The sequence below is a fragment of the Vulpes lagopus genome, chromosome 6 (assembly GCF_018345385.1).
Source record: "Vulpes lagopus strain Blue_001 chromosome 6, ASM1834538v1, whole genome shotgun sequence".
NCBI lineage: Eukaryota > Metazoa > Chordata > Mammalia > Carnivora > Canidae > Vulpes > Vulpes lagopus.
The window spans coordinates 123,867,958-124,156,315 of NC_054829.1; positions in this window are offsets into that span (position 1 = coordinate 123,867,958).

The window sequence follows — 288,358 nt, forward strand, 5'->3', positions numbered from 1 at the left end:
GCCTATGGAGTTTTATCGTAATTGTTTCTCTTGACTATGTCCATTATTTGATTCCACACATTGGAAAGGAGCCTGGTAATCCATCAAATAAAAAATTCCTACTCTCTCCCCCTACCTCTGAAGTCCTCCCTCTACCTCATAGGTGAGAACTGAGTCAGAGGGACACCTGGATGGCTCAGCAGTTAAGCCTCTGCCTTCTGCCCAGAGCGTGATCCCGGGGTCCTGGGATCGAGTCTCGCATCAGGCTCCCTGCATGGAGCCTGCTTCTCCCTCTGCCCGTGTCTCTGCCTCTCTCTGTGTGTGTCTCTCACGAATAAGTAAATAAATTCTTTTTTTTTTTTAAAGAACTGAGTCAGAAAGAGCAAAATTATGAATGAAAGCAGAAAAAAAGAGCTCCAAGGACAAGATGAGTATATTTTAACAGGCAAGAGGTGATATTGTGTGAAAGCTATACAGATTCATAAATGATAAATACTAAGGATCATAAATAATGTCATGTATCCCTAGTGCATACCTGCTATACTCTGTCCTGTGCACGCAAACTCTTGCCAGTCTGTGCAACAGACCTGTGAGTTGTCTATTATTATGTCTATATAAAGATTAAGAAATTGAGTCTGTTGAAATGACAGATCCAGATTTATTCTTAATCCTCGCTGACTCTCCAAACCACGATCTTTTTGCGGTGGCACAAGTAACCTTTATGTGCTAATAAGTTTTGAATTTCACCCTGAAGTCAGAGGGAGATTTTAAGTATTGTAATGATGTGATCAGATTTGTAGGTTTATATGGATGAAATATCGTCAAGTGGAAGAAATATAAAGACCTGAGGGAAGGAGAAAATAATTACAGAAAGATTTATAATTCCTAAAAAGAAAAAAGAAAATCTTCTTTGATGCTGGGCCTGGATGGAATTTGACCTATTAAAGTGTATCTCTTAAGACCTCTTCACTGTCAATGAACCACATTTACAGCTATCAATGACAATAATTGTAAATTACTGTATTAGGGATGCCTGGGTGGCTGAGTGGTTGAGATCTCATTTGTGGTCCCAGGGTACCTGGATCTAGTCCTGCATCAGGCTTCCTGTAGGGAGCTTGCTTCTCCCTCTGCCTGTGTCTCTGCTGCTGTGTGCGTGCATGTGTCTCATGACACATTTGATCTTTGATGATCCTTTAATCTATAGGTTAAACATGATGGTAGATTTTTATCTCATTTTTCCACGTTTTTATCTCATTTTCCATGTTTATCTCCATTTTCCATGTTTCTTTTCCATGAAAAAGAAATTAGTCTGCAAAATATACTTGTTTTCATGTACTGGAAAAATTTTTCATGCGGTGTTTTTTTTTTTTTTTTCAAGTTTCTTTATTCTGATGACATTTTACTCTTCTGCTCCTTCCCAGTCTGTTAATATCACTTTCTTTTTAGAAATTTAGCCAAGGCTAAATTCCTTTAAGAAGCCAAACCATGTTCTATTTCTCACTTCAGACATCTCCACTGTTGGACAACACTATCTCAATTTTGTCCCTGTAACATAATATAAACAACATGCTGAATTGTCCAAGGAAAAGGATCTTGTATCAGAGGGGCCTCAGTTTAAGTTCTAGCTCATATTTACTGAATTTGTGAAAATATAAATAAAAATCTAGAACCTATTTCCTATATCCGTTATATTGAATGATTATATGGGTTGTGTTCAAGTGTACATAATCTAAGTGAAGATGCTTTGCTAATTATAACAGACTACAAAAATGTTAAAGTTTACTAGAGTGTTGATTTGGCATTTGTGTACTAAGTTACTTCATATTGAAATTTATTCATCTTTTAAATTTATGGGCCCTTTTATTGATGTCAAGGACAAAACTAAGTCTGCTACAACATAGACAAAGTTTGTTTATTCACAAAGTTGCCATAAGGGAACCCATCTGTCATCAGTTACATTTCAATAGGGGTTCAAACAAGGAGTTAGAAAGGAAACTAAATTTTATAGAGTAAAAGCAGAAAAAGCTGACAGTCTCTGACTGATAAGTTATCTCGTAAGGTAAAGATTTTAGATGCAGGGAGACATTTAGTTGGTCTTCTACATTTGGCAGCCTTGGTTGCCAAAACCTAACAGTTTTGAGGTCATTTCAAAAAAGGAAGGATTATTCAATATTAGAGGTTGAGACTTTTCCATGGCCAGCTATTTCCTGGAACAAGTGGCAGTTGATGGAATGCTTTTTTTGCTGTCAAAATGTTATAATCATGAAGGTTTTTTATGCAGAATGAGGTGGCTACCATGGCAGGAAGTTTTTCACTGACAACACCAACATTTGTTAAAAAAAAATCAAACAAACAAAAATACCCACCTCTGTTAAGATTTATAATTTTAGCTGACAACTGCTAACCATATAGGTTCATCATTCATCACTCCCTAATCTTAACATTTTCTGTTTTGGCATATAAAGCATTAAAATATTCTTACTGCCTCTCTGCAGTGTTCTCTCTGTGTCAAAGTTTTGTTTTTTATCTTGCTCCTGATGTATAGACATTTCAAAATTTCAGGTCTAGATTATCTATCCTCAACAGATTCCCCTTCTCATCAATTCTTTCAACATTACAACTGAGAGAAAAACTGAGATTACTTAATATGATTGCAATTAGATAAGTTCTAGTTATACTCACTCAAAAACTCTACAGTTACTTATACAGTAAATTGTTTGCCACCTCATAGCCCAACATCCTGGAGTGGCTCTCCTAATCAAAGTTCCTCTCTCTAACTCTTATTTTTGGACCTCTGTCTCATGGATCTGGGTGCCTAATTAAAACATATTGCATAGGCAAAATGAGTGAAGGAGAGTTGAGATACAGGCTTCCAGTTGTGGAATGATTAAGTCACAGAGATAAAATGTCCAGCAGAGGGAATATATTCAAAGGTGTTGTATAGTGTTGCCTGGTGACTGATGGTAGCTACACTCGTGGGCATAGCATAACATATAGAATTGCTTATCACTATGTTGTACACCTGAAGCTAATGTAACATTGTGTGGCAACTATACTTCAATTAAAAAAAAATAGTACAATCTACAATAGGCCATAATATCTCCTCTCTACTTAGCTGTAGACTTTATGTGTGTGAGACAATCGTTAATGCCATTAAAACAGCAATAATAGAGTATTTACATGGGGCAATAGAATAAACTCTGAATGTTTTAAAATACAGTATAAAGGGCATGCTTCTAGTAGTATATGGTAAATAAGGAACTTCCACCTTCCCAACTTGAGGATGAGTATAGATGAAGCAGTCAACAAATGTTGCTTTCACAGTCACCACTGAATTGAAGTTAGTGAAAACTCCCTGTCAGATTTGATAATTTATTAGTTCTCAGATTTATTGTTGTCATTATTGATGTTTACATATAGTATATATATAAATATATAACTACATTATAGTTGTGTATGCAGCACATTGTAAATAGCGGTAGATGTCCTTTGTTTCATTCAATCATGCATTCATTCATGAAGCCAGTCAATCACTGACTCTCCTAGAGGCAACTCTATGCTCTTCCATCACATCCATGTCAGATACCCATCTAGAGTGCCTCTACCTTCAAGGGAACATTTATGACTCCCTAAGCTTGTGATTGAATGCGGCATCTTTCCATAATCTATTTCCCTCTCTAGGGAGAGAAATTCACAGTCAAATGCTCTCCTAATCAATCCTCCTTGAAATCTTTGTTTAATTCTGGATGTTGGTGAACCTTCTAAATAACCTTTAGTGACGTATCTTGACATTTTCTAATGTGAATCTCTTTTTTGTTAGTCTTTTGGAATGTGCCTTGCTTTCTTCAAGCATTGCCTATAAGTGACATAAGGAAGCATCCCATAATAATGTGGGGGAGGGAATCGAGAGAAAAAATATTTAAATAATGTAACTGAAATTCTCAGAGACATTAGATTCTTTAACATGGAAGCATAAGTTTGGGAAAAAGAATGATTCTAAATCAATAGTGATCTCCTAGAAATTAAAATATCAATCAGTAAAAAATAGTAGGAAATTTGAAAGATAAAATTTAGAAAATGTTTCTAAAGTTGAAACCAACAAAAAGGATAATGAACAAAATTGGTTAAGAAAGTTAAGGATAGGGCAGCCCCAGTGGCCCAGCAGTTTGGCGCCACCTTCAGCCCAGGGCGTGACCCTGGAGACATGAGATCGAGTCCCGAATTGGGCTCCCTGCATGGAGCCTGCTTCTCCTTCTGCCTGTGTCTCTGCCTCTCTCTCTGTGTATCTCTTATGAATAAATAAATAAAATCTTTAAGAAAAAAGAAAGTTAAGGATATATAAAGATTGGATAAGAAGTTTCAGTATTCGAGCAATATGAATTCTTTCCAAAATATGAATTAAAAACAGAGAAGGGATAACTATAAAAAGAATCTTAAAAAAGTAATTCCAGAACTTTTCATATCACTCAGATAAAAGAGACTTATCCAGTGCCCAGAAAAATAAGTTAATAAAGCCTCACATAAAAGCCATTTAGAAAGTGAACTCAGAACACTGAGAATAAGAATAATATAAATAGCAATAATAAAAACTACAAGGGTGTATATATATATATATATATATATACACACATGTATGTACATATATATATATATATACATGTATACAAATGCATATATGTGTGTGTTTATGTATGTATAGGTAATCAGAAGCCAAAGCTATTATTTGGTTTAACAGCGAGTACTATTAATACAGATAGTATAGATATTAACAAATTTTTATTAAAATTTCTTATATAGAAACGTTGTGAGGGTAAAGATAGTACTTAAGAAGCATTAAATTCTTAGGTAACATAGCAGGCAATTGTTTGGAAAGTTGGTAGGTCAACTTGAAATATAAAAATCATAAACCATGTAAATAATTGGATTAAAAGCCAAAAAAGAAAAATATATAAATATATTTTAAAGATTTTATTTATTTATTCATGAATGACAGAGAGAAGCAGAGACATAGGCAAAGGGAGAAGCAGGCTCCCTGTGGGGATCCTGATGTGGGATTTGATTCCAGGACCCTTGGGATCACAACCTGAGGCAAAGGCAGATGCTCAACCACTGAGCCACCTGGGTGCCCCAAAAGAAAAAAATAATAAATTAACATCTTTTAAATTCTCATATTTCTCCAATCACAATCAAAAGAAAACTTATTTGGGTGACTTCATGAAAGGTATATAGCTTTTCATTTCCACTTCTTTTTAATTAAGAGGGAGCTTTGGAACAGCTTGATTTTTCTTCTCATCATAAAGATAATCTTGGAATCTGTATGTTTTATTTTATTGATTCTCATGAGGCAGGCTAAACAAATTAGAATGTCAAACATGGTTCTTAGGGGCTAGGTCTGTATTATCAAAAGTCTTTCATGTTCTGATTATAGATTCATAATAATTTATTACAATTTTTTCATAAAATGAAAATTTGCTTTTAATCGACTGCTAAGTTTTCTTCATATTACTGACATGGTTTTAACTAGAGAGCTTCTTGGATACCGTCCACTCATAGTATTAACTGTCTATACCAAGTGAGTTGAAAATTATATTGAAAGCTGATACAAATTCTGCTGCCAGTAACCATTTTAAATAGAAAAAACAATTCAAGATGTTTATAATACTGATTCAGCATAAAAATAATGCTTCTAGATTTTTTTTATCTTCAACTTTTCATATACTGAAAAGAATCAGAGATATGAGAGAGAGAAATTTTAAACAGCTATTTTAAGATAGATTATAAGATTATATTTTCTGTATTTTGAGAAAATGTGGGAATGGCAGCAGAGGACAGCGACAACATGAATGACTGCATGAGATGGGCAGTGTGTGAACAGTGGAATATAATTAGTTTGAATTTTAGAGTGAGCAAATATTCATGTGGGAATCATAAAGTCTTATAAAATTTTAAAAATCATAACTGACAGGTAAAATATTTATAATGCAGTATTATAATGCATAAAATTAAATACACAGAATATGACTGACTGCTGGATAGAGATGTTGATTTTTATTTACAAATACAGTGGAACTTTAGATTATGTAATTTCTGTTTATTCAAAACTAATAAATTAATTCATTAAAAATAAATAATTCAGAAGGGACGCCTGGGTGGCTCCGTGGTTTAACACCTGCCTTCGGCCCAGGGCGTGATCCTAGAGTCCCGGGATCGAGTCCCGTGTTGGGCTTCCATGCATGGAGCCCGCTTCTCCCTCTGCCTGTGTCTCTGCCTCTCTCTCTCTCTCTCTCTCTCTCTCTCTGGGTCTCTCATGAATGAATAAATAAAATATTTAAAAAAAATAAAAATAAAAAATAAGTAAGTCAGAAACAGGTGAGGAATCATACATTTAGAAATTAAGCTTAAGTGTATTATATTGTTTCTCTAAGCTTTTAGTAGTTTTCTAAAATATATCAACTAGAAAATGAGTTATATAAGTTTCATATAAAGCTTTATGAAATGAAGCAATCATGGTCTGAGACAAGTTTGAGAGAGATCATGACCCACCTTAGACATTTGTATGTATAAAATGTCTAAGAAGTTAATAAATGTATAAGATCACACTCCCAGAAATTCTGACTCTATTGGTTTGAATAGACTCTGGGAATATGTATTTCTTTTTTATTGCAGACTTTATTTTTTTTTTAAGATCAGGTCCAGGTTCACAGCAAAACTGAGAAGATACAGAGCTTTCCCCAATACCTTCTGCCCCTGCATATCCATAGGCCCCCCTTTATGTACTTCTTTCCACCACAATGCTAGTTTTATTACAACTGATGAACCTAAAAAATGTCATTATTACCCCAAATCCATAGTTCATATTATGGTTCACTCTTGAGGCTGTACATTCTGTGAGTTTTGACAAACATTTAATGGCATCTATGTATTATTATATCATATAGAGTAGTTTCACTCCCCTAAAAATACTCCATATGCTGCGTTTCCCAGCCTGTCTTCTAACTCCTGACAACCATTTATCCTTTTACTATCTCCATAGTTTGCCTTTTCCAAAACGTCACATAGTTTGAATCATACAGCATGTAACTTTTCAGATTGGCTTCTTTCACTTAATAATATGCATCTACATTTCCGCCATGTCCTTTCGTGACTTGATAGGTAATTTTCTTTTAAAATTAATAGCATTCCATTGTCCAGATGTACGGCAGTTTATTTATCGATTCATCTACTGAAGGATATCTTTATTGCTGCCAAGCTTTGGCAAATATAAATAAAGCTGATCTTAACATCTATGTTAGATCCAACTTAGGAGTGGACATCAATTTTCAACTTCTTTGGGAAAACACCAAGGAGTACAATTGCTAAATCGTAGGATAATAATGTCTAGTTTTGTAAAAAAAACTTCCAAACTGTCTTCCACAGTGGCTATACCATTCTGTATTTCCACCAGCAATGAATGGGAATGACTGTTGCTCCACATCATTCTCCACATTTGATGTTGTCACAATTTCAGATTTTGACCATTTTATTTATATTTATTTATTTTTAAGGATTTTATTTATTTATTCATGAGAGATACAGAGAGAGAGGCAGAGACATAGGAAGAGGGAGAAGCAGGCTGCATGCAGGGAGCCTGATGAGGGACTTGATGATAGGACCCTGGGATCATGACCTGAACCAAAGGCAGATGCTGAACCTTTGAGATACTCTGGCATCCCTAGATTTTGACAATTTGAATACGTAGCTCATTGTTTGTTGTTTTAGTTTGCAGTTCTCTAGTGACATATAATGTGGAGCATTTTTTCATATGCTTGATTGCTGTTTGTATACCTTTGTGTGTGTGTGTAGGTGAAGTGTCTCTTCAAGTCTTTTGCCACTATTTGATCAAGTGCTTCAGTTTTCTTACTGATGAGTTTTAAAAGTTCCTTGCATATTTTGGATTACTGTCATTTATCAGATATACCTTTTGTAAATATTTTTCTTGCATTCTGTAGCTTGTCTTTTCATTCTCTTGACATTTTCCTTCACAGTGTAGATTTTGATTTTAATGAGGCCTAGTTCAATTCTTTATTTCATGGATTATACTTTCATATTTGTATCTGAAAGTCATTGCTATAATCAAGGTCATATAGAATTTTTCATATATTATCTTTTATTAGTTCATCTTTGGTTGCTCAGGTTGCTATAACAAAATAGCATGGATTGGGTGGCTTAAACAACAGAAATTTATTTCTCATAATGGAGGCTGGGAATTCCACGATCAAGATGCTGGCCAATTCAGTTCCTGGTGAGAACTCCCTTCTGACTTACAGATGGCTATTATTGTCTTGCTATTCCCTTACATGATAGCAAGAGAGAAAGGGAGCTTTGGTCTGTCTTCCTATAAGGATACTAATCCCAGATCCGAGGCCCCATCTTCATGATCACATGCAAGCTTAATTATCTTCCAAAGGCCCTATTCAAAATACCATCACATTGTCAATAAGGACTTCACTCTGGCACAAGAGAGGGTGGCACATTCAGTCTATCCTAGAATTTTATATTTCTGTGTTTCACGTTTAAATCTCTGATCTATTCTTCCAATCCATGAGCATGGAAGATTTTTCCATCTCTTTGTGTCTTCCTCAATTTCTTTCAGAAGTGTTCTATAGTTTTTAGGGTATAGATCCTTTACCTCTTTGGTTAGGTTTATTCCTAGGTATCTTATGCTTTTGGGTACAATTGTAAATGGGATTGACTCCTTAATTTCTCTTTCTTCAGTCTCATTGTTAGTGTATAGAAATGCCACTGACCTCTGGGCATGGATAAAGAAGATGTGGTTTATGTATACAATGGAATATTACTCAGCCATTAGAAATGACAAATATCCACCATTTGCTTCTACATGAATAGAACTGGAGGGTATTATGCTGAGTGAAATAAATCAATCGGAGAAGGACAAACATTATATGGTCTCATTCATTTGGGGAATATAAAAAATAGTGAAAGGAAATAAAGGGGAAAGGAGAAAAAATGAGTGGGAATATCAGAAAGGGAGACAGAACATGAAAGACTCCTAACTCTGGGAAACGAACTAGGGGTGGTGGAAGGGGAGGTGGGCGGGGGGTGGGGGTAACTGGGTGACAAGCACTAAGGGGGGCACTTGACGGGATGAGCACTGGGTGTAATTCTATATGTTGGCAAATTGAACACCAATAAAAAATAAATTTATGAAAATAAAGTAAATCTCTGATCTATTTTGAATTAATTTTTTAAAAAGTGTAAGATTTGCATCTAGATTTTTTTTTCCTATGTGAATCTCCAGTTGTTACTGCACCATTTGTTGTAAAAACGATCTTTGTGCCATTGTAGTGTCTGCTTTTTTGTCAAAAGTCCTTGACTGTGTTTATAAAGGTTTATTTCTGGGCCCTCTATTCTGTTCCTCTGCTCTGTTTTTTTTTTTTTTTTTCCTGGAGTTTTTTGTTGTTGTTTTTGCCAAACCATATTCTTTTTATAACTGCAACTTTATAGTGAATCTTATTGTAGGCTAGTGTCAATCTTCCAACTGTATTTTATTTTTTCATATTATATTGGCTCTTCTGGGTCTTTTGGCCCTCTATGCAAACTTTAGAAGTAGGTCATCAATACCCACAAAATAATTTGCTGGGATTTTGTTTATGATTAGATTGAATCCATATATAAATTAGAAAAATGGAAACTATGACAATATTGAGTCTTCCTATCCATAAACATGGAATATCTCTCATTCACTAAGTCTTTTTAGATTTCATTCATCAGGGATCCCTGGGTGGCGCAGCGGTTTGGCGCCTGCCTTTGGCCCAGGGCGCGATCCTGGAGATCCGGGATCGAATCCCACGTCGGGCTCCCGGTACATGGAGCCTGCTTCTCCCTCTGCCTGTGTCTCTGCCTCTCTCTCTCACTGTGTTCCTATCATAAATAAATAAAAATTAAAAAAAAAAAAAAAAGATTTCATTCATCAGAATTTTGTAGTTTTCCTCACATAGATCTTAGACATATTTTGTTAGATTCATATGTAAGTATTTCATTTTTGGAATGCTAATCTCAATGAAGTTATGTGTTTAATTTCAAATTCTAGTAATTTATTGATGATATATAGGAAAGTAGTTAACTTTTGTATATTAACTTTATATCCCACAACCTTTGTACATTTGCTTATTAGTATCAGAAGCTTTTGTTCTGTTCTGTTTTTGAATATCTTTCAGATTTTTTACATATATGATCTTGTCATCTGCGAACAAAGTCTCTTTTATGTCTTTCTTGTCAATCAACATATCTTTTACTTCCTTGTTTTATATTGCTAATATTAGTTATGATTTCCAACTTGATGTTGAGAAAGGACAATCTTAACTTGTTTCTGATCTTGGGGAAAAACTTCATTTCTCATCACCACGTATAATGTTAGCTATAGGGTTTTTTTTTTGGAGATATTCTTTGTTAAGTTGAAAAAAGTTTCTCTCTATTTCTAGTTTGCTGAGAGTTTTCATCATTAATAGGTGTTGGAATTTGTCAAAATATGTTATTTTTAAAAAATATTTTATCTTTTTATTTGAGAGAGAGAGCAGAGTGAGAGGGAGAGAGAGCATGCATGAGCAGAGAGGAGGGGCAGAAGGAGAGGGAGAGGCAGATTCCCTGCTGAGCACAGAGCACAATGGGGGTCGGGAGCTCGATCCTAAAGGGGCTCCATCCCAGGGCTATGAGATCATGACCTGAGCCCAAGGCAGATGCTTAACTGACTGAGCCACCCGGGTGCCCCAAAATACTTGTTAACAACAAGTATTCCTACATTGTTCTGAGACAAACAATGGAACAAATTTTAATATTTAATAGTTAAGACGTTGAATAAAAACTAATACATTTCACACTTATGTAGTTATATAGATTTATCAATGAAATGACAATTTAAAAATTAGTGCATAGTAATATATACATAAATAGGATATTTGCATATATCTTGGAGTTTAAATGTCTTATGAACACCATGACTTCAATAATTTTAATATAAACTTAAATATGAAATATTATGGAAACTATGATGGAAGAATGAAAATAATTTTGTGAATCATTAACTTACTTTGAAATCTCCCTTTTGCTCCTGTGAATGGTGCTGCTAACAACATTCAAGTGCAAATATTTTATTGAGTATCTGTTTTCAGTTATGCTGAGTATATACTTAGGAGTGAATTACTGGATTATATAGTAATTTTATGTTTAACTTACTTAGGAACTTCCAAACAGTTTTGCACAGCACCTATACCATTTTAAATTCCTACTAGACATGTGTGAGGGTCTCAATTTATCTGCATTCTCATCAACACTTATCGTTTTCTTTTTTTTTTTTTAAATTTTTTTTCATTTATTTATGATAGTCACAGAGAGAGAGAGACAGAGACAGAGACACAGGCAGAGGGAGAAGCAGGCTCCCTGCACCGGGAGCCCGGCGTGGGATTCGATCCAGGGTCTTCCGGATCACGCCCTGGGCCAAAGGCAGGCGCCAAACTGCTGCACCACCCAGGGATCCCCGTTTTCTTTTTTTTTTTTTAATAACCATCCTCGTGGGAGTAAAGTTGTATCTCATGTTGTCATTATGTAACTTTTACACTGTTAATATTTCTATTATGTATATACTAATTTTATTTTTAGTTTTTACAGATTTTATTTATTTAAGATAGAGTGCACATGTACACACAAGTGGAGGGAGGGCAGAGAGGAAAAGAGAAGGAAGGGCAGATTCTGTGCTGTGCAGAGATCCACACAGGCTTGATTTCATAGACCCTGAGAACTTGACCCAAGACAAAAATCAGGAGTCAGACCTTAACCAAGTGTATACTGTTTTTATATATAAGTTTCCAATCTTATTTTAATAATTGTTGGAGTCAGTGCTCACAAAAGACATCAGCTTCCCCATTCCTAATGGATTATCTCCACCCCACCATTTCTTAAACTGGATTTAATGATTGTAGTAGGCCTTTTATTTGTACATTCATTATCTAGCATTGCTTTCTTCATTAATAGAACTTAAGATTTTTAACTGGCTATATTTTTTATGGTCCTTTGTAGATTTTATAGCCATGTAATTAAAATAGAAAGAAACAAATATTTTATGTGAAATTTCTAGAAATTCTCCTTTAAATTTAGGGGACCATCTACTTCTGGCTATGATGGAATAATTTACAAAAGACAGAATCTCTCCCCAAAACAAAAATACCAAAATTATATATACAAAACACCTATTTTATCATATCACAGAGATGTTGAAACAATAAGAGCTTATGAGAAAACTATCTAATAGAGGACCACTTTGCTCATATTTTGGAGCTGGACCATCAGGATACTTGCCAATCTCCGCATAGATGTATTTCTTTCACAAGTTCAAAGATCAGCTCCTCCACAGTTTCTGTGGGCTTTCTTCCCATTGGAAACTTAAAAGAGGAAATTAATGGGATGAACTACCTTCACTATAGTCAGTCTTAGAGCCACAACTTGGTATCCAGTCCATCTCATTTATTATATGCTCTAAATTCCTTTAAATTTCGTCTAACATATCAGTAAGTTTGGTAGCTTAGCTGGTGGTGTGACTGAAGCCTAAGAGCTCTCAAAATCCTTCTTAGATTAGGGTTGCTGTACCTATCCATTCACAATTATAATATGGGAAGCAAGTACCCGGATTGACCCAAGTAGATCCCTTGTTTTCAATACATGCTTCTCCCTACACTTGTGACCTAAAAGCAGTCCTAGTCACTGGCTCCTGATCATCAGGGTAAATTATTCTGGTCACATTTATACTTATATGTGCCTACTATCTCCAAGATATCAGAATTTCAGTTTCCTGGTGGTAGATATAGCTTATAGCTCAATGGGACCATTGACATAGACATTGACGTAGACATATGTCTCTGGGAAGAGTTCACCTGCTTTTCACGCAGAGCCCTGAGTTTGGGGATACATAAGATGCACAAAGTCCACTATTCAGTCATTAGTAAGTGGAGATGCTGCTCCTGCTTCCACTCCTTGCTCTTAGCCTGGAAAACCCTAATGTACACATTTCATCCCAAATGACAGTACCAGGTATTTTCAATGTTGCTTCAGGGGATATACTTCAGATGTGCTTTAAGAAAGTTATTTGAGAATTATGTAAAGCCATCTTTTTCTGCATTATGTGCTGTGTAATGCAACCTATGGAACCTATTGTGACACATCCATTCCTGCATATTCTTTGATGTGAAGCGGATCCCTTTATCATATGCTAAGCCATGTGATAGTCCGTTCCTGTTGGTCAGGTACTCTCCTCTGGATAGTGTGCTGGTTGAGGCTTTGCCAGCACAAATGGCAAACATATACCAAGAAAATCTATCATCTATCATCTATCTATCATCTATCTATCATCTATCTATCTATCTATCTATCTATCTATCTATCTATCTATCTATCATCTATCTATATATCTATCATCTATCATCTATCTATCTATTTATCTATATTTCTGATGATGAACCACAAACTAGTCCCTTCCTGAATGAGAGGTGACAACAGATGACATTAAATGGCTATGTGACACAAACTGCCTTCCACCAAAGCTGGGTATGTTAAGATCTACCACAAAACAAATTTAAGCGGACAGAGCGGCTATCCATTATATAATGAAAATGTGATCTTTCAGATTGGACCTGAGCAGATTCAGATGACACAAGCATGTCACTGGTCCTGGTGCCCCAGATTTATATGATGGCTACTATTATGTATCTTTTCATCTTACAGAAGTCTCACCTATGGCCTGCAAGGCATTGTTCATGATTAGTTAGTGGAAAAGGAAAATGCTTACACCTGTTTTATAAAGGGGTGGTTTAATATTTTGGAACATATCTGAAAATGGATTCCTGCTAAGCTGTAATTCCATTCAGGGATGACTCTAACCAATACTATTATGAAGAAATTCTCCCAATTGGGCAGCTTGTTATTCATGATACTGAGAGTCTGTATAGTGTGAGATGAATTGTGAGATAAGAATATATAAGTATTCCTGAGCAGTGATAAATGGCTCACTTGCTATTTTCAGGACCCTGAAGGCACAGTATGGAAAAATTGATATAAAAGAGATCGGGGAAAGAAACTGGCTGGAACATAGGGGTAAACACAAATTTTGGGGGTTCATGGTTCACATTAATGTTCACAGAACAGAAAACTACTACAGAGAGGCTACTCAACAAATATGTAGAACAAAATGACTGATTGTTTATGTCAAATTACAAGTGTCTCCTAGGAAAGCTGAGGAAAAGTGCCAAAAAATGTTATAAGTGAGAGAAAGTAGATGTTTTCAGGACAGAAAGGAAAGTAAGGGTCAATTAGGTTGAGGGGATGGTTATAAGGCTAGAGGAAGTGGTATTTCACTCACCTTTTTAAAAATTATTGTTTACCTTTGGCTTCCTTCAAAAGGCAAAATGACTTGTCCTTTATATGATAGCCATCCTCTGTATTGACCATCTCATGCTTGACTAATGTGCTCATAAATAGAGTAGCATTGGTGATAGGGATGGTGCTTTTAGAGAGTCAGGATTATGGCTCCTCTCTCACCATGAAAACAATGATGCTGCCTTATAATAGCAGGGACTGTTGCTTTTCCATTAGTTCTTCTATGCATTGGCTTTCATAGAAATTGTCAACCAGACAGAGGGAGACTTTGCATATGGCATGAATGGATCTGTGCAATGTTAAGACACATATAAGCAAAATATTTGATATTCTGCTTACATTTCTAGACTTAACCACAGTTGTGATGGTGTTTTAGGTTTTTGTTTGTTTGCTTGTTTGTTTTGATGTTCTTGCAAGCTCAGACGCATTCTAATAGTAACCCCCTCAGGTCCCTGCCACATACCATTTTGTGCTTTGCCCCTGGGCCTGCTCTGACGCTGTGAGAACTCACTTGGCCTACACAAAAAATGCCTCCTGGAAGTGTGAGAGACAGCTTTCCTTGCAGGCAACCTTCAACTAGTGGAGGTTGATGGATAAATGCTTCAGCCACTCATCCTTAAAAGATGGTTTGAGAGACATTCCATATGCTTTTCAGAGATCCCTGTGGAAATAAGCATCTTTTGTTCAGAATAGCAATTTTGATAAATTATTCATATTTATTTGATTATTCACTTTTCAACTCCCATTTCCCTCCTTCACTTTTGCCTATTGACATAATGTATCAGCACACATGTCTTTGCCTTTAGGGTAACCCAAATAAAATCAGAATATAAGTAGCATAATACAATTTACATCACTGGTTATAAAATGAATGTTTATATGTACTTAAAAGAGTTTTAAAATTATAGATATTTAAATTGCAGTGACAGATTTTGATTTAGTATGTTTTGGAAAAGATTTTTAAAAATCTTCATTTTATCAAATATTTCGGTTAAGTTTGTGCAAGAATTTTGAAGACTAGTTTGGGAAACCTTGTTTTAGTTTTTTAAGTCTATTCCTTAAATTTTTTTTGACATTTCACCATTTCATTCCAATATAGAAATAATTATGAAAACTATACCATGCAATGTTCAAGTACAATCTAAGGCCATTTATTTAGAAAACATATAACAAAATAAATAATGGTGGTAGTTTCCAAAGACACGAATGATGCAGTATTATTTATATGTGATGCTAAGTTCCCTTAGATCTTCACAGATCCAAGTCTGAAAAGACTCCAGAAGGCAATAATGTTTTGCTTCTACTATGATCCACCAGAAACATATAGAGTCCTAATATCAGACTGAACAACTAAAGGCATAAGCCACTTATTCTCTTATACTGACTAGCAGTCAGTATATCACAGAATGGTAAATATATGAAAATTTATGTAGGAATACAGAAGTTAATATCAACTGACATACATTGACTGATACTATGGATGAATATAATGTTCAATACAATCCAACTCAGTGATACAATACTTAATAGTTCAGTGAAAACATAAATAGAGTTTGTGCCAATTCTTTAGATTTCTAATAATAAAACTAAACCTTATATGAAAGTAGTAGACTCCATTAATTCATTTTTGTCCCTACTCTTTGGAGATACTTATCTTACAAGTGTTGATCTCTTTTCACTTTAAATCACCTGTTTTAATTCCTCCACCAGAGAATATGTCAGAATATACTATTTAATAATATTTTACATATATATATATATATATATGTACTTTAATAAAGTATATTTACTACACCTTTAAAGTGACAATTATTTTGATCAGATCCTGGGGAAAAATAAGCTCATCACAAAGGAATTAAGGAAGAACATTTGTTAACTAGCCCCCAAACAGAATTACATGTACATTTAATTTGAAATATACCTTAGAAAGAGTTCCAAAGAAAATAATAAATAGGGAAAATGACCCTAGATATAAATACTATTTATACTAAATTTCTAGTCAAATTGATAATGTTGGAATGTTTAGTGATGATCTTATTTTCTTCAAATACTTCTCCAACTCTCAAAAAGCTGCAAACATAAAACATGGTACCTCCATATTTCATTATAAAAATTTAAACATTAGCATGAATGTAAGCTAAGAAATTTATTTTCTATTTCTCTTTTCTTTTTTTTTGAAACATAACTCAATAATATATTGTTTTAACATAGAGAAAATTATTCTCCCAATTAGTATTTTCATGCAAAAGTGCTTTCATTTTAAATAATGCAAATAACTGTGTGATTCATGATTAAATTAAATATTTTCAGATTCCATTATACACGTATTATGGTCTATAAGTCAATTAATGTTGCTTTTCTTAATTTTCAAATCTTTTCTGAGTCAGTAACTGTAGATAACATCTATAGAATGTATGTCTTTATAGCCAATATATACATAATTTCTTTATAGTCAATATAAAATATATATAAAACAGTATTTTATATATACATATATATATATATACACACACACACTAAACTTATAAAGGTATATGTATATGTATAGATTGAGTTTATATGCATACACATATACACATACATTATTTTAGGTAAAAGTGTGAGACTCAGTCTCTGGGTTTTTCCTATCTCATATTCTGGTCATATTCTGATCTCTGAAGGATAGAAAAGAAACAAAAGTTCTTGTACTGACTTCCTGTTGAATATATGCATGACCATGAAAAAGTCATTTAACCTTTTTCAACCTCAATTTTCCCTTTGTAAAATGAGGAACTTGGGCCAAATTGGTAGTCTCCAACCTTCCCTTACAAGGAGCAACTTCTAATTTATCCAGTTAAAGGGACAACTGAGAGTGAAGCACATTCAGGAGGTCAGATGTTGGAAATGGAAAAGTTACTCAGTACTGCATATGGACACATTGTCACTTCTGATGGTACCTTTTGGCCCATTAGCAGAAAAAATATTGAAAGAAGGACTATTCCATACACTAGTAGATTATTCTACTGTTTTGGAGAAATTAGATCTCTCTTTCGTTCCTGCATTTTATTTTTTTTTCTGTAAGAATTTGTCCCTCTCCTGTAACATACTTCTTTTCCGCCTATTATAGCGTGGCAGTATTAGAGAGCATGTTTCCCTACCTCTCTTCTGCTTATGTCTTTCAAGCAGAGGCAACAAAAAATGTAAGTTCCATACTCAAAGCCATTTAAAAGGTATTGCTGTACTGTCTTCCATGTGTATATGGCACTGTGCTGGGATATGTGTACAATCTAAAAAAGCATGATAAACAGGATTACTCTTCAGTGGCATAGATTGTTTTTAGTTTGTTGACTCTGGGAAAATATTTCTTTCATGATTTTCATTCTAAGCAAAAGTTAAGGAATGATGGTAAAAAGTATAAATGGAAGATATTCTCCCTTTCAAACATTTTTTTCCTTTAAGATTAAATAAACAAATATAGAGTCCAGTATTTTTCTATGCCAGTAGTAAGTTAATAAGTATTACCTTAAATAATTCTTGCTTTCTGCTTTAGATATACTTTAGAAAAATTAAATATGATTAAAAATTTGAAATTTCTTTTTTATGGTCAGTTACTATGGCTTTGTTCAATTTAAAGAAATAAAAATATTTTTTATTTTCTTAACACTCAAGAAAAGTAGCACAAAATACAGTACATGAAAATTTTTCATTGTGGTAATTTTGCTTAAAGAATGATACTTCCCATAACTTTGGGCAATTTTAATTAGAGGGAAATTTGAAAATTTGGCTCATGGTTCATAGAGCTATAACTAACTATACTTGAAAGGTATACAATAATCACACCAAGCAATGTATTTTCTTTAAATAGGACTATCTTTTAAAAACCAATATTTTTGGTACGTATATATATTATATATGTTTTTTAAGTTATAGAAATATTAATAGTTTATATGGTCTGTTTAAAATGTAGTATATCTAAAATAATCTTATTTCCTTACTTACAATAAACAAATATTGCCTAATCTGAGTTATCATTGAGAAACACTCAAAAGAAAATGTATATTCTCTAATAATCTCACTTCTAACTGATCACTGAAAAAGATTTGTTAATACATATATTCCTCATATTTTAATTTAGCTTTAATTTAATTTATTCTACTAATAAATTAATATAAAATGAATTATTAAAATTATGAAATTATGAAAATGAGTTCAAGCTAAGCTGCTTCCAGTTTAAAGACATATATTATAATAGAAAAAAATCTATATTCAAATTTGCTGATTTATGTTTCTATTTAAGGTTATTTTTGTTGGTATTATTTTTGGAATAAATGTGTACGTACTCTGGCATGTAACAAATTAGATATTCACATTTGTTAATACTTTACTCATAACAGAAAATTTACCAAAGACAAAACTTTTATTTTATGAGAAGTTTAATATATTTAGTATGTTGAAACAATAGGTTAGACAAGAAAAAGATAATTGGAATATTTGGAATTTTAATATTTCTGATTCAATGTAACTATGTTTAAGCTTACATGGGTCTTTCTAAAATAATCATTAAATACAATTTGCAAATATATATACTTGCTTCTGACAAATGAACATTTGTTACTGAGAAATAGAAGAAAAAGCCTGAGAAAACACACCCAGAGGCAAGAAGTCTATTTAGGATATGATGCAATTTTCCTTGTGAATTTTAGCAGTCTGGAGAGTGTCTTATAAACTATAAAAATAAATGTTCCTCTGAGTCTTAAAATGAAAGTCCTTTTATAAATCATAGAACAATATTTTTAGAAACAGTGAGAAATTTTATAATGAATATTCTCAATTTTATGCCAGCGTCCACCTATATTCAGGGGTCATCAAATAAAATTTTAATGAATATGCTTAATTTTTGAGGTCAGTATCCATTCATGTTTCAAGTAACCATAAAATAATGTGAGTTTGCATTGTCAAAAAGGCAATGACTTTCCTGCACACTTTTATACTCACATTAATCCATAGAGGAAACATTTATTTTAAATTTTTTTCTTCATGACTCTTTTTTTAATGCATGCACATTCATATATATACACATGCACATGAACATACACACACTTTTCTATACAAAAGCTTAATAAAACTCAGAAGCATTAGATTTTCTTTGTTTTTGCATTATATTTTCAAATGTATATTTTTACTATATTATTACATAAAATTTTAGCCAGAAACAATCTGAATTATAAAATATCTTAAAACTGTGTTTTAATACACATGCATATTTTCACATTTCTCATATTTAGTTTGGAGTATAAAATATATTGTATTTTTCATTTCTGTTTTAAATTGGTTCAAGTGCTACATATTAATGATTGTGAGTTAACTTGTACTTATGATTGAAATCTGATAATTTTCATTACTTGCTCCTTATGCCCTAGGAGAAAAATAAATAAGTAGCTTAAAAAGGAAAGCCAAGCAGATGATGATGTACCATGTCACATCAAATCAAAACCTCCTATATTTCAATATTTTTATCAATTGCATTTCTTCTTTTAGATGTAGGAAACTCTATGTTAAACCACTTTTAAGGAATGAATTTTAGGAAACATGAGGGATACGGTATAAATAAAGTATAATGAAATTTGTCTGCAGCCTGAATAGAAAGTCATAGTTCCAAGTTGCGATCCTGGATAAACATTGGTTATTTGGAAATAAAACAAACATAAAGGAATATTATCCTGAAAATATTTTGATGACTATCCATAGATGAAACAATTTTGTAAAAATTTTTGGAATAACTACTCCAATCAAGTATGGAGTTTTACTACTTTTTGAAAGCAATGATTTATTAAACATTTATTTAACTACCCTATCACAAATTCTTTAAGGAGATTCTATTATAGTATTCAGTTACAAATGTGTGTGTTAGTGGGTGAATTGGACTTTCCATGTATATGTGTACATACATACATACATATATATTCATATGCATGAATATAGCTACACATATATCAGGGAAACATCAGGTCAATGAGCAAAATGGCTAAACAAAGACAGGAGGGAAAAATTAAAACTAATATTTGTAAATGGGGTAAAACATGGCAACTTATTGATTTTGTATCCTTGGGGAAAATCTCTTATTCATTTGGAGATCCACCATTTTATGTAAAAATGGAAATAGCTTTACAATAACTAAACCTTATTGAATTGTTATTAATGCCAGGCAGTCTTCTGATTGCTTTCCATGTTCTGTTTATTCAGTAATCACACAGAAACCTATGAGATGGGTCCTATCAATTATATTCATTCAGGTCTAAGGAAAAATACTATGAGCATAACAATAACACAAGCCTCATTTAGTTTGGGAGATGAAGCCAGACTTACTTGGGAAATTGTATTTGATTTTAAGTTTAAAGAATGAATAGCAATAAGGCAGTCAAAGGGATAAAAACTAAGCTTTTGATGATAAGAAAAACATGCAGGCAAAGGTTCAATGGACTAAGGTGTGTAGAATATTTGGGTGACTTACATAAGGCAGAAAATTATATAATCTTACGTTGGAGAAGTAAAAAGGAGTAGACAGAGAAATGATAAGCCATTCCTATGTTTGTGCATTCGTCACAAGAGGGATTGCAGTCCCTTGAGTTGAAAACTTTTGACTGGCAGTATTTTTGCTACTATAGAGATTTATTAGGGGTGAAATAAAATACATATATAAAAAGATTTTTTATGTGTTTTTGGAAAAGTGTGAGTCATGACTCTTTTAGTTTTGATTTCAGAAAAATTAATTTAATACAATTTTGTCTTTTTAAAGTCTATCTTCCCACCATTTGCAAATTTTAGATTTACTGTAGATAGACTATTCTAATTTAAATTGTATTCCAATTATCCAACTTTTATACTTGCTTGTACTATCCTAACCCTTTTGGGAATTTCCTATCTTTTCATCATATACATATTTACATACTAAAAGCCATTTAGACCAGCTTAAGTACAATTACTGAATTCTATGCTTAAATTTAAATCTGCTTTCTGGATATTAAAGGTCAATTGATAAATAGCAAAATTTTTTTAAAAGGTTATCTTCTGAAAATTATGGACTAAGTTGTTAGTAAAACCTGCCTACAGACAAAAACTAAAAGAGCTGGACAAAACTAAATCAAATGACAGCCATTTGTTGAAAGTACTGGGAGCCAATCAAGACTGTAAATGCTTGGTGGTCATGATATCATAGAAAAGCAACTGAGGGATGTTAGCCTTGTACTGTCATTTCCCCCAAGGTACTTGTCAATTGTATATCATTCATATAGATAAAGAGCAATTTTGTAATGATAATGAAATAACATTATGAAATGTTATAATAAAAATTATAATTCATCATAAAGATATAAAATTATAAGTATGTCTGTGCTAATTATATACCATAAAGTATATAAACTTAAAAGTAACAGAACTAGGCAGCCCGGGTGGCTCAGCGGTATAGCACCTGCCTTCAGCCCAGGGCCTGAGCCTGGGGACCCGGGATCGAGTTCCACGTCGGGCTCCCTGCATGGAGCTTGCTTCTCTTCTGCCTGTGTCTCTGCCTCTCTCTCTCTCTCTATCTCTGTCTATCATGAATAAATAAATAAAATCTTTAAAAAATAAAATTAAATTAACAGAACTAATGGAATATTAAACAGCTTTCTTAGTAACTGATAAAGCAAGCTGAAAAGAAAAAAAAACAGTAAGCCTTTATAACATATGGATGATCTGATTATTAAGTTTGAACTGAGCCTAACAACTTCCAAATATACATTCTTTGTAAGGACTCATGGTAGAATAATAAGTAAAATTTACCACATGCTGAATCACAGATAAAGTCACAAGAATATCAAAGCCTTAAAATAGATAGTATATTATCAATTATTATGGGGTTACCTTAAAAATTAATATTAAAACAAGTAACACTCAAGTATAATTAAATTAAGAAATTAAAAGGCAGAATTCTAAATATCCAATTGAGATGAAAAAAAAAATCACAATGCAATTAGAAAATCTTTTTTGATTTGAAAGCCAAAAAGTCTAGCTGTGACACTTACTTGCATATTCAAGACAATAAAGTGAGAAAATTGATGATTTAAGGAATCATAAAAAGGAATCATAAGATAATAATCAAGATGATAAAAATTAATCATATAAGAAATATATTTTATAATATATTACTAAAAATAATAAATCTCTGGTGAGACACATCAAGATATTGGAGAGTCCCAGTAATTGATAATGGGAATGATAAAAGAAATATAAGTAGAGATCTTATGAACATGAAAATGATTATAAAAGCACATATGAACATCTTTATAGAAGTACACCTGATAAATGCAACAGGAAAATATGGAGGAAAACCTGATTTATACAGACTGACATAACAAAAATTTACAATATGAATTATTCTATATTTATAAAATTTACCTCTGTTAAAATCCTTCTCTCACACACACACAGACACACACAAAATGACTAAAAGTCAAGATGCCTTCCATGAAAAATTTGATCAATATTTAAGGAAAAAGAAACTCCAGATATTCAAAACAATTTGAAGGAATAAAGAAGAAATCTCATTTATTTATCTGTTTGTTTGTTTGTTTATTTATTTATTTATTTATTTATTTATTTATTTATTTATGAGAGACACAGAGAGAGAGGCGGACACAGAGGCAGATGGAGATGCAGGCTCCCTAAAGGAAGCCCGATGCAGAACTCAATCCCAGGATCCCGGATCACTCCCTGAACTAAAGGCAGATGCTCGACCACTGAGCCACCCAGGCATCCCAAGAAGAAATCATATTTAAACTTGCTTTGGAAGATATAATAAGAAAACCTGGTGAAGATATTGCAATGACAGTTATGAATTTTTTATAAACATAGATATAAAAATCTTGAGTTAATTATTATTAAACCAAATTCAAATATTTAATTTATTTATTTATTTTTTTTTTTAAATTTTTATTTATTTATGATAGTCACAGAGAGAGAGAGAGGCAGAGACACAGGCGGAGGGAGAAGCAGGCTCCATGCACCGGGAGCCTGATATGGGATTTGATCCTGGGTCTCCAGGATCGCGCCCTGGGCCAAAGGCAGGCGCCAAACCGCTGCGCCACCCAGGGATCCCTCAAATATTTAATTTAAAAAAAATATATGACCATATTAGATTCAGGAATGTATTGCTAACTTAACATTTAAGTATAATTTACCAGATTAACAGAATAAAGGAGAAATCATAAAGATATATCAATAGATACAGAAGAATAATTCAATAAAAGGTATTCCTAATTATAATATAAACCCATAGCCAGTCAAGAAGAGCATTTTTTTATTAAAACATAGTCGAAACACAATGCTACATTATTTTTAAGGCATACAGCATAGTGATTCAATAACTGTATGAGTTATTACTCACCACAAGAAGAGCGACCATCTGTCACCATACAACCCTATTACATTATCTTGACTATATTTCATATGCTGTCCTTCATCCCTATGTCTTATTCCATAAGTGGAACCTTGTACGTTCCAATCTCCTTCATCTATTTTGCTCATCTCCTCATCCCCCTTCCCTTCAGCAACTATCAGTTCTCTGTACTTATGGGTGTTTTTCTGCTTTTTTGTTTGTTTTGTTTTGTTTTTAGATCTTTATTCATTCAACTACCACTGTACACTTAGATTGCTTCTGTGTCTTGGATATTGTAAATAATGCTGCAGTAAACATAAAGATGTATATATCTTTTCAAATTAGTGTTTTCATTTTCCTTGGGTAAATACCCAGTAGTGGTATTACTGGATCATATGATAATTCCATTTTTAGTTTTTTGAGGAACCTCCATACTGTTTGTCATAGTGACTGTACCAATTTATATTTACATCAACAGTGCATGAGGTTTCCTTTTTCTTCACATATTTGCCAACACTTTTATTTCTTGTCTTTCTTACTCTAGCCATTCCAACAGTGTAAGATGATATTTGATTGTGGTTTTGATTTGTGTAGCCCTGATAATTAGTGATGTTGAACGTCTTCCCATGTGTCTGTTGGCCATCTGTATGCCTTCTTGGAAAAATGTCTATTCAGATCTTCTGCACATTTTTCTATTGAATTATTTGGTGTTTTTGGTGTTGAGTTGTCTAAATTCTCTATATATTTTGGATATTAACCCCTTTTTAGATACATCACTCACAAAAATACCTTCTCCCTTTCAGGAGGTTGTTTTTTCACTTGGTATCATCTATTCACTGGAGTTTTGTGGAAAACTATGTGACCGTATTCATGTAAAGATGCCTTGTGACTTATTATTTCTCTCCTGAGTGTGTGTGCATGTGCACATGTGCTTTGTTTATCTTAAATAAACATGTAGAAGTTTGAACAAAGGCATGCACAAGGATATGTGTAGTGAAATTATTTTTTTATAATGGGATATAGACACAAATATTTATAATGGTTGAATTAAAAAATCTTAGATGAATCAATAGAATACTATACAGCAATGAAAATATAACCCATTTCTAGAAAATAATATGGAAGGGTCCAAGAATATTATACTGTTGAAAAGCAGCCAAGTCAAAATGAATACCTAAGCATGATTCTATTTTTCAAAGTTCAAAACAGGTAAATTGAGTTTTGTTATTAATGATCAGAATGATGGTAAGTTTTGCAGTAGAAGTACAGGGGAGTGGTTGCAAGGAGAAGAGTGGAACTTTAGGACAGTGATAATATTCCATTTCTATCATATGGACATTTGCATTTTTTGATATTTCATCATGCTGCTAATTTTGATTCAATTTTTGTATGATGATTCTATAAAAACATTAGAAAATAAAAACAATAAATTGAGAGTGGCAGTTAGAATAGTAACAACAAAAGTGCCTGTTTAAAATAAAATCTTAATGAATAAATATGAGTTCTTCAGCCAGAAAAGGGAGTTAAGGATGTATTCCAGGGGAAGGAGAGACAGAAGGATTCAGGTAATAATGATTAAAGTTTTGAGTTTAGGACACAAGTCTGACAATAAGAGTAGATAGGTCAACCAAAGTCTATGTATTTATAATAAAAAAGAAGGAAAATGATCATTAACTATGTGGGACATAAGAGTTACAAAACATAGTAAGTGTAAATTCAGATTTTATTTTCAATAAAAGTGGCAGCGTTGTCTGAGGGGAATATAAATTTATTATTTAAGTGTGTTTCTATGAACTGCCTTTGATTACCCTAAATTATCATGATGTGTGCTATGATGAATATTTTTTAAAAATTATGCATTAAATTAAAAAATTAGAAATGTGAACAAGTAAAGGCAAAAAGACATTCACAAAATCTCGAATATATTATTTTTTATTTTGTTAGTTAACATACAGTGCTATTCATTTCTGGAATAGAATTCAGTGATTCATCACTTACATACAACACCCAGTGCTCATCACAAGTGCCCTCTTTAATAATCATTACTCAACTAGCCCATCCACCACCCACTTCCCTCCGTCAACCCTCAGTTTGTTCTCAATGATTAAGAATCACGTATGGCTTACTTCCTACTTTCCTTCCCTCCCCTACCCATATGTTCATCTGTTTTCTTTCTTAAATTCCCTATGAGTGAGATCATGTGGCATTTGTCTTTCTCTGACCAACTTATTTCAGTTACATAATATACTCTAGCTCCATCCATGTCATTGCAAATGGCAAGATTTCATTCGTTTTATAGCTGAATAATATTTCATTGTGTATATATATATACATATATTTATATACACCACATCTTCTTTATCCATTCATCAGTCAATGGACATTTGGCTCCCTTTAAAGTTTGGCTATTCTTGATATTGCTGCTATAAACATTGGGGTGCATGTGACCCTTTGAATCTGTATTTTTATATCCTTTGTGTAAGTACCTAGTAGTGCAATTGCTGGATCATAGGGTAGTTCTATTTTTAACTTTTTGAGAAACCTCCAAAAGTATATGGATTCAGAAAGAAAAATCACCTATTTCTTCTACCAGTTTTTAAAAATACAAATCAATCTAACAGTTTTATATCATCCTAATATTCACTAGAGAGAAGTGTCAGGTACTACATATACAATGGTGCAGATTTATTAAACAGAGTAAATATATGTGTATACATGTACAGATATTTACACACATACATATGTATGCATATATGTATATGTAGAGAATAAATTATATCTATGTGTATCTATAAAATTATAAACTGAAACAAATTATCTTTAGAAAATATCAAAATACTATGAAGGAAGGACTAAATTGGGATTAGTGGCAATGGGTTAGAGAAGGAATAACTGAGCATGTGACATTTAAAGTAGTGTAAGAAAAAGGAGGAGGAGTTAGGTAAGTCAAGAATATAGAAGCTACCATTTTGTTTTTGGTTTTTTTTTGTTTTTTTTTTTTGTTTTTTTTTTTTTTTAGAAGCTACCATTTTGGAGAGAGAAAAAAATAGTATTTGCAAAGTATATAAGACTGGGAACAGGTTAGAAGAAGAAATGGTTGAAAGGTTAGCTGAACTGTATGTGAGGAATGAAGAAAAAAAGAAAAAAACTTGGAAGTCAGGCAAAGGGCAGATATTCAGGCAATAGTCCTCGTGAAAAGTGATAAACATCATCTTAAGGGCATATAAGCTTGAAAAATTTAAGTGGGATAATGAAGTGATATACCTCTCAGTTTTAGTCTATCACTTGGAATATATTTGGTAGAGTCAATGGGAGAAAGTCCACAACAATTATTGTAGAGAAAATAGCTTGACTTTCAAATATCAGAGAGATCATAAAATGTTCTGAAATCACACAGCTTCTTAACTGCAGGAGTGCAACAAGATTTCACTATTCCTGCTAACATACTGACATTTAATTACGTTAGAACGATTTTCTTCCACTACACACATTAGCATCTTTGATCTGTCAAGCTAATAACTAAAAACAGTTTAATAACAAGGTGAAAGTATTATATATAAAAAAAGCGTTTGGATTCCTTTTAATTGTACATTTTCAAATTACTTTAATTGCTGATAAAGAATTTGTTCCCTCTTTATAAAGTTGTGACTTGATATATCAAGTGGCAGTTTAAACATTCCCTACATTTACTTAGAAGTTTGATTCTGAAGTGAAGGTACATCTTTTTCTCAATAGGTAATTAAGTTCTGCATACAAACATGACTGATAAAATAAGTTTTTTTTAATTCAAATAATAAGTCATTTCTGCTTCTATCATATTTAAATCTAAATAAAAATATTCCGAATTCAATATATGGTAGCAGATTGGTTTTTACTTCCATTACTGAATTACACTGCGAAGACATGCATTCAGGTAAACACCATTTTGCTTACTGATTATAGAAGCTGGAACTCACTGGGTAGCAAACTCTACAAAACCAAGTCAAATATGCTTAGTGAAAGCACAACAGACAGACTATAGTCTTTTGGGATCAGATCACTAATAAGGCTTATTTCAGACATAGCTGAATGAAGCGGCTCAAGAGTGGTCTCAGTGATTTACTATCCACTTCTCTAAGCTCCAGATTTCCTCAGCATTATTGTCATTCGCAGGAGGTCTCTAGACTTAGGACAGAGTTGTCAGAATCTGTAGTCTCATTTCCACTGCTTCATAAAAGAAGCAAACAGGAGAGACCTTTTAATATCTCAGCTGATTGCAAGGCAAGTCCAGACCTGAGCTTTATAACCTAATCTGGGCTAAATTCCTACCTACAAAATAATTACAGTAGCCAGAGGTAAAGAATTCACTGAGCCCTGGCCTGAGAATGGAGATAAAGTATCTCCCATAATTTGGAGTCTCTTACCTAAAAAAAAAAAAAAAAAAAAAAAAAAAAAAAACCAAAAAAAACATGTAATGCAGGAAGGTAAAGATGCAAATATCAGTCATACTACACTAGTTATTCTAGTGATTTTGAATCACCAGTTAAATCAATATTGCAACAAGTGTGAAATAAAACAATCTGAATCATAGATAACAACAGCACAGGAGTTTTGGAAAGCATGATGGACAGAAATCATTGATGCATCTGTTTCCTAAAGTCTGAAACTGTTAGGTTTAGGACAGTCATTCAATGAAAGTGAAAAAGAAATTTAAATCACAATTTCACAGATAACATTTTTATACTAGTAAAGAGATCCTTGGATACAGTGGAATATTACGCAGCCATATAAATAATGGGATCTTGCCATTTAAGACAATATGGATAGACCTAGAGGGTATTATGCGAAGTGAAATCAGTCATCAGAGAAAGACAAATGCCATAGGATTTCACTTACGTAGAATCTAAAAAAGAAGAAAGCACAAATGAATTAATGAACAAACAAAAAGCAGAAACAGACATGTAAATAGAATAAACTTGCCAGAAGGAATGTGGGGGGATGGTCGAGATGGGCAGAATGGGTGAAGGAGAGTGGAAGATACCTCCAGTAATGGAATGAATAAGTCACTGGTATAAAATGTACAGCAAGGGAAGAGAGTTAATGGTATTGTAGAAGCATTGTATGGTGACAAATGGTACCTGCAGTTGTGATAAGCACAAAATAATGCATAGATTGTTCAATCACTATGCTGTACATCTGAAAATAATGTAACGTTGTATGCTAGCTATACTTAAAAAAAAAAGCCTTCAGTAAAAGAGAGAGAGATCCTTGGTAGAACTGTTACATGTTTATTTTTTAAATCCGTTCCAATTTCACAAATTATGTGATCTGCTTGATGTGCTTTTGATAGTTCTGTCACATTTCAAAACATTTTTCTTTATTTGTTCTGTTGTAAAACTTAATTAAGATATTTAAATAGGACTCGGAATGACTAAGGATGAAAAAAGTCAGTATGATTCCCTCTGCATTTTGTCTCTTTTGGGGCGCTGGAGATAGACCTTTGTGGTAGACAGCCTCTAAAATGTCTCCAAATGACATCTACCTCTTGACATTTGTGTCTTGGTGTAATCAACTCTTGCCCCTTGGTTATGGGCTAGTTCTAGCAACCGACTTGTGATGAATGGAATACAACAAAAGTGGTTGAATGTCATATCTGAGATTAGGTCACAAAATAAATGTGTTCTCTGTCCTCCTCTTGTCATCTCTCACCTTCTCTTTGATGGTATCCTCCTTCTGGGAGAAGGAGGCTGCCCATTGTAAATATCCCTGTGGAGGCACCCAAATAGCAAGGGAGTGAGGTATTTGGCCAACAGTAGTAAGAACTTGGAGTTTGAAGACAGTCATGTGAGAGAGTTGGAAGTAGATCTTCTCAGGCCAATCAACAGACACTTAGGACTTACAGGCTCCCAAGAGCTGGATGATCTAGTCAGACGTTTAGCTTGGAGATAATTTATAACAGCAATAGATAACTAATAGAGACTATTGGTAGATTATTGATTTTCTGTACTGTCAGTTTCTTCTACAAATTCTACGTCTAGACTCCAGGAGCAGTTCATTAAGTTGTACAATATCTCAGTGATAGATTCTGAAAGCGTGTGGCACATTTATAATTGTCTAAATAGATTTAATGTCTAAATATCATGTTTAAATATTCAATCAATAGTTATTAAGAAAATAATAGTTAACAGTAACGCTGGGTTTTTCCTGTAATTGAATCAGATTGACAACAGTAGTAGAAGAGCTACCATAAGTTAGAGGGAAAAAAAATAGTTTAAGAAAGAAAGATAGTACTGGCTTGTGTATGATTTTATAGTTATTTTACTTAAGACCTTTATATCAAAAGTAAGGATACTAAAAGTGTTTTTTACTACAAATATTACCTATTTTCAAATGAGCAGAGGAGTCTCATATTCTAAGAAATAGAAAATAAGACTGAAGAAATTGATTTGCAATTTTCCTCTCATCAGTAATCTTTGTTATGATTTTGGGCAAGTTATGTTATGATCCTCTGAAATATTTTCACCTTTAGTTTTTAAAAATATTTTCACCTTTAAAAAATGTTCCCTAAAATTGTTCAGTGATTGAAGTATATGATATTATGATTACATTTTGATTTTGTTGTTGTTGTTGATCACTATACTAATTGCTCAAAATTCTACTGGATTAGCTTAAATCTAGGCTTGATTCCAATGAAGAATAAATTTCCTGTTTTATGTTTTTAAATTAAATTTATTTAAACTTACCTCAATAACTTCTTTTAGTCCTCTGGCATGGGATTCAATGCTAGACAGGTTATTAAATTATTTCCTCTCAGCTCCCAATCCACCCTTCCATATTCTCCCCCCGCCAGCTCCTCCCTGTAAGGCTCTTTCAGTAGGGGCGGCAGATAGATAGTTGAGGTTGGCAGTTTAGTTTCTGTGAGCATGATCTCAGCCTCGTTTGTTGGCCTTGGCGGAAGCACTGCCTTCCTGGAGCAGAGCTGGATTGTTTGACCTTTTTCCCAACATTTACAAAAGTAGCCTCTTTGTACTCATTCAGAGACATAAGCACCGAGTAGCAGATGTTTGTCTCCTCCTTAGGGGTAGGGGTCTTAGTCCCATGGGACTCCCATGGCATGTACCACATAAGTTGAGTAGCATCTTCTCCTCCTCAAGGAGGAGTTTCAGCTTCTCAGGGCCCTCCTCTTAATTTCTAAATCATAATAATCTCAGTATCTCCTCTCTTCCTTCTTCTCTGGAGGGGTAGCTACTACTTAAGCCCTACTTTCATGATGGCCGGGTTCTCCTTTTACCCATTCTATTACTTAGTTAATAAACTTATACTTCCTTAACAATCACTTACATTAAATTCCCCCTATACAAAATATTAAGGTGGTTTTTGTCTCCTGACTAGCCCTTGATTGATAAAATTGCATGGTTTGTTAACTTTTAGTATGTTGAAGGGATGTAGATTGAATTAATTTAAATATACACCAGTGAAGCCATAATCTGGCTGTATAGCAGAGTGGTTTACCCTATAGAATTGATAACTTTAATATTTGTGCATTTTAGAAAAGTATGTTTAAAGGTTTGGTTTGCTTTCCAAAGCGCTTAGCTAAGAAAATTCTCCCCCTCCAGTGTTTGTATGGATATTGCATTAGTTAATTTGATTTCCTAAAAATGATTTCATTTTTTCCACTCTAAGATGCCAACTTAAATTTTAATTGCACTGACAGTTATGTTTTGTCTGTTCAATATTCATTCCCTTGTGTTTTAATACATGATTTAAAATAAAATCGATTTTTCTTATAATTCCCATATTCAAATACAATCTTACTCTTTCCAACAAAACTTCATAACCTAATCATGTTGATCAGATTCATGGAAATTGACTGTTTAAAAATGCAGACATACACACACACACACAGAGAGACACACAGATACACTCAAGGTTAAAGGCTTTTTATTTATATTTTACCCCAAACACTTCATAGTCACATATAAGTGGATTTCCAATACTTTACTATTGTATTACGGAAATATTAGCAAGGGAATCTTGATTGATTTTCCTCTTGCAGTTGCAACTCTGTAGTGTTTTAGGAACTCCCAAAATATACTACCTAATATGAACTACTTGAGTAGTAAAACATTTTATGATTTCTTTTTTCTCATGTATTTGTTATATCACTAATTTTAAGTAAGTTATATATTGATTTTGTTCAAAATGTCTACTTGCTACTTAAATATATATTCTGAAAGAAATATATTTTATGTAGCTCATGAAAGATACCTTTTTAGTAAAATTCCAGAATAAAAAGATTTTCTTTTGGACAATTGTATTTAAATATGGTGTGTCCTGGCCAAGCCACATGACATTTGTTGTGATGGTGGTTGTGCTTTGTTTTGAGGTTCTTTCCACCCATAACACTTTTCTTCCCACATTTTCCTCTTTTTAACTCTCATTTCTGGTGAGAAAGTGATCTGCTATCTTACAGAGTCCAATGAATGTGTCCCTGAGTTGAGCACTTTGATTTTCATCACTTGGTCATAACTGCTAAATCATTCTTTTCTCTATAACTCCTCGTAATAGATGTGTTTATAATAGTTATTTTTATTATTCTGTTATTAATTTCTGCCTAAAACCAAAAAGTTACAGTTTAAAAACTCAAGAAACAATTTTTCAGTAACTGGGTGACATTCTTTCCTTTCCTACCTGACTCTAGTTTTGGTAGGTAGACTGTGCTTAGTCACTGAGTAAAGCTGACCTGATTTCAAGATTATTTCCATCTCTACCATAATGTTTCTTGAATTATTTGCATCTTGAATTGCATTTTTTGTACTGAATGATTTTCTGATTAAAAAAGATGATTCCTCTATTACCTCCATATTATCTAGGATCATGATTTTCACATGGTCAATTTAGTACACATACTTTCTGAATTGATTTGCTTACTTATCAATAATGCTCTTTATAAACAAAATAAAATAGAAAACTAATATTTTTTTCAGCCCAGCATCTCCATATTATTGACCATATCTTCTCTTAGCAGATATCATTTTTGCAGTCATTCTATCTCCTTATAATTCACCTATTTACTTATTTTGCTTTTCAAACTTTTATCACCAATTATCTTTTTTTACTTGTATTATTTTCTTATACATTTCCAGGGAACACCTTGTTACCCAAGATAAGGAGATTCTTTTTTTTTTAAATCATCTTATTTTTATTCTCATATTAAAATATTTAGTGAAATTCTACTTTTAACGATATCTGAATAGGTATTTTGCTTAACAAGCTTTCTTCTGAGAATGCTTAGAAAAATAAGAGCAAAATTCGAGTTTGGAAAAATTGTTTTAGGTATAGTGACAGAAAGAAAAGTCATTTTTTTCAATGCAGAAAAAAAGTGCCCTGAATTTGGTGAATGGCCTTCATGTCCAAGAATACTTATGTAAGTAGAATCATGAACTGCCTCAGATGGACTCTAAATTATATTTTTTAATATCCAATTTTATTTGTTTAAAGCCAATTTGTTAACAGTTATTCTAGCAACAGTTTTAAAACATGGATTTTTTTTTCTTCTAGTGATAGAATTTCTTATAATAACACAAGATTCTAGTTTTTATTTTCATTTTGGCATTCCCATCTTGAGCATCACCCTCCCATGTAAAGTTTTTCTGTTTCCCCTCTTCACCCCATCAGAATACATTGACCTTGCCTCTCATGTTCAGGGTATCTTACACAGACTTCTCTTTAGAATCCATAATAATTTACTAGTAGCATCAAATTTCATATTCTTACTTCCTTGTTTTTAGTTATTTATATCTGCTTAATAGTCAAAATGTTATGAAAGCGCACATCAAGTCTTCTTATTTCTGTGTCTCTAATATTTGGAAAAATGCATAGTATAAAGTAAGAGAAATAATCATTTAAGGAATGAAATTGAAAGAGGAGATTCAAGTAGTTAATTTTCAAGAATATTGGCAGAATCTGTGATCATGTATAATATTTTTTTTCTGTATCCAATTCTTGTTTATAAAGTTAAATTGTTCTTCCTATGTAATGTACATAATGTGTAGACTTGCCATTAACTGGCAACTCAGTGTGTGTAAGTGTAAGTTAATAAGCTAAACCTTTCTCTTTTTTTTTTAGATTTTATTTATTTATTCATAAGAGACACAAGAGAGATGCAGAGACATAGACAAAGGGAGAAGTAGGTCTTCTGTCAGGAGCCTGGTGCAGAACTCGATCCCAGGACCCCGGGATCTCGACCTGAGCCAAAGGTAGACGCTCAACCACTGAGCCACCCAGGTGCCTGCTAAGGTAAACCTGTCTATGGTAGAACCAGGTAAGCTCAGAATTTTTAGTATATGATCCATTAAACTATTCCTCCTTACAAAACTCAAATATTATAAATATAATAAAATTAATGCATAATTTAAAATGTAATTTTTATCAAAATATGCTGCTAATTTAAAACAGTTTTGATACACATATTCTTTATGACAATGGACATCAGCTATCATCATCAGTCACAAGTAATCTAACCTTGATCTAATTTGATAAATTTTGTTTATCCTATCTCCCACCATTGAATCTGAATCCTTTGGGTCTCTGCTGTGTCATTCTGTTGTGACATAGATCTCTTGAAAATGATGTCTGCAAGTGGGTCACAACTAGTTACTTGTCCTTAGAGAAAAAAAAAAAGTACATAATTTTGCCTTCTTAACTCCTAAATCCTTGTACTGCACAGCACAGTATTTTTTGTGTGTGTGTCTGTGTGTTTGTCAGAGCAGGAAGAGGAAGAAGGGAGAAAGTCCTTAATGAAACAAACAAAAAAGAAAGTACAATTCATGGATTTGAATGCCATGCTACTCATACATAATTCTTCTTTTAAATAAATATTTTCTGTTAATATTTCTCTGGTAATTCTCATTTTAATCATCCTATGAAGTTTACTCATGCTTCCTTTCTTCTTTTCTTCCTTTAATAGATAGGATTGTTTTGTTAAAATATTTTTGTTCAAAACAAAATTTTATTAATATCAACAATACACCCCAAATTTTACAAATGCTAGCAAATAAAACAGGACAGTTGCAGGGTATGGAGGAGGTCCGAGGATACGTATATAAGCAGCTAATTTTTTTAAAAGAAAGCTTTGAATTTTAAATTCACATATTCTTAAAAGTTTCATGTCCAGATTGGATTTTACATAGGAGGTCTGGGGTTTGGTGATGAGAAGTGCCAGGTGTGTGGAATATCAGTCTGGAGGCAAAATTAACACATTGAAGAAGCAAATGAGAAAGCCACATCTGTGTCTGAAATTGGAATAAAAGGATTTGATCCCCTGTCCATAGGATCCAATAGGGCCAACAAGCAAGAAGACAGGAAATGGTGTCACACAGAGACCACAGGCAGAGTAAAGCAGTGTAATCTGATTTAAAGAGACCATCACCAGTGATTTTTTTTTTTCAAGCTGCAAAGAGTGAGGCAAAACATAATTTGTTCATTTCTCAGTTTTAGGACTTTTTTTTTTTCTCTTCTCTCAATATCCATCAACCATTTTTTTTTTTTTTTTTTTGTATATGCTGCCTCAGCTGTTAATGATTGTGTATTGCCCATTAGGTATGTTCTATTAGGCATGTTTCTGCAATCCATGTAAAGATCGCCAATTTGCAGCATTATAAATATTAATCAGTTAAATCTCATTAAGATTTTAGTATAGATTACCCTTCACCCCATCCCAATATTTCACTAGACAAAATATCATGAAATTATCCTGACAGCTCAACGTAAACTTTTTTGTTCTACTTCATTAGTCTTAAGCTTGTCCTTTTGTCTTGTGTATTTGTATTTCTGAAAACATAGGTAGTTGTCATTTTTAAGAAGATATAATCATCCTGACATACTCTTTTCATTGTATTATTTTTCTCTCCTTAACCTTGCAATTGAAAGTATCTATTGACAGAAAAAAAAAAACTATAAAAATACTTTATTTCATCTGAATTTTTCTTGAGTATTCAGTTTTCTTAGTCATATTTTTTAAAGTGAAGAAGAGCCTTTCAGCATGTTTACTGCCTTAGTTTACATGTGAAATCAAATAAATGTATATACTACTCATCATATATGGGGACAATCTTTGAGGGAAATGGCCTTTTTATCATTCTGTGTTTCACTAGGTCTACCTGCATCAAAATCTCCTGTAACGCTTGGTTAATATATATGTACATTCATCCAGAATTTGAATTCAGGAATTATAGGGGTAGAAAACTGCATGTATTTCAATGATACTTTTGCATAGTAAAGTTTGAGAATTGTAGCTTTAATCTCTTTCCATAATTTGAATTCACATATGTAGTCTGGAAACATTGCCGACTTAAAGTATCTTCCTTAATAATAAAACCTCCAACAATACATTAGATATAAAATTCTGGAATAAATGTAACTAGAATTGTTAAATATATTTCCCCAGGAAAGGGAATTTTCCTACGTGACATAAAGTTATGACAATGACTTAGATTCTGGGTTCTTAGTGTTTTGTAATAATCATCTCTGAAGTAATTAATTTAAAAAAAAACGAGTAGCATTTACAATTCACATATTTGGCCTTGTTCATTTTTTTTATTTTTTAAAGAAAAGATTTTATTTATATATTTGAGAGAGAGAGCAAGCAGGAACTGAGGCAAAGGGCAAAGGGAGAGGGAGAAGCAGTCTCCTGCTGTGCAGGAAGCCCAATGCAGGGCACAATCCAAGGACCCTGAGATCATGAACTGAGCCATAGGCAGATGCTTAACCAACCAGTTTTTTCTTATTTTTTAGCCCCCCTCATTATCCATCACCCAGTCACCCCAAGCCCCACCCACTTACCCTTCCACTACCCCTTGTTCATTTCCCAGAGTTAGGTGTCTCTCATGTTTTGTCACCCTCACTGATATTTTCACTCATTTTCTCTCCTTTCCTTTTATTCCCTTTCACTAATTTTTATATTTTCCAAATGAATGAAACCATATAATGTTTGTCCTTTTCCGATTGGCTTATTTCACTCAGCATAATACCCTCCAGGTCTCTCCATTTTGAAGCAAATAGTGGGTATTTGTCATTTCTAATGGCTGAGGAATATTCCATTGTATACATATGGCATCAAGGCTCCTTCCACAGTTTGGCTATTATGGACATTACTGCTATGAACTTTGGGCTGCAGGTGTCTTGTTGTTTTACTATATCTATATCTTTGGGGAAAATCCACAGCAGTGCAATTGCTGGGTCATAGGGCAGGTCTATTTTTAACTCTTTGAGGAACCTCCACACAGTTTTCCAGAGTGGCTGCACCAGTTCACATTCCCACCAACAGTGTAAGAGGGTTCCCTTTTCTCCACATCCTCTCCAACATTTGTGGTTTCCTGCCTTGTTAATTTTCCCCATTCTCACTGGTGTGAGGTGGTATCTCATTGTGGTTTTGATTTGTATTTCCCTGATGGCAAGTGATGCAGAGCATTTTCTCATGTGCATGTTGGCCATGTCTATGTCTTCCTCTGTGAGATTTCTCTTCATGTCTTTTGCCCATTTCATGATTGGATTGTTTGTTTCTTTGGTGTTGAGTTTAATAAGTTCTTTATAGATTTTGGAAACTAGCCCTTTATCTGATATGTCATTTGCAAATATCTTCTCCCATTCTGTGGGTTGTCTTTTAGTTTTGTTGACTGTATCCTTTGCTGTGCAAAAGCTTCTTATCTTGATGAAGTCCCAATAGTTCATTTTTGCTTTTGTTTCTTTTGCCTTTGTGGATGTATCTTGCAAGAAGTTACTGTGGCCAAGTTCAAAAAGGGTGTTGCCTGTGTTCTCCTCTAGGATTTTGATGGACTCTTGTCTCATATTTAGATCTTTCATCCAATTTGAGTTTATCTTTGTGTATGGTACAAGAGAGTGGTCTAGTTTCATTCTTCTGCATGTGGATGTCCAATTTTCCCAGCACCATTTATTGAAGAGACTGTCTTTTTTCCAGTGGATAGTCTTTCCTCCTTTGTCGAATATTAGTTGACCATAAAGGTGAGGGTCCACTTCTGGATTCTCTATTCTGTTCCATTGATCTATGTGGTACTGTTTTGTGCCAGTACCACACTGTCTTGTTGACCACAGCTTTGTAGTACAACCTGAAATCTGGCATTGTGATGCCCCAGCTATGGTTTTCTTTTTTTAATATTCCCCTGGCTATTCGGGGTCTTTTCTGATTCCACAGAATCTTAAGATGATTTGTTCCAACTCTCTGAAGAAAGTCCATGGTATTTTGATAGGGATTGCATTAAATGTGTTAACCAAACAATTTTGGCACCCCAAGTGTCTGGCTTTATTCTAAGTGAGCTGCATAACAACTTTCATAGTCTTCATTGCTATCCAGTGGGCTTGGTTCCTCTTTTATCCTTGTTTTATGGTTGGAGGAAGCTAAAGCATAGGAAGTTTAAGGAACTTACTGATCACAACAGAAGTATGCAGATGCTTCCTTAGGCTCTCCAATGTGTGCTAATTACCTGAATGGAATAATATTTAAATAATAATTTATTATGCATATAGCATCTACATATGTGAAAGTTAATTTTAATGGATTGTACAGTTGAAGGTATTCTTTTTAAATTTCAAAGAACTTGAGGTAAGTATAGTTACCCTGTAGCAGTTTTACGATAGATACTCATATTTTAACTATTTGTATTTACTTTGTAGGTAATGCTTATAAAAGTATTAGAAAAATATATGTCTAAGATGCTTATATTCTTTTTTTAAGATTTATATATTTATTCATGAGAGACAGAGAGCGAGCAAGCGAGAGAGAGAGAGGGAGAGAGAGACATAGACAGAAGGAGAAGCAGGCTTTCTGTGGGGAGCTGGACATGGGAGTAGATCCAGGATCCCAGGATCACGCCCTGAGCCAAAGGCTGATGCTCAACTGCTGAGCCACCCAGGCGTCCCATAAGATGTTATTTTCTTACCCTTCTTCCCAAGATATTAACTCAAGTAATTATTTAAAACATTGATATATTTGTTTGGCATTTCAAATGGAATTCTTTAAATTTTGTTTTGAGATGGACCCTTTAGTAAAAGTGTGTATGAAAAAGGCACAAGTGATATGGTAAGGGGAAAGGAAATGATGTTTGAATTATATCTGAGGAAAGAGGAAGGGTTAGAAGACATTAATAGACAAAGCATCAGCTACAAGGTCCAAGGGAATGGGACAGAGAACAGTGAAAATACTTTAACATAATATTATTCTGGAGAAAATGGGAATTGTTATAAAAAATGTGCAAAGTAGCACATCTAGCACGTGTAATAGTTCTTTACTTCTTAAAATCAAAGTTTATGTTTTATTAAATTTAACATTAAACAAGCATTAAATTTGGAAAGAATTATAATTGTTTCTATTTTGTTTTGCTTTGTTTATAAGCAGAAATTATTGTGGTTTTATTTTTCCAAAGGCTAGTGAACTAAATATTACAAAGTCCTAAAAATCGAGGAATAAAAACTGGCACTACTGATCACATATTAAATCACTTCAACTTTCAATTGATCTCATATAAAATCTTTCTGGAGCCAAAGAGGATTTTTAAAATACTTTAATAGAAATGACTGACCAGTTGGCTCAGAAGCCTGCCTCCATAGAGAGTAAGAGAAATGAAAGGGATTGAAAGGCCTTAAATCCAAGGGCTCTAGCAGTTAGGCTATATAACCCTTTCTCTTTGTAGTCCTGTGGATTATATAACTGTCCAAAGATTTACTTCCGGAGTCTGGCTCCCCTTTAGCAGCTTCAGTATTAAAGACAGAGATTATTCTGGCATCCATGGAAAAACAAAACAAAAGAAACAAACAAACAAAAAACATGGTATACTAATGACTGCTGAATAATTTCTCTTTATTGCATGTTACATGAAGAGGATACATCTGACTTGGTTCATTGCACTTTTTTTTAAATTTTTATTTATTTATGATAGGCACACAGTGAGAGAGAGAGAGGCAGAGACATAGGCAGAGGGAGAAACAGGCTCCATGCACCAGGAGCCCGACGTGGGATTTGATCCCGGGTCTCCAGGATCGCGCCCTGGGCTAAAGGCAGGTGCTAAACCGCTGAGCCACCCAGGGATCCCGGTTCATTGCACTTAATATAACCTGGGTACCATTATAAATGCTACACATATATTTACTTATTCACTCATCCCAGCAACGCTGTGGAAATGTTATGAATTATGATATTCTTTGATTTTTCAGTTATTTTTCAGATTTCAGGTAATATGCCGATGTGACATATATGATATTGGTGGGTCCAGGATTCAAACCCAGGATATCTGCTTCCACAGGGTGTTTTAAAACTCCTTACAGCAGTTGCTTCCATCATGTTTTGAACAACCCATACTAAAAATGAAAATTTTTTTTTAATTTTTTAAAAGATTGTTATTTATTTATTTATGAGAGACACACAGAGAGAGGGAGAGGCAGAGACACAGGCAGAGGGAGAAGCAGGTTCCATGCAGGGAGACGGTGTGGGACTTGATCCCTGGTCTTCAGGATCAGGCCCTGGGCTGAAGGCGGTGCTGAACCACTGAGCTACCCGGGCTGCCCAAAACAAAAATATTTTTATGTAATGATCCCTCATGCATGCCTTTGTGTGCACATGCACACACACACACACACACACACACACACACACTTACCCTGAGTACCTGAGATACATCTGATACTTTCATTTTCTATTATAGATTATTTCCTTCATTTACTACATTTTTAAAAGTGCTGATCTTGACCTACTAACAGATTTTGACCTGGGTTTTGACAAACACTAGGATACTGTCCCCTGTATCTGCATCAGGACACTGGTGTGCTGGGTAAGGTCCCACTTACTCTCTATGATTGATAATGAATGGGAAAAACATAACTACGATGTCTGAAGTTAAATATAATTAGTGATTAAAAATTATAAATAGGCATTGCCTTTCTAATGTATGCAGATATCCATTATAAAACTTATTCTTTATACTTTTTTTTTTTTATTCTTTTTTTTTTTTTCTTTTTACTTAAATGCAGCTTTTCTTTCTAAATTCTCTAATTTGGTTGAAAATGTCATCACTACATAACCATTATTCCAGTCACATCATAATCTTAGCCATTGTCCCCATTATATATTAGTTGCAAATTGTTCCTGATACTCTTTAAATCATTCATACAGATAATATCTTTTCCTCATTCACTGTGAATTCACTAGCTTAAACTTTACTTTTTCTTTTCTGGCCAAATGTAGTACTTCCTGAGACATTTCAAAATCTAGTCTTCATGTCTTTCTTTAATGCATTCGGAGTAATGTTGCCAACTTACTGTACTGCTTATTTTTACTTCTGCTTTCTAAATTAAGCTATAATTGCTTATCAGATGTTTAAGAACTAGCTAAATATCTATTATTTCAACTCTATTTGTCACTAATTCCCTACATCCCTGTTATCCATACTTCTTTCATCATGTCTTCCTTTAATTATTTGTGCATACACACAAACACACACACATACGTAACTTTTATTCACCAATTTATTTTTTTCTTCTATAACTCAATGAGCCACAGTGTCCACAAACAGCCAACAGAAGATGTAGGAAATTGACTTGTCCAAGAGATTAATGAAAGATCACTATGGGTATTTAAAAGCTTTGACAAGGTCTTTGTGTAATAGAGTAGTCATTAGCCATGAAAAGTTTACAGCTTTTATCGAGAAAGAGGAAAAAGAAACTGACAGAAGGGAGAGTACAGAGGAAATTAACAATGTTCTGCATAATAATGTGAAGTAGAAACAAGTACTACCAGTTAATAAAACCTTATACCCAAGTTATAGCATGAAAGAAACATATAATGACACATTTTTTTCAGACATGATATGTTATACTGACGTATACAGGCAGTTCTAAAAATGAGGGGAATATATCCTGCATAATCCCTGCAGGTTATGAGTTCTGTTTTCTCAAGGCCGAGGGAGATTAGAATAAGGAGAGTGTTTAGAGTCATGGACTTCTCCATGAGGATCCCATCTTAACTTCTTCAAAATAAGGAATTATTCTCTTCTCTGTGCTGATTCATTGTTTTCACAATGCTATAAAAAATATAAAATACTAAAAGATGGAGACAGATCAAAGGATTTTGTTATCCCATATAGTTTCATTTCATCAAATCTCTCAAAAATTATATTATGTAAAAAAGTTAAGTTCAGCTTTGCATTTTTACTTTTTATTCTATTTGAAAGTTCTTTCTTCTTCTATTTTAAAGATTTTATTTATTTATTCATGAGACAGAGAGAGAGAGAGAGAGAGAGAGAGAGAGGCAGAAACACAGGCAGAGGGAGAAGCAGGCTCCATGCAGGGAGCCCAACGTGGGACTCGATCCTGGGTCTCCAGGATCATGTCCTGAGCTGAAGGAGGTACTAAACCACTGAGTCACCCGGGCTGCCCTGTAAGTTCTATTTATACATTGGACTCATTACATGTCAAAAGTTCTTCTATAGTCTTCAAAATACAAATTTAACTTGACTAAACAAAAAATGTCTTGCGATTGTCAATTGGAGTATATGAAATTAATTCCTGATATTCATAGTATCGTATCCAATATTTAAGTGACAAAAATATGAAGAAATTTTCTCAGTGTTGGGAAACATGGAGAAATTGTATTTGTAAGTTATCAGTGAGATAGTTCTACACACAAGTCAAGCAGGATTCTTAGTCTTTAGTCTTTATTTCAGCACATCTTCCACGTACATGAACAGTACAGGTTCTCCTCACTTAAACTGACCAGGGAATGAAAGAGAATAGGATATTTTTCTTTATATCTTAATTGAGATATTGAAATAGAATCAGCACACAGAAAAATGCACTGATCATAATGTACAATTCAGAAAATTTTCACAAAGTGAGTACATTAGGCTATCACACACATAAAAAAATAGAATATTATTGAAACCTAAGAAGCTTCATTATGACTCTTGCCAGTCACTTTCCAATGATAAATGTAATTGTTCTGCGTTGTAGCAACAGAAATACTTTTGACCATTTCAAACCTTATACACATTATGCCTTGTTTTTTGCCTGGATTCTTTTGCTCAGTATTATGTTCGAGATTCATTGTTGTGTGTGTGTTTATGTGTGTGCAGTAATAATTTTATATTCTTATAACTTTCTGATATTCCACTCTATGACTCTACCACTATTTACTTAGCCAATCTAAAATTCATAGAAATTTGAATTGATTTTAGTTTTTGGCTATTAAAAATGAAGTTGCAATAGAGAATGCACAAATATGTCCAATTTATTTTTAACAAGGAGTAAAAGCAATTCAGTGGAGGAGGAATAGTCTTTTCAATAATTGGTGCTGAACAATTGGACATCAACAATCAAATAAAGAACCTTTACTAAATCACACAGTCTGTAGAAATTAACAATAATAGATCATGGGCTTAAACATAAAATTATAAAAATCCTAGAAAAAATGACAAAATCTTTAGAACCTAGGTCTAGGCAAAAACTGCTTAGATTAGACACAAAAAGTATGAACAATAAAAGGAAAATTCATAATATTAGACTTCATGGTTTGCAAAAGAATCTGTTGTGATAAAAGACAAGTTACAGACAAGAAAATATTTGCAATTGACATACCTGACAGAGGACTAGTGACAACAAAAATATATTTAAAGAACTCAAAATGTAACAGTAAAAAAATAAGCAATCCAATTAAGAAGTGAGCAAAGATGTACAGATATACCAAGCAGGATATACCAGGAGAAAATAAGCACGTGAGGATATTAAACATCACTAGCCACTAAGGAAATGAAAATTAAAACTACAATGAAATATCAGTACATACGTATTAGAATAGGTACAATAAAAATAGTGATAATGCAAAATGTCATTAAGGATGCACAGTCACAAGATCACTCACACATTGCTGGTGAGAAGGTAAATTAATACAGTCACCCCCGAAAACATTTTGTTAGTTACTTATAAAAGTAAACGTGTATTTAGTAAACATGAATGTGGATTTCTTCTGCATATTGACAAGAATGAAACTGCTGAATTACCAGTGTGTGTGTGTTAAACTTTAATGGATGCTGATAATTTTTCAAAGTAAATATAAAAAAATTAAACCTCATTATCAATGTATGTGCCAATTTCTTCACATCCTTGTTAACATATATATTGTATTTTTTATTTTAGTCATGCTGGATACGTGATAACACTGTAATTCGAGTTTGCATTTCATTGATCACTAATGATGTTGAATGCATTTTCATATATTTATTGGTTATTTAGATATGCTTTTAGCAAGTGTTGGTGTGTTTTAATCACTTTTTCTCCTGGTTTTTCTGCTTATTTCTTATTTAAGTTGATGCAAGGAATTAATTTAATTAAATATGGACTAAGTTTTTGTCAGATACATGGATTATAAAACATATTCTTCAATTTTGTGGCTTTATTTTGTCGTAATAATTGATAAGGAGTAGTTGTAAATAATATAATCGAATTTATCATTTTTCTTTTTATGTTTAATGGGTTTTTAATATTTTTATAAAATCTTTGCCTACCTCATAGTTATAGTCACATTACTGTGAAGCCCAAATTGTCATCAGGGTCTCTTTTGAGCTGTATACTTTCGATCCTTGGGATTGGAACAGTCACAATATTTGTGCTCTGCTTTCAGGAAACGTTCTACTGAATTTCTTACTCTCCCCTTGTATAGCTTTTGATTACAGCCTATTGTCTGGAGGGAAAAACAGAGCAAGTGACTAAGTTCTCTGCCCTGCTTTTTTCCCTCATCCTCATTGTTTCTAATATTGTCTCACAAAACCTCTCAAATTTTTGTTTGTGTCTCTGCATCTTCCTATTGGCCCTTAGCTAAGGGAACTCAGATCCTTGGCTTCTTCTACAGCATACAGAATCGGCAAATGTCCCAGGGAAGATACAGCTGCCATCAGACTGGAAGTCATCTCACTTCTTTGTGTTTCATTGTTGGCACCTTGTTCATGATCCTGTCCTTTCAGATCCTAATTGCTTTAACAGATGTCTGATGTCTTCAAACAAACAGGTAGAAACAATAATTTAAAAGAATATATAAATACACACACTTTAATTTTTACCTCTGAGAAATGCTTTTAATTTCAGCCCTATAGTATTTATTTGCTACAGTTCTTATTTATATTATCGCGTTCCAAACTAGGAGGGTTAATGTATAAATCATGTATTATTTGTCTTTCTCTGACTTATTTAACTTAGCCTAATACACTCTAGCTCCATCTACATCACATCGCAAATGGCAAGATTTCATTCTTTTGATGGCTGAAGAGTGCATTGCATATATTTACCACCTCTTCTTTATCCATTCATCAGTAGATGGACATTTGGGTTCTTTCCATAATTTGGCTATTGTTACTAATACTACTATAAGCAGCAGGGTGCATATGCCCTTTAGAATCAGGATTTTTGTATCCTCTGGGCAAATACCTAGTAGTGCCATTGCTGGGTTGTAGGGTAGTTCCATTTTTAAAGGAAGGAGTTTTCTTGTGATCTGAATATTTCAGAAGCAAAAATTTAAGTTAATATTTTGACAACTATGAACATAATTTTAGTGGGTTTTTTGTACAGGGTCAAGATAATGAATGACTGAATTAAATATATTGACACATCTATCATTGAAAATATAATACTCCAAATTAATTTTTTAGGTTGAAGTAATTATGCTTAGCACTAGTGATTTCTAGTAAATTTGGCTCTATGTCCCTTTGTTATGTGTACTGTGCCCTTTAGTCTTTGTTTTCAAAGTATTTGATGCATCCATGATGTTATAACCAATGTGATTGTATTTTAATTTACTTTATGAGTCTGTATATGAGCATTCAAAAACAGTGTTGACATCGATTACTTAGAACTAGAAAATGTGAGTCTCTACAGTCCCTCGAAAATTATACGGAATAAAATTACCCAGTTATCTAACCAAAAATAATTGTATTACATTGTATAAACTTTTAATAGAAATGCTCATTTTAAAATCCAAATCAGAGTATTTCAAAGACTTGGACTAATTTGGGAAGAGTTTCCCAAATTTCCAAAATAATTGTAAGTTTTCCTTTGCTTCTTCAAATAAATGCAAAAAGTCACAAAAAGCACCTAGAAGTAAGAAAGATGATAAATGTGATTTATGTATTTTCCTATCAAGTAGACTTCAAATGAAGATTATCTGTTTTTAACATGAACATATTAACAAAATTCCATATAGCATGCTTTAATTGCGTAATTTTGTCTTTAGCAAACTGTTCTTTTTGAAAGACTTACTGAAATGTTGTCAAATTGGGCCACCAGAGAAAAATGCTTTCTTATTCTCTTATTAGTTCTAACAAGTAGCTTTTCATATCCTTATTATCATTGTGTTTGTTTGTTGTTTCTTAACACCCTTAAACACTGATTAACATGGCAGTATATCTGTGCTCATTTGTTCTTTCTAAAAGTGGGCTTTTGTGGATCCCTGTGGCAATTTCTCTTTTGAAAAAGCTGAAAGTGATTATTCATTTTCACAAAACTCATGTATAATGTGTCTTAGAGGATGCAAGCTTGTGCATGAAGTCCTGACCGAGTAAAATATATCAATTCTTGCTTTGCTTTCCTGTATTATAGCCATTAGCCACATGTGGATATTTAAATTAAAATTAATTAAAAGGAAATAAAAATTCCATTCTTCTGTATTACTAGCTACTTTTCAAGTCTCAGTAATGAGTTAGGGTTAGCTGCTATTATATAGAACAACACATATGCGGAACATTTTTATCATTAGAGAAATTTATGTTGGTTAACTTTGCCTTGGTAGTATCTCTATTAGAAATTTCCTGTTTAAAATTAGGACTTTACATGACAGAATAATACAAAATATAATTAGCCTACTCTTTCCCTTTGTGTTTAACTGAGGGTTTTTAAAAATATATTTATAAATCTAAGAAAAAACAACAGAAGCAACAAAATTACTCTTGCTAATCTGTCTTCTGAAAAATACTTTGTTATTTGTTCATGGGGCATTTGGGTCGCTCAGTTGGTAGTTAAGTGTCTGCCTTGGGGTCAGATCATGATCTGAGGGTCCTGGGTTTGAGGCCAGCAGGGACTCCTACTCAGTGGGGAGGCTGCTTCTCCTTCTCCATATTCAGTTCTCCTGCTTGTGCTCACTCTCTCTCTCAAATAAATAAATAAAAACTTTTACAAAAAGTACTTGATCAGAACTAGGAAACTGATTTCCTTATATTAACATTTATTCTAAGTTTCAAATATTTTAGGAGAATATATTTCTTTAGTATGGGTATGCATACATACACTCTAGAAATTTTATCCTCTTGGAAAGGTATCAGTATTTATCATTTTAACAGCAGGATGTATGCCTAAATGGAGAAAATATCTTTTTATTAATGATAATTAAGAGATTATGTTGAATAATTTACCTGAGAGTGATTTTGTAGCAAAAGGACATTTATGTTTCATTTTACAGGTTTTCCAGAGTGATACTCCTCTCTGTCATTTAGGTTTGGGGTTATTACTGTAGTTTTGAATATAGGCTTCCCTATACCCATCAAAGAATATCATTTTGTCAATTGTAATCAAAAGTAGATTTGAAATCGTACCAACTTCTCTTCAAATCGAGATCAAAGTAAGAGGGTTAGGTCACAATCTTGTTTGTGATCTGTGTATTTACTACTTTGCAATGTCAACAATTTCTGTCTCAACTGGGGCTCCTGCTTAGGGCATAAGTGAGTCCCATGGTTCAATTATAGAAAATAGGACAAAAGACAAACTATCTTAATTTTATGTAACATTTTTCATATGACTTCTAAATGCGTCTTTTTTTAAGATTCCATTTAAAAATTTAAATTTATTTTAAATCTCTGAGGTGATGTAAAAACTGCTTACAAATTTGGGTTGAAGCCATTAAGTATTTGGTTAGCTTAAGAGCAGACTTCATTATTTTTTACAGTAGATTATTATTTTACAAATATGGGTATTTTTAATTTTATCCAAGTTCTTATAAAGTTATGTAAAGTGGTAATCATACCCACCATTAGGCTCCTTCCCATTACACTTAATCTTCTATAGCCAATATTTAAAATCTCCTAAGTGTTTTATCACCTTTGAAGATATTTTGGATTACTTTCCCCTTTTAAGTACAGGTATGGATTTCTATTTCAAAAGATTCAACTTATTCCAGCAGCCTGTTATCATTGCATTTTCTTTTACTTTTTTTTATTGCTTCATTTTCTTATTTTATTGGTTTATATAAATTATCTTTTATAGAAAATATTCCTTTCAAATCTTTAATTTATTGGGATAAAGATTTTATGGATTTTTCTTAAGTTTTAATTTTTTAATTCATATGCACTTTTTATTACTAATGAAGTTGATGTGTCTTTTTAAAATCAGTTTATCAAAATACTTGCCACTTTGTTAGGTTTTTCAATAACACAACTTTTTTTTCTTTTTTTCAGTTTAATGTCTTTACTCTGCTTTCTAGTTTATTGATTTTTCTAAAGTTATCTAATTTGTTGTAATATACTTGTTCATGTTTTTCTCTTATAATCCTTCATATTTCCTTCTTCTTTCATAGTAATGTCTCCTTTTTCACTTCTGATCCTAGTAATCTAGGTCTCTCTCTCTCTTTCTCTCACTGTCCCCCCACCACCTCCAGTCCCCGTCTCCCTCTCTCTTTAAAGAATCAGTGTTTTGTTTGCTAATTTTTTTGTCTACTGCTTTTAGTTCTCTATTTTATGATATTCTATTTTAATTTTTATAATTTTCTTTTTTTCTTGTTTTTAAGTTTAGTGTGTTGTTTCATTTCTGTATGCATGTGAGTTTATCAAATTTTTTTGCTATTTATTTCTAATTTCATTCCATTGTGATCAGAGAACATATCTTCGTATTATTTCTATCCTTTTAAAATTTATTGAGGTTTTTGTTTTGGTTTGTTTTTAATGGCCTAGCAATGGTCAATCCAGGGAAATATTCCATGTGGAGTTGAGAAGACTGTATATTTTCTGTTGTATAGAATGTTGTCTGTTAAATCTATATTGTCTGTCAGTTTATTGTATTGTTCAAATCTTTTATTGTTAGTCTTCTACTTGTTCTAATCAATATTGAAAGTGGGATATTGAAGTTTCCAACTCTTACTGAATTTCCTCTCTTCTGTTAGTTTTTGATTCATATGCTATAGTGCTGTGTTAATAGATGCATATATGTTTCTAATTATATCTTCTTGATAAATTGATCATTTAATCATTCTGAAATGTCCCTCTTCATCACTAGCAAATTCTTTTTTTATAGCTATATTGTGTAATATTTGTATAGCTTTTCCAAAATAAGTATTTTAATATATAATATGACTCCAGAATTCATTACTGTCCAGAATATTTTCTTACTCAGTATAAATTCTGTATGTTTCTATCTTGTGCTAAATAACAAATTAGTAGGAAGTGAAGACTCGTCATGTTTCATTATAGGTTACTTCAATACAGGTAATTATGACAGTTTAATTGTAAAAATGCTATTTTAATTCTAATTTCCATCTCCTACATTTTGACTTGTGTAAATGAGACAAATGGTATTTAACAATTTTGTTGAGTTGTACACCAATGCAACTACTATGTTTACCTTCTTTGGGAATATTTTTCCAAATTTTTTTCCCTCATGTAACCTCTATTTATTCATTTTTCTTTTATTAGAAGTTCCTGGGCAGCTCAGGTGACTCAGCGGTTTAGCACCACCTTCAGCCCAGGGCATGATCCTGGGGACCCAGGATCGAGTCCCACATCAGGCTCCCTGAATGAGCCTGCTTCTCCCTCTGCCTGTGGCTCTGCCTTTTTCTCTGTTTCTCTCATGAATAAATAAATAAAATCTTAAAAAAATATAAACATTAGAAGTTCCCGTTTATATTTTCCAGTTAGTGCTTTCCATGCTAATGTGAGTTTCCAAAACTGAACAACTTTTAATGTCATAAAAGTAAAAGGTTTGTAGCAAAATTGTTCTCATTGATATTGTAGTGAAAGAAAAATGTCTTGAAAACTTTCCTGCTGCTATATATATTTCAGTCACATACAAATAAGATGTGTTGTGAAATGTATAAAACTAGTTTCAAGGATATGTGAAATTAAAATACTGGTATGTCACCTTAATCTAAATGGTAGTCAATAAACATTTATAAATATTTTCTACTGACTTTGAGTTTAGTTTGTGCTTTTCTTCCTAGCTTACTAAGATAGGTGATTAAATTTAGATATTATGTTTAATTATAGTCCCTAAAGCTATAAATTCCTCCATAAGCCCTGCTATTAGCTAAGTCCTGTAGTGTTTATTATATTGTTCAGATCATTAGTTCAAAATATTTTAATATTACCTTAAGATTTATTTTGCTAAAAGCTGTGATTATTTTGAGATATAGTCCTTAATTTCCAAATATGTGGAGCTTAAGATTTCAGTTCAGACTAGTCATATTTCATCACTCAATAGCCACAAGTGCAAAAGGCTATCACATTAGACAATATGGGTATAAGAGATCCTCTTCATGAAATAGGGTGAAGCTAGATCATAGTGTCTCAAATTATATTTTCAAATAACTTGTCTTTATTTCTCCATCAGATGCAAGGAATGTTGAAATTGCAAGGCCTAGCTAAACTTCCATACAGAATACTGTTTTTGTTGTATTACTAGAGATCAAATAATATTTCAAAGATATTGTCTATTTTATATAAAAATATATCTGTACAGCATAGAAAAAAGTCAAGAAGAACATATAAACTCTTAACTTCAGTTGCTTTTAGGGTAAGAAATAGGATTTAAGGTTCACAGGATACTTACTAAATATTTTAGATTGAATTTAAAAAAACCAATAAATTTGTTTTTCTAAAGATTTAATTTTTTTCATTTGAGAGAGAGAGACAGAGAGAGAGATGCATAGGGCATGTGTGTGCAAGAAAGAGGAAGCAGGAGGAGGGACAGAGGGAGAGGGAAAAGCAGACTCCTTACTGAGCAGGGACCAGGGCTCCATCCCAGGACCTGAGATCATGACCTAAGCTGAAGGCAGATGCTTAACCAACTGAGCTACCCAGGTGCCGCCCCAAATCAAGAAATTTAACGTTACAATCATTACTGCTGCTAATACTGCTTAGCAGAGCTAAAGTTCTTAGATTTGTCTATCAGATCTTATTCTAATCCCAGAAAAATAGATTCAAGTAAAAAATAAATAGTGGGGTATACTATTTTTGAAGTATATTATTTAAAACATTTTTCTTGCATTAGAGTTTTCAGGGAAATAAATTTTGTAAAACCATTTTGGCCATTCCTAATAATGGCCAAATAATCTTGAGCTTATTTAACATTGTGATGACCCAGTCAAGTAAAGATTAAGTAGAATTCAAAGATATTGTAATATTTTCAATTATTAAGGAAACATTAGGTTCTCATGGGTACAAACAAATTGCTATTGGATAGAGGAAATCATTACAGTTTCTCCAAAGACAGCAAGACAGAAGATGCTATCCTTTATCCTGGAATCCCAAAACTGTTTAGCTAAGTCCTTATTTGTTCTATCTGTTACATGCAACAAATGTCATCTACATTCCAAAGTTGGAAAAAATGGTTTAAAAATAACACATCATTTGCCATTTAATACCAGCAATATATAAAGGGTCTTAATCTATAATTGCCTAGTCTTATTTTTGATGTAAGTCATAGGATATTGTACAATGCAGTAAATATTTATTTCTATATTTTTCCATAGACAAAGGTCACACAATAAGTTCATAGGATATAATCAGTTCATAGAACATTATTCATTGATATTTCCTTCAGGGGACTCTGGAGTTGCTATGCAAAATAACTGCATTAGTATACTTCTACCACAATGGAGAGTGATGTGAAAAAGGGGGATGCAGATAGTGTTAGAAAGTGGCCTGACTCTAAAGAAGTCATAATCTTTCAACAAAATTAGAACATACAGCCCAGGGATCCCTGGGTGGCGCAGCGGTTTGGCGCCTGCCTTTGGCCCAGGGCGCGATCCTGGAGACCCGGGATCGAATCCCACGTCGGGCTCCCGGTGCATGGAGCCTGCTTCTCCCTCTGCCTGTGTCTCTGCCTCTCTCTCTCTCTCTCACTGTGTGCCTATCATAAATAAATAAAAATTAAAAAAAAAAGAACATACAGCCCAGAAAATATATCATAATATTTGAGAAGACAAATTAGGGTACATATAATTTCTTTGGGAGCAGAATTCAGTTATATTCACGTATTCTGGAATAAAGGTTGTTAATATTTGAGTCTAAAGATATCAGCACATATATAGAAAGTCATAAACTCTGGCCTGGAAACCAGGAAAATGATAATCAGGCATGGCTGGATTATTGGGGATTAATAGAAGATATTACTAAAGGGAATCCACTTATGTTTTACAGACAGAACTTTTAAGTATGAGACACCTGAGTGGCTCAGTGGTTAAGCATCTGCCTTCAGTTTAGGGCGTGATCCTGGAGTCCCAGGATCGAGTCCCATGTCAGGCTCCCTGCATGGATCCTGCTTCTCCCTCTGCCTGTGTCTGCCTCTCTCTCTCTGTGAGTCTCATGAATAAATAAATAAAAGTCTTTTTAAAAAACATTATAAAAACATTCAACACAGAGAAGCAAAAGGGAAACTCAGAGTATGTATATGTGTGTGAAGTTCTTACTGATCTATAACTTCTTTATTTTACCAATTCAATAGTTAGAAAACAGCATATGTTTGACCTGCAAAAATTCATTTTAAAGGTGACCAAACAATTGTGTTGTGAAGACCTCAGTTCTGACTATATTTTCAGTTTCGTTAGAAGCATAGGTACAATTTGCATTAAACTGTATACTGATGTTTAGTAATTTCTGAGGGAGCTTACAAATAAAGCTTACAAATAAAGTTTTTTTTTTAACTTAAAAGTTAGGATTTTTATATTCATAGTTTGGACTAGATATTTTAGTATTTGCCTGTCACATTTTCAGTACCTGCTAGTGTTATCACCCAAATTTTAAATCAGCGAATTATGTAAAGTGCTCAAAATTATGCATACTGCATAATAAGCATTAGATAACTGTTACTATTATGCTTATACTTTGCACTGCATTATCAATTAATCGTCTAGTTATTTCTAATGGAAAGAAGTCAAAAGTTAAATGTGTTTGGTGTATTTAAAATACATTTGCAATAGTTGTTTTTCCTTTAATATTTCTATCAAGAAATAGAAAGAAAAGAGAATGAAATGAAAGAAGCCCTACTTGGGTACTTTACCAAGAAGAGATCATGTTAGGGAAAAATAGTTTGAGATGCATGCAATTTGAGTACATAATAATAAGTATATTTGAAAATAATTTCCCGTGTATTTCTTACCACATTAGTCACTCTTCTTTCAGAATTTTATTTATTCATTAACAATTTGACTACATTCTTAGCAATAAACACTTTTGATTTATCTTTTTTCTATATGTTTTCTTTACTAAGTGTTTCTTCTTTGGTCTTTTCAGTGTATTAGAGCTATGATGAGGCCTAAAATAATACAGTATAATTGCTCTCTACCTCCTCCACATGTGAGCCAAAGCCTAGTTTGGTTTGTTTTGTTTTTAGTGAACAAGAGTAAAAGCGGACAGTGATGTGGCCAAAAGCAAGCCAAGAAATATGTACCAGAAGAAATAAATACACCCGTGCATGGAAAGGCATGTAGAAATGTTCATAACATGATATTTTTCTTATAACGGCTTATTAAGGTATTATTTATACCCATAAATTTTACTCTTTTAGACTCTATAATTCATTGATTCCAGTATATTCACAGAAGTGTACAAATATCAGCATTATCTAGTTTTAGAACATTTCATCACCATAAGAGAAACTGCTATATATATTGGATTTCACTGGCAAACAATAATCTATTTTCGGTCTCCATGAATTTGTCTATTAAAGAAATTTGATATAAATAGAGTAATACAATAGATTTTTAATTTATGACTGCCTTCTTTCACGGTGTAGAGTTCCCAAGGCACATCTATGATGTGGCATGTATCAATAATTCAGTCTTTACATTGACAAATAATATTCCATCGTATGAATATACTACATGTTACTATTCATTCATCAGATGATTGACCTTGTACTCTTTCTATGTTTAGGCTTTAATTAATAACACTATTCTGAACTTTCATATACAATTTTGTGTATTGACATATATTTTTCTTACTTTTTGGTATCCTTAGGATTGGAATTTCTGGGTTTTAATGGTAACTCTATGTTGAACATTTTCAGGGATTTTCAAACTGTTTTCCTTTTTTTTATGTTTTTTTTTTTAATTGAAATTCAATTTGCCAACATACAGTATAACATCCAGTGCTCATCCCATCAAATGCCCTCCTCAGTGCCCATCATCCAGTTACCCCATCTCCCCACAAACTGTTTTCCAATGTGATGATGCCATTATATATTTCTCACTAGCAATTAACAATTTCAATTTCTCTGAAGCCTCATCAACACTAGTTGCTGTCTGTTATTCTGATTTTAACCATGCTAGTGGTCTGAAGTGGCATTCTGTTGTGATTATTATTTGCATTTCCATGATGACTGATGATATTGAGTATCTTTATAAATTAATTTTTTAAAGACTTAAGTTTTTATACCAGTTTTAGGTTCACAGGAAAATTGAGAGAAAGGTAAAGAAGTTTCTCATATATCCCTGGCATCCACACATGCATACACTTACCACTTACCCATTATCAACACCCTCCATCAGAGTGGTACATTTGTTATCACTGATGAATCTAGATTGACATATCATAATTACCCAATATCCAGACTTTAACCTTAGAGGTTACTCTTGGTGTTGTATATGCTATGGACTTGGCTTCTTTTACATAGTAGTAAGTATCACAGTTTATTTATCCATTCACCTACCTACACATAAGTGTTTATGGGAGATTTGTTCATAATTGCCCAAACAAGGAAGCAACTGAGCTGTCCTTCATTTCAGTGAGCAGATTAATAAATTGTACTACATCTATATAACAATATTTATAATAGAATATTATTCTACACTTAAAATAAGTGCTGTTCAATATAATGATCATGTGATAACCATATGTGCCTACTGAACACTTGACTGTTGCTAATATGACTGTATAACTAAAATTCTAATTTTAGTTAATTTTAATCAATTAAAATTTAAATTTAGTAACCAATGTGGCTAGTACCTACTGTATGTGATAGCACATCTCTGGAGTATTATTTCCTGCCTACCTAAATCTTTAAAACCATCGTTTGGCATCTGTGGTCCACACTGTGATTCAGAGACCAGGCTCAGTGCATCTCATGTGTAGTCTATCTTTTAGGATCTCATAATACTTTACTTGCTTTTCTGCATCTTGTATATAAATGGGGGGGGGGAGATTATACATAAGAACATTTTAGGAGCCAAGGCTCAAAATAACACACATTACTTTGTTCATTGTCCATTGATTAGAAAAGAATCACATAAATATACCTTGCTAAAAGGAAGGCTGGGGAATTAGAAGTTAATGGTATGCCAAAGAGGAAAATGAAATATGCCTTGGTAACACATAGCAGTTTCTCTCATAGTATGATATTGGATGGGCAGGATAGCTGAAGGGTTAAATTAAATTAAAGAGTTAAATTAAATTAAAACTCTGGAGCCAAATGTTGATTTAAACCTGACTCTCCCAAGTACTATGTGATCTTAGGCAAGTTATTTAAATTCTCTGCTCATCTGGTAAATGAGGATATAAAGTACCTACCTCATAGGATGTTGTAAGATTAAAAGATTAAGTATTTATAAAGTACTTAGGATACTATCTGGCACATTAAAAAATACTAAGATTAATTATTATTACTATTGTTATTATCATAAACAAATAGATAAAAGGGTAATATTAAAAAGCTCAGAATGAGAAAAACATGCATAGAAACTTTTTATAGGATAACTGTAAAGTTGTCAATAACTCCTGAAACAACTGGTAATACATTAAAATAAATTTAGATTCATTTAACATACCACCAATAAAATAAATTTCATTCGTTTGGCATCATCAATTTTGAATTGCAACTTAAATTATACAAGACAAAACAGGAGCAAGCTATATGATATATAAATAGGAAGGGTTTTCTTTTACAAACTACAAAAACAAAAATCACAGTAGAAAGATTGATGAATTTGATTAATTTTTGGCAAAATTAATTAAAATCTAATCAAAATTAATACAATCAAATTAAAATAAAAAATCACACTCTTTTACTTGGGTATTTCATTTCTATGTATGTTCTCTAGAAAAAGTCATACATGAGCCTAGAATTTACATACTCTTAGATTTCAATATAACATAGGATATAAAAGAGTAATTTTCAAATAGCTTAAATGTCCATCAATAGTTCTTGGATACAATGATATGCATCCAACATAATTTTAATGAGGGATTTAAATTAATTAACTAGCCCTATATCTATTAACATAGAATCTGTGAAAAGTGGCTCAGCCGTCGGGCGCCTGCCTCTAACCCAGGGCGTGATCCTGGAGACCTGCATCAAGTCCCACTTTGGGCTCCTGCATAGAGCCTGCTTCTCTCTCTCTCCCTGTGTGTGTGTGTGTGTGTGTGTGTGTGTGTGTGTGTGTGTCTCATGAATAAATAAATGGAATCTTTTTAAAAATCTATGAAAAGTAATGTGGAGAGAAAGAAATACAATTTAGAATGCCCATGTTTGGTACAAATAATTTATTTCAAGTTTTAAATTGTTTATTAAATTAATAAAGTTTTATTTAAAGTTAATTTATTATTAACTATGACTTAATCATAGTTAACAATACCAGATTACATTTATATAAAATATATAAACATGCAGGGGAACTCTGAATTCACCACATCAGTGACTTGGGGGGAAAGGAAAATTTGTCATGCACCATGCAGGGGGACCTCTGAAGAATTTAATGAACTGAATAAAATATTACATAGTGTTTAGTTAAAAAATTGAGCATATTATTATCCTCTACATGGTTATTACCCAAGAGAGAAAATGATGCAAGGCCAAAAACAAGTAAAAGAAATGTTTGTACCTACGTAAATACAATTCTGTTTCTCAGACTTTACTAATATAACAAGTACTCTATCTACCTACTGATCTCCCTACTTACCTATCCATATACATTTTAAATATTGTTTACTGAATATGTATATTCGGGGGGGAAAAGACTAATTTTGACAATAGACAAAAAAATGGCAGAAGCGTATTTTTGAGAAAATGTCACCTAAATTTTTAAATCAGGCTTTCTATATAAACATTGTGATTCATAAGACACTCCTTTATTTTCAAAGCACCGTATTCATAACACCTCTGTATTCTATTGTAACTTTTTTTCGTCCAACTATTGCCTAATCCTAATTTATCTAGGCAAAAATATATGCCCATCTATATGTTTGCAAACAAAAACTTCTTTAATTTGCCTCTAAGTTTTTATCCTTCTTGGACTTACTCTATCTTATTATTATGTTGTTTATTTCAATCAGTTTTATTTTTAAGCTGGAGAAAAAAGTAATAAAAGCAGTGACCCCTTTTTATATGTAATATGTATACACATTACATGTATTAAGTTATAGCAAGATATTTAATGTGGGACAGTTATATTTGTCTAATCCACATCTCGGCATAAAATTAAAAAATTTCATTCACTATTTCTAATAGTTGTAATATGCTCCGTTTAGCGATAAAATTTTATAATGTGTTAAAGGGAAATATCATTTAATACAATTAACAATGAGAAAAACAAAACAAAACTAAGCTTTGGCAGTCATCCAGAACCTCAGAAATCCATGGAACTCAACCAATTCTACATTGTAATAGAATATTTTAGGGAAATAAATATTAGTCTGCATAAATCTCGAATGAGTTCGTGACAATCAGTAGTGTTTCCAGCAAAGTGTTACTGATATATCTACTGACTGTGATTGCAACAATTGAAAAAAAGGATTAGGAGTCTGCCAAAGATTAATGATTTTGGGAAAAATGACCAAAACATATAAGCATCAAACAGAAGTCTTTGAAGTTTACATATGTAAACTAAATGTAAATTGTCTAAGAGACATAATCTATTTGTTAGTAGGAAAGCTTCTTTCTTTTTTATAATCACTCTGATCCAAGTAGGTGAAATGAATGATTAGGGAACCAAACTTGGGAAGAATAACTTGGTGCTTCTCTTCATTCAGACCTTATTTCTCTTGATGTTAACTCTGTAAATTTATGTAACGGTGTAAACCTAAAGGATGGAGCCCTATTACGTCAAGCACCACTTTATGAGGTGAGGTGGGTAAATATGCTTATTAATTATGAGACATTTAACAGAACTGTTTAGCTCTTGCACTAAGCTATGTCTTTTGACCTGGCCTCTGTCAGAAATATACTTGGCATTTTGGGTTTCTATTTTACTCTTTTGATTTATGTTTCAATATGAAGAGCTTAGTTGAAATTGAGATATACCATATTTTGAGGTGCACCCTGGAGATCTCAACACTACTCAGTTAGTGTTATAATGTAGAACACTCCATCAGTTTTCATAAAACATAATTATGCTGAGTGAAATAAGTCAATCGGAGAAAGACAAAACTTATATGGTCTCATTCATTCAGGGAATATAAAAAAAATAGGAAAGGGAATAAAGGGTAAAGGAGAGAAAATGACTGAGAAATATCAAAAAGGGAGACAGAACATGAGAGACTCCTAACTCTGGGAAACTAACAAGGGATAGTGGAAGGGGAGGTGGGCGGGGGATGAGGGTGACTGGGTGACGGGTACTGAGGGGGGCACTTGACGGGATGAGCACTGGGTGTTATTCTGTATGTTGGCAAATTGAACATCAATTAAAAAATAAATTTATTATTAAAAAAATCCATAATTAACCATGTTCTAAACATATTTCTGAATTTATTTTGCCAATAGAGGATAGGAAATAACTTTTAAAATAATTATAACATCACTGACTTATCCACTCTGGTACTTATGATAATATATAATAATAATAACATCTTGTGGGGCACATCCCACAGTCTCTTGCTAAGTTTTTATCCGAATGCATCCATACTCATCCATTACTAGTTCCCCTGTTTAAAAAGGAAAGCAGGGAATCCTTGGGTGGCTCAGCGGTTTGGGGCCCACCTTCAGTCCAGGGTGTGATCCTGGAGACCTGGAATCGAGTCCCACATCGGGCTCCCAGCATGGAGCCTGCTTCTCCCTATGCCTGTGTCTCTGCCTCTCTCTCTCTCTCTCTCTCTCTCTCTCTCTCTGTGTCTCTCATGAATGAATAAATAAAATCTTTTAAAAAAAGGAAATCGATATAACCGAAACAAACAAAGGAGATAGAAAATGAGTTGCTAGAAGGAAAGTCTGAAAATATGTTAATATTTATTTGTTATTTATTTATTTGTTTGTTTGTTTGTTTTCACACTACAAGGCCAACTTGAAAAAGGTAATAGATACAAGATAGCCCCCAAAGCTTAAAATATATTTAGTCTCTGCTTTTTCCAGGGATTTTGCTGTTGTTTACAGAAAGAGTTCGTGGACTTCTGATTTAAACAGCTCAGAGACATGACAAATAAGTTTTCTGTGTGAGATTTTCAAGTTTTTTTTTTTTTTTTGAGCAATTTTATTTACCTACACAAGAAGCCTAAATTGTTTAGCCTGGCCCACTTTCCTTCTTTATTTGTAATTTGCATGGTAGACTCATTGATCAATCTCTAGGGCATCAAATTATACTAAACGGTATTCATGTTCACTTTGATTTTCAAAGATAATGATGTTATGCTATCTATTTTAATCATAAATAAATATAAATATAAGCCATTGGTTTATTTTAATGATAGATAAGCTTAGAATGCTGTTATTTAATCTGGTGGATGGTAACTAGTTTTGAAAGTTAATTACTGCTGAGGGCCAGAAAAGTGAGATGAGATTGTAAGTTAGAGGGTATTCATTTTTCCTATAGAATTCTTCTGTTTCAGTGTGACGACCAAGTTTTTTTTTTTTTTTTTTGGCTTCTATAATGTGTGGAAGATAAGCTACCTTCCTAGCATGAAGTGGTATTTCCAACAGAGTTTCATAACATAATATTCAAGTTAATTTTGTTGAATTCAATTGTTATCAAATTCCCTGAGCGTATGCAAATTTGGCCAAATAAAATTTATTAATTGATGTTACCTAGAGAACTCCTGTAATAATGATTTGTGTGATAAGTACATCCTCAATCAATACATTTTCTTAAATACCCTTCATCACATGCTATACCCCTCAAAAAAAAAAAAAACACTGCCACTAAATTAACTAGAGTTTCTGGTTAATTACTAGCTAATAAACTCCAAAAAATAAATTCGATTTTTAATTAATTTTATTGAAGTATAACTTATAAATAATAACTTCTACTTATTTTATTTAATGAGTTTTGATGAATGCCTATACCCATGTAATGGGAACCCCTATTATGATTTAGAACATATTTTTTAAGATTTTATTTATTCATGAGAGAGAGAGAGAGGCAGAGACACAGGCAGAGGGAGGGCCATGCCCTATGCAGGGAGCCCAACGTGGGTCTTGATCAGGATCAAGTCCTGGGCTGAAGTCGGCACTAAACTGCTGAGCCACCCGGGCTGCCCAATATAGAACATTTTTATTCACTGAAAGGCTTACTTTTGACCCACTGCAGTTTACCTCTCTGTCCTGTCCTAGGAGACTGTGACTAGTGCTTTTTGTATCTGTAGAATAACTTTTACCTAGATGTCCATATGGGAATGCCTTACTTGATTTTATGGTTATACGTATATTTTTACATATGTATGTAGATACATATATACTTTATATATAAGAACATACATAATATGAATACACACACTTACACACATGAATCCTGAATCTTGTAATTCTGTTGTGGAAGTGAGTTATTAATCAATATATAGATTTTATTTTATTTTATTTTTTAAAGATTTTATTTGTTTATTCATTAGAGACATAGAGAGAGGCAGAGACATAGGCAGAGGGAGAAGCAGGCTCCATGCAGGGAGCCCGATGTTGGACTTCATCCTAGGACCCCGGAATCATGACCTGAGCCAAAGGCAAATGCTCAACCACTGAGACACCCAGGTGCCCTCAACATACAGATTTTATTAATGGAATTGAATGACCTCATGATGAAGAAAGCAAGAGCTAGAAATGTTGGAAATGCTAAAGCTAGGCTGACATTTCAAGGACCAGGGTTAGGAGTATATGGAAAAGAAGTCAGGATATAATCACTCAGCCTTGTTTGTAGCTCTGTCACATTATAAATGTGTTTGTTGCCTTTTCTGCTGTTAAATGTGAGATACACTTACAGAAAAAATAAATTTTCTTAAAATTTTAATACTTTATACAAATCTTATGGATAGTATTAAAAAAGCAAAATTTTGAATCAAAAGATGTCTTTAGATCAATAACTTTGACACATCTTTTTGTATATTCCTATTACCTTTGCTAGATTAGAGTGCTATGTTATTTAAATACCCCAAAGCATTTTTGAAGATTGAATAACCTTGATACCAAACTCCACAAAGAATTGTAGAGAAAGAGAAATCTATAAACCAATCCCATGAAGGAGATAAGACACAAAAATTACTAAAATATTAGCAAATGGAAATGAGCGATATATAAAAATGATTACTAGATTGTATTGTATTGGGTTTGTACCCATGACTGGAAAGCGATGAATGGTAGAAAATAAATCAGCAGAAAAATAATTTGATGCAATCCAAAACATAATTAAAAAAATAATAATAAAAAAAATTCTTTAATGCAGGATTTAGATTAATTTTTTTTGTTGCTGTTGAAATTGTTAGGACAACGGAGCATGTACTCATGTACTCCTGTGTTTGTGATATCACCGCGAGAAAAGTTTCCCAGGGTTAGCTGCTGTTCCTTCAGTCCAGGACCTGGAATGAAGACTTCCTTAGCATAGTTGCTCTGCCACTATCCAGCAAAACACACTTTTGAAATAAACTTTCAGTGTTCCATGCCACTGAAAGCTTGTGGTTGACAGTTATGCAGTAAAAATGATATACATTTTTCTACCTTTATCTTCTTACTTTCTTCAATTTTAAAATTCTCCTTAACTACTATAATCTTTGTGCTTTCAGGCTTGTGACTTGATATCTGTGTAAATGTATACTAAGATTACAACAAATGCTCTTTTGGGCATAAGAGGTGTGGAACTTCTTTCTTTGTCCTCTCGTGTCTCATCCACCTTTACTTCTACTTTCCATAACTTGTAATATATAACATATTATTTTGAAATATACAATTTAGAACACTTTTCTGTAAAAGTTATTTCCATTCAGTAAGTGGTGAGTGGTGGTTAGGGAGGTTGAAATGTGTTAAAATGAAGCTCCTTGGTTCCTTGTACAATGCATTATACAACATGTCTTGAATTTTACTCTTTCTAAGATAAATATTTTCCCAAAGAATTAAATCTTAATTTTGAATATGTTTTTTATGTAAATATATTTGGCACACATTTATACCGATTATGGGTAAATTATGTATAAAGATAAGAAGGAAAATTAATTCAAATTTTTCAAAATCAATATAGATTTCACATCTTTTAAATTATTAATTTGACATAAGTAAAAAATTACAGAACCTGTGAAAAGCACCATAAAAATTCCACAATGGTTTGATGAATGCTTTTGAGTGGTCTCAAATAATTCATAGTTTGATTCATCTACTCCTTTCTTAACATTGTTTCAAATTCTTATTAAGGGCTTAGGAGGAAATTAATTATTAACTTTTCATTATATATCGATCATTTTTTAATGTAATGATTTTTAAAAACCTGCTTAAATTGATCATTTTATAAAAAAAATTCAACCATATGTGTGTCCTGAATGATAAAGACTTTCTTGAAGGCTGATCTTTTAGTAGTTTTAAGTAATTTTCATTTCTTTAGTGAATCCTAAAAGCATCTCTTGATTTTATTCCAGGTATTTTAAATTAAATACTTTGTTTAAATAACCTATTATCAATAATTTTAATCAACCTGTCTTTAATAAATACATGTTTACTCAGTCTCCACAATGTATCAGCTATGTTTGGTAAGTGAATGGTGGGGATAAACCAGTAAATAACAAGTCATGGTCCCTTCCTGAATGGATATGTCCCTCCATTTTCTGTCCATTTCTTACAATATTTGTGCCTGAAGTAAAAATAACAGTTAAATATAGAAAATACTTGAGCTTTTGAGATGGATAGCCATATTTTTTCACAGTGTGGGAGATGTTCTTTGATTTGTCTTCGGATTTCTCAATTCTCTTTGTTTCTTCAAGTCTTCCGGCTTTCCTTGATTTGTTTTGTTTTGTTTTGTTTTGTTTTGTCCTTTCAACCAAATCTGGAGAGGTACCACCTTTTTCTAAATTGTCACCTTCTTCTTTAAAAAGACAGCTCTTTGAGGCAACCCCTGGGATCATACAGTCTTCCAGATGCTTTCCTCCCTATATCCCATAGCCAAAATGTTAATCTTTCAGATTTTAACCTTTTCCTCAGTATTAATAATTCTGTATGTAATTTTATTCTTCCTGGGGAGAGCTCATCTATGCTCTCCCATCCATGTTTCCTGAGCATATCTCTTCTATTCTGCATATACTTTGGATTTTCTGCCCTACATTCCCGATCTCTGGGTTCTAGGATCGTACTGTTTATCGTCCTGCATATGGATCATTTATATATATATTAATAGTCTATATCTATTTTTTTAGGATGCAAGTGATGGTAATTTATGGATTTGTGAACATCCTTTATATCACTGTGATTTTCGGAACTTGAATAGAGACATTCTGTTAACATTATTGCTTGAAACCCAAGAATGGCAAAGTTATTAAAGCAAACAAACCAATAAAATGGATCGATAAATGCTGAGAGGGGTGATAGAGTAAGATTTCATGTACATGAGAGAGAGGGCACAGATGTAAAATTACTGTAAATAAAAATAAATGCTGTAGACATTAAAGAGAATAAATGATATAATATTAATAATTACATATGTGAAATGTGATAATTACATATGTGAAATGGAAAAAGAATTCCAAAACACAAAGCACCATTAACAAAATTACAAATGAAATGAAAAGTTGGAGCTGTTTTCTGCCAATTTAAATGTATAAGTTGAAATATCAGAAATATACTGAGATAATGGATTTTACTAATGAGTCTTACCAAATTCCAGAAAGAAATTACAACAAATCTGTATTTTATTGATACTACCAAAGGTTAAAATATTTTCAACTCACTTTATGAGGCAAACCGATATTTCTCCCTCTTTTTTAAAAAATTGAATATTATTGACACAAAATGTTACATTACTTTCAGATGAACAACACAATGATTTAAGAAGTTTATACGGATCTTGATACTATAACCTTACAAGTGCATTACAAATAAAGAACAATTAGAAGCAACTTTTTCAGGCAGCCGGGGTGGCTCAGCAGTTTAGCGCCGCCTTCAGCCCAGGGCGTGATCCTGGGCTCCCGGGATGGAGTCCCACGTCCCACTCCCTGCATGGAGCCTGCTTCTCCCTCTGCCTATGTCTCTGCTTCTCTGTATCTCTCATGGATAAATAAATAAAGTCTTTATAAAAAATAGAAGCAACTGTTTCTCAGGTATGTAAATGTAGAAATCCTAAACCAACATAAGCAAACTCTATTCAGTAATACAAGAGATTGAAGGTGTGTGACAATGAGGATGGGTTAATTTTGGGAACTGCACATTTGTTTCACATGTAAAATCAATGAATCAATATGTCAGAATGTGATATATAAATCATATGATTATGAGAAGATGTAAAACAAGCACTTAAAAAAACCATTATCCAATTATCCTCTAAAAAATTACAAACCAGGGAATCCTGGGTGGCTCAGCAGTGGAGCATCTGCCTTTGGGTCAGGGGATTGAGGATCCAGTCCCATATTGGGCTCTCTGCAGGAAGCCTGCTTCTCCCTCTGCCTATGTCTCTGCCTCTGTCTCTGTCTCTCATGAATAAATGCATAAATCTTTAAATACATACATACATACATACATACATACATAAATACATAAATTTTAAAAATTACAAACCAGGATCAGAAGACAACCTCATTAGCGTAATTAAAGATATTTACATACAGTAAAAAACAAAATCAATAGATACAGTAAGTAGTAAAATATTGAATATGCTGTTCCTTTAATTCAATAAGGAGACCACAAAAACTGTGTTTGCTATTATTGCAATTCGACAGTATTTCAGATGCCCTAGTCAGTGCAATGAGAGATAATAGAGAAATAAAGTTACATATATCATAGAAGTAGATGTAAAAAGTCATTGTAATTAGTTTATTTGGGGGTGCAGATACAAGGTCAGTAGAAAACCTTGCATTTCTAGATATCAAAAAGAATGATTTGGCACACTCAATTTACAAACCAAATGTATTTCGTAGCATCAAAATATCAAACACTGAAATCTACCAACTGATAGATCTAACAATATCTAACAGATAGATCTAACAAAATATGTGTAAGACATCTGTATAGAAAATTGCAATATATCAGAGAAATAGAATGTCTAAATAATTGACACATTTTATCATATTACTGGATTGGATAGCTTTGCTAAAATCTTACATACATTCATCATAAATAGAGCTATATATTTAATTTAATCTCGATCAAAATTCACTCAGTATATTGTAGTAAAAGTGACAAATTCACTCACTTGTCTTCATCACCACATTTTAGTGTGGCAAATTTTGTTGAGATACTTTTTACATTTTTATTTAAACTGAAGTAAGTAGGGATGCCTGGGTGGCTCAGTGGTTGAGCGTCTGCCTTCAGCTCAGGGCGTGATCCCAGAGTCCGGGATCAAGTCCTGCATGGGGCTCCTTGTGGGGAGCCTGCTTCTAGGTTTGCCTATTTCTATGCCTCTGTGTGTGTGTGTGTGTGTGTGTGTGTGTGTGTTTGTGTGTGTGTCTCATGAATAAATAGATAAAATCTTTAAAAAAATAAACTGAAGTGAGTAATGGTGAAAGTATCACGGGGAGATTCTTTTCTAAATCATTCTCTTTCTCCTCCTTTTTCTTGTTAGTTTTCTTATTTTCCAGAATTTATCATAAGAATTATTTAACGTTATATACAATAATAGTCTGGTAGAGGCCTAAAACACTGAATTTTAGCACCTTTCACATCTGCTGTAGCCTTAACCATGTGGAGTTTTTATAGATAATGTGTGGAATTTTCCCTAAGTAACAATAACATCCCCATGGAGTTGCAAAGGGGTATGTTGGTTGATATTTGAGGCAGAGAGACCACACCTCCTGAGTGGGATTCTATCCCCAATGTATGACATCAAAAGAATGATGAATTAAGAGAAGGAGCTAACTCAGGGGTTAAAGTCATCAGGGAAGGATACAATAGGCACCTAGAACTGATTTTTCTGGGCTAATCCATTTACTTATTACTCTTCTTAATTTCTCAAGCATATATCCATAGTGGCCCAGACTTCAAATGTTATATTTCTTAGGATTAGAGAAAAAGTAGGAAATGAAGACAAATGAATCCAAACTACTGATTGGATAAATAAAGTGTTCATCATTGCTTACTAAAAGTAGGAGTAATTTCCCTTTCTTTCTTAAGGAAAGGAATATCTTTTTTAGGCTACTGATACTAAGGTCTAATTGTATTGTTTATTAAAGAATAGGTTATCTTTGAATGTCATAAACTGTGTATATTTTTAATTTGGCTATCTGTCATGGAGTATTTTGAAAGAGCTGCATTAATGCTTTAGTAGTAAATAGAACCAATCATACTGATGAAAATGTCAATACTTGAACAATTGGAGAATGCCCATCTTTAGTTTTCCTTTGCTCTGATTCTCTTTGTCTATGTTTAATCAATTGATTTAATAATTTGGAAACAAGTGATTGAAATTTGAATTAGATTATTAAGAAATCACTACAGCTTGACCAAAGGCCCCATCATGATCAAAGATTAATAACCATTTCTTCCCCATTATTGCTAATTTGAAGGCCCTCATATTGCATAAAGTATTATCAGGAATATTCTTAACCAAGCAGTTAATTAATGTAGTGGAATAATTCATAATAGCTTTGATTAAACATAACAATAATTCAAAGGCATCATCTATAGGCAGTCTACATATTAAATATAAATATATATATGTATGTATATATATATACTTATATATATTAAATATATTTATATATAATGAACTCATGCCGCCATTTTAACCTTTGTGAACATGCACACTTACAACTTAAATGAATATGTTCAAAAATTCCATCTAATCCCTACGTAGGGCCTCTACCTTTAATTTAGAAATAGCTCTTGGTTGCTAATTAATTGTTATATTTTATAAATGCACTGTGCCTAAAATAACTCTTCTTCATTTTTACATGAGGAAATCAATATTTTGTAAAATTGAGGAAAGAATAAACTAAATAGTGCAGTAAGGAAGGAAAACATAGAACATTCTGGAGTAAGACGTCAGAGTAGAGTAAGGAATACAAAGCATGTGCTTAGTCCTGATAGCCAAGAGGAAAAACATTCATTTTTTTTTCTTTTTGGTCAGATTAGTTTGAGTTTGTTTGTTTTTCCTTCATTCTGAATTCTAAGAGAAATTGGCTGTAAAAGCCTTCATACAGCATACATATAATATAGATAAAATGAAAATAGAAAGTATAAAAAAAATAGAAAGTATAAAAAAAATAGAAAGTAAAAAACTATCCCATCTACAATCCACACATATTAAGCTCCTTGTAGATTATCTGGACATTTTTCTTTATCTTTCACCTTATCAGCCTAAGATATTCAAATTATGTAACATTTCTCATACACTCAGGGCTGAAATTTCTGAAGAGCAACGGATTTCTCAAAATACATGTAGCCACAGTAATTTGACATCTTGAATTTGTCTTCTCCTGCAACAAGGCAATCTGTCTATTTAACTACCCTGTATCCATTTTTTTTCATATCCTCCGAGTATAATATAGTATTGCGTCATGACATGGTAAGTGAGATCTACATCACTTTCATAAATTCTGCTAATCCTTTTATAGAGACTTAGTCCCCTTTAAAATTTTCCATTAACATAGATTTGGTACAAATTTTCCACCATGCTCCGTATTTTATGATTCTTGCTTTTGTCTCACTTACTCACAGATCTTACTCCACTTAGATGTCAACACTTATATAATTAATGAACCTTTCAAGGTCTGCCTGGTTGGGCTTGATAAATGTTTGTCTTCACCATTCTGGGTCGTCAGATGTATTCAACTATTTAATTTGTTTACCTGGATAATCAAATATCTTTAACTGGAAAAATTATCCCAATTCTTACTAAAAACAGAACTGGAGCCATAGGGCAACCCGGGTGGCTCAGAGGTTTGGGCCCTGCCTTCACCCCAGGGTGTGATCCTGGGCCCCCGGAATCGAGTCCCACATCGGGCTCCATGTATGGAGCCTGCTTCTCCCTCTGTCTGTGTCACAAGAAAGTATGCAAGTTATAAACTTAATCTGACTCTGTTTCTACCATATTTGTAATTTGACAGCTCTTTCTTTGGCCTATTCATAATAAGATAATCAAGATAAATCTTACTGATTAAAAATTCTGTTCACGTGTAGCTACTTCTTAGCATGTTTATCTCGCTTACATTTTTGCTTTTTCCCTTCATACTACCAAAAACTTGGCAGCTTGCTTTATATTTTTAAATGATCAAAATGAATGCTTTTTCTAACATTTTCAAAATCCATGCTACTACTTAAGAAATTTCTAGCACTTGAAGCAATTGAAGATATAGTAGATTTTATACAGACCAGAGTAGTATTTGTGATAACAACTATTCATCTTCAAAAAGATTCAGTTTGTGCAATAACTTTCCATTATCAATATTGAAGTCTTGAACTATATCACCAAGGGAGGTAAGCTAGGATTAGGGCAGTATGTTTATCTTGACATCTTTATGTCAACTAACCTCTACCTAGAGCCCACATGGGGTAGAAATGCTCCAACTTCACTCTTAAAAGGACTTGAAAACTGCTTCCTGATTTGGTTTTGACCTTTCTTTCTTCACACTTCTGAACTCACATTCTGACTGTAAAGACATTTTCCCTGACTCTCTCTATCTGGTTAGATTGTTCTCGCCAGCTTTAGGGCCAATGACTTTTGGGGAAATGGAGAATAGAGTAAGAGAGAAGACAATTGCAAATAACTAGTAATTTTCTCTATCTGTCATTTTAGAGATCCTTGAGAATTGCATATGGGGAATAGAGAATTCTTTCCTACTACAGTAGCAATGGCATCAAACTTGTGTGATATAATCTATAAAAGAAAGGTCCTTTCTCTTCCATATAAACCATGAAAATCAGCTACATGACACTAAAGTTTTCAGACTGTCCCAATTTTCCATTTCTATAACTTACTAATATTTCTCCAAAGGATTGGATTTAAATTGCCATTGGGCATATAATTCAAGACTAACTCTGTAGTTTTTCTTGATTAGGTTCTCAGAACAGTATTTAAGGTTTTCTTTACTTTCATTTTGTAAAAGAAAAAAAAAAGAGCATAGACTAACTGGCTTCTTTGAGTTCTGCTAAATGATTTGTTTCATTTGGGATTTGCACATTATAAACCCCATTTGCAAGAGAACAATCTGATCATAGCTGTGCTGCTCTGCAGTTTAAATTAGAATTTTGGAAATCTGAGGATTTAAATTAAAGCTCATACCCAAGGTAACAGAAAACCCTCCACTCTACACTCATAGAGAGAGTAATTATATATGAGAACCTGAAATTAGAAGCTGAAATTAGAGCTATATTCACTCGGTCCCAAAGAACAGCTATTTTTTTAGACCTCATAATGAAATGATTCCAGGTAAGATAATATACATGTCAGAACCATTCTGTGCCACATTTTCTTAGTGCTTATTTTCTTTTCTCAAATATATTGAATCCCTTTAACTCCCTTTCTTGGTTAAAAAAAAAAAGGTTTTAAAGTATTTATAGAAATGCAGTATTTGACAAAAGGTTTTCCCTTACATTTAGAAAGTTAAAATATGCCATATGTAAATAAATCTCCTTTGGTTTTATTTAATATACATAATAGCAAATACAAATAAGAATTGATATCTCTAGTAAAACTCAACATGATAATAAGGAATATAATACTTCTATTACAACATGTTATATAGCATTTTTAATAATTTATGACAAATTATTTTATAATGAACATGCAGAAAATAACCATAACTAACACTTGTGAATGCTTATTCTGTACCAGGCATTCATTGTACCAAATATTTCAGAAATATTGTTTCATTAAATCTTGATAGCAACAAATATATATATGCTCACAAAAATGTCTGAGATATATATATAGATCTCAGTTGCTATCTGGATTTTGTGCTTATATATACATGCAATTTACCACAGGTTGAATTGATGACTTTGCCTAAGTCACAAAGAGATGTCCAAAGCTCAGACTCTTGACCTCTATTATATGGTAGAGTGCATTGCTCTTAACTTAGAATTCTGAACATAGGAAAATTATTTATTGAAATAAAATCAGTTGGTGAGGCACCTGGGTGGTTCAGTTGGCAAGCCTCTAACTCTTGATTTGGTCTCAGATAACTCATGATCTCAGTGTTGTGAGATCGAGCCCCACATTGGGCTCTGCATTAACTGTGGAGCCTGCTTACTATTCTCTTTCCCTCTCTGCCTACCTCTTGCCCTGCCTTGTGCACTCTCTCTCTAAAAAATAAAAATAAAATGAAATTGGTTGATGTATTTCTAATACATTGATTTTTGTGTTTTACACGTTAGTTTTACATTAGAATGCAAACATATAAACAATGATACATTTATAAAAATAAACTGAAGAAATGCAAACTGCTATGTTGAATATAAGACCAAATTTAAATAGATCACTTAGAACCAGATATGGCAAGGTAGCAATTCCTAAAATTAAGCTTAATCATGAGGAAATTATATTGTGGTGTCATCAGTAGTGGTAAAACCTATTAATGGTCTCTTGTCCTGATGAATCTATTTGTCTAGTCTGCCTTGAGCAACTCACCAGATTGTGAAAGATCAGAATAGGTGTAAGGATTTAGAGACAAAATTTTGCATAATATGTATATTTCAATGGAATCAATAGTATGTAGATAAAAGCTTCACTGAGCATGCATTGGCATTCCCATGTTTTCTTGAGTAGAAAATGGGATTAGATTATATAGCTACTGTTCAACAAATTAGAAAAAAGGTATAAATTTTTATGTTTCTTACTTATACATCATATCTTAAAGAGCTTTATTGAAATATAATAAATATACAAAAACTGCACATATTTAATACGATTTAGTAAGCATAGATATGTGTAAACCCATCATCACTATCAAATTAGCAAACATATTGATCATCCCAAAAAGTTTCTTCCCGTCCCTTTGGTATTAATTTTTTAACTTAATTTAATTTAATTTAATTAATTTAACATTTTATTGCAGTACTAACACTTAACATGAGATTACCCTTTTAACAATTTTTTTTTCCTTTTAACAAATTTTTAAGTGTAGAATACAGTGTCGTTAACCATAGATGGTATGTTGTATAGCAGATCTCTAGAGCTTATTCATCTTGAATACTTTAACATTTTACCCACTGAACAACCGCTTAAACTACAGAATATTACAAAAGTTTTTCTTTTCTGTAGTGAGTCAGTTTATCAATTTACCATTCTCATAAGAAAAAAATGAAAGAATGGGACTATATAACTTTGGACTTATTTCTAATCTCCACATCCTGAGTTATAAGAAGAAAATCCTATGGTAATCACACATAAGCTATAGCATACATTTTTCCTTTAATTTAGAATTACTGGTTACTTTCCTTTTCTTTAAACTATAGAAAAAATCTGCCAATTAACCTCCTAATTAAAAACATAAAAAGTGTCTTCTGCACACTGTATTAATATGAGAGTATAAATTGGTATGACCTTTTTGGAAGGCGATTTGGTAATGAGTTGCAAAAGCCTTAAAAATGAGTAAGAAATAGCACTTCAGAAATATAACCTAAGGAAACAATTATGTGAATGAAAAGATCTACAAGAAATTTATTGCAACAGTGTTCATTATAACAATAAATTGGAATTTTCCTAATTTACCAACAACGTGGGATAATTTGAAAAAATGTAATACGATCTAGGCATCTTGAGGCATGTAAAGTCTAATAATATCAAACAGTTGAGTTATAAAAATATCAATGTATAGTATTAATATAATCAGCTAAAATAATGTATATATATATATATATATATATAAATTTCTATAGTACTTGATGGCAAAACTGACAAGACATAATTAAATATAATATTTATCCAAACAAAAAAATAGAACAGAAGAAATTCTTAAAGTAGATATATCCTAAATACTACTGACAATAATTTAAAAAAGGAAATTATTTAAAATATATCAGTTGGATGTATTATGGCAAGGTAAATGAAGGAACAAAACATTTTTTAGGTAATTATACCTAAAAAATTAATGACATTCTCTATGTTTTTATATAAGAAATTATTAGCAAGTTTACTTTGGAGAGAAAAAGTGGAAATAGTTTGCTTTTTGTCTTTGCCCAAGGCTTATAACTACTTAATATTATACCTATTAAAGAAATGTTCTTAGACACTCTTTTTTTTTGCTGGCAGATGGGCATAATTAATTAATTACAGAAATGAGAGACTCTATCTGTGGACCTATGCTTGGATATTTATTATTATGATATATTTAAAAAGTTTATCAAAAATATCATACTTAAAGGAATTTCTGAATATGTTTTGAAGAGAACGAAAGAAAAAAAAGATATGCTAAGTCACTTCATCAAGAGAAAATCCGTTCCACACATGAAAAGATGATCAACGTTATTCATCATCAGGAAATACAAATCAAAACTACAATGAGATATCATCTCACATCAGTTGGAATGGCTGAAATCAACAAAACAGGAAACAACAGGTGTTTGGGAGCAAGTGGATAAAGGGAGACCCTCTTACATCATTGATGGGAATACACACTCGTATAGCCAATCTGGAAAACAGTGTGGAGATCCTCCCAAAAAGTTAAAAATGGAACTACCTTAAGATCCAGCTATTGCATTACTAGGTATTTCCCAAAAGGATACAAAATACTGATCTGAAGGGAAACATGCACCACAATATTTATAACAGCATTATCCACAATAGCCAAATTATGGAAAGAACCCAAGGGTCCATTGACTGATGAATGGATAAAGAAAGGTGGTAGATCTATCTATCTATCTATCTATCTATCTATCTATCTATCTATCATCTATCTTCATCATCATCATCATCATCATCTATCTATCTATCTATATCTATTCCATTCGATATACATATATATATAATGCAATATTATTCAGCCATAAAAATAATGAAATATTGCCATTTGCAATGATGTGTATAGAGCTAGTGTGTATTATGTTAAGCAAAATAAGTCAGTCAGAGAAAGACAAATATCACAGGATTTCACTCATTTGTGGAACTGAAGAAACAAACAAAAAAAATGAACATGGAAAAAAAGAGGCAAACCAAGAAAATGGACTCTTAACTATAGAGAACAAACTGATGGTTACCAAAAGGGAGGTGGGTGAGAGGAGATGGATGAAGTAGGATGAAGTAGATGGATGAAGTAGGATTAAGAGTGCACTTGTGAAGGAAGTGATGAATCACACTAAATTGTACACCTGAAATGAATATTACACTGTAATATGAACTTACTGGTTTTTAAATAAAAACTTACGGAAAAAAGGTGGAAAATCTCTCTATACAGATAGATTGTATATATGTAGTTAGAGGTAGATTGTATAGTAATAGATAGAGGTGTGGGTAACTATTTCTAGATGTGTTAATATATTAGAGCATTTTATATTATTTATCCCAACCTATTCTTTTTATGCTTAGTTTACAGTGAAGTGCAGTATACAGATGACTGCCCAAATGTTTCAGTACATTTACTTCTCATTAATTTTGCATTCCTGAAAAAGCCTTTCTATTCTTTGTTTAAGTTTCTTGTTGCTTTTTCCAGATACAAATTTGGGTTTAGAACCTAGAAGGATATAATCTGGACTTCTCTACAGATAATTTTATATTCCCTCAGCTTTGAAATATGTGGATATATAATAAAATATGTAAGTACTTACTATTGACAAATTTTTTTCTGCTGTGGAATAGTTTATAGTTTACTATTTTCATAGTCATTAATTTCTTGATATAGAAAGTCTATCTCAGATATCAACTTCTGGCATGACAACATAAGGAGCCACACTGACCCACTTACCAGAGAAAGTTGATGAAAAAAAATTTTAAAGATTTTATTTATTTATTCATGAGAGACACACACACACACAGAGGCAGAGATGAAAATTATTTTTAAATAGCAGTTATTTTATTAAAAATTTAAAAAAAATATGCTCTGTGAAAAACGCTGTTAGGAGAATGAGAAGACAAGCCTCTGAATGGGAGAAAATATTTGCAAAAGATATCTGATAAGGGACTCTTATCCAAAATATACAAAGAACTCTAATTCAAAAATAAGAAAACAACCTGATTAAAAATGAGAAAAGACCGGGGCAGACACTTCAGTAAAGGATATATATATAGATGCCAAATATGCATATGAAAAGATTCTCAACATCATATGTCATTAGAGAATAGTGAAATAAAACAACAGTGAGATACCCCTACACGTTTATTAGAATGGCCAAATTCCAGAACATTGACAATACTAACGCTAGCAATGATGTGGAGCAACAGGAACTCTCATTTGGTGCTTGTAAGAATGCAAAATAGCACAACCATTTTGGAAGACAGTTTAGCAAACTCTTATAAAAAAAAAAAAGAGTCTTACCATATGTAATCCAGCAATCACACGCCTTGCTATTTACTCAAAGGAGTTGAAAGTTTATGTTCACCTAAAAACTGCACATAGATGGTTTTAGTAGTTTTATTCAAAATTGGCAAAACATGGAAGCAATTCATTAGGTAAACAGATAAGTAAACTGGTAAATCTAGACTGTGGACTATTATTATTTGGTGCTAAAAACAAATGAACTCTAAATTCAGGAGAAGGCAAGGAGGAGCCTTTAATACACATTATTAAGTGAAAAATGTCAATCTTTAAAACTCTCTAAAACAGTGGAATGTGGTGAAAGTTGACAGGAGGAGATTTGTGGGTTTACTAAAGATACAATCCATGCCACAAACTGGCTAGTTTGTGGAAGAGAGCCAGGTAAGCAGGTGGCTGTAGAAAGCTTTCCCGGAATGAGGATAGGATCAACCAGGGACCTCAGAAAGAGCCAAAATTTGATTGTATTAATTTGTAAAGCAACTGATTCCACAGGAATTGCTGAAACATTGAGGAATCTGACCACTGACCAGTGGAGCTTAACAGCCCAATGTGATCAGAGAAAGAGAGAGAGAGAGAGAAAGAGAGAGAGAGAGACCTATCAATACATACCACTGATACTCCGAAGGTGACTGGAAGCTGCACAGCCCTGTGGAGTGACATCAAAGGTTTAACATTGTCAGTAAAGGACAAACAGATTTCATTGACCCAGTCTACCCAGTCACTAAAAATTATACAAGCAAAAAACCCAACCACAAGCCCTGGTGGAGAGTGCAGGGAGTAGTCCCTTCAGTTGTTACAGTATATGTTCTAAAATGTCCAGTTTCTTCCTTTTTAAAAAATATATTTTATTCATTTATTCATTAGAGACACACAGAGAGAGAGGCAGAGACACAGGCAGAAGGAGAAGCAGGCTTCATGCGGGGAGCCTGATGCGGGACTCTACCCCAGGATCCCGGGATCATGACCTGAGCCAAAGGCAAATGCTCAACCACTGAGCCACCCAGGTGCCCCAGCATGCTTTAGGGCCTGTACAAGTAAAAATAACAAAGTACTAAATGAGCCTGACCTTATAATTTAAACAATTGTGTCGCTTCTCTTCTCCCTCCATGACCTTCACACCTCGTTCTCTTCCTAATAGAAGATTTAAATGTTAGTAGGGATAGATATGTGCCTCTACATGTGTTTTCCCTACACCTTGCTATTCTCTTTCTCATTCTTACTTCTTCTCTCTCCTTATCTCAATCCTACCAACAGAGAAGGTATCTGTCTTGCTTCTTCAGGTTCTGAAGTTCCTTTTACTTTCCTTTCCCCTTCTGTACCTTATAAAGGTGATTTTCAGTCTAGACAAGTGCTGTCCAATAAAAATATAATGGGACCAATATATGTGATTTTAAATTTAATGGATAGATTAATAATGAAGTACATTTTATTTCAACAATATATTTTATTTAATCCAAATGAATATTTCAGAATACAATCAATATAAGAAACTATTAATGATGTATTTAATATACTTTTTATATTAGATATTTCAAATTTTACACTTCTAGCACATATTAATTTAGGCATATTTCAAGTTTGTAAAAGTCATGTGCCACTAGTGCTTGCCCAATCAGACAAATTTGGGAGCGAGGTTTTATGAATGAAGTGAGAAACAAATGGTCATTAATTTTTTGAGGAGAAACTACCTTATTTGGAATGGGAAAAATAATGTTAATCTTTTTTATCCTGAAGTTATGTTACCTTGATCTTCTTATGTGTGTTCCTTCTGTAGCAAATACTCAAGTACTCCTGAGAAAACTGAACAGATAAAGAAGGTTATGTATTTGAAAGTACAAAAAGAGAACATCATATTAATAATTTTTACAATATCAGTGTTAGTAATTAAATCACAGCTGTGTGCACTACACAATATTAACTTACTTAAGACTTGACATTTTTTATGTATCTAGGTATTAGATGCTTAGAAGGTTAGCAAGTAAAGTGAACAGTAAGAAATGTTTTTTTTTTTCACGAAAATGTTTTTAGATTATTCTATGCTAGATCTCTGCCTCCTTTGATATTTTCTAATACTGGTAATGGTTCAATATATTTAACAATTATCTCAAATCTGGAAAAATGGTGTGCACACACATGCACCTGTGTGTGTGTGTGTGTGTGTGTGTGCAAAATCCAAGGCACAGATATGGGAATTCACGGATTGTTACACTGTGTATGTGCAGGTGGCCTGTCCTCTTCCCTATTAATCAATTAGTTTATATGCGTATGAGAACCATTGAAGACAAGAGCAATATCATTTTCAAAGTCAAAGTCATTTAATTATTCTTAATATGTCTAATTAAGTAAAAAATTTCTTACCATCTGCTAAGATATTCATTATACAACCAAATCAAAGTACCCAAGATAGATCTATGGTGTCTCTCAAATTAATTTTGAATAAAAACAGCCATCACATTATTACTAGCCTGCCACCCAAAGAAAGTGCTATATATTAACTAGCTTAGACTCAAACACTAAACATTAAAGCAAAAAGAAATTTTTTTATCAAACATGAGAGAAAAGAAACCAAAAACCAAAGTTAATAGAAATTAATTGAAATTAGCAAGATTGGAACCAGAGAACTACAGCAGAGTGAGAGTGCACTAGGACACGAGATTTTTAAAACAGGAAGAGTTAAAATTATAAGAGGAGGAGGAGCTACAATAAGTAGAAGCTCACATGTGTACTTCTCTTTTCTTCTAGATTCCATATTTTATTTTATGTAAGAAAGAGCAAAGCAGACATCCAAGACCTGACCTAAGCCCTCAGAGCTAAGCTTGAGGTCCTTCTTTGAAATGTTAACAATTTCATAGAACATCAACATCAATTTAGGACACACTGTGACTGTGAGGAAGGAAGGCAAAGAGTCTGGGTACTGAAAGAAGCAATCCATATATGATGCAAATTACAAAAACCCAAATGTACAACTATTCTGGTTGGTATAAGTGAATGCTCCTTCACCAATTAGAGTTTCGTTCTTATGCTAGTCCTACTGAAAGATTTATTAAGATGGTAAATGATAGAATTACTTCTGCTTTCTAACAGCTTTAAATAGAAACAAAGCTCAGTTTTCTTGAACGCTCCCCTAAATAATCTCAATGACCCAAATCAAGTGGGATTCCCCTCCAGGTATTCTAATTAGATGCTGCACAGTTTTGCACAGTGTAATTTGTCTAGTTGCGTGCGATTAGCAATGCAGTTGCCTCTTGAATAATACAGGTGTGAACTGTGTGGGTGGAATTACACATGTGAACTTTTTCAATAAACACTGCATAACCTGTAGATGTCTTTTCCTTTTGATTTTCTTTTTTTTAAGATTTATTTATTTATTTTAGAGAGAGAGCGCACGTGAGTGGGGGGAAGAGGCAGAGGGAGAGAGAAACTCAACCAGACTTTGCGATGAATGTGGATGAAGCCTAAGGTGGGGCTTGATCTTATGACTCTCAGACCATGACCTGAGCTGAAACCAAACCACTTAAGCAACTGAGCCACCCAAGAGCCCCTTCTCTTCCTTATGATTTTCTTAATTACATTTTCTTTCTCTTCCTTACTTTATTGTAAGAATACAGTATATGGAACATGCATGTAACATACAAAATTTGTGTTGACTCAAGTTTTATGTTATTGGTGAGACTTCTAGTCAACAATAGGCTATTTGTAGTTAAGTTTTTGAAAAGTCAAAAATTACACATGTGTTTTCAACTGCTCAGAGGATTGGTGCCTCTAACATTTACATTATTCAAGGGTCAACTGCACATCCAGTTCACAACTACAGGTAGGACCCCGGTGATCTTTTAGTGGAGTCCACTGACAAAAAAAAAGTGACAACACCAGATTTTATTTGCTTATTCTTCCCTTGATAGTTATTCAGATTAATTCTGACTTTGATCATTTATATCTAGGTTATAACAAACACAGCTGAACCGATTTCCATGAGAATATGTGAATTACCCTAAAAATAGACTTAGAAATAGTGTGGTGGTTGTACATGAAATTCCTAAGATTTGGTCCTAAATATGGCATTCCTAAATTTAGGTCTGTAATATCAGCCACAGTTTAAGTTGCAATATATTGTATTCTTCATTCTATATATTCTCATTAATATCAGATACATTCACTATTTATTTTTTCCCAGTAATCTCTTTTCATCCTTTACTTCTCTAATATCCTCTTCAGATCCTAACAGTAACAAAGGTGAAGGAGAGGAAGAATCATAGAACAATCATCATAATCCTGATCATATATCAAGTACCTAGAATGTGTCAGATCTATTCTGAAGACTCTCCTTTTGTGGCTTCATTTAATCTTCACCACAAATATGTGACATGGTATTATCTCCATTTCCCATGTGGAGAAAACTCAAGGTCAAGGAAATTAAATAATATGTCATGCTTACATATGTAGTTATTACAGAAGCCAGCATTTGAACCTAGATCTGGTTCATTCCAAAGCTTCATAGCCACCATGACATTCTGTCTCTCATTGAACCTCAGTGAAGTACTTTTAGTGTTCAGGTAATACTTCCTACTTCCTACCAAGTGCTAATTATGGAGAAAGGAGCTGGCATTTAAATTGTGTGATTTACCTTCAGTTGATTTAGTTCTTATGGTAGGGAAATGAAGCAAAAAATATCCTTAGATAATATATAGAAAATGAAGACTCTGGGCTTCACTCCTGGATATTTAGATTCTCAAAGTCCTGGGGCAGTGAGGGGAGAGTTGGACATGCAGAAATCTGGACATTCACTTTCTCTTTAGGGCTCATGGTATGATACAGATAATCCATGGACTACAAGAGAACACATTAAGAAAAACTGGATTAGCCTGCTCCTGTTACATAGTCATAGTTCCAAATTCATTCTTTGTAGGGCCCCAGTTTGGGTTTCTCCTTTTGTAAATGAAAATTCTTTTTAACCATTTAAGTGTATTTTTTAAAGATTTTGCTAGACGTGACTGGGAAATTATGTTTTGCTCCAAGAATCTCATATTTAGACTGCTGTTTGGCTGCCTAAGATTTCTTTCTGTGTTTTAGAATAATAGTGTTTGGTTTGTAGGTTCATTTTGAATTACATGCGTGTACGCGTATCTGTGTGATGATAGTTTTTTTTCTCTGTCCCCATTCCTCTGTGCGTAATGATTTTGCAATTTCCTTCACTTGGTTTTTCAATCCCACTCAAGCACAAGAAGTGTATCTTCCTTTCTCATTGAGAAGTATAAAACAATATGGAAAATTTGCTCAGTTCTTTATTTATAATTTTCTGTGTACTTCCACCTTTTTAGAGATTTGTTTTAAAGCCAACCCCAACAAAGCCAAGCTGAACATCTCTCTTGTGGCATGTGTGTGTGTGTGTGTGTGTGTGTGTGTGTTCTTTTTTCATAATTGAATTGGGATTTGAGATGTATTATAGTCACTGTCTATAAATGGTGAAGGTACTTTTAATTATTCATCATGTGGTCTAATGTTAGTAGTCTTTTCCATGAATATGTTGATCTCCCAATTTCTTCCTGAAGTGTCTTCTCCCTCCTTTACTAACTACCTCAGATCATTTAGATGCCACTTTTACACATTTTTATAATACTTAGTGCATAGCTTTGTTAGGGTATTCATTCCAGTGTGGTAATAACAAATACTATGTTTCCAGTGGAAAACTGTATGTATTTTTCTTTTGTCTTCTCCTGAGCAAAGTCTGGGAGAATCTGGAACTGGGCTCAGGACTAGAAGAGAGGCAGGACTGTCTTGAGTATGTTTGTGGGAGCAGAAAGTACCAAACACAGGAAACTCTGTATTGGATAAAATGACCTAAAGAAATGAAAAGGTACTAGTCACCATAAATGCAAGTTTTGGAACAGGTGGGAAGGAGTAGGGCAGCAAGTATAGAAAAACAAGAAGCGAATATGAATTAGAACATAGGCAATGAGATCAAGGAGGGTGAACGAAGTAAAGAGAAAGTTAAAATGTTACCGATTGTACCAATATACACATAGACACCCCCTTTGGTAGACTTCTTGGTGCTTGTGGATGGTCAAAAAACTTGTTAAAGCTGAGGTAGCAAGCCTGTGGCCTGTGTGAGTGGTATGCTGAAGATGAATTTTACATGCTTGTGAGGAATGATTGTATGCAACTTTTCTCAATCCCATGATCAGTGACATCACATTGACAAATTTCACTGAAAAATTTAAATTGGCCATATTGGAAGTTTTACAACAGGGAAATTGGCAAAGTAGACTACTTCAAATATGCATATTAATTTGGCCCATATACTTCACTTGTTTTCATAACTCCATGACAGCAAAATGAGAATTAAAAAGTTAAAAAATGTTTAAAATTTAGCTAGCTAAGCACTGGTTATCTCCTTTAGAGGATAAATGTGTTTTCCAGTTTTTCACAGACCTAATCTCTTTCATTTATTGGCATTAACAACCTGGCATCTTCATGCATATTCATTATGACCCTTCTCTTCATCTCTAAGAACTAAAAAAGTCTCTCTATCGATGTTATTATCCCTAGTTTAGGGCACTCTGTATTATATCTGCTACTTTATTCTAACTGTAGTTTTAGCAAGTATTCACTAAACAGCAACTATAACATTAATAACAAGTTGATGATTATAATAAATGTAATGGAAGAATTTTTCACACTTTATAACTGACCAACTTGATGATTTATCCTCGTGCAATGTGGCATGTCACTCTATGTAGAGAGTATTTTAACCATTTATCATTGTCAGAATAAAACACAAGTTTTGTGAATACTGAAAAAGTTAAATTAGTTTTTAATACGGTGTGATCAAACTATACTATGATTAAAATGCCAATATAACTAGTTTGGTCCAAAATGGATTTAAGATTATGTATGTCATTAGATTATTTCATGTCATGAATAAATGTATAAATAAATTCATGTTATTTTGTAATTTAAATTGCAGAGTCATTTTATTAATCATAGATGTATATAATTGATTTAAGGTTTATATTTTTCTGAGCTTTTAACTTGTTCCATACTTCTACTGAGAGCTCGATCTAATAATGGAAAGTAAAAGAAAATACATATTTTCAATACTAAGGAATAATAATCGAATAACACAGATAAGCTGTTGATATTGTTTTTCTTAAATATTAGTGAAAATGAGAATATTCAAGGAAAACTTCATTTTTCAGAGAAAAGTCAAATGGGATTACTATAGACTTTATTGCTTAATTTACTATTACTGTAACGTAAACCTATTTAGAATTGATGCAACGATATTAGTCTGTTTGAAACAGGCCATAACTGAAATATTGAGTTAATCTTATCTGATTAAAGAAGTTTAGGGTAAATTAATATATTTAAGTAGAACAAATAACAGTAAGGTAAAAGAAATGGCTCACATGCAAGAAATGTGCTACATGCTGGTTTTCCTCTTTGGACCTTAAAAATAAACTTGAAGGGAAACGAGATGCTAAGAATGATGTCTATTAAAAATTGTGTGTATGTAGGCATTGGTGGTAATTACCAACAGATTTTTCGAAATGGGATGGTTTTCCTCAAGTAACAGTTCCTCAAAACTAGTGATGGTTAGGCACAGGCTGGCCATACTGTGACATTATAGTTATTAATTTAATTGATTATGTTTTACCTTTTTATTATAAGCCAATGAGCAAAATGTATCATTGTATCCTGTGTGTATGGGTTGAGATTATTAATGAATTAATAAAATATTTTTATTTGTATTAATCAATTAAATATTAATAATATTAAATATTAATAAAATAAATGAGTTAAAGTGGACATCAAAATCAAGCCCGTAAAATAAAACAATCAACACATAAACACATTTTCTAAACTACTCTAAGCAAAGTACTAAATATTTCTCAGTATATTTTACATCCTGTACATTTTTGGCATAAAGAAGGAACACCACAGTGGTCCTTAAGATAAAAACTTATTTTAATCCCAGTTAACATGTATATGACATATTATATTAACAAATATTTTATGTAATATGAAACATCTAGTTTTCATAAATAATGAAACCTTAAACACTTGTGAACTAATCATAAATGGCCAATTTTGAAAATGTAGGGAATATCACTGTCATCCTATAATACTGGTATAAACTGAAGTTTAATTACTCAACCTGAATGAATTGTACATTGCATGTCAAATATTTCCTATGAGGTTAATTGAGCATCTTTCTCTAAAGAAAATTGTCTTCAATATCTGGAGATTAAATGTTGTATAGTGTTAGTAACATTGTTTTGAGGGAAAAAAAATCTGCTACTTTATTAAGAAGTTCTTTATCTTTATTACTTTGTCCAAATAATGGAATTCCTCAAACAGCCTTTTTCTAAAATAGTGTTTTTGTAACAAGAATATTAATCTTCTAAGAAGTTTTCCTTAATTAATTTAATGAAAAATATAGGTTAGAAATTTGAAAACTTTTCATGAAATGTGCTGAAAAATCTTTTCTCACTCAGTGAATCTGCACTGCCTGAACCTAGCAATTAGAAATGGATACACTGTGAAAAACAGAGTGTTTTATAATACACAGGATTATTTGCCATGCCCTCTTCCCATCTTTACCTAAAATATCACATGTATAAATATGGGAGATGCCTGAAAGTAAGAAATTTGCCATTTCATCTTTAAGTTCACTGTTGTTCTGAGACCAAATATTAGGAAGGAAGAGGTGAACACAGCATCAGGAATATATCATAGAGCCCCATAATTTCTGTTTAAGAATCCCTCCATGGCCCATAATGCAAAAAGAAGAATAAATGTAGAGGAGAATAGGATTAATTTTCTTTGGAATGCATTAAAGCAGGATAGAAGGTAGCATATTAAAATAGTTATGTAAATGGTGAATCATAAATCACAGTTCTATTTACTCTATGGCAGTATACATATCACAGATTATTCTTCAAGACATAATATAACAAATACTATAATATAAGCAGCATTGCACTGAAACATCCATCACCACTAACTCCTCTCTACTGGAATACCTCTGCATTTCATGATGGTGGAAAATGGAGATCGGAAACAAAACCCACTGTATTCCACCTACAAGAAACTCACTTTGAGTATAAATATAAAGACTTGTAGGTTAAAGGGAAAATGATTGAAAACTGCAGGTCCTGCTCACACTAATCAAAGTAAAGCCAGAAAAAGAGCTTTTGCTGCTGGAAGGGTATCCAGTCCCTATTACTCCATCTAGACCTGAAACATAAATGACAATGTGCTTTGTTAATTAAGCTTCTGGAAAATAGGTATTCTCTTACAAAGCATGTGGGAGTGTCAGCTATTACATCTGTAAGGAGGATGTATTCATTTCATTATAATTACAATTTTAATATTTAAATTAAAATGGATTCACTCTGACTCAATTGAGAAATATCCTATGTATATACTGCTCTCACTAAAGTCATTAATTGCAGCATTGTTTGTAACAACAAAAATAAAATTAATTAGAATAATCTGTCTTTTGACAAGAGAATGTTAAAATAAATTACCATGTAACAAATAATATTATGATGTGCTACTCTAATCAATGAGGAAGCTCTAGGCTTATCTATATGAAAATAGACTCCAAGATATATTAAGTGGGAAAACAAGGAGATGAAGATCACACACACACACACACACACGCACACACAGGCATATAGTACTCTGTGTATAAAAAGTGGAAGATAAGCGTACACTCACAAGTGAAAAATTTTTCTTTAAAATACTCTGGTATGACAGATAAAAAACAAATACAATTATCTGTGGGAATTGCAGGATTCCTGGAGCACAGGGAGAGAAGTGTGAATTTCACTGGAGGATTCAGTCATGTGTATGTATTATCTTTTAAAAAAAAAGTTAAACGTACAAAATAAAGACAAAATATCAAACATAAAGTAACAATTCCATTATGATATAAAGAGATCCAGCCACACTGGGAACTCAACTATTTCCTTACTTTTGTCTGGTTGCTCAAATAAATTATTTTGTCTCTTCATTCATTCTATTGCCGTTTTCATTTTTGGAAGAAGTTAATTATTTCATGTCATGTAAGAAAGAAATAAAAATTTTATTCATCTTGGCCCATATAATGAAGAAGACGGGAATGCCAAATCATAAAATTTTCAGAAAATAATGCAGAAAAGAACTAGTTGAAAACTCATGGAACAAATTGAAAGGTCAAAAATGCATAGGCTTATCTTTGAGAACAGCTGGAATGCCAAGATTTTCACACCTAGAGTGTGTGTGTGTATTTTTTTCCTCATGGTTTTGTTGCCGGGAAAAATGAAATAGTTAATGTGCAAAGACAGCTTTCATCAGATATGTGATGAACTGCGAATGCCTTCTGGGCATGAGTAAAATGAATTTAGCTTTAAACTTTATGGCTTTGAAATAGTTATTTTAATCATATGTAAAATTGTTTCAAATAGAATGATTCTACCATTACTTATTTTAACATGGATTTATCAATAAGCTTTTCACATAATACAGTTTCTACAGCTTTGAGTCATTTGTAGATATATTAAGTCTTATAAATTCAGATATTATTATCACTTGTGGACAATTTAGTGACTAACAGGACAATATAATTATACCCTGTCTCGTTTAAAAATTCAGATAAAAATTTGAGTGGAAAATTTTCATTTCTAAAGCCTAAGAATTCATGTATCAACGGTCTCTGGACTTCAACAGAGAAAAGTAACCATGACTGGTGAGTAAACTAGACATTTTTACAGTCTACTTAGTTTCATTAATACAATTTCAATACATGGAAATAGGGCACCTTTAACCTCACTTAAGGCACATTAAAACTGATTAAATAAAAGAGAACTCAATTTTGAATGTGTCTAACTCAAAGCGTATTAAGTATAAACTCTGTGAAACCATACCCTGTCACAGAGCTCTCCTCATTGCATTCACATCACACATTGTTGCCACCGTAAGTACGCAGTGATGCTACTGATTCCATGCTTGTTCTAGAGTTTGAATCATCATCAACATCCAGTTTGCCCATATGTGAGAATAGACGTGCTCCACTGCATTGCAAGTTTTTTTTTTCTTTCTAAAATTTTTGTTTTGTTTTTGTCTCGGATCTAGAATCACGTGTAAGAAAGATATTTCAATTGGAAATCATTTTATCACAAAATAATAGCGATCCATTCTAGGTATATTATCCTATTAGCCAAACACTGGCCTGTCACTGGGTCCTTATTGTGTGCAGTACGTTTTGTGCCCATATCATCACATGGTTATATGCAGATGAGAGTATCTTTGTAAGTATCTTTGTAAGAAGAGAGGAAAGATGGATAAGTGAGAGACAAAACTACATGTAATTTTGATATCTTAAATGATATGCAGTTTTGTCTCTCACTTATCCACCTTTATATGATTTGTAAGTATTGAGGAGAAGAAATTACAGATACTTCTGATTACACCTACTCATTTGTGTGTTCAAGGGTTGAATTCTTTCTTACCAACTTTTATTACTATCACCAAGCTGCCGTGAAAAGATAGACTTTAAAAAAATAAATAAATAAAAAAGAAAAGATAAACTTTAAAGGCCACTTTGCTGTGAGAGAGACATTTAACATTTCTTTAAAAACAAAACCAAACCCTGTGGCATTAATAGTTTTGTGCATCATGGAAGATATCAGGTAACAACACAACTTGCTCAAGAAACATGATTCATACAAAAGACATTTATAGAGGTGAGATAACCTAAATAGAATGAGAAGTCATTCCTCATTAATAAGTAACTAATGGTTAAAATTTCTTCAAAGCAAAAAAAAAAAAAATTCTTCAAAGCAAATGGGAGCAAAGAAATCATCCAGAGCATATCATTGATAAAAACTAGTAGGTAAAAGCCAAGTTTGACCTATGTTTATGTAGATACATAAGAATTTTCTGACAATATTAGCAGAAAGATGTTACCAACCATTCCAAGTCTGGGGGCAAATGGAAGAATAAGGTGGTACATGTAGAAAATGATCAGAAGAGCAAAACTCTTCTTGAGTTAAAGGAGGGGGGGGGGGGAAGAGGAGATAGCCATGGCACAAAAGCAGAGACAATTACCTGCCATAATCAATACAAAGATTTTCATTATATCCAAAATTATATGTTGATGTGTATAATTATGCTACTTAGAAAATTTGTAATTCTTATTTTAAATTGTTAATATAATTATTGTCAAGTTATCTTCTTTGTAGTTGTTACAAAGTACTGGCTTAGACCATTCTTTTAGATTGGGGTGGTTTTATCTTGGTCAACTGCTTTTGGCATTTCTAGACATAAAGGGCCTCAATCTGGTAAGAAGCATATTATATAGAGTATTGCTTCTGTCTGGAAGCACGTATCATTCCATGTCCACTCTTCCTTAAAGCTAATTAGATCTGCATAAATCTATTTGCATAGATCTGCATAAATCTATTTGCATTTATAATTATCCATCTCAGTTTTATAATATAATATTTCAGGTTATATATTTCATCCTGTGAAATTTTAGAAGCGTCAAAATATTCTGTCTTTTTTCTGTCCTTTTCTCCCCTAAGCTTGTATTATTCTCTTGTACTCAGGAAAAATTTTGATAAATACATTTTGCATTCCTACCAGTTTTTGGCAATTGGGGGATTCTTTTGTCTATTACCATAAAATGCTAATGAGTAACTTTAATAAGGAGTAGTAGGACAAAGTTGGTGGCTAGTTAGCTTTAACCTCACCAAAGGGTAAAACAAGATAAAAGTTCATAACATCTATCAGATAAATGATACATTTCACATGATAAATACTGAAGATAAGAGTCATTAAATGGCCTAGATTCCAGAGCTATAGTGACACTTTTTTTCATGGAGATGTAATAAAAAAAAGATCGGTAGGTGTTTTGAAAAAAAAATAATTGAAATGATAGATGATGACGAGATTTGGTGTTCGCACTACCTATTCCATAGATGCAAATGGCAATGGCCAGCTATTTATGCACATGATACTTATAAGAACATAATGTCAATTTTAAAAATGGGTAGTAGAGGGGATCCCTGGGTGGCACAGCGGTTTGGCACCTTCCTTTGGCCCAGGGTGCGATCCTGGAGACCCGGGATTGAATCCCACATGGGGCTCCGGGTGCATGGAGCCTGCTTCTCCCTCTGCCTATGTCTCTGCCTCTCTCTCTTTCTCTCTCTGTGACTATCATAAAAAAAAAATTAAAAAAAAATAAAAATGGGTAGTAGAATATATATATTTGCCCTTTTTTCTCCTATGGAAGAAAATAATTTGGAAAATAATTCATTGCTCCTTTAAAAATTAATCTTGGAAAAACAATTTCAGGACATACAAGTCGTTCAGTTTGTTTTCAGTATGCTGTGTAAGTACATCAGTCCCCAATTTTTTTTAGAACTATGGTTTCATCAATTTCTTAAATTCGTAACTTTTGTGGAGAGTTGATTAACGGTGATCAAATCTTAGAAAAAAACGCATGTAGTCATTTTTCTTGTTATGTGTTATAGTCATTATAGCTTATGTTATCATCCAATACTCTTTATTCACATGTTTCATTTTAAATTGTGATTATGGTCAGAAAAGTGACAATGTAAGAACATGACATCTATAGTTTATATTATTATCCAATGCTGACATCCTTAGTTATTTTTTCTCAGTTTACAAGTCAAAACACTATTTTCTTTCTCTGAGGTTTGCAGTTTCAACTGTTGTATAAATATCACATTGTCTATAGTTTTTTTTTTTTCGTTTTATCTTTTCAGTGTTTGGGTGACTCATTTCTTTTTACAGTGCCTAGGAAAAGACTGAAAATCATGAAAGAGACTTGAATAAGAAAAAGTAATATAATGGTGTTGTCCATGTTTATAATAGGTCAACCTTCTGTTATGGATGATATAAAAAAAACATTTAAATACAAAAAAAAGGCACAATAAGAATGATTTTATTGAATTATATTTCTTTAAGCACTTATAAGTGGTGGGCACATTTAACATATATCATATAAATAGAAGGATGGATTATACAAAAAATGCGGTTATCATTATTTTAGAAACAATCAAGTGAATGCTTTAATATTTATTTAACAATTTAACCAGGAATTTACCATCACAACAACAAATTTACTCATCACTGAGCAAGTCTATTTTTGTGTTAAGCTTTCTTCTTTTTTCAATCTAAAGATAATGTTATCTTCTTTGCAGCAAGGAAGCTATTTTATGATCATTAATAAAATTACATATGCCAATGGCTATCTTCTTGCCAAATATATGGTTTTATATGAAAAGAATGAAACATAATCTGTCCACCCATAGCAGCCCAAGCAAAAGTGTCCTTAGCATAGTAAGTAATTGTTCCTCATCATTATGGAAAATCATAAGGAATGTTTGAGGAGGTGGACTCTGGAGCCAGACTATACATTTTCGAATATGGCTGCACTATGTACTTACCCTGTATCATTAGCAAACAGCTCTACTTTAGTCAGTCTCTTTCCTTAACTGGAAAATGAGGACATTATCAAAATGAAACTCCATAGGACGGTTGTGAAGATTTAGGGAGAGAACAAACACTTCAGCTATGCCTAACATGGTGTCCTACAAGTTTTGGCTACTTTGCAGGATGTATGTAACCTGATAGAGTTCACCAGCCGGCACTAAGGTGGTGATCATTTTGCAGTAGGTAAGTGTATCAAATCAACACCTTAAGTTTAAACATACCTGTATGCCAATTATATCTCAATTAAACTGGGGGAAAATACACAAGAAATAAGTGTTATCTAATATAGAAATGCAGACCTGTGATCTTTCAATGCCAGTGATGTCTTTTGCTTATATTGGATAGTTTCTGTATCATTTATTCGACCCTTAAGTCCCTTCCAGCTGTATTTTATTATACTGAAGGAAGCATTAATCACTTTGATTATAGAGGATTCTATTTTAAAGAAAGGTTCAGGGGTACTTGGATGGCTCAACTGGTTAAGCATCCAGACTCTTGATTTCAACCTAGGTCATGACCCTCAGGCTCATGAGATAGAGTATCATGTTGGGCTCCATGCTCAGCAGGAAACTGCTTAGGATTCTCTCTCTCCCTTTCCCCCTAACTCTTCCTCCAACTCTCTTTCTCAAAAAAATAAATATTTTTAAAAATAAAAATGAAGAAGGGAGCCAAAATGACAAAGTAAGAAAAAATGGTATTAAGCAGATGACATTTAACAACTGAGCAAAAGATAACTTCTTCACTATGTGATATAATTTGTAGTTTTGATTTTCCACAGGTGTAGGGTAGGGATATATTTTCTATTTTTTAAAAAAAATTTCTGTCATTGTTGTTGGAGACGAGAGGAGGGCTTTTTTTTTCTGTTCAATTATTTCTTGTTTAGTTTTTCACAATTGTTTTCTAACTAAATAAATATAACAATATGCCTCAAAGTATATATTCCATGGAATATTAACCTAGGAGAAATGTCCTGAAAAATGGATTCCATGATCAAACAGCGCATTACTTGATAAAAGATTTGAGAAGTTATGGCATAAAAACACTAGTTTAATGTTGCTTTAATGATCATATCTTTGTTTTGAGAATCATAAATCTGTCCTGCACAGCACTTCTAAAAGTTGCATGGACCAATGTTCTATGGAACACTCTTTAGGAAAAATTCTCATATAATATTAAATTCAAAATTTCTAATTCTACCCTAATAAACAAAGAACTAAGTAGAAACTCATTTAGTTCAGATATCACATATTATGGGGCAAACATTTGTTGACTTATAATGAATAAATTTTTTATGTTTTCATTTTGCAACATTAGTTCAAATAATCTCTTTGCTTTTCATATTATCTGACTCCTAAATAACTCAGTTGAATTTGTATTTTGGTGTAACAGCTAGTCAAAACATCAACTAAGGCTATCCTTCTAATTAGTCAAGGGAAGTGTAGAATCCAGAAATTAATTAAGAAAAATAATCAAGTAAAAGCAAAAATTCCTAATGAAAATAAAATTTGGTAAATATTTACTCTCTTACTGCTTTCTAAAGAAAATGTTCTGAACTCTGAAAGTAAAATTACCTAGAAATATTGGGATGTTGTTTACCGGGCTAGCTTTGATTTCCAGAAAGCTGAAGATTTATCTCATGAGGCACCCAGGAAATCTTTTTTGAGGCACCCAGGAAATCTTTTTTTTTTTTTCCAGGAAATCTTTAAACAAATTTTAACATGAGCTTTTATGAAATAAATACTTCTAAGGGTCAAGAGCTTTAATTTACTATGCTAATAAAACTTAATCTTTGCCTCGATGACTAACAGTTATCATTAGAAACATGAACCATTGTAATAATCCTGTAGTAAATGATACCATTTTACAATACTGAAGTGTTTTGGCTGTTTTCCCTTGATTAAAGTTTCCAGACTACTTTATGTCTATTGCCTTGATTTTGAAAGTTCTCCTCTTTTGTATTATACTTTCTCTGCTACTTATTTACTCAGTGAATCTCAGGCCTACACTGATTGTTCTATATCTAGCCTTGTCCCTCTACTGCCTAGGGCTAGAAGTCTTTTAACATTTACTCAGAATCTCTTATCATTTCGATGCCAGTTTATTTCTCTAAGATAGTTAATTAAGATTAATATCTCAGATTTTGTATTTTATCCTTTCACAGGTGGAAGCAATATTATTGTGTTTCTATGTAGTGTTCTTTTAGGAGGCAAAGGGACTTAATTCCACCTCCTTGCTAGTGAGTCCTGAGATCCTTATAGTTCACTTGGCTCTAGCTGAGGCACAACCTCATACCTCAAGAGAACAAGATGGAGCACTGCTTAGCTTCTACCTTCAAAGTTTTGGCTCTAACCCTATGCTCTCACACACTGGGAGACCATGGCCCACAAAAATAATCCCAATTAATGTCACATCTAGGTTTTCCTTTCACCTCTAGGTTCTTCCTTCCAACTCCAGCCTCTCCATCATGCCTACTAGAATCCCAAAACAGACATAAAAAGGTGCTTCTATGTCCTCAGATTTCTGTAAACATTCCCTTTATTTCCTTTCCATCTTCAGAGATGATTTTTCTCAAATGACATGATCATTTTTTATCATTTCTCTGGTAGCTGTGTCAAATTGATTTTTATTGGTCTTTTTTTTAAATATAAACCCTATGTCTCTCTCTTTACACACACACACACACACACACACACATATATATATGTATATGTATATATATATATATATATATATATATATATATATATATATATGCAGGATACAGACAAAATGGGGTAGGTGTTACTCCTGCTCCCCATTTCCACTTCTAAACCATTCTTCCTCATTCCTTTCTAAAAGCCACTGGTTACTTTCTTAGGTATTTCCATTAACTTTACAAACTGTTAATTCTCCTGTTTATCTCCTTTATCAAAATTATTCATTGAAAAATATCAACAAAGACTAATGTCTGACTTTGCACCATCTCTGTTATATATATATATTTTTTTTTTTTCCAAATTTAGTGGTTCTGCAAGGAGGGAGAATTGGAGGTTTATTGACAACACTGTGTTATTGCCAGTGTCTGGAATGCTCACTAAATGCTTACTAAATCCTTTAGTGAGTATTGTATGTAGCCTACTCAAGAACATGTACTATTATAATTATTTTGTTCTTTACTGTTATTGCTTCTGCTTCTGCTGGATCATTTCCATTCGTATGTAGATACCCCTTGTTTTGCTTTAAACAATTTAATTTACTATCTTTTATGTTTCCCTATTCTTTCATACCAATCACCTCCCCTAAAGAATAATTTGATACATGACATCTCCTTTATTTCCTCTTCAGTTTATTCCATTTGCTCACTCATTCTCATGATCTACAAAAATAATTCTCAGATTCATCAAAACCTCAATCTTGCAAATGTGATACTCATTTACCTTCCGTAACATTGCCTGAACTTTCAATAGCATTTAGCTTGGTGCATCGAATGAAACCTTTTTTAACTGAAACCTTTTTTTTTTTTCATATTCTAAGTTTCTGTGAAAACTTATTTTTTCCCTGTCTTTTCTTAGGGTATTTCTTCTGCTATACCTAGAAAATGAAAACTACAAAAAGTTCGGTGTTAGATGTTCTAGCCAATCTTACCTTAGACAATCAGAAAAGTCTCATAAATCTGTTGCCATATGTATCTTGATGAGTCTCAAGCCTAATCTTCATCTGATCTAGCCCTGGGCCCCAAACACATATGAAACTGTCTGTTTAGCATCTTCATTTGGAAGCCTAACTGGCATATCAAATATAATTCAGACAAAATGTACCTCTCAGTTCCTGCTATAATCTGTTCCTTCTGTAGTGCCATAAATGATGAAACCATCCATTTAGTTCATTGAAATTTTGAACAAGAAAATACAGAAGATACCATTCATTTAACTCTTTTCCCCATACTTTAAGCTTACTATAAGCAATTTCTTTTGGTTCAACCTCAAAAATATTTTTCTAACTTTAATTACATTTTACTATCTTCATTTTACAACTTATTTTAAGGCACTATCATCTCTTGAATGGAATATATGTATATATATATATATAGTATATTACTAAGCAGACTGTACATTTTATTTTTGGCACAGCAGTTACTGGAATCTTTCATTTATATAATAAACATGATCATAGTAATATCTTGCTTATTATCCTTTGATGGTTTTCATTTCTAGCAAAAACAAATCCAAACTCCTACCATGGCCTATAAGATGCTTTACAAACTCACTTGTTCCCCAGTCACTGGCCTTTTCTCCAGTCACTTTTCCCCTGTCTCATAAGGACCTGATGTAGTATCCTGACTTTCTATTTATTTTCTTGTTTTTGTTTGTTTTGTTTTGTTCTATTAATATATGTAAGTTTTGAATATGCTTTTTCAGAGCTTTTTATTTCTTTCCATACTATTTTGTTTGTTTGTTTCAAGAGAAGAATTTAGTGATTCACCACTTACATACAACACAGTTCTCATCCCAACAAGTGCCTTCCTTAACACTTATGACCCATTTAGCCCATTTCCCCACCAGCCTCCCCTCCAGCAAGCCTGTTTGTTCTCTATAGTTAAGAGTCCCTTATGGTTTGCCTCTCTTTTTATTTTTATCTTATTTTGTTTTCCTTCCCTTTCCCCTATGTTCATCTGTTTTGTTTTTTAAATTCCATGCATGAGTGAAATCATATGGTACTTGTCTTTCTCTGACTGACTTATTTCACTAGCACATAATAATAATACTCTCTAGCACCATCCATGTCAGAGGCTTTTTTTTTGATGGCTGAGTAATATTCTATTATTTATATGTATCACCTCTTCTTTAGCCATTCATCAGTTGATGGGAAAATTTTTTTTAAGATTTATTTGAGAGAGAGAGAGAGAGAGTTCAAGTCACAGAGAGGAGCAGGGTAAGAGAGAGAGAGGGAGAGAAGCAGACTCCCTGCTGAGTGCATGGGGCTGGACCTCATGATCCATGAGATCATGACCTGAGCCAAAACCAAGAGTCGGACATGTAACCAACTGAGCCACCCAGGTGCTCCCCTTCCTTTAAAAAAAAAAGATTTATTTACTTATTTGAGAGACAGAGAAGTCAGTCAATGGACATTTGCGCATTTTCCCATAATTTGGCTACTGTGGATAATGCTGCCAGAAATACTGAAGTGCATGTGCCCCTTCAAATTAGTATTTCTGTATCCTTTGGATAAATATCTAATAGTGCAATTTATTATTTATAATTATAATAATTGTAATAATTCATGATTATAATCATAATCATAATTATTTATAGTTTATAATTGTTTATAATTATTATACTATTATTTTGAATAAGAGTATGAATAGGTGTTATTATGAATATAGAATAACCTCTCTACTGTTTTCCAGAGCGGCTGCACCAGTTTGCATTCCCACCAACAGTGCAAGAGGATTCCCCTTTCTCACATTCCCACCAACAACTGTTGTTTCCCGAATTGTTCATTTTCGCCATTCTGACAGGGGTGGGTGCTGTCTCATTTTGGTTTTGATTTATATTTCCCTGATGATGAGAGATGTTGAGCATTTTTTTTTTCATGTGTCTGTTTAGCCATTTGTGTCTTCTCTGGAGAAATGTATCTTCATGTCTTCTGCCCATTTCTTAATTGGATTATTTATTTCTTCTGATTGTTATATAGCTTTCTTCTTAGTATTCACATGATAGTTCTACTATCATACCTTCAGAGATTCCATTCCTCCCAGCCTAAAATATTCTCTATCCTATTATTATCCTAGTTTTTAAAACCATCATCGTACATCACCATCATTGTCACATCTGAGTCTTTTTCATGTTTATATATTTCCATACTTTTTCTCTCTCCTTTTCATTAATATATAAGCAGTCTCTCTGAGTGCGGCCTATCTGATCTTGTAAACTACCAAATCCTCAGGGCCTAAAAGAAATCTGCCACAATTTAGTGTTCAGTAATACATATTTAATGCATTCTGACATGCACCAGTGGTAAAACGCTGAACAAGAAAATGGCAGTACCAACCATTAAGGAGTTTACAACCTGGCAGATGAAAAAGATGATTAAATATACAGTTCAATTAAGGGTTTTAAATTTATGCTAAAGAAATATTAGTTGCCATAGTAGACCATATAGGGATACAATGTAAATCATATGTTCAGGAATGTTTTATCCAAATGAAATTGTGGTGGAGGGCAGTGTCTTACAAGATTGGTTCATATAGAGAACATAGCATAAGTTCAAAAAATCCACAAGGCAAAAGGGTGGAAAATTTCTACAAGACAGTAAAGTTTCCTCTGGGTGCACCATAGCATGATGTGCTAGAAGCTGAAGCTATTTAAGCAAGGCATGAGTTCATCATAATAACATTTATATTGTATGCTAGTTATTTTGATTGACAATTGAAAATTTATTTTGAATGAAGCAGGTTATGAAAGAAAGAGAGAGTTAAGGGACTGGTAGTGGATGGATGAGACAATGACTCTCAATTATAAAAGAAAGAACAAAAAGGTAAGAACAGTTAAGAATAACACAATGTAGGAATGCACAGAATATAAAGGTCATTCTAAATGTTTCTGAATAAAAGTCCTGGAAATAATAATATCGGCATTTTAATTTTCTAATTCAATATTTCCAGATATGTGTGTGTGTGTGAAATTATCTAAATTGTTTATTGAAAGATCCTTCATAATGGTTTATTCCTAAGCATATATTATTTATGTACACACGTTGAGGATATTTCTATTAAGAAATTCCTTGGGGGGGGGGAATCACTGGGTGGCGCAGCGGCTTAGCGCCTCCTTTTGGCCCAGGGCGCAATCCTGGAGACCCGGGATCGAATCCCACATCTGTTCCCGGTGCATGGAGCCTGCTTCTCCCTCTGCCTGTGTCTCTGCCTCTCTCTCTCTCTCTCTCTCTCTCTTACTCTCTCTCTCTCTGTGACTATCATAAATAAATAAAATAAATAAATAAATAAAAGAAATTCCTTGGGGGAATGCAGGGGTGGCTCAGCAATTGGGCGTCTGCGTTGGGCCCAGGGCATGATCCTGGGTTCCAGGATCGAGTCCCACATCAGGCTTCCTGGATGGAGCCTGCTTCTCCCTCTGCCTATGTCTCTGCCTCTCTCTCTGTGTCTCTCATGAATAAATAAATAAATAAATCTTTAAAAGAAATTCCTTGGGCATGTATTCAACAAAATTTTGAAATAATTCTGCAAAAGCACATTCCAAAATAGTGTATCCCAGCCCTTTCTAAAAAGTAGACCTAGAGGATATTCCTAACACATCCATGTAAATTCTTTAGATGGCAAATTATGGGTCTAGATCTTATCAATGAATACCTTACCTTTAAACTAGTCAATCAGTGTGCAAATCTATTACTAAAGAAAGAAAAGTTGGGATCCCTGGGTGGCACAGCGGTTTGGCGCCTGCCTTTGGCCCAGGGCGCGATCCTGGAGACCCGGGATCGAATCCCACGTCGGGCTCCGGGTGCATGGAGCCTGCTTCTCCCTCTGCCTGTGTCTCTGCCTCTCTCTGTGTGTGACTATCATAAATAAATAAAAATTTAAAAAAAGAAAGAAAGAAAGAAAAGCTTAGGTAACTGTCTTTATTCCAAACTAAAAGGACTCTGAATAGGGCAGCCGGGGTTGCTCAGCGGTTTAGCGCGGCCTTCAGCCCAGGGCCTAACCCTGGAGACCTGGAATCGAGTCCCTTGTAGGGCTCCCTGCATGGAGCCTGCTTCTCCCTCTGCTTGTGTCTCTGCCTCTTTCTCTGTGTGTGTGTGTGTGTCTTTCATGAATAAGTAAATAAAATCCTAAAAAAAAATAAAATAACAGAATAAAGTAAAATAAAATAAAATAAAATAAAATAAAATAAAATAAATATAATAAAAGGACTCCGAGTAAATAAAGAACAAAGGAAATAACCATAACAAAACTGAGGACATATTATGTATAAGGTCAGTTTTGTAGTTAGTCTCAAGTAGTAATTTGTTTTTTATTTTTTTTTTTGTTTTTTTTTTAATAGTTTATTTATTTATTTTTGAGAGACACAGAGAGAGAGAGAGGCAGAGACACAGGCAGAGGGAGAAGTAGGATATGGGAGAATGTCAACTTCTGTTGTGTGATGCTCATGTATGTATGTTTGTATTAACTAAGAGAAATGTCTATTCAAGTCTTGTGCCCATTTTTAAGTTGGACTATTTACTTTTTTTGGTAATTGAGTTGCATGAGCTTTATAAATTTTGGGTATTAAACCTGTAAGTGTGTATAAATAATCTTCCCAATTCTATAGATTTGCATTCTCAATTTATTGATTGTTTTCTTTGCTGTGCAGGAGCTTTCTATTTGATATACGTGTTGACTATGCTCTCTGTGTCTTATCCAAGAAATCACTACCAAGTCTGCGGCAGCTCTAAAACCTCCAGTTTTTTGATAAAGTAGTTACATGCTTTCTGATCAGACTGCCATAAGCCATGCTTTTGCAATCTTTTAAAGATATTTTCAATTACTTCTAATCAGTTAGATAAGCCTTGTGAATAATTTGATAATGCTGCATTTCTGACTTATTCAATTGTTCTCTAGGTGACTTTAATGAAATATATAAGACAAAAAATAGACTGCATTTAATTTTCTGAAATGTTATTTCTTTGAATCCAACATTATAAAAAGCAAGAATCCAACATTATCTTCTAGGCTTTAAGAATTCTATGATATGATAATAAAAATAATTCTGTTAATAATTCCAGGTGAAGTTTGTAAGAAATGAGAACAGAATAAACAAGAAACCTAGAGTCACTATGTTATAAAGAGAGGGGGATATGAATAGTAGATTATTATTTGAGGTGATAGTAAAAATATATACATCAAGAATGTGTGTATGTGTACATCAAAGTGAGGAAACTATACCCTGTGTTTTGCTGATCTAAATATTTATTTAAATTATATCTGTTTAAATCAGTAAGTCAGTTTATAGTACACTAAGAGAGACCTAGTTGGCTAGTCTCATTTCAATGGGAAATCAAACAGTATGAAATTGCCTCCCATCTGTAGAAGATGGAACTTATATTGTGACATCAAGGGTACCAAGTTTTAAAGAACTCACCTACATGACTTGTGTTTGATCATTTACATATATTTTCCAAAACTCAGAACCTTTCCATCACTGTGATGGCTTGAGTGAAATTACCTATCAGTTATTTGTGATGTATTCTGCATGAAATATGTTATTGGACACTTTGCCTATAATTCTCATACATTCCACCATAATCCTGAAAGGGGCATTATGATTTTAATTTAAGGCGTAAAGAAAGAGATTAAGATTTAAAAATCTGTATTTTATACAGGTTATCGCAACGTGTAATTATAGGTGCTACATATATATATAAAATGATATTTCCGTTATTGTATAAATGCTGATTATAGTAACACATTGTCAAAATTTAAGTCAACTTTTTTACTAATGTGTTGTCTTTGAAATACAGCCTCTGAAACCATATTTATATAAAAAAGTTATTTTTTAAAAAATATATCTGTAGTCTATTTGTGTTTAGCAGTGAATTCTGTGCTGTGCTAGTTCTGTTCTAAATGAGTAAAAAGAACTGTTTTGATTATTTTTCATTTTGTGGAAATAATGGGAAAAAATGGATATACTTTTTAACACTCCCCCATCAGAAAAAAAAGCTTTTTCTTAAGAATACTGCTGAATTACAATTTTTTTGAATTACAATTTTGAATTGAAGAATTTATGTTTTTACTCTTATTTGCAAGTTGAGTAAAATATATTCTTCTTCATAATACATTTACCTTCTAAAAAACAACAGATATAACCCTCCCAGCCCAGTGCCAATGGTTATCTGTGATACATCAGGAGTTGTAAGTCAAACTTCCTATAAGAAGAGTTCGATTTCTTCACTCTTCCAGGGACCATGCACTCTAATTTTTAGTTAACATATTTCTATATGCAGTGGCTAACTTTTGTAGAGTGATGTCCAAGCTCTTCCCAATGGTTTCTACTCCTTGATAGCGCCGTTCTGCTGTCTTAGGCCAGTCTACCTCAGCCATCAAAAACTTGACTCTCTTCTTTTTCTTTGCATGACCCCCTTGCAGGTTAAATTCCTCAGAGAATTGCCTTGGCCAAATTCTTGATATTCTTACAGAGAATAGGTAAATATACTCTCTACCAGGAGATATTTACTGTGTATGACATACATCTCAAGTTTTATTAGAAATAATCACGTAAAATTGCTTTACTATATTTTAGTATCTATGAACATTTATCAAAAGGAGTTTTAATTAAATCCCAGAAAGAGTAGATGTATTGGTAGTTGGGAATTATTGCCAGGTAATTGTTTCCACTTGGCTGTATTATACAGACTGTGACTTTAAATACTGTCTTGCAGGGATGCCTTGGTGGCTCAGTGGTTGGCAGTCTGCCTTTGGCTCAGAGTGTGACTCTGGAATCCTGGGATCGAGTCCCACATCAGGCTTCCTGCGTGGAGCCAGCTTCTCCTTCTGCCTATCTCTCTGCCTCTCTCTCTCTCTCTCTCTCTCTCTCTGTCACTCATGAATAAATAAATAAAATATTTTAAAAAATAGTGTTGCAAATCTGAATTTTTCTTTCTTTGGAAACAGGATGATTTAAGGTATTCACTAGCTTCTGCCATTGTCTAAACAAATATGCAGTTTATGGAACAGAAAAGAAGAGATTTTTATTTTCTCATAACTTTCCCAGGAAGGTAGATTCCAAAGTTTGCAAGGTATTGACATCCATTGCACTTTTGTTCTTCACATTTAAATAAGACATCTCTAGTTTTATTTCTCCCTCATTGCTTTATTGATTGATCTGGAATGAATAAAGTATATCTAGAGGATGTTGACAATGGAGGGAAGGTACTTTCATTTGCATCACCCAAGAGAAAGCTAAGGATTTCTGAATATTAAGATTAGCTTGTAAACTAGAGTTAATAAAATAAATAGTAATGACAATAGTGTACTATGAAATGATTATTTGATATTGGCTATATCTTAATAAAGTAAATATAAACTTTTATACTCAGCCACCACTTGCAAAATGTAATTTATCATATTGTGGTAATCGTATTTATATCCAATTTGAAAATTTTAAATTTATTTTAAAGTATTTTGTATTTATTTGGTCACAAATTTTACAAATTCCTTAATTGTCTTATATTAGGGGAATTATAAATATTTGAACATTGTTTTTCTCAAGTAAGTAGAAATTCAGCCTAATTTGATTGGCTTTGATGCATGGTCTCACAATTTTTCCCAGAATAAAGAAAAATATAGAAGTTTACAGGTGAAAATTTGAGATGCATATGCAGAAGATGACCCTATTTTTTTCCCCTTTTGTCCTTCCTCTTTGGTCAAACTTCTCATAGGAGAAGTAAAAAAAGTCCTGATTAAGCATTTGTTCATGTTGAGAAACACAGAATAAACTCATTAAAAATATTATTGGGTTATGATGTATAACTTCTAATAAAAAAATCAAAAGTATTATTGATGGCTTTTATTTTTTTTTTAATTCTACCTTTTTTTAAAAAATTTTATTTATTTATGATAGTCACAGAGAGAGAGAGAGAGAGAGAGAGAGGCAGTGACATAGGCAGAGGGAGAAGCAGGCTCCATGCACCGGGAGCCCGACGTGGGATTCGATCCTGGGTCTCCAGGATCACGCCCTGGGCCAAAGGCAGACGCCAAACCGCTGCGCCACCCAGGGATCCCTATTGATGGCTTTTAATCAATTTTTCTATTCACTGTTATTCTAGCAAAACTTTCTCCTTTGACAGTTCTTCTTCCTGAAAAACTTGTTCAAACTTTGGTTCCCTCAGTTTCTTAACATTATGTCAAATTCCAAATAAAACTTTTTAAAAGCAAGACAACTTTTTAAATTTTTTTTTGTGATTGAATGTTTACATTTAGAATGATAACCAAAGGCATTTTATGAATATGTGAATTAGTCATAAAATTATAATCATGATTAATACCAAGACATCCAATTCTCCAAATACTCATTTATGATTATGTAATTTAACATTTTATAGAAAGAGCAGGTAGTTTAACCTATAAGTTTAACCCAAAATATGTGTTCTCCATTTGTTTTTATTACTTATATTTATTTATAGCATTTATCACAGTGGAATAGACTGAATTTTGTAGGATAGGCTAAGTGGATTCCAAATTGCAAATGAGAGATTTAAGCTTTATGCCAGTAAGATTTTCATTCATAGTACATAGGTAAATTAGAACAACAACCTAGATCACTAAATCTGAAGCATTTTGATCTTTTAAACATGACTCCACTTAGGGGCTCCTGGGCAGCTCAGTCGGTTGAATGATTAATACTAGGTTTCTGCGCAGGTCATGATCTCATGGGTTGTAGGACTGATCCACGTGGGCTCTGAGCTCAGCATAGAGTCTCCTGGAGATTCTCTAGCTCTACCCCTGACTCCCACTCATTCTCTTTCTCTCAAATAAATAAATAAATCTTTAAACATGGCTCTACTTAGATCAATAAAGACAGAGAGTATCTATGGTTTTTGGAGACAAAATGTTAAATTAAGAGCTAATTTTAATAAATTACCACAGAGACACTGTGGACAACTCATAAACATCACCTACAAAGTCTTCCTAGGTATTAAATTTCCAACACCCTATCCAGGTCTCCTAAAATCTGCGTTGAAGGAAGTATCTGGCAAGAAACAGTTTAGTGGTTTCATTTTTCTTTCTCAGACCATAGACTTGGTCTATGGGCTTATTCAAAAGATTATATTTGATGCAGAGTTCACAGAGAAACTTGTCCAAAAAACACTTGCTACCATATTTTCTTTTTTCTCTGCCCTGACCACCCATTTGGCAATCAAAACTAAACATGCATCAAGTGAACCATGCTCATACTTTTAAACAGTCACATTTTTTTTTAATAGAAGAGACAGTCTATAAAATAGAAAGCTAGAATGTAGTATCCGTGAGAGCAGGGATTCTTGAGTATTTTTTTTTCTTCATTGCCCCCAGATTAAGCCTGTTTCATTGAGTAAGTATCTGTTAGGTGAATTAATGAAGGTGCTTTGCCTGTTTCACTCTCTATTTCTCTTTTCCATGACCACAGATAACTGGGTATATAAAACAATTTCTTCTAGGTCAAATATGACTGATGAAGGGTACAATGGTCTTGGCTTCTCTTGAAGAACAGTTTACTTGCTTTGGGGTGCCTGCCAATGATTTCTATGTAAATGAAAGCTAAAGGGTAGAATCAATTCCAGGGTATGTAATTTTCTGGTGCTATCACAAATTTGCACAAATGCAGTGACAAAAATGGCACAAATTTATTTTTTTACAGCTCTAGAGGACAGAAATCTAAAAGAAGCCTTAAGGAGCTAAAAGCAAAATGTCATTGGGGTTGTGTTCCTTCTCGAGGTTCCAAGAGAGAATCTATTTCTGGCCACTTCTGCTCCCAGCAGCTATATCATTCTTTGGCTCCTGGACACATTACTCTACTCATGTTTCAAGGTGTTTTAGGTGAGACCATTATTTTTTAATCTTGTGATCATCATTATTTTATCATTGCTATCATATTATTTTTGTCATTGTTAATGCTTAAATGATTTCATTGGATTGAGTTAATATTTTTGTATTTTGATTAATTCACTCTTTTCCAAGTGGTGGTTAGAGTAGGTCAATTCTCTATAGTCACAGAAATTATTTTTTCTCTTCTGCAAAGATAAGTGGGTATATGTTTTATGTTTGAGTCCACCATCTATTATGTATTATTTTCCAATCTTATTTTAATATTTATAATCTTTTTTCTGTTGAATTCTTATAATATATATTACCTCATCATTACTGTTTTTTACTCTTACTCAATTATTTAATTATTCAATAATACTTTTTAAGGAATGCTTTTATCTTTCTTCATATTTGCACAAATGACATAAGAACTCTGAATACAAACAAAATGAGATCATTCCATGAATCGATTTTCAAAGCTTGTTCTTTCCAAAATACATCTTTAAATATAAATTGATTAAAATATCTAGTAGCCATTATTGTGAAAATAATTTAAGTCTAGAAGATACAATATGTCGTAAAGGGTCATGGCTACTATATTTTTTAAGTATTCACAATTAGATATCTCTTCAATAGCAAATCATTTTGATTAAGGGCTCTTGATATTGAATAATAATGTAAAAAATAACTTTTATGAGGATAAATACATGTTGCCATTTATATATTATATTAAAATGTAACTGAAATTAGAAAACTAATAGGAAATGGCATCATTTTTAGATTTGTCTTGCTAATTTTAAAATTAACCTTTTGTACTAAGATCAAGTTTTTCTTTCCTGCAACAATTTCATCAGCATAAAAGTTATAACTTGCTTAAGAATAAAAGGGTGACACTTCATGGAAATTATTTGTCATCATAGTGGTTATATTTTGGTAATTAAAAAAAATATTTTGGTAATTTAGATCTAATATTTCAAATCCATCTTCAAGCTCAACTGCAATATTTATTTGCAATAACAACTGTTTACAGGGCAAAGGAAAAGTGCATGTAAATTTGACAGTGACAAAATGAGACAAGGAATTGCATGATAAATCATTAAAATTCACATTCAGTTGGAAAAAATCTTGAAATGTTCTGTCAAAATTCTTTGGTTTCATTGCAATTAACTTTGTAAGTTATAAAGCTGTAAATTTTCTAAAGGAATTGTTTACACATTTTTACATGATGAAAACAGTTTGTAAGGAAAATGAGTTAATGGTTAATGGACTATTCATGGTTAAATTTGTAAGATGAGATTTTACTACTATTAACTAAAAAGGCTGTGAAAATCTCAGATGATGATCTCCTGGTTATGCTATACTTTTGAATATTTACCTTTTTCAATAATTGATCATTTATCTTATATTTTTTCTTTTAATAAATCAATAAAAAATTTGGAAAGATATTTTTATGAGTCATTTCTTAGATTTATCTTACAGATTAAAAATGAGCAGTAAATGTAGAATTCTGGTTTTGAACAAGGGTTAACATTAAAGTTATTTATTAAGGTTAACATTTATTAAAAGTATACTTGAATAATATATATGTGTGCAGATGTTTATAAGTGTACATATGTATGAATATTTTAAAATAGTTATTTCTTCTGTTCACAATCAGTCCTAAAATTAGTCCTAAAATCCCTTGTTCTCTTCCAACTTTTTTATTCCTTTAGCAGTCACTTAAACATGTTTTAATTTTGTCCTTTTTAGTAAAGATCAAGATTACTTATTCCAGCATTTTCTGCTAATATTCAGTTTCTTCACTTAATTCATGTTTCTTTTATGTGCTTTTGTAAAACATTTTGCTATTTTATGTATTCCTGCATTTTTCAATTTAATGTTATCATGCACTAGTAACATGAAATTACAATGGAAAGATGTCAGAGAAATTATACAAGCATAAACATTATAATTCTAGGTAAATTATGAATTTCATAATGTTCAAAGTAGTGGACAATTTTTTTTAGATTTTTTTTAAAGATTTTATTTATTTATTCACGAGAGACACAGAGAGAGAGGCAGAGACACAGATAGAGGAGAAGCAGGCTCCATGCAGGAAGCCTGATATGGGACTCGATCCCGGGACTCCAGGATCACGCCCTGGACTGAAGGCAGGTGCCAAATCGCTGAGCCACCCAAGGATCCCCCAAAATAGTGGACAATTACATTTGGTTGAACAATTAGAATATTTTTTCTTGTTTTTTTCAATTAAAAAATTTAAGTCAAAAGAAGTATTGAGTTAGCTTTGAAGCTTAGGCATTTATTGATTTGCCATACTGCAACTATCAGGGCAATTGTGGGACCAGGATAATGTGGATTTAAAGAAGAGATACCAACTAGTTATCATATATAACATTATTACTCAAGGGACTTGACATACATTTAAAATACCAGTATTCAGCATTGTGTGTTTCAAATTTTAAATAACAGAACTGGAAAAGAAAAGCAGGTTCATAGTTTTATAACATTTTAAATATGATATCGGAAATTACTCTCTTCAAATTTTATGCATGAAACAATTTTATACATTAAACTGGGAAATGATATTTTCCTAGTTATGAAAAATAAAAATTCATTAATCCATTAATTCAATAAAATGCCATTCTATAAAATATCAACTTATGTTTTTTTGATTTCATTATAGTCAAATATGCACAAGAAGAAACGATGAGTTAAGACCTTGGAATAAAGCTCTTTTGCTCAGTGATTAGACATATAATTTCCCTCTGAAATATCTATTCACAAAAATCATGAGTTACTATAATTACACTTTGAGACTACACACATATGCCTGTGAGAAAAATTAACTGAATTAACTAAACTGTGTCATAAATTTATATTCAGTTTCAGAAATACATTAAGATTTATAAAATGGATATTTGATCTAATTTTGGATTAGTTAACTTACAGCTACTACAGAAAGAAATCATCTATAATTTAGTGACTTCATGAGGAGCTTACAACAACTTTGACATAATGCCAACCTTTAAAATAACCAGGGGCATCCTGGGTGGCTCAGTTAGTTCAGCAGCCAGGTCTTGGTTTGGGCTCAGGTCATGATCTCATAAGTTGTGATCCAGCCCCATGTCCAGCTCTGTGCTCAGCGGGAAGTCTGCTCAAAGATTCTTGCCCTCTTCACCAACTTTTTTTTTTCTCTCTCTCACATAAGTAAATAAATCTTAAAAAAATAAAATAAAATAACCAGCTATTTTCCCAGGATATTGAGTTAATTCAGGAATAGCAGAGGAATTACAATCTGGGACTTGCAAGCTATGGTGAACCATTGGCAAATCAGAAGCGACAAAGACAAGATCAGCTTTTATTAGATTCATCAGAGAAAATTGAGGAAGATTGTTTTGAACAAAAGTTCATGGGAAAAGAACAAAAGCTTGAGTTTGTGAAGGTTTCTCATTGGCTGACAGCAGTGGTTAGTGTGTTGTTCTTGGGGTAGGGAGGGAGCTTCCTTCTTTCTCTTAAAGCAGGAGATGAAAATGTCCTCTTTGTCAAAATAATTCTTCCTTCTTCCTCCTGGTTATGCAGGCAGCAATAAGTAGTATGTGCATGGGAATCAGCCTTCAGATCGTCCCAATTTCATTTTTAATGAAGTTTCCTTTATTTTCACAGTTTTCCTTTTTGATCAAGATCTTTCCTCAAAAACATCACTGATAAGGTGGGTTTACCACATTTAGTGGTTTGTCCCCCCAGTGCCAGGAAGGACTTTTCCTGATTGTCATTTTTCCATGTGAGGAAAAGTGTATAGAATGGAAATTGTGGATTCCATATAATTAAGAAGGGTAGGAGGAAAGATTCTTAGGGATTATCCACTGAACATCTATATCTTATCAAGATTGTAAGCTTTGGAGATCATCACAAAGTCCTGAGCTAGCATCACCCTGCTTGGTGCATTATTTCTGCAGTGGTTTGGCAGGCAACAAGTACAACATTTAAAATTGATAAACAGGGGTACCTGGCTGGCTCAGTAGATAAAGCATGTGACTTTTGATCTTGAGGTCATGTGTTCGAGCCCCATGTTACAGGCAGAGTTCACTTAAAAAAAAGAAACAATTGATTATACAAAATAAGACAAGGAACAGAATAATGGCCCCAATTTGGCTAATAGTCCTAAGCCAGAACTCCAAGTCTGAAGGTAACCAGTTGCATAGGTGAAAGGACCACATATTATCTGGATTTTGTTTTAGCCAATGTGCTTGATCTCTGATTTTATGCAATTAGGTTTCTACCTATCCAGAGAAATTTATCCATGTACAGCAGGTGGTATCACTATACACAAATGATTTCTTATTCAACAAGCAGATGATCTTGGGCCACGTGATTATGCAAAATTACTTTAGCCAATGAGTCAAGTGCTAGGTAGGCTGCTATTGCTTTGGCTCTGGAATGTGCTAGCTCTCCTAACATTAGGGAGAGATTTCTTCTCATGCATGTCCTTGGTATTTAATCCAATCAATGGGAGAAAGGCTCTCCTTAGGGAAGGAAATCCAGTCATGTATGCATCCTGGGAGTTCCTGTTTACAATGGCCAGGGATGTTCAAGAGAGTGGACTAATGGGAAGCTTCTGATTTGGTATGGATGTTAACAGGGACAGTTAAGTTCCACTAAGCATAGACCTCTGATTTGTTAGCTCTCTTAACATTCCCATGACCTCCAAATGCAGTCAACCTTAAACAAAAGTGAAACCCAATGGACTATAGGGATTCCAGCTGAGGTCTGGTTTGATAGATTCATTAGCTGGAATTTCCTGATCTACCCTTTAAAGCCATGAGTCAGAGGAGTTGAGATAACATTCTGAAAGCCTATCCCTTCTTAAAGAGGTCTTTTCTAAAAGCCTCACAGAGGAAAAAAATAATAATAATAATAATAAAATAAATAAAAACCTCACAGAGAAGTATAAACCCATGTGTATCTCAGTTGGGTACAGGGGAACAGATCATATTTAGATAAAGAAAAGAATGTGTAGGAACAAGGGTCAAACAGCAACCGTGGAGGTGTCTAGTTGAACTAGTCTGGTTACGACTGGGGAAAGGTTGAAACATGGTGTGAGAACACCTCCTTGTAGCAACCTAACCTAGTAGGTAACACCCATAAGCTTGCATGTATAATCAACATTGCCATTTAGGACCAAAGAGACATTAGCTACAGGAAATACCAAAGGGTCTTTGTCACTATGAACAGATCAGAGTTTCTGGTGACAGATACAACAGTCAGAGACATTTCTCTCCTTTGCAATAGACTAAAATTTGTTGATAAGAGCATTGTCTCTCCAAGAGAAAGAGGAGAAAAACCAAGTAAGAAGCAGCAGCAAGAAAGTAGCAAGAGAGTCCTGATCTGATCGTCTCAGGAAAGCTCTCCTGTTGTTGCTATATGGCTTCAGTTCCTGGAAATCTTTACCTTCAGGTCACCAGCTGGTGTGCAGGACCAGCCAGGATTTGGTACTTTTCTTTAGATATAACATGTGAATCCAAAAGTATGTTCCCTAGAGTTTGGCAGGACAAGGGTTGGTAAACAGTAGCTGACAGGGGTCTTTCCAGCAGGGTCAAAACAAGTTTTTTCTAGAGATGTCTTTTCCAATATCTAAAGTCTGAGTTGCAAAAATGATGTTCCCAGGATCACACTGTGAAACAATTGCTCTATCAAAGCATGGTTATTTTCAACAGAGATAGGTCTTTACAATATTGAAGTATGTCTCCCTCGTATCAGCTGTAGATTAAAAGAAGCAGGGACAAGGGGTATTGGGCATCCTGTTTTAAGAGGAAGAGATTTTTATTGAATTTATGCAAATAGACACATTCTCATGAAAAATAAGAATATTTGATAAGGTTTCAGGATTTGGGGGAATCTGGTAGGGAGGAAGAGACAAATTCTTCAAACTTTGTGGTAAAGATATACTTTACCAAATTGCAGTAAATTATAGATGGCTTAAAGAAGAAAAAAGAGATCCTTTATTTTATTTTTTTTTAAGATTTTATTTATTTATTCATGAGAGACACACAGAGAGAGAGAGAGAGAGAGAGAGAGACAGGCAGAGGGAGAAGCAGGCTCCATGCAGGGAGCCTGACGTGGGACTCGATCCTAGGACTCTAGGATCAGGCCCTGGGCTGAAGGCGGCGCTAAACCGCTGAGCCACCCGGGCTGCCCAAAGAGAGTTCCTTTAAACCTGGAAAACAAAAGAGTAAAGCAATCAGTTTTCTGTTAAAGTTGTGGAAATTCTTACTTTGTTCAGTGTTATGATCTTAAATTTATCAAAACCGGTGTACTAGAGTACCTGTCAAAGTCTTTTTTATGAATCCCATTGAAGAGGAAACACTTAAAACGACCACCTTTAGGGCTTCCCGACTCCATTTCAAATAAGGTTTCCTTTATTTATATTCACAACAAGAATAGCTAGAGCCAAAAAGACAGACCTCAAAATAAAAGTGGATAAATCAAAACAGAGCATATAAATTTACTGTTCTTCTCCAAATTTTTATTACTTGAATAAGAAAAGGCACAGAAGAAAGAAGCAGGAGAAAGAGAAATCAAGTTTTCTTTTCCTTTTTCTTTTTTCCTTTTCTTTCTCTTCCTCCTCTTCTTGTCTTTCTTTGTCTTCTAGATAACACTTGAAGACCATTTGGATTTGGGAAAGACAGAGCTAGGAAAAAAGTACAATTCCACCAAAAATCACAATATCTAAGTAATTTACCAATATAGCAAACACATTACTTAGGAGTAACTAATATTTAATTGAAAGGAATATGTTGAGATGTCTGGGTGGCTCAGAGATTGAGCACCTTTGATCTGCCTTTGACTCAGGGCGTGATCCTGGGGTTTGGGATCAAGTCCCACATTGGGGTCCTGCAGAGAGTCTTCTTCTCTCTCTGCCTATGTCTCTGCTTCTCTCTCTCTTTTTGTCTCTCTTTCTCTGCCTTTCATGAATAAATAAATAGAATCTTTAAAAAAGGAAAGGAATATGTTGATTTTTCAAATTGATGTATTTTTTAAAATTTCTTAGTGTTATCTCCCCTTTATTCTGGTAAGTACATAACTTTTTTGTAGGCAACAGCTTTGCCAAAAGTGGTTCTGATGAAGCTACACATCATATTATTTCTTCCACCAAAACCCAGAATTTGACATGGGAGCTAACCAAAGTAATTGTTAATTGTTAGCATTGTCTCTAGTATTTTTTCTCCAAAGAAAGGGCATTTAAAAAATATAATTTATAAATTTGTATTAGTAAGAGATAGCTCACTTAATACTAGACAAGCTTGCAAAATATTATGTCATCAAGTAAATATTCATAATTTCTAGTGTTAAGACAGAATTTTTAATATATGAAATTAGCATATTTATACCATTCTAACAATATACTTGCAAGACAGTGAAGTTTTCTCTGTTTTTAGGGATGGAAATGAAAAACATTTTTCCAGAGGGAAAATTGGTTCTCTCTGTCAAGCCTATTTTATGTTGGAAAAATTGTCTAGTTCAACTTGTCTCTTTATACATAAGAATATAGCTTCCTAGAGTGTTATAATGTAAGTGATTTTGTAAATTTTACAGCTTTCAAATTACAAGAGGCAAAACTATATAATTCAGGAGTTCTCACTCCTTGTTCACTTCTCTCCTCACTCTTAGTTCATCTTTGAACACAAATACGGTAAAATATTTATACAGTACGCAGTTATAATCAATGACACTTCCATCCAATATTTATTGAGTGCTTACATTTTACAGGAACTCTGCTAAATTTTGAGACAAAGTGGTCACTGTTACAGAGCTCTAATTGAATTTATAGTCAGTCATCCAGGAGATGCAATCAATTTAATACAAAATTAGAATATAATGTGATGATTTCTGTGGTATCAAAATAAAGATGTTGTGTAATTACAGAAAGGATAATAAAGTCCAGATAAAGAGAATGAGAAAAGACAGAGAAATAGTTCCAGAAGAGAAAACATATTTTCTACATAGGGTAGTAACAGGTCTACAATCCTACAATACACACACACACACACACACACACACACACACACAAGTAGATATATCTGAAGAATTTTTTGGTCTAGAAACTCTTCATACTTAAATGAGAGCCTTATAATGAAAGTGTTGAATGTGATATAGGGCTTTTCTCTCAATATATTGTGAAAACACTGAAGGATCTTGATAAAGTAAATGGAATAATCGATATATTACACATATTTAACATATAAATATATAACATATAAATATATATATATATTTAACAACCACTCAGACCATAAGTTGGAGAATGGTTTGAGAAGAAGGAAAAAGTCTAACAAAGGAAAAATGGTGAGTAAAATGAATATAGAGAATAATATTATGGATAGAACAATATATAAATATAAATACAAGACTGATTAAATTAATATGATACTATTGTCAAAAATTTTTGCTAAGTAACTTGAAAATTAAAGTGAAATAAGCACATTTTTGGAAAAAGTAATATACCAAACTGACTAAATAAGGAATTGAAAGAATGAGGCTTCATGTGGTACACAGAGCAATGCTTGAATCTGAACATTTCTGCATCTTAACTCTCAAGCATGAGTATAACAAAATATGTGCAAGATCTATGTGAAGAAAAATATAAACTCAGAAGAACAGAATAAAAAAACAGCTATATAGATGAAGCTATATTTCACTTTCATGGATAAGAAGACATTGTTAACATGATATCAGTTCTTCACATTTGATCTATAGATTCAATGCAATCCCAACAAAAATCCCAGCAATCTACTTTGTGGATATTGAAAAACTAATTCAAAAGGTTATAGGACAGGCAAAAATCCCAGAATAGTCAACACCACATTAAAAAGTAGAAAAAAATTGGTGGACTGACACTACCCAGCTTTAAGACTTACTATAAAGCTACAGTAATCTAAACAGTGGGGTATTAGCAAAAGAGTAGACAAACAGATCAATGGAACAGAATGGAGAACCCAATAAAAATAATATAGTCAATTGAAGTTTGGTAAAATAGCAAAGGCAATACAAGGGAGAAAAGAGTCTTTTCAACAGATGGTACTGCAACACTATAGATCCGCATGCAACAATAGCAAAGAAGTTTAATCTAGAAATAGATCTTACACCCTTTGGAACAATGAACTCCAAGTGGATCACAGCTATCAATGTAAAACACAAAACTTTAGGGATCCCTGGGTGGCGCAGTGGTTTGGCGCTTGCCTTTGGCCCAGGGCGCGATCCTAGAGACCCGGGATCGAATCCCACATCAGGCTCCCGGTGCATGGAGCCTGCTTCTCCCTCTGCCTATGTCTCTGCCTCTCTCTCTCTCTCTCTCTCTCTGTGACTATCATAAATAAATAAAAAAAATTAAAAAAAAATTAAAAAAAAAAACCTTTAAAACTCTAGAAGTAAACATAGTAAAAAAACTAGATCACCTTAGGCATAATAATTACTTTTTAGATAAAACACAAAAGGCATGATTATGAGAAAAAATAATAAACTGAACTTAAAATTAAAACTTTTGCTCTTGGGCAGCCCCAGTGGTGCAGCGGTTTAGAGCCGCCTGCAGCCAGGGGTGTGATCCTGGAGTCCCGGGATCGAGTCCCATGTCGGTCTCCCTACATGGAGCCTGCTTCTCCCTCTGCCTGTGTCTCTGCCTCTCTCTTTGCTCTCTCTGAATGAATAAATAAATAAATCTTAAAAATAAAATAAATAAATAAAATAAAAAACTGCTCTATAAATACAATATCAAGAGAATAATACAGGGACATCTGAGTGGCTCAGTCAGCTGAGAGTATGACTCTTGATGTCAGCTCAGATCTTGATCTCAGGTCCATGTTTTAAGTAGGCCCATCATGGAGCCTACTTAAAAAAAAAAAAAAAAAAAAAAAAAAAAAAAAGAGGGAGAGAGAATAAGACAAGCCACATACAAGAAGAAATTTACAAAAGACATATATGCTAAAGGACTGTGATAGGGATCCCTGGGTGGCGCAGCGGTTTAGCGCCTGCCTTTGGCCCAGGGCACGATCCTGGAGACCCAGGATCGAATCCCACATCGGGCTCCCGGTGCATGGAGCCTGCTTCTCCCTCTGCCTGTGTCTCTGCCTCTCTCTCTCTCTCTGTGTGACTATCATAAATAAATAAAAATTAAAAAAAAATTAAAAAAAATAAAATGCCTTTAAAAAAAATAAATAAAGGACTGTGATATAGAACTATTAACCAAAATATATTTTAAAAATCTTAAAACTGAAGAATTAGGAAACAGTCCTATTGAAAAGTGATCAAAAGGCTTAACAGACACTCTCCAAAGATCCAAAGAAGGCAAGTAAACATATGGAAAGATGCTTACGTCATATGTTATCAGAAAATGCAAATGAAAACAATAGTGAGATACTACTCTTCACACGTGTTAGAATGGCTAAATTCAAAATAATGACACTATCAAATGCTGGTGAGCTGTGGAACAGGAGCTCATTGCTGGTGGGAATGCAAAATGGCATGGCACTTTGGAAGACAGTTTGGCAGTTACAAAACTAAACATTTTCTTACCATATGTTCCTAAAATCATGCATTTTGATATTTACCCAAATGAATTATAAACTTATTATTTACACCAAAACTTGCACACAAGTATTTATATCAGTTTTATTCACATTTTATAAAACTCAAAAATAACAAAGATGTGTTTCAGTAAGTGAGTAAATGAATAAACTGTGGTACATCCAGACATTGGAATATTATAAGGCACTAAAACGAAATGAGCTAGCAAACCACGAAAAGACATGTAGAAACTTTAAATTCACATTACTAAGTGAAAGAAACCAGTCTAGAAAGGCTACATACCATATGATTCCAATTATATTACATTTTATGAAATGCAAAACTAACAATACACTAAAGGGATCAGTGGTAGATAAAGTGGGATTAATAGGCACCCCATGGAGGACTTTGGGGGAGTGAAACAATTCTGTAGGGTGCTATAATGGTGGATAGATGTCATTATACATTTTTCAAAACTCATGGGCAACATGAATTTTGTACAAGATTGTGTGACACCACGAGTGAACCATATCCACTACAGACTTTGGGTGATAATGATAATTCAGTGTAGGTTCATTAGTTGTTTGTTTGTTTTTTTAAGATTTCACTTATTTATTCATGAGAGGCAGAGAGAGAGAGAGGCAGACACACAGGCAGAGGGAGAAGCAGGCACCTTTCAGGGAGTTCCATGTGGGACTCGATCCTATGACTCCGGGACCACGCCCTGAGCCAAAGGCAGATGCTCAACTGCTGAGCCACCCAGGCGTCCCTAGGTTCATCAGTTGTAACAAATGTATCACTCTGAAAAGGATGTTGATAATGCAAGAGGCTATGCAGGTGTGGTTTAGAGGGTATACAGGAAATCTCTATACCTTTCTTTCAATTTTTCTGTGAACCTAAAGTTGCTCTAAAAAGATAAAGTTTTGGGCAAAAAAAAAAATTGAAAAAAAGAACATGGCAAAAGTGATGGTGCATAACTTGGCAAGGTTATATCATAAATAGTTATTGGGATTCCTTTTCTATCTTGCAGTGCTTGTCTTTGGAACTAAGTATCATGCGGTAAGAAGAGACCAAACTATCTCTTGAGAAAATTTCACAATCCAATGCCTTTGAAGAGAGAAACTGAGGCCCCAGTTGGATAGTGTCAAGAATCAGAGAAGTGAGTGCATGAGCCTTCAGATTATTACACACACACACACACACACACACACACACACACACTTTGATTCTTCAGCCTGGGGCTGCAGAGATCACAGAGCTGATACAAGGAATCCCCACTCTGCCTTCTTCAGTGTTCTGGTTGATAAGAACAATGCATAGGAATTTATTGACAATAAATTTGGGGATAGTTTACTACAGTGCTGAAGTATCTCCTCTTCGTACCGACAATCATCATTAAGTTTTTACTTCTCTAAAGACCCACCTGAGATTCTGTCCAACTGTGAAAGACTTGCCTCATATAAAACCTCAACATACTTATCACTTCCTCAAGTCCCTGTACAAAATGAGTAAAAATCCCAAACTTGGATTCAACTCCGGCTACCCACATGTACACCTATGTAACTGAACATATCTGGAAACAAAAAAAAATAAAACTCAGCTATGCTGACTGGTGGTCTCATCTTTAAATCATGACTATCAAGTCAGACAAAACTATTATATTTGTTCTGGGCATTTAAAAAGAGGTCACTTAACGGCATCACGTGGAATAAATAATATGTATGTCTGGGGATCCCTGGGTGGCTCAGAGGTTTAGTGTCTGCCTTTGGTCCAGGGCGTGATCCTGGGGTCCCGGGATCGAGTCCACATTGGGCTCCCTGCACTGAGCCTGCTTCTCCCTCTGCCTGTGTCTCTGCCTCTCTCTCTCTCTCTCTCTCTCTCTCTGTATCTCATGAATGAATAAATAAAATCTTTTTTAAAATAATATATATGTCAGATTTTATCTAATACAGTTAACGCTGCAACTTATGTTTAGATCTTAGATGAATTTGCTATCCTTCAGTAGGTTGTACTTTTTTTTTTTTTTTTAGGTTGTACTTTTTGAACCATTCTTTTTCACAACTCTGTGGAAATGAAATTGAATTAAATGATGTTTCATAAAATGTATCTTAATTTTATAGTATTACTATTAAGTCTAGATCATCACTCTATAGTTTCCCTGTTTTTTTTGTATTTCTTTTAAACCCATTAAAATAAAGCAAGGCATTCAATTTGTAAATTTTTGTGCAGTTTCATTAGAAGAAAACAGTATTACAGAAAGAAAAATAGAATAGTCACATAATTTCACTTAAAAATGAATGCTTATAGGGCAATATAATATCATGTAATCAAATATTATAGTAAATTATAAGTGCAATTTTTACTATAAAACTTCTACCTCTATGCAGCATGTTAATTCTAATGTATTTAAGAATCAATTATTCAGTGGCGATGGTTTCTCCTAAAAATAAAATAATGCATCTTTAGTAATGTAGCAAAAGTAAATAACTCACATGATTTAGTAATCTAAAGAATATTAACATACAGAAATGATTATATTTTATATATATTACAAACCATAGTATTTCCTAATATAAGTGCTAGATCACGTAGGGTGTACTGAATCTATGATATTTGACTGGGGGTTTAAACCAATACTAGAAAATGTTTTTACATGTATGTTCATATATCAATATTTGATCTTCACTTTCTTTGCATTTTATTCTCTATAATCAACCATATGGGTTAGAATCCTTTACTTTTCTAATTAGAAGACAAATTTTCTGAAACTCTATATAATAAATTATTACAATAGAGACATCTCACTTGTACAGGTGGGATGCCAGGGAAAGACAAATAGTCTAAAGTAAAAAATGATAAAGGGAGCCCACAGAGATATACATCAGACAAGTCAAAAGCTCCTTGGTTCAGTGAAGGCTCCTGGCAAAATCATTTAACACATAGTTTTAAAGTATTATAAAAAAAAATGTACTCTGCTTTATATAGAAACTGTGGTCTAGTGATATATTATATATTGTTTGATTGATTTCTTTTAAAATTAGCAGTATATTAGGCTGAAATGGAGAGCCAATAGAAGTGTTAACATAATTTATACAGGCTGCAAATGTTAAGTAGTTTTATTCATTGTGGGAATAAATCTATCCCTCTACTTGAAACTATCAATTAAGTTGATGGCTAAAATTCATTAAAATAGATGTATAGCATGCTATTCAAGACAAGCAAATGCTTCATCTATCACTGCTAAGTAAATGATTACAAGAAAAAAAATGATATGGAAGAGATGGCACTTTAGCTTTCAATTTACAACAAATTAGAAACAAAGTATATGGTTAATTTACATTGTAAATACTTAGTACAAAGTCCCCATAAACATTCCTAGAGTTCTCAAACATGTTTCCTTAACTTGCTCATGGTTTTAATTAGCAAATCTATAGAATCTTAACTTGCATAAGCACATTTGAAATGGATATTATTAAAAAGGAGGCAAAAAGTTCAATTAGTATTATTTTCAGTTAAAACAATGCAGATGAAATCATATATTTATTTCTTGTGCAATAATTTCCTTTAATAGTGTTTTAATCAGGCCAGAAGAAAAGTATCCTGATAAGAGAAGTTGTGACAAAATAAACAGTAAGAATCTATACATAATTTAAATATGATTATCACCATTTTAAACATTAAATTAAATTCAGAATGCATAATTATTAAGCCTATAACCATTAGCTACTATTCTGAGTCAAGACAGCAACTCACATCCATGTCATTCTAAAACGTGCATTTTCCTATCATCTCCTGTAAAACCATTTTGGATAGCTGATAAGATTCACAATTCGATTGAAGCTATAGGAAAAGAAAAAAGATTCCTCACACACACACACACACACACACACACACATCTTTATTTCTAGAAAAAACAGTGTATTTTACAAAACTTCACTTTAACAAAAATGGAAATCATGATGTTATTTCACTACAAAACTTTATATAAATATTATCTATGAATTATTTTGTGTATTTTTAAATAAAAGTTTTGACTACAATGCTATCAAAATTTATTCTCTTACAGCAAATGTTGATTCTTTTTAAAATTTACATCACTGATTTGTGAGAAATAAGAATAGTACTGATAAGAATTTTGTTTGTAAACCTTAATTTCTCTTATTTCCTTTTCTTCTTATTTTTCCTTCTAATTATTTGTACCTTCAAGTCCTGCTCCTCCATCTCATCTTCTTTTCAAACTTCTTAAGAACAATGTATTTCTTTTTTTTTTTTTTTAATTTTTTATTTATTTATGATAGTCACAGAGAGAGAGAGAGAGAGAGAGGCAGAGACATAGGCAGAGGGAGAAGCAGGCTCCATGCACCGGGAGCCTGATGTGGGATTCGATCCCGGGTCTCCAGGATCACGCCCTGGGCCAAAGGCAAGCGCCAAACCACTGCGCCACCCAGGGATCCCAGAACAATGTATTTCAATTGAGGAATGTTGGCAATTGCAACCTTATGCGAAATGGAGGTTATTGATTACAGTAGACTTTAAAATAGCATTATTTGAGGAGCATCTGGGTGGCTCAGTGGTTGAGCATCTGAGTTTAGTTCAGGTCTTGATCCCAGGGTCCTGGGATGGAGTCCTGCCTCAGGCTCCCCACAGGAAGTCTGCTTCTCCCTCTGTCTGCCAGTATCTCTGTCTCTCATGAATAATTAAATAAAATCTTTTTAAAAATAGCATTACTTCCGTCTGTTGACAATCTGCGTAGTTCTGTCTACTAGGTTGACACGGAATATGTATGATCTGGTATTGCTGTACAAAACATTTGCTGCTCCTCTTCGGTAGCATTATACTGCTGCACCCTTTCAATGTCAATGTTGGCAATGTAATTTGTAGTGACTTTTTCTGCAGAAGGACAATCCTTCTATCCCTGCCCAATTATCTCAGACTTAGTCATTGTGATTTGTGATGATCCACCCAGAGAGAGAATTGTATATCCTTGGAGTTTGAAATCAGGAGAGGTCCTATAAATCATTTTAGCCAATAAAATTTGTGTGGAGGTAATATGTGTCACTCCTAAAGCTTTAAACTCACAGTTAACCTTTATCTCTTTTTTTTTTTTTTTTCTCCTGTCAAGCAATTGGCATGTCCCAGAGAGTGTACACTTCTTCAGCCTGGATCTTGAGGAAGATATTTTGGAGCAGAGATGCATATTCATTTCACCATGGACATTTAGCACAAGGTAGAACTAAATGTTATTTTCATAAGCCATTGGTCTTAAGAGTTGCTTATTAACACAACATAGCATATTATATCCAGACTAATGAATGTTGTGACTGAAATCTATTAAAATCAAATTTGGAGAAAAATAAAAACTAGCTTAATATAGCACAGCATTCGTCATGATAAAGTGGTAGAACCTCCTTTATTGTGAAGGTCAGATTATTTTTTATGATACTATACATACGATGAGAAATAACCTTTTTGATCTAAGAAATTTATCTAGAAATTCTTTCTATGGCATTGTGATTGAATTTTTGTTCAAGCTGTAATCACTTATGTTGGTACTTTAAGGTCAGAGATGATGGGTTTATAAATACACATCATTTTGGGGCGCCTTGGTGGCTCAGTCTATTAAGTGTTTTCCTTGGTCTCAGGTCATGATCCCAGTGTCCTAGGATTGAGCTCTGCATCAGGCTCCTTGCTCAGCAGAGAGAGCTTGCCTGTCTCTCTCCCTCTGCCTCTCCCTGCTTGTGCTCTTTTTCAATAAATAAATAAATAGTCCTTATAAATAAATTAATACACATCATTTCAATCACATTGATTTTGGAGACTGTAATAGCTGGGGTTTTCCAGAGAGATAAAAATTAGTAGTGTATGTGACAACCCTTGAACTACATGGGTTTGGACTGCACAGATCCACTTCTATACTACAGTACTGTAAATATATTTTCTCTTTACTAATGATTTTCTTAGTAACATTTTCTTTTCTCTAGCTCACTTTGGTCTAAGAATACAGTATATGACACATTTACAAGATACGTATCCATCAACCGTTTATTGGTAAGTCTTACAGTCCACAATAGACTATTGGTAGCTAAGTTTTGGGAAAGTCAAATGCTATACATGGGTTTTATTACCATACTAGGGAATGTCAGTGCGCTTAATCCCTACATTGTCCAAGGGTCAGCTTTATTTATCTATCTATGTATCTATGTATCTATCATCTATCTATTATCTATCTATCATCTATCTATCATCTATCTATCTATCATCTACCTATCTATCATCTATCATCATCATCATCATCATCATCACCTACCCATTTATTTAAAGGAATTGGCCTACGTAATCATGTTGGCTGGCAAGTCCAAAATCAGCAGGGTGGCTGATTGCTGCAGATTCAGGAGAGCTGGTTATGTAATGAAATTTGATGGCAACCTGCTAGAGAATTCTTGCATGTTCTTCTCAAGGACCCAAATTGTGTTTTTGTTTTTGTTTTTCTATTCAAGCTTTCCATTGATTGGATAAATCCATGTTGCCTAGGGCAATCTGCCTTACTCAAAGTCCACAAATTTAAATGTTGATCTCATGGAAAAAAAAAACCCTTTTAGCTAACATAAAATTAACCATCATGAGGAAATATCTATTTATCTAGATTAGTAGATAGATAGGTAGACCATTCTAAAGTTGGTAAATAATTGTCTTGTAATCATTAAAAACAAAGGATGATTTCACTTTTTATTTGGGAAAATATCTAGATTTACTGTTATTACCTAGTCATCAAAAATCATAAGCCTATACACAATATTGTCTATTAAGTATGTTTGATACCACTATTTATACATAAATAAATATGACTTTACCTATCCACATTAATTTTTAACTCAACATAGATTGCTTTTCTTTTAAGAACAGCGAGTTTCAGATCTTTAAATACAAATGTATTGATAAATGTTTGAAATCCTATTAATAGTAGGAAGGAAGTTAATTTCAAAAAGAAAAAAAATCATTTTGCTTTTAGGTAGCACACTGTTTGTAATATTTATATCCATGGCACTTGGCAAATACTATAAGCTAATTACAGAAAGTTCATTTTGAATTATAACATTTATGTTGTTATTTCTTTTTAACCACTATAACTACAAGTCCTGGCCCTTCCCAGGTTTCTTTGATAAATTTAACTTGACAGTTTTGTTGTTGGCTTCCCCAGGAAAATAAATCATCATTTAATAAAATATAGCATTATTGGTTAGTTTGGAAATGATCTAGTTCCATCCACTAATTTTACCAGATTTAGCAAGGTTATTATTGCTATTTTTTAATCTAAAAACTGCAGAGACAAGTCTACTGTCTCTTTTTTTATCATTTAATTTTTTTCCCCAAAAGGACCAAAAATGTTCAGCAATTCCTCTCAATTTACTTTCTCAATTTAAAAAATCCATCAAATATTAAATGAGCATATGCTATAAGAAATACAGTTTAATAGGCATGGTGGAGAGGAGTTGTGTGTATGGAGAAAGATGAGGAGGTCATTGCCACTCTTTCCCATAGTCTGAAATGTGGCAAAAGCTTTTTTTCTTAAATATGCAGCAAAAGTATTCAGATTATTTTCATTAAGTATTAGTAATGACCCTGCTCACTCTCCATAAGAAACAAATTATTATATAGTTTATTGTTAATAGAGGTTGAAGAATTGTAATTTTCATTCTTACTATTTATATGGATATATAGACTTCATTGCTGTTCCTCTGTGTTTCTTTTATATATTTGTAAATACATGAGAAACTTCATTAAATTAACAAAATGTATTTCTAATACCTCTGTGCCTCAAAATGTCATGTGGTGATTTGAATTTAAAAAATAATCAGCGAAAACATCTCCCTTTTTTTGTCTACTATATAGATCCAACCTACACAGTTTAAATAATAATGTCTTAGGCCTATGAGTAATTTTCATGATTTCTTTGGAGTTCTTTTTTTTAAACATATTTTTTAAGATTTTATTTATTTATTCATGAGAGACAGAAAGAGAGAGAGAGAGGGAGAGACACAGGCAGAGGGAGAGGGGGCTCCATGCAGTGAACCTGATGGGATTTGATCCCAGGTATCCAGGATCAAGGTATCCCACCCTGGACTGAAGGCAGCTCTAAATCCCTGAGCCACCTGGGCTACCCTCTTTGGAGTACTGAACAAACTTTTTAAAATTATCCTGAATCCACTTCTCTTCTATTCCATTATAGAATTCAATTTATATTGAGAGTTGAACCTTAGGACTTTGTGTTGTTTTTAAAAGAGTATTTCTTAAGTAAGTATCTTTAACATATAATTTACACCTACAAAGTGCTAATGATAAATACTCTATATCCAGATTTTATCTAAAAACAAAGGAACAGATCATCATGGAATACTCATTTCATTTGTAAGAGCAAATATGTCTTCTCCTATGAGAATCCTATGAGTTTATTTACAGTCAATTTATAATATGTTGTCATAATCCTCTTTACACAGTTTTCTCCAAACAGGATTTAATACTGCTGGATAAAATTAATTTACTGAGTTCTGTAGTATAAGATTGATTCTGCTGATAATCAGATATTTATTCAGCTTTCACTGTGGTTTAAAATAAGTTGAGTGAATTGATGTAGGTAGGATAAGATTCAAACTATAAAAGGAAGTGAAGATCTAATTTACTTTTTTAAAAAAAATCAAATATTGTGACTTAAATTTCTTTCAATGTTTTCATCTATAAGAGTTTTATCAAGTTTACAAATAGGGTAATCATATGACTAATCCTATATACAATGGTACATCTGAGAGTGGAAAGAGTCTTAATAAATAAGATTTTAAAATGAATGTTGATAATGTAATTTCCTGGAAATACAGGACCTAAGTTTAATCTATCTATAAAATACTTAGGAAGAGGTGCCATTTCCTTAACCACGATACCCTCAGCACCTGACCTGGCACATAATAGGCACTTAATAAATACCATTTAAAGTAAAAGAAGTATGAATTTTTTAAAAAATAATTATTATGTCCTCCTTTTAATCATTTATTTCTTACAACCTTCACCTATTACACCGGTAATTCAAATTCTATTACCTCTGACATTTTAGGGAATGGTCAGGATATTCATTATTTTAGGTCAATTTATATTCTGTGAAATACTCTTGACTGTGCTGTATTAGTAGTCACTTACCCTTTACTGAAATCAGTTTATATATCAACAAAATATAAGCACATAAGCCTTAAATGTCTGGATGGAAGTGTGAACTCAGTGACAAAAATGGAAAGTTTAGTAACTTACCTTTAAGTCCCAGTGTCAATAATTAGGGAGTTTGTAAAGATGTTTGTTATCACTTGACTGCTTCTGATGATACCAAGGAATCTGATAGTTTGAAATGAGGTATAATGACATGCAAATAATTAGTCTATATGTAATATGTTAATCTTGTGCACATAATTAAAGTCTCAATAAAATATGTGATCTTGTTAGCCCAGTTTTCAAATAAGGGCTACATTTATAAAATTTGAATAACATAATCTTTAATAGGAAGGCTTTGAAAGTGGTTTTTGAATTAAAAATATAATATATAACGATGGTTACCTATTTCATAAATGGGTAACTTAGGTTTATGGAATTATGTCAACTACAGCCTAAGAAAAGTAAAATTTCATTATCAGACTTTTTAACAATAATAAAAATGAACAGAATTATTTTCCATAGCATGTGAATAGGATATTGGTAGTAAGCCTAATTAATGGAAAAAAAAAAAAAAACCTGACAAAGTTAATTCTTTTAAAAAGTTAGTTAAAATAGAATCCCAATTCATTCCTGTCACACTGTAGTAAATTAAGAGAGGCAATGTAAAGTTCTAGTAAGAATCAATAGTGTCATATCAGGAGAGTTGGGTTTTTGTCTCTTTCAAGTGCTTATCTCTTCAGTTTTAGCTAGTTATTTATTTTTTATTTCATCTGTTTCTTCAACTGTAAAATAGGGATAGGGATAATTAAGCATTTCTAAAAATCCATTCATGGCAACCACTGGTAAGTGCAATAGTCTTATAAAAAATCATGTTGTGCTTTGGGATCAAGTCTAGGACATTCTTGAAGATTGATAATTCACACTGCCATTATGAGAAGCATTGGTGCTAAAAAAAAAAAATCAGATTTAATTGTGTTCAACATACTAAGAACCAGACACTAGCCCAACTTTTTTTCTTAAGTCTCAGTTTCTAGGAATTGCTTTTTGGGGAGCTATGAACAAGACAATATTTAATCATTTAGTCTAAGTATTATGAAGTATGTCATATGTGTCAAATCAACAATCTGGTGTACATATATTTCCACTGTAATGAGAAAGATTCTTAGTTTTGTACAGATAAAAAATACTTTATATTTTTGGTAACTCATATCAAATTTCTATTTCAAATCTCTCAATTTACTGAATTGGGTTGATACTGGAAGATAGAATGACAGGAGTTAAATGTGAAAATTAATAATACTATCTCAGTTCTTTTCAGTAAACTTAAGGTTAATCTGATTACTAAAACCTCAGACATTTCCCATGTTACAATTATCCTCTGTCTTTGTCAGTTGAAACACCTTCTCATAACTTGGGCAAGATTCCTGTCCCACAGTATTCCTGCTGTAGAGCCCCTTTATCTCTGTCATCTGCGTTACCTGTTTTTTAACTTTTAGAAATTACTTTTTCTTAATAAAAATGTATAATAAGCCAATTGAAAAGATCATACTGGAGAAGTAGTCTTCATTGGGAAAGAAAATCACTGCCAGGTAACCAAACTTAGGATTAATATTTGTAATTAACAAAAGGAATAACTTCTTCAAAAAAAAATTGGCCCCTAAAAGTTTTTTTTTTTAATGATCTAATTCTCTTAATTTAAAACTGGCTGAAAATAGTTCTATGTTTGCTGATTTCAAAAATACATAATTGACCTAATTTATTTTCATCATCATAAAAATATCACTTTGAGTTTTCGGTAAACATATCACTATTTGATTAGTCATCAAAGCATTTCACTAATAAAATTTGTTGTGGGGATGTTAGCAGTGGTGGTTTCAGTTTAGGGTTATGTTTACTTGTTTGCTTATTTTGCTTTTTGTTTTTGTTTTGATTTTATCTTAATACCTTAAAAAATAATTCATCATTACTTTACATTCCTTGCATCAAATATAATAAATGACACAGGAAACACATTTGGAATCGAAAGGAAGTACTTCAGAAGAGGTCTTGTATAAGACCTCTTATATGGCTGATACTCAACAAATACCTGCTAAATATTGTTGAATTATAATAATGCATTGTACCATATTTGGAGAGACAGTTGTTTAAGATGTGTTTAAAGACTTAAGTTTAGGGGCATCTGGTGTCTCAGTCGGCTAAGTGTCTGCCTTCAGCTCAGGTCCTGAGGTCCAGCCCCTCATCGGACTCTCTGCTCAGTGGAGAGTCTGCTTCTCCCTCTCCTTCTGTGCTCTCTCTTGCTCTTGCTCTCTCCTAAATAAATAAATAAAATCTGTTAAAAAATAAAATAATTATTTTTCTTTAATCACACTTTGAAAACATATACTGGGGTCTGAAGGTTTTCATAAACAAGATTGTTTTACTCTTATTTGAATTACTTATGTATACATCTAGTTCTATGGCTCTCTGATTAGCCTCGCTTTCCCAAAAACAGAACCCAAGTAAAAAATTTGAATTCACTTAGCAGGTCAGGGACTGAGGGGAGATGGCCAGGAAGGAGGGAAAGTAAATGTAGCACTTTTTTCTTGAGTTGGCAATTACTATAGGATAATAGTTCTTGTTTGCGTTGATTCTTCTGAAAAATTGTAACAAAAGCATCTAAAATTGTTCCTGGTAAAAACTAAAAGTGGAATCATCTATCGCTTAAGATTTTTTCCCGATCAATTGTGGGTTGTTCTCTTGTGTTAAGGATATCGTTTTTCATTTTCTACATTTATAAGGGCCAAGGCAGTGCACTCTGCTTTGTGAACCATGATGTGATGTTAGAGAAGCTTTATGAAGAAGAAATGATGGCAAGTACTTGAATCTTTATGAACAAAAACTAATACAATCTTGCATAGAAAAATATGCGTTTATCTGAGGTTGAAACAGAATCAAGGCTAAGAAGATGTGAAGCAGTAAACAGCAAAGGTTTAATACTGTTTCCTTTGAACTTTTCAGATATGCGTATGCTTTCCATTAAACCCAAGCAATCACCACCCACTCAAGATGATGGCAACCTACAATCTCTATGCAGCAATTCACGCAGAGGGATAACAAGCTGCAGCCTCAGCTATGGTCAATGGCTCTGAAGATGTTGATATTTTCCTCATATTCTCCATCAATTGACTTTATAGTCAATAAATATTACTGAGGTCAGTGACCCTCAGTTGCCTTGTTCTTGTTAAGGTTTGGTTTCTTCAACTGACTATTCACAATGTTTATTAGACATGAAAGTCCAAAATAACCCATGAATCTTCTCTTCCCATTGTATAGCAGTTTAGTCTAGTTTTTCATAAGGAAAGATTAAATTTGCTAGTAGATCCTCCTTTTATTTTCTTCATATTTACTAGAATAAGAAGCCTGATATAATCAGGTATAAGTTAGAATTTCAAGGTTAGTAAAACCTTGCTGGAAGTTTTTCTCTAAGGACCCCACTACCTCTAATTCAGCACAGCCAGTGTTTATCAGGATAGGAAGTATAATTTGTATAATGGAGTCAAAGGGAATGATTGATTTCCATTCATTTCTTAAACCATAGCTTTGGGAAGCCTAGCATCACTTGCTGTCTACTAGTTCAATATATATACTATATCAGCCGTGGTGGGTGGTTTGTGGTTGGTGCCTCAGTGGTGATATGACCTTAAAATTAAATGTGTGTAAAAAATTAAATATATATATATATATATATATATATATATATATATATATATATATATTGCATTCTGGATAGCACCCCAACTATGCTTGATGTGCTCTCAAGCTAGTACCTTAGGTGAGTTTTTAGTAGGTCTTTATTCATTCCTTTGGACCAGAAGGGTTCAGTCTATGGAACATGGTGTGACCAGTAGATTCCATGGTCCTTCACCTATTGACTGCTAAGTGTGAAACAACTGTGTAAGGAATTTCGTGGCTATAAATAATAATTCTACAAATCTGTTGGTAGTACAGGCAAAGGTACTGTGTATAGAAAAGGATAAAAGACACATACATTTGATTAATAAAAAAAAAGAAATCCATGAATAGCTGTATATTGAGACACTTCTCTTTTTTAAAAATTAAATGATCAAGTATGTGATATACATGGTAGGAAAATATTCTTTCACTATTATTCTTTAGATCCACCCTGAATATGGCTTCAGTGTAGCAGTAATTTATCTTCATTTTATTCTAACATGGGAACCTGATTCATCTGTCAACTGTATCTGAGTTTTTTCATCATTCATCAGTTGCCATAGTGAAACTCCATGAGGTTGGGCATTAGTACAACAGATTTGGCAGTGGACTAGGCCACTGCTCATGATATTTACTTGTGCTTCTTTACACATGAAGTCCTTAGCTCAAAAGTAGCATTTATGTCTTAGTTGATCGTTATATCTGCTAATACCTGCTTTTTCATGGTCAGCTCCTCCCATATATTCATTTGAGGCCACTTGATCAGAAGCTCTGTGTTCATTAGACTCCAGTAACAAGTGAGCCTCTGCTTTACAAAAGCTTGAATAGTTCTCTGTTACAGAACATACAGCCTTTCTTACAGTCTCAGGGGTCTGCGCTATGAATCTTCTATTGCATCTTGTGTTTCGATCTATTTAACGATCTACGGTCAATATCTCTAACACTGCTGGATTGTCTGGCTAATATGGTCCAAGCAGCAGTGCAGCCTTGACCCTCTATAGAGCCCTCTCTTGCATTATGTACAACTCAAAACTGGCAACATGTTGATTCACCTAAATAGATCTGAACAGTTATTTCTAAGACTGGCATGACGTCCACAGTCAAGAAATCCAGCAAAGATTGAATGATTCTTTCTTACCTTAAGGAGTTGAAGGTAAAACAGTGCGTTATCTCTCTAGAGGGGAGACCCTAACATGACAAGCACAATTAGACTTGCGAGCTTTACCAATGTGTCAGATCTCTAAATCTTCTAAGTTTGTGTTGTCATTAAATTGTTCAGGTTAACCATCACTTTCTGTTCAATAAACAATTAACATGGTGTCACCATTTTAGTGACAAAGCAGTGGGATGTGAAAAGCAGTGGGATATTATGAAAAATACAAAAGTGACCAAAGCCCTAGTGTTCTATATTTGTGAGAAAGAACAAAGGATTTAACAAGTCTTCAGAAAAGAGATTGGTGGAGTCCTGTTCTTCCTGTGTAAAATAAAACAGCCTCAATATTTCAAATTGGTGGAGTCTGAGAAGACTCTGCTCATTTGTTTTCTGGTCTATTTCTCTTTTTTGTTCAGATTGCATCATTACTATTGTTGTATCTTCAAATTCACTGTATTGGGAGACCTTTATTGAGCAAAAATATATTTTCTACTAATTAACCTGACTTCTATACTCTAATTAATCTGACTTCTAACATTTATTCAATCATCAATTATCAATTGCTCTATGTAATAGCCATTTTTTTTTTTTTTAGTAGCAGGACGCTCAAAATGTAGGAAAGCATTTTAATAATTTATCATATCATTCATTTATCTCCAATCTGTGCCTTTACCTTTTCTATTCTAATGATGTTTTTTTTTCTGATTCTCTTGCCTTTTTTTAGATTTTTAATTTTTTTTTTTATTTTTTAGCTGTAGGTGTTTCACAGGGCTCAATTCTCAATTCTTAACTCCTGCTCATGCCTTTTATCACCATCATCATTGTGATTCCCACTTGCTCAAACTCATGAGCTACATTTCTTTCTTTCTTTTTTTAAGATCTTATTTATTTATTAATGAGAGAAACACAGAGACAGGCAGAGACATAGGCAGAGGGAGAAGCAGGCTCCATGTAGGGAGCCGGATGTGGGACCCAAATCCCTGGACAGCATGATCATACCCTGAGCCAAAGGCAGACGTCCAACCACTGAGCCACCCAGGCGTCCCATGAGCTGCATTTCTAACGACCAAATGGATATTTCCTGCTAGATGTTGAAAAGATAATGAAGCAAAACATATTTTAAAAATAAATGTATTACATCATAATTTTCTTACTCAAGGAGAGAATGCAGAGTTCTGAAAGTGAATTTTTTTAAGGCATTTGGTAATTGCAAATGGAAAGACCAAGAAAAACTCAATCCCTTTATATATAAAATATATTGTGTAAGGCAGGCAAAGCCACCTTGATTTAGTTACGTTTGTGAATTGTGTTCATTAAAGCAGTTGATTTTTTTAATGTCTTTGTTTAACATGAGCTACCCCCCCCCTTTTTTTTTCTATTTTTGCATCTTGGTAATTCTGCAGGCTATTATTCTTGCCGAGCAGTTTATAGCAGTGTCATATTGCTAGAGGACATAATTCAATATATAGTGTAAGTGTTTATGCTTTCTCTCTTTTTTAGTTACCCCCATTTCACCTCTTGAATACAATATTTTACAGGAATGCTTTTGGATTTTATTTGTATTTATTCCCTGTAAATCTTCAGCCTAGCAGGCAAGTGAACTAATAACCATCTCTTTATTGCCTGCAGACTGGCTGACTTCCAGAACCTCATTGTTAGCTGTTCTGTTTAGTCTTTTCACATTATTTGTTTAATAGTATAATTTTTAAAAGACCTGCTGAACACTGCTGTTTTTGATGTTTCTCTTAATAGAACTACCACATACATAGAAGATATGTTTCGAAGGTCAGAAACAAAAGCATGAGAACAAGGCAATTGAAAATAAAAGTGTGTTGTTTAGACAAAGTTGTAATTCTGAGGAAATAAAATAATTTTGGTCAAAGCTAAATAAATAAAAGACATATAACCATTTTCTGTTATTTGAAAAAGTGCTTTTCTGATCCCTGTCCACATATTTAAGTCATTTTTATATGAAATGCTATTTTTTTCCTTATTTATGTTTCTGGTCTTTTAGTCAGTTTTCACAGATTGAACATTATGAACTTATATAATTTGTACATACTAGAATCCATTTATTTTGAAAGAAAACAGTTAATATTGTAACATATTTTGTTTGGGGTAATCTTGTTTAACAGATGAGAAATTTTCTTCCACACCGTTTATTCCAAGTTCTTTTTTTATTTTACTATATCTGCTATTTGGGAGAAACAGCTAAGTATTAGGCATAATGTTGCACCCAGCATATTAAAAAAAAAAAAAAAAACGTAGGATTTACATTCTTATGGTTGTTCTCTGTTCTATGTGCTTAACTTTTACTAAGTTATTTAAAGAATAACATTAAAAACAATACTGTTATTTAACACAGTTGACAGGATCATCTTTGGCACATAAAAATCGGTTGAAGTTCAATATTCTGTGAAATGCATGCAATATCACTCCCACATTACTAGAATGAAAAACTGTAAAATTAAAGCCTTGCATAAGCTTATGGAGTATAAAAAGATGTAGAAACAAGAGACTCAAATGATAATTATCAAAGCACAAAACACTTCATTAATTACATAGAAATAAAATGTTTAAAATGGTGAAATCTGAAAAGTGATGAAGGAGAAAGGGAGAAAATTTCCCTTTATCTCTTTTTCTTAAGTATGCATTCTAGAAGAAAAAGAAAAATGCAAGAACTTGGGAAATGATTTTCATGTCTGGCTATAGTCACTTGACTTCTATGGCCCTGCTGCAATATGAATGCTGAAGACTAAATCCATTTGGGCTGTAAAACAACACCAAAGGTCACTCTTATTCTTAGCTTTTGTTCCATATTTAATATCTCTTTGATAATGGTGTAACGGTCTACCTTTTTGCCTAAAAATTAGTAATTTCTATTAAAATGTCGGCTGCCAATATCCCTGTAGCATAAATACTATAAAATAAATATTTAGACAGTTTATGATCTAGTTTGCCAGTAGATGATATTATTGATTATATTTATTTAATATAATATATTAAATGAATCCTATGATACAAAAGCTATTCTATACATAGAATCCTATGATACAAAAATTTAGATCATAATATTGTTTTCACTATATTATCAATGTATCTTATAAGTGATAAATTTTAAATCATTTTACATTGTTAAGGTATATAAATTTAAAATATTAATTCTTTGAATTACTTAGTATTGGAAATCTCAAGTTAACAAACAGCAATATAGTTTGTGAACAAATACTTCAGAATTATCAGTAGACATAGGACAAGTAGACGTACAATGGATATGCAAGGGTTTTAGCTCATTGGTGGCTATAATCACAATTGTACTACTTTACTAATGATGTTGCTATCTAGAATGTTCACTTTAAAATAGTGATACTTGCCTATTAATATCTTTATGAATCTGATGAGTGAGAGACAGAAGGGGATAGAGAGAGAGAGAGAGCAGAAGTATATCAGTTTTTGAAATGTTATAAACAAAATACTAAGTAGATAATTTTGGTGAAGGAGACAATGCTGTAGAGCTGATATTCTATACATAACATAGATTGCACAAAAATTGCATAGTACACAAACTTATACTTTTACATATTACATATGTGTGTGTTTATATAACATAAAATATTCATGCTATCATAACCTAGAATTTCATTCAACAATCAAAGATCTTCATAAAGCAGAGCTTTCTGGTAGCTTGTTGTTATGTAAAATTTTAACTTTTAGGCATCTATCAACACTGCCTGCCCATTAGTTGCATCAATATATGAAAACTAAATCATTTTATCTAAATCAATTCATCTTTTAAACAAAGTGTGGGGAGTTTGGCAGGGGCTTGGCAGAGGAGCAGGCTACTGTTTTATTACACATGTATGACTTTGGCCTTACCTACAAAGTATGTATTTATTCAAGTTTTCATCAGTTTAATTGTTTACATTGGACATATCACTGGGAGTTAAATTCCTTGAATTCCTGATTACTACTGCTTGCCACATGCCTAATTGGTGGTACAACGAAAACTGTGAAATTGCTACATATATGTGAAGAATTTATCCCAAACTTCAAACCCAAGGAAGCTTATATGACATAGTCAGGCCTCATCAAGAGGCATTAGTCAAAGTGTGTAACTAACACCTTCCTCTCTAAGGTAGCTTACAATTTAGCTGCCTTGGCCTCCCTGAAATTTAATTTTGACTCCTTAACTGCACGGAATTGCCCTATTTTACTTACATTCCCATTCTCTACACACTAATGTCCAAATATTGCTTTTAGTCTGAGCCCATAAAGTTCCCTTATTTGTTTGCCTTTATTTAGGGATCATAGTCCTGCATGTATATTGACAAGGATTTGAAAATAGTTGATCCACATATTTTACAAAAGTCCTAGTTGTTTGTTTAGGGTGAGAGAATAACTCTAGTTTTCATGTGGAAAGAAATGAAATTTTAATAAAATAGTTTTTAGGTTAAAAAACATAAGTAACTACATAATTATATGTAGATTTGTATCCCCCCAAAGACAGATTATAGATTAATAGTGATAGATATAGATACTTGGATACACAGATAGATACATAGATATAAAATTTTGGTTACAAGATATGCATTATCTTTCTATTATATTATTCTACCTATCAATCTATCTAAAGAAAATAGAGCACATGGTTATCTTTGTGTATAGAGATAATGAAAGAGGTTGGATATGTCCATTTAGTACAGAATCCTTCAAAGGAACATATAGTGTTTCCTTTCTGAACTGCATTTTGAATGAATAAGTTTTACTATATCACATTTATACCTTATATACATTTTTATAAATTTGTATCTCATAAAATTAATTTAAAAATACAAAACTATCAGATAACTTATTGTTTTACCAAAGCTCACTATTCCGTGAAGAGCTTAACTCTAAGGTATTTTTAACATAAACTGTCCAAATGAAATAAGGAGTTTCTGACATAGTGAATACGAATTAAAAAAAAAATAATAAGTGTTTAGAAGACACATGGAAGGAATTGCCTTGTGGTTCTGGAATGGCAATATGCACAATGATATCTGTGCTCTAGAATCTGATAAATGTATCTCTAGTTCTGGTTCTTTGACTTTTTAGCTCTATTTTCTGGAAAGCTAGCATAACCTCTCTAAGCCTTAGGTCCACATTGGGCAATATGCATAATAATTTTACCTATTTCAAAATATAATCGGGATTATACATTAATTAATTCATTTATCATGGGTTAACATGCAGCTTGCCACATAATAAATTTTAATGAAATATTAACTATTATAATTATTATAATTCAACACTCCTAGTAATCATTAACATCATATCTTTAACACTGTTAAATCATTTTTATCAGGAGTTTTTTTCTATTAAATTCAATATTCATGATTTCACTTAAAAGAAAATTTCAAGGAAATGGAATAATCTTTTTCTGTTCTGATATCAGTAGATTATATGTGGTAATGTCCCAAATGCTTGTTAGTATTGACAGTATTTCTAGAATAGAAAGCAAGGTTAAAAGAGGTACATTACTATTAGTCTCTAAAAGCACAAGGAGGATAAATGTGGTATCAAATTTAATATTACTCATGAGACCTACTTGCATGATTTTCTATCTTGGATTCTCAAGAAACCCCTGGTGATGGTGAATAGTTGCATCTGTACTACCAAACTAGTGTCCATCTCCTCTGAAGTGGTCTCTCGGACATTAGCACAGATGGAGAATACAATGAACATAGAAAGTTTGTCTGCTTTTAGAATCATTAAAATCTATCTGTGATTTGAGGCAAAGGAAGATGTAGTTTTAGAGACATAAATGTGTAATTTGAAAGTCTGTAGTTTGAAAGCACCCATAGAAAATAAGTAAGGATTCGTGACTGTGTTGAAACATAAGTTTATTTACAAAAACAATGGACTAGGTTTGGTATTCAGCCCAGAGTTTGCCATTTTCTTTCCTAAGGTCTTTAGAGATACTAACTCATTTAAACTGCGTGAGGTTAAAGTGACAAATTTAATATACAAATCCAGTTGATTTGGGTGCGAGGTCTGTGCTATACTTCTGTTGGGACCTGCTCAATCCACTTCTCTTCCTGGTCCTCCCTCTACTCTATGTTCTCTTCATTATTCCCCCTGTATGTTCCCATGTGTATAATCTTAGATATCTATTCCTCTACATGTGATTCTCCGCATTTCTGAAAATATATCTCCTTCCCATAGTTCTTATAGTTCTCCAACATTGTATTGCTTTCATTTTAGTATTTCCTGAGACTTAAAAAAGTCAAATTGATTTTCTCCATAGATGGTAATTGCTAAGTTAATGCTTGAAAAGCTTGAACAATAGATTTTTCTCCCTCTGTCAAGTACCCGTTTGTTTTGTTAAAAATATGTAATGACAAATAAATAAGAACAAAAGTTTTAGGACTTCAGCTGCTCTTGAGACTCACATTGTGAAAAATACTTATTTGATGAAGTAATATTTCCTCATGCTAAAATCTTATAAGTCTTAAAAAGTTGACAATGGAACCAATGTAAGTGAAAAGTTTAAATCAAAAGGTTGTAATTGGAAACTGCTTATGGCAAAAAAAAAAAAAAGTAAATTTTGTTCCTCAGTATGCAGTTACTCATTAGCACCTAAACATACCCATAAACAGATTTATGAGAAGAAAACAATTGGGATAGAGAGTGATTTATGCATATGAAATCTGTTGGTGATATGATACCTATTAGAAATGAAGCAACTTTTAAAACAGATGAATACATATCTCTGTAATGTACTTCAAAATTTTGAAAGTGGAATCTTTCTATCCTTTAAAAAATGCCTCAAATAAATTTCAGAAACTACCTATAATCTTTTTGCAACAGGATTAGAACTATTTTTCAGTGTTAACATGCTAAGAAATATTTAAATACACTTTTAAAACAATTTGGAAAAATTAAAATCTCTTCTAATTTTACTTCAGAATTATTGGCTATTAAGACAGTTTCATTTATTTGTTTGACAAACTACTGGCATTATATTCCTATATTGTGTATGCACTGTTAAGTTCCTTAAATAGTTTTTTTCCCTTTTAGTTTTAAAACCTGCTTAGATACATGATCTACCCAGTTGCTTATACTCAGTTTCCATTTACTACCAATAAAATTTGCCTTTTATATCCACTTATTCATCCACATATTTACATGTTCATACAGAGATTACACTAAAATATAGATAGGAAAATATAAAGACAGAAACTATGTTCTAAATATGTTGTATCACCAATGCCTAAAACAATGCCAGGAACATTGTGGGCAATTGTTGAATGAATGAATGAAGTAGCTCAAGCCTGTTACATTTCTTTTCTAAAATTATAATTACCTTATATTTACTTAATTTGAAGCTGTCCTTAATCTCAATCTTAAGAACACTTTCTAGTAACTTCATTTTAACAGATGTCTTGACTTCTGAAACTTAAACCATTTATTTAAAAAAAAAAATCTATGTGCCACATACAGTGCTTTCTCCTACAGACTTAATCTACAAAACACAAACCTCTATTTTTAGACACTCAGAATCTATAGATTGGCAACACTTTAAGAATTCCAGATCACTTCTAACATGTAGGTCCTATTATATTAGCCATCAATTTGATCTTAAAAGTAAATGTCTTTAAAAAAATATATCTACTATCCAAAAAATATATCTATATCTATATCTATATCTATCTATATATATATATTTATCTACCTACTATCCATACACATCAGTTTGTTTAAGTTAGTATGAAATATAGTTGAATTTAGTAAGTTATTGGATATGATCATAAAGACCATTAATTTTAATAAATTTTTTCATGTTTCTACCGATGATATCGATGTGTGTATTAGGGTTCTCCAGGGAAACAGAGCCAATAGGAAATAAAGGGATATATAGATGATAGATATTCTTTTTAATAAGGAGTTAGCTCACATCATATGGAGTGGAAGCTGGCTGGTTCAAATTCTACAAAACCAATGTCTTAGCTTGAGTCCAAAGACCAGAAGCTACTGTAGAAGCAGGAAGAGCTGAAGTTCTGTTTGAAGGCTGTCCATCAGCGGAAGAATTCTCTCTAATTGAGGAAATAGTTAAGACTCTTGTTTCCTATTCAGGTCTTGAAATGATTGGATAAGGTCCACGTACTTTAGGGAAGGCAAACCGCTTCACTCAGTCTACTGATTTAAATGTTAATCTCATCTAAAAAACACCATCAGGGAAACATACACAATAGTGTTTGACCAATATCTGGGTCAAGGTAACATACAATTAGTAATCATGGGATCAAAGTAAAACTAGCTTTTTAATTGAATACTCTATTCCAAACATTGCTGAACACTAATGATTCTGACTGGGTCTATTTGTTTTTCAGATTTCTGCAAAATAGGACTCAATTTATGAGCCTCTTAGAAATCCCTTGGGTTCCTCTGTCCTTTGGATACTGACTGCTTACTAAGTGGAGGGTCCAATGACCTACTTTGTCTTTTAGTTTCTAAGCACTACTGCATCGGCCTTTTCTTTTCTTTTCTTTTTCCTTTCTTTTAAGGTTTTATTAATTTATTCATGAGATACACAGAGAGAGAGAGAGTCAAAGACATAGGCAGAGGGAGAAGCAGGCTTCCCATGGGGAGTGCGATGCGGACTCGATCCAAGGACCCCAGGATCATGACCTGAGCCAAAGGCAGACGCTCAACCACTGAGCCACCTGGGGGGCCCCTGCATTGGCCTTTTCTAAGTGTTGGCACCTTCCATTTACAGGCAGGACCTTAGGAACTCCAGTTCTCCCAAACTGCCTCAAATTTACCCACAGGGCAAACTTTCCCAGTGGCAGTCTGTAAAGCCTAGTGACATAACCAGGAAGTGTGGGTTCAAAGCATGAAGGAAAAAACTTTAACAAGGAATAAGAGGCAGGAGATCAGAAGGAACTCTCATAAAACAACTTGCTCTTTTTGTTTAAGGGCAATCTGCCCACAGCAGGGAACTACTTTCTATTTGGAAGTCAATGCATGACATTTTACTGGGTCCTTTGAGAGAATGAGTATTTGATCATGAAACAACATGAAATTGTGTAAACTTAGCTTCCAGTAATGAGTTGGATGCCTTAAGAACCTGTGAAGCATAAAATCTGGTGTAAGCAGCCAAAATCCACGATCGGTGGAAGCGAACTCTCCAGGATAGATCTTGAGGAAATCCAAAGGCATGAGTAAATTGCATGAGCAGATGGCCCAAACCCCACATAGCATACCTCTAATATACAAATGCCTCTCCATAAACCTACGACCTAATACAGGCGTTTCTTCCCTGATGGAGAAGAAAAAGATTCAGATCAAGTTTTCAAAACACACAGTGTGATATGTTAGGTCTAGCTGCAAAACACTGCTGCTGCACTACAACCCCATGCACAGATAGGCATAAAGGACAGTGATGAAGGAGATCACCCCAGTGGGCAGATCTGCTAATGTTACCCTTGGACATCCTCTCTGTATGGGGAAAGACTAAGCTACAGATATTCGCAGACTCCTGGTCAACCAGCAGCCAGCAGCAGAAATTGACCCAGAACTCTATTTCTAGAAAAGCCAATATCTATCCTGATAGCAGTAAGCGATATTGGACCGCCTTCACTATAAAAGAGGCAGCTAGGTATCTTTTATGGCAGTGGACTCACACGAAGAATATGGATTGGACTCAGCCATCCCCATATCCAAGGCCTCCATGATCCCTTGAAATATTGTCTCATACAATATTACCACATATTGAAGAATCACTTTTCTAAACCCTCAAAATTATAACTAATGAGCATCTGTAATTATAACTAATGTGCAATCCTTGAGTCTCTGTAGCCCATCATCAGATTTAGTCTGCCGAAAAAAAATGAGTGGAATCATATTTGGGAGGTTTAAGTAAGATAATAGAATGGGATATTGATTAGTATAATTTTAACACTGTCCTCTTGAAATACGTGAATTTAAAAGTCAAAAATTAGAAGCAAGACTAGAAGCAAGACTTTTCCTTTTCTCCATCATTATGAATGACTGGCTTGAACAATTGAACAGCCCATCCTCACAACCTTCAACTGCAACACATAAGACATCCTCACTCCTAGCAGGGACATACTTTCACTAGGTGACACCCTACTGGGAAGAGGAAGGGATTCATTGAAGTAGAAGCTGAGGCTATCACCTGACACTCGGCGCTATGCTTGGCCTCACTGCCAATGTTACCCCTGGAAACTGGCTTTTATTTCAACCCCAGCAGGGAAATCAAGAACTGGTGATACCAAAAGTAAAATCCTCAGTCAATTCTAATTCAGAATCTCTGGTAATGTTCATTGCAACTCTAGTCTATCCTAATTATATCTTGATATATTGGAATCTATGGGAAAAAATAGCCAAGTTTACCACCATCAAAATGCCTTATGCGAAGTGGTGGATACATGAAAGAGAAATGAATTCAATACATATTCAATATATATGAATGTATATACACACATAAAGGAACATAAATAAGAGAGAAGATTATAATTTTCATTTCTGTACTTGGTCACCAAGTTAGTGTTTATCATAATTCCTTCTCAAAATCCTTTCCATGTGTACTTTGTCAGCACTTTAGCTTGTCTAGGTCACTGTCCAGTTAAAAATGAAACTTCAATTTTCAGGGACTTGCATCGTATGCTTCTACCTGTATTCTAACATTAACTGCTTTTCCTAGGCATAAGGAGGCATTTCACTAAATAGACTGAATTCTACTTAATCTCCTCTGGCATTATCCAGAAGCAACAATTCTGTTTATTTTCAAAGTCAGAAATAAATCCCTTACCAAAACAGTAACCTCATTATCTCCTTGCTAACCCATGGGCAGAGGAGCCTGAACTTGCCAATTTGCAGCCTCTGTATCCTGTTAAATGGAGTGATAGCTGCGTTTCCTGCCCAAGAAAGGTAACTGCAAATATTATCATTTTTTTTGTATAAAAGAGAAGTATTCTTTCCACGCTTACAATTTTACAATAATTTTTCCACATTTTCAAATATCCAGATGACATTAGAATTTTCCAATTTTGTGTTTGTATTGTAGTTATTTGTGAAGTTTTTTTTTTTTTTTTCATTTGCTTGTTTGAGTTTAATTTTGAATCAGGACTCAAATACTACTTGTACAATAAAATGACTAATAGCCACTTAAATTCCTTTTCTCTCTCATATATTTATCTTCCTGCATATCATTTCTTTATCCGTCTCTCTCTCTCTCTCTCTCTCTCTCTCTCCCTCTTCTAGTGGGTTAGGAATTTCAGCTACAAAATATATCCCCAATATTTTGTGTGTAGGGAAAAATTTAGCGCCATTCATTATTTGCTAGTTTGTAGTATTTCTTATTCTTCATGCCATTTTTAAGCATTATTTCTATGTTTTCACTATTACTTTGTGAAATATAACCATTCTAAATGTTTTTAATTCAACTTCTGGATAATGGGGAATATGATAAGACCAAGAAATCAATGGGTATCAGCCTATTACCTCAATTTTTTCCTTAAAGTAAATATGCTGGGGTGGGGGGGGCTGTGTGACTCAGTTGGTTAAGTCTGCCTTCTGCTCTGGTCGTGATCCCAGAGTGCCAGGATGAGCTCTATGTGGGGCTCCCTGCTCAGTGAGAAATCTGCTTCTTCCTCTCCCTTTGCCCCCCACCTTCTCTCACTTTCTTACTCTCTCTCTCTCTCAAAATAAATAGTTCTGTTGGTTATAAGTAATGCTGTGTAGGATATCAAAGATGGTGAATGCCCACAGATTGTGACCCTGACAAAAGTATGGTAGACATGCACATGCCTTTCCCATGGCAAGAATACAAATGAAGGTCCATATGCTATAGATCTAAATTAGAAGTGATAAATCAAATTAGATGACATATGACCTGTATTACCAACAAATATGCTTTCATAACAACCTGGAGGTCTATGTGTGAGAATGAAAATCTCTGATTCCTTGGAGTTACATGTCAGAATTCTAGTTCCATTCAACTAATCAATGAAAATGCTTAGTTGAAGGAAACTTACACATTCAAACTGCCCATGTGTCTCACTGGCTTCAGCAAATTTAATCTTTGGCAAATTGATCCAAGAAGTCTTTGGATTTATCAGAGCTTAAGAGCTAGTTGGGAGTGATGAATATTCTTAAAAATTAAAGCCTTTCCCAAACATTTGGATTATGGCTTCTCATGTTTAATAAGCAACTTATGACCTCAAGAATATCACATAGCTTTTTAGCCATTTGTAAAAGGTCATTTTTTTCTCACTACTCTCAGAATTCATTTGTATACTTATTACCAAGATTTTGTCATGGTTCTATATTAGTTAATGCTTATCAAATGGTCTTCTCCTTCCTGATTTCATTCTCTTCTCGTTTTCTCACCACTAGCCTCCTCCTGCACACACATGTTGGGATATGGCTCACCTCACTAGGTATAGACATAGTAAGAAACAGTTGTTAGTGCAAGAGGAGAACCACGTTCACTTCACAAGACAACGACCTCAGCAAGGATTATCTACTTTCACTGTTACCTTTCCAAATTAGTTTTTGGCTCAAGTGACATACATACCATTCAAGTAAGAAAATGCTTTTCTTATAATAACGGGGAAAATGTTTTGTTTTAACTGACAAGGAAAGCTCAGTAGGAATTGTTTTTCTTTCTTTTTTTTTTTAAATTATGAGTTCTTATACCTTTTCTATTACCTTTCTCAGGGCCCACTTTTTTGGTAACAATGAAAGGAAACTGTCACTTTTCAGGCTGTATCTCAAATACTAAAGTAAACCATATTTAGGGATATTTACTTCCTATTCTATTCTTCTACAATGTGAAGTACTATTAACATAGCCAACCTGATTCAAGTTACTGTAGTTTTCTTGCTTTTTATACAGTTTTAGGGTATCAGCCATTCTAATATTTAAATGTTAATTCTCAATGAGGTGCAGGTGTCTCGGCGTTTCATTGCATCTCTATCTTTAGGGTAAATCCCCAGCAGTGCAATTGCTGGGTCGTAGGGCAGATCTATTTTTAACTCTTTGAGGAAACTCCACACAGTTTTCCAGAGTGGCTGTCCACAATAGCCAAACTGTGGAAGGAGCCTCGGTGTCCATCGAAAAATGAATGGATAAAGAAGATGTGGTTTATGTATACAATGGAATATTCCTCAGCCATTAGAAACAATGAATACCCACCATTTGCTTCGATGTGGATGGAACTAGAGGTTATTATGTTGAGTTAAATAAGTCAATCGGAGAAGGACAAACATTATATGTTCTCATTCATTTGGGGAATATAAATAATAGTGAAAGGGAATAGAACGGAAGGGAGAAGAAATGTGTAGGAAATATCAGGAAGGGAGACAGAACATAAAGACTCCTAACTCTGGGAAACAAACAAGGGGTAGAAGGGGAGGTGGGCGGGGGGTGGGGGTGACTGGGTGATGGGCACTGAGGGGACCACTTGACGGGATGAGCACTGGGTGTTATTCTATATGTTGGCAAATTGAACACCAATAAAAATAAATTTATAAAAAAATTCTCAATGAGAACATCATTCCAGATGAGGTTGGTGACAAAGGAGTGATTTTCCACTTCATGCTTTGGTTACTAGATTCCCATTCCTTAACAATAGATGGATTTTCCATTTAGCCCCAACAATGACTGATCACCACTCCGAAACTCTCCCACCACCTTCTCTTAGCCCATTCATTATCCTTCCCTGGTAGCAATTCTTGAATTAATTCCAGTCCCAAATAATAAAAACCTACTATGGTCTATTTAAGAAGAAAAGATAATTGACAAATGTTTATATAACTAAATTAGCAAAGAAGGCTAGAGAACCAGTCTCAGAAAATCTTCAAGAAGGGAAAGAAGGAAAAAAATAAATAAATAAAAAAATAAAAAAAAAAAAAGAAGGGAAAGAAGGTAACCAGTGAGAGCCACACAAAATCTGCCACATTCATAACTTTTAACAAAATTATACCCATAGAACTCATTCAGAAAAGTTTGTTCTTACTTTTCTGAGCACCAGACACCAGATCTTACTTCCTGGCACTAGATCTTTGGTGACACGTTATTCTCACAGTCAATGCTGTTCTAAGGAACCTTGATTTGCTGCCAAGATAGTTTCTTGAGAAAAGATTTCCCATCATTCCTGCATCTTTGCCAGATTGGCCCTTGGTTCAAAGTGGAAAGTGGAAAGTGGTTGTGCCTGTTGAGTACAATCTGTACCAATGAGCCTGGTCCCACAACTCCTTAGAATTATCAGCTCCCAAAATGGGACAGTATTCTCTGGTTACCATGAAATTTCATAAATTATGAAAAATATCATGGATTATATACAATGTTGGTTAAAATAAATCAAAAGATGTTTAATATATATGATATATTACACATCTAGTCCCTCAACATCAGCATTCTCTAGTTTTACAAATAAGAAACACTAATAACAGGAAGACTATCTTCTCATATAATCATTTGCTTATAATACATAAAATCCATCTACTCCCTTTGTTAATGTGCTTTATTCCTTTCTCCTCCAGAACATATGCAGAATTTATTTCCTGTTACTGGAATGACATTTTAATTTCAATTTAACAACATTCCCCAGGAAGCCTTCCCTGAAGCTCCAGACTAGAGCACAGCAACCTGGTACATCTGCTCTTGCATTTGTACTCCTTTATAATATCATTTAAATAAAGAATTGTGCATTCATTCATTTTCTAGAATATAAGCTCCAATCTGTGTTGATTTTATTCAATAAGGATTTCTAATGTTAAAGCAATGATATACACAAAATAGTAGCTCAATATATGATTGTTGAGTGACAAAACAGAATGAAGCTAGGTAACGTAAGAGGGTTAGACTTATAACTAATGTCTCTTGGCAAGTTTTGAATTATTTTACCTAAGAGTTTGCTACAGAAAAGGTAATCTTATAGAGTCTATTTTCTACTTCAGCAATTAGAGTTTTAGAATGATAGACTGAAGGATCCAGGGCCCCACATTGTGACAAAAGAGTACAATTTTTGAAGTCATGAGGGGAACTTAGAAATCTACCAACAACTGAAGAGAAATAAAATATGATATTTTTATAAAAGAGGTTGTTATTTAAAATATTTTAAGGATTACAGATAATAAAAATTATTTTAATACATGTGAAGTAAATCAATCTTTTATGATACTGAATTTAAGATACACATTGAAACTGCCAATAATACTCATTGAAATTTTTTAGTGAAATCATTATTCTTATTTCTGAGAGAGGCTGGAATAGAGCTGAGGGCTAAAGTTTTGGTGTTTCCATACTTTCTCCAACTCCTAGGAAAATCATGCTGTGAGAATACAAAAAATCAAAACAAAACAAAACAAAACAAAACAAAACAAAAGCAAACAAAAAACCTGAACCACTCCTCACAAAAACCTTTCTCTCAGTAAACATCACAAACAATAAACAAAATATGTCTTAATATTAAATAATCTATATTTTTTTTTGGTCTAAAGGAAAGAGAGATAACATGTCAACATTTATCTCAGTATGATTTTGTGCATGAATAAACCAGGAACTTACTAGCAGTAAAAAAGTAAAACCCAATTGCCAATTTACTGAGAATATTTCATTCATAATTCTTGACTCATTTTCAGAATCATTTTTAATGTTAATCGATTTGTTAATAATTTTGTTCCTCCATGAAATCAAATTTAAATGATGTTACCTGAATGAGAGTAGCAGGATAAACTTGGTCTTTCTATTATTTTCCTTAGATAATATGTTTCATGAAACTTTTTTATAAAACAATACAAGTTTAAATACTCTGAAAATATATTACAAGTTGCCTAATGGAAAGGTGAGAGTGTGCAGTGAAGTGAAATATTAACTTAACATGATTAAGTTTTAATGAATGTTTGTCACAAACCACCAACCACTTGCTACAATATGAAAGAAATCTAACACACATTGTGCAATTGATCATGGATCGATAAATTTTATTTAACTATTTATTTACTTCCTCAACAATATAATTTAATTCTATATTCAGCCATCATATCCTTCCAAATTCTTACTTATGAATGAATTCCTCATTTAAAATACTAGGGAGAAAAAACCTCTGAAAAAATGAATTAAATCTGATAGGTTTCTTATGAATTTGGCAAACACTACATACTAAATATGTTGGATAAAATTTTCAAGGTTATAATGAAAACACTTTAATATTGTTTAAGGTGATTAAACCTTATATCTAAAGATTTGGCCATGAACATACTTTATTTTATATTTTGTGTCTCCCTAAAGATCAGTCTGTAACCACTACAGTTTCTCCATATTTTCCTGTTTTATCATATACCCCAATATTTATAACTCTGTAGATTATAACTTAGAAAGAATTATTTATAAATTTAAAGAAACATATATATTATTAAGACTGCTGTCATATCTTATAAATATGGATGATGGCAGTGAAGGTGCAGCATTGATGTCAGTTACAGATAGACTATCCAAGATTCCTAGTAAACTTTATTGTAATTTTATTGCCATCTAACTATTTGAGAAAACTCTTTGTAAATATTTGCAGTGATTCAATGGTACTATATAATATATGTCCTCTGGCAGATGTTATTAACTCCAGCTCTTACCTTAATAAATTTTCTATCTGCTTATTGGATCCAACATTGTTTTAAAGAATCCAAACACTCAAAGTATTCAAATTTCATAGTTGGCAAATGCTATCATCATCTAACCACTGAAAGCTACAACACTCCAGAAGTCATCTTTGACACCTTCCTTTTCTTAAACATGTATATTCAATTTACAATTTAGTTCTATTGATTTTTCCCATTCCTATATCCTACAGTAGCTTCAATGTTGGCCAACTCATGTCAAATATTGCTCAATTAAAATACATTTTCACTGTTCCTGGAATGATCTTTCACCTAAGAAAAAAATGTAGATTATATTATTAAGTAAAAATGAAGTTCCCTGCATAAAGTAGGTAAACAGAATTTCATAAAGTTATTTCATTCTTAATTGTAATATTACTTTATTGATTTCCATCTCCATTACTGGAATAAAACTCATTGAAGGCAAGGCCCAAATAATTTTTGACTCATTAGTTTATTGCCAGAAATCACTAGGGACTAATTAAACATTTTCCCAAATAAGTAAAATATAACTGCATTGTTTTCAAATATTTTCCCAAATCATTTGAGGAGTATTGAAAATATTTCTTCATTTTTACTGAGTCAGGCCTTTGATCAGGTTCTAAATATATATATATTTTTTACTTTTATATTTGATTCTTAAATTCTCTTGTGTCATTTAACTCATTGTTGTCTCTATTTGGTGAAATGTTGACTTATCACTTGGCATGCCCACAAATATTGACATCAATAAAAATACTGTATGATTATATTTATATGTGGTAAACACAATACAAAGGTATATATAACTGGTATAGCAAAAATGAATATATATATATTTATATTTTGCATGGACTCACTTCAATCATAATCTTATGTTTAATAAAAATGTTATTAGACTTCAAGGACTCTAAGAATAGTTTAAGTTTAATCCTCAGAACACTATTTTAGGCAGTTATTATAATATTAAAACTAGATAAGGTGAAATTTAAATATATTACAGAATTTTCCAGAAATAAATATAGTGAATAGAAGTGCAGATATTGCTAAACGTTTCCATTAAATCCCGCAATCTGTGTATTTGAAGATAACTGCATACTTCACATCTTATGAGTACTTGCCATTTGCTAATTCATTAATATCCTAATCATCCTGGTGAGCTTAAATTAAAATAATTATTAAATTGAAATAATAATTGTGATCTTGATGACAACTTATTTGTACTTTTCTAGAATACTACAGGTAATTATTTTGTAGGGAATAAATTTGATCCTGATGTTTATTTATATATCTTGTTCCAAGTGCTAAGAGAAAGCCAAACATGGTTGCCTGGAGTATTTAAATACAGAATTGAATAAAAGCTTCTTATAAATCCCTAACTTTAAGCACAAAATACTCAAAGTCATAGTCCTTGATAACAAAAGCAAGTTCATAGAAGATTAGGTTGACAAGAGCTGGACTCAGAAGAAATACATTAATGTGCAAAGAATGTCTTAAGATCGGGTGAAACGAAGAGAAGTCAGGGGGAAAAACACATTTATAATACACTGTGCAAAATCACTAAAGCAATAGCTTTGGAAACCTTACATCTGCAGAAAATCTTGTGGGTCTGAATTCAATCCAAACCTGTCAAAAATATTGATGAAAAAATGTGTCTTTATATTTAAGTAAACATGAATTTAGGAACCTGCTCCTAAATTCAATTTTTTTCCTGTAAGAAAGGTAAATATTTCCTGAAGGTGCAGTGTTTAGGCATGAAGATTTAATTACGACACTGATGATGCCAACAAAATTACTTTTTCACTAAGGCATTGAGATAGCTATTGACAAATAACAAGTGTGTTGAAGATTATAATCATGTTTCTGAAAATTGCTGTTATAGCTATTTTCAATAAATAATTAGTTTCAATAAACTTAGTTCCTTTCAATACAGATTTGATCACAGCCATTGTCAATATTCAAACCATAGTCGGTTTCTAAAATAGGATCTCAACATGTGTTAAATTTCTCAATCTATTCCACTGTGTTCCTTTACTTCAGTTACCCAAGTCATGCTTAAAATTAGACCTACTTGAAAAGTGTATCTAAAAAATAGAATCAGAAAATATAATTAATTTTGCCTTTCCCAAACAATTCATGTCTAAATCACATGAACTGGGATCCCTGGGTGGCGCAGCGGTTTAGCGCCTGCCTTTGGCCCAGGTCGCGATCCTGGAGACCCGGGATCGAATCCCACATCGGGCTGCTGGTGCATGGAGCCCGCTTCTCCTTCTGCCTGTGTCTCTGCCTCTCTCTCTCTCTCTCTGTGACTATCATAAATAAATAAAAAAATTGAAAAAAATTTATAAAAAAAATAAATAAATCACATGAACTAATAGATATGCACAGTTAATATACTGGAGAGACACCCTTGACAAATCTGACCCACTAATTTCTGAAGTTTTTCTTAATTGACATATTCTTGATTGACCATAAAGCCATATTTTCATCTTCAAGTTTAAATATACAGTTTAAAACTAGACACAGTCTTATTTCCTTGCTGTGGATCATTAAAAGTTCTTAAGTTATAAATTAGTTTAGATGACAACAGGTTACAGACAGCCCATCCCCATTTGTCTTAAAATAAATTTTATTATGATTTGTTTCATGTAGTTCACAAATCCTTAAACCATATCACCACCTAGAAAAATCATGTAGGTTTTTGAGGTATAGCATAAATAAAGAGAAGAGTTCTATTACATTAAATCTCAATATTTTGGTCTGATATTATTCAGCCATTAAAAATAAGAAAATCCTGCCATTTGTCACAACATGAATGAAACTTGAGGGCATAAGTAAAATGTCAGACAAAGACAAAATACTGTGTGATCTCACTTATATGTGGAATCTACTAAAAAACCAAAACAAAACAGGAACACTTGAGTGGCTCAGTGGTTGAGCATCTCCCTTTGACTCAGGTGTGACCCCAGGGTCCTGGGATCGAGTCCCACATCTGGCCCCCCACATGGAACCTGCTTCTCCCTCTGCCTATGTCTTTGCCTCTCTCTCTGTCTTTCATGAATAAATAAATAAAATCTTTAAAAAACAAACATACTCATAAACAGAGAACAAATCAGTGGTCGCCTGAGGTGGGGGTGTAGGGTTTGAAGAAATGGGTGAAGGTGGCCAAAATGTACAAACTTTCAATTATGAGGTAAATAAGTTCTGGGGGTATAATGTAAAGCATGGTGACTATAGTTAAAAATACTTTGTATATTTGAACCTTGTTGCTAAGAGAGTAGATCTTGAAAGTTTTAATCACAAGGAAAGATAATCATAACAATGAGGTGGGGGATATTAACTAACATTGCTATGATCATTTCACAATACTTACGTGTATCAAATTATGTTTTGTCCCTCAACTTACACAACGTTACATGTCCATTATATCTCAAAGCTGAAAAAATATCTTGCTCTGGAAGCATTTCCAAGGAGTGGTATGAGTAACTGCTTTAATCTCTCCCTAACAGTGTGCTCTTGAGTACACCTGTTCCATCTGGGAGTAATGGACATTGTAAACACATTTCAACTGGTTTTCAGACATCCAGAGCTCCAATTATGATATTAAATATAAGGTTTAGCCGGGAGAAGTTCAAATTAACAAAGGAGGGGAAGGAAGTAAAGGAAACATGCCAATTCCTTTCTTTTACTAAATATCTGAATACACAGTAGCACAACTGACAGTAGCAGAACCTGTGATCAAATACATTTTTCTGTGAAAGAACTGCTGACTCTTCAGTCCGGATTAAGATAAGAAGAGCTATCTACAGGGTGTTTTACACTGGGCAACACTGTGGAAGCTCAAGTGAGAAGAAATTACACCAAAGAAGGTATCTGCCAGGAAATCAAAACTATTTAAATATACACGAAATGCTATATTAAAAGTTACTGCTTTTTAATTAGCCAGCTATCGTTCTAAATATATCTGAAAAAATATGCAAAAAAAATCCTAACATGTTAAAAAGTCCTTAAACAAGGTGCAAAGGAGCAATATGCAAAGATAAGCACTTACTGCTGGGGGAAATTCTTAGAGGAAAATAAGCAAAAAAAAGTCTCAGAGCAACGAGTGGATTTTTCTGTTTCTGAAGTAGGTTACCATTTCTGAAGTAAAGGTCAGAAGATCATTTCATTTAATTTAATGGAAACAGCTTTTGGCATGGATTCTGGACTCCCAGCATCTATATATGAAGAATCTCAAGAGCAATTTTTAAAAGTATGCGTTATATATTCAGTTTGGTGTTTCATAAGTTTTCTTACATCCCAAGGGCAGCTTTTAACACCTGTCTTTGTTCTTGCTAATTCCTAGAAATACTAAGGTAAAAGGATTATTGATCAAATTGAAGGATATATTTTCTGTTTTATTGCTACTTCTATTTAAAAAAAATCATAGGTATTAAATTATCACTTTGAGACCTAGAGCAATTAGGAGGTAAATAATCTCCTAATTCTCTCCTTTAAATTAATTCTGTAATTCTCTTCTTTAAATTACTATGATGTTATATATACATTTAGTGAATACTTCAGACATTAAAAGAACATTATGAATATCAATTGCTAAGCCTTCTATTTACTGTCACTTGAGTTAAAAATGACATAGTCAACACCAAATGCAAATTCAATCGGGGCAAGATTTTTGTGTTGTTTCAAAGTAATAGTAAGTTTTAAGCAATGGTTCTCCATTGTGTCAACAACAAAAATAATATATACTATTAGACGATACCTTCTTCCTTTGCAGTTTCTTTAATTTTTTTTAACCAATATCTTCTTAAAATTAAATATGAATATTCTCAAAATTAGTTTTCAAGGGTTAATTCAGGAAAACAAAACTAATGATAAATTAAAATGTTTTATGTTCAAAGCAGGGCTTGGTAAAATTCATGTTACTTAAATAAAATTTCAGTAAGTCTGTGCCTATGAGATGCTAATGTAATCCTTAGGCAGTAAAATATCACTGACTCAGTTACATATTCTGTATTCATACGATCCGGTAAACATATGAATAATCTTTTCATGAAAATTTTTAAGAACGTGTTTTGACAATGTATAGCCTGTTTAAAATCTAAAGTGTTAGCAGAGAGTTCAACAAATTTCCAATATAACTTATTGATAACTGACCAGGCCACCATAAGTTACTAGAGTCAAAAACCCAGAAATCTTTTCTTTATTAAAACTGTTTAATTAGTCCTTGCTGCCTTCTATATACTCACTTTAGCATTTGAGTATTATTTGCTCATTTAAAAAATACTTTGTCTTGGTAATAGTGATTATTATCTAAACCTTGCAGTACAAATCAATTTTAGAAACATTGCAGGCTATGTGACTGCTTCGTGTTATACAATCAATTAAAAAGAACGTGGAAAAGAACATGCAAGTAAACGTATTGTCATGTGTACGCATACCCACCCACACGCTAGCGTGACTTACTAGTACAATAATTGATAGTTATATTTTTTTCATTTTTTAATGAGGCAATTTCTTGTTCCCCTCCTTCCAAGTTTTTCTTTGAAAACCTCTTTCTCTATCATTAACCTTATTCTTGCTAACTACATATTAGCCACTCTGGCCACAACTCCTCTTTAAACCTAAGCTAAGAGGTAATTTCTGTAGGAGTTTTGCATTCTCTCTAGCAGATTATGTTGCCATTAAGAGATACTGTAAGAATATAATGCTGGAGTCAATGCTACCATGGAAGTCCAAATGAGAAAATCAACACATTCAACTGGCAGCAAGAGCAATTTGGAAGGAGTGTGCATTGGAGGCTAACCAGAAATTCATTGTTGTTAAGGCACACGGTCTATAATACCGAGCCTGGATTCCAATTAGCCCTGCACACACAGAAAAACAGTAAATATCATAGGTTCTTTACAAACTGCTACAAATGAAATTACTCAGCCCTTCTAAAAGAGTTTCTGATTTTTAGCAGTTGCTGTGGTGCATTAGTGACAAACCAAGCAAGAAAAATGTTACTAGACTGTGACTCGTGACCATAAGTTGCCTTCCACCTGAGTAGTACAGATAATCCGCATCTTGATCAATTGTCATGAATACATTGTACTTATCTACAAGAAATTCTAAGTTTTTCCCTAAAAATAAATAGCCTTAAAAAATACCTTGAAAAAAACAGTATCTTGAATATCCAGAGATAAGACATACCTAAATTATTATAATAAACTACTGGTTTAAAATGTTTTCAATAATCAATATTTATATAATTAAACAATTTGGATCATTTGGGCACTTAGTGGGATTTTGCATTTAAACTTTAATAAAATAAAAAGATTTCTGGTTTTATTTTCCTTCTGTTTTTCTCTATATGAAGTGTGTGAACACAAATTAATCCTGATTTTAATAGTTTTAGAAGGAAAATGGTAGGCTTGTCAAGTTTGCAGCAAAAATAATAAAAATAAAATTAGTGAAAAAACACTGAATGTTTCTTAAGCTACACATTGTATATTTGAGAATTATTGCTATAATATATAAATCTACTTTTACTACATTTATATTTGACTGGCTTATAATCTGATTTTGCTTATGCCAAGGGCTGGTTAGGTCTCTTCTAATTTTATGACTGATCTTTATTTTGGAAATGTGTGTATCTGACCATAGTGGAATGTTTAAAGATCTATTTTAACAATTTACTGCAGGGCTAAGAAACTGAAAGAGTAATTCTAGGAAATTATACAACAATTGGGTCAATTTTAAGGGAATAAATGCCAAATCTGAAAAATACCACAATAATGTAGCACTCTCCATTGATAGGACCTTTAGAAAGTAATTTTTAAGTACTCACAGTAATCAGTTTTCTTCCTTTTTACCCATTTTATTGTGGTGTTCTTACTGAATGACACGTCAGTTTGTATTATAAGGACTACTTAAGGCTGTGAGGAGTATTCCATGCTGTGATTCTATTTGAGCTGCAGATCAGTTATGCTAGTTATTCTCTTAGTTGTAATTCGGTAGTTTTATTGAAGTTAACATGAAGGAATCTAGTAGAGAAACCATTTAGTGTTTGTAATTATTTTTTGTAAGTAAAACATGAAATGATGACAGAGTCTAACACTTCAGCAGCTAATAATTTATATCCAAGAAATAATGTACAGGAAACTTACAGATGAATCACTTGGTTACATATAAAGTGACATTGTATTTTACACTTTTCCATTTTAGAAATAAGAAAATGTATACTTTTTAAGGTATACATAATAGAGAAGCACAATTTATTTCTAACAATAAAATTTTATATGAATAACAAATTCCTTGAGCCAATGATATGTTGAAGTCATGCTCCCTACCTAGTACCTGAGAATGTGGAATGTGACCTTACTTGGAAATAGAAATCTTTGCAGAATTAATAGAGTTAATATGAGGTCACGATATAATTGGTGTCCTTATAAGAAGAGATCCATATGAAGACATAGAAATATCAGGTACACTCCATGTGAAAACAGAAGTTGAGATTAGAATGATGCATTGACAAGCCAAGGAATGCCATGGATTGGCTGCCATTACTAAAGGCGAATAGGGAGGCATGGAAGAGATTTCCCCCTTAGAGCACTTAGAAGGATTGAATACTGCGGGCACCTTGATTTTAGAATTTTAGTCTCCAGAACTGTGAGAAAAATAAATGTCTTTTACTTTAAGCCAGTTATCTTTTTCCTTTTTTTAATTTAATTTAATTTTATTTTATTATTTTTTATTTTGTTTAGATTTTATTTTTAAAAGTGTTTTTGATGATGCCTATGGCAGGCCTAGGGAACTAGTACGCTACCTATAGGTCTAGATGTTCAAGGCCCTGGTCATCTTATCCTACCTGCTAAATTAAGTTGATACTTACATAAACTATACTTACTGAAATAAGTATAATGTAGAAGAATATATGATGTCAGGTGAACAGATCATTTAAATGCTTAATTTCAATTGTGAGATTGTGTTAAGCCCTCGACTATAATAAATGTGATTCGACACAATCTAGGTCAGACTCTACTGTTTTCCTGTTTCTGCTTTACGCTATCACTATAAATTGCTCTATTTGTAGGCCTACTTCACACATTTCCCTTATGAGAAAACCCCTTATAAGCCTTCAGTGTTTGTTCCCAGCATGCATACACTCAAAGCCTGTTTTTATGCTTTCCTTCTACCTTCCTCACACACATACCCTGAACACAACCTATAAGAGACTGATGATCAATGAACAGAATGCCTTAACTTCCTTTATTTGATGTCTTCACAGAAGCAACTCTTAAAGCAAGCTTGTACAAGTTCCTTAGATTCTTACAAATTCAAACTTGATGTTTTTCCTTCCTTTGAAATAGACATCCTGATCAAAATTAATCTTCCAAGCCTTGCACCAACTGTCCTCAGTTAGTATCAGAATACTTCTTGTCTTCTTTAAATTGTGAATTTTATGACACCTGGGCGGCTCAGGGCATGATTCTGGAGTCCCAGGATTGAGTCTTGCATTGGGATCCCCCAAGAAGCCTGCTTCTGCCTATGTGTCTGCCTCTTATGAATAAATAAATAAAATCTTTAAAAATGCTTATATTTTGAATTTGTTAAGCATTATTGTCATCAGTTTATTAAATATCAAACATATTAAAAATACACACTAATATATGTGAGTTTTAGAGTGAACACTGATGTATGTAGTGTATTATCTACAATAAAGATCAAAATTGGGATCCCTGGGTGGTGTGGCAGTTTAGCGCCTGCCTTCAGCCCAGGTCCTGATCCTGGAGTCCTGGGATCGAGTCCCATGTCGGGCTCCCTGCATGGAGCCTGCTTCTCCCTCTGCCTGTGTTTCTGCCTCTCTCTCTCTCTGTATCTCTCATGAATAAATAAATAAAATCTTAAAAAAAAAAAAGATCAAAATTGCCCTGGAGACTGTTGTGAGCCCTTGCTGGATACTTTTTTTTTAATTATTATTTTTTTTTCCATGCTGGGTCCTAAATCAGTCTTTCCCATCAGAGAAAACCACTATCCTGAATGTTACATTTCTGTTCTCCAGTTTCCTTTAGTTTTCTAAACAGGTGCCTTTGTCACTGAAGAAATATGTGTGTTCCTGGGCCTGGGTTATTATTATTTATTAATAATAAATATTATTTTGTATTATTTTGTGATTTGGTTACTTGACTTAACATCGTGTTCCTGAAATTCATCTATGTTGTCTGTAAATAATTATCATATATTCTTAATTACTGGGCAATATTTCCCTGAATAACACAGCAAGTCTATTTAACATAGGATTATTTCCAGCTTTTTGTGAAAATGAAAACATTGTCATGATAATTCTTAGATTTATTTCCTGGGGCATATATGTCAGAGATTCTCAGAGCTATATGAATAAGAATAAAATTGCTGTCCTATAAGGTATGTGTATCTTCATTTCTCTTAGAATATGTCAAATCTCTTTCTAAAGCAGTTTTATCAATGTGCACTCCCACCGGAAGCATAAAGTTATTCCAGTTCCTTCATATGATTACTAAGACTTGATATTTCAGACTTAAAGTTTTGCTAATTTGGTTGATATGAAACTATATCTCATTATAAGTTCAGCTTGAACCTATTATTTATCAGGTCAACCTCTTCATATATTTAATGTCTAATAAGGTTTTGTTCTCAGGGAATTCTGTCTTTTGCCCATACTATGGGATTATCTCTTTTTCTTACTGACATAACCTTTACATATTCTGAATATATGAATAATATCAGTTTCGTGTATCTTCTTCCAATTCATAGTTTAGGTTCCTCCTTTATAATTTACTTTCATAGGTAGGTATTTTTATTCTGATATAGTCCCATTCAACAATCTTTACCTTTGTCTTATAATTTTGCCTTTGAACTTGAGAAATGCTTTATTAGTTTTACATTATAAAATATTGTTATATAAATTCTGCAAGTTTTGTAGCTTTGCTTTTCATTTTCAAATGTGTTATTCATTAGATCTTTGTTTATGTTGTGAGGTCGGATTTGTTTCATTTTTTTAACATATGGATAGTTAATTATCTCAGCATGTGTTATTGTAAAGTTCTTTCTTTATGCAATGACTAACAATACCATTTCTGTCATAAATCAAATTTCCATACAATGATATTTGTTTCTTGGCCTTCTGTTTAATTGCTCAATTTCTCTGCTCTGTAGCAATATTGCATGTGCTTATTATTTTAGCTGAATAAGTAACTCTTGTGATATAATAGAAGTCATCCCACCCTATTAATTTTGCATAGGATGCCTTATGATTCCTTGATTATTCACCTTATCTTATAATTTTAGAATTAGCTTGGAAAATTCCTTGAAAGACTGTTATGGGGAACGGCTGGGTGGCTCAGTGGTTGAGCATCTGCCTTTGACTCAGGGCATGATCTCGGAGTCCCAGGATCAAGTCCTATATTGGGATCTCACAGGGAGCCTATTTCTCCCTCTGCCTATGTCTCTGTCTCTGTCTCTGTCTCTCTGTCTCTCTCTCTCTGTTTCTCTAATGAATAAATACATAAAATCTTTTTTAAAAAGAGTGTTATGAGGGATCCCTGGGTGGCGCAGCGGTTTGGCGCCTGCCTTTGGCCCAGGGCGCGATCCTGGAGACCCGGGATCGAATCCCACATCAGGCTCCCGGCGCATGGAGCCTGCTTCTCCCTCTGCCTGTGTCTCTGCCTCTCTCTCTTTCTCTCTGTATGACTATCATAAATAAATAAAATTAAAAAAAAAAAAAAAAAAGAGTGTTATGAAAAAAAAAAGAGTGTTATGGAAATTTGACTGAATTTACATTGAATCTATCAATTTGGAGAGCATAACAACCTTTATCATATTTAACCTTCCTAAGAATGTTATATATTTAAATTTATTTATTTAAAACTTTTTTTAAAGTCTTTCAATATAGTTTTATAATTTTCTTCACTAAGGACTGACACACACATTTTTCTAGATGTATATTTCTGCATTATTTTATATACTAAAATAACATATTTACATTATATTAATTGAGATATTTTAGTGATGTATTTTAGTATAACTTCCTGTTTATCAGTAATATATAGAAAGAACCAGTTTTGTACCTTGACTTTGTGTCAAACAAACATTTGAAACTATAGTGCCTTGTCATTATATCCATACTTTCATCTGAATTTGTCTTTATAGAAATAGGATTATCTGTGTGTTGTGAGGGGTTTTTCCTTCTTTCTGAAACTTCTTATTTTAATGTGGTTTTACTTTTGTGTATCTTCCCACGTTAACTAGATTCCTCACTATAATGATAAATAAAAGTGATGAGCATGTGAACCCTTTAAGTGCTGCATAGTGTACATCCTTAAAAGTAATGCTTTCAATGGTCTGTTAGGTAGAAGCTAAACGTGAATAATGGAAGGAACACCCAGAGGCAAAGTCCCAAATCCTTGAAGGAGAATGACAGAGACATGAGATGGAGGTGAGGAGAGTGATGGAAAAACAAAACAAAACAAAAAAACCTACATATTATGAATCCTGGAGCTCAACAACCTGAAGCTGTGGCTTCCAACGACTTGGGCCCAACAGATCAAGAGCCGCAGGCACAGCACATGCTCTCTCCTTGTCCACCTCTGTCCCAGGTGAACCCCTTATAATACATTTGCTTTCTCCATCCTTGAGAAAGGCTTGATAGTTCCAGCACAAACCTTGTAGGGTCAAAAGTCCCCCTCACACCCTGTGGGAGGAGTTTCCCAAATGATTGGAAGCAGCCTGGATCAGAGACCACCTCACTGTAGGTGACAGCACCTGCCAGCCAAGAGGTGCAATGATATTCAATTGCAAAACAACCTAGAAGCTGAAACCACCTTGGGGAGACGTCCCACTCTCCCACCTTAAGAGTGTACTTTCACTTTAATAATCTGCTTTATTGCTACTTTCCTTCGGCTGTCTTTACTGGAGAACAGAGCCTCACATCAATCTCATGGGAAATCCAAGGACCCAGACCTTCATTCACAGGAGGCAGACACTCCCTCATTACTGACAGTCCCATTAAATATAAAATTTTATGGAAGATTTTCATAGGAAGGTGTTTATCAAAATAAGAGAGTTCTCTTTCATTCCTAGTTTCTACAGTGTTTAATCACAGAATGTTGACTTTTGAAATATATCTTTATCTATTGAGATGATGATAAGAATTTTCTTCTTGTTAATGTAAGATACCTCAATTGAATTTTTTCTCATTTTAAATCAACCTAACATTCCCAGAAAAAAGTATAATTTGATCCATAAATATTAAATACTCAAGATTTACTAGATTTCATCTGTCAAATTGTTTTTTTTTAATCTGTTAAATTGTTAAGAAATCTTTGCATTTATTGTAATAGTTTATTGCCTGTAATCATTTCTCGTATTGTCCTTGTGGGTTTTAGTATATAGAATGTGTTAATCCAACAAATACGGTTGGAGAATATTTCTTATTTTCTGTACTTCAGAGTGGAAATCCCAAATCCATTGAAAATGGGATTTGTATAATTCTTGAATGCATGTTAGCAGTTGTTGGTGAAATAAACAAATACGCAAAACTAGGTTTGGTGTTTTCTTTTTGAAGAGTTTACTAAGTCAATACTTTTAAAGTTATAAACTGAATCTGATTTTAACATATTTTAAGTGAATATATATTTAGAAATTTATTTGGTTCATCTTTTCAAAATAATTGGCATAATGTTTTTCAAATTAAGCACTGGTTGTTATTATACATATTGTAATGCTATTAGACCCTTCCACCTTTGTTCATCATTTTACTTTCTGCATTTGTTTTCTGTGTTTTAGATATGTCTCTTTTGAATAACACATAGATATTTTTTTGAAGGGCTCATCCTGAAAAACTTTGTGCTCCTTAATTCACGCACCTTATTAATTTGTATTTGTTACAATTATTGATTTGTATACATTTATTTTTGATATTAAGCTTGCCCTTTACACTTTCCCATTTATGCATTTTCACTCTTTTTCTGCTTTTGTGATTTTTTGTTCTAATTCCATTTCCCCCTGCATTCAACCAAATGTACATATTTTATTTATCTTTAGTTTTCCCTCCGCAATTTTAACACTTATTAAAAAAGTTAATTGGTATTTTCCTCTCGCAAATAGTATTTAGAGTATTTTAAATATGACCAAACTAGGGGTGCCTGAGTGGCTCAGTTAAGCCTCTGCCTTCAACTCAGGTCTCCCTCATTACTGACAGTTCCATTAAGTATAAAGTTTTATAGGAGAATATCATAGGAGGTATTTATCGAAATAAGAAAGTTCTCTTTCATTCCTAGTTTCTACAGTGCTTAATCACAGAATGTTGACTTTTAAAATGTATCTTTATCTATTGAGATGATGATAAGAATTTTCTTCTTCACTTGTTAATGTAAGATACCTCAGTTGATTTGGTCCTGGGTCCTGGGATTGAGCCCTGCGTGGGGTTCCCTGCTCAGTGGGGAGTCTGCTTCTCCCTCTCTCTCTGCCTCTGTGCTCTCTATCTCTCTTAAATAAATACTAAAATCTTTAAAAATGTACATGACCAAACTTTTCCCTAATTTTCTCAAATCATCACCCATTATTGCAACTCTGTATTTTTAATTCCCACAAGATACAATTAATGTTGGCTTCTCCAGGCAATTTTTGTTTCAATTACTGACCTGTGTAACAGGTTCTTTGCTTTTTGTTCTGCGTGGCATCATGGATGTCCTACTCGCATCCTATTCATTCTGATAGAAGTACATCCTGTGGAAGGAAGTTCCTATTCAGAGGGTCCATTTGTAGCAAGAAAGATCTCATTGTCTGTATGGCTAGGCATCTACTTTTTCACTTTCATAGAAGTCATTCTTAGGTGGATTTAATATAATTTTCTTCAGGACATTTGTGATATTCCAAAAATTTCTGACTTCCATGGTTACTGTTGAGAAGTCACCTATATATCTAGTTGAAATGCTTTGAAGGCAATATTTTCTTTACTTCTGTCCACTTTTAAGAGATTCTCTGGTTTTGGCTGTACTACTACAGCTTCACTTTGATATGCCGAGGAGTAGTTATCTTTTATTTACCTCATTTGAGATTCTTTGAGCTTCTGTGAATTGTTTCCTTTTACTAGTTTTGGAATTCTTGGTGTTTATTTTTTCAAGTATTTTTGTGTCCTTGCTCTTCTTTCCTGAAATTCTGATAAAATTTTTTGTATATTTCCATTCTAAATTCTATGTATCTTTGCCATATTTTTTTTTGTTTTGGTTTCATTTCTGTTTTAATCTCTACTCTTACCTGCATTTTGCATAACAACCTACGTTATATATTTAAGAGTGATTCTTCAATTCTGTACTATCTCTGCTAACAAATCCACTGAGTTTTTAACTTCTGTTATATAGTTTTAATCTTTATATGTTCAGTTACTTTGTTTCTCTAATCAACGTAACCACCTATATTGGAGTCATTATTCTCATTGACCTTTTATTTTTTCTTATTATTAAGTGTACTTAATTTTGTAACTTGGTATCTCCCCTTGACTTTTTACATTTTTTCTCCCATTGTTAGTGATAGCCTACATTCATGATACCGAGTCTTAATTCTGATATTTTTGACTACGGACCCAATTTTACTGGAATTATTTTTTGTGGTAATTTTTGAGAATGAGTTTCCTGATAACAAAAGATAAATCTCTATGTAATCAGTAAATGTTTAGATCAGGGTCCTTGCTTCTTATTCCTCACAGCATCCTTTGTGTTGTGGGATCTATACATGAGATATACATATGTATCCCATAGAAGTTTTACTTCTTTTCAGTGGGCTCTTTGGTCAGATTACCTAGAAGATCATATTGTCATATTAAAATTTTCTCTCTTTATTTTAACTCTACTTTGTAACTATTTTTAAATCATTAGTCTAGTAGACAGAAAAGATTTTTAGTCCTTTCCAGTAATCATAAAAATATGTATTTCTTTTAAAATGTTTTCTTAGTTATGCTATTTTGTGCATTATAGTATATTTAACCTTAATAGTACTTTTTATTTTTTTAATCCTCACTATATTTTGGAGAAGAAATGTGCACATTGGAAGCCGTCACAGGCATGGTGTTCTGGTTTGAATTGCAGCATGTCACTGCTTTCTTTCAGTTTTTTTGCCTAGGCCAGATGGCAGAGTTGTTTGACTTGCCTAGTGTCTGGCTGAGTTAAGTGTGAACCATTTGAAATTTAATCAGTAGAAGATGGAAGTGATGGCTATTGGGCAGAGGAAAGAATTTTGATAATTTATAAAGAATTTTATTTAGATGACCATGAAAAACACAAGCTATGTTATACTGTGATAAACCTGACACTTTTGGCATTAGATTAAAATGAATTTTCCACTCAAAAAATCAATGATATGCTTCTTTTTTCCCTTTATTAAGGAAATAATCCCCAATATTTTTTGGCTTAGAGTTTGTAGATTAATTACATGCATGAGGTTTTGGCTTCATTTCTGTGCATTTTAATAGACTTATTACACATTTTCTATAAAATATAAATACAGTAGATAAGAAAACATTATGTACAGGGGAAGTATTGCTTTCATGGTTCAGATTGATTTTTTTGTACAGGTATAAATATACCTGGAGAAGATGAAATCACTGGGCTGCTATTGCATTTTATTTTAAATATATGATATTAAATCCATTTTCATAATTACCTTGAGTTATTAATGTAACAATTTTCACAAAGCTTATTTGATTACTTAGAAGATAAACATACTTTGGAGATACTTACAGTAGTATTCAATGTTATATTTGTGTATATTCAGAAAACGGTTTTAATAACTAAAATACATAACTCATATAAAAATTAGAAATATAAATTAAAGCACATCCCAGAAATATTTTAAATAAAATATATTACTGTCTCCATATAAGTTTAATTTCAATAAATCTAAGCTTTTCGTGATACTATGATTATTTATGATAAGATAACCTTTTCCTAGTGTAATTTTTACTGAACCTTAAAATCAAAACAAAACACAGGTAGATGACAAATAAACATATTTGTACCAAGAAAGAACCTTAAAAATATATTATTTTAGGGGTACCTGGGTGGCTCAGTTTGTTAAGTATCTGACTTTTTTTTTCTTTTAATTCATGAGAGACACAGAGAGAGAGAGAGACACAAAGACATGGGCAGAGGGAGAAGCAGGCTCCCCTCTGGGAGCCAGATGTGGAACTGGATCCTGAGACTGAGATCACGCCCTGAGCCAAAGGCAGACACCCAACCGCTGAGCCTCCCAGGCATCCCACTCTTGATCTCAGCTCAGTTCTTGAGCTCAAGGTCCTGAGGTCAAGCCCCAAAAGATGTTGTTGATTGGTCAAGGGCAAGGTCTAACCTCATCTAGTAGCTCAATGAGAGAGGAAGTATTAGAAATTATACTGCCAAGTTCCATCTAGTTTACTGATAAGAAGATACAAGTTTATTTTTTTAATTTTTTTTAGAAGATACAAGTTTAAATTCTAGTTTTACCTTAAGTAGATGAAAGCACATATAGTACATTTTTTGTAAGAGAAAAGGCTCTGTTCAAAGCAAATAAATTAGGAAACTGCTTTTCTATGCAAAGTAGAAGTAGGCTTTATATCAGTCAGGGTCCCAGCAGGAAAAAAATTAGCATAATCCAGTTAGGGCAATTAAAGATATTAAAGATCTTACACAAATATTTGAAATTACAAGGATCTGTAGAATAGCCTGTTTTCTTACTTTCTCTTCCATTAACTGAGTAAGGGAGGGAACAACTGTGAAAGATGATAAAGTGGTCCGTATTGAGAGCTGGAAAAATAGCCAAGCCAGTCTCAAGTGGTGCTGGAGAGAGAAAGACTGAAAAGTAAAGGCTCCAATACTTTCCTTCCTCACTTTAATCTCCGTTGGTGAATCCTGGTGACCAACACAACTAGGTGCCAGAGGGCAGGAAAGCCCAAGGCAGAAGACAGGATGGGGAAGGGTAGAAAGGTGAATCTGGAGGGGAAATGAGATTCCCAGTTAGGTTCTCTTTCTCCAGGCTGACACAGTGCTGAGCCAAGTTAGGGGATTTGGCAAGCAACTCATGACTGGCTTTCAGCTTGTATCACTTCCCTGCCCAAGGCATTCTTATACGTGGTATGTGCATCTCTTTTCACCACTTACTGATATCATGAGGTTGAGCGAATCACTCCTATATGTAAAATAAATGTAATGATAATATTTACCTCTCAGGTGTGTTGTGAAGACTAAATGTAATTAGCTGTTTGAAAGAATATTATGGATCTAAATAAATATGCAAATACGTGATGATTTTCATCATCGAAAGCAGTAGAACCATTTTTCTAATGGTTGTCACATACAAAGCTCTGAGATTAATATCACTTTAATGCAAATTTTCATCAGTTTTAGTGCTCATATTTAATCTGTTAGGTATTCCCCTGCCCAGCACACCTATCACGCTTCCACTCAGCTGCCTATCGTTGCTCTTCCCTGAAATGTTTTAACCTTCTTTAATGCATGTTCCTGGCACTACCAATAAGACTATTCCTATCTCTTCCAGTTCTAACATAGTCCCTTCTCTTCTTTATTCACACACTTTTGGTTTGTATCACATGGTTAATGTATTAGCATTAGTCATACGGTATTCCATGTTAATAGTCTTATAAGTAATTGAAAATTTTCGTAGTAGCTGTTAGTAATGATGAAGGATGAGATGATGAGTTTTATAGAGAAAAGGCAGAAGCAAAGCAAGGAAATTACTTGATTGGTTATAGCTTAAACATCAGCCTTATTCAGAAAGGTTTGGTTGACTGTTTGTCATTAGTTGTCTTTAGGTTGTGATTTTTTAATCTTGAGGCATTTATAGGCTTAGGTCGTGGTTTACCTTTATAGGCTACTAAGCTTTTAGAATCATCTCATTCTGATGCCCTTCTTTTTTTATAAAGATTTATTTATTTATTTATGATAGACATAGAGAGAAAGAGAGGCAGAGACACAGGCAGAGGGAGAAACAGGCTCCATGCAGGGAGCCCGATGTGGGACTCGATCCTGGATCTCCAGGATCACACCCTGGGCCAAAGGCAGGCACCAAACCACTGAGCTACCCAGGGATCCCCTCTAATGGCTTCATGTTTAATTAAGTTAACAATAATAAAACTTGATTTTATGCAAGATCTTTTACATACATTATCTCTTAAAAAGCTTATCATAAACCTGCTTTTATTATTTCATTTATAGATAAGATGTTAAGAGTTAAGTTTCTGATTTGCCCAGTCATACATTGAAGAAATGACAGATCCAAATTTTTTTTATTTTAATGAACATTTTAATGTTATGTATAACAGAACATTATGAATAGAACGGAAACAAAGTCTTACCAATTTAATAAAAAAAATTTCCACACCAAGGGGGGGAGGTAATAATTTGATCCCGGTATTATAATATTTATTTTTTAAAATATTACCAGCTGAGGGTGAAACAATTAGTTTTGCATTCTAAACTCTAGAACCATGATTTTCATGTGATTCGGCCAACAAAACCAGAGACTTTATTACTATTTACAATAGTCTCAAATTGAAAATACAATCCATTACCATTTGCTATTTTAGCCCTTTGCTTTCAGAAACCAAGCAAATAGCTTAGAAAAATTACAACAAAGTTCATACTTCATTCTATTTTGAAAGATGATATAACATGAACTATCTGAAGTGGCCAGTTAGCTAGTTTGGTTATAATGTGGTGCTGACAAATTATCTATTTGGATTTTCTTGCTGCAGAAAGAATCTTCGCAAATAGCTTTATATGTGGATTTTCATTACAATACTGAATATGTTGATTTATGGGCTGCAATATTTCTGCGTTAGACATCCTGGGGACAGAAGGAAGGCAAGTAAGAATGGTCAATTCTAATTCTCCTGTGTGGGCTTCTGCTAAGCCTTCAGCCCTTGGTACCATATATAACACTCCGGTGTGGCAATTTTGACAGGAAAAGTAAATATTACTATTTTCCTTTCTCCACTGGCACCCGAAGAGTCTTTTTATCCTTGTATGTATAGACATCTTTGTGGATGTTTAGGAAAAAAAAGAAAAGAAATACAATCATATGCACATAAGAGGAGAAAAGATACAGTTTAAGAAAAAAAAAATAAGTGACAGGCTTAGAAAAAGGAGAGGGTTTAGATTCCTTAGGGAAATGTTCAAGGGAGACACTTAAGAAAATATAAGCAGTGGGGAATGGGGGCTGGAAAGATGACAACTGTGTCATTGACATATTCTCCTCAGTCTCTTCTACAGAAGATTCAGAAAACTTTCATGTTCTTATGAAATTCCTTTTCTGATAATGTAAAGTGCCCCATTTTTGCTTGACTTTTAGCAGGGGTGGAAATCACAGGTTATCCAACAAAACTTCCAACATCTGTTTTACGTGTTATACACGGCAGTGTGAGGTCACAGATTGTTTTATCCACTTTTGAATCTCTAGGAAAGTTAAAATGACTAGAATAATTAATGTTTGATGAGTGAATTAAAGAAAAAGAAAACATATAGCAGGGAGGAGAAGGATAAGAATGAAAAGTCAACAAGAGGGAAGTTGGAAGAGAGAGGAAATGGATTTTGAAATGGAAAATCTTCATTGGAACTCTCAGTTGGTCAGTTTTTGGTTCCTATTCTTGGGCCATAGCTTTTGTGAGCCTCGGTTTTTCCCCTTTGCAAAATAGGCAATTATACCTTGACTTGCCATTTTAAAATACTGAGATATTCAGATGACAATATAATTAAAAGATACTCAGAAAGCTGAATTATATTATGCTTATCTTCAACTTACTCCAAGTAAAAAAAGTCAGCAAAATTCAAACCCTCTCAATTAGATAATTTTTCCCCTGCTCTTTTGTTCTGGGAAAATACATCATATTAAAAATATCAAGATTTTTAATGATGGAATGATGCTTTACCTTACTGACTATATACAGATTCCTCTCTTGCTTACCTCTACTCCATTCCCCCACTACCTGGCTGACTTTTCTTCTCCTAATCACTAATAAAATATGCCACTACTCTCATAAATTGCATCACAAAGCAAGAAAACTATGATAGAACAGAATTATAACCCAGCACAGTAGCTGTAAAGAAAGAGATTCTACAGCTGACCAAAGGAAAGAATGGATTGAAGTCTGTGAGGATTTGGGAGTCTTTTATGAAGAATGTGTTTTCTTTGTATGCTTAAATAAATTCTGAATACTGTATTGCAGTATAAAATGAAAGCCAAATAGCCATACACTATTGCAGTTTAAAAAAAAATAATAAGTGCCTTTAGCTTTCTTGTGAAGAAGTTATTTTTTGTGTGTGGTTTTCAGTTGAAGTTGAGCATTATATATGAGCCGAAATGATGGTGATTGAAATAAATCTGAAATGTTCAAAGTCATGGTGCTCTTAAATAAGCAAACCTCATTTTCCAGTGTTCAGTAGGCATTCAATTCCATTATGAAGCTTGAAAGAAATAATGTAGAAATCGATGTGGAATTTGAAAGAAAGGAGACAATAATGTGTAATAATTGTTTTATCTCCTTGAGGAATGCTGCACTGCAAAAAAATCCTATAGCCTGTATTTCTCTTTCATTAGTTTCCAATATTACAGGGAGAATTTGCGTTTTTTTTTTTCCTGAAAATATTACTATTTTTTTCTGTTTTTGCTTTGTGATGTGGAATTTACCATTTTATGATTTTTTTTTTCCTGGTCTGTTTGTGCCTTTAATTTTTCCTTAAAAGCCTTAGTTCAAAAGCTCATTTACTCACAACTGACCCTCCAAGTGGTCTGCTTACATATCTTCTGACCTCTAGAATATTTTCTTGTAATCTGCTAAATATAAGGCTAAAAGATTACTTTTTCCTTAGATAAAATTGTTAAAATGTCTTGCCCTTGACCAAAGAATCACCTATGTCTGCAGTACATGCTGCATATTCTGATCTCCTGGCCAACAGTCAAAGCCCTCTCTATCTGGCACAAATCTAAACTTCTAGCATGATTTTTTACTATCCTTTCCCTGAACCCCATAACCCTTCCACATTGCAACACACTGTACATATGTGTATACCAATTGACTGCTTCCATAACTATATTCACAAATAATCCATTATGAGAAAAGCCTGAATTATACCTTCAAAATTCGGCCATTCATCCCAAAGTGAGGCTATAAAGGAAAATTGCTAATTTTTCACCCAAGTTACAAATTTATTCTTCCTTTTCCTCAACTGTAACATTTTTTAATATATAAATTATACTCTTGGCATATATTTTTCATGAAAATATCTTATTCCTAATAGAAAATTATAAATGGGAATTCAGCCAACTTTATATGTCCAGTGAAGTGTTTCACAAACATAACCCTTTGTCTGTAGACTAAATAAAAATCAGCAGGTAAACTTGCCAGTATACAGATTCTCAATCCATTCCAGAGGGTTTCTGAATCAGTATGACTGAATATTTCATATACAACCCACTAGGTTTAGAAAACCATAACCTAATTCAATTGCATAATTCCAAGTAATGAATAAATCATGTTTAAATAAAAGAATAAGTTTAATGCATGAGTATTTATGAATAAATGAATTAAGGAAAGAATGAAATGCTTTGTTGAGAAATGCTATATTATTAAAGAATTAGCTTTAGCTCTGCTATTTAATCCTTTTGAAGTAGATAGTCTTGCTAAGCCCCAATTCCTTCATGTGTAAAACTGAAGAAATATCATTTGGAACATAATTTTTAAAAAATAGGCTACAATATATTCTTAGAGAGAGAGAGAGATTTTCTTGAGATGTAGCCACTTATGTGTTGCTGAAGCTCAGGAAACAATAGTTTGTTTTTAATTCTCCCTTAATTTCCCATTTTCAGCTCAAAATTCCTTCTGCATTTTAGAATTTGTGAGATGAAAATATAATATTGGACACAGTACATATGTCTCTATGGCTGAGGCCAGATAACCTTCTATCCGGACAGAAAACACAGAGTCCTTGCACTTGCACTATAAAGTATAGGCAGGAAGTAACAAATGAAATACCAGGCATTTTCTTGTTGCTTCCCATGAAGTATGAGCTTCCACAAAAGCCTCTTTTGTAGAAAGTGTATTTCATTTGAGGAGGAGGCCATATGCAAATCAGATGTATCTTAGAAAACTACCACTTCTTTTATCTCTAGGAATTTGTCTTAATGTTTTTCTGCCCTTTCTATGAATTTCCTCCATTTTTATGTACTTATTCATTCATGTAATGTCTAACTTTTCAGAACCTAATGTAATCCATGCTAGGTTCTGGAGCTATCAGTATGGATAAATGGAATCCAGAGAGTTGAGCAGAAATTATCCACACGGAAATGTGCAAGAACATTCCTGGTAGAGGAAGCAAATGCACCTTGATTAGAAGAGTGAAAGAGTCTGTGGGACTTGAGGAATGACCCACAACACTTACTCTAATTTAGGGGGATGGAACCCCTGGTTGATATGGCCTAAATTCCAAGTTTAGGGTATGGTTTCTCCCTAAGAGGGACAGGGTATCAAGACTTTTTATCCTTACAATCAATTCATGTTGCAGAAGCTCTACTTGAAGCAAGCACAACTAAAAAAATCTGGGCTTCTTTCTTTTACCCACCTTCAATTTCCAAAGAGGAATTTCTACCCAAGCACGGTGGTACAAAACCCCATGGCTCTCCTTGCTCATAAAATGCAGAATCTGTACCATGAGAGATAAACTAGGATGACCTACTTCTTCTTCTCATATCTACTCATAGCAAGCATCTGTCCATACCCGAGCAATAGAGCAGTGGTTCTCTGCCTAAGGGAAGAGCAGGTTATAAGAACAGACATTCCAGGAGCTCTCCATAAAGGGGCAGGTTATAAGAAGAGACATTCCAGGAGCTCTCCATAAAGGGGCTAGTTTTATCTCTACACAGTGTAGAGATATTTGAGCCAAAGAGCACTGTCAAAAACAATAAAGATTTTGGTGGTGAGAAATTAAAAGAGGGCTGATAACTCTATATCAACAGACAAAACAAGCGGAAACAGAAGCTGAACACAAAGAGTTGTAATATATTTGAAAACAATAGTGCAAAGGACACAGATAAAGAAAAAGCTGTATTAGTATAAGGAAATGACAACAGGGATGCCTGGGTGGCTCAATGGTTAAATGTCTGCTTTCGGCTCAGGGTGTGATCCCGGGGTCCAGGGATGGAGTCTCATACCGGGCTTCCTGCATGGAACCTGCTTCTCCCTCTGTCTATGCCTCTAACTCTCTCTGTGTGTCTCTCATGAATAAATAAATACAATCTTAAAAAAAAAAAAAAGGAAATGGAACAGATGTTTTCTAAAAATGACAGGAAACAAGAACGTGAACCAGAAATGAAAAATAATAATATTAACATAATAAACTATAGTATATTGCTCTCTTCCCACCTTCTTTAAAAGATATTTTGTGGTGCCTGGTTGGCTCAATCAGTTGAGCGTTAGACTGTTGATTTTGGTTCAGGTCACGATCTCAAGATCATAGGATCAAGCTTCTCCCTCAGCAGGGAGTCTGCTTGAGATTCCCTCCCTCTACCTCTCCTTTCCCACCCCCGTCATGTTCTTTCTCCTTCTCAAATAAATGAAGTCTCCAAAAAAAAAAAAAAAGATATAATTTTATATGCACTGATAATTATAAAATTACTATAGAGTTTATAATACCTCTAAATGCAATATGTTTAACAGTAATAGCACAAAAAAAGATAAAAGTTTTATAGAGCTATATTGGAGTAACAATTCTCTTATTTCATTGGAATTAAGTTAGTATAGCTGTAAAGTAGATTCTGGTAAGTTCAGATGTATATTGTAAGCCCTAGAACAACCTTAAAAAAGTCCAGATTGGGAAAGAAGCAATACAATTATCTCTCTGTTTAGATAATATGATCTTACATGAAAAAACTAAGCATTTTACTTAAAAACTATAAGAACTAATGATTTCAGCAAGGTAGAAGATAAATATAAAAATTCATTATATTTTTATAAAATAACAATTAAAAATCTGAAAATTGAAAAGAAAACATTCCTTTTTACAATAGCATATAAATACTTAGGAATAAATTTAACAAAATGAGTGCAAGATTTATACACTGAAAACTCCAAAATGTTGTTGAAAGAAATTAAGAAAATGGAAATAATAAATAGACAAGATATCTCATGCTCATGGATCAGAAAGCTTAATTTTATTAACTGTCCATGTTTATATACAGATTCAGCAGAATTTTTATCAATATCTCAACTGTTTTCTTAAGATTTTGAAAAATTGGTCCAAAAATTCATGAAACCAATAATAGTCAAAACAATTTTGAAAAATAAAATGTTGGGTAACTCACATTTCCTGATTCCAAAACTTACTAAAAATATCTAATAATCATGACAGTGTGATAATGGCAAAAGAGCAAACATGTAGATCAATGAAACAAAATTTAAGGACCAGAAATAAACCCTATATTTATGGTCAATTGATTTTTTTACAGGATGTCAAGACAAGTAATGGGGCAGAGAATTATCAACAAATGGTGCTGGGACAAATGTATAGCCACATTAAAAGAATGGATTTGGACCCTTTCCTTACTACAAATATAAAAAATTAAAACGGATCATAGATCTAAATTTAAGAGGGAAAACTAAAACTCTTACAAGGAAATACAGAAGTAAATTTGTGTGAGCTTATGTTAGATAAAAGCACAAATGACCCAATAATTGGTAAATTGTAATTCACGAAAAATTAAAAAGTTTTGTTGTAATCAATACCATAAAAAATAAAAAGACAACACTTAAAATGGAAATTAATGATCACAAATTAGTTATCTGATAAAAGACATATCTAGATTAAAGAGCTCTTGTAGTACAACATTAAAAATGATAAAAAATCCAATTAAAAAGTGAACATACATTTTGAATAGGTATCCTTCCAAAGATTATATATATACATATCTATGTATATGTATATATATATGTATATCTAGTAAAGACACAAAAATAAGTTCAATATCACTATCCACTAGTGAGATATAAAATAAATTTATAATAACATATCCTTTCTTATCCACTAGATACCTATAATCAAAAAGATATACAGTAATGTGTCGGCAAGGATATATAAATACTGGAACTTTCATACAATGCTGAGGGGATTGTAAAATGTGCAGCAACTCTGAAAAAGAGTTTGGCAGTTCCTCAGAAAGTCAAGGAGAGGGCTATCATATGGATCAGCAAGCAATTCCTCTGCTAAGCATAGACACAGGAGAAATTTTAAAATGTATCCACATGCAAACATATCAACTAGTCTTTATGGCAGCCTTATCTATAATACTCCCAAAGTGGAATTTACCTAAATGTCCAAATAACTGATGTCTTTTGCATATAGTAGATGTGTAAAGTGGAATATTTTTCTGCTTCACAAGGAAGCAGTATATTCAAGTATATTCATACATACTTCAACGTGGATGATCCTGAAAAAAATGTATCACCAATGAAGGAAACCACAAAAGACCACACACTGGATGATTCAATTTACAGAGACAGAAGGTAGATTAGTGGCTGCCTATGGCTGTGTCTTGTTGAAGGAATGGGGACTGACTGCTAATTGGTATATGGGGTTTATTTTGGGGGTTATGAAAATGTGCTAAAATTGTGGTGCTGGTTGCAGAACTGTGTTAGTATACTAAAAATCACTGAATTGTACCCTTAAAAAAAGTAAGGTCAAGAAGGTGGTGAATTTAAGAAGTTTGAGTAGTAGACGAAGATACTAGCCCACGTGAGAGATACAGGCTTATTCTAAAAGGTTGTGGTGAAAATCAACAGAGAGGACCCAATGTTCTACAGAAGGGAAGAATAAACTAGAACGGTTTTTAAGTTTTGAGAAAAGAGAAAAGGAAACTGATCTAATATTTTCGGGATAACTAAATGGTGAAAGGTGCCACTGACTAAGATGGAGGATGAAAAATAGGAGGTACCAGCATTTGGTAGGCATGGGGCTGGAGTTAAGTGTATTGGGTTCTATACAGGCCGGAGAGAAGCCTTTGTCAAAGAATGCAAGCCCAGGGAGAGAAAGAGTAAAGAGGAAAGGTGACTGGTCACGGGATCAAGGCCGGTGGAACTTACACATTCAGAAGTAGGACAGGGCAAGTGGAGTTCAACCATAGAAGTGGAACAGTGGCACGTAGAACATGGAACAGCAGCAACAACAAAAACAACAAATTGAAATTTATGTTCAGAAACTTAAAGCATAATTAAGAAGGAAAAAGTATTCATCTATTTTTAAAAACAAAGTAAGATGGCAACCCCCCCCCCCCACACACACACACACGCACAAAATTCCCTTTTATTTAGCAAAGAGAGATCACAGTTGACTTTGAAAGAGCAGTTTCAGTGGGGGTATAAGCCAGAATGGATGGTGCAAATTAAAAGTGACTTTAAGAAAATGAAATCAGTGTGTTCAATGGTCTGATCTCTTCAAAGAAATAAGATGTAAATATGTGCTGCAAAGCAGCAATTTGAGAGAATTGGTATCAAAAGAGAAGACTTTTTCTTTAACAAGAGAGCTACCAGAATATGTATAAATATTGTTGGCTAAAATCCACCTGGAGGAGATGACAGAAAGATAGGTGTGAATGAGGTAGCGGAAAGAGATGGCATGCTGGACCCAGGGAAAGGTACCTGCAACAGACAGAGATATGTTGCTTCCCTTTCAGCAGGTTGGAAGCAGAGGACCAAGAAACACAGGTAGTTTTTAGTTCAGCATAATGGCTCTTGTTCTGCTTAAAAATATGTGAGATGAAAAGGGTGATGGGGAGAGGAGTAATTTGGATGTCACACATATTAAAGACACGATCAATCACCTTTGCAGTTATTCTGCAATTTAAAAAACAAATAAGTCCATCACCATCTTTCTCCATGTTCGTATTACCCATTCTCTGTTTTCACTCTTACAGCCTGTTTTATAAAAACACAAAACAAAAAACCCAACTATGTTCCTCCAGTCCGCATGTCATCTTCACCTTCTCAGCAAACTGCCGCATGACATCATCACTCCATGTAAGTTATTTTCTACTTACTTGAGCAGAGATCTCCTATCAGGTTCATCTCTTTATCTTTGACTTCTCTGCAGTAGTAGGCACTTCAACTTCTTGCCTCACTTGGGTTCTCTAACTCCACTCTGCCTTTGTCTAATTGCTGGTTGACCTCTGTTCAGTCTATGCTGCTTTTATGTTTCCTCGACCGCCCCTAGCATCTTGTCCTCTGCTTTATTTTTCTAAACACTGTGTACCTTTGGCTTCATCTAAAACCTATATATTCGTTGGCATAAATTTATTTCCAAAACACATATTTTTTAAACTCGAATTTAAATATCAATGTTCTTTAGAAACACTACTTGGATTTCCTTTTGTATCTCAAAGCCAAGTTGTCAAGACAACTTCTTGTCCCTGTATGGACTTTTTTTGCTCCTGTGTTCCCAATCATAGGGACGCACTTGGCCCTGTTGCCTAAGCATGAATCTCTATAAATATACTATTCTCTCCATCTCTCTCTCTGGTTAATTAGCATAACTCATCTATTCTGCTTCCTAGTTTTAGTACTCCTCCATCTCTTTTGTCCATTCTGCCCTGGTCTGTTACTTCATCCTTTCTTTCTTTTGTAAAGACTGATTAATTGATTTGTTTGCTTGTTTGAGAGAGAAAGAAAGCAGGGCAGAAGGCCAGAGGGAGAGAGAAGGAGAGAGAGAAGCAGAGTCCCTACTGAGAGGGGAGGTAGCCATGGGGCTTTATCTTAGGACCCTGAGATCCAGCCCTGAGCTGAAATTGAGTAGGCCACTTACCTGACTGAGCCACTCAGGTGCTCCATATCCTTTTTTTTATTAAACTGTTTTGTTTTTTTGTTGCTCTCCCTACCTCTAGCCACATTTATATCCAATAATTTTAAAGGCATCTCATCCTGTCTTTAGTTATTAGATGAAGGGACTTCATTTCACTCTTGAGAAGCCATATGTATGAAGACAGCAAGCCAGAAGGGAATATTGACACCTTCAGAATCCAGTCTTAAGTCATTAATACAGTAGAAATGCCATGTATGAAAATAACCTTATTTCTCTCCTCATTCCCTAACTTGCTATGAATCCTTTAGCCACTATGAATTTGCCAAATTGCCTAAATGTTCCAAATCCTTAAGTATATTAAAAAATAACAAAAAAAAATAACAATAACTTTCTTGTCTTTTTATTCATTTAGCTGAATTTTGTGTGATTTAAACATATATTTATATCCCCTCTAAATAAAAGTCACACCTGGATTTTTCTTTGTCATATATTTTTTAAGGTTTTATTTATTTGAGAGATAGAGAGGTGCACAGAGGGAGAGCAAGAGTGAAAGGGAGAAGTAGATTCCCTGCTGGATAAAGGGCTGATCCCAGCACCCTAGGATCATGACCTGAAATGAAGGCAGATGCTTAACCTGCTGAGCCATCCAAGGTCCTCTATTTTTTTTCTTTTGAAATATTATTTCTTTAACATTATCATGTAGGTACCAAAAAGAAATTTGAACTTACTGCAGTGTGGTGCAAATTTACCTGGAAGTCAGGAAACAGGAGTTCTGGATCCATTTCTTACACTCTCAAGCAGTGTGGACACAGCAAGTTCACATACGGACTCCTGGTGCCGGACTTCTCATTACTGAGAATGTGCTGAGTTGTTCAGGATGATATTTAACATGGTCTGAGTTTTAATAGATTATGATTCTATAACTTTTATATTTCCACTCAGAATTCTGAAACAAAGCAGTTGTGGGTTTTATTTAACATATTTTTAATTTTATTTCCATTATAAGTGAAACATAAAAGCCTTGAAAATCATTATCAGTAAGATTAGTGACAAAAACGTTGCAGAAGGAACTGAGACCAGCTTTTCTCCCAGAGAAGACAGTTACTCTAAGAGAAAGGAGATGGATTTAAAAATTGAAATGGAGCTTTTAAAATCATGTGGATAACTCACCAGAGTAATACTTTTTTGGTTTTTATTGAACAGATATGAACTTTAGGTTTAGGGTACACAGAGTAAAACATTTTATTATAAAATCCCAATAATTCTAAATTATTCATGGTTTATGAAAGTCTCATTTGAACTAGAGGAAAATTTCTTTGTTTAACAAATTTTCCTTTTAGCAGATATTTTTTGATAATGATATTAATGTAAACAGGCCAGAAGGATAAATGTGTTAATTTAGTTTGACGGCGTTGGGCACTTACCAAGTAGTGAGCTTGACAAAAATCATGCTTCACACCAACCCCTGCAGGAAGGTTAATGGGTGTCTAGGAACAGAAACAAAAAAAAAAAACCTAAAGAGCTGTGAGACTGTTTTATTTTTTAACTGCAAAATCATTGCAACTAATAAATGCTTAAGAAAAAGAATAGTTAAATCTGTCCTGAGAAGGCTGTATAAATTTTTAAATAAATTATTAGACCAAATGAACCTTCAATAATGGCACAGATATCAATTAAAAGAATACATGATGTTTATGTTAGACATTAAGAATTTAAAAACCATGTTGCAAAGTTCAACGTGTAGTAAGTCTGTGAAAAAAATATGGAGAATGCTGCTATACTTTCTTGATCAATGAGAAATTAAGAATTAGAGGGGATAACATATTTTGGCCATAGAACCCATAAGCAGGTTTGAAATTCAGTTCTTTGGCAATTGGACTACTTTATTGTCCATAGGACAAAGAGCACCAGATAGGAGTGGTGAATGAAAGAAAAACCAACAGTTCTTAAGAACTTCTTACATGAATGCCTTTTGCAATGCTTTCATAAAACACAGAGTAGCATTCCACATCATACAATAGAATATAAACTCAAAGAATTTAGGTACGATTTCAGAGATGTTAGTTGATACTCTTTTCCCCCCCATTTTTATTCTAAGATCTAAGTTTTGCCACTACTGAGATGCTAGGATTTAGGTAGTTTTAAGGGAATCAAAATGAATGAATAAAGTAATCACATGTGAGTGAAACTGTTATATTTGGAGGGCGAAGATTATATAAAAAACAAGATTTGATATCAATAGAAAATAGTTAAAAAGGAAGATTAGAATCACAGTTTAAGACTCAACATTGGCTCATGCATCTAGTTTCATTCAGGAGATGCAAAAGAATATTTTGTGCAAGGGAGTTTCAAGGACTTCTTTATTAACCACAATGCGGAATCTAGATGTCGATGATATATATGTTTAATAAATAGCTTAGGAATAAATTATCTCATTGTAGAAGTGGCAAAGAGGGTAAAGGTCACTAAATATTCTGTTTCTCACCCTTCCTTACTTGCAGTTAGGCAAGAGGACATCACTCACTGGGGGAGAAAGTGATGTGTGTCCCCTTCACGCTGGTGAGAAGCCTCTCTGGTCTCTCTTACTTTGCCTTGGCAACATTTGTCCATTTGCTCCAGATAGATATCTGAGCTCCAGGATATTGAGCTTCATCTGCATTCTTGAGTGACTATGTGCAGCATGACTACTGCCATGGGACTGCACTGAATATGAATCTGAGCATAGATTTAACTTTGTATGTGTTACTCCAGATGAGATCTTAATAATTTGTGTCACTACAGTATGACCTATCTATTACTGACTGCTAAAGAAATGGCCATAATAAAAATGAGATGATCTTTTTAGAAAAAAAAAATATAAAAATATCTAAAACATGTGGCATTAAATGAGAAAGTTGATTAAGGCTGGAAAGAGGATGAACCATGATATATGGTGGCTATATATTTTGAAAAAAAAAGGTCAACTGAAATTAAATGGATGCAAAATACCTTGCTTAAATGAACCAGATCCCTGTGAGAAAAGGTAAGAATATAGAATCTTTTTAATGTCTTTGATGTTTATTGGCTATATTGCCAGGATATTAAAAGAAAGAGAAAAACTCAGGGAAAAATTGAAAACTTGAAAGCAAAATAGAAGATGAATATAGAATTTCCAGGAAAAAAAAAAAGCCTTTCATTGCTAAAAACCCCAACTGCTTCTCACCCAAAAGAGCAAAAAATAAGACTGGCAAAGTATGTGAATGGTAAATCCTAAGTATCTTTCAAATGATAGAATTGCACCAGGTATAGGAAAAGAAAATAAATGTGTGATCCCCAGTGAATTATTTCGATTCAATGACCCAGAGCAGAGATGAATGTGAATTTCTGATCAAAGACAATCCATTCAAGGTATCCAATATTAAGGTGAGAAGAAAGATGGACAGAGACTAGAAAGTCAAATGTGAAAATAACAAACCAAACAAACAGAAGTTCAATGAATATATCTTGAAAAATATGTGTATGTTTACTAAATTTTAGAGAAATATATTCTGTCAAAAATGGCAAAAGCCAGACCTAAAAGATACCGTTAGTGTTTACAAAACTGAACTTTGGGGATATGTGGGTGGCTCAGTAGGTTAAGCAACTGCCTTTGGCTCAGGTCATGATCCCAGGACCCAGGGATGGGACTTCTGCTCAGAAGGGAGTCTGCTTCTCCCTCTGCCCTCTCCCAACTCTGTCTCAAATAAATAAATAAAGTCTTTTTTTTTTTTTAAGCAGCAATTGTACTTATTTTTTTAAAGATTTTATTTATTTATTCATGAGAGATATGGAGAGAGAGGGGAGCAGAAACATAGGCAAAGGGAGAAGCAGACTCCATGCAGGGAGCCCAATGTGGGACTCAATTCCAGGACCCCAGGATCACACCCTGAGCGGAAGGAAGACGCTCAACTGCTGAGCCACCCAGGCTTCCCAACAATTGTACTTTGGCTCCCAAAATTTACATGCTGGAAAGAGAGCTCCTTCCAGGGAGCAAAACAAGAGCAAAACAAGTGAAAGGATGAATAAGGGACTCTTTCAATGTCTACCCAGCAGGATTTTAGTTCTACTTCAAAAGTACTAAATAGCAATAGTCATTGCTATTATCATTTTCCAGGTTTTTTTATGTGATTATTACGGTTTTTCTTTTCCTGTTCTATTACTATCCTGTAGAGGTATTCTATTATTAGACTGTGGAGTCAGCCAATTAAAATATCTTTCTGACCTTTTTAAGAGATCATAATCTGACTCTATCACTGGATACAATGACTGGTTGGAACCGTAGCCATGCTTTGATCCAAACAATCTCTACATTCAGGTAATGCACTGAGAAAGAGATTTAATCTACAAGGAGAGCGTATTTTCCTAAGCTATTTAATATGTGGCCAAGTAGGATAAAAGACATTGAAGAATATCTCAGAGCTAAATAGCTTGTGAAATTGTCAAATATTTTTTATGAGTTAGGAAAAGGAAAAGAAGAGGGAATTTAGTAGTGAAAAGATTGAATTGAAGGATACTAATACTTACCAAATCTTCCATTTGTCATTTCTCCACATTATTCAGTTGCCCTCCATATATGTGAGGCTACGTGTACCTCTGGCCAAAGGGCTATGAAAGAAGGTCATCTATATCACTCTGAATGTAAGCAGTGGAAAGCCCATTAATGAGCGCCTAATCTTTTTCCTCTGATTCATTGACTGACTAAAACAGCTGCAGATTTCAGCTGGTGCGGGAAGGAAACAATAGAGATTTTGTTAGCTTGGGTTCTTGAAAGCCTGTGTGAGCAAAACAGTTTAATGATCCCTATTAATGGGACATGGAGCATGAACAAGAAGTAAACATAAGGGTTTTTTTTTTTTTTTTTTGCTTTTTTTGTTTTATTTTGTTTTGTTTTGAAGTCACAGCAAAACAGGTTATTTGACATTCCAGCCTTTCCTAACTCCTCAGGGAGTGACCTGAGTGTCCCAGCCACTGCACAATGGCTTTCCTTTCTCCTTTCTAGGACACCAATTAAGTATTTAAATTGTTCATCATTCCTGAAGCTATGGCATCTAAATGGTATACAATCTATGGTAAACATCAATCTAAATCGCACAATTTATTTTTTGTATATATTTGGGCTATCAAAAATCAGAAAAGTTTCTTAGATGAAAAGTAAAAGGATAAAAGAGGAAAATAGCTCATGAACTGCATATGAAAATGTGTCTGTTGGTCACAGGCGAAGGCTTTGCCTGATTCCACAGTATAAATGGTATCATGAGGCCAGTAAGTCCTAGGTTTTATCAGCCAGTTTATCTCCGTATTCCCTCATAGCCCTCAAAAACTCCTATTTACTAGTGACATGGCTCTTGGTGTCCAAAATCAAATTGCTTTTGGATTATAAATTTGCTAGTGTTTTAATATTAGGGAAGAAAAGGGAGAGGGTGAAAATAAAGGTCAGGTGACATAGACATAAGTTGGAGTATCGTGATAAACTACATCCTAAATAATTAGAACCATTATATAGTACCAACAAGTATATACATATTTCCCTTAATTCACTTCAAAGAATATGGAAAAAGGATATAAATCAATACATGAATTAAAGGAAGGTAAATTATCTGGATAAATAATTATGCTTTCCAAAACAGGGTGCAAATTCACCCCGTACCAATTTAAAAGATCTATTGGGCATTATCTTGCAATTGTAACTTAATCACTTATCAAAATATAGTTCCAGAGTAACCAAAAGCTTGTCAGAAAAAGACAAAGTTCAGGCATTAGGGGGAAAAGAAAAGAGAACCTATTTGCTTCTAAGTTGACTCTCATCAAGCAGCTATGCGTCACTACGGGACCAGTAGGTCTTTCACGCTGCTACAAATTAAACCCAAACTGTATAACAGCACTGCATATAACTTTGAATATCTTCTTGTTTTTATATAAACATATTATCCCTCAGTTTTTACTCATGTTCACCCAGAAAAATCTAAAACTCAGTTGAACCCTTTACCTCTCTGTATATAATATACATCCTATGGCGGCTAGATGAAAACGCTGGAGTAAGTGAAGCTGTTTTATTTCATTTGAAGTTCATAATTAAAAAATAATCTTAAAAATATCCTCTATATGATTTAGCACAAATTACCTTTGTTGCCTGAATTAGTCAGGATTCTCCAGAGAAACACAATCGATAGCAGATAAAGAGATGCATATAGGATTTATTAGATATATAGGCAATTATATATATAGGCAATTTATTATATGAATTGCCTCACACAGATATGGACACCAAGAACCCCCACCATCTGTTGTCTACAAGCTAGAGAACCAGAAAAGCCAGTGTTATAATTCAGATTGAATACAAGTGTCCAAAGACCTGGAGCTTCAATGACCAAGGGCAGGAGAAGATGGACATTCTCGTTCAAGAAGAGAGAAACAATTCACTCTTCCTCTACCTTTTTGTTCTATTCAGATCCTCAGTGGGCTGAGTGATGCCTTGCCTACATTGGTAAAGGCAGATTTTTACTTAGTCTACTGATTCAAATTCTAATCTCTTCCAGAAACATCCTCAGGGACACATCCAGAAATACCATTTTACCGGCTATCTGGGTATCCCTTAGCTTGGTTAAATTGGCCCATAAAAGTAACCATCACATAGGCTAGTATGTGTTCTCTCTTTCTCTGGCAAGCAGATCCCAAATTATTGCTAGAGACGTGGCCAAAATAAAGCCTGTATTTCAGCCGCCTTGCAGCTAAGCATGACTACATGTCTACATTCTGGCCAAATTGCATGTAACATAAAATGATGCAGGAAATTAATTGGAATTGTGCTTGAATGGAACAAATTTGCGCTTCCTCCTTTTCTCCTTCTTCTTCTGGCTGCCTGGAAGGTTGTGGGTATCGCGGAGCTTAAGCAGGCAATCAGCACCTTGGGGAGGGAGCAATGTTAAAGTGGGTGGAGCAAAACTGTGGGAGCCTGGTTTCCTGATGATCCCGGGATCCTCACACTAACTCTTATCTGTCTATCTATGTGTATAAGAAAACAAAACTCTAGTCTTACTTAAGCCACTGCTACTTTGCTCTCCTGCCATTCATAGTTTAAGAATAACAGATACAGCCATCCTTCAATCCCTTTTATTTAGAATGGACTTTCTTTTCCTCACTTCCTAAAATGTTTACTCTGCAGCCTTGATTTCTCTTTCAATGTTCCATATGTCTTCATCTCCTCTCACTTTCAGCTGTGGTCCTATCCACATTTCATTGGGAAAATAAATAAACAGCTACACATCTTCTCACCATCACGCACTGAAACCTACACACTTACTGTTTTGTTCCCATCAGCTTTCTTCCTGTTGAAATGATTTCCTCCTGTAAACCCTTCTCTTCTCACCAGGAAACAATTTCTCCACTTGTGCTATGGATCGCTTCTACTCTAGACTTCCTAATATCTGCACCTTTACTTAACTCCTTCCCTCTTGCACCATCATTCTCTCCATTTCGGCTGAATAATTTTCCTTGGTGTACAGATATGTCCTAGTTAATGTTCTTGCCAAATAGTGAAATATGGAGACCACCAAATTCACTGCTCCCTTTCACAGCTATTTCTAAAGAGCCACCTATACCCAGTGTGTCCATATTTCACCTTCTACTCATTCTTCAATCAATTATAAAATATCAACTCTCAACCCCAGAATTCTAGTGAAACTGCTCTCATCTCAGTCACCAGTGGCCATAACATTCAGAAATCCAAGGTAAACTTTTCCATCTTCACATATATTTTTTTTCACCTTTGGAAATCACTTAGAGAGGTGAACCCATCATCATTCTTGTAAAAAGGGTAGTATTTTGTCACCAATTATTACTGTTTCTACCTCTATTTCGCTAACATTTTTTTCCCCAACACCCTGTATTTCCATTCTCTGTCCTCTATTTGGGATCATTTTAGTCCCTTTTCTGTCTTGGAATTACACAGTCAGTCGTATCATTGATTTCCCAAGTTTAAAATTTCAGTTCAATGCCATGTTTCAATTTTATGTCTCTGTCTCAAATCTCCATAAACCCCTCCACGCACCTCCGAGTATGCACTTGGTATTTCCTCGTGAGTGTCTCACGAGATATCTCAAACTTATCATGTCCAAAATTGAAGTCTTAATTCCTCCCTTCCACAAATAATAGCCCAGTAATACTCCAAATTCACCAATCTTAGGAAATCACACTCTTACTTAATTGCTTAAGCCATTATCCTAATGGTGACTTTGACACCTCTCTTTCCTCTATACTCCTGCAAATTATATATGTTTTACTTGTTAATGGTCTGTTAATACCGTGTCCCATATTTCTCAAATCTACTTACTCTTCTCCATCATCAGTGTCAACATAATAATCTACTCACTGACTTCCCTCACAATCGCTAGAGTCTCTTAAGTACTATCAACATTTATATTCTTTCAATATTTTCTCCATAGTGCAGCAAGGTAGAGAAATGCATTCTGTCAATTTGTTGCTTAAAAAATCATTTCATTTTTTATTGGACATGGAAAAAATTAAATTTCTTAACACATACACGTATAAGGACATACATAGTGACATTGATCCTCAGATAATACAATCCTTGGTTTTCATTCAGTCTCTGTAACACAAAGTCATTGTTTGTAGACTTCCCACATTAGAACACTTCTCTAACTCCTCCCCACATATTTCGCTCCAATTCATCTTACTAATTTAAATGTCATATGTAGGGGTGCCTAGGTGGCTCAGTGATTGAGCGTCTGCCTTTGGCTCAGGTCATGATCCTGGGGTCCTGGGATCAAGCCCTGTATCATGCTCTCTACAGGGAGCCTGCTTCTCTCTCTGCCTATGTCTCGGCCTCTTTCTCTGTGTCTCTATTTAATAAAAAAATAAAATATTAAAAATAAAATAAAATAAAATAGTAAAATAAAATAAAATAAATGCCATATGTATAGGAATGTCTACTTTGGTTATTATATGTAAATAGTTCCCAGCAAATACACACACTTCCAGAATCTTGATATTCTCTATATGAGCACTCTGTTAATTTCCTTTATACCATGTTTTATAATTTGATATTATTTTCTTTACATATTTTACAATTAGCAGTGACTGTCTCCCCTGTTAGATTGCAAGCCCCACCACAGCCTTTTTACTATTCTGTCTTCAGCGCATAGCAAAATCTTAGGCAGAGTAGATGCTCAATGAATCCCTGTTTATCAGACAAGTAAGTGGACAAAATACTTAATTTACATAAGTTTTTCTATGGGAGAAACATCGACTCAGTGTAAGGAAGCTTGGGTTATATAGTGTGAACATTCACAAATTCTGTATCAGTCTGTTTGACCTACAATAACCAAATACCATAAATTGGGTGGCTTATTGTAGTGAATTTATTGAATTAACACTTGTTAAATGGAGCACAAGGTCTGAGTGGTGATTCATAATTCGAAATAGACACAAGTAAAATTGAAATAGAGAAATTTATTACTCACAGGTCCTGGGTAAAGTATCTGGCATGCCTCCAGGGGCCGTAAGGAAGATCAAGGCAGAGTGCAGACAGATAAAGAGAGACAGTGTCTGGGACACATGACTTTATTAGGGCTTCTGATGGGAGCACTTTGGAGTTCCCAGGCTAAGGCCAGAATGGTCAATTCAAGCCAAAGAGTGAGATTTTTGGTAAGCCTTCTGGGTGTCTTATCTAAAGGGCACATAGAGGAAGGTATTGGGAGACAGGGGAGACTGCTGATCACAAGGACTCTTGAGGGAGTCCTATTAGGAACTTACATTTACTTGTGACTTGGAGGGTTCTACATAGAGCTTGTACTTGGATGAGAGACTAATGGCCATTTAAGATTACTGCCAGGTGTTTGGGCAAACAAATAGCTTAGCAAAATATTCAACATTTACAAACAACAACATTTGTTTCTGACAGTTCTGGAAGCTGCAAAATCTAAAATCAGGATGCCAGCAGATTCAGTGTCTGGTGAGAGCCTCCTTCCTTTCTGATGGCCATCTTCTCACTGTCAACTTACATGGCAGAAATGGGACAAGCAAGATCTCTTAGATATATTTTATAAAGGCACTAATCCCATTCATGAAGCCTCCCTATCATGACCTAAGCACCTCTCAGATGTCCCACCTCCCAATGCCATCAATCCAGGAATTAAGTTTCATCATAAATTTAGGGGAAAGTAGGAGGGTCAAATAATCACTCCTCAATACTCTCTGGGAGGCCACATGGAAATATTTCAGTTATAAAACTATTGTCAGATTTCTAAGTCCTCTTTAATTTGGAGAATTTTCTGTACCTTTATAAATTGTCCACAGGTTTAAGGTACAATTAAATAAATAGTAGTAATAAGGCTTTCTTTATTTAAAACAGTAGTATTTAAACATATCTTAAGTTAAACTTAGAATAATTTAAACTTTAGAAAAAAATTGTTGATTACAAAGAAAATAAGGGATCAGAAGTAATAACCTGTCTAGTAAAGTTAGATTTGTCTTGGTAAATCCGATGGTCTATAGCAATGTTTTCCAAAGCAAATATGAGCCTAATCATTGAAAAATGATTTTTCAATGCATATGATTAACTGACCAAATTTACTTACACTTTAAAAGATAATTCTGGCTATCATCTAGTGATCAAGTGTGAATCATAGCTTACTGCTATCAGGGGTCATGTTGGCTAGATATATTTACATGTATGTCTTCCTCAAAATGAGTAAACAGACTGCTACATAAACTGCCTCCAGCAAAACAGTATATTATTCATATTTATGTCTGCATTAGCAGTCGTTTCCATAATATCTGAAGCAGAGTTTGAACTCAATAAATGTCTTATTTAATGAACGAATGGGCGGTTATATGCTGTACCTGATACTATTTGGATGTATTGTGCTATAAAAACCATTTGGTCTTTGCTTTTATAAGGAAGAATTTTATAATTGTTTTTATTTTAAGTATCTTACATTTGTAACTTAATCAGTTATCAAAATATAGTTCCAGAGAAACCAAAAGCTTTTCAGAAAAAGACTAAGTTCAGGCATTGGAGGGAAAAGAGAAGAGTAACCTGTTTGCTTCTAAGCTGACTCTCATCAAGCAGCTACGTGTCACTACGGGACCAGTATGTCTTCCACGTTGCTACAAATTAAACCCAAACTGTACAACAGCACTTGGAAACCCCAGCACGCAGTTCTTCTGGTTCTTAAAAGAAAAAAAAAAAAAAAAAAAAAAAGGATACAGGAAGAAAAGTGAGTAAAACGTTGGTAATTTGTTTAGCTGGTGGTGCAGGCTGTTCTCCTATCAAATTTTGTTTCCCAAAGGAAGGCATCAGTTTTAAATTACACAGCAAGCAGGCAAGAGAAAGGAAGCAAACAATCAAAACCCTCCCAGGAGGGGAAAGTATAAGGCGAGAGCTCCAGAGATCCCATTTAATAAATAAACACCTTCATTTCTGTAAGTTAATTTCACCGCAGGAAATAAGTTTAGTTTTAATTATATTGCCTGATGTCATGTTTTATAAAAGGTACATGAGGTTCATTGACTTTCTCTTATTAAAGCTTTTGCTGTTTCCAAAAATGTTGCATGTAGATTAAGTCTCTGAGGAAACATAGCATGATGTACAATTATTTGAAATGCAATATTTTCATTTTATCCCATGTAGTGACAATTAGATAGATGAAAACAGCATGTTGTATTTAATTTTCATTTAAAAAAAAAAGAGTTCGACTGTTAAGAGTTGTGTGTGAAAGACTCTTGAGTCATACAGGCTAGTTGTATTATTGGCACAAATAAAAAAGCCACTGCCACTTGTCACGTGTGAGAAAATACATATTTAGTAATTTCATGGTTAAGTTTTGTGCAGTACTTCTAGTCTTCATAGTTCCATAGAGTTTTAATTCAGATTTAACATGTCAGGAAGTGAGTATTTTGATGTTTTGTACAGTTAGGCCTTTCTCAGCAAAGAAACTGGAAGCTGGATTAAGGGACAAATCTCTCAGAAGGTAAAAGATGACAGACTAGTTTGTGGGAGACCTCTGGAGAGATTTAGATATTTATCTTAAAATTTGTTTACATTTCAAAGTACAATGAAGCCTGGACCAATGGAGTAAGCTGTTTACATTCCATAGGATTATGGCGCATTCATTTAGGAGCAAATGTTTCCCTCATCTCTCAGAAGGGAAGGAAGCAGTGTTTGGTCCATAAGTTCCAATATTCATAATTTTTTAGTTCCTCTCCTGGAGTGTATAAAACTTCTTTTGTATGTGCAGGGCCCATCTGGCCCTCATGGCGTCATCCTGAAGGTGGTGGTGGTGGGGGAAGGGCATGGAATGTAGGAACTGGTACAGTTATTGCTGTCATAAACAATCCACATTCGATCCAGAAACTTTGTGTTTGCTTCTAGAATAATACAAATAAATATAGATCCTAGAATTTACCAAACATGATATAATCCATGATTTTAAAAAGCCTTATCTGAGCAATTTTCAATGTAAAAGAGATTTATCTGAGCCTCTGGCAAAATTCTCTGTTCTCTACCTGTGGAGGATTTGTTATTCTTATTCTTCTTATAGGGATAAAACAGAAAATTTAAGAAAAATGTCTGGAGTCAAACTCAGACCTTCAGAAGTCACTTCCTTATTCATTATTACAAGATAAATCAAGTTTGTTTTAGCTTAGTGACAGCCACATAGTAAGTAATGGAAAAAAAAACTAAATAAAAAAAATAAATATAGAGCAACATAGTAGATGTCCATAACGGATATAGGGCAACAAATAAAATAAATAGGTAATATGTATATTTGTATTTTGGTTAATGGAAAACAATATTCTATATGTGAGAGATTTTATTAATATGAAAGCTCTGAAGGCTACTAGGGAAGGGACAAATAATCAAAAATTTATTCCCAAAGTCACATTTACTAAAATTTTGGTATTGAACCCTCTTACCTAAAGCAAGTTTTCTGAAACAAGTGATATACTTCCTAAGGTGAAATCAGTACAGGCTGAGATGGAAGTTGGCTCTGAGATGGAAGACAGTTAACTTTGTTTTCCAAAAGCCAATTGTCGTCAGGATTACATTTTAAGGATGACCTGTCTATATGTCATATAACATGATTAGTGCAATGCCTGACACATATTAAGCTTTGAATACATACTGCTCTTCTTCCCTGATTGCTATTTCTGAATTTTGTTTTGTGTTGATGCATTAAGTTGATGTTGAATGTTTATGACTGTTTTCTTTTTAGCTAATATAAATGGGATAAGTCATTGGTACGCATGCCCTCATAGCTCTGACTAGGACATGCAAACATAGGACAAAGAACAATAAGATGACTCTTTGTTATATAACATAATACAAAGACGCAAAACTGAGACTGGTTTTATCCAGACAACTGTTAAAACAGACTGTGCTACTAAAGATAGTATTATATTCATTCCGTTAGAATATTTCTCCAAAACCTGTTACTCCTTTAGGTATTTCTGGAAGAAAAACAAAATGGGGCTGTGTGCCATTGAGCCATTGTCCAGTGAAATCCATTATGACTGTGACTGCCATAAGATACACAAGTGGTATGACCAGAGTAGGCAATGGTACACTTTGTAAAGGAAAGAAAATTAAAGTTTCCCATCATTTTAATATCAGGTATATAGGTTCATTTTTCCTTTAAACAGTTGCTATCAAATATGCTCAATTAAGTTGAATCTCAAGGAAGAACCAGGAAGACTTGAAATAGAGTATATACAAAGTATTAACTTTAGCCAATGGAAGAACTTTTTAAGTTGACTTAATTGAAAAAAATAAACTAAAGAAATACACATGCTCCTCAAAAGATTATTGAGAGAATGAAAAGACAAAAAAAAAAAAAAAACACAAGCAGACAAATTTTCAAGTCATACCTTTGATGCTGAATTCTCAATACTTGATAAGAAATCCAACAACCTAATAAAAATAAGGTGAACGGCAATGTCATAGCAAAATATATAAAAGGCAAATACACATGAAAAGCTCTTCAAAACCATGAGTCCTTAGAGAAATGCAAATTAAACAGACACATTACTAGAACTGAAATTAAAAAGACTGATCATACCAGGTGTTGGTATTTGGAACTAATAGAAACCTCATGTACTGAAGGTAGGAGTATAAAATGTTATATATAACCGCTTTGGAAAAATAGGCAATTTCTTCTCACATTGAAGATTCACCTAGGAACCATTCCACCCTTAGGTATAAACCTGGGAGGAAAAATAGAGAATATATGGCCACTGAAGACTTTTACACTAATTTTCATAACTGATGTTTTCTAACAGTCCCAAACTGGAAACAACCCTAGTGTCAATCAACAAGTAGATGGTGACCTACATATGTTGGCACATATCCATACAATGGAATAGAATTTAGCAAGGAAAGAAAAACTCCTGATCTATGACATGACATTGATTAATCTCAAAGAATTATGCTGAGAAAAAGGAGAGTGATAATCCTGTTTAAAAAAAAACAAAACAAAACAAAACAAAAAACAGGGGCAGCTGGGTAGCTCAGTGGTTGAACATCTGCCTTCGGCTCAGGGAGTGATCCCGGGGTCCTGGGATCAAGTCCCGCATTGGGCTTCCTGTAGGGAGCCTGCTTCTCCCTCTGCCTTTGTCTTTGCCTCTCTCTGTGTCTCTCATGAATAAATAAATGAATAAAATCTTTAATTTTTTAAAAAAATCCATATTAAATGATTCTATTTATAGACAATTCTAGAAAATGCAGACCAATCTATAGTGAAAAAGTTCAGACCAATACTTTCCTGAAGATGGAAGAGTGAGAACATCAGGAAGTTGGGATTAAAGAACAGCATGAGGGAGCATTTGAGGCGATGGATTTGCTCACTATATAGGTGCAATGGATTTTTACATATCTCAAGACCTAACTTGTATAATTTAAGTACATGTCATTTGTTGTAAGTTTATTGCATATCAATTATTCCTAGATAAATCTTTTAAAAGATGAAATAAAAGTAAACATACAACAATCTGACCAAACAAGTAAAATGGACAGTTTGCAGGATATTCTCATTTCTCAATCATTTGGATGAAGCAAGCGTTTCTCACTTGGACATCACATTCATTCTGATAATGCATAAATCTATACACAATGAGATTATCAGATGTGATAATTCATTTATAAATTCCCATCTGAAGGCACATTTTTACTTTTGAATGTTCCAAAGTAACTCCAGCTAGAAGTTTAATAGGATGCCCTTCAGATTTTCATTTTCAGGTATAGGTAGCAGTATGTGTTAAGCCCCCATTTATTATAATCTAATAATCCTTCTTCATCACTTCCAGACCAGTTTACCCACACCAATCAAAAGACCTCGGATTCCCTCTGGAGGCTGTAGTAGGAGAGACCTCAGCTCCCCACACTCTCTGACTCACAATCCTCATTTTTGGTTCATATTTTTTTAAAGATTTTATTTATTTATTAATGAGAGACACAGAGAGAGAGAGGCAGAGGGAAAAGCAGGCTCCATGCAGGGAGCCCGATGTGGGACTCGATCTCGGGATCCCGGGATCACTCCCTGAGCCAAAGGCAGATGCTCAACTGCTGAGCCACCCAGGTGTCCCTTGATTCATACTATTTTGATCAGCACTGATTCCGAAGAGACTATATTTCACTTTTGTGTCATTATCAGATTTCACATTCATTAGGAGTAAGGTGAATGAAGAAATCTGTTACTTTCTTTTCACCGAGTTGTTAGAGCAGCCTGACCACCTGATCTCACATTAGCATCCATAATCGCCTTAACTGGCACTTGAATTACCTCCTACTTTTTGTACCACTGTTAACTACCCACCTAAACACATTTAATTTAAACACCTTGCCTTTGTATCATCCCTTTTTAAACTATTTCCAATTTTTTCTGAATAATTCGTATCTTCTTTCTGTCAAGCAGCCCCAATATGTGCTGGTAGCTCATTTATTCATGATTGTTTCTCTTATTTGGTCTTGTTTTTTAGCTACAACATAAAATAAGATGCTCAAAGAGGCAGTTTTTGGCATCGACCATGACTTCAGTTAAAGGGATAATTTAGCACCCTAATGCCATCACATACTCAATCCAAAGTAGCTTACCTTCTTAATATTTAGCAGACTCAGGAATGTTCCTTTTAATATATAAAGATGGGCTTGGGCAATCTCTTCTCACAGTAATCTCAACCTAACTCTCACCTTCAACCAGCTCATCAGATTGGAGATCTATCCCTCTATTTCTACAGGGTGTGATTAACTGGGGATGCTGAGTAAGCTCGAACTACACTTAGATCACTGTGTCTTGAGCTACAGAGGAAACTCTTAGGTCCCCATTGGATAATATACAGCTCTGCAATAGCTTTCCAAATTCTTTGTTGAGTTCTCTTCTGTCTAAATTACTTTTTTATTGATTTAGCAATGATTTCAAGTTTTGGGCCTACCACCTCTAAATCCCATTGATAAGGTTTTTCTAACTGTCAATGATAATAACATTTGATCACCTTCAAGCCATGTATGGCTCAGCAGCAATCCAGGTATCAGAGGTTCCTCTTCCTCCTGTTCTTTCTGTAAAGGAGGAAAAATAATTTTCCTCTACCTTTATAAGTTCATAGCTGAGATGCTTCTAATAAAAAAACAGATTAACGGACAGTTTACTAACACATATATCTCCTGTATACATGGGAGACATCCAGAGGAAAGGGAATAACTCCCTAAGGTAGCTTAGAATTAAATACCATCTTAATAAGGAAAAGGACAGGAAGATCTAGGCCTCTTAGGGAAGGGTAAGTGATTCTAAGAAAGACGAATGAATTCTTAAAATAATAGATGAAAGGTATGGTAGTTTGTGATAAAGTTTGTTGGGATACAGTATCAACTTCTAGTCTCTCCTTTTATAAGAATCAATCTTCTCTGGTTGATGAAATTCTTGGGGAAAAGATTTGCAAAGCTAAGTTCCTTTTGGAGGATCTGTATCTGAACAGATCGGGGGAGTTCAAAGAAAGCCTCTCCCCATATTTGCTGTTTTTCAAGTGCCTATAGCTCAAAACAATCAACTTACCAAAGTAGCAAACTCCTCTACAATCATATTTTGGGGTAGCATATTCTACTACCTTTTACTTCTCATCCTTTTTCATTAAAAAAAAAAAAATCCGAACATTTCTACATTACTGAATAGATTATACTAGTATTGATTGATTATACTATTATTCTGCTAAATATGCCAACTATATTAATTATATTGGTCTAGATAATTGAAAGGACTTACAAAAACAAAACATTTATCCATGAAACAGTTAAATGTAAACAAAAATACATAGCAAGAAAAAGCAAACAAACCTAAAGTAACATTCAGAAGGCCTTCAGAGTACTTTCTATCTCACAGGACATAGACAAGTCTTTATATTCTTCTTGTTTGCTAACTAAAACCATGCTGTTTGACCAAAATCAATAATACAAACATTGATAACATAAACTCAAATCTGCACATATCTAAAGACAAAGCTGAAAATCTGCTACATGTTAATCATTATTATATCATAAATCTTAGCATAGGAAAGCAATAACCATTAGCTAGTACATTCTATTGCTTTTTTGGTCAAGGTTTGGCACTGTTTCCAAGTATCCTTAGAGAAAAGCACCGGCCTGCACCAGGCCATCTGAGATTAATCTTGTACTTAGACAATTTTCTGGTAAACATGGCTTTTGCTGCAATCCACAAGCTTTGCAATTTTGCACTTTTACTTTCATGTTATTCAAAATACACCAAAAACCCACTCTAGCAACTTATTTGACACATAGGAAACTATTTCTTTGACATATAATTTATTTAGACATTTCTTAATTTTCACATATATAGGGACATTCTAGTCAATTGAATTTTTATTTTTGATTTGTAGATCAATTTTGTGCAAATTATAGAAAATACTATGACTGATTTCAATACATTAACATTTATTTAGACTTGTGGTTGTCCTAGAGATTAGCACACACACGTTTCAATTATCATTATCAATATTCAAATGACACTTTTATACTCTTTTTGTAAAATGTCAGAAAAGTATAACTTTCTGATTGCAATTTTACAAATGGTGCTAGAACAGTTAGACATCTACACAAATAATTAACTTTAATCCATAATTCACAAATATAAAATGTTTAATTTAATGGGTTATAAATGTAAATAAATTTTGAACTACACATTTTCTAGAAATAAACATATGAGAATATCCTTATAACCTAGGGTTAGGCAAAAATTTTTTTCAGATATAATACCAAAAGCACCATCCATAAAAAAACTTGTAAGTTGGCCTAAGTTTAAAGTAAAACGCGACTTATTGAAAGATACAGTTAAGAGAATAAAATGATTAGGAGATACCGACTAGGAGAAACTACGTGCAAATGATATATACATAAAAGAAGTTGCGTCTATAACGTTTATAAGAACACTCAAAACCATGTGATTAAAACTTCCAAATTAAAATGTGAAAGGGTTTTGAACAGACACTTCAACGATAAAGGTGTATTAATGGCACATCAGTTTTTTATTTTTTTTCACATCAGTTTTTTAAAAGATGATGAACTTATTTAATCATTAGAGAAATCCAAATCAAAGTCATAATAAGATACATCTGCATACCAATATATTAAAATGATTAAAATTAAAAAGACTTACCATACCAGGTGTTAATGAAGATACGGAGGAACTGGAATTCTTGTCCAATGATGACAAGAATGTAAGATGCTATAACCATTTGGGAAAACAATTTGACATTTTCATAAAAAGTTAATCACATTCCTATTCTACAAGCCAGTTTTTCTACTCCTAAATATTTATTCCAGATACATGAAAAAGCTTCCTAGAAAATCCTACACAGTAATGATCATGGTAGTTATAATAGCTCCAAAATACAAACAACCTAAGTGTCCATCAAAATGTGAATGAATAAAGAAATTATAATATACCACACAATAAAAATTCTATTTAGCAGTATAAGAGAATAACTACTAATGAACCAATAACAAAGATGGATCTCAAAATAATTATGCTAAATTAGAGATGCTAGACAAACAGTTCACATTTATGATTTCATACACATAAAAATCTATTAAGTACAAACTAATCAGAAATTAGATCACTGGCTTCCTATAAGCAGGTGCTGTCGGGAGGTAGTAGTGATTACAAAGAGACATTAGGAAACTTTGGTAGGGGAGGGCTGATAGATATATGTTTACTATCTTGATTATGTTGACATGTTTATGGGTTTATACCCATACCAAAGCTTAATTTGAACATTAAATTTGTGGAGTTTATAAGGAGAAAAAATGGAAAAAATAATTTGCTAAAGAAAGTAGAAAGTTGGGATCCCTGGGTGGCACAGCGGTTTGGTGCCTGCCTTTGGCCCAGGGCGCGATCCTGGAGACCCGGGATCGAATCCCACCTCGGGCTCCTGGTGCATGGAGCCTGCTTCTCCCTCTGCCTGTGTCTCTGCCTCTCTCTCTCACTGTGTGCCTATCATAAATAAATAAATAAAAAAAAAAGAAAGTAGAAAGTAAGAATAAAGAAACAAAGACAAACCACAAAAGTAGGCTGGTAGATTCAAGCAAAAATATATCTAATTACATTAAAAATAAGTAGACAAAACATTCAAATGTAAAGACAGATTTTTTCAGACTTAAAACCTAATAAATATTGCAACTATATGCTGTTTGCAGAGTTCACTTAATTAAAACATAATCAATTCAAAAGTAAAATCATGTAAAACTTTCAATATAAAAAAGCTAGTGTTACTACATCAATGTCACAAAAGGTATATATTTTTTAAAAGACTTATTTACTTTAGAGAGAGAGTGAACATGGGGTTCTAGACAGAGTGAGAGGGAGAGAAACTCAGGCAGACTCTGTGCTAAGCATGGATCCAAAGGTAAGCCTCAGTCTTTTTACCCTGAGATCATGACCTGAGATGAAATCAAGAGTTAGATGCATAACTGACTGAGCCACCTAGATACCCCACAAGGTATATTTTTAAGGTAAAAAAAAAATTATTTGGGATACAGATGAATTCATAATAAAAGAAAAGGCATGAAGCAACAAGAAGTAGCAATACTAATGTGTGTGAATCTGATAGCTCAGTTTCAATATACTTAAGGCAAAAAAAAAAATCACAAAATTCACATAACAAATGAACAAATCCACAACTATATTTGAGATCTTAGTAACTGATACTATCAGAAAATATTTGAAAAATATATTATTTTGATGAATTAAGAAACCTAATTAACCTCCTTGAGTTAAAAGGTATTTATAGAAGTCTTTCTTCAATAGCTGTATTGTCATTATTTGTACATATGGCATTTACCAAAGTGGCCATATGATATATTCTGAAAGGAGCTTCAAAATATTTCAAGCAGTTGAAGAAGTAAGAATTACATCCTTATACTCAGAAGAATTTAATTAACTATGAAGATCACAGGAATTTCTAAATGGTTTGCAATTGTAAAATATATTTCCAAATATATTAGGATCTAAGGAAATGGAAATTATGAAATAATTTGACAAAATTAAATTATGATAAATCATAGATTTTTAGATTTAGCTAAATCAATATTTAGCTGAAAATATATAGCTTTAAATGCATATATTAATAAAGACAAACATTTAAAATGATCTAAGTCTTTATCTCAAAAAGCTTTAGAAAGAAGATCAAATAAAGCCAAAAATAATAAATAAAATAATGCTGTTAAGAAGAGAACTCAATTAACCAAAAGCAGACACTCAATAGAAGGGAAAAAAAAATCAGAGCAAAAATTGCTTATTTAAAAGATTAACAAAATTGATTAAGCACCTATCATAATAGATACATACAAAAATAAAGAGAAATAACATGAATTACCAATAAAATGGGGGTATCGCTATGGAGACTATTGATATTTAAAAGATCACAAGAGGATATTACTGAAAAATATTATGGAATATGACAATATGAAATAGGAAAATTGCTTAAAAAGTACAATTTACCAAAAGTGACAAAGATGAAATATAAAATCTGGATAATTCTATGTTAATTAGTGAACTAAACTATCCACAAATAAAATTCCATCTTAAGTGACTGCACCAGTGACATTTGCCTAACATGTGGGGAAGAAGTTTATCAATCTTGGAAACCTCTTTCAGAAAATAGAGAACACTCCCCAGCTTGTTACGTGAGACCAACTATGATACTAACACCTGGCAAGGAGACAAGAAAGAAAATGAAAGACGAGTATGGCTCATAAATATTGATAGAAGAGTTCAGATCAAAATATTAATAACATAGGAAAAGAAGAATGTGAAAAGTGATTGAAGGAAAATAGAGGTTTGTTGGTTGCTGAGGTTTTTCTATATTCTATATTCCGTCCTTTTAACTTTCTTCCCAATATTTTTAATGGAATTTTATTCATTTATTTAACGTCAACTAGCATTCCTATACAAATAAGTGTCAAACTTAAATCTGTAGACTTATCCTATCCAGTGGAATAACTCAACATTTCAAAAGGCTTCAACAGTTATTCTTTGATCTTAACTTCAGGCTATTACATTTACCTATAATGTCCCCAAACCCCAACTCCATCACTTGAAAGTATTACAGTTTTTTCCAAGTCCATCTCAAACACCTCTCAGGGAAACTCTTCTGTGAGATTTCCCTCTATGATCTCTCACTGTGCTTACTTTGTAACCCCTTCTTAATATGTACCAATCCAGTTTGGGTTCAACTTCTCATCTGTCTTCTTTAAATAAATTTTAAGAAATTCCTCAAAATTTACTGATCTTTTATCCACTGTGTACTGAAATCAATGCTTTGGTCAAAACAAATGCCGAAAAGCACTTAACAAATCGCACTTGTAGTGCATCTAGGAACATGGCCCACCAACTTTCGACTTTGGGAATAAAAATTATATATCGCTGGGGTGCCTGGGTGGGTTAGTCGATTACGTATCTGACTCTTGGTTTTGGCTCAGGTCATCATCTCAGGGTTGTGCGATCAAGTCCATGTGGGGTTCTCTGCTGGTTTGTGTAGTCTGCTCAGGATTCTCTCTCTGCGTCTCCTATCTCCTCTGCCTCTCCACCCATTTGTGCACTCTCTCCTTTCTCTCTGTCAAATAAATAAATAAAACCTTTAAAATAAATTATACATCCTTTTGCTAATATCAATTGAGGAAGGAGAGTTAACAGGAGAAGGGACCAAGCTTCTAGAAGGAAAATCATGAGACTCACCTGGACAAAAACCATCCACTATCAGTACCAGCTTCTAAGGAGTACAAATCATTGGCCATCATCTGTCATGCACTGATCATCCATTTTCAATACTACTGGCTTGGATTCCGCATGTTCTTCTCAGTCTCAGTTCAGTCCCATTTGATGTAACTTGAATGAACATTCCTCCCCTGATAGGATAGGACAATTGTACGTAGATACCATAATGGAGTGTCAGAGCTAATAGGAATAGAGGGTCAAGCATTGGAAAAAAGGCAAGCTTCTCCAATGACAGACAAAACAACAAAATCTGTCGGTAACCCTGTACTTAGACAATTTAATACTGGCCTCTGTTAAATATCCTAGATCTAGTTTTTCCTTATAAATGAAGAATGTTTAGAGTTTAGAAAGCAAAGCAAATGCCATGTATTTTGTGATTGATACATTTCCCTCCTATTTCTCTACTAACACCTAAATCAATGCTTTTCCATTCTTGCATTATATAGACTGAAGACATGTTAATAACTTTCCTGATCTACAGTTATTCAAAATAAGAAGAGGAAACAGGGCAGCCTGGGTAGTTCAGCAGTTTAGCACCACCTTCGGCCCAGGGTGTGATCCTGGAGACCCGGGATCGAGTCCCATGAGGGGATCCCTGCATGGAGCCTGCTTCTCCCTCTGCCTGTGTCTCTGCCCCCGCCCCGCCCCCTCTCTCATGAGAAAATAAATAAATAAAATATTTTAAAAAAAGAAGAAACAGATATTCACTCTATCATATATGTTATTTGCTATACAGAGTTAGAATTAATTTATGCATTTATTGAGAGGTGAAGTGCCAGTTTTTCTTCAATGTCATTTCAAGCCCCACCCCAGCCAAATGGAAATGATGCTAACTATTTTGTAGTTGGTTTTCTTGTGTCCACTTCCAGGAACTTTTTCTCTAAGCTTTTGTTTTGCTAATTCCTTGCTAGTAGGAATTAGCAACCGTGTAAGTTTTTAGAATAAGTTTGACAGTTCTTCAGGGGGATTTTTTTCTAACATGTGTTATAAACTCATATTTAAATGAGTTTTTCTCCCAGATTTCCATGCTTTCATCTCCCAAATTCTTTTTTTTTTTTTCATTCATCTTTCTTTTTTTTTTTTAATTAATTTTTATTGGTGTTCAATTTACCAACATACAGAAAAACACCCAGTGCTCATCCCATCAAGTGTCCACCTCAGTGCCCGTCACCCCTTCCCCTCCAACACCCGCCCTCCTCCCCTTCCACCACCCCTAGTTCGTTTCCCCGAGTTAGGAGTCTTTATGTTCTGTCTCCCTTCCTGATATTTCCCAACATTTCTTCTCCCTTCCTTTATATTCCCTTTCACCATTATTCATATTCCCCAAATGAATGAGAACATACACTGTTTGTCCCTCTCCGATTGACTTATTTCACTCAGCATAATACCCTCCAGTTCCATCCACGTTGAAGCAAATGGTGGGTATTTGTCGTTTCTAATTGCTGAGTAATATTCCATTGTATACATAAACCACATCTTCTTTATCCATTCATCTTTCGATGGACACCGAGGCTCCTTCCACAGTTTGGCTATTGTGGCCATTGCTGATAGAAACATCGGGGTGCAGGTGTCCCGACGTTTCATTGCATCTGAATCTTTGGGGTAAATCCCCAACAGTGCAATTGCTGGGTCGTAGGGCAGGTCTATTTTTAACTCTTTGAGGAACCTCCACACAGTTTTCCAGGGTGGCTGCACCAGGTCACATTCCCACCAACAGTGTAAGAGGGTTCCCTTTTCTCCACATCCTCTCCAACATTTGTGGTTTCCTGCCTTGTTAATTTTCCCCATTCTCACTGGTGTGAGGTGGTATCTCATTGTGGTTTTGATTTGTATTTCCCTGATGGCAAGTGATGCAGAGCATTTTCTCATGTGCATGTTGGCCATGTCTATGTCTTCCTCTGTGAGATTTCTCTTCATGTCTTTTGCCCATTTCATGATTGGATTGTTTGTTTCTTTGGTGTTGAGTTTAATAAGTTCTTTATAGATTTTGGAAACTAGCCCTTTCCAAATTCTTCATTGTTATGTATGACTATACATTTATTCAATGTGCGCATTATCTATTTCCTCCACTACACTTCAGCATCTAGTTCAAGGGTATATTGGCAATAATAATAAAAATAATAGCAATAGTAATAATAATAAACCTTTGAGATTTGTTTATACTTTAATCTCCTGGATGTGGTCTTTGCATTGTGAAAACTATGTATGCACTCTGCATTGCATTAAGAAAAACTCTGGATATGTTAAGAGCTATACTTATGTCCTTATTAAAACCCTGACCTCAAAAGCATTATATCTGCACTACTTCAGTGACCTCTACCATATTCTTACCATCTACTCCGATGTGACTGTACCTTACACCTTGTTAACTCTAATTTGTACCATTTTCTTAATCTCGAAACCTGAAATATGAACCCAACTTCCTGTAGTCCTCTGAATCTCATCTTCAGTCTCATTGGTAAGCCCCTTCAAGTTCTAGGACTCGTTTCAGTCCTCTCACCTAGAATAGCACCCACCAAAGTGACCATATGCAATGTTCTTTCCAAAATAGTGTCAGCCAGTCAGGAAGCATTGCCCCTATCATCTTCAAATCCATAAAATGGACGATGAGAAAATTTATGAGAAAATACACTCACTCATATAACTAAGTTTCATGTTATGTCTCCTCAAATGGAATCTCCATCTCTTTTTATCACTTACTATTGGCTTCCTGAATCATCTCTTTTTTCATGCACAGTTTCAAAGCATTTTAGTATCCATTATGCAGTCTTCTCAGTCAATAGCAGCCTCATTTTTCACATCTCTCAGAAATTTGAGATAACAGTCCTCAATTTGCTTGACTCTTAACATATATGTTACATGATTTGTTATATTTTCTTTTTTTTTTTGATTTGTTATATTTTCATATATTTTGTATATATGACACTTATTCGTAGGTTAGCATGTTCCCTTTTCTTGTCAACTTTTTTTTTTTAAAGGTTTATTTATTTATTCTGAGAGAGAGAGAGAGACAGAGAGCACTGCTGGTGGGAGAAGATGCAAAAGAGAAGGAGAGAGAATCTCAAGCAGACTCCCTGCTGAGCATGGGGTCCTATGGGATGGGGGGCTTGATCTTATGACCCTGAAATCAAGAGCTGAGCTGAAATCAAGAGTGAGATGCCACCACTGAGGCACTCCTTTTCTTTCTTTCCCTTTTTAAAAGATGTTATTTATTTATTTATTTGATCGATAGAGTGAGTGGGAAGGAGAGGAACAGAGAATCTGAAGCAGACTCCATGCCAACTGCAGAAACTGACCTAGGACTTGCTCCCACCATCACAAGATCATGACTCCAGCAGAAACCAAGAACCTGATGCTCAACCTACTGAGCCACACAGGTACCCATAGGTGCCCGATTTCCCGGCCAATTCTAAACTATATATTTATCTGTTCTATTAATACTTTTTAGATGTATGTCCTGTAGGGCTAGGTGCTAAAAGTTATCCTTATTTCTCTATCTATACATTATTTTTCTTAATTTTAAAACAAGACAAAATACATTCTTTCAAATATGGGAATCTTTTTCACTCGTTCATCCCACTCTCTGTCCCTGTCTTTCATAGCTTGGGCTTTCTTGTTAGAAATCATGGAATAAGGGTCTAGAAGCATTTTGATTTTTTTGGAAGTCCTTGGCCCAATGTGGGGCTTGAACTGAAGACTCCAAGATCAAGAACCATATTCCCTATACCGACTGAGCAAGCCAGGTGCCCCAGCATTTTGATCTTTAATATTTTTTTTTTCTTATTGATGAGAAATTAGGATCTTAAAAGTTAAGGGATTAGCTCAATATCAAATTGCTAGTTATGGCCACAGTTGAGAATAATAGCCAGAATTTCAAAATATAAAATTCAAGTTCCTTTCTTTCATCAAATATTCCTTCTCTACCCACCATGTTATCTCTTGAAATTCAGGGGTCTTTTTGTACTTATGTTGCTCAGCCTAGGCTAGCTAAAAATATTTTATTTCTACTCCCTTTTCCAAACAATGAAATAATTTCCAGAGTCCTATAGATTGTACCAGGACATTGCCCATGCACTCCATTCCTTCTTTTTGTTGCTATTGCCAACTCAATAGTCCCTGACCTTATAAAATCTCACTTGTGTAATCATTATTCAAAGGCTATAAAAATAAGCTTGTAAGTGATTCCTAAGTTATATATTTTTACAGACTCCCGAGCCGAAGCCATGCTATGCACTGTGGTGAATTTACTTTTATTAAAGTGAACTCTATTCAAAGTATTCCCTTCCCTACTTAATAAGTAAAACACATTTAAATTTGCTACATCTTCCATCTATTGAGCACTTAACATATGTCAGGCCTGTGATGATAGAACTTAAAGCTCTGTCACTGAGGAATAATTGAAGATAAAGAGATATATTTTAAGAGATAATGAAGGATACACACTATATCACAAAATTAAAATTACTGGCATGTTGCATTTGAGTGGACAGTTGATGAACAAGTAGACCTCTATTGCCTCCGCATCACCCATGGGATTCAGCAATGACTCCTCATTGCAGGTCTTCAGGGAACACTACAGTAGGATACCAGTCTCCATTTTCAGACTTTTTTTTTTCTTTTTGCATTCTATGTTAAAGATATGTAAAAGTTAAAAAAGATATAACCAAATTCTGAAAAAAAGACAGCACTTATATTACAATCACAAAATACTGGAAAAGAAAACAATGATTTATATAAACAATGTGGCAGTGATAGCAGGGTTTGACCAAATGAAGGAGGATTATGCAATTGATGCAGTACCACTTGAAAAAGTACATGTCTCCTTAAGTGGTGGAAAGTCGTTCCAGTTTTATTGATTGATAAAAATGTTATGTATTTATTTGAGAGACAAAGTACAGGGGGGAGGAAGGGAAGAGGGAGAAGGAGGAGATGACTCCCCTCTGAGCAGGGAGCCAGAGTTGAGGCTCAATCCTAGAACCATGAGATCATGACCTGATTGGAAGGCAGACACTTAACTGACTGAGCCACTCAAGTGCCTCACTGGAGTTTTATTTCTTTTATTATTTTAAAAAAGATTTTGTTTATGTATTCATGAGAGACACAGAGAGAGAGGCAGAGACAGACCGAGGGAGAAACAAACAGACTCCCTGCAGGGAGCCTGATGTGGGACTCCATCCCAGGACCCTGGGATCAGGCCCTGAGCCAAAGTTAGATGTTCAACCCTGAGCCACTCAGGCACCCCCTCACTTGAATTTTAAGTAACATTCAACCAATGGCCAAAGAAGTTATTGAAAAGCAGGGCAGCAAGGATTATGGAGATGCAGTGATCAGCTATCAGAGGAAGGAATTGTTCCCTTACCTTCAGGGTCTGCAGTCCCAGGCAAAGGCAAAGATCTAGCTGCTCTTAACATCTCAATCTGTCGCTCCTGAAACATGATATGCTTCGCACAAGAAACAAAAACAAAGACAAAACCCAAAGTGGTTCTAAGAGAAGTTAAAATGAGACAAAAAGTCAAGGCTGAATCTTCATCAGTCTACCTCTAGCTGTGAAACTGATGGATGTTTTTATACCTCTCCAGGAGCAGATGCAATTGCTGTTTCAAAACAAAAACAAAACAAAACAAAACAAAAAAAAAGGAATGAGGCCAGGGAATTGTATGGCAAAATCATTTTTCCACAATAAATGGGGAAAGGATTATGTTAGGTAAGAATAATACAGTAAATACAGTGGATTTGTGAAAGAAAGGGAGCAGTTATGCCCATGGGAGCCCACAAGTGAGCTTGGCAACTGCTCCACAAACTGCAGCAGCCAGCAGAGGAAAAGCCATTTCCTAGTCCTGCTTCATTATGTAACTAATAGATCTTCTTTCCCCCCCAAGACCTGTTTCCCACCATTTATGGTAATGAGCAATCACAATCTCAATCTTCTAATGCTTTGAACACAGAGAGTTGCCACCTACTTGACCTGAGGTTTTAGTTATGAGGCCTGAAGCAGGTACAAAAGGTGGACATTGCAGGGAAACAAGAAAATGTAGTTAAAGCCTGGATTTAATAAAACAAGGAAGAAGAAATAAATAAAAAAAAAGAATGTTCTCTGAGAAGCATAAAACATGGTAGTACTAAAAATATGGATAGGCAGTTTAAACAACATGTGAAATGTTTTTGAGGTAAAACAAAACTAAAAAAAAAAAAAAAGAAGAAGAAGAAGAAAACTGACTTTCACTGCTTAATTCCTAGATTCTTCCATTGTTTCGAGTTCGGATGTTCAAATAAATAGTACAACCTGCTATAATGTTCATTAACCTAAAGGAGTTTGAAAAGGATAGAGCCAGGAACCTGGGATTTATGCTTCACCGAGGCCTGTTTTATTCGCGTACAAACCTGTGACGTCTAGCCATCACTGAGGATGGTCTTTGTGAGTAAATGGTATTATGTGACTTCTGCCTTAGAGAATTGAGGGAAAAGCAAATAGGCTTCTCTATATGTGTTGCTGTTTTCTAAAAACCCATTCAAAACAAATGTCTTCAATGATTAAGATTCTCTAACGATAATAATAAAACATACTTTTCAAATTGTTAATACGCATTAATATATATACAGTGCTTCGATTAGTGCCTGGTGTGTATTAGACACCTGACAAATAGTTGTCAAATTTAAATGAGGTTAAGTATCTGTGATGGCTGCTTCGGACAACTCAAAATTATTTAAAACGTGAACTGCATTGAGATTATAATTTAAAAATATATATTATTTATGTATATACATATACATACACGTAAGTGTGTGTGCATGTGTGTGTGTGTTTACAAGCTACACACTAAAATGAAGGAAAAACTATAGGAGAACAAGAGTAGATTCAGACAAATTCAGTAAGGATTCAGTGAAGAGTTGACATTGCATTTACAGGGAACATGAGATTTAGGAAATAAAATGACATTAGAAATGTAAATTGAAGACTGGGTTGGATTTCAGGATCCACATCATGGGAAATTCATTCCATACAGTAAGGACACTAAGCACATAGGCTAAGGAATGGGGAAACTGGGAACTACATTGAAATCTGCAAAAAATACAATTTAGAAAAGCCAAGAGTTAATGATAATGAAAAGGTGTCAAAGAATCTTAGTTATTTAGAGGTTAGGAAAATATCATATAGGATGTTTATTCTAGGAAAGCAGTTTGAAAATGATCTATGATGACACAACACATTGAATTTTTAGAGACCATGAGTTTTAGACTTTATTGTGATGAGGTATTTTAGACATTCTGTAGTAAGAAATAGAATGTGCTAGAAGTGAATGAAATGAATGCATACATGACCTCCAAACTGAGATTTATAATCTCAATCTCCAGTGGAACTTTATTATATTTTTACTTATGCACAGGGTACTGGCGTGTAGACTGTGTCCACTGCTATAATTACAGTGCCTAGAAGAACACTCTTAAATTCATATATAAAATGTAGAGGTAGGTTTAACATAAATGTTAATTTACTGAGAGAGACATGAAAAAAGAGAAACAAATGATAGAGGTTCTATGACTATTAAGGATTTCTTTTATTCTTTATTAGACTGTGAACTGCATGAGGAAAAGATTACAATTATTGTGTCTTCACATATTCTTCCCAGTTTGTAACAAAGTCTCTAACACACACTAGTACTAGAAAAATAGTTGTTGAACAAACACCTTTTAATTAATATGATTATACTCTGTAAGTTTCTTTTCAATTACTTAATAATTTGTCTTCGAAATCTTACATATATTTGTATTTATATACCTAGGCATAATCCAGATCTATATAATTTTTAATGGCAGAAAACTCCTCAGTTTTATAACATTATCAGAATTTCTTTTATAGATTCCTATTGCAGAGATGTTAGATAATTTTAACTATCATAAATATGTGATTTATATATCTAGATAAACAGCGATATGTTAATAGATTAGATAATCTTATATGCTTAAAGTAAATTTATGGCATGGTGTATGCAGATATAATCTTTTACATACATTATTAAATTAATTTTACAATAATTTTAATGATTACTATTTTAATAAATATTTTAATGAAATTAATTTAATCTTTAAATTAATTTTAATTTTAATATTATAATAAAATAAGAACTTTTCCTATATATCCAGAACTTTATGACTGGGTTTATTTTTCCATACTCTTGACTTCCTCAGGTATATAGTCATTTTCAGTCTTTACCAAACTGGTAGGTAAACAAAGCTTACCTATTTCTAAGTTAAGTTTGATGGTTGATATACTCAAATATATTTTATTGATATGTTTATTGAGGATTTCTTTTATTTTTGTATCAGATGTTTATGGCTTTTGCTCAATTTCCCATTGCTTCTTTTTGCTTTTCTTGATATATTTGTAAGCAAAATGTTTACATTAAATGTGAACACTTTAAGCCAAATTTAATGTAACATGAATAACTGTTTCTTCAGTGTAATATGGAAAGATTTTTTTTCTGGTTTTTCAATTGGCTGTGACTCTATATTTTTATATATAATTTTCTAGTTATAAGGGTCCAAACAATCCACATTCTCTTTTATATTTTCCCACCTTTATATATTATTCTTACACAAGGTTTTGCCATTATAAACAGAGGTTATTTTCACTCTTTAAATAGTTTTTATTTTTCCCCTTCAACACAGCATTTTCTCTTCACCGTATTCAAGCAGATAGGCTTTTCTGTGCCCAAACTTAAGAGATGTTGCAACACAAAAGATAGAATAAACGAGTCTTTCCCTGACTTTCATGATTAAGAAAACCCAGGCCATTAAAGTAACATAAAAGTCAAAGTCTTGAAAGAAACATCATAAACAAAGTAAGTTTTTTCCCACCCTTCCAACAAAAGAGGATAATCTCTGCTTTGAAGGTTTGCAGGATTGATAGAAGAAATAATGCAAGTTTAGGGAAAGAACTCTATACATTCTATTGTATGCCTGGAGTTTGACAAACATTCCTAACTACTTTGGAGAATCAGATCTGAATGCAGAAAAACTATATGAAAGATTATCCAAGTAGAGTCTAAGGAAAGTTGGGATAAACTAAAAAATGATCTGATGCCCGATATATATATAAGCAGGAAAAGCCTCAAAAAAATCTCACAGTCTGGTAAGTTTTATTCTCACCATTCATAGGGGCTGCATTGTGGGATCATTGTAGTGTATCATAAGGTAACATGAAAATAGAAGAAATGGTTTTCAGACCTGTAGTGTCATGAAACAAGACTGAAAAATCAAGTATGCAATCAACTTTGAGGAACCCTAACTCAGGACTAGGAGAGTGGTAGATGCTAAGTAGGAGCCTCTGTAATCATGTGACACCAAGAAAAAGACTTGAACTCCTTTGAAACTATGACATCACTCAAACACCATCCTCTACTCCAAACTTACAACATGGGAGAGGGACCTCAAATTGACTGAGATCATATTTCCAAGAAAACTGCAGATAAGAAGCTTGTAACAACAAACTGGTTTGTAATCAATTCCAGAGCTGCGTTTTTGACCTCGAGAGCAAAAATTTATCCTTACCATGCCCATAAAAGAAAATAAAACCATCAACTTTCTATTTTTCTGATACTTTTGCTAAATCTGCTTTTTTTTTTTTTTTAAATTTTATTTATTTATCATGAGAGAGAGGGAGAGAGGCAGAGACACAGGCAGAGAGAGAAGCAAGCTCCATGCAGGGAGCCTGACATGGGACTCGATCCCGGGACCCCAGGATCACACCCTGGGCCGAAGGCAGGCGCTTAAACTGCTGAGCCACCCAGGCTTCCCCTCAAATCTGCTTTTTAATTTATATAGTTGAATGTATCCATTTGAATTATTCTTGTGTAAGAGTGAAGGGAAAATCTAAATGTCATGGGGAAAGTTCATGAGTCCTAGTATATTCTCCCCAGTGCATGGATACTGCAAATATTTCAGTTTGCTCTCCCAGTTCTAATTGAGCCAGCGTGAGGAAGGAAATGTTGCATCAGAATGAAACTCTCAGTTTGTATTATCTCTGACGGTCAAGTTATAGTTTGTTAAATTACAGCTTAATATGGTACATTTCCCTACAAAAGTTGTTTTCCTTGCCTCTCCTTCTTCTTCTTCTTTTTTTTTTTTTTAAGATTTTTATTTATTCATTCATGAGAGACAGAGAGAGAGAGAGAGGCAGAGACACAGGCAGAGGGAGAAGCAGGCTCCACGCACGGGAGCCCGACATGGGATTCGATCCCGGGTCTCCAGGATCACGCCCTGGGCCAAAGGCAGGCGCCAAACCGCTGCGCCACCCAGGGATCCCCTACCTCTCCTTCTTCTAATAATTACTCTATCTCTAGTTCTTTATCCCCCAGGTTAGGGTAAGATGTTTATGAAAAAAATGTTCGATATGTGGCTACATGGTCTTTTCTGTAGTTCTGATGTTATTACTCATCCTCTGAGGTAGACAGGAATAGAAGTAGGTATTCCCAACAGTTCTAATACTCTTCCCAGAACTTCACTTCTTTTTCTTTTACAGGTCCACTGTGCTTTATCCACATTTCTTAAATCCATCCATATTTTAGGACTAATTTCTTGAGGTTAACTTATACGTGTATCTGATACAGACCTGGCTTTACATGAGGCTATTTATACTGTTTCGATTTTTCCTACAGTTACTATCCTAAATCCTAGTGGGGATGCTACACAATATATTGTACATGAAGGTAGGGCTTACTTATATTGGAAATATTCTGAATTTTGAAAGACAAGTGTATCAAGGGGTTTCAGAATGCAGACCTGCTATATTGGGCTGTATCATAGTGACCCCATCAGAATTGTTCCACTTATTGCCAACTAACATGCTTGCCTCTCGAAAAGGATTTATATGCTGATCTCTGCTCTTTTCCAAAGTGCTCAGAATCATACTGAATAAGTCATATATATTATAGTTGTGGTTATTTATATTTGCTTTGGTTCATTATGGTTGGTTATGGGGGAGAAGGTGGTTTTCAGGGAGGTCACATTTCTGACTATCTGTTCTGGCAACTTTCACGGAAAGTTCTTAGAACTGACTCCGAGAAAAAACTTTTCGAATAAAATATAAAGGGTGAATTGGGGGAGAACAAGACAACATAAAAATACCATTTAATGTTCCCCACAGTTAGTGAATCAAATCAAAGGGTGAATTCTACTTATACTCGAGGGCTCTGTATTTCAAAAGTAGATTTTTATTTATTTATTTTTTCCCTTGCTGTCAAACTTGAAATCCTGGCCTAAATGAATTGTCCTGTCATTTAGGTTTCTTTCTGCATAGAGCTCATTGTTGGGCCTGGGGATCCAATCTGTAGTCTGTGCTTGGATAACCAAGTGGAGCAAATAACCCAGATGTTTTATGAGATTTGAAATTAAATAACTATGTGAAATGTTTTTTTAGATAAATAATGATCTGCATTAGAGTAAATGATTTGAGTCCCCACCATGTGCTTTCAAATTCTATTTTATGCTCCTTTCAAGTAAAGATATGAAAAATGCTGTACTGAGATCTATAATGATCTTTAATATAGTTTTCTGGATAGTTTCAGTGATCCCTCTGAGGCACATTCTCTGCACTATCTTTGCCCAGACAGTAGGTTTGTTTCTCATTAGTTAGGAGACAAGAGTGTTTTTCATCACACGATGGAACTTTCATCTCAAAAAGACAAGCCAGGGAGTTGCACAGCTATAGGTTAACCCTGATGTTCATTAACAGTACCGGGTTTGTCAGGAGAGTAAATAGTGATCATACACTTCATAGTAGGCTCTGGGGAGGAATCTCTGTTTAGGAGAAGGTTGAAGTTGTTCGTTAATAGCACATCTGTCCAAAACAAATAACAAACCCTGAAGCAGAAAGCTATTGCTTTTAACTCACCTAAGCTCAAAGTCCAAGAATAAGAGCTTTGCTTTCTAAGAGCCTGATACAAAATTAAAGGTAAAGACCCCGTGAAATGTTTCAAATGGCTTCTCATGTGAGGGTAATTGGAATCCGTATTACTGGAACTCATAATTGTGTTAGATGTGAATTTACAGAATAGTTCACAAAATATATAATAATGCACTCCATGGTTATTTAATACATACATTTTGAATAAATCTTATATGATGAATAAAATTTAGAGATATAAGTGAGAAAATAATATGATTATATTTTCCAAGCCTCTGAGTATTTCATTTTTTTCTGGTAGAGTAACAAGGAGTAACAATTCATTAAAAAAAAAAAAAGTTTTACAACTTCAGATGAGGAGAAAATAGTTAGTTTGATAAAATGGAATTTCATTTACCTCTGAGTCGGTCAGAATTTCATGCAATGAGTTGAATCTCTCTCTCTTTCTTTTCTTTCCTGCTTTCACTTTCTTAAAGCCATACCTCAGCACTCATTACCTTACCTCGATATCCTATCATACTGCTTAAGGATTACTAAAAAAGAGCCATGTATTTTGATTACCTTTATACATTTTACCAAAATGTATACCAAATTTTGGTATATGTAATGTTTACCAAAAATCCCATTTCTCTTTTACATTTAGGAACACAAAAACTATCACTTCACTCTAGTGTCCATAGAATACCTATGCATGTTAGGCATGATTGTTTTTGCCATTTTTTTTTTCATATTCTCATGGGGTTTTTGGCATATTTCTGGTATAGTGTTTAACATGGAGTATAATAATTATTTCACTGTATTTGTGTCTAGCCTATGCATATCATGATTTCTGAGAAGGAACGAACCATGTCCCCATGTTTAATTCATTTTTTATTATAGCTATGAGTCTATGATGTGATACAAAAATGAAACCCAATACATTAGGATTACTGAAAGCTTTGAATTATTTTAGTAAAGTTTAAACCTGATATAATCTTGTGCATCAAATATCCGAATAAGCACTTAGTACCTATATAATCAAAAGTAAATTATATATGGCAGCATTTGCCAATTTTGTTTTAAATAAGTACTATAAGTGTACTCTTAAATGACATTTTAATTGCAAAAATACTAGTCTGCCCTTTGAATATTCAAATTATTTCCAACAAATTATATGCTATGATTCAGGATGATAATCCATGAGAAATTTCTTCCATTGTTCATTTGAAACAATTCTCTGTTATTTTCAGAGAAAATAATAGTAATAGTAATATCAACTAACAATGATAAAGGGCTTAACAGGAGCCATACACTATTCTAAGTGTCACTTATATATTTTTTAATTTAATCACTTTTTGTTGCTAGTGCTGATACCTGCTTCACAGACTGGGAACTATAATACAGAGGAGTCCAGGAATTAGACTAGATTTACAGTGACCAAAGGATCCAGACTTCAAAAATATCCATTTAGATGCCGGAGTTTTTCTTACCATTTGAACAATGCCTACTATTTGCCCTCCAGTTTGTGGATGAAGGTAATCATAAATCCCATAGGGGAAAAATAAAGTGTACTTATTAGTGATCACTAAGCAAATGCACATTCATGATTCAAAGTGAATGTGCTAAATACTCTATTTCTCTATGCAAGTGATTGTGAGATGAATAGCATGGTTTTATTTATATTTTAACGTCTAGGAAATTTTGGGCAGCCTGGGTGGCTCAGCGGTTTAGCACCGCCTTTGGCCCAGGTCGTGGTCCTGGAGAACTGGGATCGAGTCTCATGTCGGGCACCATGCATGGAGCCTGCTTCTCCCTCTGCCTGTGTCTCTGCCTCTCTCTGTATGTGTCTCTCATGAATAAATAAATGAAAATTTTAAAAATAATACAAAAAAATTTAAAAAAATGTCTAGGAAATTTTGATTTTATAATAATATGTGTATATGGATAACAGACATTATAAACAGAAAAAGATCTATGCCACTAAAATAACTTGGAAGAAAATACATTTTTAGGATTAGAGTTATTCAATATCCGAAATAAATTAGAAATAAAAGTATCCCTTCCATGGGAGTTTTGTGAATCTGAATGACATCACATTAAAAAAATGGAAACAACCCTAAATATTTCAGCCACTGGTTATTTACTATACGAAGTTGACTTTAAGAACAAAGAAGGGCTGGAGGTACTAGAGGTGCAAAAGTAAAATGGATTCAGTAAGTCCATGTTCTCACTCTTGCTATAACATGATTGGAAATGCTCTTTCATTCCCTTCTGAATTCACATCAACAAAAACAGCAGCAGCAACAGATACTGCTTCTCCTAATCATCATCTTCTTCACTAATCAACTTATATCATTGTGTTTCAGTCACTTCCAGCAAATTCCAGGTGTTGGGTCAGATACCCATTTTTATTTAATTTATCAAAGTTAAGAGTGAATATGTATTCTTCTAGATCTCAGAACATAAATGAGTGGTTCACTAGATAAATCACAGAAAATTGTCCATTGTATATTCAATCGATTAATTCAGTTCTCATCTTGTAAAGTTTCCACTTAAACTTGAAAGACATATGAATAATAAATCAATAAGGACAAAGCACAACCCAGTGGAGAGTCATAGTTTAGTCAGAATTTTCACTGATTCAATCATTTATTTATAAGTGTATATTGAATGCTAACTATATACCAAAAACTATGTTAAATTTTAAACAGTTAAAAAAAGACATTCTGAGCAGATTCAGAAGTGCAACAGAGAAACTACTGTATCATGATAACACGTAATTGGTCCACCTAAACCAATCTCCCAGGTCTATGACATGGAACAAACAAAGATCTCTCAAAATATCACTCTCAAGGTTGGAATCAAATTGTAAACTATAATTATGCACAGAAGGTATTTCCTAGGATGTTTTACTTCTACCTCTAAAAGCTCCAGGAAATACCTTACCAAGCAAGATCAGACTTCAATAAAAACTGCTTCTAAACCTCAATACTGAGAAACCAAAATTTGTGACATATATTTTGGGAGTTTTAAAAAATCAATCCTATAATAATACTACATAATACTTAATTGTTCATGTTGTAATTAATTCAGTTACATAATGGAATATTTCAGACTGCATTAATTCACACAAATCTGCTAATTTTGTTTTCTCTGTAAAAGCATAAACTTTTTTAATCTGCAGAATGATCTCATTGAAGATTATGGGCAAATAGCAGAGAATGTTAAAAGAGTACAAGAATTCACATTTCTTTTTCTTCAGCATTTCATGGTCTCAGTTAATAAAATTATGACTTAAACAACTGAAAAAGCAACTTCTATATGTTCATACTGTGAAGCCAAAAATAGCTATCCCTTCCCTATACTTCTTTTGCAGAATTAAATTGCATTTCTGATGTGTCAAACTGGAGAATATCTCGTTGGCTTATGACATGGTGCAACACAAATATACATTTGAAATATATCCCAATGTGACAAATTGCATGTCTCTTTAACATTAAATACCAGCTATTAATTCACACATTTGTACAGCAAGAGTTGGGATTTTTAAAAAGTGTCAAATGCAAAATAACCTAAGTAATATATGTCCACACAAAGTGTGAGCAAGTCATGTTTTTAATAAATATTTTATTTATTTATTCATGAGAGACACAGAGAGAGGCAGAGACATAGGCAGAAGGAGAAGTAGGCCCCATGCAGGGAGCACAATGTGGGATTGGATCTCAGGACTCCAGGATCATGCCCTGGGCCAAAGGCAGATGCTCAACCACTGAGCCACTCAAGTATCCGGAGCCAGCCATTTTTTGTCTGTCTTATCTTTTAAAAATCTAAGCCCTCTTATAATTTATTTTTAAATTTTTTTTTAATTTAGAGCTATTTGTGGTGTAGCACTTCTGTAGAGTTTTATGATTCTCAATTACAGAGTAATACTAGACTTCATATTGCTGCCATCATTCTACTCTAATGACAGTTTACAAATTTAAATTAATTCCTTTATCTTTAATATCCTCCATATTTAAAATATTTTTTTAAATTTTTATTTATTTATTTATTCATGAGAGACAGAGAGAGAGAGAGAGAGAGAGAGAGAGGCAGAGACACAGGCAGAGGGAGAAGCAGGCTCCATGCAGGGAGCCCAATGTGGGACTCAATCCCGGGTCTCCAGGACCATGCCCTGGGCCGAAGGTTGGCACTAAACTGCTGAGCCATCCAGGCATCCCCCCATATTTAAAATAAAAGAGGAAGAAATTACTATTATTTGCCATTAATTATCATATTATAAAATATGACTTTACTTAAATAATCTATAGTGGGGAGGTTGCTGAGATGAGTGTTCAAATGAGAAAGAGACCAAGTTAGGGATGGGGGAGGAGGCATGGAGGGAGGATAAGAGCAGGAACTCATATGTCTGATATTGGGGCTAGATAGCACGCAATATTTGAATCACTTTGATACATTTAATCTTCTTCTGAAGAAAAGACTCTGTACTTTTAGAGAAGTCTCCATGCTATGTCCCAGATGATACTGCCATCCTGCATACCACCAATTGAGTCAGAAATTGATACCTCAGCCAAAGGTAGTCATTCCTCATTTGCCCAGAGTTCAATGGAGGTAGACTGTGAAAGACAGTACCTCATAGAATTTAAATTATCTCATGTCTTCATTACTTACTAGCTGTGTGATCTTGAGCAAGTTACATCATTTCACTTTCATCATCTCTAAAATAAGAAAGAATGTTATTAACTTCTAATAATTTCTTTATTAAGGAAGACTTAAATAATCTCTAAAGATTTAGAACTGGTAATAATATATAATAAGCACTCTGCATTACTTAGTGAATAAAGGATCAAATTAGAATTTTACTTAATGGATGTGTAGACACAAAATGGTTGCCAAGGGGTGAACATCAATAGTGTAGCCAAAGGGAGGCCAACACACACACACACAGACACACACACACACTTAAACGTTTATGAAAGAAACATCAAAAAGATCCCTCAAAGATTTGTAAATTGGAAGAGCATAAGTTAATAAAAACATATATGTTGATGCCCTATATCTGGTTACCAGGATCTTTCTGAGAGGTTTTGCATACTCTTTGGCCTTACAGTGGAGAAAATTTTTTAGTGAAGATGTGGAATGTGAAGATGTATGGGTACCAGGGCACTAGAATGGGATGATTACAAGTAGTTCTAAGGGGGATAAAATGATAAGGCGCTATTGAAACTCTCGTGATAGTCATACTACCAAAAGGCTGAATTACACAACTGCCAGTTTATTTTCCAGGCCTCTTTATGTCTCCATTTATCCTCATATACCAAAATCCCTATCACTTGAAGGTTTATGACATAGCTTTGTTCTTTTGCAACCTTGAAGGGTCAAATTTAATACTCAACCTATGAGAGCCATCAGATTTAGACCAACTGATGAATCTATTTGCGTGTGTGGTAAAGAAATTTACTGAAATACAAAAGCAAATTAAAAGAAAATTATAATCCTAAATTGTTAGACATACATGTCTGGTCCAGGAAAATAAGTTGGGATCGAGGGAAAGTTGGGATCTAAATCCATAGAGAGTAGAATGAAAATTCTCATCATTAAAAAAAAAAAAAGAAAAAAAGAAAATTCTCATTATTAATATATGTAAGAAATGTTTCACTTAAGATGTAACAATTTCCAGGGAACTAACAAAAGTAGTTTATTTTACATTCATGTAATAATCCAAATGGGTGTTAGTCAGTTAATTAGTTTTCTAGTGATTGGGACTCCTCCAGGAAGTGATTCAAGGAGTCTTCTATCCCTGGCTCTGTGTCTATTAGCATTGGCATCCAGCCAGGGGGGGGAAAAAAGGGAAAGGCAAGAGAAAGCATGATGTCCTCTCTAAATCCCTGACCTGGAAGTCACACACAGCAATTATTTTGACATTTTATTGGGGAATTCAAGACTATGGCCAAGTCAATATGCAAAAGAAAAAGGAGCCAACAAGGTGGAACAGCCCCACAGTGTGGAAAGGGGTTATAGATTTTCATGGTGAGAAGTTGTCTGTAAACCACATCAAATAAAACTAATTACTTCAAGAGCAGGGTGGCCCTTTCTTGGATGGCAGAAAAATGGAGAATTTGTCGATCATCACTGCTGTCTAGGTGCACAGAGCTCTGATAAATTTTAACAGTGTCAAAAAGAAAAAAAAAAACGTTTAATGAAGAACTGACAAATAGAGTAAAAAGTTTTTATTTTCCTTCAATGGAGAGCAATTTGTTAAGAAATGTCAAATTAGATTCATGTATCAGCAAACCCCAATCGAAAACCTTACTGGTTTAAAAGCAAATACATCATCATTGTTTTGTATCTTCGGATATTTATTTAATAAAGGCTTACTTAAGATTTTAAATTGGTCATTTAATGTATCAAATTATATTTGTCAAGTTAATTAGTTTATTTACTAAATTGTTAGATTCAGCTTGAAAATAGACCTAAAGTGTCCTTATCTAGTTTTTGTAATGCAGAAAATATTTTTTTAGGATGTTGCTGAATATTTTGCACTCTAAGAATTGTGCTAAAGAGTTCTATCTTCCAGAAAGTAATTATTTTTTCAGATGTCTTATGCCATGAGTAGATACCTATAACAAATCTAAAGATAGGCTTTATATTCAAGTAATCATGTATCAATTTCAGTCCCTTAAGGCCACTGTAACAAAATACCACAGGCTAGGTGGCCCATTAACAACAGAAATCTAAAAACAAACAAACAAACAAACAAACAAAAAACAACAGAAATCTATTTCCCAAGGGTCTGCAGGCTGGAAGTCCAAAATCAGGTTGCCAGCATGGTCGTGTGAGGACCCACTTCCGATGGATAACACTTGATGCAAGCTGGGGGACACTGCTACGGCCACTGCCTATCTTATAATGGCTCAGTGGCCAAGCTGGAGATGGTGTTCTCTGAGGCTGTAAATTTTTTTGCCTTTTATCAGCATGGAATTCACATGAAAATATGTAAATTAAAGAATTGAAAATAGCCTCTGGAATTCAAACAAATAGAAGCTGCCAATTAAAATCATTATGTATCGTATTTTTTTCCTGCAGTTCTTATTGTCTTAAGCAAATTGTACTTTAGTCTGTAAACAATACCAATATGCTGATCATGCTAATGATTTCCATTTATTTTACTACTGAACATTAATGTAATTTGGGCAAATGGATTACTCAAGCATTAATAAAGTGCCTTCTGTAGTATTCAGTATCTAAAATCAGAAGATGGTAAACCAAAATAAAGCAACAAACAAACCAAAAATGCATACTATTTTATTGACATCTGCAATATTTTTGAATTAACTGATGATATAGGATTATGGTTTTTGTTTGGTGTATGTGGAGGCCGAGAAAATTAAGGCCATTCCACTTTAAGTTCAGCATTAGCACAAGTACAGCCATCCCAGGCCCCTGGGAATAAGAGCTGAAATTTACATTACTTCAGTTACAGGGAAAAAAAAAACAGTTTACAGCTTAATGCCCTAGAAAGCCCCATTTTAGAATGAGAGCCCAAGCCAGGGGCAGGAAGCCCCATATTAGAATAAGAACAGAGCTCAATGCCCTTGAAAGCCCCATATCAGAATGTAAACAGAACTTGAGAAATTCCTCCCCCCTCCTGGAGGTCCCCTAGACCAGCCCATAAAACTAAGCTGAAACCCACCTCGGGGTCCAAGTCCCTGCTCTGCTGTGTCGGGTATACTTGGACCCAAGCTCTCGCTTAAATAAACCCTCGTGTGTTTGCATAAGTGTTGGCTCCTTGGTGGTTTCTCGGATTCGCAATCTTGGGAACAACAGTGTACTACTAATATTTTCATGTTTTATTTTCAGGGCATATAAGGAACCCTTTATTTTCTCTTAAATAATCTATAAATCATAATATTCAATTAGACCATAATTAAAAACAGAAACAAAGGATTTCTAAATTATGTATTTTTTTTTCTCCCTGCATGTCTCTAGAATTTGGAAACTCTTATTCAGTATTCTTATTTTTATGGCAATATATTTATTTATGTAAGTTCAATAAGAATCTGTCCTCTGTTTTACCAGGAGGTAAGGCAATTAGAAACACTGATTATGTAATGAACTCCTTCCCTCTAATGTCACATTTGAGAATGATTCTAATATCACCATATATGATCAAACACTTTTAAGAAACTCATTGTAACTCTACGGAGTCAATGCTTACAAAGTCTTATTGAGAAAACTGGCCTGATAATCTGGCTTACAGAATTCCTGATCTTTTACATAAGTTGAGATAATTTTTGGCAGGCCCAGAAATCTTAGGATAGTTTAGAATCATCAAAGAAGAAAGGAATTTGCCCAAACTTATAGGCATTGCAGGTGAAATCTGATAAGAGAGTTTAGAGCTTAGTTTCATACTCTCAAGAAGCTTGTGAAAGTAGAATCTGAGATTCTTTATAAAAATTTCCAGCAAAACAAATTTAAGAATGTCTATATAGTAAATTATCATTCTTGGGTCTCCTATATAAATTATTAGGCCACCTCTAATAAGACCTCTTATTTTATAATAAAGAATAATCTCTCTTTGACATTATTTTTGCTCAAAAGAGGGGTAATTGTACAATAAAATTCTATGAATTTTATGTGTAAGTGGAAAACATACATCTTCCATAGCACACCCTTACCAGTTCTCAGATTGAAATCCAGTTCATAGAGTAATTTTGTAGCTTTTTGTGAATTACAAGTAACCGATGTATGTGTGTATATATCTAAAGACACACATGCACACAATTTCTGTGATATCTGGATAAAATTTAACTAATTTTCTCCTTCCCTCGAAAAAAATAATTTTGTTACCTTATTATAAGGCAACAGAATTGGGTCTTGCCCAAATTGTTAATGCTTACCAAATTTTCAATTCTTTGGCTATAATTATCCAATCTAACCTTCCCAGTTTTTCTTCCTCCTGCCTGACCATTCAGCACTAAGAAATAAAAATTGACTTCTCAGATCCGCATTTGGACACTAGGTTGTCTTGCAGTTGGCCCTTTGGTCCTATAGATCCCAAACTCTGAACTGAATGTAGCTCAATGAGTTGATATAAGCTTCTACCACAGAGCTCTCCATAACAGGAAACCATGGATGGACCAATTTTCCATGGACACAGTGCTGTGTGGGCCATTCAGGAAGTCTGAGGAAATGTTTGGATTCACATATGTTCTTCCTATAAGAGGTAAACAATTTGAACAACATCACTAAGAACTTGACATCCTAGCTCGAGAACTTCAGAAAACTAGCAGTGGTGCTGAATAACCAGAAAAAAAAAAAAATTTCTAGACTTCATTAAATCCATAATATTGGTATCTTTCAGAGTTAATAGTGGAAACTTTTATGTAATTATTTCTTTTTTTCTTTTTTTCATTTTAGTCATCTCTCTTTTAGATGCCTGAGTTCCAAGTTCCTAAAAAGACAACCTGATCCTCACCACCACCATTCAACAGATAGCCCAACTATTGTTAAAGGAAAAACTCCAAAGAAAGTCTTCCATAAATTGTTGTCTTGGATCCTGCTTCACTCTACTCTAGAGGTTTAATTTTTCCCCTTATTTATTCAGGGACAAATTACTTTTATTCATCTTAATAAAAGGGAAAATGGACAATGTTGAATTTTATCTGAGTTTGTACTCCCAGAAAGCAATGATGATAGAGAAATCTCATCCTACTGTGATCTCAGAAACAGCAAAATGCAAAAGCACATTCTGCTCTTGCAGAATCCAGGAAAGATGTGCTTTCACTTTCCTTCAGTGACTCAGACTAAGAGGAATTTCAATCCTTCCTCATGACTCTCATAAGACGCAATGCTGACTCCCTGTTTACCTGCCTCTATAAAACCCCACTTCTCTTGAACACACTTATAATACCAAAATTCTCCTTATTGCAATGGCCTCAATAAAGTCGTATTAGTTCTGTGCATTTTGTCTTTCACTATTTACCACCATCAAATTTACCATCCAGAATTATAAATTCTTCAATTCTAAAGTGATTCAATCATTAAGCATGAATTAAACAAGTCCTACTGAAAATTGTTTTATATATTGAAGTATAGATAAGACTTCTGTTGTAAATAAACTAAGGGTGCCTGAGTGGCTTAGTTGATTAAGCAAGATTATCTGACTCTTGGTTTCAGGGTCTAAGGATCAAGCCCCACCTAAGGCTCCCCACTGGGTATGGAGCCCACTTCAGATATTTTCTCTCTCTCCCCCTGTCCCTCCCTACTGCTCCTTCTCTAAAAAAATAAAAATAAAAAAACTAAAAAGGTCAATATAATAGCAGAATGGGGTAGACATAGATAAAAAAAATTGATTAATGTGTTTACTTTTTTCACTTCATAACTTGGAGTAATATAATAGTAAAATTAATTCTTTTAAAACTTTATTGCAAATACTGAATGGCAGCTTTATACTGGTTTGCTTGTTGCAATTAAAATAAAAGGGTTTTACAGACATCTAATGCTACATGAATGGAGTATTCTATTTTAAATTCTTTTTTTTAAAGTTTTTATTTAAATTCTGGTAGTTAACATACAGTATAATATTAGTTTCATTTGTATAATGTAATTATTTGACCCTTCTATACAATACCCAGTGCTCTTCACAAGTGCACTCCTTATCCTCATTACCTATTTGACCCATCCCTGCCACTTTCCCTCTAGTAACCATCAGTTTGTTTCCTTCTTTTTAAAGATTTTGTTTGCTTATTATTTATTTGAGAGAGAGAGTATAAGAGAAAGAGAGAGAGAGACCACAGGCAGCAGGGAGGGGCAGAGGGAGAAGCAGACACCCTGCTGAGCAGGGAGCCTGACAAGGGACTGGATCCCATGACACAGGGATCATGACCTGAGATGGAGGCAGATGCTTAACTGACTGAGCCACCCAGAGGCCCCATCAGTTTGTTTTCTCTAGTTATGAATTTGTTTTTTGTTTTACCTCTCTCTTTTCTCCCTTATGCTTGTTGGTTTTGGACATTTTTTTTACATTACATACATACACAAATGAATGAAATTATATGGTATTTGTCTTTCTCTGACTTACTTTGCTTAGCATAATACTCTATAGCTTGATCCATACTATTACAAACGGCAAAAACTTCATTATTTTTTTACGGCTGAGAAATATCCCATTGTATATATGTCACCTCTTCTTTATCCATTCATTAGTCGATGAACACTTGGGCTGTTTCCATTATTTGGCTATCTTAGATAATGCTGTTATAAATATTGTTATAAATATTAAATATAAATATGCATGTATATTCTTTATCAGAAATTTTTTAAAGGACCTAATATATAAGAAAAGACAATATAATCCTAGAGATTACAAATCTATGAAATTGCTTGAAAATCTTGTCTGTATCAACCAGTTTGGTAAATATCCACTTATTGATTTCTCTATATAAAATAATTAATATGGATCTTTGGTGGTGTTTCAAATTTTAAGCCTTTTGTTTTCTAAAGCTATTGTAAATGAAAATTAAACATGTAAAATATCTACATTTTAATAATGTCAAAGGATGATATAGACTCATTTAGTTTCTAATATCTTTTATGTGTAAAATGATAACAATTTGAGTTTTGTATTGTTCATCACAACTTCGAAGTAACTTGGTTATCTTTAAAGACTTGAACTAAGTGTCTGCTTTCATGTCAAAGCAGAAAAAAAACTGCTTATCTTGTATTTATGGTTATTAGCACAGTGTGCAATGCATACTCAACTCAAAACATTTTTAAATGTATGGACGAATGAATAAGTACGTCAATATTTATATTTGTTTGAATATAGTATAATCCTTTAAAACAACCTTAGCTCTCCTTCATAATTTTCTTCAATCAGTCTGGATATGTGGAGGAAATATCTTATATTACCATATATAAAAAGAAAACTGAATATATGAGTAGAGAAAGGAAATCAAGTTTTATTTTATCATATTCTAAAATCCTAGATCTTGTTATATAATGCACTGCTTTTGTTGTTAGAAAGAGGAGTAAGTGAGGATGTCAACTTAAATAACTTACATGGTATCACACAGCTAGTAGAGTTCGAGTTGAACCACAGACTTGATCTATCTTGACATCACGTCCAAGGTCTTTTCATTGCACCATTCTAAACTGAGAGGAACAGAAGTATGTGCAGATGGGATGCACACAGAGAAAGTGAAGGAATGCAACATCTAATAGTTGAACTTATACTACAATTACAAAATCAGCCAATAAACGTTAAATGAAAACTAGCTTACTCAATAGTTCAATTAGCTTCTTGTAATTTGATATATTTTGGAATTCTGAAATAATTAGGTTTCAGTGTAGAGATTTTTAGAGAGTTAATTATATATATCTATATATGCTATCCATATATCTTGTTATACATACACATATATTGGAATATATATTAGAATATAGATTATTTTATAGAATATATGAATATATATGTATATATATATTAGAATGAAATTGCTTTGCTGTGCCTGTGTGGCACTCTATAAATGTATTTTTGAATGTATTTTTGAGAGGATGAAAAGGGTAAGGACAAGTCCAGAAGGGCTAGAGAGATGAGAATTAAAATATCTTTAGAATAGTTTTCTCCCTTCTATTCTAGTCTTGATATGCTTCAAGTTTTCTTCATAAGAGATAATAACAAATTCAAATACATTCCAAAGAGATATATAGTTAGTGCCTTTTAAAATATTATTTATGATGGCATCTTCTTTAACAAAAAAGTACTAATTACACTAATGATATAGATCATTTTACCCCCCAAACTGAAGGTTTTTATTTAGACACAATGAAAAAGTCAACTATACTTTAAATTCTATGTAGTACCAACCTTGAAACTTCTGAATGTCCATAAGACTTTAAGAATATGTTTGCTCCAGACGCCTGGATGCTCAGTGGTTGAGAATCTGCCTTCACTTCAGGGCATGATCCTGGAGACCTGGGATCGGGCTTCCTGCATGGAGCCTGCTTCCCCTGTCTTTGCCTCTCTCTCTGCCTCTCTCTGTGTCTCTCATGAATAAGTAAATAAAATCTTTGAAAAAAATAAAAATAAAAAGACAAAAAAAGACATAAAGATTAACAATGTGTGTATTTGATTTCCTCACATGATCCCATCTGAAAATCTTCATCCTACTCTTTAATCCTAATGCTTTAATATTGATAAATCAGAATAGAGTTTACTTGCAAGAACAGATTTCTGGACTTAAAGTGTTTTCATTATTCAAATTCAGTGAAAACTATTACTAAAAGTCTCCACCTTATTCTCAGAAATAAACATTTTCAACTATAAAATACACTGATTTTTAAAAGAATATTTTATCTTAAATCTTTATTACATACATCTATAATTACTTTGCCATATTGAAATATGTGTCAATATTTTGAGGAAGTATGTTGCTAGTATTACTGAATTATATTCAATTAATTGCTTTGCTGGCTGAGTTCTATTTATTTTATACCTACTAAGAAAAGGTTGTGCAAAATTTCATTTGTACCTTAAGTCATATATGAATTCGGTTTGAGACATAGATAGAAGTATTGTTTCTGACATTGGAATCGGCAAAGGGTAACAGACAATAACATGGCTGATTACTAAAGTAGAAGATGTAAATTCTGCTACATTTCTATGCATTAAAAGCCTCAGAATCCCTGAATTTTAATATAACATACAATGAAGTGTATCAAATGAGATTCCCCTATCTCGCCTCGTAATAATGTGGTTAAATCACAATGTGAACACTTTAAAGGGCAAAAAGATGGCTTAAAAAACCTTTGCCTCACTTAGTCTCAAGAATATCTCATTTTATTTCAAAATCTTATTGAACTTTCCTATACTTTCTTCCATGACTGACTTTTACAATATTAGTGTCTTGGTTGTCACCTCACCTAAAGAACCAAAGACAAGAATCGTGAATGATTCTATGGCAAAGTATAACCTAGAAATTGGATGGAATGAAACTAAGATGCAGAAGTACGTGGAGAAAAAAAAAAAAAAGAACGATCATATATTTCAAATGTGACAAGGTATCTGCTTAACCATGCTTTAGCCATTGTGAAGAACAGTAGTGGCACTCAAACAGCATAACCTCTTAAAAATACAAAACTATAGTCTATCATTTGCCTCTGAAGGGAATTCAACTTAAAACGAAGCTCCAATTTATCTAATAAGTGTGAAATTCAGATATTATTGTGCCTGTGAGACCTGACTTGATTAAGATGTAAAATTTCACTAGTTTCAAGTACTAAGAACAAAGGCAGAGTATCCTTACCTTTCTTTTGAGAATTCAAACTAGTATTTCACATTATACTATTGTATATAAAGAATGTGCAAAGGTTTTGCTTATATTAATGCAATAAAAAAATCTAGAAAAAAAACATAGTCTAATGCTTGTTAGTATGATCCTCTTAGATAGACTTCTGGAATTCAGTGTCTTGTTCCAATGGTTACAACCTGTGTGACTTAGCCTAAGTTTCTAAACCTCTCTGTGTCTCACTTTCCTCAATATCAGAATCGGAAAATGAGAGTACTTTCCTCATGAGATTGTAATAATAAAAAAGTATTTTCAGATTTATAAAGAATTTAAAAGAAACGTTCACTTTGAAGTAAAGAGACATTAGAATAATTTAATAGAGGAAGAGAGATGATTTAAAAAATATTTACATTCATTGCTTTGTGAGGAAAGCATGCAAGAAGTGGAAGAAAAGGAGGTACAATAGGATAAATTATGTGGTAATTAAGGGTACCCAAATTTTAAAAGTTAGTGTTTTGGGCCAAGGTTTTACCAGAAAAAAATGGGGATATATCTTATCTAGAGAGTCAGCAGAATTCTCTGTAGGAGCAGTAGGTTATGAGAGTTATTTTACAGCTATAATGGGGCAGGTCTATGCTGATCTCCAGGGATGCCTTGATATCTGGTTTTAAAATTGGCAAATATAAGAGAAATTTTCTAAATAACTAATAAATTATTATGATGTCTTTGTAAATAAAACTTGGCCTATGTACTCCCAGGACCTTTATTAGTGGCTTTATTAGTGGCTTTCACCTGACTGATTGGTTAAACATTTAGCCATTTGACCAAAGAGGCATAAATAACCCTGCTGTGAACTCCTGCCTTGAACTGTCCTGAAACCATAATATGTCAGTAAAATCTTGACACTTCCATCCAAAGAAAAAGAAATGTATCCTTGTGGGAATAAGAAGAACCCCAGGGAATTTGTGCCCGGATGTCTCTCAGACCTTCAATGTTTGCCTGCACTTTTTGACGTCATTAAAAGTCTTACAGGAGGATGCTCTGTGAGTTCTTGTGTACTTTTTCAAAAAATCTCCAAGCTTCTTGAATATTTGCCTGGGATTTGGAGATCGAATGAAAGAGAGGAATCAAGGATGATCCCCAAATCTTTGGTAGGAGCAACTGGCTAAATTCAGTGCCATATACTGAGAAGTGGAGCAATATGATATATCTATATACACATCATATATATATATATATATGGTATATATAGCAAGTTTATTTTGTACATGTTAATGATGACATACACATTAATTAGAGCACATAAAGTTTAGATGCTATGTAAATAGTCCAGAATTCAGATAATAGATTGAGGCAGAAAATGCAAACAAGCTTTACTTAAGATTATTCGTGTTATTTAAAACCATGTAAGAAAAGCCATGAGAAGAGTTACAGAGTGAATTAGGTATCAGTCAAAGGAGAGGGAGCCAGCAAAGGAAATTGAGGAGATGGAGTCACTTAAATGAAGTGGAAAATTAGGTGGACATTGTGACAAGGCCAAGAAAAGGGAATGTTTGCAGAAGGGGGATGAACTGCGTTGAATATTTTCAAACTCTAAGTAAGATGCAAAGAAATACTGTTGAATTTGGTCATATGGCAGCCATTGGTGATTTTTTAAAAAAGATATTGCACAGTGGAGTTGTGAGAAGTTTTATAAGTAGATTGAGACAAAGTCTTAAAGGCTGCTCTTACTGAAAATTCTTTCTAGAACTTTGTGTAATGCTAGAAAATGGCGAAATGGGAAGCTGTTTATTGAACCAAGATAAGACTTTGTTTTTAATAGAAGATACTTTAGTGGGGTGCTTGGATATCAGTGGTTGAGTGTCTGCCTTTGTATTGCCTTAATAATATATATTTTTAAAAATCCACATATCATTACTTTAGTATGTGGATATCATATGGGAGTGTTCTGAAAGAGAGAGATTAATAAATGATAGGAGTGAAGGACAAAAAAATTAAAAGAGATGTCCTTGAAAAGTCAAGAATGCAGGATCGGGAGCACAAATGGAGATGCTGAACTTTGATAGAAACAAGGCTGATTTGTTCATCAAATATGAGACTAGGGTTACGGGTACAGAAATGTTTAAAGAAATAGTACAGACATGGTGATGGCAGGATGAAGGAATTCTAGGTTTACTGGTGCAATTTTCTTAATGAAGCATGAATAAATTCATAATAAAATATAAAAATGGGAAGAAAAGGAACAGTGGGAATGAGGAAAAAAGAAATAATGAAATATTTATATGGAAGTGGAGGGACTCATAAACAAATGAAAGTTATAGTACAAGCTAGCACTCTTAATGTGTCATTATAGATGGATGTTGTTGGATTAAGCAAGGTTAAATTCTTCATATTTATACGAACTTTTCCCCCTATTAAACAGAGATTCTATTTTCATTGCTACCAAGGTTATACTCATTCCTAAGATGAGGAGAGATCTGTAGATTAAAAAAAAACTCAGCATGATTTTCTTTGTGGTGGAATTTTTATATGGTAAATAGAAATTTTCATAAGATTCATTCAAGTGAGCCCTTGAAATATTTTTTGAAACATATGTGCTTATACATATATCCGTGTGCGTGTGTGTGTGTGGGGATGTTGCCTTGATCATTCCCTTAAAACATTTTTCTGAGGTCAGCCTGATTATTTTTTCTCAATTTCTAAATCTTTATAAATTCCTCATAAAGCTTTTTGTAATAATGGGGAGATGGATATTGCTTTAACCCTGTTTGATTTTTCCTGAACATATTGCTCCTCTGTAAGCCACATAATACTTCAATTAAACTTATGTTCTGCTGATGTACACATACTCTATTGTAATTGGTATTTCTTAAGTGTGTCTTTACATATTTTCCTCCAAAGATGTTCTATTTAAATTCTAAACATGTAAAAGCATTGCACTCTGTCTATTTACCTAGCTTTGCTCATATCCCTAACAGCTCTGGGGATATTTGCCACTAATGCAAGTGGGTGTTTATATACTAAGTGTTTGTTTATTCATGACAGTTCCAAAATGTTTGGAAAGTGATAAAAAAATCAATAATCTTGTGGTCATTGAAATGCTCCCCAAATTTCAATTTAAGTTTTGTTTATATTCTCAACATTTTATGAGCACTCACGGCAGTTTAACCATCATTTCCTTTAAAGTAAACCTGGAGATACTGTCGCCAAAACAACTGCACTTAAAACAGTAGCTAGGTAAGTGAAACAGTGGTTCTCTTGACTGGTGTGGATTCAGCATTGCAGACATCCCTACATCCCTGCCATCTTCCTTCCTCCCTAAAATACATTCACAGACACACACACAGGAACACTCTGCATTCAAATATCCCATAACATCTAATCCTTTTCCATGTGTTTTGATGTATTAGCTTTGTAAGTAGACCAGAGGGGCAATTAACTCAAGATTATTGTATTAAAATTTTATTTCAATAATGACTTATTGTGAAAGAAGTATATAGATTCAGCAATTAGTTTTTTCTCATGGTTTTAGCAAAGTTCTTGAATTATCTAATTACTCACATATTGGTTTCCTGTGGCTACAAAACTAGTCACTACCATCTTGACTTAAAACAACAAAAATTTACCCTCTCACAGTTCTCTGGAGGGCTGATGTCTGAGATCAAGGTGTCACCAAGGCCACACTGCCTCTAAAGAGTCTAAAGAGTCTAAAGAAGGATCTGTTCTCTCTCCAGCTTTCCATGGCTGTCGGCATCCCTTGACCTGTGGCCATATAACTCCGCTCCGCTCTCTGCCTTGGTGGTCACGTTACCTCCTCCTCTTCTCTCTCTCAAATTTCCCTCTGCCTCACTCTTCTAAGAACACTTCTTATTGGATTTAGGGCTGACCAGAATAATCTAGGATACATTCTTCTTTACAAAACCTTCAATTTCATCACATATTTTACTATACACGGTACTAATCATAGGTTCAAGAGATTAGGACCTGGATTTATTTTGTGGGGGTATCATTAAACTTACTACACTTAATATCTTTAGTATCAGATGATTCTGATCTTAATATATTAATATGTATTATGTAACACCAGATTACATTTTTATAAGAATGGGGCATTAGTCAATGGGCAATGGGCAATAGTTCCCTTAGCGGGAGATATCTCAGTGATTTTTCAACACATGGACACCAGTAAAAACAGCAACAGTGCCATCCAAGGAGGAGAGGATGGGTCTCTCTCAGCACCCAGTGCCCATCTTCCCTCTTCATGGCTTTCCTCCATGTCTTCATCTCATTCTCAGTTTGATACAATTTAAGAGGTGAACATATGACTGCTCTAGAAGATTACAGTAAGAATGGAATAAAGTGTTACTCTAGTTTTAAAAAAGTTCAAAAACAACACATTTTTATTAACAAAGAAGAAACAGTACTGTAGGTAGTTAATGAATTCATAAATGGTCATTTCTGTGTGTAAAATATAAGAACATTACAAGTCAATACCCTGGAAGTTGTGTTTTTATAGACCCTAATATTCTAGTTTTCCTGTATTTCCTATATCCCAGACTACTGGGAGGAAAGAGACAGAAATAGAGGAAAAATAAAATATAAAACTGATAATATTGAGCATTTACTTTAAAAAGTATAGGATAAATATAACTGTAACAGTTTATAATAGTAATGGCTTTATTCCTCCCACTAATTCATTTTGTTTGTTTCACAGATGAGGAAACTGAAACACAGAACATTTAACTAAAATGGTTGAGGTAACAGAACACAAAGCTAAGCAGTGTCAGGTTTAGGGGCTGTGTTAAGTTGACTGGGTTATGAGATGGCCCGGTATCTGGTTAAACATTATTTCTGGGAGCATCTGTGAGGATGTTTCTGGAAGAGATACACATTTTAATGGATAGATTGAGCACAGTAGGCTGCCCTCCCCAGTGTAGGTGGCATCACCTAAACCACTGAGGCCCTGTGTAGAACAGAAAGTTGGAGAAAAGAAGAATTCACTCTCTTTCTGCCTATTTGAACTGGGACATCATCGTCTCCTGTCTTTGGTGCTCTGTTCTCAAGCCTTCAGAACTTTGACTGGAATCCACACTGTTGGCTCCCCAGCTCCTAAGCCGTCAATCAACACCAGAGGCTTTCCTAGGTCTCTAGCTTGCAGAGGGTAGACTGTGGGATTTGCCAGAGTCTGTAATTGAGTCAATACTTTATAACAAGTGTCTTTCTAGAGAGATAGATAGCTCTGTCCTACTGGTCCTGTGTCTTCTGGGGAACCCAGACTAAAGCAGAAGTCAAACTCAGGTAGCCTGATCCTAGCATCTGAGAAGTTATTTGTTAGGCTATGCAGATTCTCAAAAAAAAAATATTGCTTATAAAGCAATGCCAATATTAGCATTTAAAATTTTCATTTCATTTTAAGAGAAACATAAGTTTTGTTCCAGCGTGGAGGACATGCAAGTCAACCATGATGTTTCTTCTTATAACTGCACTGAGGAATCTCTAACGTGAACTAGAACTTCATTTCTCATCCTGTACAAACAGAAGCCTTCAAGTCAGTCTTGCTTATTATCTAACTTTGTCAGGAAAATGACTGTCATTTCCAAGGTTTAAATCTCCAAAACAACGATTTTGGGTAAAGAATAAAATCGAATCACTCTGCATTCAAAATTATAGCTTCCAGTTATTGACCTTTTACTTCACATCAGATTACATATATTATCTTTAACTCTCCCAAGAATTATAGGGATTTTAAAGTTGAGGTTCAGGGATGTTTGAACTTGATGAAGCTCATTCAACTAATAAATGGATGATCTGGGATTTGGATCAATCTTGGATTGAATCCAAAGTTCGTGATTTTTCTACTAGGACAAATTGTTTTTGACAGTATCATAAAACGAGACCTGTTAAACCGGCAAAAACTTCCAAAAGTGTGTTAATTTCATCTAAATTATAGCTAAGAACCTAGAAAATTTGGCTTCATGGTATTATTAAATCATAGTGATTATAATGGTAATTTTCTGGGGATTAGATTAAGTATGTTGAGGCTGAAATCCTTCCATCAGTTCACAGTTTATAACCGTATCATCTCTTTGAAACAAAGAAATGTTCAGGCATGTCTTACTTAAATCTTTCTTTTCAGAATAAATTCAATACAAAAAATTGAATATACTTATTCCTCTAGTGTGCAGGTGCAACTGGAGAAATAGAACATAAAACCTTGAAGGGCTTGGTATTTTTAGAAGTGCTGTCAACTTCACTGGTCACAGTCACCTTCTTTTCACTAGAAACAGATGATGGATCAAATAAAAGCATGGATTAACCATGTTAATCAGTATCATAAAATTCCTACCTTTATTCCTTTTGAGATAAATTCTATAGTTTCACTCCAGATACCCCATGAGAATAAAAGCAGTCTGGTATCACAATGTCAATATTTATGTAAATGTACGCCTAAGCAAGGACAGGTTACCCCAAATCTTCTATGGTCTTTACCATGTCTCCCCAAATTATCATTTAAGCTCTGATACTGCATTTAAGAACTCTGACATTACATTTAAGCTCTGACATTGTTTTTCAGATATGTATATATATTCACCATTAGTCAAAACAAAAATGTTCAATGATAGGTATATTGCTTTATTTATAGTACTTTGAAGTGAATTATATAGTAGTTGTAAAAATGAATAAATAAATAAATTCACTTTAGTGAAATAAGCTCATTTATCTTGATTATTTTAATATTTGTACATAACAGAAACTTAAATACTCCTGGAAAGCTGTAAATATTGATAAAATCATGAAGTTATTATTAGATTTTGTTAGAAATGATAGCTAAACGATGTCAAGTCAGCAGAAAACGGAGCAGAGGTGTAATTATATAATATAGTGAGTTTACGAAGAAGTCAAGATAAAGATCACAAGCAGGAGGCTAAAGACTAGGGGAAGAATAAAACAAAGAACAGAATAAAAACACTTTATTTTCTATTATAGTGGACAAAGTCCTCAGAGCACTTGTCCCAGAACCCCTCTACATGGTGATACTAGTTTGTGTTGAGTAAAAATTTTCCAGTGATGTTATATAATCCCAGCATCACTATGCCGCAAGGCTATGCAAACATCTTGGGTCCCATTTGCCCTTGGTTTATATTTTACACACCATGCATTATTCATCTTTTGTTCTTTGTATTTTTCCATCATTACAGAACATAAAATGAATTGCTTTACCAGTAGGAAATGCAAATACAGGCACATCTTCCTCCCCACCTCCTTCAAACTTCCACTTAAGCCCTGACATACCTTTACCTTTAGAAAGTCCACTATTCCCCCGCTTAGGTTTTCATTAACCGAATTTTTGAATGATCTTGAGAGTTTTCTCATTTCATGTTGTACAAGGTGGTGAGGCAGGGTCATTTCTAAAATGCCAGGATGAAAAGATGAAACAGAAGAAATATTCTCTTAAATCCTCTAGCGCTTGAGCTCCAGCTGGTTAGCCACTGTCACTAGGTGGAGCTCCGGAGTACTGCCCCGCCCAGTCTACTGGATGCTTGTTTGCTGCCATACAGGTGTCCTGTTACAACTGTTCAAAACCTTCAGGATACAGCAAAGTTGGTCCTAAGAGGGAAGTACATTTCAATATAAGAGATGTCCTTGTTATTACAGGAGTGCAAGGTCATAGCTCTTTCAATTCACATCCCATGCTTAACCATGACTCCACGGAAAATGACCCTAATTCAGAGAGGCAGAGTCCAGAAAGACTTCAAGTCTAGCTACCGGCTGTCCAGGGCCACCACTTAGGCCCTTTGTGTTGACACTAATTCACTAGGCTGTTCCCTCTCCTTGTGACTTCCACAATCAAGTCCTTGGTTTGAATGAACTTACTCTGGATAGAAGGTGGGGAATAGTGATCATCTCCCCAAGGGCTACCAGGAATCCTTACCTACACCGGTACTTCTTACATCCAGGGTCCCAAACAGAGAACACCTTCAAGGCACAAAATTCCATTAATCACTTCCTTAGTCGATGAGAACTGTATTTGTCCACCAGGATGAGCAATATCCTGCTCTTTCAAACTATGGATGTGGCAGCAGCTGGTATATTTATGTATTTTTACTCTAGAATTTTGTTATAATATATATTATACATATTGAATATTTGACCAGGAAGAGAGGAGAGACAAAATATCAGAAGGGCTTTTCTCAACGTTGTATGGCTGAGATTCAAAATTAGAGACTTAGATTTTAACTATCCAATCATAGTCTGTCTTGCTCACTTTTGGAAGTTTCGGTTTCAGAAGGCATGAAATACACGTGCTTTTTATCTTAATGTAATTCGTCATGAAAGAACAAAAAGGAAATTAGTAAAATGATTTTTGTCTGTATTATGTGATCACACATACTTTTTCTAAATAGACAATTTACTGTTTTTTTTTTAACTTTTTAAAATGTAGTTTTTTATTCCTAACAGTGCATGCTAATCTCATTCAATTGGATATAGTAAGTATAGCATAACAATATTCTGATGGATAAACACAGATTCGGTTAATACATTAACTCTTTCAAATTGCTGACCTTGGAGCTCTAAAATATCTATGACATTCAGTAAATTTCCTAGTACAAGATAATGTGTTAATATGCTTTTTCCATATTAAAATAAAAGTTAATAATGTATTACAAATAATTTGTCATATATTTACCGTACAAAGTAGGGATTGTCAGAAACACTGATTTTCCAAAGACATATTTTCTAATAAAAATTTGTTTTCTTGCACCATATAACCATGAAAAGACATCTGCGTTGTCAATAGATGGCAGCATAACTCTTTAGGAGTTCTGGGGAGCTACTTTACAGTTTAAGATTATAGCTATTAGCATGCTAAAAATGGTAATCTTGGTGAAGCTTTCTCATTGCATTTTCCTTAATACTTCATTGCACTGATGCTACCTATTTCCAAAAAGGAAGCTGAAAAATATGTAAACCATAAATACTTTATGATCCAGTTTTCCTTTTTTTTTAAGGGTGTATAAATTTGGTGTTAGGTCTGTGGGATGAAGGAAAAGATATCACTGTTGACACATTAATGTATGAGTCTCTCACTTCACTGTTAGACCTTGAAATTTTAGTTTGACATACAGCGTGTGAACTTTTAATAAATTATCAATAACCTCTCAATATGAAGGGCATTTTTAAGTAATTTTTCATGAAATTACTGAAAAATATTTGAGCATCCATCTGTCTTTTCTAAGACAAGGGTTTAATTTGTGAAAGTAGAGTCTCTTTTTTCAACAGTTCAGTGAATCTGCTGTAGAGGGAGGAAAGCAAGCTGAACTTTTAAAATTTCTTCCATAAAATCATACATGGCTCAGGTAACTCCTTAAGAAAAATAAAATTCTTTAGAGACTGAATTGTATTCAGGTGGCTCAAGTCGCCTCTAAAGTTGAGGTTGCTAGGTCTACAAGACTCCTACAGATAAAAACACTGGCCATAAAGGTATAATATGTTACCACCATAGGAGAAGAAAAACAGGATGTACAGTTATTTGTTTCAGTAGACAAGCTTTCTCCCCTGGAGCTATCAGTATGAGATATGAAAAAAAAGAAAAGCTCAATCACAGAGGGCAAACAAATAGTAATAGCTCTATAATTAGTTTTAGTAATTCTAAGCAATCAAAATTATATTATTACTTTATTAATATGAGTGAAGTAATCTTTATCAGTTTTGAAGACCAATTGTGGAGTGCCAGGGTGGCTCACAGTTAAGTGTCTGACTTTTGTTCAGGTCATGATCCTGGGGTTCCTGGATTGAGCCCCACCTGGAGTGAGGCTTTCTGCTCAGTGGGGAGCCTGCTTCTCACTCTCCCTCTGCCTGCTGCTCCACCTACTGCTTGTGCACTCTCTCTTTCATTCTCTGTCAAATATATAAATAAAATCTTAAAAAAAAGAGGCTGATTCCTAGACTCTTTCTGTTCTTTTTCTTATCTTTTAATTCTTAACTTCCAAATACAGAAAACCCTCAATTTCTATGAAATCTATTCTGTTTTACTAAGTCTCTGATGGAGATCTTTCAATGACAGTTATTCTCACCCACACAAAGAGTTTTGATTCTAAGTAACTTATACAGAAAAAGGAAAAAAAATATTTTGATAATGGACACTGGTGTCCTTTATTATATCCAAGGGGGAAAAATGGTTTTCTATTTAAAAATCCCTCCCTCCTGGGGCACCTGGGTGGCTCAGTCAGTTAAGCGTCTGCTTTCAGCTAAAGTCATGAACCCAGGGTCCTGGGATCTAGTCCCATGTTGGACTCCCTGCTCAGTGGGGAGTCTGTTTATCCCTCTCTCTCTGCTGCTGCCCCTGCTTGTGCTTTGTCCCTTTTTTTGTCTTTCTCTCTCAGATAAATAAATAAAACCTTAAATAAGATAATAAAAATATCTCCCTATCAACAACTGTCTTCAAATAACAACTACTAACACTAGGAGCATTTCTCTCAATGAATCACTTTGTTCGTTCATTCATTGATTATTGATTTTTTTCATTTACCAAATATTTAAATGAACGTCTGCCATCTTTCAGGCACTGCTGGACATGATATTTTCATAGAAAAGGTAGAAATTTCTTCCTTTCACACCCAATAGAATATAAAGACACATGAACAAATGTTATTTCCATGGAGATTTACACAGAAGATAATAGGAGTCACTCTTCTAACTGACCTCCACATAATCTTATCTCAAGAACACCAAAGCTCTATGTTTCCTTTGACAACAGACTGTCTGATGCCCAGACCATATTTGTGCATGGTACAGTGTACCATCAGTGTACTTGTATGTTTACTAAGAGTCAGTGACACTTGTCACAAATAGTATGTATGCCAGTCACTCCTGATGTTATAATTATGAAATTTGATTGCTGAAAAAAAAGAGGGCAAAAAGTAGTTCTAAAAATAGGTTCTTTGAAAACTATGTTAAAAACTAAATTTTCTAAAACCAAAACAAAACAAAAACTAAATTTTCTGAGAAGCAAAAATGAAAGTTGGTAAAAAAAAAAAATTCTCCAACTGTAATTTTTTATTTTTTTATTTTTTTTCAACTGTAATTTTTTAAATGAAGGAAATACATAAAGAACTTTAGAAGAAATAATCTAGAAACATTTTAAATTATCTTTATTTTGTTGTACTGTATTTTTTCCTGTACTTAAATGAACACTGTTTAGATATATACTTTTGGTACTTTATGCAGGTAAGCTGGTGGTAGACTAAAAGAACCTAACTCACACTTGAAGTATGACAAAGAATAAAACATATATATAAAGACTTGAAAATGAATGAAGTTTGCAATTTGTCAGTGGCCAATAACAATTTACTGAGTAGTTGATAAAATATCATATTTATTTCCTAGGGCCACCATAACCAATTACCAAAACCAGATGCCTAAGACAATGGAAATTTATTCTCTCACAATTCTGGAGATTAGAAGTCTGAAATCAAGATATCAGTGGCACCATGCTCCCTCTGGAAGCTCTGAGAGAGAATCTGTTCCATGTATCTCTCCTAAATTCTGGAATTTGCCTTCAATACTTAGAATTCCTTGCTTTCTATAGACATTGCTCCCATACCTGCCTGCCTGTTCCATGGCCTTCTCCCCTGTGTGTCTGTCCCAAATTTCCTCTTCTTATGAGAACATCAGTCATTGGATAAGGACCTACTTCAGCATGACCTCATCTTAACTTGTTTACATCTGCAAAGACCCTATTTTCAAATAAGATCATATTCACAGGTTTCAAATAGACATGACTTTTTGTTGCAATTAGTCAACTTCATATATACAAAACTGAATGTACTTTGGTTTACATATTTAATGAATGAGTTTATCACTTTTATGAACTTTTGTTTTAATTATCCTTTTAGCTTAACTCATTGTGATGGATCTACCCCATTATTATGGAAACAGAATGTGGTAAGTCCTGCCCTTGTCCAGAAAGAAAGAAAGATGTGGGAAATGATTTATTTTTAAGGTTCCTGTAGTTATAAACTGAAACAAATGCGCTCATATACAAAATCTAGACAGTGGGGAGAATAAATCTAATACTCCAGCATTAGTGCCCAAATAGTTTAACTTCTTATTTTATGTTTTTAAGGAAACTTTTGCTTTTAAAACAGTATACTCAGAACCCCCAAGCTGCTACTAAAGATTTAAAAAGAATGCTCAGAAATTCTAAAGTCTTAGCAATTTATCCAGGATTGCTGTTCAATATTGTAGATATCTGATATTTAATAATCTACAATTAATATCTCAAGAATTATAGACAATATCTTGATAAGATCTATGTCTGATATACATAACTGACATAACTTATTTTGTATTGTATTTGTTTGTTTAGTTAAAATGCTTTGTTTTACAAAAAAATAAAATAAAATGCTGTTTCTGTCTGGAAGTCTGTACCTATGTCTACATAATGGTAACATCTTTATATATTATAGTGATTCATAAAAATAGAACATTTATTTATTCATGAATGAATAAATATTTGATAAATAAAGTTTAATGGGCCCAAACCTAATGACATGTACACACTGCAGAGAGAGATAAAACATTAAACAAATAATCACAAATAAATTATAATTTCAAAGTCACCATGGAGTCAATTCTAGAGTCTAATTGACTATGTATCCTGCCGTTAATTTGGGAATTTAAGGTGTCCCTAATTATGTAATTTGATGTTAGGAATGTCTCAGTCTTGTGATATCAATGATAACAAATAATGAGGGAGGATGACAATGCACACCATTTTCTTAAAGCATTATCTTTAACTTTGCATATTTAGCTAGTGAAAGAAATCTACCCAGGCCTCTGACTGTGATAAGTAATTGAAAGTAACATTGAGAGTATTATATTAAGTGACTTATAATTTAGACAAACCTAAATATTTTCACAGTAGCTGATTTACACTTTTTCCATTAATATAATGTAAGATTTTAAAAGATACTTTTTAATCAATTATTTTAAGAATGAAAAACTTATATAAATAGGAGCTTGCACAAATACTTAAAATGTTAAGATATTTTAAAAATAATTATTAGTATTGGGATGCCTGGGTGGCTCAGTGGTTGAGTGTCTGCCTTCAGCTAAGGGTGTGATCCCAGAGTCCCAGGATCCTCCTCATGGGGAGCCTGCTTCTCCCTCTGCTTGTGACTCTGTCTCTGTCTCTGTGTCTCTCATGAATAAAATATATAAAATCTTTACAAAAATAATTGTTAGTATAATTAAAATTAAACCTGGAAAATATATAATTAGCATTATACCATTTAGGAATAAATATTAACTTTTTTGGATCACATTTAGTTAGATGTCTCTCTGTTTTCTAGATTAAGATAAAGAGTAAGGAGAGAATGAGGGAAAGAAGAATGAGGGGAAAAAGCAAAAGAAAGCTGATCATGTACTAAGTTATTTTTTATTGTGTAAAAATATATCAGCATTTTTGAAATGTGTAAGTTACTTTTTATGTGCTTTAGGTTTACAGAAATATGGACCTGAAGGTATATTGGGCTCTTATATTTTCTCTCTCTGCCAATACCTAATATATTTTCCCCTGCTATTAACATTTTGCATTATTTGCATTAGTGTGGCATATATGTTACAATTGATGAGCCAATATTGATACATTATTATTAACTAAAATTCTTGATTTATATTAGAGGTCATCCTTTGTGTTCAGTTGCATGAGTTTTGACATATGCTTAATGCCTTGGATCTACTATTACAGCATTATAAAGAATAGTTGCATTTTCTGTGTTGTGTGGTTTTGTTTTCATCTTTTTTTTTTCTCTCAAGATTTCAGTTTGGGAAATTTCCACTGACATATTTCAAGTCTATGATTCTTTCCTTGGCTATTTTTAGTCCTCTGATGAGCTCATCAAGGGCATCCTTTATTTCTACAATACTTTAAAATCTTTTTCAAGCACTTTTCTATTAAAGTATAGGTGAAGAGACACACAATGTTACACTACTTGGAATTTAAAACACAAGAACAAATATGTAATGTAAATTGAAAATATAAGAACTCTACGGAAGGGGATCCCTGGGTGGCGCAGCAGTTTGGCACCTGCCTTTGGCCCAGGGCGTGATCTTGGAGACCCGGGATCGAATCCCACGTCGGGCTCCCGGTGCATGGAGCCTGCTTCTCCCTCTGCCTGTGTCTCTGCCTCTCTCTCTCTTTTTCTGTGTGACTATCATAGATAGTCAGTGATAATTCACTGTGATATAGTACAGTGTTTCTGATGTAGAGGTAAGGTAATGAGGAGACATTTAATTATCTTATGATTAAATCTGAGTTTTTAAAATCAGCCCAAGTCCCTTGTTTGTGACCTTCCAAAGAATTTTGAAGCCTTTTTTGACTGCTTATGTGAAATCTAGAGGGTCCTCTAAATTTTTAATTACCACCTTCCTCCCCGCCCCTCCACCAACTCCCTACCCAGGTCACCTAAGATTCCAGTAAAAGTAAAGAAGATTTTCTTTTTTCTTTTTTTCCGTTTTTTGTTTGTTCGTTTTGTTTTTTTAAACAGTGCTACTTTGTGGCTATTTCTGTACATATGCATCTATGGATACCTTTTACATATATCAATAGGGTAACTCCATAAATATGGATTTCTGGCTTGAATAAAATAAACATTTTTTTTAAGGAATTTATTTATTTATTTGAGAAATAATGTGTGCATGAGTGAGGGGAGGGTCAGAGGACTAGAAAGAATCTCAAGCTGACTCTGCCCTGAGCATAATACCCAAAGCAGGGCTTGATCTCATGATCAGGAAATCATAACCTGGGGCCAAAACCAAAATTTGCATGCTTAACTGACTGAGCTACTCAGGCACCCCTGAATAAAATAAACATTATTATTTTTAACATATCTAGCCAAGCTACTTAGCTAAAATATTGGCTCAATTATCTCTATTGGCATTTTTACCTATCTTTCTTTAAAATTTTCCTCATAAAATGTATTTAAATTCCATACTAGCAAGCTTAGTGTCATGATAAGGAAGTAATGCTCTGGAACTTTATTGTTGATTTATAATTAAACTTTGCCAATGATTGGCAGTACAACATTGGGTAAATTATTATCTTCTCAGTTAAGGGGGGGTTATTAATATAATAAGCCCAAGAGAAGTTTATCTTAGAAAACAATCAGAATTTTCTTACATCAGCAGGTGCCATTTCCAAAATAGCTTCATTATCTTTTTTTTTTTTTTTGAGTCATTATAGGGACAGTTGGGAGAACTACTGGGTACACTTAAAATATTCTTAATTTCCCTGTTTCTATATACCAATGTCTATAAAGAATGACTCTAGAGTGCCAAAATCCTGTTCCTTAAGTAAATCTTAATTACTTAAATCAACAATTCAGAAGAATCGATAGACCTCCACCAAGGTACTGAATAGAATAGGAGGCTTCTCTTTATTCTTGTCTTGTCCTATTGAATTATTTTTGTTTTCTCAACTAGATTGAGGATACTTGGGAGGTGAAGAAAAGGAGCAGCAACTGCAGCTACTTAAGGGGTAAGAATTTTGTAGCTAGCTTTCATAGGAAGTCTGATGAAAAAAAAATAATTTTTTGAGGGAGTGAAATGAGTTATTTTAAAGAGTATGAGAAAAAATCAAGTTGAGTAACAACTGGAATAGAAAAAAAAGGAAAAAAATAAAGTTGATCATATAAATTTTGAGAGATGGGAAGTGATGTAGTCATGATCATGAGCCAAAGAGGAGGGCCTAGACTTTGTAAGAAGAGAGGAAGCTGTAATACAGCACAGAAAACTAAAGGAAGGGGTTAATATGAACTCCAGTAACTTTGTTCAATCAGAAATGGGAGTTTTCTTTAATGTAATTATCTGGGCCCTCCTTAACTTCCTTAACTTTAGCATCTTGCATCCTGTGAATATTCTTAAAAAAAGAGATACTTTGGGGGAATTACTCCTTCTAAGTTTTTATTCATGAATACATGTAGACTGTGAATCAAGGTGCTTAGACTTTGCTATCTGAGTCATGAATTTGGGCTGAAGCAAAACTAATTAGATATGACTAAGATTTTGAATCTTCGTAATGAAAACAGAAAGTGTTTTAATTCATTCTTTACAGCAGTGCTACAATAAAATGGAGCATTTTATGCCACCTAGACGCCAGGTAGATGCCCTATTTTGTTCCTACAGCTTAGCAACTAAAGCAGTAAAGGCTTTAAACAATGAAATTTCAGGAAATTGCTAACATATCATTTAAAAGTGTCAAAGAAAATGATTAGGAATGAGACTCTCTGTGTGCGTGTGTGTGTGTGTGTGTGTGTGTGTGTGTGTTATTACCATACCTTTAATTTATTCAGCATTGATATGCAGGCACTTAGCAGAAATTCTGCCTTCAACATGCCAGCTTAGGGAACCATGTGGGTTTCTCACAATGCATGTGTGTGTGCATGCATGTAAGAGTATATGAGCATAGGAAAATTCAAACTTTACCATTCAATAAAGACACTGAAAGGCCAGTTATCATTTAGCATAAACAGATGAAGAAACGTAAAGCTTTTGTGGAGTAAGAAAAAAAGTCTCTGATCCATTTCTCAGATCAGATTCAACTTTTACATTTAGGATCATTAAATGGACACTAGTTTAATTAGCTTGAGGAGGGACCTGAGTATACTGACATAAAACCATAAATGTGTACCATAACCTACCTTCTGTTTTCCTTTCTGGTGATCTGAAGACATTTAACAGGGTATTTTTGAACTGTAAAGAAATCTTGGTTTGAAATACAAAATATTAAAGGTTATAAATATAAAGTTTGAAAACAAATTCATGTTTTACTTTGCTGAATGCAAAATAAGTACTATCTAACTCAACCCTCCACAGCGTTGGATGTGCCTAGTAGAACTCTAATGCACAGTGAAAATGATAGATTCAGAAGTGGGCTCAACATAAACTAAAAATAAAAGAAACTGGCCAAAGTAGATATTCTAGAGTTCCAACACATCTTCTAACACACTGTTGAAGAGGAACTCTACTCTGGGAGCATCTGAAGCAAAGTGAAGATGGGACATTTTCTTTTGAAAAAAACTCTTTATGACCTGTCTAGAAAAAGAGATGACCTGATATACATAAGAAAAGATGAATTGAGGCTGCTAGAATATTTTGAAGTAACAAGCTTGATTAAATTCATCAGTCTACTTATATATGTTCTCTTCTGTTATGAGCTAAGACTGACCATTATATTTCGACAATGCGTGGATCAACAATATGCTAATTTATACTTCTCCGAGATTCTTTCCTCTCAATTATTTTTCTTCTTTCAGCAGGCTATTATTTTCTCAAGAGGATTTACAAGTAGCATTCATTGGTCATGACAAACCTTCAATTAAGTGGCTTTCATGCAGTGTGTACTATTATCTCATTATCAAGTTGTCTTTTTGTTCTTTTTTTTCACTCTTTCAAGTTATTTATTTATTACAATTGGCCCACAGAAAATTTCCTTAATTATTTTAAATGACACTTGTATTAGCATTAACACATTTTTTTTCGTGAAGTTATTTTTGAAAAAAATCAAGAACTCAATTTAAATTTGCTCTTAAATACCCTGGATTCAGAGAAACAAGCTCTGATAGGGAAACTGGGAATATAAATTCTAGTTTTGTTTGCTCAACTGAACTTCTTGGTGTCTTTATCAATAAAACTAAAGGGTTATTCCAGAGGGTTTTTAGGCTCTATGGTATTATGGATTTGTTTGGCCTTGCTATTATATAAAAAAATAATAAATGAAATAAAAACTAAGATTTCAGTTCAGTAATTGGCATCAGGTCTCTGTGAGTTCTTATAAAAGATTAGCTCCTACGCATATCAGGTTTTTCATCTCAAAAATAGGGTCAATGATTCTAAACATGAATTATTATCTTTTCTACAGTATATAACGATGGCTTCTGCTGCAATCTTAAATATTTATAACTTATCTAATACCCCAAGATACCATGATTATTTTTCTGACTGATTTGTGTCTCTTTATTGTCATATACCAAATTTTTCAACACTGTATAAAATATAGCCTCACCCTGCATTTAATCGAATTTGTGTCTGGATTAGCAGAATCTAGTTGTATACTCATGGACATTAGTGTCACATAAAAGGTAGCTCAATGAAAGCACAACCAGGAGAGCTGGAAAATAATTTAGAAATCTATTTTTGAAAGCATGGACGATTTCCAACGTAGTGAGGAATTGAGAGGTCAAAATTCTGCACAGGAGGAAATTCAGATGTGAACCCAGAATTTGAAGATATTTTTTACCTGTAGACCTAAAAAAAGCTTAGCAGACGAGAAACTGAGCTGCAGAAAAGCCAAATAGTGGCAGCTGTATGAATAGAAACAAAGTTTTAAAGTCTCATAGGCCTCAATATAATTCAACAAATAAATAGAAATAAAAGTCATTACTATTTTTTATTTAACACTATTTCGGGGATGCCTGGATGGCTCAGAGGTTGAGTATCTGCCTTCTGCTCAGGGCATGATCCCAGGATTCAGAATTGAGTTGCACATTGGGGTTCTTGCAGGAAGCCTGCTTCTCCCTCTGCCTGTGTCTCTGCCTCTCTCTCTGTCTCTTTCATGAATAAATAAATAAAAACTTAAAAAAAAAACTATTACGAAGACTATTGATTTGATGAAATCACCTAACATATTAAAAATTCAAGTTCTAAATGGGAGTTAGTTATCATCTATTGATAGGATAATCTGGAAAGAGACTTTTTAAACACAGAATTTAGAAATATATTTTTAATTCAGTCATTTAGGTGGTTAGTTAATGGCATTGGGGTGGATGGTGTGAAGTGAGTTCAAAGATCAAATTAACATCCTGATGATTTCTAGACCAGGGAACATTCTCATTTGTGCTTAAAATCTTTCAGCCCAAAGCAAATAAGGTACAACTACTAAGCTTCTTCCTTGTCACCTAAAAATTACCTGTTAAAAAATATTATGGAGTAGAGTCCAAAAAAACAAACTACATACATTGATGTTGAAATGTTGTTCATTATTGTGGCATGAATGAGCAATAATACAAATCTGAAAGCAAATGTATTCCTATCTCCAATTAACATTACCCCATCCAGAGAGAGCTGTAGTGCCAAAAAAAAAAAAAAACACACCAGGACTTTGTCCCTGGAAATCAAATATATTTACTATGTTCTAAATATCCATTCCATGTGTCTTCTTAGTCCTTGCTAGAATGAAGAAAGTCAGAGACATCACAAGTACAATTTACCTGATGATTCCTGAGTTTTCAAATCATATCACTCTTATTAAGAGAGAATTAAGCCTCCAACTTAATCACAAATTAAGTGATTTCTTATTTATAGTTAACTTATTATTTATAGTTAACTTTTGTCTTTTCAAGTTTATACTTTACTAATTACTGGGACACCTGGGTGGCTCAGCAGTTGAGCATCTGCCTTTGACCCAGGGTGTGATCCTGGAGTCCCGGGATCGAGTCCCGCGGCGGGCTCCCTGCATAGAGCCTGCTTCTCCCTCTGCCTGTGTATCTGCCTCTCCCTCCCTCTCTCTCTCTCTCTCTGTTTCTCATGAATAAAGAAAATCTTTTAAAAAAACCCTAATTACTTAGCCTATTGAAGCTATTATTTATATGCTTAACAGGTCTATTATTGCAGATTTTATATATTTGTATATATTGTATCATGGGCTTTAATAGAATATTAATTATATATCTTAATTCTAAATTCCTCAAAGAAAGAAGACTTTCTAGGTGTTTTTGAAATTATCTTATTTATTATTATCAATGAACATTAAAATGTATTTCCAGAGAATATATTCCCAAAACATATATAAGTATAGCAAACAAAAATAAATATCCAGGCATGAAACACATAAAAAGACATATATTAAATAATTGGAGAACTGCAGACAGTGGTTATAAATTGAATTTTTTTCCTTACGGCTAAAAACTGACCACTCCAATAAGTATTTCAATTCAAATTTACTTTTGAACTTGTTGCTTTAACAGAGGTTTAGGTTGACATTTACAATTCTTTCCAAAAACAGGTGCATTATTTTTGCTAGAGAGATTAGAACCATGCTATAGTTAGGGGACATGTCCTGGGATAGGAGAAGTATCTACATGGATTTGCTTGCAAAATTAGGATTGCACAGAAATCTAAGGCCATAATTAGAAGTTTCAAAGGCTGCTTTTCACACTAGAAACTATCCTAACTTACTTTATCCTCTATCCTGTCTTTTTTTTTCTTTTTTTTTTTTTAATCTTTTTTTTTTTTAATTATTATTTATTTATGATAGCCACAGAGAGAGAGAGAGGGGGGCAGAGACACAGGCAGAGGGAGAAGCAGGCCCCATGCACCGGCAGCCCGACGTGGGACTCGATCCCGGGTCTCCAGGATCGCGCCCTGGGCCAAAGGCAGGCGCCAAACCGCTGCGCCACCCAGGGATCCCTTTTTTTTTTTTTTTTAATCTTTTGTCTTTTTTTTTTCAAATCCTAAATCTTAAAATAAATAAATGAATAAATAATAAATAAATAAATAAATAAATAAATAAATAAATAAATAATAAATAAATAAATAAATAAATAAATAAATAAATAAATCATAAATCTTTCTGGGTAGCAGGCTTTATTTTTGCTTACTTAGCTCAATATGTTTTATAATTTTACTTATTTAGGGTGCAGTGGGAAAAGTCTTCAATGTGTATGTCGCAATATTACAATACTTAAGTCTACAGAAATTTGGAAATATTAATAAACACATGATGTTCAGCATAAATACTCCCCTTCTCCTATTGTCATTTTTAAGATCAGTTATTAACTCAATCAACATGATATTATTAGGATATGTAATTTAACATTACACATTGTTATTACATTGTTGTGAATAAACACAACTATTGAGTTCATAATTACAAAATATGTACCAAGGAAAATACTGACATTCGTGAGACAATTCTCTTATTTTTACAGGATGAGTATTATTACTTTATTAAAAGTTGAATTTAAACTTCCTGAATATATTCAGTTGACCATATAATTAAGTGCCAACCAAACTAAATTTAGTACCGTGTCCTCTATTTATTTTCTTTGTAGTGAAACCAACTGCCCACATCACAACTCCAAATACTATAAATTACTATATCCCCTTATTCTTTATATCTATTCAATTAATGTATCTTCTCAATTTTAGCTACTAAATATGATTTGATTCTATCCTTCCCTCTGTGTTTTCACTACTATTGTTTTAGTTAAGTTGGCTATAATTTCTCACATAAACAATTATGTTATCTCCATAGAGGCCTCCCTAAACTTTCCACTCTATTATACAGTTGCCAAAATATATCAGTATTTTAATAAAACTCTATATCTTTTTCCCCTAAAATCTAATGATCCTGTAGTCTTGACAAATTTAATTATTTTTGTAGAATTTACATAATAAAATCCACACTCCCCAGGACAGCACAGAAGGTTCTCTGATCACTGCTTCTGACTTTATTTCTTCCCACAATATCCTTAGATGCCAACTCTAAACTGCTCTTATTCTCTTGAGTTTCCCTGACTGCTTCATGTCCCTTAACCTTTGTTGAAGCTGACCCTGTAATGCTGCTCTTGCTCTCAGATTTCCTTTTTGTTTTCTGGACACATTTCCCACCATCTTCATGATTACCTGTGATGATGGTCATCTTTCAAACTGAGCACTAAGTTAGTCTGAGTGAAAACTTTTCTAATTAGGAAGAACACAGCAACTCCCTTTGAGACCTCTTTTGTTTGCTTTTTTGATATTTATAAATGCATCATTTTATTACATTTACTTGCTTATATGTCTACCTTTATCTAGAAGAATTAAGTACTTTATGGACATCTTCAAGAGCATTTAGCAGTCTTTTTTTGCCTTGTGAGCAATACTATCTCCGACATATATTGTATAATATGTACATGCATATTTGTTAAGCAAACACTGAATAGATGTAAGGCAGCTAAATATATTTTCATTTATTCAGTAGCACTTATGGCTTTGCTCAGGATATTGAATATTATTTACACAATCATACTCTTGGTCTTGAAGAACATAATGAAGCTTTATACACAATACAAATGACAAAGATTTTCATAAATAAATTTTATATGTGCTCTTCAAAGCTGTGAACATTATACAAAAAAAGCACATACACGCAAAACTTTACAGCTGGGAATTAAAAAGGCAAAACAAATATTTTAGAAGAAAAGCATTGAGAGGTAGATGAACAGAAAAGTGTGCTTAATAATTAAAGCACAATTAATTAATTATTAATTATTACACTACCAATCCCCACCATCTCCCTCCATCTCAGAAAGACCCAGAGGAAAGAAAGAGGAAGAATTAAGTCTTCTCAAATGTATGTTGGAAAGCCACTAGTCACTTACCATGAGGCTGGAATTTCATTTTTAATAACACACTGATATTTCTTTATTAAGCTTCATTCTGTAAAATGTATTGTTTCGCATATAAATAAAGTGTATAAATCTGTAATTGATTATAATATTATTTTGTCTCAGGATTTGTGCTTTTTTTAAGATTTATTTATTTAAGAGAGAGAGTATCAAGTGGGATGAGTGGTAGCGGCAGAGGGATAGGGAGGAGAGAGAAAATTTCAAGCAGACTCCTCCCTGAGCATGGAGCCTGATGCTGGACTTGATCCTACCACCCTAAGATCACGACCTGAGGTGAAATCAAGAGTCAGTCGCCAAAACGACTGAGCCACCCTTGCACCCCACTTCAAGCTTTGGTTTTATTGAAAAATTTAAAAAAAAAACGATAGACTGACTTTTTCAGTTATTTATATCTGGAGAAAAAACCCAGCATATTATTCAACCTTAACACTCCAAGAATACATTTCATTTGGTATACAATTTTATTTAGATCACCATAATATCTAGGAACAAATAATTTGTTTGTGGCTGATTTTACAAAGTGTTTTATAAAGTGATAGCATATCTCGCCTTTTAATTTAAACTTTTTTTTTTTGCAAATAATCTTAAGAAACATATTGTTAGCTGAATTAGCAAAATACACCATGAAAGACAATGCAATATTATAGAAAGCACAACTTACAGAACTTAGTATTTTTTAGTCATTTCACTAAAAAGAAGCTACATTATTGAATATATGAGTGATCATTACCAAGGTCACAGAAAGCAATATATTCGAGAATTCTAACATTTGACTCTGTGTTCTGCCCTTAAATTTTGTATTTATTAGTTTATTAAAAATTGATGCAGACTCAAGCTCAAAGATTCCTAATAGGGTTATTACATATGTAAAATAAAATAAAATATCCCTGTGTCTCACTTATCTGTTAAGCAGGATAAATGTTAGCAATACCTATTTCCTTGAAAAATGCTTGACAAGAAGAATATGAGCATAACAGGCACAAACCATGGGTTTCCATATGTTTCTTCTGAAAGAGAAGTATCAACCTTATTTGAAAAGGCCTAGATTAATAGACCAACAACTACAATTCAAATTTGGTTTATGTTAAAGAAAATACACAGAGAGAAGATTTCCCTACAGGAAAGATTTTTTTTTTTCTTCTAATGACCAGTTTTACAAATAAAATTTCCAAGTGTCTCCTGGAATCAAATAATGTTCTTCGACATTTTCAAATACTATTCAGATCGTTTCCACGGTTTCTTTAAACATGCGCCCCTATACAAAATATCACAGTGTCAATTATGGTTTTGGTTAAAAAGTACACTTCAGATTAAATATCCATATTTAATTTTCTATAAGTGAGTAGTTAATATTAAAAATTCAACATTTTTAAAATGCTCAGAAATTCTTCATGCATTTGGAAGTTCAGGCTTATAAATTCACTCAAGACAAGCACAAAACTCTTTTAGATATTACTGTTTATGAAGAAGATACATTTCCAGTTATTTTAATTCATTTCAGAACTTCGTTAGTAAGAATACAGACTCTGCCCTAATGATAAATTAGAACTTATAATTACTTTTAGCTGAATAACAAGGGATTAAAATGTTTTTTAAAAAACATTTCACAATAAGTTCTCTCTGGTTTTCTTTCAACAACATTTCCTCATACTCAGCTGCTTAGCATTCTTTATGCAACAATGCAGACTTGATTAGAGCACGCTAGATTATGATTTTCTCTTTGAAAGGATATTTATGCTCATTATGTGAAAATTTTTGCTGTATTGCGTATTTATGATTGTCTCCAGTGGTTAGGCATTTGAACCTCCTGGATAGCTATCAGAATAATATGACTAATAAAAACTTGGTATATGCACCTTCAAAGGCAGTTTTGAGCTCTTCACTTCCCCTTTCTCTGCCGACCTCCACTCTTGAGGAGTTTGACAATTTCTTATTTATATAAACTTCCCACGAATTAATTTTACATAAGAAATTTTTTTAAAAAATGTTTAACTGAACATGGGTCTCTCAAACTAAGATAGCCCTTCTTTAGAAACATTATGTTTGTGACAGAGTCAGAAAAACTTGTGAAGTACTTAATAACATGACCCACTAGGGATTTTCTTTTTTCTTTTCTTTTTAAATATTTTATTTATTTATTCACGATAGTCACAGAGAGAGAGAGAGAGAGAGTGGCAGAGACACAGGCAGAGGGAGAAGCAGGCTTCATGCAAGGAGCCCGACGTGGGATTCGATCCCGGGTCTCCAGGATCGCGTCCACTAGGGATTTTCTAATTCACGCACAACATCTGACAACCCATTGGGGTCCCAGGCCTGCCCAGCTGCCCTCTCACTTTCAGTCCTAGCTGTGACAAGAGAAGTTCATCTTCTTAGCTCCAACAGGATCTATCAGACCTGGTCCCAAGTCCTTTAAGTGGTTTTGAGATGATGGTGGGGAGAAATGGCAATTTAAAAAGACAATCCCTCCCCCCTCTCAAAATCAAGGGTATTATAATTTGTCACATTTAATATAATAATATTACGACAAGCAGATGCACTTCATACCACAATCATGATCTTCACACTGCTCTCATGTGCACATCATAAATAAAATCTGTGAGTCATTATAGTAGATAGGCATGGCTCATATGAACAAAAACATAGGATGGAGTGATCAAAGCTGTTTAATAACTTTAGTTATAATATTTTATAACAAAATAGTACATAGAAGGACCATATATAAGTCTTTTTAGATAAATGGCTATTTCCACTGCATTACACGGTATCTCAACTATAACGGCTATTGATAATTAAAAATAATAATATGAAATTTATCAGAATTCTTACATAGCTGGTCATTTTTACACAGTGTGTCCATTGAAAGAATTGGGGCAGGCAGAAGATTCTTTTCTTCAAATGTTAATTAAAATCATAGTAAATAGTCAACCTTGACAATTACAGTAGAATATACAGCAACCATTAAAAACAAGAAAGGTTGTTGACAAATTGAACATCAATAGAAAATAAATTTATAAAAAAAAAAACAAGAAAAGTTAAAGAAAACAAGTAACCATTAAAAACAAGAAAGGTTAAAGAAAAACATGAACAGATTATGAAATAATGTGAAAGGAAGCTAGACTGATAACAAATGGGCACAAGGTAAGGGGAGAGTGAGAAACCAAAAGGCACGTTGTTGGTAAAAGCACAGGCCCCAGCACCCTTGTAATGTTCTAATCCCAGCTTTGCTGCTTCCAAGGAATCTGACCTCCTACGGCACTGCCTACCCTTCCTGTACCTACGTTGACCATAAGTGAAGTAGTATTGGTCTTACCTACCTGTCAGGTCGATAGTTGAATTAAATGAACTAATCTTTGAAACAACATAACGATGGTGAGGTCCACTCTGCCTTCCTTGACACTTCCACAGGGGATCTGATACCAGGGCCTTGCCAGCACACCCGCACCATCCCAACGTCAGTGAGGAAGAGGGCTCCTCCTCTGTTCTTTCTCCAGGCCCTGCAGCCTTAGCCTGGGTCACAGGGCTGGGGAGGAGAACTTCAGTTGGCTTCAGACTCTACTTGGGCCTTTGGCCGGGAAATGTGCGGAAAGTACCTCACACAATGGCTTTGTCATGGTCCTCCCTGACTCACCCTTATGCAAAAATAATCTTACTCTCCTGGTCCCACAGAGCCCCCCTGTTCAGTTCACATACTTCTCTGCCATCCCCACTTCTCGTTCCTCTGAACTGAGCCAGTGGCACATATGCCATCATGCAGGGCTTCGCTCCTTCATAATAAATTATTATCATAGCTACCATTTTCAAGTGTTTAGCTCTGCACCAGACCCTGCTAAATGCATCCCATGCATTATTCTATCCTCACAACAATTCTGTGAAAAGGAACGTTCACCTGTTATTCCCATTTTACTCGTGAGGTTACTAAGACCTGAGAGGCTAACCCAATGAAAGTTAAGGCCACAGGGAACAACTCAATGCTGTTCAGCTTCCCACGTGCATTTGCAGCACAGCGTCTATGGGACGAGCAGTGTGCTAACTCCAAGACAAAAAGGCACAGAGTTCTTTCCTTGAAGGAGTTTACAGTTTAGGAAATTCAGGAAGAAACACAACGATTATATACATCACCACTATAAAGTGCCTGTGCTAAATTCATGTCAGAGGACTGAAGTGCTGTGATTACAAAAATAAAACACGAAAACAATTGCTAGGTAACCAGTAACTTAAGCATTTGTGAGATAATAAACAAAGGTGATAGATTAGAATGGTAGTATCTCGACTTTGGAAGGCGATATGGAAAATCATACCAAGAGTGTCGCTTTAGATTGGGGGGGGGTAGGCTGATTTTTAATAAAAAATTTCCATGTAATAAACATGCAGTCAAATTCCAAACTATTAAGTATATAATTTATTGCATTTTTGTTTAACTCATGAAACGGCTATCAAGATGAACATTTGGCAATTTCCAGCACAAGAAAAGGCTTCTTCTGGGCCCCTGTTGGTAACCACATAGCATAACTCTTGTTCTGATGTTTAATGCTATACCTTTGGGTTTGGCCTGTTCCTGAACTGCACAGAAAGATCATGTATTGTTTTTTTTTTTTTCTTATGTTGGAATTTTTCTTCATCTAATATTAAACATGTGAAATTCATCCATCTTATATGGTTCACCTTTTTTTTTTCAATTTCCTTTTTTGAGTAGTTTCTTATAGTAGGGATATACGATTTTGTTTCCAATGCACTGATGTGCTTTTGTTTTTTTCCATGTTGGGGCCATTATGGATAAATGGTGCTTTAAAATGCTTGTGTATAACTTTTGGTGTCTCTGTACACTCATTTTTTGTTGGGCATATGTGTGTGTGTGTGTGTGTGTGTGTGTGTGTTTATCTATCCATATGCCCTACATATGTATTCATACACACATATTTATATCAGAAGAATATATGGTTTGTAAGTAGCTTTATCTTATTTTCAGTTTAATAGACACCATTAAACAGATTTCCGACAGAACCATACCCTTTAACACTCTCATAAGCAAGTAAGTGAGTTCCACTTGGTCTACATTTTTATTGCCAGTACTGGTGGCTCTTTTTAGAATTTTACGTCTCTCTGTTGTAGTACTCATTTTTAATTTGCATCTCCTTAAAGTCTAACAGTGTTTGTTCATTTTTACATGTGTCATGTGCCAATCTAGATACATTTTTGCTATGCTTTTGATCATTTGGGGTATCTAGGTTAATGTTTTCTTTTAGCACTACTTTATAAGAATACTTCTTTTAAAAGGGATATTCTATAGAAGAACAATTTTCTTCACTCTATAGATTGTGTTTTTTTACTCAATGTCTTTTAATGAACATAAATTATTAATTTTAGTGAATTTTAATACATCAGTCTCCCATTCTGTTTGGTGCTTTTCTGCTGTGTTAAGTAAATCTTTGCCTAACATGATTTTTTCCTTGTTGTGTCCATTTTAGCTTGGTGATTATAAATATTAAAATAAACAAGTTGAAATTTTAAAAGAACAATAAAACAGTACAGTTCTAAGATTTTCTTCAACATTGGAGTTTTTCTCAGGACCCCAGTGGATCATAGAATCCTTGAGGCAGGGGATCCCTGGGTGGCTCAGCGGTTTCCCCCTGCCTTCTGCCCAGGGCATGATCCTGGAGTCCCAGGCTCGAATTCCACATGGGGCTCTCTGTGTGGGTCCTCCTTCTCCCTCTGCCTGTGTCTCTGCCTCTCTCTCTCTCTCTCTGTGTCTCTCATGGGTAAATAAATAACATCTTAAAAAAAAAAAAAAAGAATCCTTGAGGTACATTTTCCCTTAGAGAGCACTATTTTAAGTAATTTTAAATTAAATAAATCATTGTAATATGTATATATCAATGAAAATAGTAGCATATATAGGTGAAACACATAATATTTCCAGAACTGGGCAGTTCTTGAAAAATATATGCTTTCAGGTGTCCTCGAGATAAGCTCTGGTGTCCACAATGTCTGGTTGACATGCTGTAAACTTCAGAATTCAAGTATGTAAGGAGAATTCATCAGTGAGGCCTCTACATTTTTCTACTGTCAATCCTTTTTCCCTAAGTCTGTTCTCTATGCAGACTGTCTTGCAAACCCTGGACTCCCACAAGTGTCCCTATTTTATAAATTTTTCCTTGCCCAACCTGTCCTTCTCTGTACTTTCTCTCCTCATGCACACCTTACCCATCCCCCTAAGCATAACTTACATTCCCTCATCACCTGCAGCAACCTCTCCCATTACTGAATGACCACCACTAATCATCCACAGCCCTATTGTGTACAAACTGTCAGTGTACAAAGATTTTGTATTGTGTTATTTCTATTTATTCTATATCAATAGTACCATGATAGGAGCTCCAAGTACAGATACATGTAGCATTAGAAGGGGTAGGCTATTAGGGAGTGCATGGGTATAGGTACTCCTTCTATTATTTTTTTTTTATTTCTACACAAATCTGAGTTTTCATCTTGTACCATTTTCTTTCATCCTGAAGAACTTCTTGTACTTTTCTTTTGCAATGCAGGTCTTCTTATCTCTAAGATTAGAGTAAATAAACTTGGAGTATTTATCAGAACTCTTCCACCTTGGATGGTCCAGAATTCCAACCCATCTCCGTGTACATTCCAACTGCCGAAATATCTGCTCAGATAGTAAAGATTGTTGATAGTTCTGTCTCAATTAGCCTTCAAACCTTGCCCCCATTTACACACATAGGTTAGGAATCCGCGGAAAAAATTCAAGGGGAAAATTACATGAAGATTTTTGAGGCTCACCTCTCTGTTGCCCTCTTTTCTAAGATTTTGCTGCTTGAGGACCAGCCATATGGGCAACTGCTAGCACTAATTCTATTTACTAACTTGCAACCTAATGAGACATATTTTTTGCCTTGATGCCATTCCTCTGAATTGGGAATTGGCAAAAGTCTTCAAGGTGAAGGGGGAAGTAATGAAACTCACATTTATCATCAGTAGCTCCTCTTCCACTAATACTAGTCACTGAAGACATGAAAAACAACAAGCACCACTGCATTCCCTATGTTTGGCAGGAAATTATTGTGTCTTGATCAACTAACACATATATTTTCAATAATTCCCTGTATATCTCATCAACGTTCACATGATAATACATGGTTTCAATATGTATTCAAAAATTTCTATGATTTTTTTTAACTTTCTATGAATTTTAAGAAAACTTTGATGTAATACAATATAACACATTGTCATTCCAGGCTGGTTGTTCGGTTTATCATCTTCACTATTTTTAATTATCTTCATACAAAAGGAATTTTGAAATCATTCTAAGACTGTTAGACATTTTAGTTCAGATGGAGTTATAAAAAACTTATTTTAGCCTCTAGGTATATAGATACCGCTTTAAAAATGCAAGCATCTTCATAATATAGATTCTGAGTGGCAGGAGAGCAAGATTTTGCATTAGAACTACAAAATAAGCATATTCGTATCTCTGGGGAGTACAGGAGATAATCCTCAAGCTCTGGTAAAATAAATGGCTTTTTGTCAGCTTTCCTTTTTAAAGGAGAACTTATTTGTTAATAGTTTTTACTTTAATAGGGAGAACAAAATTATGCCACTATAAAACATTTAAAATTGAAATGCTATAAATGGCTTTCTTTAAAGGAAAAAATAAAGATTTCTAATGGTTAAATAGCACTTTCCCATGTGCTTCATGCATCAAAGGGTACCCTGAAAAATACATTTTGCATGTGCAGGCATGCTGCAGAGCAGATTTGAAGAGATAAGTGACAATACATGCTGCTTATTTCAGGACTGAATCTCAGTGCTTTAGCAAAAATTGAAAATGGAAAGGAAAACAATATTTTTTTTCCCATCAGTAAAATAAATACTATTCCCATAGCTATATAGAACTTTAAAAGTGTTCTTGCTTATATTAACATTTGTTAATCATGATATACATTTTAATACAAAAAGAATTTATTATTTCAAATAGCAATATGAAAACACAAACAACTAGAAAAAACAGCTCTCTTGGCTGAAAAATAAAAGAAATTTTGCAATTGAATAATGCTGTCTGTGACCAAAAACTTACAATTCGTATCTGTATTTGAGGTGTGTGAAACTGCCCAATCTTCCCCCAGCAGTTCATAGGAAATGCTTTCAATCTCAGACTTTCACAGTTCCGTGAGTTTTGCAAACCCCACCAGCACTTAAACAGGTTGTGTCAAACTTCCCCAATATTTCTAAAGCTGTGAGCCTTGTAGCGAAATTTTAAACTCACAGGCCGTTTAAAGTGGTACTTATTTGTATCCAGAGAATCATGTATACCTCAAAATTCTCAGAATCAAAATAAGTTAAAATTCAATGTCAGCATTGGGAGAGTGGAACTTATTATAAAACGTATGCAAAATGCTTGGTATTTAAATAGAGTTGGCAAATCACAGCTTTAACTTTATATTTACAGTTGCATACGCTGAATAATGAAGGTGGAAAGGACCTTTAGAATTTACCCTCAACACTTAATGTTTGTACCTCAAGCACTTTAGAAAGCACATTTAATGTAAATTAGTGAGCTTCATTTGTAGTGATTAGTAACAATGACTAGTGACTTTCTGAATAATTAAAATTAAGCATAAATATTTAAAATTTTATAAGTTACAATAAAATAAGCTTATCTCTCAAATTAATACTTAAATTGTTCTCTAATATTTTGGAGATATATAATTTTGTTTTTAGATAAGATTATTTAAAAATTTAAATTAGAGCATTAAGACATTTATCTAAACAAGTTGTAAAAAATAGTTTGTTGATGAACATAGTTGTAAAAGACAGTCTAATTAAAGTTTGCTTCTCTTATCCAATTTAAAACAACAAAATATTACACAACAAACAAACCCAGTATCCATAAATTATGTTGTTGGGTATAAAATAGAGATATAATATACAAAACTGCATAAAGAAGAAGAAAAAATGGATTATCCAAAGAATTTATTGTCATTAAGTGTAATTTATTGAATTACTCAGTTCAACGTAGTTTGAGCACACTTATGTCTTAGAGGTTTAAGCATTAAGAGTACACACTACAAGAATGTACATATACACACATATACACATAAAATTCACACATAAGAATATGTGCATACAAGAATATAAATGTGTGTATGATAATATATACACATATATTAGATTTTGATTATTTCTTCTAGGCTCTTCATGTTACTTCACTGTATGATCCCAATGTAATATTACAATTAGCGATACGTAAATTTTAATAACTTAAGATTTCAATATTGTTTATAGCTATTATTTGAGATAAATTTATTTCTATAACTCTTTGCAAATCATAAATAATATATGCTTCTTGTAAAATCCAAACATTATGAAGTATTTGTTATTGAATAAAAATAGGAAGTTTCTTTCATTGGGAACTTAAGCTTTCTTTTCACTTCATGACTTACATAGAACCATTGTTTAGATTCATAAAAACCCATTGTATATCTATCCTTTCCTTTCTAAAAAACTTAATAACATCTCATATAAGTAATTGCTTACAACATAAAATCGTTTTAATAAAATTATGTGATTTTCAATTGGATATAAATGTACATAATATACTTTTGTGAATATATTACAAGAAATTTTTCCAGAAGTGAAACTGCTGAGTGAAAGGATATAAGTATTTTTTCTATTTTTATGAGAATCTTCAAATTCTCCTTCCAAAAAAATTGTTTTGATTTCCATTTCCACAACATAATAAATGAGGGGGCTGATTTTATCACGTGGTCACCAAAAACACATTTTCCAAAATGTTTATAAATCTCAGATAATGAAAAAAATGGTATTTGATTAGTTTTTAATTATATTTCTTGATTGATATTGAAATTAGCTTTTTAATTTTTATAAGGTGTAATTGACATATAACATATTAGTTTCAGATGTTTGACATACTGATTCAATATTCGTATATAATGTAAAATGATCACCACAATAAGTCTAGTTAACATCCTTCATGGTATATAGTTATAATTTTTTATGATTGTCTTTATATGTTTAAACATTGTATCTTCTCCTCAGATGCGAGTTATTCTTGGACTGGACACAAAATGTGAACCTTTACTGACTCTTTGAGATAATGGAGGTAAAATGTATTTTAAGCCACAGGATTATCATTAAAAGTCAATAAAGGTCCAGCATGTGTCAGGATCATAGCAGATTCCTCGAGGACTTGGTAATAAAGATACTTGTTTAGCCAGTACTGGTAGAGCCTAGGCCCCAGTCTTCATTTCAGGTGATGACACAAAATTTTCTGCCTGGCCACCGGGTGAAGAGGTAGATGAAAAAGAGATAAAGGCTATTTTATCTCTGTCATGTCATGTATTTTAATACATGACAACAGCAAAGCTATGATTTACAAAATGTTAAACTAGGGAAATAACAATGAAAAAGAAGAGAAGGGGGGATAATTATGGTTTACTGGCATGGCTGACTATGTTGGAATATCTTTTCAACTTTCCAGATACATGATAAAAGAAGTCAATAAAACTTGTGATAAAAATCAGATCCTCCATGCAGTAGCTACATTGTTAGTACTATGTGATAGATCCATATTTAGTGATCCAGCTTGAATGATTAAATTTATCTTTTGATAATACTACTTTAAAAATAAATTTTAGACATTGTGTTTTATCCACTATAAAATTATGATAGACTGGAACAACAGATCCATGGCATTCTTACATTAGAAGCAGGGATTGGGATTCTTGCTTATGTTTTAACCTGTAAAATCATTATTTTTTCTGATTTCCAGCTCTTAGCAATAATGTGTGCTTGTGCTACTAATAAGTTAAAATCTAGCTGAGTTGATTTAATAGAACTGAATCCAGACATTTAATGATGTTCTTTTTTTTTAAAAAAAGAAAATGTATACCAGAAGAAAAGAGTTGCGTTAGATTTTTTCTCCTATCAAACACTAAAATAAAAGGCCTAATTATTCATTAAGACTAAGAAGAGTGAACAGACTTAAGATTTAAAAACTAAATATTCAAAGGAAAAAATAGATATTTCTGTCTGAAGACTAATTGGGTTAGTTAAAGAAGTATGTAAATGTCCTTGTTTTAGAGTGGGTGATAAATCCCTTAGCTATAATGTGCCTGCCAAAAATCTAAATAAACTTCATTACTACATAATAAAACAGCTCAGCTTTAAAATTGGTCAGTTTATTGATTTTAGTGGCAAGGGATTTGAATGTGTTTTCTTTGTTTGCTGTTAATTTCTTGCTTTCTGAAACCAATCTGTTACTGCTAATGGAGAATTATATATGCAGATATTATAATCAGACATAAAATGAAGTGTAGGCTTTTGGAGTGTTTATGATAAATTATGAAAACAGCTCTTTTGCAATCTTTTTCAAGTGCAGAAGATATCAGTGTGGGCTACTTTGAAACTTTTATGATTTTTTGTTATTTATTTTTCATCAAAATTAGTGAATTTCAAAAAAATAGTGAATTTTGATTCACTCAGTTAAATCTGAGTCTAAAACTCATTGGTTCAACCTGCTTGTATTTTTCACATTTGCATTTTGAAATTATCAAAATCAGGTCATACCCTATCTCACAAGATGCTTGGCTGTGTCCTCCTGAGTTTTACTCTTCATGAAATACAATATCCTCTCACCACTCAATTCTATTTTTTTTATTCTCAGTAATCTCAACGGTTTTTTTTTTTGAACTCTCTGTTCAGATGCTACCTATTTATGTACTAAATTCCCTATACTGTGTGCTTCTCATATAATTTTTCATATTCTGCCCTTTTTAAATTATTATTATGCAGAGAGATCTCTTGTCCAATTTTAGCTTTTATGCTCCAGGAGAAAGTGTTACAGAGTGTTGAAAGTAAGACCAATACCTAGTAACATTTTTTTTTTATTTGTGAGCATAAGGTTAAATATTCAATACACCAGTTTTCATTCTTTATCTTATAATAATTGACATGTAAATTAACAATCAGTATCTTTTTAAAATTATTAAAAACAGAATCACATTTTAAAACTCCACATAAAGGCACTTGTGGAGGTAATCCCTATCTAGCACTTAAGAAGCAACATGCTCTATACTTTATTCAGGCAAACATTCTGGGTATCACTCATATATCAATTCAAAACCCAAGGCAGGCCTCACTGTTTTTCATGTTGCCAAACAGAAGGCATTGATACACCCTGGCAATCAAGAAACTGATGCCGTAGTTTGGGTATGAGCCCTAGCAAATGACCCTTCATTAGATATAGCAAATTGGTGCATAGAGTGGTCACTGCAGTGCCCAGGTGAGATGGTGTATTGCCAAGGACACTGATTGCCCTTGGAATACACTGGCATGTTTAATGCAGTAACAACATTTCCTCTGTTTTCAACAGCACCAAGGTAACTGCCAAAATGAATCTGGGGCCATCCACCAAAGTTCCCAGCCTACAAAGGATTGGCAAATTGAGTACATTTTAACCCCTCCCTGCAAGTGAGTGTTCTTTTTTAGAATTTTATATTATTATTATTTATTATTATTATTATTATTATTATTATTAATTATTTGCCAGTGAGTGCTCTAAACATCCCTTATTTGTGTGGACATTACATCTATCCTAACCCAAACTTTCCCCAGTCACTGTGCAAACCAGGCTTCCATCATTAGGAGATTAGAGAAGCTGAGGAACAATCATCTTATTAACTAGACGGTGATTAGAAGTCACAATGCAAAAGTCATCATGCACAAGAGTGAGCAAAAGAAAATGAATGACATTGAGTGGAGGTTCCATCTTTCCTATAACCTGCAGCAGCAGCGTTGGTAGAAAGGACACAATTTTAAAGCAGTGTGTTAAATTACTAACAGGTAAAATCATACTGTCCAGGTGGACTACAGTATCCTTCCAGGCCTTACTACATTTAAATGACCACCCAATAGGGCCTGTTGCCCCTTTTTGCCAGACTGCGGACCCCTGTTGAGTCACTCAATACTGTAAAAGTATGAAAGTCACAGGAAATAGGCATTGCCCTGACCCTCACTGTTGATCTATGTGCTGTTTTGCTGAGAACAACAAGCTCCCTCCTGCCTGGAAAAAGGGTCGTCCACTAGAATTTGCAATGGGACATCCTGCCAGGATGGGTGAGTTACTTTGCACCCCTAAGTGGGGAGGAACTGCACAATTTCCACTGGGATTCCATTGTCTTGCTGCAGGCTGAAATGGTTGAAATGCATTATACCTTTAATGGAACACACACGACTAAAAGAGAGGAGAGGGTGAGGATCCTGACTGGCAGTGCTGCCGGTGTGGCCTCCCCTGGCAAACATGTATGGTATATGCAACTTGGTCAAACTCCTAAAGCTGTAACCACATTAATATCTAAAGATCAGAACATTAAGTGTGATTTTCATAGAAGGGGAGGACTTCTCCATACAAGTAAATGTCTGTATTTATGACTTCAGGCTTCTCCTCCTGTAGTGTCTGCTCATGAGATGGACACCAAATGAAAATATCTTTATAAGGGTACCTGGGTGGCTCAGTGGTTGAGCTTCTGCCTTCAGCTCAGGCTGTGATCCCAGGGTGCTGGGATCAAGTCCCACATCAGGTTCCCCTCAGGGAGCTTGCTTTTCCCTCTGCCTATATCTCTATTTCTCTCTGTATGTCTCTCATGAATAAATAAAAAAATATTAAAAAATTACACACATACAGTAGCCTCACTCATATGCTTGACAAAGGACTCAATCCAGTTGTTGAGCATATAGCCAGCTGCTCCTCTCTAGCTCATCTGGATCACTGAGGTGGGTGTCATTACTCCAGGGAAGGGACTAGAGGATCCTAAAACAATACATTACAAAGGAACAAGCTATGACTAGTTCTCTGACCTTACCAGTACTTTTTTAAAAATTTATTTATTTATTTATTTATTTATTTATTTATTTATTTATTTATTCATGAGAGACACAGAAAGAGAGAGTGAGAGAGAGAGAGAGAGAGGCAGAGACATAGGCAGAGGGAGAAGCAGACTCCATGCATGGAGCTCGATGTGGGACTTGATCTGGAATCCTGGGATCATGCCCTGAGCCAAAGGCAGACGCTTAACCACTGAGCCACCCAGGGATCCCTGTGCCATGAACTGTCAATAACACTGGTCATGGGTACTCTTTTTGTGTCGATCAAAGTACACAGGCAGCCCACCAAACTACTGACCAGAAAGGTCTGAGAAATACCATTATAAATATCATGGGTGGCTATTCTCAGATTTGGATGGGTTTATTTGCTTTACCCTTGATTATAGACGTTTCATACCCAGACACCCTTATATTTGGAACAGAAAAATCACTCTAAACAAAACCAATCCTAGTTGAAATATGGGATAGATACCTCTGGAACTGTGTAGTCATTCTGTCATATTAAAGTATAGCAGGTGGTTTGGCACTGACTAGTCATAGCACCCATGTATTTATAGAGTGGTCCAAATGGAACCCAATAGTTGTATGCCACGTATCTCTTGCGTTCTACTTGGGTGGTTGGGCCATTGTACTCTGGGTTTTCTCTGAACACACAGGAGAATCTGCCCCAAAGTACCAGAATTTCCTACAACTCTCCACTGGAGGCCAGCTGGACACGTTTCTTTTCTCCCCCGGTATAACATTTAGAATAATATATCAGATAAAAAGAACTTGTATCCCCAAATATGCAAACACTTCAAACTCAAACACAAGAAAATTGATTAATAAACTGGTGCATCCTTTCAATAGAATATTACTTAATGATTAAAAGAAATGAGTTATGATTAAAATAAATGGATGAATCTTAATTTCATACTGGTAATTTAAAGAAGCCAGTCTGAAAAGGCTACATACTATGTATAATTCCATTTATATGACTTTTTGAAAAGGCAAGTTTATAAAGATGATATATCGATCTGTAATTGCCATTTAGGGAGCTGGAAGGTGAAGCACAAGGGATGTTTTATAGTCGTTAAGGAATTCTGCGTGATTGCTGTACATGACTCTATAGTTTGTAAAACCCACAGAACTGTACAGCACAAGGAGTGAACTTTAAAGTACACAAATTTTTGTACAAATCCTTTAGGATATCAGGATATACTGGGATGAAATAAAAGCTGTCATAAAAGAACTTGACTACACTGCATATATACAAAATAGCCTAATTGAAATGGATGGGAGAAAATGGTCTGAATTAAGTATCTGGAAATATGTGGGTGGATATTGTATGACTAAAAGCCAAAAGCACATAAATATTGTGCTATTGCTGTTACAGTTCTTTCCCATGAATTTAGCAATTCTCAAAACATCTATATTGGAGTTGAACCATTAAGAAATAAATGACATTTGAAGGGCGATAGATTTTTCACTCCTGAGGTAGGAAGCTACTGACATGATGGAGGAGAGCTGGAATAATCCATGTGGTACTAGCTTACAGATGAAAGCATTAGTAGAAACTTGTATTTAACTTAATATATATAAATATATTTATACGTATCTATCTATATATATATATAGATTTATATGTGTATATGCATATATATATACACATACACACAGACACACACACACATATATACATATATATACACTATAAAATATTATGGGCATGTATACATACTTGAGTTAGTATACACATGTATGTTTCCTTGGTCTATTAGCTGAGAAGGTCTAGAAACAGGACACCTTCAAAGCAGCTAGTTTTTGAGGCCAGGTCTTGTTTTCTTTTCTTATTTTTTTTTTTAAGATTTTATTTATTCATGAGACACACAGAGAGGCAGAGACACAGGCAGAGGGAGAAGCAGGCTCCATGCAGGGAGCCGGATGTGGGACTCCATTCCGGGCCTCCAGAATCAGGCCCTGGGTTGAAGGCGATGCTAAACCGCTGAGCCACCGGGGCTGCCCCAGGTCTTGGGCTCTGAATAGTGACTTTCTCCTAAAAACTGAAGGAGAAAAATGAGTAACTATAGTGGAAGAAACATAACAAAAATAGTAAGTCAGGTCATCAAGGTCAATGTAAATTGTAATAATCATGCTGGAAGCATGATGTACCCTAATAATGTGAGATATGTGTTGAGCACAGCCCTTTACCTCTCTAGTCCTCTCCAAAACTAATACCCTAGTCTAATCACAAAACACATCAGACAAACCCCAACTGAGGGCATTCCACAAAATGCCTGGCAAGTGTTTCTCAAAAATGTCGTGAGCACACTGAGAAAGAATACAATGAAAAGAGACTTAATCTTCAAGGCAAAAATTGTATATTATGAAATCATAAACCTTAAAAAAGGATGAAATTGCTTAATGTATCTACCAATATACCTCTGGGAATATGAGAGAAGGTGCAAAAACAGGTTTATATTTTCATTTAGTGGAAAAGAATGCATCAATTTGTTCATAAATTGGATCATGATCTTTTATTATACAGACAGAAATACATTTTAAATATATTCTTGAGTATTATTAAGAATTTATGTTTGACATGGATTTTGGAGTCATTTTTTAAAGTTTTATTGAAACATATTTGGGGGTTTTAATTAAGATGATACCAGATATAATTTGGGGGCATGTATATTATAATTTTAAAATTTCCTTTCAGTAAAGCAGTACATCTCTTCATTGATACAGGTATTCTATTACTCCTTTTGGTCAAATTTTTAAAGTGTACTTCAAATAGAGTTATATGTTTCCTAGATATTAAAGTTATTATTGATACCAGGGATACATTTTCATATTACTGTTTTCTCTTTAGTTGTTTTAATTATATATTTCATACAGAGGATCAGATATGACATTATTGCACTTTTTACTCACTTAATAATTCTACAGCCAATTCTCCAGAAATGTCTCTAATTATATAATTTGATAGTATAAATCTTAAGAGCTCAATAAAGAGTTTAATCAAACATATTTATTTTCATTGCCCTCAAGTATGAACTAAGTTTAGAAACCTATCATGTAATAATACATAAATGCTTAAGAACGTGATTTTGTTTAGAATCCGTTTAAGAATTTGATTATTGGTGAACTATAAAGTTATGTGGGAACAATAGTGATATATTTGCTTAAAAGTCTTCACCTACTTTAATTCAGAATATTTTGTGGGGAATTATATTTGTGTGTTCTTTTCTAATATAAATTTCAGTCTGGTTTATCACATTTTGATTAAATTACATTTGTCGACATTGAAGAAGCAAAAAGATATTTGACACCTTTTACCCATAGTGTCTGACCACACAAGAACCAGTGAACATATCTTGAGAGAACAGAGTTGGGGCAGGAATGGGAAATCCCTAGACTGTAAATTTGCATTCTTTTTGAATTCTGCTTAAAATAAAATTTGTGGAGGTTTGTTTGAAATCTAAATAGTAGCTATTATGATGAAGCCAGCTCTAGCCTTTTATAGTTTTTTATTCTTTATGACTGCTCTGTTCCCTACAGCGTATCTGTGAAGTGCAGAAAAAGTTCACAGCAGATGATTATACTAAGGCACCAAAGCCACTGGAGTGTGAGATAATCTTCGGAGCTGAGAATTAGTGTCTTGGGCAACCAAGTGGGAAAGCAAAGGGGAGTTATTCTTTCAGTCAAGTTTAACATCTAAGATACACCTGAAGCTATAGCTCTTTATTATTGCTCAGATCCATACTTTTGATCATTTCGTTACATGTTAGTAAAGGTTATATTTTTCCCTCTCTCGCTTATCTTTGCTCAGTTAGTAAAATGTAAATTCCCGAGACAATATGTGGAACACATAATCAAAATAGTACAGTTTTCAACATTTGCACTTTCATGGAAAGATTAAGCAAATGGGGTGATTTGTATTAAACCTTTGTAGTACACAAAGTAGAGGCTTTGGATTTTTTTCACATTTCTGGATAAGAGGCCATTAAGGAAATAAGTGTTTTGCATACAGATACAAACCACAGAGTATAGACAACATTATAATAGAATAAGGAAGAAATCATTTACACAGAATTTGTGTTTTTACTTGAAAGTTATGTTGGTAGGAGTGCCTGGGTGGCTCAGTGGTTGAGTGTCTGCCTTTGGCTCAGGTCATGATCCTGGGATCCTGGGATCAAGTCGTCCCACATTGGGCTCCCACAGGGAGCCTGCTTCTCCCTCTGCCTGTCTCTGCCTCTCTCTCTGTCTCTCATGAATAAGTAAATAAAATCTTAAAAAAAATAAGAAGAAAGAAAGTTATATTGGTAGAAGGTAATTTACTTAATCAGGGTCAGAGTTCTAAGGTCAATTTATTCTTGGTATTGAAAGCACTTTTTCACTTTTATGTAAATGGTGTATTTTACTACCTCTATTTTAAAGTAGAAGGATCTTGGGATGCCTGGGTGGCTCAGTGGTTGAGTGTCTGCCTTGGGCTCAGGGCGTGATCTCAGGGTCCAGGAAGGAGTCCTGCATCAGGCTCCCTAAGGGGATCCTGCTTCTCCCTCTGCCTGTATCTCTTTATGCCTCTCTCTCTCTCTCTCTCTCTCTCCATCTCTCGTGAATAAATGAATACAATCTTAAAAAAATAAAGTTGAAGGATCTTGGTGCTATTTATGAACTCTTTGTCTAATTGCAAAAAAAGTGAATAATCAATTCACTTTTATATCTTAACTGGCCCACAATGAACACAGGCAAAGGGTCACATATTTCTCTTTTTGTAAACATACTAGTTATTATATCTATGTTTGTGAAGTCATTTTAACTATCACTATTATGTCCAAGCCAACACTAATAAGTATATCCATAAACTATAATTAAGAAATTTATCAAATTTGCTAAATTCCACATTTATGTTTGTGAAAATTGACCTGAACCAAATATGCTCTTCTTTGAAATAATTTATCTCTGTTTATAACTTTCACCAAACTTTTATAGCTAAGTGTTGTATAAATTGCAAGACAATAAGTGTTAGATTTTACTAACTCCTTATATGCATACATATACCTATAACCTTATGATCATCTTCTCCACTCAGCATTTATTTGGGGGGATATAATAAAGCAATCCTTCCAACAATATATTTCTAAGATGGAGGTTAAAAAAGTGAAGTGTTGAGGTCATTTAAAAATTGACGAATTAAATGTAAAGGGAAAGAAACTAAAGAAATCATGTGAAAGAATGAATAGCGCGAGGAGTCTGAAGGCATGACACTATGCAGCACATCTACTCATGGCCACACTAATCAAATCCACCACTATGGAGCATTCGGTTTATTACAATGAAGCAGAACATGTTGCCTTATCCTCCGTAATTCAAAATATACATTATTAGAAATCTGACATTGAAAGAGGCAATTTAACACTTTTCTCTATAAATTATAGAATAAGAAAATAAATTTCCCTTCAGAAATTCCCATTGTGCTCATCTTGCTGCAAAATCACAGTCCGGGCAAATTCATTAGAAATAAACTGACTTTATTTCCACTGTTTTCTGTTGTCTCTGCAAATATGCCTTCTAATGTTTCTGTGGCATTTTCACAACAGGCATTGTCATTATATGTAGTTTCAGGCATTAAAGCCTCAAACCAAGAATGATTAGAGATGTAAGGAAGTAGTAAACACCTGACATTCCAAACTGTCTTTAGATAATACAAACTGAGTCGGCTTTGTGTTTATAACTGACCCATTAATTATGTGCTGGAAATTCCAAGCAAATCCCTGCTGTTTCCAGAATTGAGAACTCAGTGCTGATTGGTCTTATAAGAATTTCCAAGAGATAATAAGAAATGATTTAAGGAGATATGAAAACAAATTCTTTATGCTATTTGAAGCTCGGTTTCAGAATTTATGAGTAATGTGTAATGGCAGAAAATTCTTTACCTCTAGCTATGCTATTTGATGAAATAACTTTTTCTGAAATAAACCTCAATTTTGATTCTTTCTTGTATAAAAACTACTGATATGGTATAAATATCTTTGTAAACTATATTACTGCACTTTTTAAACCAAATATTGCTTAATAAATTACATCCCCATTATGTTATTTAACCACCTGAAATGTTTTATGTTTTTCTCTTCACCTATTAAAAGCAAGAAAATTAAGTATTTCTGAAAATTCACAAAGTTTTCATATATTGGGTTCCTCCGTGGAAAATCACACTTGTAAATATAATCTGCTCAAACTCAAATGGGAGGCCTTGAAGGTAGGTCCTAATTCAGTATGCATGGTGCTCTTATAAAGAGAGGAGATTAAGACATATGAAGAGACACCAGCAGCATGCATGCAAGGGGAAACCATGTGAAGAGGTGGCCTGAGGTTGGCCCTCTACAAGTCAAGGAGAAAATCCTCAGAGAAAACCAGGCTCACAGGTAAGTCTGTAGCCATGGTCAAAACCTGAGGAGTTTCTTCCTCAACTTCAAAAATTTATTTTTATTTGTTTGAACATTTATATTTCTATCTAGTTGTAAGAAGTACTTAATATATATTCTGAAATTATTACGGTGATGAACAGAGATACTTGAAGTTGGTTTTTAAAGTGCATGTTGATGCATCACAGGTCCAAGATGTATGATGAATGGCCAACTGGAAATATTGGAAGGAGATGACTTTGTATGCCCCAAATCATTTTTATAAATAGGGAAAAATAAAAATGAATTTGCAAAGGCCAATTAAAACTATAACTAGTAATTTGGCATCTGTGGCAATTTGACCACAAATCAAGGACACAGCACACTTCCTAATGCAAAACTCTGGTTATTTCCAAGAGAGCATTAAGGGGAGTGCTTACAGGCTAAAAACTCCAATGATTATTTAGTATGTATACTTTTTCTAGAAATTCCCTTTGAGAGTCATATGAAATTATGACATTATCATACAATGAATTGCAGACTCCATATTGATTAATTTTTTTCTGAAAATGCTAAAGGGTTCTAACTACTATTTGAAAAAAAAATGAATGTGTTCATTCACTTAGAACAACTTTATTGAAGTCTTTATTTTTTTGGTGTAGGGGCAAAGCAGTGGGTAGAAAAGGTAAGACCGTTGCCCTTATTGCTTACAGATGAAGAATTTCTCTCTTCTAAAAGGCGACTCATATTCTGATTTTGTTTTGTTTTAAAGATTTTATTTATTTATTCATGAGAGACACACAGAGAGAGAAAGAATTGCAGAGACACAGGCAGAGGGAGAAGCAAGCTCCATTCAGGGAGCCTGATGTGGGACTCGATCCCAGATCTCCAGGATCACACCCCGGGCTGAAGGTGGTGCTAAACCACTGAGCCACCGGGGCTGCCCCATGACTTATATTTTAAAACAAAATGTTTGAGCTTTAAATTTCCATTTTTCTTTTTTTCTATCCTAAACTTCCCTCCACTCTGTCATAAAAATAATCTCAATAAAATGAGATCCAACTGTAACTTTTACTTTATTGCAATAATTTGCACCCATTTACATACTATCTGTTACATTTGTTTAAAAACACAGCTATCAAACAGAAAGAAATAACTGAAGGAAAGAAGAATTTACAACAATCCTGAATTATCATCCAAAGTTAATTTAATTATACATGGATCTAGTCTGAGATGATACTGAGCAAAAAAGCAAAGCCCTAAAGGTCTTGGATGGATGCAAAATTTTCCACAAGTCAATAATGGCCTTTATTTTTAAAGGTGAAGTCTGTGAAAGAGTTGGTTCAACTCAGATGAGGAATCATGTAGTACAACCTCCTTATAAGGACACAAGCTCTCAGTGTGGCAGGTGACAGTGTGGGAAGAGAACAGCAACTGCCAATTACAGCCAGCTGAAGAAGAAAAAATAAATAAAGCTAAATTGCCACTCAACCACAAAAAACAGAAATAAGACAAAAAACACGAGACATGCAGAGCTTTGTTGATTTTTCTGATAGAGGACATACCTAATGCTGAGAGCTATGATCACAGATGTACTATCGGAGCAGATTGCATAAGAGTTTTTAAAAGAAGTTCAGAGAAAATTATTATATTCAGTTTTTTTTTTTAGCATCTCTGGTCACAACTTTGCTCCTTTATTTTACCCCCATTCCAGCCTCCGAATCAATTCTTCAAGTAACTCTTAGGATGAGTGAATATAAGCAGATAATAACCCACGCCTATATAATATGAAAACATAAAGTAAGAGCAAAAGGCATAGAACATATACAGTGTAAAATGATATCAAAAATTTTAAATATAGAAACAAGAGCTCAAATAAAAGTTATAAAACTATAATAAATGATAAAATATGAGAAGAACCATGAGTCAAGATAGCACAGGCTGGTAATGGGGTGGGGGGACCACTAGGTATGTAAATAAAGGCAATATTTGAAGCACCACAAAGGAAAATATATTAGGATTCAAAAATAAAAATAAAAGAAGCAGAGGGGCACCTCAGCCAGTTAAGCTTTGGACTCTTTGATTTCAGCTCAAATCATAATAATCTCAAGGTCCTGAGGTTAAGTCCTGCTATGGGCTCTGCACTCAGGGGGGAGTCTACTTGAAATTGTTTCTCCTACTCCTTGGAAGTATAATAATTAATATTAGACAGTGGTAAGTTGAGACATACAGGTGTAAGTATAGGATATATTTATAAATATAAAACTATAAGATGATACTTAAAATTTCATTGTGTATTGTCATATTTAATATAATATATAATGCATATAATATAAAAATATAAAATGTATATGATAGGATATTAATATGGAACTCTTTCTTTGTTCTCCACATTATACAGCAAGATTTTCAGCCATCTATCTAGGCCTCCAGCATGCCAGCCCTTTCTCATCCTTCGGATTTGGAACTGCCAACCCCCATAATTGTGTGATCCAGTTCCTTATAGTGTGTGTGTGTGTGTGTATGTGTGTGTGTGTATGTGTACACATTATACATTATAACATATATGTATACATTATACATATATGTGTGTGTGCATATATAATATTATCTACTGGTTCTCTTTCTCTGGAGGATCCTGAATAGTACAACGACTACCAAAAAACGCTAATTTTCACACATAGTACAAAACAAGGAGATAAAATCAATATTTTTAAGCATGTTTTTCAAAAAAATAATGGAAAAATCAAATGGAGAAATAAGAAAGCAAAGACTTTAAAGAAAAGCAGAATTTAGTAAAACATAGAAATAACAAATAAAATTGTGTGTGTATTTTTAGAAGAAAATCAATAAAACAGGAACCATCAGATAAGTTAATCAAAAAACATTAATATGAAACTACTTTCTAAAAGTAAAAATGGAAATTGAAAAAAATTAATTGCATACACATGTGACATTTAAAACTTATAAGAGAATAATTGACTGTTATGTTCAAATTGATTTGGAAATCCGATTAAAATTATGTTTTTCTAAAAAAAAATATATAGTTTCAATTCTTCAAACCAGATCCCATAGAAGTAACATTTGGGGAAATCAAGAACATAACATGCCACATGATCTTGCTCAACCGTACCTTGCCCTCCACTCATGCAGGTACATACATACACAACTGCAATGTCCAAAATAGTTCACAAGTAAATTCTAATAAATCTTTAAGAATTTAAGACCACTTATATTTATATTTTTCATGTACATAGAGAGCCAGTTCAATTGCTAATCAAAACAATAATACAAAATAAAAGTCAATATTCGGTCTCATATATTGAGATTAAAAATATTTTGAGATAAAATATAATCAAATAAATTCCAGCTACATATAGTGACTAACAATAAATGGAACAAGTGAAATTTGTTCCAGGAATTCAATAGTAGCTTATTGTCAGAACGTCTTTATTATAATTCACCATGTTAGAAAGTCAATGAGGATAAAAAAAATAAGTTCACCTCCACAAGCACCAAAAAGTCATTTGATAAAATATAGCACACATTTCTGATAAAAACTCTTAATATAATAGGAAGGAAATATTATTTCTCAATGTAAATTGAGATATATATCATAAGGTAAAAGCCAGCATCACACATCGTGTCAAATCATAAGCATAAATCTTAAGAAAATAAGGTTGTTCTTTGCAAACATTAATATTTAACAGCATTCTAGAAGTACTATCTAGTCAATTAGTTAAAGTCAAAGAAAAAAGCAAAATTTTCATGTTTTAGATAATGTAATTGTATACCTAAAACACTTCAGAAAATGCACTTGAAACTTTAAAATAATAATTTTTATTGTGGTGGTTTTTTATGCAATGAGTAGATAAAATAGACAAAATAAATAAAATGATTAGATTCTACCTATAAAATTAGGAGTAAAGTCATTGAATGGCAGAAAATATACCCCTTTACTAAAGAAACCTCTAGGTCAAAAATAAGGAAGAAATTTAAAGATAACACATAGTACCACATAAGTATAACTTTAGGGTTCTTTTTCTTAAATACCAGCGTATTCAGGGATCTTGGTTTTCGAGGGAGATAAATATATTCTGTCAAACGTCTATGAAAAGGAAACTCATTGGACGAGTGCCAGGGTCTTACTGATTTTATTTAAGATTGGAATTTTTTGCTTAAGCAAAAAAGTCAGAAACTAAGATGGTCCTGTTGGAACAAAGAACAAAAGATACATGGGATATTAGTGTAAATCCTCAGGAAAGGGCATTGGCGCCAACATGAGATATCGCAATTGCCTCTGTTGGATGAGGTGGTTGCTGCCGCTGGATACCTTTACTGCAGCGATTGCAAAGAGCAATTTTCACTGTCTTTTTTGGTTGCATTGCAGCAATAATTTAAAATATAAGGCAGCAGTTTTTGTTTGGACCAGATGCAGGTGATCTATGGTCTGTGAAGCTGAGAAAGAAAGATCTGGGATGCTCATCTTCCGTAATGAACAGTAGAGCAATGTCTCTCACCAGGCTATACGCAATTGGTCACCTCCAAAATTTAGAAAGTAGAGATTGGATAATGAAGAGCCACCATACTGAAAATTCTGTTTGTTTCCTAGCACTGACACTCATCCTCCTTTCTATAGACTGCCAAAGTGTCTATAGACACTGCCAAAAAATTGTCTGCTTGTAAAAAGTGGTCTTCCCTTTTCAATTAAAGAAAACAAAGGTGTCCTCACTTCCCCAAAGGAATACAGCCCTAAATCTCCTCATGATTGCATATACCCCAGTACCCTTATCTCTGGGGTAAATCTATTGTACTTCTAATATTTTTATGTTCCTCCCAATATTCTACAAATGGTCCAAAGGCCAAGTTAACCACTACCACAACTTTCAATATCCAATTGTCAAGGAGAGAGAATAAAGAGAAATGAAAGCTAAAATCACAGTAAATAAAATCTTATTCTGCAGTTGGTAAATGAAAAATTTACATTTATGATTCTCTTCGTCTGCTACACATTCATTTATTCTGCAACTCTGCTAATAAATTGATACAAAGCTCTTTGTCCATTAGAGCGAGCCACACTTTTCATTTCTGAGAATGTGTGTTCATGATGGTAATGCCTCTTCGGAGGACCCTTATGTCACCTTAATATTTATCATTGGACATTAATAACAGGAGGCTCCCTACACAGCACTCAGATTTATCTACTTGATTATTAGTAACACTCATTTCTACCAGAATACTCATCTCATTTTTGCCTGTTCATCAGTTGGAATAAAGAACCTCAAGTGGCCTGGTGGCAGATTCATTTTCTTAGGCTGAAAAGATCCTAAATGTGAAGAGCCTAGAATTACACTGATAAAATCATTATTTTCCCTTACAATCCAGATATCCATTTTGAAAGGTGCCATTCTATTTGTAGTCCTTGATTAATAGGCAACAGCATTTTTCTCCATGGAGGAACAGCTCCATATAATTATTTCTGCTTCAAATTTCACTTTATATCCTGAAGGCCTGCTTCCCATCCTGCAAGGAGTTGGCCAGATGGCCATATATTTCATACCTAGATCCGTCACATGTTCTCTGGTCTCTGAAGAAATATGTCTTCTTGAAGCATACTTGTCTGACTGATCTTGCTAAAAGAGGACGCCATTCCCTAATCTCTTTCCCTAATGTATCCCAGAGGCCTAGAATATCTGGCACACAGGCACATGGTTGCAGGAACTGCCATTGACCATCACAAGCCAAAAAAGGAGAGGTTATTGGAAGTGTGCTGGGTGTCTTGACAGGAGATTGAATTGCTGGGCTTGGATAACAAGAAGGAACTAAGGTACTTTGGAGGACCAAGAAGTGGTGCAGGGACTTTGGAAAAAAAAATGTCAATAGCACTGCTGCAGGACAGCCCCTCTGCTTCAGGATATCAACCAACATGCTGGGCATTAACTGAAGTCCTTCCTTTATAGACATATTAGCAGTATTTTGTTGTTGCACCAAGTTTCAGAGTTTGAGGCTGAACCTAGGAGACTTGCCCTAATTACTTGGGATTGGCTATGGAAGTTCTGGTCCCATTGGTCACTGAAAAACACAATATATCAAGAAGTAGTCTGATATGGGGATCCCTTGGTGGCTCAGCAGTTTAGCGTCGCCTTCATCCCAGAGCGTGATCCTGGAGTCTCAGGATCGAGTCCCACGTTGGGCTCCCTGCATAAAGCCTGCTTCTCCCTCCTCCTGTGTCTCTGTCACTGTCTCTGTCTCTGTCTGTCTCTCTCTCTCTCTCTCTGTGTCTCTCATGAATAAACAAATTTAAAAAAAATTTTAAGAAGAAGTGGTCTGATATGCACATATATGTGATAGATCTTATGAGAGGCATAAAAGTAATATTGAAGAAATGAAAAAAAATATCTTACCTAAGGAGAAAATTAAATATAACAAATTTACCTATATCTTTTCTTTCTCTCCCTCTTTCTCTTACTAAATATACGTTAAATGGAAGATTATTCCAATCAGAAAAAAAAAAAAGATGTGATTGTAGGATTTTATTTTCTTATTTTACAGAATATATATATATGGGAAAGAAGAGGTAGTTATAAAGAATGAATATTCATATAGAAATTAAGCATTCAAGAGTAGACAAGAACTTCTGAAAAGATGAGGGATGAATTAGTCATAATGCAATACATTGAAATATATTGTGGATTGAGAGTAATTAAATGGTTTGGACATAGGAATTCATTAGCAGATCAATGTAATATTGTAGAACACATAAAAATAGATGCTATCATTATAGTGATTTAATGTAAGATAAAACATTCAGTGTATTTTATAATTACAAAAGACTAACCATTTTGTTAAGACATAGATCGTTGGGTTTCTAATAATTTAAATATTAAAAGAAAATAATAAGCTCATTATAAGAAAATGTGAGATTATTATTAAAAGAGTGAGGAAAACATTACGAGGGCAACCACAACCTCACAAAACAAAATATAAAACAATACATAGCAGTAAAAATATTCCTGTAACTCACTCAAAGTTAAAAAAATAAGTCATACATTTTTTTTAAAAGATTTTATTTATTTATTTAATCATGAGAGACACAGAGAGAGGCAGAGACACAGGCAGAGGGAGAAGCAGGCTCCCTGCAGGGAGCCCAATGTAGGACTTGATCCCAGGACCTCAGGATCACGACCTGAGCCGAAGGCAGACGCTCAACCACTGAGCCACCCAGGAGTCCCAAGTCAGACATTTTTAAAGATTATCTTATATTATTACAAACAAGGCTAATTGCTTTGATACATGCTCTCAAAACTAAGTGGAAAACACTAGGAGCCAAATATGAAAAAAAAAATAGCAAAGAGTATGAACTTTCGGAAATACAAATCACTTAGAAATATATGAAAATGTGCTTATGCACTTACTATAGAAAAATAAAATATTAATAAATGCGATATTCTCATTATATGATTATGGATTGGTGAAAGATTACAGGGAAATTTGCCATCTATGCAAATATTAAAATGCCCAAACTCTTGGTTTTTGAAACTTATTTTCCAACATTTTATTGTGTAAATATACTTATAGAAGTGTATAAAAATAAAGAAATAAGATTTTTTTCTGGAATGGCATTTAATGTGAAATGGAGGGTAGGAAATTATTCAACTATTATGTATCTCAATATTTGGAAGGCTGTAAATTTATTCTGAAGAAATGGTTCAATCTATAGGGATTTATTTTCCCATAGTAGACACAAAATATATATTTGTACTATTTGAATGTTCAACAAATATGTTATTTTCATAGTATTAAAGAAATTCCAGAACTAAAAAGAAGTATAGAATATGGTTCTAAAATAGGGCCCTACAACCTTTAATTCATTAGCGACTTGACAGAAACAAATGTACTTGAGTGGCACCTGGTGGCTCTGTGGTTGAGCCTCTACCTTTGGCTCAGGTGATATTGGGGTCCTGGGATTGAGTCCTGCATTAGGCTCTCCGCAGTGAGCCTGCATCTCCTTCTGCCTGTGTCTCTGCCTTCCTCTGTAACTCTCGTGATCAAATAAAGAAAATCTTAAAAAACAAAACAAAACAAATGTACTTAAAAACATTAATTCATACAGCAGTATTGTGATGTCAGGAGTCATTACTGCTATTGCCTCGCTTGTGAAAAAAAAAATCACTATATTCCACTTTAGGAATCTGAAAATCGTGCTATTAAGGATCTAATCACACTTGTGTTAGAATTTTGGGGAAAAATATATTTATAAATTAATCATATTGTGTTAGAATAATAAAGTGTCTACTTGGCATCTGGACGTAATTCCCGGAACATTACTTTTTGCAAAGTACACCTGGACCTGCATGAACAAGATGTATTATACACAATCAACCTATTATTAATGAATCTGGCCCTCCTAGCCAGATTTATATAGCCCAAAAAATACAAAGCAGGGTACTCTTGGAACTATAAAGACATTTTTGTTTCTTAATAGAAATTTGCACTTTGGTATAAGTTAATCTTACTGTTATGTAATGCCTTTCTTTGGAATCATGGAGAAAATACCTGTATTTCTGCTGTCAGTGATTTAGGAAATTACTTTTGGATGTGATTGGACTCTGATTCTTTTAAGAATAAAATTTAATGATTTGTGAGTATATGCATTTTTGTTGAATATAGTCAATGTAGATAAACACAGAATGCCATTATTTTAATTGACTAACTGCATGTAGCTAAATGACTAAAAGCATATTACCTACTTTTCAATAAAAGTTACTGAAGGAATCCTTAACCTCTACTAAAAATATCCGTCAGGACAATTAGCTTCAGGGATTAATATTAGATCAAAGCTTGAGGTTTTGGGAAATGAGTTTGTGCATAATAGCCATTCACCAACCTTCTCATTCTGCAAATTCTATCTCTAAGGTATTCTTTGCAATTATTCCAACTAGCGATGTTTCTTTAAAAAGCAATTATACCAGTCATTAACATCATGGAAGCACAGCTCAAAGCCAACATTGGTACTTCTAGAGTAGTTAAACTTGGAAACAACAGGGGGGTAAAAGAAGGAGTACCTCAAGGCTATGGTTACACCTCATCAACATTTCAAGTGGAAATTGAATACATCTTGAGAATTCAAAGTATTAAAGCAAACCAAAATTAGAGAAAATTATGAAAACCTAACCAAGACACACTGAAAAGAAATATGTGCATTAGGGATATTTGATGGATTATGGGAAACATAAAAACGCAGAGGTGAAATAATGGATATTTGTAAAGTGAAATCTACACAGAAATCTACACTTAAGAACAGTATATCCTAGTTCAAATATTGGCTCTTCCTCTTTAATGCAGTGTGACTTTAGGCAAGTAAATTAATTTCTCTGTGCTTAAGTCTCATCTAAAATAAGATAACAATTACACTTCATTTAAGAGTTGTGGAAAGAAAGAAGTTCATATATGCAAAACTGTTGAAACGGGGATCAACACACAGTGGCACACTTTGGGTGTGCTTTCTTATTGCTATTGTTATTACTATTACTAATTCTATAGTCAGTGCCTCTACCCTACTTTGCAACTTGTTATGTGAACAAGAATTAAGGAACGTGAGCAAAACTAAAAAGACCTTAGAATTTAACAACACTACTGATGTGGAAATCAGGCAATCAGACAAAGACAGAGATTACATTGGTTTTTACTACCTGTATTAAGAACATTTGTTTACAGGGAAAAAGAATATTTAAGGCAACGCCAATCATAAAGAAGAATTTTGAAACACATGAAATTGGAATTGTTGAATTGAATTTTGTTGAACATAGCTTTTTTTTTACTTCTTTTGAATATCTGAACACATAATTGTAGAAAACATCTATCGAACATCTCATACACATTCATACACACAACCAAAAAATACACAAACTCACCTGTGTCGTGTCCTTCGTAAGTAAATAATCTATTTGCCTGTTTGCATGGTCCTCTAAATTAGTGCTCTCCAAAATGATTATGTATCTCATCATCAAAAATTCTTCATGTATGTCCGATATGGCCATCTATGCTAAAATTATATGCCTGTGCTACTATTATAATACATTAAAAGCATGGTCAACAGACAAAAAAATAACAAAGTAAAAGAGAAAAACATGAAATTATTTAAATTTTGATCAAAATTATTATTTTATTATTATTATTAACAATAATAAAATCTTTATGCTTCAATGTTTTTTGTCAATGTAGGTTTCACATTGTGTGAGAATTCATATTTGGAACGTCTGGTTATAGAGCATACTTTTTTTTTCCAGCACATTACAACATTTCTTAGGAAGAAGACACAATAAGGGTACAAATATCTAAAAACTTTGTTCTTTTAGATGTTCTGACCACAACTTATTTGATTTTGACATGAAGGCGAACACGACAATATCCTAGAAACATCATTTAGACAAAAATAGTTCCTTGAATTCACAGTTGAACACAGGACCGATAAGAGACCTTGGCTAGGTACCACCGTGAAGTGTACAGGCTAAAGGACATACCAGATTTTTATGCTATCTTCATGCAAAGTGGGAGCTGAACATTGCATTTTGGTAATTGATTTTAGTGGCTATCATACCTTAAAAAAGGTAAAGGTACATCTTTGCCTCTGTTTTTTTTTTTTTTTTTAAATAAACCGTGATTTTTATTTTCCAATTGTATCAAATAATTAGGTGAGAATTTTCTTCTAATGAAGCAAGCACATTTTTATATTCTCTAATATTAATAATTTGTGCTGTGTACAAATGAAAATGTATTCCATATGTACATATATTTCTTCATTTTCTTAATGTGGGAAGAGTTTTAATAGGTGATAAAGAAACATTGGTTCCAACACCAAAGTTGCATAAAAATGGAACTATTGCAAGCATTAATTTTCAAAATGCATTCTCTATAGGAGGAACAATAATTTGACAAAGGCGGTTATGTTTTCATTACTTGTGAAACGTCATTTCATTTTGAAGAAGTAGATTAAATGTATGATTTTTTTCAGAAGTAATTATGTAGCACACAAATCACTGACATTTTCAGAAGTCTGGATCTATTGTCTGTGTACAAAAGAAATATGCAATATATGTAAAATTAAACTTTACATTAGATCCCCTTTCTTAAATTTTTTCCATAAATTAGCCAGTGAACTTCATATTAAAAGATATATTCACAAACTCCATATTTCACTAAAAAAGTAGATAATATATCACATGTTTAAAATTTCCCTCATAAAATTAACTATATTATAGCTATTAACAGCCTGGATGCTTCTTTGCTACAGTAGCTCTCCTAGATTCCTCTTCTTCTTCAAAAAACAACAACTCTGTAGATTCATTCTTGACTCCTTTCATTGTCTCATAAGCCACAATCAGAAAGAAAATTCTGCGAAAAACATATTTGTGGCCTAGAATCATTGTTTTTGTCACTATTGCTGTGCGCCACCTAACTTTATTTCTAATGTGGATTACTTTTATCTTTCCAAAGACATATTTATTCACTTCAGAAAGAGTGAGAGAGAGCATGTGCAGTAGAGAGAAGTAGAGGGAAATGGAGAGAGAAACCCAAGCCGACTCCATGCTGTGTCTAACAGAGGAGCCCGAACCCACCACCAAAGATCAGGACCTGAGCTGAAACCAAGAGTCGAAGGCTTACTGACTGCATCGCCCAGGTGCTCCTTAATGTCTATTATATTGGATTCTATTCTATTTTATTATTTTATTTTATATTCAATTTTATTATTTATTTATTTATTTATTTATTTATTTATTTATTTATTTAAGATTGTATTGATTTATTCATGAGAGACACACAGAGAGAGAAGAGGCAGAATCACAGGCAGAGGGAGAAACAGGCTCCATGCAGGGAGCCTGATGGGGGACTCGATCTCAGGACCCCAGTATCACAACCTGAACCAAAGGCAGACATTCAACCACTCAGCCAACCAGGTGCCCCTGTTGATTACTTTTAATAGTCTCTCCACTTCCCATCTTTTTTCCCTAAAATCTTTTCTCACCACGTTAGGTCCTTGGATGAACAGAAATTGATGATGCTTCTCTCCTGCTCAAAAGAACAGTCTCAGAGTAAAATCAAAGTTGGTAGGCGGGTCTGAAGGCATCACATATTCTGGATACCCAGAACCCCTCCTATGGCAATTTTTTTTTTTGAATTATGAGATATTTATCGTACTGGTCTAGTAATCAAGGGATAAACACTTGCACATGCCCCATGGCATCTCTTTTATCCAGAGTTTTTTTTTTTTTTTTTTTTTTAAGCCGCACTGGCTGCTTTGCTGATACTCAAACAGGCCCTGCGCAGGAGAGTCGCAGCATTTGAACTTCTTCCTCTCTCCTGGAAAACAGCCATGCACGGTAGATTAGTCCCTTCACTTCTCTTTGGTCTTTGCTCAAGAGTCACATTCCCAATATGGATTTAAAAACCACTATTTAAAACACTGTATGTATCTGTCCACACCCCCACTACTGGTCCCTATCCCTTGTTCCCCTGTTAGCTTCTCTCTATGACACGCATTCATCTGCCATACTCCAAAGGTGGCATATTTTGTCTCCCCCTACCCAAAATAAGTCTCATGAAGGCAGGAATTTCTGTCTCCTCTGTTCATTGCTGTATCCCCAGGCTTCCAGTTCCTTGAAACAGGGTACACAGAAAGCAGAAAATCAATTCTCATTTGCAAAATCAATTACTTTAACTGTTCTGCTAATTCCGTAAACTCTTCCCAGAAGTTTTGAAGAACTAGCAAACTGGCAATTCCGTTAGTGGTTAAAAGAATATACTTTTAAATATAAAATATGCTTTTTAAAAGATAGTCATTAAAGATTATGTCTGGCTACTACATCTTTCTTCACTTGATTCAAAAGGAGTACCTCTTCATACATTTCATTTTTGAAAGAGAATATTGTGAAAACCACAATACAAGTCACAGTAGAAGCTTCTGTACTTTCATCCAATTTTCCAGTAATCTTCCCCTACTTTGAAATATGTTATAAAGCATGTTTGTTTTCAGATCTTCAGCAATGTTCTCCAAGCATCCTCTGACAGTATTTCTGACAACGGAATGCACTTTATTTCAACTTCACATTGTTTCGTTTATTTTATTCAAGCTATTTATCATGGCAAGAGGAACACATGTTACTTACATGGTATGGGGTGCTAGAATTTCCCTTTTAAATTAGAAAATTCAGAAGAACCATCTGGAATTTTACCATTTTTATTTTTACAGAATATTGTGTTAACATACTCTCTTTTGCTGAAAAGTGATTGTGACATTTGTTCTTCATATGTTGAACATACTTTTTAAGTGTCTGGTTAATGATGGCTTATGCTATCATCATCCATTATCTCAGGTTACATTGGGACTTAGGATATGCATCCATTATTAATAACAAATCTGTATAAAATCTGTATTTAATGGTTTATTATGATTCTAAACACCTTTATCTGAGTTTTTCACTTCTATTAGATTTTCATTATTTTATATGTTTATGTTATATACTATTACTGGGAAAAGTAACAAGTCAACTTTACCTGTTTCTTATGTATGCTTCTGCTTGACCTAACATTGCTCTTATCTGTATATTTTCTCCAGAAAAATATTTTCTCTGGAAAAATATTTTAAAACTTTTTGTGAATATAGTCTTAGCTAAATATAATTGAACAAAACAATATGAGTTAGAAATCAATAAAATTTGTTAAAGATGTATAAACTTACAATATCTAAAGCATAATGAGTTTGTGAATTTGTGTAATTTTGTGTGAATTTTCTTAGGATCACCAGCACGTTTCATGTCAGAGGTAACCATATAAAATATAGACCAAACAAGAGAAGAGTCAATATGTGTATCAAAATACAGATGGAATGTCTAATATTCTGCACCTGAGGCATAAGAGTCTTTTAAACTACTCGGCAAAGAATTTTTTTTTTTCCTGAGGTAAAATACCCAATGCCCCCATTTCTTAGATCAATAACTTAGAATCACTGGGTTGCAATAGTGGCACAAAGTTCATCATTATTTGCTGAATAAAGACATTTAAGCATTTATGTATCAGATACAATGCAATATTATTTCAAAGACATATTTGAGAGTATAAATTTTTTAATTCATTTTTTTCTGGAAAAAAAGAAAAGTCAAATTAAAAATACTTAGGTTAGCTTGCTCAAGATAGGACACTAATTTACAATAATATGGTTTGAACCAAGATGTCCAGTTGTATTGAGTACACTTTCCTGCCTGTACATTTGCAATCATTTTTATCCTGGATCCTCATATTCACTGTAGTGTTTTCCACAATATCCAAGATGTGAAAACAATCTAAGTGTCCATCAACAGATGAATAGATAAAGAAAATTGGAGATGCACACACACACACACACACACACACACACACACATGCTCTACAGGATATTACTCTGCCATAAAGGTGAGAAATCCTACCATTTGCATCAACATGGATGGACCTTGCGGACATTATGCTAAGTGAAATAAATCAGGTAAAGACATATATTGCATGATCTCACTTAGAAGTAGAATCTTTAAGAAGACAAATTTACAGAAATTGAGTAGAATCATTGGTTGCTGAGGGTTAGAGGGTGGGAGAAATGGGAAGATATTAGTCAAAGGGTACAGATTCCAGTTATAAGATGAATAAGTTGTGGCTATTTAATATATAGTAAGCTTATTATAATCAACAATACTGTATTACATACTTTGAATGCTGTTGTGAGAGTAGATCTTAAATATTCCCATCATACAAACAAAAATTAGGTGAGATTTTAAAAATATTAACTAATCATACTGTGGTCAGCATTTTGGCATATGCAAGTGTATCAACTCATCATGTTGCACACCTTTAACTTACATGCTGTTCCATGTCGATTGTGTCTTAATAAAGCCGGGGGAAAAGCATTCTAAGTGTTCCACTGCATCACTAAAGTTCTGACTGCATGCACAATTGGTATAATTATTTTTATTAAAATAAAAAATATTAATCCAGTTAACGGTTAACAACCAATCAGCCAACAATAAATATTTACAAAATACCTAAATATTACAGGTATTTCAGCTAGAAAAAATATTTTTTCTTTTTTATAAAAAAAGAGAATTGGGATTATTAATCATTTCTAAACTGTCTCATGCTTTTATATATTCTTAGCACTATATAATTAGTTTTTTATACATCAAATACTTGAATCTCTTGAAATCTATAATCTGCACTGGCAGTTAGAGTCATTTATTTATTGAACAGTGGGAAAGGGTGACATAGACAGAATTTCCTGCCAATGTACTTTACTGCTAGTATGAAAAACAGAGTGTGTATGGATAGAAAAGAGTTCCAACATGGAACATCCTTTACCGTTTGCCAAGTCCCACATAGGCTGCTAATCACTACCTGACAATGATTCAATGAAAAGTGAAGTCAGACCACCAAACTATTTCATATGTCATAGCCTATTGAGCAGCTGCCAAACGTTAAACACCAGATGTCTTCATTGACTTAGGCTGGACTGAGAGCGGAGAATGAATAGCAATGACTCTATTTTATGTCCAAATTTCCCTAAGCCTGTTTAGACTCACATACACACACATTTATAAAAATCTGTTAGGCTATGAGAACAAAATATTACAACTTCTATTTGTATTCTATTTAAATTTAAGATATATACACACACACACATACATCATGCATATGTAATGAATATTGAACTATTGTAGAATGGTCAGTTGAAGCTAATCACTAAGGAAATGTTGTTTACTTCATAGTATATAAGGAGAAAGAGAAATTTCCATTATCCATTATATTATAATTTTAGTTGCTTTTTATAGATTGAACTTCAATTTCTAGAATGAAGATGGAGTATTAACTGCTATATCCACCTCTATACCAAATTTCTGGAACTTGTAGAAAAGCATACATATGTAATGACAGCCACATCAAAAATGAGAAAATATATTTGGAGAATCAAAAACCATGGTCTAGCCATTAAGGAAGTAAATCAAAATGATGTTGATTTATTTTGAAATGGAAATTACAGCTGAAGAGAAGCACTGATCTATAACATGATGAAGGTATTGGAGTGTAGTAATAAGCAACAATCCAGGCTTAATTTAGGATGATTAATTGACATATGAGGCAGGGGCAGCTAGAAGGTTTACATTTCTATCCACCTTGAGTCAGAGACCAACTTGGAGGGATCTGCCTCCAGGAATATGTCAAGAAAGGGAGTACTTCTGTCTGGGAGTCACAACGGTGCTCAAAACATCTGGTCATTGAGTAAAGGGAGGTGTAACATCTAGAAGGGCAACTGCTTAGGCAGCTCTAGATGGTGAGTGGATGGTATCTGTCAAGGCACAATTATAAAGATGTCACTCAAGATTCCTGTGACCTAGTTATTCAATCAAATAATAATGCAATATACTGTGAATTAATGCTAGTAGAGTACAGAAAACCAAAAGATAATTAGTGCAAATGTTGGAATTTGGGGGGGTTAGGTGAGAGGAAGGGATAAACACAGGGAAGTGCACATACAGGCTTTTAAGTCATTTTTTTTTCCTTAAGCTGGAAAATAGGTAACAAATGTCAATTTTAAAATTATTTTACAAAATGAACATATATAAATGTTATACACTCTTCTGTATGTATGAGGAGGATTAAAATAAAATACCTAAAGAGAAATACACATGAAACACAGTTTTAATAGAGTGAGTTATGAAATAATTTTAAGGCAATTACTTTCTTTAGGACAAACTTTTTAAAGGAGGTTTATAGTCCGATAGATGAAGAGCAATAAAGAAAATAAAAACCTATTAAGAACCATAAATATAGCAGTAAATTAATTCCTAATCAAATAGTGTAGATAATTAGTGCAAGAACAATTACAGAAAGAGGTATCTATCACCTGATATGACTGGAAAAACTTGTGAAGAACACAGAGAGGTCAAACTCAAAGCAGAGCAGTATTTTCCCATAAGATGTTGACCATTAGATATGAATCTTAAAAAAATAATATGTTCATATTTAAATGAAGTTAATTTCTCCATGCTCTCACTGTTACAAGCATCATCAATAGTCTTCAAAAGAGAAATATTTTATGCCATGTCTCCCAAATTTTACCTTTATTTTTCTTTGTGGAATACTTGCCTAATGAGTGAAGAAGGAATTACAAGTGACCAGCCATGGGAGATGCATTCACCTATATCTGAAACTATAGTCGAAAGATCTCTATTGAATGGATCTTTGGATGTATCACTGGAAAGTCAGATGAGGAGTAATGATGAAGATAATATGCTCCCATTTTCCACTGTAAGACAGCCAATTGGTAGCAGGCAAGAGGACTTATTTTAAATGATGTTGGAAAATTGCATATGTCTAAACAGCTTATATAATAAATATCTATCATCTACCTGCAATTGGTTCTGTTGACTACAAAAGACTAAAACCTTTCAAATGTCCTAAAGTCAGCAATGACTGAATATACAATGGGTCACAAAGAACAAAGTAGCTTTCTGTCTAAATGTAATAGTCTGGCTCTTCTAAATTAATGGTTACATCTGCACAGTGAAAATCCTATAGGATATTTATGTTAGGTTTTCTTTCCTATCTTAAGGCAAAGTGAACTGAGGCAAGATTTTTGAATATTTTTGGTTGTTTGTTCATTAAACCACACAATGCTATAATGATTTCAAAAACAAAGTGTGCAGTTACTCCTGGCATGGAGGAACTGTTTCAGGTATATATCATTTCCCCCCCAAAACAGTACCTTAGGCCAGTTGTACCGTGCCTAATACACTGATGGCAAAGCATGAACTGAATTTGTTTCTCCAGAGGCATGAAGAGAACAGCTGGCATTGGACAAGGGAATAGGCAATAACACTACTCCACCAGAACTGAGATAACCTCTTCTGCATTGGAGAAATCATCTATTATATGGTAGGATTTTCAGCCTAAGTTTAATTTATATAGAATCACTTTAGATATTTACAATAATGATGTGTTTATATTTTAAAGCTCTGATTCTAATATTTGTTTACTCAAAATTAATGATCATGTCAGAGTATAGTTAATAAAATACATTACAAAAAATCTACGCTTTTATTAAAAAAAAGGTATGTTAAACCCTTGATTCAAAAACTGTCTTTAAAACTAGCCCATCTAAAAATTATTTGCCCTTTTGAAATAATACCCACTTGTTTCTTACAACACATAGGATTGAATTTTATTTCATAAATGAAAACATAAGAAAAGAGTAAGTAAAATAATTATATACTTATGACAGATAATTTCTTGGTAAAATACATTTAAAGTTTATTTTAATCTTGACTGTACATATAATATGACATCAGAAGTTTGGCCAAATTTATCAGTTTTTTTTTAATTTTTAAAGTATAGTTGACACTATCTTGCAGAGTATGTTCTTGGTGAATGATATTACCCCAAGTGGAGCAAAAATGATTGCATCTTGTCTCTCTCATTATAAAAAAAAAAGCATAGTACCTACTGGGCCTTTGAGTTCCAGGGGAAAATTATTCTACACTAGATGATACTTCTTCAGTTTATATGCCCAATGAAAGAAGTCATCTGGTGGTTTCTGAAACAGGAAAGTGCTCAGTCTGTGATATAAATAGCTCTGCCACCTGGGAATATTGACTCAGTAGACTATAATACTAGAGATAACAGTAACTGGAAAAACTGCTGGATGTAAGCTATGGCAAGCCCCAGGGGGAGAATTGAAACATAGGACCTTGGGGATATGAAATAAGACCAGGCCGTCTGCAGTACAGAATTAAATACTACTTAAAAAACAACTCCCAGCATGGCCTAGAAGACATTAAACATTTAAGGATGGAACATCAAGTGACTATGCATCTGGAGCTCTCATGAACTGTGTTCTATACCGTCTGTAGAATTGTAAGATCAAGGAGAATCAGATGAAGTCTACTGGATGTTGGCTATTACACAACTGTAACCAAGCATATGACAAATCAAGGTACATGAGCATGTTTCCCAGAGCTCTTGCCCATTCATGAATGTTCAGTAGCATGAGAATCCTCCCATAGGTCCATGCATACAGAGCAGTTAAATTTGGCTATCAATACCAAGTGAGGGTTTCCACCGCATGGAAGACAGCGAAGATCATAACAATGCTACCCACCAGAAGCAGGAGCTATAATCCGCACTCACTGCATCTTGGAGGGATGCAGAGTCATCGAGAAGGACCAATACACAGGCACTGGTTAGAATAATGGTTTACCCACAGAAAGGAGAAGATTCAGCAAGATGGGTAGAGAGTGAGATCACCCCTGGCCAAGAAGTCCCTCCCATTAGTTGAGGCAGGGGATGAGCTACATGCACTCCTTTGTTGCTGAAGGCAAAGACTTTGTTTCCTTCCCCAGGTGCAGTGCTACAGGGCAGATATGCTCCTGGGGCTGGCCAGGTACCATATAACACACATGCTTAAGTAATACAAGAAAGTTCACTGGTACCTGGGATAGGAGAAAGGTTTCCTTTAATATGGAAGAAGAATCTGGGGCCAAGCAGCAGCTCTGCACTGGCTTCCATAGAGGCAAATATCCCAGACCTAGGGCACTGATTGGGCAGTCCTGAAGTGTGGGGGCAGACTGAACCATGGCTGTTTTCCCAACAATGGGCGGGTGGTGGATCATATCTGACAAGCTGATAGAGGAGAAAACCTATGAGTGTTTAAAGAAAGGTATCCGAGGTATGTGGAAGCAGGCTGAAGATGTACAGCAGCTCTATACCTTGACACCAGTAGGTGGAGTCTTTAAAAGTCCAGAGAGGAGCATCTTCCAAGGGGTGAAGTTTTAGCATAATACATCTAGTCATTCCTTTCACGTAGAACAGGAAGTGCCTCAAAGTTGGAATATATGTGGATTCATGTGCTGTGTTAAATGGCCTAGTTGGATGGGCGAAGACCTAGAAGCAGAAAAAAATGGGAATGTTGGGGATAAGAAGATCTGGAGTGGAGGCAAATGGACAGATGTATAGAACTTGGAATAATTTGGTAGGTAATCCCACCAAAGAACATCCACCTCAGGATAGACATTACAATTCAACTTCACCCTCTTCTTCTTTTCCTCCATTCCTTCTGCAGGTGGTTTCTCCTGATAAACATCCAGAATGCCAAACTCTACCTCAATTCTTCATCTGGATATGTGACAAACTTTAAAAGATTCAAGGAAAGTAAGGGAATGATAAGAGCCATTTTACATACATAAATTTGATAATTTTTTAAAGATTTTATTTATTCATGAGAGAGAGAGAGAGAGAGAGAGAGAGAGAGAGGCAGACACACAGGCAGAGGAAGAAGCAGGCTCCATGCAAGGAGCCTGATGTGGGAGTCGATCCCAGGACTCCAGAATCATGCCCTGGGCCGAAGGCAGTGCTAAACCACTGAGCCATCCAGGGATCCCATAAATTTGATAATTTGGATGGATGGGTGAATTCTTCAGAAGATTAGTCATTGAAAAAAATTCACAAAAAGGGACACCTGGGTGGCTCAGTAGTTGAGTATTTGCCTTCTCCTCAGGGTGTGTAGTCTCCTAACTCTCTGTCTCTCTCTGTCTGTCTCTCATGAATAAGTAAAATCTTTTAAAAACTAATATTGGGATTTGAAATTTTGTAATATTTTGTGAATGTTTCTTCCTTTTTTTATAAATATTTTATTCATTTATTCATGAGAGACAGAGAAAGAGAGGCAGAGACACAGGGAGAGGAAGAAGCAGGCTTCCCACCAGGAGGCCGATGGGGAATCTATCCCAGGACCCCAGGATCATGACCTGAGTGGAAGGCAGACACTCAACCTCTGAGCCACCCGGGTGCCCCTCTATATCAATTTTTAATCAGAATGGTTAAAAAAAAGAAAACAGAACAAAATGGAGATGCCTGGGTAACTTACTTGATTAAGTATCTGGGTCTTGATTTTGGCTCAGGTCATGATCTCCAGGTTGTGAGACAGAGCTCAGTGTTGGACTCTGCACTGGGCATGGAGTCTGCTCAAGATTCTCTCTTCCTTTCCCCCTGCCTACCCCATCTACAAAACAAAACAAAAACAACAAAGACAAGAAAAGCTCCTCCACACAAGAAAATGCTAGGTCTGAATTGTTCACTGAAATGGTTTCAATTCTAGATGAACTCCTTTACAGTATAGAATGGAGGAAACATTCTTCAGTGGAACATTTTGTGAAGCCATTATCCTGACATTCAAACTAGAGAAAAACACCACAAAGAAACAAAACTATGCATTACATTTCTCCTAAATATCAATGAGATAATCTTTAGCAAATCAAATCTAACAAATGTAAGAAGGTAAATGCAGCAGAACCAAGTGAAATGCAATGAATGCAAAGTTCATCAACATTTGAAAATTAGTGTAATTCACTATAATGATAGAAAAAGCAAAGACATAAATTTTTAAGTTATTGTATTATGTCAAGAATAACAGATTTGACTAAGTACAAAACCCAGCTCTTATAATAAAAGAAAAATTCTCAGAAAATTAAAGATAGAAAGTAACTTTCTCATCTTGATACAAGGCATCTATTTAAAAAATGTAGATAAAAATGTACTTAATGGGTAAAGACTGGTCTCTTTTTCCTTAAGGTCAGGAACAATCACATGCTATTTTCACTACTTCTATTCAGTGGTATATAGGGGATCCTGTATTGTGCAATAAGGTAAAGCAAATAATAAACCCTCCATATTAAAAAGATGCAAACTTTATGTCATGCAATATGGTCATGTACATAGAATATCTAAATATAAAATTCTGCTAAAACTAATAAATGAGTTTAACAATATTACAGGAAATGGGTAAGTTTCAAAAATCAACAATATCTTTATACACTAGTAAAAAACAGAAATCGAAATTAAAGAAACAATACTATTTAAAGTATTTAAAAGGTGCTATTAAATACCCAGCAATAACTTGTGTGTGTGTGTGTGTGTGTGTGTGTGTGTGTAGCAATTAAAAATTCCCCCAAAATTACAAAGAAAAACTAAAATTAAATGATGAAAATAAATACAAGAAAATACGAGGCTCACCGGTTGGAAGACTTAGTATCATTTACTAACCAGTTTTTCCCCAGTTGATATAAATCAATCACAGTCAAAGTTTAAACAGGCGTTTTCTGTAGAAATTGATGATATGATTCTAAAATATATATAGAAATTCAGAGGTCCTAGAGGAGCTAAAATAATATTTAACAACTTTTACCATCTCGTTTCAAGATTTACTCTGAAAACCACAATAATCAAGGCAGTATACAGTTAAGGGTAGACATATAAATCAATGGAACATAGAAGTACTAAATGATATTCAAGCACATATGTTTAATTCAATTTGACAAAGTTCCAAGCTCACTAAATGGGGAAATTTAGGAAAACAAAAAGTGAACCTTGAACTTTAATGAACACCACACACACACACACACACACACACACACACACAAAGTCATCTTAAAATGGGTCATGGAACTAAAAGTAAAAACTAAAACCATTTAACTTCCAGAAGTGAAGAGGTAAGAAAATATTTGTCACCTTGGAATAGCTCAAAAGTTCTTAGATAAGACACAAAATACACAGATAATAAAGAGTTGATAAATTATGCTTTGAGAAGAAAAAAGAGATTCTGCTCTTTCCAAGACACCATAAACAAAATGAAAAGGGCAAAAAATATTTACTATACAAATCTGTAAGACTTTATCCAGAAGCATGAAGAGCTCTTACAACCCACCGAGACATCCAGATTTTAAAAATGGGCAAATTATTTGAGCAGATGCTTGACAAAAGATGTTCGAATGGCCAATAGTCAGGGCACCTGGGTGGCTCAGTCAGTTAAACATCCAACTCTCTATTTTGGCTCAGGTCATGATCTCAGGGTTGTAAGACAGAGCCTCACGTCGGGCTCCCTGAAGATTCTCTCTCCTCCTTATGCACCCCCTCCTAAAAATAATGGCCAGTAATCTCATGAAAAGGTACTTAACACTTCTGTTAAGAGGCACATGCATATTACAAACAACATATTGCTATGACTCTATATACCAATTACAGTGGTTATGTTATTTTTTGAAAATATTTTATTTATTTATCCATGGGAGACACAGAGAGAGAGGTAGAGACACAGGTAGAGGGAGAAGCAGGCTCCATGCAGAGAGCCCCATGTGGGAATTCATCCCAGGACTCCAGGATCATGCCCTGGGCCGAAGGCAGGAGCTAAACCACTGAGCCACCCAGATATCCCTGAATGGTCATGTTAAAAAAAAAAAAAAAGTGTTGGCCAAGGTATGGAACAATGCAGCTGGTGGGCATATACATTTTATAATAATTTCAAAAAACTGTCAGTTTCTCTTTAATTATATATCATATGGCCCAGCAATTTTATTCATAAGTATTTACTAAAAGAAAAAAAAGGGAAAAAAGGAACATCCCCACCGAGATATAAATTTTTAGCAGCTTTTTTTTTTTCACAATAGTCTCAAATTGACAATAACTTTCAACTGGAAAATCGATAAAAATCAAATAACTGCTTTATGATATAAAGGAATATACTGATAAACATAACAACATATATGAATCTCAAAAGCACCATTCCAAATGGAAAAAATTACATAAATAATACATGTTTATTCCATTTGTATAAAACTCCTGAAATAGTAAATTTATTTCATATTAATAAAACACTGGATCTTGTGGTAGAGACATAAGGTGCTGACTAACCAAGAATGGGCACAAGACTTGTGGTGACAGAAATATAACAAATCTTTAATATAATTAATATATTTAATTAAGTGTATTCATGTGTTAAAACTTGTGAAACAGTACCATAAAATTGGGTGTATTTATTTTTTTGAACGTTATACCTCAAAGTTGATTATGGTAACTTGATATGTTCCATCTTCTAAAAGATTTTTGGAAGACCAGAATTTTTGGGAAACATACTGGAAACACAAACCACTTTTTTGTAACATGAATATAGTCACAATAATAATGCATGCAAAATAGGAGGGTAACATTGCTAATTTGAATAGGATTGAAGAAATATTATATTCCTTATTATTTAAAAACTATTTGGAAGTTTTAATTAAATGCTTTATATTGTTCTTTTTTTAAAAAAGAGTTTATTTATTTATTCATGAGAGGCACAGAGAAGGAGCTAGGCAGAGACACAGGCAGAGGGAGAAGCAGGCTCCATGCAGGGAGCCCGATGCGGGACTCAATCCCGGGTCTCCAGGATCACGCCCTGGGCCGAAGGCAGGTGCTCAACCGCTGAGCCACCTAGGGATCCCTATTTATTGTTCTTTGCAATCATTACATTTGGTTATTTTGCTCTAAAATTGTCTAAAATGACTTCTGTAAAGGAGTTTGTTTACTATATGGATGTTGATACTTCTCCTGTGTTCAAAAAAAAAATAAATGTTTTTGAAATATATGTGATTATGTAGCATATGCAAGGTGATAAATGGAAAGATTATTCTTTCCACTATCAGAGCAACAGTTAAGTGATACAATCATTTACTCCAATTTTATTCACTCATTCAATTATATATACATTAATTCAGGCATTAAATAAAAAGTTACACAACACCTGCTATGTGCCAAAACCACCCTCAGCACGGAATATTCCTGAGACAGATTCCCATGGAGCCTATATTTCTGGAGTTTGTAGTCAAGGTCAGATAATATATGAGTAACCATGTAATTTTAATATGGTGTGATGAGTGATGGCAGTGGTGGCATGGGACCAACCTTCAAGGAGGACTTAAACCAAGTCTGGAAGCTTCAAATTGAACACTGAGGTATATATGCAAATCAGTCAAATTAAGAGTAAGCAGCAGAGCTTCCTGGAGATTTGGAATCACATGCTTAGATGGGAAACGTGAACATGGTTGGACTGTGGCATGTGAGTAAGAAGAGGAAGCTGCAGAAAAGCCTGAAAGGAAATAAATGAGTAATAGTTCCTAACTTTTTAAAAAATAACTTGAAAGATATTATAAATTCAAAGCAGAGGATTAATGAAAGGATTTAAACTGGAAAGTGCAAGGCTGGATTTGAATTTTATATTTCTTATTTGTTACATATTTTCCTCCATTAAAGACAGTGGCCATTTTAATTTCCTTCTTTTCAAAACTCTAAG